This window comes from Thunnus maccoyii, chromosome 15, assembly GCF_910596095.1.
Source record: "Thunnus maccoyii chromosome 15, fThuMac1.1, whole genome shotgun sequence".
Lineage (NCBI taxonomy): Eukaryota > Metazoa > Chordata > Actinopteri > Scombriformes > Scombridae > Thunnus > Thunnus maccoyii.
The window spans coordinates 18,296,946-18,564,564 of NC_056547.1; the positions used below are offsets into that span (position 1 = coordinate 18,296,946).

At 40.7% G+C, this 267,619-nt stretch overlaps 5 protein-coding genes across 8 annotated transcripts in view; 4 read left to right on the forward strand and 1 right to left on the reverse strand.

Moving 5' to 3' along the window:
* Window positions 1-2,587: 2,587 nt before the first annotated feature.
* poc1bl (POC1 centriolar protein homolog B (Chlamydomonas), like) lies at window positions 2,588-20,230 on the forward strand. 2 transcript variants are annotated; one of them, XM_042436009.1, is made up of 12 exons: window positions 2,588-2,739; window positions 3,656-3,801; window positions 6,658-7,109; window positions 9,484-9,653; window positions 11,510-11,699; window positions 11,824-12,009; window positions 12,561-12,678; window positions 14,194-14,370; window positions 15,750-15,881; window positions 16,777-16,887; window positions 18,175-18,327; window positions 18,468-20,230. In XM_042436009.1, exons 3-12 carry the CDS (start codon window positions 6,724-6,726, stop codon window positions 18,597-18,599), a joined length of 1,755 nt encoding a protein of 584 aa, XP_042291943.1. In that variant the 5' UTR covers window positions 2,588-2,739; window positions 3,656-3,801; window positions 6,658-6,723; the 3' UTR covers window positions 18,600-20,230. The 2 variants fall into 2 exon arrangements, with proteins under 2 accessions (XP_042291943.1, XP_042291944.1); XM_042436010.1 differs by lacking the exon at window positions 2,588-2,739 and adding an exon at window positions 3,314-3,495.
* Window positions 20,231-24,849: 4,619 nt separating this feature from the next.
* On the forward strand, window positions 24,850-37,488 carry galnt12 (UDP-N-acetyl-alpha-D-galactosamine:polypeptide N-acetylgalactosaminyltransferase 12). The gene is made up of 10 exons (XM_042436026.1): window positions 24,850-25,809; window positions 26,844-27,013; window positions 28,157-28,346; window positions 28,513-28,698; window positions 28,850-28,967; window positions 29,468-29,644; window positions 31,827-31,958; window positions 32,215-32,328; window positions 33,471-33,626; window positions 34,064-37,488. The coding sequence occupies exons 1-10, from the start codon at window positions 25,457-25,459 to the stop codon at window positions 34,199-34,201; spliced, it is 1,734 nt and encodes a 577-aa protein (XP_042291960.1). The 5' UTR covers window positions 24,850-25,456; the 3' UTR covers window positions 34,202-37,488.
* Window positions 37,489-52,110: 14,622 nt separating this feature from the next.
* Window positions 52,111-242,851, forward strand: gabbr2 (gamma-aminobutyric acid (GABA) B receptor, 2). Of its 2 annotated transcripts, none has more exons than XM_042435126.1 (19): window positions 52,111-52,186; window positions 109,296-109,433; window positions 153,483-153,653; window positions 162,627-162,728; window positions 168,400-168,465; window positions 168,858-169,046; window positions 169,735-169,977; window positions 175,213-175,273; window positions 180,579-180,659; window positions 181,927-182,077; window positions 182,409-182,541; window positions 183,959-184,066; window positions 187,640-187,762; window positions 227,584-227,694; window positions 231,167-231,391; window positions 231,616-231,798; window positions 233,931-234,060; window positions 239,413-239,530; window positions 241,957-242,851. In XM_042435126.1, exons 2-19 carry the CDS (start codon window positions 109,359-109,361, stop codon window positions 242,120-242,122), a joined length of 2,436 nt encoding a protein of 811 aa, XP_042291060.1. In that variant the 5' UTR covers window positions 52,111-52,186; window positions 109,296-109,358; the 3' UTR covers window positions 242,123-242,851. The 2 variants fall into 2 exon arrangements, with proteins under 2 accessions (XP_042291060.1, XP_042291059.1); XM_042435125.1 differs by lacking the exon at window positions 52,111-52,186 and adding an exon at window positions 94,358-94,558.
* On the forward strand, window positions 52,893-58,080 carry LOC121912746 (piggyBac transposable element-derived protein 4-like). 2 transcript variants are annotated; one of them, XM_042435128.1, is made up of 4 exons: window positions 52,893-55,644; window positions 57,176-57,327; window positions 57,445-57,710; window positions 57,844-58,080. In XM_042435128.1, the coding sequence occupies exons 2-4, from the start codon at window positions 57,177-57,179 to the stop codon at window positions 58,078-58,080; spliced, it is 654 nt and encodes a 217-aa protein (XP_042291062.1). In that variant the 5' UTR covers window positions 52,893-55,644; window position 57,176. The 2 variants fall into 2 exon arrangements, with proteins under 2 accessions (XP_042291062.1, XP_042291061.1); XM_042435127.1 differs by lacking the exon at window positions 52,893-55,644 and having other exon boundaries at window positions 55,652-57,327.
* Window positions 242,852-256,062: 13,211 nt separating the features above from the next.
* Window positions 256,063-267,619, reverse strand: part of elp2 (elongator acetyltransferase complex subunit 2) — a 25,257-nt gene continuing 13,700 nt past the window's right edge. The window contains exons 11-22 of the mRNA XM_042436418.1: window positions 267,344-267,475; window positions 266,575-266,724; window positions 265,366-265,557; window positions 265,157-265,226; window positions 264,895-264,990; window positions 263,284-263,341; window positions 262,229-262,301; window positions 261,546-261,738; window positions 258,061-258,182; window positions 257,742-257,884; window positions 257,184-257,297; window positions 256,063-256,764 (exon numbers count right to left, since the gene is read on the reverse strand). Coding sequence (XP_042292352.1) covers window positions 256,578-256,764; window positions 257,184-257,297; window positions 257,742-257,884; window positions 258,061-258,182; window positions 261,546-261,738; window positions 262,229-262,301; window positions 263,284-263,341; window positions 264,895-264,990; window positions 265,157-265,226; window positions 265,366-265,557; window positions 266,575-266,724; window positions 267,344-267,475 — 1,530 coding nt within the window. The 3' untranslated portion in view covers window positions 256,063-256,577. The remainder of the gene's footprint in view (window positions 256,765-257,183; window positions 257,298-257,741; window positions 257,885-258,060; window positions 258,183-261,545; window positions 261,739-262,228; window positions 262,302-263,283; window positions 263,342-264,894; window positions 264,991-265,156; window positions 265,227-265,365; window positions 265,558-266,574; window positions 266,725-267,343; window positions 267,476-267,619) is intronic.

A 267,619-nucleotide genomic window follows, 5' to 3' on the forward strand; every position in this document is an offset into this window, starting at 1 on the left:
TCAAATTGACAATGCATCTGAGCAGAATTTTTTCTGTTTTGTTGTTGTTTTTTGCTGTTGTGTCCATCATCTATCACGTCCTTTTAGCCATTAAGATAAAATGTACTTTTTTGTTGATTGTTTGTCCAAAACCTTTTCTTTCTTTCAATGTGTCTCATGTATAAACTCACTTCCAAAAGCAATTGCAGACTTGCCAACCCCTCTGAGGGATGAAATATAAAATATTAACCAGTACTGTGGGCATTATGATGCATCGCTGACAGATATGATCACCCATCCACTTAGGCGCACATAGTTCAATGAGTGAGATCCGACTGGTCTATCTTATAATAGGCCATTAACTCATGTTGTGACCAAGGTTATAAAAGAGAGGCCTAACCTTCACTATGAGAACCGCTAATTGATAACCATATTCAATTCTTATGGCTGAAGGTCATTGTGTCTTCTGCTCTATGGGGAGCTAATAAGCTAAGGGAGAGTGTGGGCAAGAATCCATCTCCATTAAATTAAAGAAGTCTGGTCCTGCAAGGTGACCTCCATTCACTATGATTTATTGCATGAACAGAGTAAATGAACATCAAGCAGAAAGGACACCCAGCTAATGAAATCGTTGGCCCATCAGTTAGTCAGTTCAAAAGTGAATTGAGCTGTAATTGAATATAGTTATAGAGAACTAAAAGGCCCAGACATACATTCCTTACATCACTGTTCTGTAGGTCTATCAGCTATTAAACAAACCCCAGCATGCATATCACCTCTGTGCTTCTAATTTTAGAGGTTAAATGACTTGTTCAAATGAATTGACTTTCGTTAGCGGGAAACAAATGCCAAAAAAAGAAAGTTCATCGGTCTTAAAAAAGGGTAGATTTGTAACTTATATTTAGTATGTTATTTGTTATATTACATTGTAGGAGAGTAGAGAGGGAGACAGAGTAGTGGTGACTCAGGACAGAGAGCAGGAACTCAATGCTGGTCAGTTTGGGCCTAAACAGGCTCCAGAGGGATTTAACCACCAAGCTATTTGAGGGCACTGCCATCTTCTTATTTGTTGACTCCAGCAACCAATTTGGATTAGGTTGTTATTTCCATTTTAAAGCGGTGAGGCAGGGTGAGGTGTAATTGGACGGGATGTGCTCCATGCATTCACTAGGTGGTGCTGTTTACTTGAACTGTTGTCATCTGATTTCACCGCCAATATGGCACAGGGTCAAACACTGACTGCTGCTGTTCTTCAAATCTGCTTGACTCATGTTCTTCAAATCCATCAAACGAGAGAGATCGCAATCACAAGCTCTGCAGCTGCTGAGCCGAGTCCAAATGCAGATTATCATAAGGGGCAGTGACTGTCTTAGGCGGTATCTGACCAACAGATCAAGAGCTTCTACAGACCTGTTTATAAGGGACAAAAACATTGAAATTGCTCTGGATTTCAGTAAAACCTCTTAAGAAGTAGGATGAGGTTTGTTTAATTTTACAAAACTTAGTGTGACAGAAACGACAAGCATCTCTTGACAAATGATCCAGCTGGGTTAAGCTTTAGTCTTAACAAAAATCCATATGTAGATTAGTAGAAAATCAGTTGCTTTTAATGGCACAAGCAAATCTGCTGTTCTCTCACAGTGGAATAAGTACTTAATTCAAAATTGATTAAAAGGGTTTGGCCACTGATTTAGGGCATGTTGAATCTGTAAACTAATTAAAAGTTTGAATAGGGGAAAGGTTGAAGACCTGTACAAGAGCCCTCCTTGTATCCGTGAAAGCCCCAGATCCTTATCACAGAAATGGGACCCTTTTCAGTTCCGGATGGGGGCACATCAGCCTCACAGAGTGAGGTGTCAATTGGTATCAACTGGGGGGAAGAAAAAGGAGGAGGAAAGAGAGGGAAGAATAAAAGACATTGGCAAGTTACCAAGTGGTGCAGGTGTCTGCCTGACAACAGGCTGCACTAGCGCATTGCACACTCTAGGCAAGTGTGGTCCGGCCTGAGCAGGACCTAGAGACTATGGAACACAAACCAAGCCTATAACGGCAAATACACAGAAGGAAGGGCTGTTTGTGTGGCTGTGTGTGTGTGGCTGTGTGTGTGTGTGTATGTGGCACATTGTTTATTCATGTGGTGGACGAATAGATCCTTTCAGCATTCTTGCACACATGAAAACAGGATTCAAGACACTTTGTGACTTTAAATTTTGTAAATTCAATCCCAAGCAGCTACATGATTAGTCTTCATTCATGTAACACCAATTCTAAATATCCTTATTAAAAAATAAGCCAGTAGTCTTGGTACATTAAAAGGGAAACACATTTTCTTATGCTTTTTTGCCTGATAGATGACCATACACAGTGTTGTGTAAAATGTCTTTTTGTTTAGCCTTTGATCTTGATTAGAGTGATCCACGCTCTGTGAAAATAAATCACAAGTCTTTCTTATTGTGCCTCCTGTATTGACTGTCTTGTAGTTTGTGTTGTATTTGTTGCAATATCAGCATGTATAAATAAACACATTTTGTTAACAGTCCATTTATCTTGGGTGTTAAATTGTACACGTGTATTAGTTTTTTTTACGTTAACTTTGTTGACAGTGAGTGTACGAAACAGTGACACCTTTCAGGTTATAGACTAAAGGTCATTCAGCTCATAGATATCATACAGCGGTATTCTTAATAGCTGGAGATGAGGCAGTATTCACAGACAGCTCTGCTCAGAAAAGGATGAACTTCAACGCACAGTGACAGCAAGGTGGGATCTTTTGAAGGCACGCACACATAGTGGCTGCTTTTTAAACAACAGTTTTTACATTCAACGTGACGAAGGCACGTCAGATAATCGTCATGTCAATCGTCATCAAAACTTAATTTCTCGCAACTTTTGTTCACTTCAAAGTTGTCAAAAACTCACGCCTGGAAGTTTTCTGGTTCTGCTACACATGTAGATAAACTTTATCGTCGCCACTCGATACAGAGTAGTGGACACTGACTGAATAAATCGTTTTAAATCGCTGGTGTTGCAGTTATAGCTAAGGGAAAATCGCCACACAGACATTTGACAGCTAACAGGCTAGCTTAAAGTGCTGCGTCAAGCTCACTAGAGACAATGCTACCAACGCTGGCAGGCAGTTTTTCTTTCCTAGGATGGCGAAGTCACGACCCGCCCTACTCTGCCTCTGATTGGCTAGTACACGTTACCTTCGTTTGTTGGGTTGGTTAGAGTGAGGGTTTGAGTATCAGGGTGAGCCAATCAGAGGCAGAGTAGGGCGGGCCATGACTTCGCCATCCTAGGCGAAAAAAAAAACCCACAGCGGAAGTAAGGTACAATGACCTCTTTTGTGGGACGAGGAAATAATAAAAGGAAGTAACACGCTAATGAAAGCAGTACACTGAATACCAAGTAAAGGGCATTTCATTAGTGGCATTAATCCTTATTTGTATTTCACGACGAGTCAGGACAGCGATAATTTTCGAACGGAAGGACCTGAAGAATGCGAAAAAGCTAAATGTATGTATTTATTTACTTTATGTTGTTTTTAAGTATTGAATCTGTGTTACTGTGTACTTTCTACTGTCACTCAAACGTTACGTGTCCCCAATTAAAAGTCTTTTGTTGCGAAAGGACTTACCGGAACCTGTGCAGTTTCTATGGCTACCTTAACTTTCAGATCAGAAGCCCAGCGTGGAGGAGAGGATGTGGGTATGCTGACATCTGCAAGCCAGAGGTTTCACTGGAAGGCGACTGCAGTCAGGCTGACAAACCACGGCCTTAGCAGCCTCGAAGAAACTCCGAGACATGTAACTTGTAGTCAAGGTAAATCATTTCACGCAAACAAGCTAACTTTGTATTTTCTTTTTTGATTGAACTTTGCCTTTGTAGCTGTCATGTACGTTATGTTCAAAGTATAGTTTGACTGTTAGCATTTTAAAGCAGCGCTTATCTGGTTTAAAACTTAATTTACATTCCTGACTTCCTTGTGTGTTTATCAGTAAAGTCACACAGTTGTCGGCGCGGTGACTTAATGGTTTGGTAACGGACATAATGCTGTTTTTAAGGATGAACAAGATGTCATTATCAAGCTATCAACAGTCGTTTGTCATAGATGCCTTTGGAAAGTTGAGATTTGTCATTATTCCTCTGAGTCACTGCTGCTCTGCTTTGCATACTTATCACTGAGAGCTCAGCACTTAACTGTCAGCCTCTCCCTGACTGTAAGCCAAATTAAGATCCTAACATTTATTTAGTTTGAAAGATGATGAGACCTGTTGCTTAACTGCGTGTTTTGACTACAGCTTGCTACCACTCTTCAATCTCGCCTTTTCCTTTTAACACCTACGAATTCTCAAAACAAAGCAAAAAGATAATGTCTTAAAGATAAAAGTATGATCGATAGATAGGGCCTGATGTCATGGAACTGCTATTTCATTCAGTATAAATATGGACACTGAGGTTTACTTTGGCTTTCAGGAGGAGCATTTCTGTCATCCTATCCGCTCAAGTGAAGCGAGAAAAAAAGAAGCAGCATTTTGTCAAAGCTCTCTGTTTTATAGCACAGTTCAGGTCTGTTTGGTGTATTTGGATGAGTATCAAAGACCTTATGATGAAAAAGTCTCTATCCAACTTTTCAAGCCTGTCATCACTCATCACAACCAGGCTCCTTAGAAACACTCTCTGTCAGAAGTATATACACCAAATGTAATCAGCAGTGAGCTGTTTGTATTGTTGAGAGGAGTTGGCGATCCTGTCTTACGGGTCCTTTAGAAACTATAAAAGACCAACTGATTAATGGGGAGAGTTGCTTTGCTTTATCGGCTGTTGTTTTTGTAACCTGTTCCACTGGTGCTTATTGGATATAACACACGTTGCAGCTTTTTGTCTTTCTCTGCTGACTGACTGGTGAGGAAATGAGCCATGATGTATTGTAAGCAGCACAGACTGTTCATTCCATACTAACTGTGCAACGATTTCTCTTTTTAAAGTCTTGTTAGCGTGAAGCGTTTGACACATGCACCACAGATTTGCAGCTTGGGGGAGAAAATGCAAATCTTATCCCTCCACTGCTTTTTTTTTTTGTTTCACTCGCACTTAGCCAAAAAGTGGGGCAGGATTTAAGCTGCATCTTAAGCCCTCTGTACCGTCCTGCTCATTCCAAACAGCTCCCGAGTAAGGCTATCAGATTCAGAGAGAGTGGAAGGTGTGATGGAAAGCCAATAAAAGGGGGTTTTGTCTGCAGGCGTCTCCATTTTGTAACCTCAGGACGCCCGAGTGCTCTGGCCAGGGCCCAGACTGGAGTGAAAGGGGCTGTGCTGCTGCCTTGAAGAACTCCAGTGGAAATTGGGTTTCCTGTGACTCAACGAAACGTTGCAAGATATCCTAAATCTATATTCTCTTACAACACTTTTCACTTTTATTTCTTAGTATTCTCACAAAGCCAAACGTTGGAAACATTTAACAATTTCTGGTAGAATTAGGAAATGGCAAATGTTAAGGCGTGGGAAAGGAGTACCGGTGCATATTTATCTGTGCATATACATCAGTATTAATGCTAAGCCTGTCTGTCACTGTCTGGCACTATTGTAAATGGCACCCTGCTCTAATATTAATGCAACACAATTATGTGGTTACATTCATTTCTGTGTCAACATAGCTAGGTGGTCTGTTTTTACCGCAAGCCTCTTTCAAATCCTGGCATGCTGAGCCAATCTGTCTGACATAAATGTCTAAATTGCTGTCTTCCTCGTATCTACAAACCCAGACTAATCCTTTAAAACAGCAAAAAGGATATTCTTGTGCAAATATTCCACCCAACGTTTTGGGCAACAACTATTTGTGGCTCAGGGGAAATCCTACAATGAAGAACGTTTCAGAAGGGCTAATTTTTACTCTATATCTAAACACAAGGCTCACCTAGAACTGACAGTCTGAGTACTGTCACTCTGATTTTTAAGTGTGTTTAACCTTTGATGTAAAAGTAATGTGAAAGCCTAAGAGCTGGGCTTGCTTTACACTGTGCCATTAAAGGTTTGGAACATTGCAAAACATCTGTGCAAAAGATCACATCCAATGTTTTTTTTTCTGAAGGACTTGATGCTTCACACGTGAAAAAGCGTGAACCGGCTGATTGGAAACTTCACACGACATTACTGTAAAAGCTGTAAACTTGTTCAGAAACACAGCAGCAACACGGCAGAAATCCTCTTTATTCAAGATTTATTGTGAATGCAGTGGGAATAAAACGGTGCAGTTGTGCTGAAGGTTCATCATGTTAACAGATCTCTCACTGCAGTGCAACGCAGGCTGAGTTTTCTCAGCGCATTACTGAACTGAAAGCCATAATTTAGCCTCATCTATCTTTGCAATTTGTATTTAATGAGCATCTTAATGCAGCCCTGAGCATGCAATTTATATTTATGATGTCAGTGTTGATTACTGCTGGTCTGGTCTATTTGAGCCTCAGTGCACTTGTGAATTTAGAAGCAAGCACTATGTTTCTTGGGTGTTAAGGTGAATAACTTCAGTTAATTATGAACAGGATTGGTACTTGATTAAACCTCATCCTAATGGGGAGAGCTTTGATTAATCTTGTGCTCCCCTCTCTGTTGTATGCATCTAACATGTGATATGTCTTAATGATCATGTACTCAGTGTCTCTTTGTTTCTGTGTTCCAGAGGCTTGTGTCCTGTAGGGCACCCTGACACTCAGCCAGTCACGGTGCCTCCGCGGGGCTTGCCGTCATGAGGGGGCGCTGCTCGCGAAAACTAGGTGTGCTGGCCAAGGCTGTTTTCCTTCTCTGGCTACTGTGGCTGGGATATCTTCTGTTAGCACGCTCCTCTTTCCCTTCCTCTTCCTCCGAAGAGGAGGAAGATGACGAACACGGTCCTATGGTGCGACAGCTCTCCATGGAAGAGAGCGGGGCTTACGGGCAGCTGTCTAGGCCCCTCTACATTAAGCCATCACCAGACAACAATGCGCTAGGCGAGTGGGGTCGGGCCACACACCTCAACCTCAGCCCTGAAGAAAAGAAACAGGAGCAGGAAAGCGTGGAGCGCTACGCCATCAACATCTATGTCAGCGACAAGATTTCCCTCCACCGGCACATTCAGGACCACAGGATGAATGAGTGAGTGGAGCAAAAAGGCAACATGAACAGAAATGACCCATTAATCACTTACTGGCTAATGTGCCTTGGACAGCCTTAGTTAACTTAATGTTTTTCAGCAAATCACAAAGTTTTTTTGATTGCTTGCTATTTTCTTTGAGGTTTCTAGCCAAAACATACACACATCTCTGGCCTTGAACACTGCATGGAGCTGATAACTATTATACAACTGTATAAGGGATGAATTACTCAATAGAGATTAAATTGAGCTCTTTACTGGAATCAGTTTTCCAGTGACAGTTAAGAGACAAGGATGAAGGCTCTCCTAATGCATTGCAGGGCTTATTGAGGCTGGTGTAAGCAGCTCTCTGCCTCAATGGCTTTATTCCACCCAGAGCTGTTGTCCACAGCTATTCTCAGCTGAGCCTCTGTGATGTTGGCAGTCCAACACAGAGTATGACGATGTCTTTTATTAGTAGTTCCTCCTCCCGTCTTTGCCTTATCCTTTACTGGCTCTCTTCCTAATGAAACCCAGATGTGCTATCCATCACTGTGGTGGGAACAATAATTTGATTGTGTTTCTGTTGTCTGTGCCCCAGAGTACATCAGCGAAGAACAGATTTGCTTTAGTGGTGGATTCATGATTCAATTTAAGTATACATTTTTGAAATTACTGGCATTAAACATGTCACGCTAAACTATTTATGTAATTTGACTTTAAACTACAGACACGGAAAAATGAATCTCAGAGGTTGCCAAGGTGAAAATGGAATAAACCATTTTACTGGCAAGACGACTGAATATCCAAAGATTGACTGATAAAATGCTTTGATCTTCTTGCTGGGCTGGGGAAACTGCCTGGAAGGTTGAAAGTCAAACCCTGTGCTCATTTAAAGATAACGTTTCAAAAAAGAGATATCGTTATCAGGCCCCGGCATGCTGGTATGCTGTGGCAACATTTTGGGAGATTTTAAAACAGAATCACGGCCCCACACAGGCTGTCACTTTGCAACAGTGCATGATGGGTGTTTGAGCTGCTAGAGTAACATTTTTGACAGGTGCACAATTTCTTTTTTCTTGCCTGCTAACATTTTGTGTTTTGGTGACTGGTTTAGCTGGTAGAGACACAGTCAGGAGTGTGTTAGCAGGGAGCGAATGGTGTGCAGCTTTGGTGTCAAGGAACTCTGGAATTTGTGCTTATGTCGTCTGCTTGTGCGTACCATGACAGAAGTGTATGACACAAAACACAGTGGTACTCTGTGCTATTTTTGCATGAACAGATCCTATTCTTAAGCTTCCAGACTTGTTTCACGCTTGATATGTTGGCCAGTTTGACTTTGATAGTTTGAGTAATAACATTTTTTTATAACTACACACATGTAGCTGTGTGATTGACGGTCATCCAACAAAGAAATCAGTCAGTCAATGAGTCATAACGGACTGTTATGTGTGACTGCATCCTTCACAGATATCGGTGAATGGTTCGTGAGTGCCCCTTCCCAGTGTCAAACTGTCCCAGGTGTGCTACTGTTTGTGTTTGGCTTTATGCACTGTAAGCAAATGTGTTACATCCTCCCAGGATAATTTATTTTAACGTAGTTGCTTGTTGCTGTTTTGCACCTACTCCCATAATTGCACAAGTTAGCTCTTGGGAGCCAATTTTGTGGCAGTTTTGACTGCTCTCTTCACCATGAAATTTGCAGCACTGTAAACATCCTGCAACAGTGTGAATTGCTCTAGAAAGAAGGGAAGGAAAACAGCTGATTTGATTGCTCGTGACTGATGCAAGAGCACACCGCGCTCCTCCCATCCCAACTCGAACAGTGTCATAGTTGCGGGAAGGGCCTCTGTTACAAAACTACCAGAAGTCATTCAACCTTTTCCAGAGAAGTGATTACACCCTCTCAGTTTAGTATGTCACTGATTCACAAAACTAGAGGTCCCTGAAAAAAAATTGGCACCCTCTTTGCTCTCACGTTTTGTTCATTCTCCAAGAACTTGATCACTTTCATTGTTATCTTGTTTTTCTCTCCTCGTCCTCTCTCTCTCTCTCTCTCTAGTCTGCTCTCTTCGTTTCCATTTGCTCACGTTTCTGCGGTCTCTCTCCGAGCACTGCTGTGGTATGTTGCTCATTGGTGTGATACCCTCCCCGCCCCCATCCATATTGCTTCTGCTCTTTAGTCTTTATGGTTTTAATGACTGCCATCTGGATTAAGACCAGACACCTCCTCCTCCTACCACACTAGTTCCTGAACCTGCTCTGGGCATATGCAGGAATATTTCTTGCTTATATGAATTCATGCACTTATATGTTCTGTACATGTGTATTATTACTCATGTCAGCTCCGTCTCTCTCCTCACGCCAACCTCACCCACACCCATGAACATACCTCAGATGCCGAAGTAAGAAGTTTGAGTACCGGCGCCTGCCCACCACCTCTGTGATCATAGCCTTCTACAACGAGGCCTGGTCCACCCTGCTGAGGACCATTCACAGTGTCCTGGAGACCACTCCTGCCATCCTGTTGAAAGAGATCATCCTAATCGATGACTACAGTGACCGAGGTCTGACACTCTACACAAAGAAATAAACCAATTTGTCATTTTGTCTCTGTAAAAATGAAACTGACAAAAGAAGTTTTTCAGACTTAGAACAAAGAGGACTGACTGTCTTGGCCCAGTTTAGTATAGCACACAAACCAAACCTCAGTTGTTCTTTGATTTTGTCACACTGACAGCGCACTGTACAAGAGGACAAGTGAGGCAGGACAGGGCTATATATAGAATTAAGATGCTATCTACAGAGTGGTGACTAGATAATGCCTCTGGATATATTCCGAAAGCAATTAGAAAAATGGGTTTGGAAACAAGACAGGACACATTCCTGTAATGATTGAATAGGGGTCAGAGTTACTTCTAAACATATTGGACGTTGCTTGTTTTTCATTAGGTAAAATTGCTACAGCCATTATCTTAGATTAGCAAATTCTTGAAAAAGTTATGTCAAATTTTTTTGTCTCATTTCCTGTCAGTCTCTGCTTTAGCCTTTGCTTGTCTCACCCTGTGTGTATGTGAGGTTTTGCTTTGATAGCAGCCTCCAATTTCCAGGCCATTTTATATTTAATTAAAAGACAAGAAGTTCTGGATATCATTCATGAGTACTAAATACAGCTGCACACTGTGAACTTGAGCACAGTTCATTCTTAACATGGGAACAGCATGGGTGACAAAATATTCTCAACTCAAAAGGTCCACTTACTAGCGCCTTCTGCGCTTTCAACCACATCTTACAGTCTTCATCAGTGAATGGAATTTGGACTGATTTATGCAGACCTATGCTAACTCTGAGAATGATACTATAGTCTCAGAAACTGGATATAGTGGTAGCTTAAAGTCTGTCTGTCTTAATGGCATTAGTATTCGTTCCCAGCTAGTCTGTCTTTGTGTATCGGAGACATTACACCATAAAGATGACTTCAATGTGCACTGAGATGCCATGACATCATTTCCTCTCCTCTGACCACCGTGACCAAATGGAATGCTAGACATGCCACTCCCCAACCAGAACGGTTACTGCAGACAGACAGCGACTGTAGAGTAGAGAGGCTTTCTCTCATGTTTGAAAGCTGGTTGAACAGGGCCTAGCATACCAAGCATTTTACTGACTCAATTATCCTTAGTGCATAAAAGATGTGTGCATGACACACATGTGATACTGGACTTCCTGTAACTGTGACAAGTATTTTTAAGTCGTGAAAATGTTTATATTAATAGTAAGCCAACTCACATGATAAATCTGTAACAGAATAAGGGTTAGGGTCAGTATTGCAGACACGTATCACTCTACTCTGTTGTTTTTGAGCCTCTTTTAGCTATTGTTTTGGTTTTGCAGCCCACCAAGTCTAACCCACACACATCAAGCCTTGGAAGGCATCTGTTTCGAGCAAAAAAGCTCTGATAAACTCACTGTACGCAACCAGCACAAAATGCCATACAAATAAAGTCTGGGACAAGCTGCTGAACAAATTTGGGCAACTAGCAAGCTAAAGAGAGATATTTTTGTCAGGAGTTGGTGGAGTCCAAACGGAGAAAAGCAAAATTGAATATTGGACTTACATTCATCAGGTGGCCAAATTCACAACTCAACAAATGAATGCTAATGTTACTCAGTGTCTGCTGGATTTGAAATTAGGGAATTGTTAGCTTAACTCACTCATCAGCCATAAAAACTTTCTAAGCCACTGATTTGGTAGTAGCTGTTTAACTCAGCTTGTTTTGGTGTTTTTCTGACATCTTGTGGCCAAGAATTGATTAATGCAGCTTTAAAGAAAAGCAGTTACATGGAGGGGCAGATAATTACATAACTTTAATGTTACACATGATGGTCATGTTTGTGTTTTCATGTGTGTTCTGAATTATAGGTTACCTGAAATCCCAACTAGCTGACTACATCAGTAATCTGGATCGTGTTCGGCTCATCCGCACCAACAAAAGAGAGGGGCTTGTCCGGGCACGTCTCATTGGTGCCACTTATGCTACGGGTGACGTACTGACATTCCTTGATTGCCACTGTGAGTGCGTCCCTGGGTGGATTGAACCTCTGCTGGAAAGGTGGGTTGGCCAAACTAGATGAGTAAAACTTTTTTGAAAAATCTAAACAAAAAAAATAATTTTTTTGTATTTTCTCCCCTCTTCCTGCTCTCTGCATGTTATTGCACCCTTGCTGTGGGTTTAGGATTGGTGAGAATGCCAGCACCATCGTGTGTCCTGTTATTGACACCATCGACTGGAACACTTTTGAGTTTTACATGCAAACAGATGAGCCGATGATAGGAGGTTTTGACTGGAGACTCACCTTCCAGTGGCACTCGGTCCCCGAAGTGGAACGCAAGAGGCGCAAGTCGCGCATTGACCCCATCAGGTGACAGTATGATACTTCACAAGGTCTATTCACATGGGAGATCAGTTTACCAGATTGGCACGTACCAATGAAGCGCTCTGTTAATTTGTCATTCTACTTACTGTATTACTTACTTACTTACAGTACAACCTAAGAATGCTTGACTGATCTTTTAAACATCATCCATTGATCAGTCCTCCTCTTTGTTTTGTCATACCCGTATTGCTTGTGGAAACAATAGAAAATCAAAGAAACATTTCCTGCTTCTTCAAACTGAAGCTACTTCTTTTAAACTACACATTAAATCTTGTATGGAGGAAAAGCATCAATACACTGTCAAAAGGTTCAGCAGTTGGTTGCGGTCTGTTATACTTTCGACCAAACGACTATGTTGCACAATTTTGCATTGTGAGGAACTGTATTGTACAGGGTGTCAGCAGCATACACCAACCACTAGACGGCAGCTCAAGCACGATTATTAGCTATGGTATAGTATAGTTATAGTAAAATATGTAATTCCTTTTACCTTAATAAAATGATCATAATAAAATATTTTCCCTTTTTTTCCTCAGGTCTCCTACCATGGCAGGTGGATTATTTGCCGTGAGCAAGGCATACTTTGAGTACCTGGGTACATATGATATGGGTATGGAGGTGTGGGGCGGAGAAAACCTGGAGCTCTCCTTCAGGGTGAGTTCAGTTCTCCTTCAATTAGGAACAAACAGTGCAGAGACACTGCTTTACCACTGCAGTATCACTTAGCCATATGAGACCAGAGTTATGAAATTGTCACTTGTCAAACTTAATGAACTTAATGAATTGAGGTTTATTCTATTAGCAAAGGGAATCTTTTTTTTTTATATTAGCGTATGCTTCACATCCTTTGATTCATCCATCTAACAGCTACCAGTCAGTGGGTAGTTAGTGTGTGAGAGAGACATGTCATGTCATTGTCAGACCACAGTCAACCATGGCATCTGAAGCCCTGATATTGGCTGATACCTTGTTGTGACATTGGTGTCACTTTTCACTTGTTTGCGTCAGTCAAATTGGCACAGATTTTAGGCTACGTGTGAGTTTGTAGTAGGAGCATACAAGGGGGGAGGGCAAAGTAAATTGTTTGTGTGTGTATGATTTATAGTGTGTATGTGAATGCAGTGTGAAGATGAATAGGCTGCTCCTTTGAGTGATATGTTATGCATGGGGAAATAAAAATGCCTCTCACTGGGACTTTTTGCCATGCATAATTTATGTTTAGTGAATTGACTTTCAACTATGTTTTTGGAGTACTAAAAAAAATACAGTGCGGCGTGAAATGCCTTGCGGATTAAGATGGAAGCGACTATCATGTAATAGCTATTTGGCTATGAATATACAATATGATTTTGCCCTATGTAATTGGAACATAGCTCAGCCACGTATTAAGAAATACCTCAGTGCCAACTTTTCATTCTTTAGGGGTGTTGTGTTTTTGTTTTTCCATGGTGATAGATAAAGCAATTATACAATGCAAATTGATACCATATATCAAAGCTGCATTCAAATGCAGTCTTATGACACACAGGAAGCAGGGATTGAATTTTCATAAAGCGAATGAAGGTGAAGAGCACACAGCTTTCTTTGTCACTCAGAGGGAATCTCTAGCATAGCATCAGTTGCCACAAATATTAGCATTTTATCTGAATGAAGGTTAGTGTTATGAACAGTTCCATCTGGCAGACTTACAGTATTTCAAAAAACTCTTGATGCAAAGAATTTTAGTTCATTTTGAACTTGTCAGTTTAAAAAGTGCTATTTGAAACTTGCAAATCAGGTCAGTTGTACTTGAAAGACAGATAAAGTCATAAACACCAGCGTTAACCTCAAGTATCTAAGTTCAGTTGTAATATATCAGTTCAATATGTTGTTTACAACTGACACTATACCAGGTTAATGATAAACATGTGCTTGTAACTTCTGATTGTCTATCATAATGTGTATACATGATCGTAACAGGCCACATGGAGAGACAAAGAACATGTAAACGCTGCTATCAAGAGCAATTCATGCCTGGCTTCCATTATGTAATCATTATTCAACATTTATGATTATACAGTCTTGTAGAGGGCGCATAAATATTAACATAGATGTATACAAGCAGTAGGTGCACTTGCCCAGAGCATTATGTATCCACAAAAATATAGAATTTACTTTTGATCTCCTCAGGTGTGGCAGTGTGGGGGCAGTCTGGAGATTCACCCCTGCTCTCATGTGGGCCATGTGTTCCCTAAGAAGGCCCCATACGCACGGCCCAACTTTCTCCAAAATACTGTACGAGCTGCAGAGGTTTGGATGGACTCTTATAAACAACACTTCTACAACAGGAACCCCCCAGCCAGAAAGGTAAGCCAGTCATAAATCTGAGGAAACAAGTTTTTAAACAGTAAAGTCTTGCTGGACTTGCTGCTGCTGTGTTGCTGTATGAATACTCCCCGAGTCATATTTGGACAAATACATTCTCTATGTTAATAAGTTACGTGCTAGTCAGTAATCCAACTGGTGCTAAACTGAAGCCCTGTAGTGATGCCATGTTACACCATGTCAATATGGTACAGAGATTGGCTTATCTTTGATGTTAGATTTCCTATGATATGATTCAAATGTCGAGGTGTCAACTGATGAAACATCTCTCTGACTGGGTCAGGAGTACGTGTGCGAGGGCGTGCGCACGTGTGTATGCGGTCCATGTGCTGTGCCTCTCAGGTTCTGGGTATTGGGCACCATCAAAAATTCATGTATCTCAGTTTCACCTATCTGAAAAAAATACATTATTAATATCAGGGATCTTTGATCAAACAATAAATTACCTGGTCAAGAGGAGATTGAACACAGCACTGCCCAACCTGATCACAAGATCCAAATACATTACGCTGCTGTCATTATACATGTGAACAGACCTCAGTGCTGTAGACCATAATATTGGTTTGGAGTACATAATGTCTTCATAGGATTTTTATTTTGTTCAGAGAGGTTGACGACCACTTCACTGTGTCTTAAAGATTTATTTTATTCAGGTTGTAAGTTGTTGTTCCTGCCTGTTTTTCACAAGAACAGCCAGCATGAATATTTGATGAATGTTTGTATCCTGGAGTTGTACATTTAATGGCTTAACTGTTGTAAGATAATTCACAAAGGATTAAACTTATCTATTTATTTATTTGTTTGATGTTTGTTTGATGGAGAAACAACATTCCTCCTTCTGTCTCAGCCACATTTTCTTTGTATTCTGATTTTGAAACACTGGCTGGCCCACTAAACTCATGACTGGAAAAGTTAAGTGTGCAAGATCCTGTTGTTACATTCCACCCTCAGGCAGGGCGAAGGTCTTAAGGTGTGTGAAAGTACTTTGAGTTGCTTAAGGTGGAGTTCCCCGCCTTAGCAAACACAGATTTCTGACATATGCATACTAGCTAAGACCAATCAATCACCTGTTAGTTGGCTTCCTGGTCCTTCCTGATTGTCACGTTACACTTGTAGGATTCATCAATCATATGCAGGATATAAATGTTTACTTTTATGGAGTGCCTTCTTTATTTTAGATGCTTCAGATAAACCATAAAATGTGACATTTGCAACATGTGTTGTAGAGTCAAAACTAGGAGATGAAGTGATGAGGAGTATACTTAGTAAACTGTAGCATCCTCTCCTAACAGCCGAATCTAACCACATTGTCACTCGCTACTTAAGAAGGATGATTTATGCATTGTGTGCTTGCCTTACAGGAGACATATGGGGATATCTCAGAGCGGCTGCTGCTGAGGGAGAGGCTGAAATGCAACAGTTTTGACTGGTATCTGAAGAATATCTACCCTGACCTACATGTACCTGAGGACAGGGCAGGCTGGCATGGGGCTGTGAGTGTGTCTGCTATGCATATCTGTATTTAATTATTCATACTGTTTCACTCAAAGGTCAACATCAGTGTTTTATTTACACTCATCACTGATCTTATGCTGATTTGCGACTGCCTAGTTATAGAAGGCAATAAAAGATGGCATTGCAGTTGTGTTTTGCTTCCTCAATTCAGTCTATTACAAGTCTGAAACTGTGTGTGAGGCTGTGTGTATGCAGTTCAAAGTGAGAAGGCTAGACTAGAACAAACAAAGGCTTTTATAGCCTATCGGACTGAGCTATAGACCATTATAATCCAGACACTTGGTGAAGTATTCCATTAAATGCTGCACACAGAATTCTTGGTTGGCTCAGTGATGGGTTTTAAAATGATTACATTTCAACCACCGAGACGCAACCACTGTGTCTTAAGAAAAACAAACATCCCTGAAAGATGTCTCAGGACTTAACATCCAGATATCCACTACCTCGCCATGTTGCCGCATATTTCACATAAAAGGTTGAGAAGTTGAAGTTGTGATGGGGGAATCGGTCAAAAATCTGGAAAGGTATCGGTGTCTAAAATGTGTGCGTACTGGCACATAACCTGAAAATATGGCATTTTCTTAGAGGTAGAATATTGGCATTTTGATGTGAAAGTTTGACGAGTAAAAACTAAAAATCTATTTCACATTGATTGTTTAATAAGTGTGTGTTGATGTGGAAAATAAGCAAACAGCAGGAATTTGTGTTTGGAAGTGATATTTTGGAGCCTGAATGTAGCAGCCACAGTGGTGCTGCCCTGTATTTGACCTCACAGTCTGCCCTGAATAAAACCAATAAGAGAAACTCCACAGAGGAATCAATAAACCACAGCATTTCATTATTTTTTTATATTAATTGTTCTCTTCCTGCCAGGTGCGTAGCACTGGCATTCATTCAGAGTGCCTGGACTACAACGCTCCAGAGCACAGTCCCACAGGTGCCCACCTTTCTCTTTTTGGCTGCCACGGCCAGGGAGGCAACCAGGTACGTTAAGCATTTCACACCTCGTTTAGTCTGTTTTTCTCCATCTCTCTCTTTCTCTCTCATGCACCTCTTGTCTCTTGTCACAATCTCACAAACTCTCTCTGGCCCAGTGGGAGACGTATTTTCAAATGTCAACGCTCTACGCTAACCCCTAAAACGAGCTGCCACAGTTGATTCACACCAGAAAATTGCCCTCTGCTGGTGCACCCAGTATGACTTGAATGTAATGAAAGGAAAAACTAGGTTTGGTATTGCATCCACATATATACCTAAAAGTATCTTGCAGTTGAATCACAGGTACTTTTATCCTGAATGCCTGCCAACTCAAGTGATGGATGGTTTTAGCAACCAGCAGATTATCTGTGTGTGAGGATGTATATTTAATGCTGGAGCCAGACAATAGGCAGAGCTCCTTTCTGTGAATCTCCGTCCTGCTTTATATCTCTGATTACCCCACTGATGCGCCGCATCAGGTGTCTCCAGTCACAAAAAGCACCATGTGTTACTGAAAATCAATGTTTCAGTGGCTCCCCCGCTGAAACAAAAACCTGAGGGCCCTTCACCGCCTCCCTCCCGCTCCCCCTTCTCTGCCCCACATAAGAACCACGTTCCATTTTAAAAGATACATGAGCCTCGCAGGCAGAATGAATGACACAGCATGGGTAAATAAGTTTGAAGCCAGACACTGGGGCCCCGAGTGAGTCTTTTATTAGAAACGACCATTACGGGCCCCGGTGCACCTGAAAGATGTATGAGATGAAAAGAAAAGGATGGGGAAATATGATGAATGATTACTTGACCTTCTGTTTAACTTGTAGCCCAGGGAGTGTTGCATCTTTTGTCCCGATGGGCCAGGATGCTGAAATGACACCAGGGAGGGGGGGGGAGTCGGGTTTGTGCACACGTCTGGTTGATTGAGAGGGCCAAGGCCCCATCTTTTACTGATGAGATCCCTTGACACACACGCAGACATGCCATGCAACACTGCTTTATCCAACAGCAGAGTAAGAGGAAAAAACATGTAATCCTAGTAGAAAAAATAGATGCCAACCTGCTTTATTGTGCTTGTTAAAAAGCTTTCTGAGTAAGGAGCGATTAAGGTAGAAAGAGGAATGCATGGAAACAATTGAAAAGGAGGCAAAGCTGGATTTTAATCTCTCAGTCACTCCTACTTTTCCAGTTAGGTAGCCTCTCAAACTGCTTTCAAAATGAAAACTCATGACAAAGAAACACATATTCATACTGTATATACAGAACATTAAACCATGTGTCTCTCTCCTGCTCCAGTACTTTGAATACACATCTCAGAAGGAGATCCGTTTCAACTCAGTGACAGAGCTGTGCGCTGAAGTGCTTGAGGGGCAGACTTCCATCGGGATGAGACACTGCCCTCGCGATCAGGACCTCAAGCCGCCTGGTGTCGTGTGGGAGTTCAGAAACGTAAGCTGTCCCCACAATAACACACACATCCACACTTTTTCTCTCTCCCCGTCTCATGCGAGCATACACCTAAGAACCCATTATTCCACAGGACTAAATTTCGCACTCGTTCTCATCCCGTCTCCTTCATCTCCTTTCAGGACGGCACCATCTACCACCCTCACTCAGACATGTGCATCACAGCTTACCGCACAACTGAGGGCCGCACAGACGCCCAGATGAGGCGGTGCAACCCAGGAGACAAAAACCAGCAGTGGAAGTTCGAGTGGTAGAAGGAGGAAATAAGAAAGTAGCAGGAAACCTCAAGTGACCTTCTTTGACCATAGTGCAATTACTACAGTGGATGTCTTTTTCCGCTGCTCCCAATTCTCTCTTCGCTCTCCGAGTCTGCACTCCATTTGGACGGGCACGGCGAGCAAATAAAAGGTGGTGGAAAGTCACTTTAAGCCAATGATTCACCCAATTCAGCGCTTTTATACCCATGTGAATGACTGAGTATGTGCAGATTGCAGTGGAGTGAATGAGAATTGCAAGGCGAGGTTTAATTGGTCTTTTGAAGGAGACCAGCTGAACTTAAAAAAGACTTTTACTTTTGTGTTGCTTTCATCCAAGTGCCTCTGCAACCAAAATGGAGTCCAGCGCACACCTGAAGTGTCATTATCGTCGTGTCTTTTTCTTTATTCATCTAATGCAACAACTTGAAAGCCTTGAAACTGATTTGATTGTCCAGCACATGAAGAAGTGCCTTTTTTAAAGAGTTTAAAAGACAAAGAATTTCCTTTGAAAACTAGACACAAAGTCATGCTGCACTACAGAATGTTACCTTAATGTGCAATTAATATTAATTATCACTGATCCTCATACTTGTTTGTTTTTAGTGGACAAAAAAAATAACCAATTAAGGAATGGGCTGCTCAATGAAAATGTGCAAGGAATGTAAGGTCAGCAGCGTTTTGCCCAAAACCAGCTACTCCCCTAACATGCTTCATCATGTGAGAGGAAAACAGAGCGAGACAGAGAGAGCATAGAGGTCAAACTAGACCGCTTCTCAATTTTATCTCTCGTCTTTTGAGCCAGTTTCATGGTAGAATGCTGCCTGAACAAGACTTGAAGAATTCATTAAGCATTTGAACTAAGTGCAATTCGCCCCAGAGGGCTTAGTGAGTTGACAGAAGTGTTGTAATCTATTCTTCCCTGTTGTGTAAAATTAGGAATACCCTCTAGACTCACCTGTCACTGTGCCTTTGAAAGGTCGTCATCCTCAAAAGTGGTTGAATGTGCCGAAAAATAAATCGTGCCAGTGGATGTCAAATGTATTTTAAATGCTAAAAAAAACTCAAACAACACTGGTTTGATGCACTTGATTTTATTTAGTCACAAAAAGCCTTAAAAAGCCTTTTTAATTTAATCCTTCAACTTGGCTGTGCCAGACTTTTTTTTTTAAAGACTCCTGTGTGTAAACTGTACTTGAAATGGCATCAAAAACACTCCTGTTTTGTTTTCTCCACTGAAGACCCCACTGGTGTCTCTACTGGGATTCAAGGAGACGTAGTGTAACTGTTGTGAAAATGTTTGTTGTTTTTGCCGAAGACTGCTTATCACAGAGCAATGTTTGGTCTCTGTGGTCCTTTGAATTTATGAATATGAGATATTCATATTATGTCAATGGAGACAGTTGGTAAACATGTAAGATGACTCCTGTTTTGTGTTGCCTTTGTACATAGTGTTTGGTTTATGGGACCAGAGGGGGGACAGTGCTAATTTAAAGCACCTATAAAACTACTGATGATGCAAAAGGGATGTTGATTATTTGATATGAAGAAGAGGATGACTGGGATGATGTTTGAAGTAAGGTTAAAGCTGTTGGGATGATTGGAAGAATAAAAAACTAACCACAGACGCACATTGTGATCTTCTTTGTACCTTCTCAGCGCTACACACTGTATATCGTAGTTCAACTGTCAGTAATGCCAGTATAGCAAAAATAGACCCCTAATCAATACATGTGCCTTTTTATTGCTTGAAATTAATTAAATAAATCTGTAAATGTATAAAAATTGTGGCATTTGCTGCCACATTCCTGACCCTCATTTGTCCTCATTCAAACATGGATCACAGTTTTCATGGTCATTTGGCGCCACCTGCTGGTGGGAAAGCAAATAACATTCAATACTATTAGTCCACAAACAGGCCACAGGGGTCAAGGTCAAGACATTATTTTAGTTTGATGATGGTGGAAACCACTGAGACCAAACAGTATGAGATTACCTTAAATGTTTTGGCTTGCCTGTATTTTTTCCACATTGTTTTCTGTATGACTATGAATGTAAGTCATAATGTACATCAAATGACAGTTTATTTACTATTCCAGTCGTATGATTTTATGATATGAATTTGAGTTTGTCTGTTCATATATTTTATAATATAAGCATGGCAGTGAAAACATTACTAGAAGTGAGTTAGGTGATGATTTTGAAGATATTTTAAAAGATTTTGAATAATTTATTTTTCACAGTTGTGATAATTTAACATAAAATGTCTCAGAGAGAATCGGATTATAATATTTTTAATTCATTCCAAATGTAACTACATTGTAAATCAAGAATGCATTAATATTTTCAGGACATCTCTGTCACTATCCTTTGATGTAGGGTGACAGTGGACTTATTACTACTTGATGGCTAATAGGGGATCATAGAGGTGCTGTATTGTATATTTGGGAAGTTATTGTGAATCAAAGCTCTTGAGGCTGCTGCCCTGTCCTGTTTCATACAGTTCATGTTCTCTATCTCCTTCACTTGATTCGCTTGAGAGCTTTTACCTGACTTAAGTATCTTCCGTTAAAGCTTATACTCATTAAAGGAGCTCACACAATAGGAAATTGGTTGAGCCCAGTTGCACCTCATGTCATTCACACCCATTGAAACCTCTTGTCGCTTAATGACTGCTTGTATTGGTTTCATTCCCTTTTGACTGCCATCTTATTAAGTTTCCTTTTCAGGATAGATTTAGTGCTCGACCAGGTTGCTCTTTAGGTTGTTGCTGTTTTTGCTCCAGAGCAGCTGCGATCCATCAACTTTTCCAATGTGACTGTCACGGTTTTTGGGGTGTGAAACCGTTATCTTCCTTCACAGTCTGACATGTGACACAACAGATAGGGTCAGCCACTTTCATATTGTGTCAAAGTAGAGTTGATGAAGGATATAGTTCAATTAACACACCTCCATCATGTCATCCGTGATACATTTGAAGCTTTGCCTTGTCAAAACAATTCCTTCTTTCTTTCACTGCCTGTGTTGGTTTAGTTTCACATGGGTTTATTATGAAATGTTTATTTTTTTTATTAGTGTTTTATGGAGAAAATATAAAATTAGAAATTAAAGTCAGGCTTGAATGATAATGATATAGCCTAAATACATCTTCTTTGTTTATGCTACAGACAGCAGGTGGTGTGACAAGGATAATAACTTGTCGAACGGTGACTATGCAGCTCAACACTGTTTCATTTTCCCATTAATACATCTGCGCTATCTGTTGCATGGAAAATGTTATCCATCATCCGGTCCTAAATGGAAATGCCCTCATGCATTAACACTAATATTGTGTCTCTGACAGAAACGACATGCCCAGTCTACCATGGTATATTACAACACTCCGGCTGGCTTGTTGCCTTCACGTGTCTCTTTGTAGTTTTCACAATATGGGTACTCGATCAAACGGTATGCCACTCAAATTACCTTCTCTCTTTGAATGATCGCCTTAATTATTTAGCATTTTAATTTGCTTAAACATACATTTTGTGTCAAATTTCAGCTTTGGTGTCAAGAGTTTTCATATCAATTTTATATGAGTGACAACTTGCTGCATATGCAATAAGACCACCAATGATTTCCAATCCTGCATTCTCCCAGGCAGGGTCAATGGTTTCAGAGTGTTAGAGAAAATAGTCTATTTCAGTGGTTGTCAAACATTTTCACATCAAGGACCCCTAAACTGACACAAATTAGACCAGAGATCCCCATTTGATAAGATTTTGTCCCAGGATCCTCCAGCCGATCCGATTTTTGCTTTTAGATGTTTTATTACAGAAAGTGTATGAAAGCCATGACCAAAATAGTCATACACCCTGTCATTGTGTTGCTTATGGACAGAATTATTGTGAAAATAAATTATTCTCCTTTTTGCTAGGGACCCTCTGGAACCCCCCGAAGGACCCCCGGGAGTCCCTGGACCCCACTTTAAGAACCACTGGCCTATTTATCACTGAGGGCTACATATTTTGGGCTTATCATGTGTTTTTAGGTATGCTATAGAAAAATGCGTTTGAATATAACCTCACCTTAACTACATTGGATGATGCAATTAATCAAATGAGAGAAAATGAGTGACTCATCTGGGCTACTACACGTTACGAACCCGGAAGAGGTTCAGAGGAAATTAACTGACTGTCTTTGGCATTTGGAAAAAAGGAAGAAAAAAAAAGTCGAGTCAAAGTATTTGTTCGTGATTTATCTCAGGCCATAAAATGCGTCCCCACTAAAAAAGATTTACCCGTAGATTTACTGGCGTTGAACTTCTTCGAATTCGTCATGTTACAGAAACTAACAAAAAGCGTTTCCAGTTGAACAAGTTTTCCTTCAAGATAAAAGCGCCAAAATGATGGTAATCAATTTCTTAATCGAATTAGTGAGAGAAGTCAGCGGAAATGGAGAGGAGAGCTACAATAAATAACACAGCACTTATGTTTCTCTTTAATTAAACCAATCATGATAACAGATACCACAATGAACCATGCAGTCACAACACAGTTAATGGCTAGAGCTAATTCTTTAATCAACTATTGCATATACTAAAGTGGATGGAAAGTTGATTTTTATGATGTTCATGTTTATGTAACAGATAATATGGAATTCTGAGTATCCCTCTGAAAACTTTGCAGATCATTTTTTATGTCTCTTTGATTCACCACAAGGGAAAAAAATCAATAGTTTCATTAACTGTTGTTATCGATTTCACTGTATTAGAGTACAATTTAATGCCCCCCTCCACTCAAAAATGTTTTTTCTTCTTGTTCCTACAGTTGGATGTTTGGGTTTCACTGTACAGAATGATGTATGTGCAGAGTTTGACACTGGAAGGCTGTTTTCACATCCATCTACTGAAAGGGGTGCTGTTCTCTGTGTGCTGAAGTGCTGAAAGTTTCTCTGTGCTCGTTGAAAATCAGATTTTAAGGGGTGAACCTATGAGCATGATTTGTGACATCACAAATAGTTTGGAGCCAATCCTGGTCCAATATTCAATTTACAAAAATGTGATGTGGAAATGTGAAGCCTCCAGTGCACAAATGAGAATGGACTTTACAGTGAAAAAGGAGACATCTTGTGTCCAGCTATTAAACTTCTGAAATTAACAATATTTGCATATTCATAGATCCTGGATTTTTTTCAGACAATTTTCAGACACAAACTATTATTGAATGAGGAGTATTGTATGTTCATCTTAAAACATGCCTGGAAGGGATCTTTAAGGTGAGCTGCAGAATTTTATTTTGTAGTTAAACCGGAAACGCATTTTCTCGCTCGGCTAACTTGACACTAGTTCGAACTTCTCCAAATTCAAGAAACAGGTGTTATGCCGAGTTCTGCCTGCCCGCCGAGAATTGCATGCACCTCACGGGAGCGCGCACAGCGAACGGGAAGACTACATTATAATTATTTTTAAGGCAAAGTACTGTGTAAAAACGATATAATGTTCTTTGTCAGCTTCATCAGTAACGACAAAATGATCTGAAGTCTACAGTTTTTGAATGTTTATAGTCATCAGTGTTTAATTAGACTCAGTAGTAGTAGCATTTCTTTGATACATTGGTCTAAAATTTACAAGGTTTCCTTGATTAATTTTTTAAATATTTTTTTGGGTGAACTCTTCAGTGTTCTTTGACGATGTGTTTTTACGCATAGGATTTCAGATAGTTATAGCCTACTAAAATGAGTTTTTTAAAAGCGGGAAAATGAATATGGGGTGTCAAATTCATTCTGTCAAAGTCGATCAAATAAAGTATGAGCTGATGAAACCATTTGATTTGAAGTGTCATTGTGTCAATGGGTGTATGCATTATTCAGCAGAGGTAATTGTTGCTGCTGAGTAGCCAATGCATCCCCTATTATTTCAGCTCAGGTCATTATTAAATGTATGAAATTCACACTGTCGAGCCAAAACGATCCAAAGTATGCGCTCGTAAAAACATTTAATAGATGCCTAGAAATAAAGTTACAGTGTGGACGCATTATGTGCACTAAGGTGTATATACTGAGTCTCATAAAACATTGATGACACAAAACGTTCAAAAACTATAGACTTCAGATCATTCATCATTACTGATAAAGCTGACAAAGAAGATTATATCGTTTTGAAACAGTACTTTGCCTTAAAAATCATTACAATGTCTGGTAGTTTTCCCCTAAGCTGTGCGCGCTCCCGCGAGGTGCATTCGTTATGCGGGCAGGCAGAACTCAGCATAACACCTGTTGGTAAAGTTTAGCCTGCTCCTCCAGAGCTGTATGTAACGTTGTAGAGGGATACTGGCAGTCGTACACTGGTTATCTCTTTTTAATGTCGAAGACGAGATGACGAGTCCGATATTTTAAACTTTTCATTTTGTCTTGCGTAAAACTAAACGAAACGGTGGACTCGGCTTTTGATTTGACCTAGATTTGTTTTGTCTCCAGTAGGAGCCTACAGGTACTTTAACGTTAGCTAGCTAATCCGGGCGATAACTAATCCGAGTTTGATAATCCTTTCACACTTCTCTTCAACACGCCGTTCAAGAGAGTAGAGGAGGAGGAGGAGGAGAAGGAGGAGGAGGAGGTTCCGTCAAGATAAACACTGGAGGTGGAGAAGTAACCGCCGTTAGTTTGGTGGTTGGACATTTGTCAAACCGAATGAAAAGTGACGTGAAATATGTAGTTTAAGGACGTTATTTGGTTTGAAAGTATGCACGTTAAAGTTGAGGTCGTGAAACGGAAACGCGACGAAGCTGGTGAAAGTGAAAGGGTCACTTTAGCAGTAATTGCCAGTGGAGTACAGCTCCCCAGCGCATGAGACCTCTACCCAGTTTTGCGCCGACACGATGGCAGTCTGCGGAAGAAGGAACCGACCCAAGTTACTATTCATCCTCTTCGGAGTCACGTTAGTGGGATATCTCATTTTTTTGAGACACAACTCCGGAGACGTGAGCGACACGAACCGACGAGAGGCCTCTGGAGGGCGAGAGGTGGCGAATGAACAGCTTAAGAAGCCCGTCTATGAGAAGCCCCCCCTGGATTTAAATGCCCTGGGTGAGTTGGGGAGGGCTGTCAAACTGAATCTGAACGGCGAGGAGAAGATAAAAGAGGAGGAAAGCATCAAAAAGCATCAGATTAACACTTATGTCAGTGATAAAGTGTCACTACACAGATGGCTGCCAGAGAGATGGAACCCACTGTAAGTAACTAGATGAGTGCTGTCAACCCGCATATCATATCATATCATATCATATCATATCATATCATATCATATCATATCATATCATATCATATCATATATCACATCACATTATCTCGTAATAAAGTTTAGATGTATTTTAACTCAACTCAACTTTATTTATAAAGCACATTTCATACAAACATGCAGTCCAAAGTGCTTCACATAGCAAAATTAAAACAACACAGACTAAATAAATAAATAAACAAAAGCAAAATAGAAAACACATGTAACACAGTGTGGAGCTCACAGCAAAGTTAAAACCCAGCTTGGTAACTACCAATGAGTCATTGTACTTCTTAAGGGAGTGGAATATGCTGTCGGACTGGAATAGTACTGTAATTACTATCTGAACTTGTTGTCAGTGGGGGTCCTGGGCCCTACTGGACCCGTCAACAAGGCCCGGGACCTGCACTGACATGGACTCTAGCCCGCTCACAGACACTACACGTTAGACTAATGTCAAATCTGTTATCTTATATTGCACTAAGTTTATTGCTCTATTTAAAGCACTTTTGAATTCCCTTGTAATTTGCTATACAAATAAACTTGCCTCGCACATCTGTGACCTCATTGCATCTAAACATGGCGCATTACATGAACACAGCTAGTTGTATTCTTTGTATTATTACACTTGTACATTACATATACTATTTATACTGGGAACATTTGCACATTCCCAGTCAATATCCTGTGCATTATTTTCTACACTCAACAGCTCTCTTCACATAGAATATGTTTCTTCTTGCTCTTTATTGTAAAATTGTATTTATATATTTATACCACTTGTCTTTTGTGGTAATTTTCTCACTTTGTATGGATACTTGTTTTTCTCTTACCTTCTGTTTTTTGATTGTTTTGCACCACAACACTAAGAAAAATTCCTTGTATGTGCAAACTTGCCTGGCAATAAATCTTATTCTAATTCTACTGTGTTCACTTCTCATGGTTAGTCACCTCGCCTCACCTCTCCCCATTCTCCCCCTACATTGCAGCTGCAGAGAGCTGAAGTACGACTACCGGTCCTTGCCGACAACCTCTGTGGTGATCGCTTTCTACAACGAGGCCTGGTCCACCCTTCTGCGGACAGTCCACAGCGTGCTGGAGATGTCCCCTGACATCCTGCTGAAAGAGGTGGTGCTGGTGGACGACTACAGCGACAGAGGTAACAGGCAGGTGGGGGAGAGTCCACGTTCCGTTGAGACAGACAGGCTGATGGGCAGGCGGGCTGGCGGGTCGACCGTCACAAAAGACAGAAATGTTGTCAGAGAGTCACGCAAGGAGGCACACAGACAAGTGGCAGTCACTAGTACGTGGGAGGTAGGTAGAGCGGAGGAGGGTAGACTGACATGTTGGCAGAGAACAGAGATAGAGGATGGTAGTGACATGTCGTGAAACTAAGATCTAGATGATAGGAGAAGGGTAATCTTATACACATCCAGGTGAAGTCTCACAGTTATCAGTGTCACCTGTCTGGGCCATTTTTCTTCCTCCATGTGAATACTCAGAATATTTTTCAAATAATACAATAGTAAGGAATATAGTATGTAAATTCAGTCAAGCACACTGCTCTTGATCAGACTCTTCATTTTCCTAACTGACCTAAAAACTTAGTTACATATTAAGTAAAGAGGGTTTTCTGATCAAGGATTTCCTGGTCTTGTAGCTTGAAGTCACTCAGTGTTTTCTTGTCTGTGCCCAGGCTGTGTAGAAGGAACTGCGACACTTTAAGGGAGTGGTTCTAAGTTGTTTTGGCTCCCAATCCTGGAAATGAAGCATTGCCTGCCTGTGAATGATGTTTTAGATTATTTGATGGAATGCATTAGAGGAGGAGGAGGAGGAAGTGGACAGAGGGGGAAAACAACTTAGTAGTTCACAATCAAAAAGGAAGAATTAAAAAAAACAGACAACTAGTTATTGTAATAGATTAATAAACTACAAATATGTTTACTCATATCCCATAAAACAACCCAGAATGATCTGTTGGTGAACCACAGGTTGATGAGATAACTCAAAAATCTCATTTCTGCTGTGTAATTTCTTCAAGACAAGATACTTGGCAAGTGATTTCCCTGAAACACAGTTGTTTTTTTTTTGTCTTTATCAGCTTTACCAGCTGCTGTTGTTGAAAGCATGTAGCAGATTGTAATTGTTCTCTTGTCTTTGTCTCATTTATTCATATAATGTTCAAAGTGATTTTAAAAAACGTAACTGCTCTCAATATAAACACGGCCTTCATATGTGCACATACAAAAGAAGTCTCTTTTCAGATGTGCTTTTTTATCTTGGTTTGTTTGATTTCTTGAAGCTCACCTGAAGGAGCCATTGGAGAAGTACATCTCAGGTTTGAGGAAGGTGCGACTGATCCGGGCCACCAAGAGGGAGGGGTTGGTGCGGGCCCGGCTATTAGGAGCATCCATTACCACGGGTGATGTGCTGACCTTTCTGGACTGTCACTGCGAGTGTCATGAGGGCTGGTTAGAGCCCCTGCTTCAAAGGTTAGAGGACTCTCAGCAGGAACATTTAAGGACTCTTTCTCTACTGTCTCAAGTATGGCCTTGTGGTTAGAAAGTGCCAAACTGAAGTGTCACAGAGTGAAGCACTGACTCTTTAGCCAGTTAACGGAGCGCTCTTTGTAGCTGACTTCTCTCCTTCCTCCACCAGGATCAAAGAGGAGCCGTCAGCTGTGGTGTGTCCTGTCATTGATGTGATAGACTGGAACACCTTCCAGTATTTAGGGAACTCCGGTGAACCTCAGATTGGGGGGTTTGATTGGCGGTTGGTCTTTACCTGGCACGCTGTCCCAAGCCACGAGCAGCAACGCCGTCGCTCACCCACTGATGTCATTAGGTGTGTCTGTTGGTTCTAGGACAACTTTACAGAACAGGTCTTACATTAATACTTAGACAAATAAAAGCCACGCTAATGGGCTTTGTATTGGACAGGTAAGTAAATATGTCTTAAGATGAACGATACTTATTACTGTTATTTTTCTCTTCAGATCTCCTACTATGGCAGGTGGTCTGTTTGCTGTGAGCAAGAAATATTTCCATTACCTGGGGACGTATGACACCGGGATGGAGGTCTGGGGAGGGGAGAATCTGGAATTCTCCTTCAGGGTAGGAAATAATGTCTTTGTGTGTGTGTTCATGTACATATACACATATTCTGCATGTGCAAGCCCCTGGTTTTATGCAAAAAAAGCTCAATTCATACACTGTCTCCATTTTGACATGAAATATGCACTATTTTTAGCACTAAGACACAACAAACAGCATTAAAAAGGCGACCAGATCTGGTTTATATTTACCAAGCACCACATCCTCATTCCTTGAGAAACCATACTGAAAGAATTATAACTGAAAAACTATTAAAAGAAGGCCGAAGAGCCTAATGCTTTAATTGCAGCAAAGAATTTGTACACCCCTTCCCTCCAATAACTGCAATTTCCCAAAGGGAAGGGACCAAAAATATTTCCCACCATCAACAAAACCAGCTTTTCTGTTTCTCAGCCCCTTCACAACAAGGCTTCGCTTTGTGTCGCTTGATTGAATCATGGCTGAGATGCTAACCAAATCCTCGTGGTGGTGTTGTTGTTGTTGTTGTTGATGTCCCTTAGATTTGGCAGTGCGGGGGCAGCCTGGAGATCCACCCATGCTCCCATGTGGGTCATGTGTTCCCTAAAAAGGCCCCTTACTCACGGAGCAAAGCTCTGGCAAACAGCGTGAGAGCCGCTGAGGTCTGGATGGATGAATACAAAGAGGTCTACTACCATCGAAACCCCCATGCACGACTGGTGAGTTTGCACAGATGTTGTGTGTGTGTGTGTGTGTGTGTGTGTGTGTGCTTTAGCAGTATCAAACAAAACCAAACTTTCCTTTTATAGAGTGTTGTGAAGGCAGTGTATTGTTTTGCAGCCACACTCATCACAAAACTGTCAGATTAATCACTTGATTTCACCAGTGAACACACTCTCAGTCCCCCCCCCCCCCCACACACACACACACACAAAATGACATGTACTCTCCTCTTTCACAAACTACACACATACACACTGTGGTCCTGCTGTGGTGTAATAGCTCCCCTGATTAAGTGACACTTGGGATACATGAGCGGTAGACACCCAAGGTGACAGGGGTGTCAGGGTGTTCCGGTGTGTGATTACCACCTTTCCGTGTCACTCTGTGCCAACGTGGTGTCATCCACCTGTCCTTGACAGGGCGAGAGCAGTGCTAACCCACGGGGTGCCCTGCCTTTGTGTGTGTGTGTGTGTGTGTGTGTGCATGCGTGGGAGGGGCCGGGCCAGTGTGTGACAGTGTAGTTAAGTGGAGAGGCTCTCTAAACACAGATCAGGTGGCGCTCATCTCCCTGAGAGGAGGTAGCCTTGCCAACCTCGCGGTGGCACGACAAACACAATACGACAAAGCCTCTGAACTACACTGCTTGTCTTCGTAGACAAATAGGAAGACATGCGCACATACACAAGGCTCTCTCAGAATTTCTGCTATTTACACAGACATTAACAGCCATACCTAACTAATGATTAACTAAAGTTTGTCAAGATGTTCTGTCTTATATTCCTACTGTAACTCTTAGAGCTCTTAGACTTTCTCAAAGCAGCAGCTACACACACACGGCACGGTCAATTGATCAACTGATAGCTTATCACTAAACTATGTCTCCACCTTAAGTCTACTAACAAGTTCCAAGCCAACAATTTAGATAACTTGAGTTGACCTAATGTATAAACTGATTACTTATTTTCCCTGTTATTCAGGTAGGCAGTAGAGTATCATTGTATATTGGGTTTAAAGGATGACAGTTATCTAAAACTGTCAAGATGGTAAGTTACCTGTCAGTCCATGTGAGTTATGCAACTCTTAGTTAATTAGTAATAATGCAGCATGAAACCTAAATAGACTGTATTCAAAATGCAACTTGTATCAGACAAAAAAAAAAGAGTTAATTGGGAAACATCTGTAAGCATGCTTCTGTTGTTTTCCCACTGCCTTTTTACTCTCTGCTAATTGGCACATCTCTGGTCTCTTGTGCACATCAGATTGACCTCTAGTTGTTCCATTTAGTTTTTGACCCCTTACTGATCCATATACTGGAATGTTGTTCGGTCGCTTTTCATGCTTCCATTTGCTCCTTATTGGCATTTAAGTAGCACCTGTACTGGGCTTTAACTTGCTCCCTGTTGGCTTCATATACTGTAGTGGTCCACACTGACCCTCACTGTCCTCTGATGGTCCTTACTGGTCCTTCCCATTGATAAAAAGGACTGTCTCCTTTGGGAGTCCCTCTCTCGACCAAATAAATTGATGAAGGGACAATTAGTGCTGTGTTTGGGCAAACCACCAACATCCATCATCCTGCAGCGCTGCTGAACCCTTCTTCCAGCAGGGTAGGTGTGCTGAACATATGCTCACTGGCAAATCAAAGTGCAGACTGTGTGCTACCATGCAGGGTAACTCACTCACCTATCATCACTGTGGTTTGTGTGTGTGTGTGTGTGTGTGTGCATAACCATGCACATACAAGTATAGTTTGTACGTGCAAACTTTAAGAGTGAATATCCTCACATGCGCACTCACACACACGTGTAATATAAACAGATTAATCCTCTTGGCTCTTCGACCAGGATGTAGGAGTGGTTTGCTGTTAAGAGGTCTGTTTGTTGGGATGTAATTGTGTAGTTATGGAACAACTATAGATGGTGCTATTGTATACCAATTCAGCCATCAGTCAGAATACTTCCTCTGACACTGTAGCTCTCTGACTGCATCAAGAACGTTCACATACAAAGTTTTTATTTGAATATAATGTAAAATACTACTGGTTGATAATTGGCTTCTTGTAACATCCCTGTAGCATCGGTGTTCCTCCTAATATTGTCTTGGATTTCAGGTTAATCAGGCAGTGAGGTGACGCTACAATAACAAGGTGGAACTATCACTTGTGGTCATTGTTTCCAGGAGGCCTTTGGAGACGTGACGGAGCGGAAGAAGCTTAGAGAGAAGCTGGGCTGTAAGAACTTCAGGTGGTACCTGGATAATATTTACCCCGATATTCACGTCCCAGAGGATCGTCCAGGCATGTTTGGAATGGTGAGAATACATTCAGAGTTGTTTGTCAGCTTCAAATTAGTGTGTGCTTTTACTGATTTTCACCAATTTGATTGTATCTCATCAGGCTGAGCAGTGCAGGCAAGAGACTTTCTAAAAAAAAATAAAAAGTGACATTTCCTTACCTCAAGTTTAAGTTTGGCATTCATTTCCTCACCCGTGTATGAAGTCCTGTAAGTAGTATTTTAATCAATGCATGAAAAGATCAATCGATATGACTGCTTTTTGCTTATTACAGCTGAAAAACCGCGGCAAGACCAACCACTGTTTTGACTACAACCCTGCAGATGAACACATCGTGGTGGGCCAAAGAGTCATCCTCTATCCATGCCACGGCATGGGTCAGAACCAGGTACCGTACTGGACATTAGTCATTTAGGCCACAGGCTGTAAAAATGTTTTTGGTCTGGTGAGAAATCACCCTGACTCTCTTAAACATTGAGAAATTCAAGTGTCATCTTATTAGTCTTTGTTTCACTTGTGTGAGATAGTCATGTCAAGTTATAATTGATTGATTCATCTGCAATGATCTGGAGTTGTGCCAACATATTTGTTACATGAACTTCAAATAGTTCTTCAGATGTCAGTCCCTATACTACCCCCCCCCCCCCCCCCCCCCCCCGTGCCCATTCACCATGCTATTCCTCCTCCTCATCTTTCTCTTGACTTTTAACTTTCCCTTTCTCATTACCTGTCATCTCCTCTTTCTCTCTCCTCCCATACCCTTCCTTCTCACAGTCATCTCATTGCACATTAACTTTAAAACAGACCCTCCCTACTCTTCTATTATCCATGATGCCTTGTTTTCCATTTGCCTAAGAGACAGTAGCAATCATGGTCATAAATACCAGCTCGGACTCCCTCAAAGCGAAGATACAGTCTTCTTGTTTCACAATAGGCTGCAGGGGTTTGTAATTGCATTTTTACAAATCTGGGAATAGTGGACTCTCTTGCATATCCCAGGTTGAAAAATGATATGTTTGCTCTGTTGATACAAACAAAGGAGAGTGCATCTCACAACGCCTTTATCCTCTGTGGTAGTCTTTAAGGCACTGTGAAATTTACCATTGTTTTTCCAGCAGCCCTCTGTGGACACACACTGATGTTGTCTCTGCTGGAAGTTGGCTCTGCAGTGCCTGTGCTGTCTGCTGTATTGGAGTGCTCTCTATGCTGCAGAATCACTTTCATTCGTAGTCTGTGCCATAGCACACAAGCAGTACACGTGTGTGTGTGTGTGTGTGTGTACACACAAATGCACACAGAAGCCATCTCTCAGTACACCATGTTCACTTGCTTTCTTGCTGCATATCCTTCTTCTGAGTCACACATATACATTCATACACTGTACATATGCTTGTGCAGATTCCGTGACAGTGGCTTGGACTCCGTCGTGACGATCATTTATGACTGATACGTTGTAACAATAAAAGTTGTGTTTCCATCATTTGTGTTGAAGTGCAAAAAGATTTTGAGCTGTTGCGTCTCCTCCCACAGTTCTTTGAATACTCCATGGATGGTGAGATCCGTTACAACACAAGGGAACCTGCTGGATGCATTGTGGGTGACAACATCAGCACATACCTGACTGTCCAGCCATGCAAAAAGCGAGGGCAACCTATACCAGTGGACCAGAAATTTGTCCTCCGAGAAGTAATGAGTATATTTCTGTTTTTAGTGTCTGTATCTGTACTTGGCTCATTTTACTACGTGTATTGATCACTATCCAATCCACCTTTATAAAAAAAAAAAAAAAAGAGGCAGTGTGTATGGTGAGACAGCAGTGGAAGTAGTTATGAGATAAGAAGTAACAAGATGGCAGTGAAAGTGAAAGATGGAATGTTTACAAGATGTGACATGAAATCTGACTCAGGTCCACATGACAGTTTCCTTTTAAAATTTCTTTGTTGTTGTTCTTCTACTTCTCTAATTTTCTTCTTGTTGAATTTTCTTAGACTATGGAGTTTTTGTGCCCTTAAATAGTATTTGCTGGCAGAAACCATTTGAGGAGCATTTATTAATGTTACTTTGTTGTAATACAACTACAAAACATTTCTTGTAATACTCACTCTACATCTGGCTGTTTTCAGGATGGCAGCCTGTACCACGTGATGAGCCAGAAGTGTGTTGAAGCAATAGATAAGACCGACAACGGGACACCAGCGCCATCACTCCAACCCTGCTCTGGGAGCCTCCACCAAAAGTGGTTCTTTGAGGAGAGAACATAATAGTATCAATCTAGAATATACAATATGTATACAAATACTTTTAATTCAGGGCCAGTATCCTGAGGAGGGATTTGACTGAATTGAATTGCTAAATGTTTTTTGATACGTTTGCCTTGCTCTAAAAGGAGCCCAAAGGAGAAGAGAGGCACATGTGCTCTCTTCCAAACATCAATCTTTGCACATTTTTGTGCCAGCTGGATTTAATGGACCAATAAGTAATTATACTGACTACTTACTTTCTGAAGTATTTTTGAATATATATGGGAACGATTTTCTTTCTTGGATGCTGTTGCTGGGAGACAGGAGCCTACTGGAATATACATTGATTTTTCTAATCATGGAAATGCTTGAGAATCAGTGATAACCTGCACAATTGTACATGCTGGAATTTTTCTTTGTTTTTACTCACTCCACTACTGGTGCAATCTTGCGCTGAAACATGTGCATCCATCTGAATGAGAACAAATGCTTTATACCTCTGTCAACAAACCCGGAGCTTCTCGTCAGCTTGTGGCCGGCATTTTCAGAGGCACATCATGAAGCATATTAAAATATTGTCGTCTTCTCCTGTAGAGGGGGCCAACGCTCCTCTCTGCAAGTTCTGTTCTATCACTGTGTTCTGTATTTGTCAAGAGAAAGTGGGACAAATCTTCAGGTATTTTGTTAAGAACCTTTCAGGACGTTTTGAGTGCTTGCTACTCTTACACACCAGTGGCTTAGAAAAAAGCCTCGGATCACAGGCATTAATGCAAGTACCTAGTACCTCTTCAACTTAATCACCTAACTACTGATAACAGGAGAAACTCCAGTCTCATTCCGTTCTGCTTTGACTGAAGTCACTTTGCAATGCAAATCTAACTGAAGTAAAATGACACGAGTCATTTTACACGAGTCATTTGACTAGTTTTTCATAGTAAGCGCTTTTTTTTTCAGTGTAGTGTCACTTGGTACTTGCGTCTGTATAGTGCTCTTTAAATGATATGCAGCTTCAAAAGACTAAATCATAGCCATATTTTATGGATTTACTTCATGTGGTGTCAACTGTTTGTTTGAAATGATGTATTCTCTAGATGAGACTAAAATTATTGTTATTTCATAGCTTCACGGCAGACATATCTCAACTTTAGTCTTAACTAAGTGGGAATTCATACATTTACTGCTGGTAAATGTAAATGCACAGACATTGAATTTGTAAGGTGGGAACTGGAGCTTCTTCTTCATCTTACCTGTCCATTTGGAGCCCACATAAAGTGCCTGATGTAAAAAAAAAAAAAAAAAAAAAAGATCCTATTTAAAGATTCCCCCCCAGGAAATGCTCTTGTACTGAATGTATATATTGTCACGGAAAGACAGCAGTAGTCAGAGTGATGACAGAGTGTCTGCACACTTACAGTATGTATGCTCCCCTGCTGAGAATATGCACAAGCAAGGAGGCATTCCCTTGAGTGTATGCATATTACTCTGGTGGGTTGGACTGGTTTGTACACATTGCTTCTGTTTCCATCCGTCAGAATCAGACAACTATAGATCTCCCCTGTTCTGAGCTGTGGTCACTTGTGTGGTGGTCCCCCAGGCTATGCTGCGGGACCAAGGGAGACTCAGTAGAGGGGTAGACTGTTGTGGGTGTCTCCAGAGTGCTGGCAATGCCAGATGGCTGCCTGATTGATTTTCCAGACCTCTCCCAATTCTTTATCACCACCCTTTCCTCTCTGTGTCAGAGATGCACAATGGAGGTTTTATCTTTTGGACCAGCGCCAGCCAAATCCTCCTCAGATGAGCACTTGTATACTTGTGTGCTTGAGGTTTGATTTATGAACAGAAGTCATCAAGAGTACAGTTTCTGGTAACAGAAGCAGATAATGGAGGAGACTGAATGAAGCAATTGGTGACCTCTTTCTTACTATTAACCTCCGCAGGCTGTTGGCCCATCAGTCTCAAAGGAGCTTTGTTAGGAATTGATGTTAGGGGGCGATCGTACTTAAATAGATTTTTACTATTGATTCTGAAGGTGTACTCACAGTCAACATAAGATAAATGGAGTTTGGAGTTTGCCAGTACCACAACGGGGGAGTTGAATAGAATCCTTTTATTTGCCAAATATAATGAATGTACAGTAATGTGTGAAGGTGATGTTGCAGGAGCATGCTAACATCTGTGCATATGAGCTCACATAGTACAAGCCCAAGGGGACAGTGCAAGATGTGCAAAGAAATTCTTACTGTACATTTACAATCCTACAGTGCATTGGAAAAGAGTATTATCGAATAGTTGAGTAAGGTGAAGGCACACGATAAGTTCCAGGCATATTGGATTAAAGTCCATAAAGGCTTTCACCGGCATTATGAGTGGTACATATTTGTGTTGATAATAAGTGAAATGGACCAAATAACCAAAAGGAAGATTATGGTCAACACCAGAGAGGGAGGGGAGGGAATTTTTTGGGTGATAAAGGTAAAAAGGGCTGGTAGAGTATGGTGACAATTTCCTACAGTAGCTGTGCATGGTCCCTAGCAATCCTGCAAAGTCCCGTTGGCTTTTCCCATTGAGTTTCCCGTGATTTAAGACTTGAGAAAGTTGCTTTGGAACAGGTGAAATTGGCCTCTTAATACAGTGCTCATGCTTTATTTATTGAACACTTAAGAAGTGACAGCTTTACCATTTGCATCAGTTCGTGTCTTTAGCCTGTGAGTGCAGTATAAATATTCTATCCTCTTATTAAAAAAGGGTTATTTATTGTGGCCATCTGTTATTCCAGACATGTCCTAGATAGTAAAAGATTTTTTACGGTGGCGTTATATTGTATGCTAATTTAATATGGTCCACACAGCCGCAATAAAATTGATATTTGCCAGTTGGAGCCGTATCTTTCTGGCAGGTCATATAGGGCTTTTGTATCCACCAAACCTGTGTCGTAAACAGTAGCGATATTCCAGGGATCTGTTGAGATTGTATCACCTTGTCCTAATGGACAATGCAGCGCTGCTTTACAATAGGATGCAACATTTTCTGTTTTTAATGATTAACAAATCCCAGTGGAGACATTTCAGTTATTTAAGCGGTAAACATGCACAAATAATAATAATGCTGGAATTCAACACCGTGTCTGGTGTGGTAATGCTGTCGGTAACCCTAGCGGCCTTATGTTGTTATTAGGAAAATGAAGGATGTACTGAACATTGTTTTTGTATTTGTTCGGCCCAATAAATGGACCACATCTGATGTCAATGTACCCTTTTAAATATTGTCAAATGAAACTCAAAATAAGTAAAAACAAACTTACTCATGGATTATTGTTTTTGCCTGTTCTTGCTCATTATGCCTTTTGTTTTTAATCTTCTTATTATGTCTTAAAAATGTGTATGAACATTGAAAACACTTATGGCGGGCTTCATTTATATAAAAAAGAAAAAACATCCTAAAAATACTTTAGATCTCACTGTACACCATTGTGCATCCATTAAACTGTGACTCATCCGCATCCACGATGACAAAAACAGACTATCATCCACATTTAACTTTGATGGAGACATGAATCAAGATGCTCGGAGGGTAATGAGAGAAGAAAAAGAGAGATGGAAAGACGAGAGTGAGTTCTCCAACCATATCTGATTGGGTTGATCACCAGCTGCTGAGTGAAAATGTCGTGCCCACGCCAAGTCGCTCTGTCTCCCCCGGTGTTGAAGCTCTGCCCTGCAGTCTCTCTCAGTTACTCATTGATGATGCTTTTGTTTCATAGGATACGGGTGGGGGGGTTGTATGTGTGGGGGAGGAAGGGGGGGGCATGTTTTTGTAACAACAGCATGAAAAGGGAGTAAAATAATCTTTAGTATCTTTCAAGTTTTTCACACAGAGACGATGCTGTTGCCTCTTTATTGGATTAGAAAAGGTAAAATTCCACACAAGTGCATCTTTTAATCTCAGCTCAGTAAGTGCACCACATTGCTGGAACATTTGTACCCTACTGAAGGCGCCGCATGAGACAAGCTGGTTTCTCTCTCGCTCAGGATGACATGCTCTGATGGAAAACTTGCCAGAAATCTTCACATTCTGACAAATGCTGCCTAGACGCCACTCTGCTGCTTCCCAGGAAAATGAGAAGCGCTGCACGAGGCTGTGATTCTGCTGTCTCTAGCACCGTCTCATCCTAATCTTTTGGGTGCATCCCTGTGAAATACGCGGTACAAAATAGCGAGCGCACTCTAAAACATCCTAAAATTTCAGTTCAGTGTGTCTACAGAAAGACGCCGTATATTGCTGCAATCTCTGCAAACAGTGTAGGCCTAGTTTTTGATCTGCTGTGGCATACATGCAGCACTACAGTCTCCCGCACCCCATATGTGTCTTTAATGATAATGCAAAACAAGGCTCCCCACGGTGCAACTCTTTGGAGATGCTCAGGCTTCAGTTGTCAGGGAGCGAGAGGAACCATAGGAGGAGCAGCACACACACATACACACACACACACACACACACTGATAGGAGGCCATTTCCACACTGCATGTCAGTTTAGTTTATGTAATCCCCAATACCCAGAACAGCTCAGGAGCAGTGGCTGTTGGCTGCATACATTAGATGACACACTTTCACTTTCAGGAGGGACTCCAGACGGTGCAGTAAACATGTGAGGCCTAGATACAGAGATAGCATTGCATTTCTTATGCACCACCACTGACTGCCATCTGATTAGGTAGATCATGTAGTGAAGATAGCAGTGAGGCTTCCATATAAGTATTCAGTCGGTAAATTAGTTAAAATAACCATGACCAATTCCAGTTCAACAGTTACTTTATGTCTGAGCATTATTGATGTTTATTAGCTGGATCATGTGTCATTTCCATTCTGCAGAACTCCTCATTTTCAGAGAATTAATTTATGCAAGGAGCAAGAAAGACTTCAACAGCAATCGACCTTGATAGTATCCAGTATGGGAAAATGTTTAGGATTATAAGAGCAACTGTGAAAAGTTTCGTTTTTATGCTCCCACAAAAACATGCGTTCATACAGCATCGATATGAAACCCAAATTTGCAATAACACTTCAGCACTGTAAGCATAGGAGGAATTATCCAAATACTTAAGGGGCCAGTTTCACAGACATGCCTAGATGTAAGTCTTTTTCAGCTGAAAGCCTACTTCAATGTAGGATCAGGCGTATCTAATCCTTGTCTGTGAAACCATCCAATTCAGCATCAAAGGCAGATAGCTTGTTGCTTATTTGCCTCTAGTCACCCCTGTGTCTTTTCTGGTAGAGTTGAACTCACCAGGAACTCGATCGAGGAATATTGTAAAAAAAAAAAAAAAAAAAAAAGGCTTGACTTTCCAAAATACGATTCAAGAGAAGTTGTTCTTTTCACTTTGAGTCATGCAGCAATTTGAATCCCGACTTCTTGAATGTAATTGATAATTTGCCAACTTTTCATTTTCTCATTAAAAAAAAAATCTTATGATCCCATTCCCAGTCTGAGCAGTTTGAGCATAAGTGTGACACATTAAAAACGACTAGATGAGGATATTTGACTTTGATTATGAAGGCGATTGTGGATAATATCTCAACCTTTTGCAATTACCGCCACACTTAGAGTGTTAGCTGTAAATTAGATAGACCATAGCTTTGTTAATGACATCAATGGACACGTCCTTGATAATGAGTCACTTGTCACTTGCTCGGAGTTGCTACACAGATGATTCTGACCACAGGCGCTCTGCTGCAAAGTGAGGAATATGACAGGTTGTTTCTGATCATGATCATGTGCTTGCAGTTCTTGAATTTGTGACACTTGGATGAGTCGTTAACAAGAAATTATGATGTAATCTGAACATACTTAATTTTTCCCTGAATGACACAGACAATATATGATCAGATTACAGCAGGGTTAACAAATAGGATTTTGTTTATTATTAAATTTGGAGGATTAATCACAGAAAAATGACTTTGGAAGCATTAAGATGTGATATGCTCTTTCAAATAGTGAAATAAATGTTATCTAGATGACAGGGGAAGCAGGAGAGTAGATGATAAACACAGAGTGCTCTTGTGGCTTTGGAGCATAAAAGCTGCTTCTACTCTCTGAAATAATTTTGAAATTCAACATACACATTTGGTGTTGATTTATGATGTGTTTTATCCCTTTTGTAATGTTGGAGGTTATTGTAATAATGGTTCTCTCCGTGATATTAAACAAGAAGTTTTAATGACGGAAGTTTGACTGGTGGGAGCTTGTTGGTGACATGGACGTTATAGTACATATCTTAAAATGTATTCTAATATTTCATGGGCTTTGATAATGTTTTTAAGACAAAATCTCGACTACAAAAATGCAGTAGTAAGTGACACATATCACTCTGAATAGCTGGATTTGGCTTGCACTTAAAGACTTAAAAGACAGAATAGCAGAATGCAGATCTTGTGTGATATTTATGGTGACACTGCCAATGGATTTATTGATGAGAAGCGTTTCCGTGGTGAGAGAGAGGAGAACAGTCACAGCATATATCACACTTGTCCGCTGAAAACTGGAGTCTGTCGCTCTTTTCTCTCCCACAGCAAATGGACATGGCAGAGCCTGGAAAAAATGAGTATATTTGAATTTGTAATGTAGATGACACGGATGGGGGTATAAATAGGAATTGAGGCAATCTGTACTGTGGTCTCTTATTTTGCGCAAATTTTCCAGTACGTTGAAGTTGCCTCTCCAGATTCTGATTGATGTTTCTCTGCAGTGATCCTTTCATACTGTGTTTTCTTTCCCTGTCGGGTGCAATGTTGAACGGCGTCTAAGAGCAAATCATCATGTTTGGCAGAAATTATGTATTCTGCTAAAGAGAACACATTGATTCACACCCCGGCAGACTGTGATTTTTCACAGCCTCCCCCAACATAGCCTACATTGACAGAATACCTCTTTAAATGTGTTCCTACGAGATAAAATGCTTCCACAGGCGATTAACCATTCCACCCCACTCCCATTCATTTCACTTCATCAGATTACTTGATTGCTTGCTAAATGGACTGCCTCTACCCCCAGGGAAATACACTGTATGTATTTCCTTTGGACAAAATGAGATGTGGTTGATTTATTTTTCCTCGCACACTGTGTTTTTAGACATTCAATCAGCCTTAGTTCAGTTCAGTCAAGTGTACCTCAGGTTCTGAGATATTATTAATCCTTTCCGACACCTATTTTATATTCAGGTCTACATAGTGGCCTAAAGCGGTTTAAAGAGTTTCAGTTTGTGAAAAGTGAAGCTGGGAAAATATCAGTGGTAGTTTACAAATTATGTAGACTGAATTAAACAGAGAATCATGTTTCTGTTCCAACCTTGCAGATTTCCTCCAACAAACTAAAATCTATTTATCCAAAGGCTACCAGTCTGAGTCTCGCTACCTGCCTCATAAACAGTATTTGGTAGAGGAAATAGTGAGACATTTTGGGAAAGACACTTATTTGCTTTCTAGCCAAGAGCTAGATAAGAAGATTGATACTATGCTCATGTTTGTCCATTAAAGGTGCAGTGTGTAGAATTTAGTGGCATATAGTGGAACAAACTTGGTTGAAATGGAATACAATATTCACTAGCATGTTTTCATTAGTGTATAATCACTTGAAAATAAGAATTGTGTTTTCATTACCTTAGAATGAGCCCTTTATATCTATGTAGAGAGTGGAGCCCGCCATGTTGCACCACCATGTTTCTACAGAAGCCCAGAATGGACAAACCAAACACTGGCTCTGGCGTGTTTTTTGCAAGTTTCGCAGCCCACTAGATGCCACTAAATACTGCATCTTTAAATATGAAGCTGGAGCCAGGAGATGCCTAGCTTAGCTTAGCCTAGCCTAAAGAATGGGAGTGGGGAGGAAACAGCTAGCCTAGCTCTGTCCAAAAGTAAAAGTCCAACTACAGTACCAGCACTGCTAAAGCTCACCAATTAACAAGTTATATCTAGTTTGTTTAATTGGCCAAGAAGTGGTCTGGCACATAAACTGCAACCAACATTTTTACACACGGTTTTTGCACAGAAAACAAAATATAGCTAATTTGTTAATTAGTGAGTTTTAAAGGTGCCTTTGGACAGAGTTAGGCTAGCTGTTCCCCCTTCATTATGCTAAGCTAAGCTAAGCTAACCTTCTCGTAACTCCAGCTTCATATTTCTAGTACAGACATGAGAGTTGTATCAGTCTTTTTATCTAACTCTTGGCAAGAAAACAATTAAGCATATTTCCTAAAATGTTGAACAACTCATTTGAAACTACAATCTGTATCCCAGCATGCTCAGTTTCTGACAAGGAACCTAAGTCATCCATCCCTGAGCCAGATCATTGACATCCTATGTGAAAGGCTGCTGTAAACTTCCTCAGAGACTATTCAAGAGAAGATTCAGTGCAGGTGTCTTAAGACACAGCAAAGACTTAATTTTAGCTGTTGAGAAATGGCTGACTGAGATCTCGCTGCTGGATGCTGTTTTTCTCATCCTTCTCCCAGGAGCTGAAATAAGTCCTACACCTCAACGTGCTCTTGATTTGGAGAGCTAAAGACATTGACATTGCTTTTCAAAGTGTATGATTAAATTGAATTCTGCCTTCTCTTGAGGGGCTTTTTCACTTAAGGGGGGTAGTGATGCAGGTCAAATGAACAGATCCCTTGCTGTCTGGGTGTAGTCATGTGTGAATTAAACGCCTCATCACTTTGCAGAGGCAGTGTCAGCTTTGTAAGTTAATTGTGATGGTCTTCCACATGTACAATATCCACACATGAGCATGAGTGTGCTGTCTGTATACCCAATACAACCTGACACACCAATCTCTGAAGTGTGATGTCCATATTTTATTCTTTTCAGCTGTAAGATGTTGAGTTTAGACACATTACCATATTCTGGGCTTATTCTGAATGAAAATGTTTTTAAGAAAATGATTTTCCACCCAGAGAATTAATTACTGTAGTCTATTAATCTTATCTGGTGGTGCTGAGGCAGTGGATAAAAAACTGGTGAGAAAAAAAAGTAGCAGGAAGCAGTCAAGCTCCAAGCTCAAGCATCTGAGAACTGGCTAATGTTTTTTTAAGAGAGAGGCAGCACTTAGAGTTCTTTAGCAGTCGCCAAGTCTAGGAAAAAAAATCTATCACTGCCTCTGCATAATTCATTACTGATGTGATGATGATGATGTGCTTGGTCAGACAGACAACCAACTACCCTGGCAATGGAAATTTAACTTAGATTGATGCCGCATACACAGTATTAATCATCTAAGTCATTGAGCTGATCCCTTTTCCAGAGTTGATAAAATATATTCATCGAGGAATGCCTGTCGACATGGTTATCCACGCAGGATACTTTTTTTTTCTAACAGTAGTTTCTCTTTATAAATTAAATAGAATGTATTCCTTGTTGTTTCCACTAAGCCCCCTTTCCTCAGCACCTTATCTACTTCCACTCTTGTGTAAGTTCTTGTTAAAATCCTTGCTGGCATTTCAAGATGTCTCTTCCTGTTGAGAGCTAAAGCCTGTAGTAGAAGTTACCACATCTCTGGAAAACAAGATTTAGCGTATTGCCAAAAGTTCTCAACACTGTTGGTCAAACTTACTTGTTGCTTTTGAAGCTTTCAGTCACATCTTGCAGCCTTTCTCAATGAATGTGGTTGAGCAGAGGAAGGCCATGAGATGAGGTTGTAACTTTGGAAACAACAAGCAAAATGGCTTGTTGCATGGCTCCTGGAATGGTAATGTTGTTTGGTCGCTTGGTCCATCACTTTGGTCAAGATTGAATACAACTATTGGATGGGTTGTGATGAAATTCTGTACAGATATTTATGATCACCAGAGGATGAATCCTAATGACTATCCCTCGATTCTTCATCTCGCGCCATCATGGGATAAAAATCTTGAATTTGTCCAGTACTTGGACAAAGTGCAGTCTAACACTGCTGCTAGTGTGGCTGTAGATGCTTAGTCCTGTTTTTGTCAAGATGCTGATTCCAAAGTCAAGAATGAGCCTTCAAGCTCAAATTTTAATGAAGGATATTGTATCTAAGAGATAATAGTGTTATCATGACCAAAAGGTCTTAAAATGTGGTGACGATTGAAAGGTTAGGTATACATTTCCTACACAATCAGTGGGGTATTTATTTTCTACACACATTGCCTCTTCTGGTGCATGGTGCCAGCCTGGTTAAGCAGCAGAGCATTGTGGGTGCAGAGTTCCAGTGAATGCCAGAGCAACAGCATTGACCTTTCCAGTGTGCTGATCGATAAGGCTCAACATCGCAGGGCTCCGGAAATCTCTCAGCAGAGAGACATGGAACAGAAGACTCACACTGTCAGATGATGCACTAATTGCTTGTGGTTGCTAACCTCATCTATCCCTGCTGGGTGGATCTTAGTGGTATGATCCAATCCCCCTGCCCCTGGGCAGTTCTGTGGGCCCACAAATCACTGGAGACCATGGAGCCAGGTTGTTTAAGTCCCCCTATTTAGCATTTATAAGCAGTATACAACCATTTAATGAATGGTTTATAACACACTATAATGCAGTTGTATGGACATTTTAAGTGTTTATTAGTGTACAGTCTTTGCCAGCAATTATAACTTCTCCTACTTTATATTATTATAAATGTGTTTCACTACATTATATTGTCATCCATGATCTGTTTATACACCAGCCTCCAATTATGGGTGCCCACAAGAGGAGTTATAGTTGTCAAATACATTAATAAAGACTTATATCTGCACAACAACCAAATTACAGTGCGTTTAAACCATTTATAAAATGTGCGTGTACTGCGTATGAATAGTAATAGGGAAGCCTAAAGTAAAGTGTAACCAAAAAGGTTCATATAGATCACTGCAATGAGTCTATGGAGCATATGAATTATAATGATATGAAGTACCTGATATAATAATGGGTAACATGAGCCTCATATATATATTATATATATATATTTAATGAATAGTGTGGTATAATGGTATGTTATGAAAATCCCATTGCACTTCATCATTGTTTTGAAAGCCCTTGCACTCCTGTATTGATATGCTACATGAAAAGGAACAGAAAACATAAGCTTCCCTTGATAAGAGCATTTGATAAATGCACAAAAAAATGCATACAACACCCTGGAAATCTGAATAAGTGCTCACACTGCTCTGTATAAATGCCCAGTTTTTTAGTAGCACAAAGTGACAGGTGAGCAATGGTCAGCGGTTAGCGGTATGGAAATGGTGCATGTAGGACTGTGCCCATTGAACCTGTTTGCTGGTAATGAGCCTGCAGACATGTGGAGGAGTGGCAGTGAGCAGGGCCAACTCCTCTTACTGCCTAACTCTGCTTTCATCGCCCTGCTTTCATCAAGCTCAAGTGCCACAGCTATTAGACCTTTGTGCAATGTTGAAGGGGGGGAAGCTGAATGTGCCAGCACGGTTGGCTAGGTTACATCCAAACTGCTTCCCACAGCAGCTCTTTCATTAACTACTCAAAATTATGATTTGTCTTAAGCATTTTGATTTCTTAAACATACCGCATGAATAGATTTGGTCCCTTTTAATTGTATTGTTTTTTGGTGTGGTTCTTTGCCTCAAAAAAAATCCATCATAGTTCAAAAGTGAGGCTAAATAAACAATCTAATTTACAGATTTTGAAGTGAGTTATTTCAGTAATTGTGAACCATCTAAAATGATGCAACTTCACATAATATAACCTGAATCTGAAGATAAAACATCTTTTGTAACTAATGTATTGCACAAATAAGTGGAAACAGGCATTCACTCACATGAGTCGCGGACAGAGAAGGAAACATATTGCTGTTCCTCTAAAATGCCTTTGAATGACCTGAGTTACTCACCACCTGTGGAGGATTTCACAACATATTCACTCTTCTTGTCCTCAGTTGTCTCTTTATTTTATTTTTCCCCCCTCATTCTCCACTTTCCTCATTGCTTCTTCATGCTTCTTGAATGTGAATGACGTGGTGATAGTACACTGTTCAGAGCACATTGCCTTGAATAACCAACCTCTCACATCCTTCACTGGATGCCAGAACAAGCTTGATGGGTGTCAACAGAGTGGCAGGTACGTTACGTTGTTTTCTCTTTCTACCAACATGCTTTCATGAAGCAAACACACAAAAGATGTGAGGAGTGATGTTGGAGACACAAAATCTATTGAGTGGAGGCAGCCAGAGGCAGACTATGAAGCTCCTGCCAGAGAGGAGCCAGTGAGTGAGTGGCAGGTGGCCTGGCCCCAGGGACTCCTAATGAAGAGAGTCTGCCTGCCTGCTTATCGATCCAGCCACACATCAGCTGATCTGATGCCTGGCAGACTGGGGGGGGGGGGGGGGGGGGGGGGGTGCCTTAATGGGCACCTGGGGCAACACACACACACACAGAGGACAAAAACCTTGTTTTCAACAGGTGTATTTGTGTGTGCTTGAATGGGAACGTCATGAGATTTAGTTTTACACATATACAGTTCGAGATGTGTATTGTATACTTGAATGGGTGCACACATGCACGTATATATATTAAGTTATGAGTGTTCTCTCCCTTCTTTTTGTCAAATGTTTGACCACAGCACATGAAAAGACGAGGCAGAAGAGACAACAGCTGTCTGCCTGTCACACTGTAACACAACATTTCTAAGCTACTGTCCAGTGTAATCTACTCACACACACACACACACCTCTGCCATCACAGATGCTCCTTCAAGCTCATTATTTCTGGGACTGTCAGCTTGTGGCCTCTTGTGTTGGTTGGGTAATGCATCTTAAGCCCAGCTATCAAATATGAATGAAGCACTGACTTTCTCATCTATCTTTTATGGCTTTCATTTGTTAAGCTATTTGACTGCAAAAATATTTTTGGATGTTCCCTTACTGTTGTGAATAATGTGCTCTAGCAGCAGTCGGTCTATTATAATACTGAACATACCGTACTGGGTGGAGTGAATATTATTGTTTGGGGGGGGATTTAGTTAAAATATTTCCCTGAATGGGGCTTTATAGTCATAATTGATGTCAGAAATTTTCATTTCATGGTTTGTGTGATATCATGATTGAGACTGCATAATATACAACACAATGCTGTGCGAACGCACCATTTACTATGTATATCTATCTATGTATGTGTGTGTCTTTTTCAATTATAGCCAATTTTGTGCATGTTTGGGTGTGTGTATTAGTATGTAGGCCCATGTGCCAGGTTGTGTGTGTTTTCATATGTGTGTCTGTATGCATTTTTATCCTTTTCCATGCATACATGACAGGATATATGAATGCATGCATTTTACATGTATTCTATATTCGAACATGTTTGCATATATAGTTATAGCTCCCCATTTTTAACAGAGGATATCACTCTACATGTATTATGTAAACTCACTGGCCTAAGACAATTATATATATATATATATATATATATATATATATATATATATATATATATATATACATACATATATATGCAAACACTAACACCTCTGCTCCAAAGCTGAATGCTACATAATTAAAACTTGTGATGTCAACAACATGCAAACCTTGAGCTTTGGTGTAAAAAGTGAACTGTGAGATCAAAAGGAGAATTCCCCTCAGACATGGGGACATTTTGTGTTTCTGAACAGCAAACACTGAGCTCAGGTGAGTATAAAAACTGAAAATACTCTGTCAGTCCAAAAGTATTAGCCTCCTATTCACTGTCTTGGAACAATTCACAGGTCTGGCACCTCGACGATAACCCAGATTTGAGTGTAGCTCTATGAGACCCAGCCATGGGAGAAAGCTGTCCCTGTTCAGATGATAGGGGACTGTCTTGGATTACCGAAAACAAACACACAAAATCCTGAGTATTTCTGCACAAGTGCACATGGACTTCACACTGTACTTCCACAGAGGAAGCCGTCAGCATTCCACAAGCAATCACTGATCGATACAATTCTCCGAATGGCTGAGCATCTACAGTGTCCATTAGTACAATCACCGGTAAAGAGAAATAGAAAATATATCCCCAAGTGCTCTTCACTCGCCCTAATGACAGTGGGAACATCTTTATCATAGAGAGCCACAACAATCGGCTCACACATATACTGTATAAATCATCCAACAGCTTTTAACCTCTTATGAGCGCTCACCTCTTTATCTTGGTGGATGGAAAAAGGGGTTTGTGTATAATTAATGCTGTCGGGGTGAGCTGAGGTGGGAGGTCTCGGAAAGCCGCAGTCCATCCCCTCTGTCTCCGAGCATGTGCGCTGCGGGGCGACACGTGTGCATGCATCAACGTCTGTCATTAACTTGACCCAGAGAACAGCCAGGAGATTCTTCTTCTGTGCTTCTTTTTTGTGCAGCTTATTGTTCATCTCTCCATCTAATTTCTCCTCAATCCCCCCTTTTGAACTCTCTGCCCTTCTCTCTATTTCCCTTTCACTCTCCTGAAAGTGTCTGTATTATCACTTTGAGCGACAGTTTGTAGAAGATTTTGTGTGAAGGGAATGCGTTGAGTGTGAGGGTCTGCTTTTGAGAACTTCAGTTATTTGTGCATGTGCCTGTGAGCGTGTTTGTCTGTGTGCATGTGGATTTTGTGTGTATGTATTTCTTTATACCCGCTAATTAGACTGACAGTTTTTATTAATAGTTTGGGGCTAATGTGCGATAGCGTGACTCCAGCTCTCCTACTAGCTCGTTTGCCCTGTTCTCTTGCCACCCCGGGCCCTAATTATCGAGCTGACGATCTGACATCCAACCAGTAAAACAGAGACGACACATTGACATATTGTCACATCTGACTTTAGACTGGACCTCTTTGAACCTGAGGTTACGCTGCATTCCACAAGCTTGTTCCATCTTGTCTGTCTACCTCTAAGCATGTCTGAAAACCACATAGAGCCCAGATGATAAAAAAACAGGACCCTAAATCTGAAAAAGAGTGTATAAATTCCAGATTTTCCAGTCTCAGATTATGCACGCATATAAATCTGTGTGTCGAGAGTCAGTGGTTGGCTTTCAGTATTTAATTTCTTTTAAAGTGTGGTATTTTTACATTTTTTTACACTTTATAGTAGGAGGGGTCAAGTATACCCTGAGTATGATTCAGACACAGCAGTGCTTTCAGGTATAATAAATTTTGTCATGCAAAAATCTAAAGAATATCAGTCTGTGAATCTCTCTTCTCACTGTCTTCCTTATCAAAAAGGAGATCATTTCCTTATTCATCTCAAATCCTTGCATGGATCACACATGAATGTAGTATAAAAGTGCTTCAATCAATTACACAAAATATATGAGAAAAATATCTACTTATCTACACATCTATATTTGCTTGACATACACATTGCGAGCATCTACTGTTTTAATCTTATTTTAACCTACATGTGGAATTGCTGTTCAAATGATCAGCCTTGCTATAAAGCAGCTATGCTGTAGATGACGTTGGAAACATTCATTGTTAGTGTGATTATGTAAGACATAGTTCTTGCCATTACTAGGACTTGACAGTAATCAAAATAGTGTCCTCCCACAGCACAGCCGCAACTGAAGCTCTTTTGAAGGCAGTGGCCTACTTTACACAGTCTCCTCGCATATTCTTGATTTAATTTCGGAATGGAATAAGAAGGGCTATGATAACCTCCTCTGACCAGGACAAATGTAGCATGCCCATTCAAGATTATCTTTCTAGGGTGCACACCAGAGGACACCCTCTAAATCAGGAAGCACACAGTGTGCATTTTCTGTCCATGCTGGCACAATAATGGGTCTGGAAATCCTGGGTGCACCCTGCTGTGGAACGTAAGTCACTGTTATAGCTAATTTTATTTGCTATGGTTGATGTTTGTCTGTCAGCAAACTGGCATTAGTGTGTGTATCTATAATGTTTTTGTATATGACACTTTTATAATGATGATTACACTCAAGTCACATAGCTAAGCATCTGTTTTTCTTAAAGACCAGCCACACTCTGACAACCCCTGTAGGTCACAAACACTTACCACTGTTTTGGAGATGTCTCCACATTCCTCAAAGATTCTTTTATCCAGACTGAATGTAAAATTTTCTGCATAATAAAGAAAATTGTGTGCTTGTGTTTCCCAAGTTGCAACCCTGTTTCTTAAATCAAATGAAGGCCTAAAGTGACACCTGCTTCTTTAGTGGAGTGCATTAAAAATACAAACTGATATAAAAAACAATAAAATATAGGACTATAAAATTATGGCAATAACATTTCTATAGATTATTAACCCGATAATTGTCACGTGAAGTCAATTTAAATAATGATGAATGCAATGCAATGATAAAAAATAAAGGCCAGTGATAAGCTCCAAAACTGTGGTTACTGAATGACACCACATTTGGTGAGGCCTGCTGCAAGAAGATAATTCCTGCGACCAAAAGGGATACAACTTAAGAGACGTGGTAAAATCTTTTGTGCAAAGTTCACAGACTAATTTTAATTCCTGTAATAGTCTCAGAGGAGTCTGAATATGTCTTACAAAGAGAGTCAAGTGTTGTCAAAGTGTTTTTTTTGTTGTTATTTTTGTTGTTTGTAACTGCGATTGCAGCTATTGTTAGCTATCTTAGTGCTAATTGCTATAAGGTAGTGGTAAATATCTCACTTAGCTTACAACAATCCTTTATTATCAAGCTGACCACATCTGTAAAAGTTGGCTAGCTGCATATTGTCATGGTTACACAAATCAATCGCTCAAAATAGTTTATTTCTGACAGTCTTCATCAAGCTAATGTGACCAGGAAATTTTGTTTGCCTTTGATCTATTTCATTTGTGTCATTGTAAAGGTGTGTCTAATTTTCTTGAGTAGTGTCATATCAGCATGAGCATTATCTACTAGTTACTACAGATAGTAGGAGTATCAGCAGCACCCTAACCCCTAGCTCCCCTCTCTTTTGAACACAAACTATCATTCAAAATGACACAAACCAGTGACCACTTTGGTACCTTTTGAATGTTGTATTTTTATTGTTATTGTACAGCTTGACTTTGATTTCTCATTTGCATAAATACAATATAAATGTCATGTTTGTTGTCTGATAGTTTTAATTACAAAAAGAACTGACCTTGTTGACTCAGCAACTGTGGTTCTTCACATTAAGGTAAAAATGACCAAAATCACACAGGTGATTTTAATTATTGTGGCTGATTAGACCTCTTCTCAGGACTGTGTGGGCAGGTACAAACTGCACATGATGCATATCTTGCACACTCTCCTGTCAGTTTTGTTGCACCTGTTAGGGTGATAAAAATTACACCTTTATCTTATCAGTGCATGTAGTGCAGTGACTTCACATATTTCCCAATGTTTATCTGCCCACCTTCAACCTGAACAAAGGTCTAATCAGACAGAATAAGTGTGTATGTGTGCAGGGCCTACATTCCCGCAACTGTAGAGGCTCAACACACCCATGATCAAACACCACACTTACTTTCCCTGATTAGACCTCTCTTGAGGAGTGTGTAGGTGTATAGGTATCAGGCTTGATTGACATCTTCCGCACTCTCCTCTTCAGACTCTTAAGGTGGGACAACTTGCAACAATTTCAGTCATTGATTTTGGTAACCTCATGTTAACTGAGCTGATTTCTAATCAGCCAGTATGACTGAAAACACCTGTGTGCATCTGTTGAGGGTCTTTTACCAAACTACCACTGACTTAACTTAAATAAGTTAGACAAACATACTGTATAACCTCCCAGAAGAAGTAAAACTGAAAGAAATTAGTGAGACGGCATTTTAGTACAGGTTGACAAAGATAGAAATTGCTTTTCACTCACTCACTCATTTTACTCAATGGCCTTGTTTGCTTTTCATCCCAACATCCTGAACCTGTAAGACAGTTGTGTCCTCCTGCTCTTTATCCATTTGTGTTTAGTTATCAAATCACCATAATGTGTTGTGTGGTTTATTTCAGTTGGTCTTGTACATACACAGTAGATAGTCAGTGGGTGGTGAATTGATGGAAATATCAGGAACGTACCCATCTGTCTTCTTGTACATTTCAAGGTGAGTTCCCTCTGCTGAATATTTTCTTTTAGCCATTAAGATTCTGAATGCCATGTCGCTAAGTCCTGCCGTATACATCCATGCATTAAACTGAAAAGTGAAGCCAATGCGGAAGTGACTCAAACCTGTATTCTCTCTAATGGCCAGCAGGGGGCGACTCCATTGGCTCCAAAAAGAAGTCCAATTGTATAGAAGCTTATGAGAAAATGACCCTACTTCTCACCAGATTTATTACCTCAGTAAACACTTTCCTAACGAGTTAATGGTCTCAATCCTTGGTTTCAAGTCTTCTTCAATACAGCGTGATGTTCATTTTGTAAATTATGGTCCAATTTAGAGTAAAATAGACGATAAAGCAGCATATGCTTTAGGGCGTAGCTACCTTGTGATTGACAGGTCGCAACTACGGCGACAACAATGATCTGGTAAGGTATCAATGGCGTCACCAAATTCACAGAATACAGGCGTACCTGCCGGTATTTCACAGTGTATTTTCAGTTCATGAAAGTTAATTGTAACATTTTGGTCGCCTAAAAAGTCTTGTTCAGCGTTTGGTTGTGATAAAATACCCTCCAAGGAGTCGGCTGTTCAGTTTTTCCGGTAAGTACATTTTGTTTTAATGGTTTTAGGCCTGTTTTTCGCTAGCGAAAATTAGCATTAGCATCAGCATTATCACAGTAAATGCACCGTGCCAACTAAGCTAGCATCTAACGCTAAGGTCAGCTCCATACTCTCATCCAAATCATACATCCATGGTCCAAATATGTACACTTCTGGCTCCAAAATTCAAAGATGGCGATGGTCAAATCGCTAAACTCGAGGTTTCAAAACGGCAGTCGACAAACCAATGGGTAACGTCACCGTGACTACGTCCATTTATTTATTTATTTTTACACAGTTTATGCGTAACGTTGTAAAATAACCTGCAGTTGTAGTCAAATAAAACATCCCTTAAAGTCAAATAGAGGAATAATATCCCACAAATGTTGCAGAACAATTTAGACTAAATCTTAAAAGTGCTCAGACATGTAGGTTACTGTTAACCATTGCAGCTTTGCCAGATTTACTCACTAGTATACTAAAACATTTACTTACAGCCACTCAATAATGGATGAGACGTAGCAGTTCTTAACAAATCTTAGCGTCACCTCATTGTCTGGTGTAAGAAACAACTGCATTTTGTCACATCAGTTTCATTCTGCGCTACAGTAGCTTGGTGCTAGAATGGATGTGGTAGCAGACTATGCAATATCAAAAATATTGTTTAAAAAATATCATAGAGTGTTACATTTTTTCTTTGAATATTTTGTTTTTTGTGTGTTTATAGTATATTAGATTATGTGAAGTAATCTGTTTGTCTGCTCACAAATTTACATCATGTTTTAAAAAATATATATCTGCCAGACTGGTGTCTTGCAAGCTTCTCTGCAGTTTTTTTAATGGATTTGTGTCACAGTGCATATCTCATTAGATGAACCAAACAAACGTCTTTTGATCAAAAATACAAAATTGTCATTAGGAAGTTCCACTGCCAAGCACCCCTACAAAGGCCAATCCAAGTCATCCCTCTTCTTTATCCCGAGGGGAAATTTCCTAGTTGACAGTCTGCAGTGTTTTCATGTTTTCCAAGCTCATAAAACATGCATTCTCCACCGCCATGCATGGAACACGCCCTGTTGAAGAAACGTTCCTCTACTTGTTGGTATGCATGGAATTCGCAGGACTGTGACTCCAGATTCTGAAACCAATTATTCAAATAGCTGCCACTGTAACTGGCAGGGCAAGCGTGTCGAGAACAAGGGAGAGAAGCATCTCAGAGATTCATAATAAAACGGTCCCTGCTGTATAGCGGAGTTACTTGTCTGCGCCATTTTGAGATAGAGTCTGTTGTCCTTGAGTTGGAGTTTTGCAGTCAGTCATGTGTGAGATGACTCTGAACTAAGGTGTTGATCTGGGATAAATGAAAGTCTATTCTAGCTTTCACTTCTAGTGCATGTGTCTGCGCGCCAAGAGGATCACAGTAAAGCCTTTTCTTGCTGCAGTTTTTATGTTCAAGGATATGGAACGTGATACTAAATCAACTGACTTAACATAATGTCCCATTTTGACTTAATAGTGAATTTCTGACAGTATGGATGGATAAATGGACTAACCTTTCCATCTCCCCTCCACACGCACACTCTAGAAATTTTAATCAAACAGTGCAGAATAGTGTGATCAAGAGTAGTTATAAGAAAAAACAATGAGTTACCATGAAAGTGACATGAAGTTGATTAATCATCCATCAGGCCGTTCAGTTATCTGCTCAGTCTGTAAACAACTCACAAAAGATGTACACGGATATTCCATCAGCGAGCGTGACCATCTGAGCTATGAAATATGAGAGCGTCAGAAATATAAGTTTTCATTTATCTTGTTCTGAATACCTAGCGTTTAAAATTCATGGAGCATCTTGTGGTGTATTGTCAGAATTTTGGTGAGGGATGTCCTCAGGCCACCCCATTAATCTCTATTAAACAGGGACATGTCAGCAAGCTCTGTGTGTGTATGTGTGTGTGTGTGTGTGTGTGTGTGTGCGTGTGCGTGTGGATTAGATGATGCATTTGTGAGTCTTTCCAGAATTGAATATCAGGTGTTTGAAAGTACAGTTGCTTCAAACTTGTTCGTTCTATATCAAGACGAAAGAACTTGCTATAGTAAAATTCACACATTTGCACTACCTGAAAGCTGTCTTCTGTTGCGAAATCACTCAGCGTGGTCATTGAATCTACTATCACAATATAAAATTTCATCTCTGATTGCTCAAGTACCAACATCTGCATAATTATTTCACTGTGTGCCCTTCATACCAGACAAGTATGTTCCAATTAGTGGTGATATATTGGCTTGACATCTCGTTTAGTGAGGACAGGCAGATTGCAGGGCCATGATTGAAAGCTTAATGAATGATTCATAATCTGAAATGAAATGGACATTTTCATTTGGGGTGTCTGCAACAATCATTAGCTGGACACGTATTTCTACATTTGAAAAAAACAAAACAATGTCAATTTAGAAGTGATGATTGATTGTACCTGGGAATGTCTGTAGGTACTGTTAGAGTATGAAACCATACTACGTGCTAATTAGGAAACAAAATTTCACAACCTTTCATTGACAATTATATTATAGTTTCCTTGTCTGACATTTAAAGATTTTCATTTGGTGTATGTGCTGCTCCACACTGTTTGTACCTCATACCTCATATTATTTCTAGTTCGCTACCGTCTGGGTGTTGGAGGAAAGTTTTCAGCAGAGAGGGATGTTGTCTTGTGCGAAACAAACAGATGGGACGACAACTTGACCTACTTCTTCATCTGGACCACTCGGAATAGAAAAGAAGGATGACTAGAGGAGAGGGAAAATAGAGCTGTGTGATAGAGTTCATTGTGTGGATGAACAAAGTGCATAAAATACAGGTATTTGTTTTGATTTGCAACACTTAGCTATTTTTTTTTTATTTTAAAATGTTGTCAATTTTTCACACTTTCTGCACTTTAAGTGTGGCAAACTCTACTTCTCTGTTTTCTTGATCCATTTATTCATGTGAAAAAGAATTAGGAACCAGATATATCTGGCTTCACAGGTCAAAACGTAGGTCACGTTAAATCAACCAGCAATAACAAGACCCTTCCCTTATTGTGTTCCTGATGGAGTGAAGATGTCCGATTTGGGAAAATCTTTGATATAAAGGATGTGCTTGTCAGAGATAGAGAGAGAGAGAGAGAGATAGAGAGAGAGAGAGACCTAGATATCCCAGCAATCCTCCAGAGCCATTCCCAGCTCCTTTGTGTGTTGTGTGCCTGGAGCTGCTTGGCCTTGTGATAAATGACCTGTGTTTTAAAAAGCCAAGAGGGTCAGCTCTGCTGTATCAACCATGACGGCTTTATGCTATAACCCTTGTGTTGTCTTACTCTATTACTACTACATACCCACTACGTTTAACAGCAGAGAAAACCCCTCAAATGATCTTTTTTCAACTTGAAATTTGATGACTTTTCCTAGAGTGACTCCCAACATTAGAAAAGTGAAACATTGCCTTTGTTTGTATTTCCATGAAAGCTGTACACCACCAGGGTACAAAGATTGCCTCAGGGTCCCCTGACCTGGCAGTTATAAAATCATTCACACACCACAAACACCACACATACACACACACACACTCTAGTTGAACTCAGACAAAACTAAAACTTTCTTGTGCATGTGCATCCCCCTTCACAACCCCGCACGAGACTCAAGTTCACAGACAAAATGAAAACAATTTCAGGCAAATTAAACAAAATATAAGACAAAATAAACATTTATTGAAAGCATTGTTTACTAGTGGGGAATGCAGTCAGAGGATATAAAGGTGCAGCAGATGACAGCACCCCCGGTTACTTCCTTGCTGAGGCCATGAGTGCACATTTCAGTGCCCAAGAGGTTGTAGATCTGATTTTTTTCAGATGTCAAGGAGGAACAAGAGAGCAATGATCTAGAAGAGGAGGAGGTATCTGAAGAAAAACATGGATAAGAATACAAACCAGAGTACAATGCATCATCTTCAGATGAAGAAGAAATCCTCCAAGGCATTTTTGTCAAAGAACAGCAAAATAATATGGTCCATGTCACCATATGACAGCTAGAGCCGGATGGCAGCACAAAATGTCATAATCATGACCTCAGGGCCCGCAAGACATGCAGTTGCCCATGCCCAGGACATCACCTCAACATTCTACATGTTCATCACACCAGCCATCGAAAAAATCATCCTGGAGATGACAAATTTGGAAGGTTTTCGTAAATATGGAGACAACTTGAAAAGGATGAATGAAATTGACCTGCGTGCCTACATAGGGCTGCTTATCTTAGCGGGTGTGTATAGGTCCCGAGGCAAGGCTACATCTAGTCTCTGGGATGCAGAGAGTGGAAGGCCACGATGCTACTGAAAGTCTTTCACATTTTCTCAAGAATGCTACGATTTGATAACCGTGAGTTAAGACCTGCAAGACGTGAGAGACAAACTGGCGGCCATGAGAGAGGTCTGGGAGAAGTGTGTCGGCCATACCTCTACAACCCTGGGCCTGAAGTAACAGTGGATGAGCAACTGGTTCTATTCAGAGGTAAATTTTATTTTCATATCTGTAATGTAAGTGATTTTCACATGTTTTGCTGTAATATCATTGATTTATGTGTTTTCTGTGACACTAATTACTAATAACAATCTCTTTTGTTAAAAGGTCGCTGTCCTTTCTGGCAGTTTATGTCCAGCAAGCCAGCAGAGTATGGCTTCATGATATGGGTGGACTATGATGCACAATCCAGCTTCGCTTGGAAGATGCAAATCTACACAGGGAATGCAACCCGTGGAAGTCCAGAGAAGAACCAGGGGATGCAGGTTATGCTTGATGTGACAGATGGACTGACGGGGTACAGTGTGACGTGTGACAGTTTCTTCACCTCTTATGAACTCAGCCAGCAGCTCCTGAAGAGGAGGATCACCATGGTTAGTACAGTTAAAAAGAACAAGCCTGAGCTCCCCCATGCACTCCTCGCAACAAGGAGGAAAGAGACCTTCTCATCAGTTTGCCTTCACACACCACCATCACCACCACTCTAGTTTCTTACCTCCCAAACAGGAACAAGATTGTGGTCCTCCTGAGCACACTGCACAAACTGCTGAGGTCAGTGGTCATGAGGACAGGAAGCTAGCCATCATCCTGGACTACAACCACAACAAAGGAGGCGTAGACAACCTGGACAAGGTGTTTGGAACTTCAAGCTGCAAGAGGATGACTACCCGCTGGCTCCTGGTCATCATCCATAACATCATTGATGTGTCCTCATCAACCATACCTGGATGTCTGATAAGCTGAACAAGAGGAGGGTGTTCCTGGAGCAGCTGGGAAAGACACTTGTAACCCCACATATTCAAAGAAGGGAGCGCCTCCCCATCACAGCAGCCTCTGCAGTGCTTATGAAAGCTGTTTAGGGGGCTGAATCTTGTCCTGACCCACCTGAGGCTGCAGCTGGAGCAGGCAAGAGGAGGAGATGCCAATTCTGCTCCCCAAAGGACTCTAAAACAAATACTATGTGCTGCACATGTGAGAAATACATCTGCAAAGTCCATGCACACACACACTTGCATACGGTCCAACATGTGCTAATTAGAGTTGATTGATTTTTGTTTTGTGCCTGTTATTTTATTGTATTCTTATTTATTGTTGTTTATATGCCTTCTGGGTGGGGGCAATGGTTCAAAAAATGACTAGTATTTTGTAGTTGAATTCCTCATTGTACAGTATATAAGAATATGTCACTATGTTGTCAAAAAAGACTGTTATTGTTTCCCTTCAATAAAATGAATTCAAAACTACTTTCTTCACATTTCTGCTACTTTCTTGGGCTATACAAGTTCTATATCTTGCTAGAAAATAATGTCTACACCAATGCAGTAACTTTAGCAATAATAATAATAAACCTCTACTTTAGTAAAGAAAACAATTATGACAGGTCTTTTGTAATGAAAACGAGTGGTGAGTCTTTCTGCACTGTGAAGAGGGAAAACCCAGATATTCACAGAGTTTATGATGAATGACAGGTTGTTTCTTCATGCAAATTAGATTTGTGGTTTAAAATTCAATTAAGCTGCTTTATTTTAGGGGTTTAGTGAAGGTGGGTCATTTTGAGCCTCAGGACAAGTGGAGTATACAGACTGTTAAGACTACACTAATGAAGATGGAGGAAATCGGTCGTGTTAGAGGAGAGGTGGAAATCATATAGTGATTAGTACTTGCTATGCAAACGTTATTTTATGATGCCCATTTTCTGATAGCAGGCCATACCCTACAGACTGAATCCATCTGGAAAAAATGTTTGCAGATGGGATATTTCATTAGCACTGCATATGCTGACATCATCATCTTTAGGATTATTAAAAAATACAGTTGACACCGTCATCTTTAAAACGTTGAAGACCTGCATCCTGCGTTGCACTTTTAACGTGAACATCCATACTTCAGCAAAGTTATTGCTTCTTCCTCATGGTGTGGTGGGCAGTGTGGAGTGATGCAGCCACGGTTCACACCTGCATCCACACGGTGATCGTAACAAGGCAATCCTTAGGCCCTGTGCCATGTCCATCCACCTCCTGAATTGAAAAAAAAAATCACATTACACTCCTATTTATGCTTTTGTTCAGACGCTTTTTAAGCAAACCCCCTTGACGCTGATTGTAATTGTGCATGTGGTATAATTGCGTAGGTCAAACTGTAGGCTGTGTGCCTTCATTTTTGAAATACAGTTGCAGCTGATGACTTGAAAGGCTTTCATATTTTTCCCACATGTGGAGAACAGTTACCCCCTGGCAGCATACATTGTTCTCTCCCCACACCTGTTAAACAATACCATGAATTGTGTTGCAAACTATTGCAATAATTGCCTGTTTTTTGGGGGGGTTTTTTTGGACCTCTGGCTGTGGGTGAAGGTAATCCTAGTACACAGAGACATGAATAAAAATGTGTATCCCTGCTCAGAGGAGGTGCGGGTAATGGGCTAATATACACAAGTCAACAACAGCAGGGGGTAAGTACAGCTGCTACAGAATGGGCTGCCCTCTGCAGTTCAGGACCATGGACAGTTCTTTGTCCTGGTGCTGAAATTCTGCTGAATTCAAGTGGCAGAGTATTCAACGTTTCCCAGATATTTTATGAAATTACAGTGGAAAGAGTTAAAGCCATAATCATCATAGTCACGTGTATACATTCTCCCCTACTTTCATGGCTGGATTAAGTTCCCTCTCACATGAAAGTGATCTTATTTTCCCGAGACCCCCTCAAACAAGGACTCCTGTCTGAACCTTCCATCACATAGTGGTACATTTTGTTTACATGCTTTGCTAGGTGGCACTGTTCATTAGAAATTCCTCCATCAAAGCCAATGCAAAAAGTCCCAGTCGTTTTGAGTGTGTTCATGTCTGATATAGATTCTGAATATTTAAATATTCTTTATTGATCCTAGTGGGAATTCGCTTTTCATTCTCAGGTTGAGATGCATACAGCCAGCTATTATTTCAAGGATACTTCGGCAGGTACGGCTGCCTGTGGGAACAATCTCACCATCCTCGAAGATAAATATTTATAACGCGCCTCTAAAAATAGTGTTTTTCTTTTTGATGTGACTGCTGCATGACGTGCAACATAACAAAGCTATACACATGTATACAACCCTATATATTTTAACTGGCCTGCTCCATGCATGTCTGAAACGTCGTCTGCCTCCTATAACATAAAAGCCCAGTAAATCACCCTTGGCTGTCAAGCCGCTGATGAGTCTGCCCTGCATAAAGCCTATGCAGCCTTTCAACCAAGCTGTTGTATCCCTCTCCTCCTCCCTCTCCTCCTCCTCCTCCCCTCCCTCCCTCGTTTCCTCTCCTCCTCCACATTCACTGCTCCCTCTTGCGCGCACGGTGAGCAGCAGCAGCAGCAGCAGTAACGGCTTCGGCGCTCCTCTGACGCACCATCGGAGATGAGCATCCCGGTCCCATAGGCTGTCAAGACAGACTCTCTCGACATCTCCCCCTCGGACCTCTGCGGTCAAGCTTTCAACATCAACTCTATTTGTTTTTTAGTCCGCTATCCGCATCCCTTCGTTGTGTCATAATTTGTCAGATTCAGCACTGCGTTTGGCTGGGATGCCCATGAGTTGCCATCTCTTGGCTGGGAATTTACTTCGGAGGTGAATTTGTATCCAACTGTCAACAAGAGTGATTGACTTCTGTCTACACTCGCGGTGGTCTTCATGTTTCGGGGGCATCCTTTAGGACATTCTTGTGCTTTTCAGATAAGTCGTTGAAATTAAAAGGTGAAAAGGGGGGTTTGCATTAGAGGGGCTGTTTTGACAGGAGATCGTTTGGATGACGGACACCGAGAGGCAATAGCTTTTCCTCTGCAACGCGAATCTCTGCGCCCTTGGAATATTCTTACACAGGCACTGTTATAGAGTAGAAATATTGTCTCAGTTTGCAATCATAATCCATACATCGAGTTTTGCCCACTGCAGGGGCTGCTGCGGCTTTCGTGTCTGCTCTGTTCTGAAATACGATTTCCTTGACGGGCGGGCGTCTGAACATCCCGGACGAGCCGGAATTTGCGATGCCCAAACAGTGAGGGTACGGCGGGATCTCATTTGGTCACCCTGCACGGTAGCATGGCTCCAGCCCGGAGGGACTGCAGCGGCTGGGAGATGTTCCTCCCGACGGGATGCCTGCTCCTCTCTGTTTTGCTATTTCACCCTGCTCTGGCCAAGGTGTGCAACGACCGCACCAAACATGGACAGGACAACAGCTGGTTCTCCAGGGACGGGGAAAATTTGCCCATCATGGTTCTTATGCCCATGAACGAGTCGGCCCTGATGAGCAGCATCAGCCAGGGGATCGAGCCCGCGGTCCAACTGGCCATCCAGCACATACGGGAGTCCAGGAAGTACTCGTTCTCACTCATCACCAAAATCTATGACACCGAGGTAAACATACAGACTAAATCCCTCCACTAAGCTGCTGCTGCTGCTTCTGGTTGGCGTGTTTCAAACAGTTGTATATGGCTTGTGTGTGCCTGTGTGTATGTGTGTGTGTGCGTGCGCGTTTGTGTATCTGCGCACGTGTGTGTGTGTGACGCGCGCACTGCCCCGCAGCGCTCCACACACACTGTGCGTCCAAGGGGAAACGCTGGATTCTGTTATGTTTGGTATCTGCGCAGCCTCGTTGCTGGAGAGCGTGTTTTCATTGCGCAAAAGTCAACTGCTGTCGCCTTTTTTTCGCATTAATGCCTGTTTCCCAGCTTCGTCTGTTTCGCAGCTGTCGCCTGTCGTTGACAGTGCATTTTAAATGTAACCTGACATCATGGCACTGCATCACCCCGGCACTCCAGAGGAACACTATATTGAACGTCCTAATGGTTACTGCAATTACCGGATGAAACAGAATGACAGAGTGATACAAATGTCATTCATCGCCTCAGACGAATTGATTTTAATTTCCATTCGGTCTTTTTTTTTTGTACCATCGTCACTTTATAAAATGTGTCTATGACTTAAGCTGGCTTAAAGATTTTCAGTCACGAATCATTCTATCTTTTAACTATTAAAGGCTTGTTCTCGTGGTGCCTGAAGATGGCGGTAATGGATGTACGATTTCTTCGGACTCCTTGCACTCATGAAAGGAGCTGAATCTCACGGCATTCAAGTTGCAAATTAAGATCTGTTTATCTGATAACAATAACAACAATAATATACCACTCCAGTTGAGGTCCTCTTGAAGTTTAGTCATTGTTAAATCTCTGACAATGTAGGCGTATTCTCTATAATTTGTTTACACTTGAATTATTTGAATCAGTGCTTTTACAGTGGCCTTGTAGGCTTTAGTGATTTACAAGCTTTTGATGACACAATGCAATTGAGGGAAATAAAGCTGCTGCATCATATATTTGCCATGCCAACGCATAAGGAAGGTGATGGTTTGACAGACCAGTTTAACAAAAAGACCAATGCTCTAATCTGACCTTAGATTAGTTTACTCTACTTATAATTTGCTTTAGGTTCTTTTTCTACATGTGATTCAACTGTCTCCTTAAAACTGTAAATCATCTGTGTCTTAGATTGTAGTATTTCTTTTAGTTCTCCTGTCCGGCACTCATTCAGTAAACTATATATGAACAGGTGTGTACGTTGGAAGAGCACACAAATCTCTGTTGACAGAGGTAAGCCCTCACAGGCAGCCTGCGCTCAGACCACGGGATTAATATGCTCTTATGAGAGTTATGATTTTTCTCCTTCTATTCCCCGGGAGAGAAAGATGAGCTGGAAGCAAGAGGTCAGTGGGCCAGCCTGACATCCGCTCGCTGGGAATGTCTGATAGTGATGCTTTCTAATACTGGCAATCAATGGAAACGCGTGAGAACAGTGTTTGATGACTTTGTGGTCAAAGGCTAAACTATTACGTTGTGTCACTGCCTATCCCGTGGTATTTGACATTTGTTTTGTATACAGGCCATCTGAAAATCCAAAGCTCTGATCCTGTTTTTGGAAATGTCAAAATAAAAATATCCCATGCCTCCACTAAAACCCTCGGTTTTCCCCTTCAATAGCAAATGCATGACTTTGCTCAATGCACAGATACATGCTGAAATATAGAGAGAACACTGTCTTAATCGTCCTATTATTGGAAGACTTTTATAGACATGTACTTTATACTGTACTAGGTGAATTGCCCAGAGACGTCCTGTTAGCTTTGTGTTCAATAACTAAGAAAAAAACACTCTGACAATAGCTTAGAGTGTATTTACAAGCTATTGGAAATCATGTGGCACGGCTAGGCATGGTTAAAGTCAATATGGGAGCTCCGAGAGCGCCAAATGACAATATATTACTGCATCTGAATATAGTTATTATATATTTACAGAGAATAATAAAGAAACAGAGACTCTAGCGAGAGAAACATGATTTCAATAACATCTTAAGATATGAGAAACTCCTATTGTTTGTTCATATCGTATTAAGTAGTCTGAGGTGTTGTTTCTCAACACTCATGAGCATTTATAGGTGGATAAGACCTTTGCCCGGGACAGGCTTATTGCTGTAGTGTTGACTATATTGCTATTGCAGCCACTGACATGTTTATAAGAGCAATAATGGGATGTAAGTGATGGCCGTGCTATTAACAATTTACCTTATGTGTGTTCATTATCTGTTTATTGCCATATAATCTTTCACTTACACATGAATAAAAATGCTGAACACACACACACACACACACACACACACACATGCGCGCACGCACACATGCATGCACACAGCTTCCCCACATACCACATGCTTATGTCAGAAAACAATACATGCATCAGTGCATTCGTTGCAGCTTGCAGCAGGCCAAGCGCGTGCTCATGTGGTGTTTGTACGTGTGTGTGTGTATGAGTGGGCACTGGGATTTAGCCTGGCAGATGTAAGTAATCAGTCCCTGAGCAGAGGCTCTTTATCCCTTTATCCCTTGTCGGTGAAGCCATGGGTAGACTGAGCAGGCCCAGTCCATCCCCTGGTGGTGGTGTGGAGCTGGGTGGTGGTGCTGATGATGGGGATGGTGAGGCACTAGAGGGGTGTCCCACAGTAAAAGGCCTGGGAGTTGAGGACATGTTGCTAGACTGAGAGAATTGGAGAATTGAAGCAGTTGCTGGAAGTGGAGCAGATGTCCTGATGTGGAATGCCTGGAGATGAGGATCTAGTCTGGGCTGGTGTGAAACCGGTCTGATCAGGCCGGGGCTGGACTCTTAAGACATTTCAACAACGCAGGCATTGTAGCAGGCTGAGGCAGTTGCAGATGAGAATACATCTTTGCTTTAAAAACCAGAGAATCGCAAGGTAGAAAAGAAGCAGGATGGATTATATCAACTGGGGAGGCTTAGTGCTGGAGCTGGAGTTGGTCCTCCACTGCAGCTCTAGATGTGTGAGTGTGGGTTTTAGTGTAACCGAGGACTGATACTGTAACTCTGCAGGCTTAGAGGATCAAAGCTTTGGAGAGGACAGGAAGCACTGGAAGAGGATGGAAGGGAGACTTTGGGCAGCGAGAGCATTCTAGGCTAAGCTACGCTAGTTCACCAGCTTATAGGATGTGTGACAGGCCCTTGAGAGGAGCCACTCATGGAAAGATCACTTTTTTAGCAGGATAGTTAACAATGTATTTGTATGAGTTGTAGTTTTGAATTCATGCTATGGCAAACCATATCAGACAATAGTTACAAACATAAACCTCCCACATCCAACAGGAAAAGGATGTTGTCATACCCTTTGGAATTTTACAATTAAAAAATATTTTAGAGAAATGTAATTTTGTGAAAACGTGGATTAGGATATCAGTGAAGAGTATTCATACATACTCTTGATCCCATTAAAGCATGGTAGTCCTATTTACAGTTAGTATAGTCCAGTAGAAGTTGGACTCTGGTGGGATTTCTTGTGTGGTGGCGTAGGTTTATCTTGGGACTAAGAAACTGAGCTGCATTTGTGAAACAGACCTGACATGTCAGAGATTGAGGGAAATGGGGAGAGAAGAAGAAGAAAATCTAAATCCTTTCATTAGGCCTCCAGAAAGAATTAGGAGATTGATACAACTTTTTCAAAAAAATCAAGTTTGAACTAATTAAAACTTACACGTAATTTGTTTGAATTAATTAAACCACAACCCACATAGTTTAAATGGAAAATATGTTGAAGAATTTTGCTCATTTGCGGTGCGTCAACAGCTTCAACCTTATCCACAATTCTTCCACTTATTGTGTCAAATCTAAAAGAAATCTTCCACACAGTACATCTCAGATGGTTTGGTGTCATATTTATCTGTTCAGCATGTCTCACTAGCTTCCTCCATTTGAATGACAGCACAGTTTATGGCAACCTCCTGATGGACTACATAGCCTGTTGCACTTATACACTATGAATTTTGAGTTCGGTAAGACTATTACAGATCGTCTTTTAATTATTTTCCCATGTTTGAATGGTTATTCAATTTATAAAAAAAGTGACAACCCTATCACCCATGCTTTTGTTGTCAGTTGTGAAATGGGAAAATTATATGTGATGACAAGATGTGGATAGTCGCATCTGTTGCAACAAGCAGTTTGGTATCACCTCTTGGAATCTTCTCTTCTGTCATCACTAACAAGAGCAATCTCCCACTTCTGGGAAAAAAATCTTCAATTTAATTATTGTACTCTTAAGGGCATGTACTTCCTTGTTATCATGTTTCCTGTATTCCGGCAGTCAGAAGAGTGAACACATGTATTTTTAAAAGGCAAAAATCAATACAACCGCAAAGACACAGAGTCTACAGTTGAGAGATACAGATCTTGCCCATGCACAGATACAGTATGCAGATGGGTATTTATAGTATATGACCGTCCATCCATGCTAAACTATGAGTCTCCTGAGACTATGTTAACAATGACCTGTGTTCAAGAGATTCTGCACACAGATATATAAGCTGCTTGCCCTTCTCTCCTCTGAGGACTAGATGCAACATGTCACATTTGTGCACATGTTGGCGAGCCTGAAACCACCATACAGTACACTTGTTCACAGGAGGAAGAACACCCCCCTGAGCGTATGTAAGGCACTCTGTCATTTTGTCAGAAGAAGTTAGGTTTTCAGTGAAAAGGCATTACCATAATGGAGGTCAGGGTGCTGCTAAGCATAGGTCTTAAGTCAAAAGCGAGCCGGTTCAGTGCTGTTGGTCTTTTTAGCTTTTAGGATTTTTTTTCAGGAAAGTGTCATTTGTTTATAGTGTAAGTCATTTATATATTTATTCAGAAAAAGCACCCCCAGAGTAGCTTTTAATAATATTACCGATTCACACTGTAACTCACCTTTGAGCTTTTATGTAAAACCATCTGATATGGGCCAAATGAACCAACGCCTTTGGACATCTTGTATGTCAGGGTCTCATATTGTACACCGCATATTATCTAAATATCTGGCATCCATTCAGCACTGTAGCGGTGACCCAAGGGGAGGGGGGGGGGGGGGGGTCGAAAAAGATCGCTTGTCACTGTTCCTAGGAGAGAATGAATATGCAGGGATAGTAGGGGAAAAGCAGCCTGTGACAGCCTGGGTACTCTCTAACCATACAGAAAGTGCTGAGTGTGGCTGTATCCACTGACCCGACACAGATAGTGGGGATCAATGTGCAACGGCCCTTCTCATAGAACGAACAGGATCTCAGGGGAGAATCAGAGAGAGAGGCGAGAGAGAGAAAAGAGATGTGTAGGGCTATGAGATGGAGATCCCGAAATAGGATTATATAATCTTCTGTGCAGGAAGAGGAAATGGCCAGCCTCTTAATTCTCATTGGATCATAATGTAATGCCATTTGCCTTGTTTCTCTGAGGCTACATAGTTTAATGGCCATGTGAGAAAAAAAAAAAAAAAAAAGCAATTACTGCATGCAGTGAGGTATGCGCATCAGATCAGTTAAAGGCTCCCAAGATTTTATGTTGTTATATCAGTGATATCATTTATAGGTTCATGAGAGGATTGCGTTTATATCATTTTAATGTTTCTTTCATTCTGTTTCATGCAAAATTGGAGAAACATGGGCCACCGTTTAATAAAGATATAAAGTCTGAGCACTAATTGCTGACCTTTTGTCTCAGTCAGGCCTCACAGTGGCCTGGAGGGCTCAAGCAATACAGCCTGAAACATGAACTTTCTTGATAAAAGAGGCTATTATGTGCCCCGAAGCTGGCTTCATAATAGAAATTGTGACACACATAGAGCGCACATAATATATCAGATAAATGTACAGACCAATACACACACTGTGCACTTTCATACGAACATAATACTGCACACACACACACACACACACACACACATACACACTGAGCACATACACTCCCAAATGGCTGCTTTCAGTTGGCACCCCTGCAGCACTGCCTGAGGTCAGGACAATGTGGTCAGTTGAGCAGTTAGATGTGAAGTGTTGTTCAGTTCTAATAAAAAATGGCGTCACAGTATCATCAGAGTGCTTTGTACAAAATTATTATCTTCATCATAATCCTCTCACTATGAGGAGTAATCAAAACCTCTACCATACTAAAAACAGTTTTCATTAATAACATTTTGTGTTTTTTTCTTTCCTTACACATCTCTTTCATTCTATGTTCAATTGCGTCGCCTTTCATTACTCTTTGCTCTGATTTGATCACAGATTTTAAAGTCTTTCTAATGTTCATTTTTGAATGAAATACAGAGAGGGAGACCCAGCTGACCTCCTGGCTTTGTGCCTTCTTGCTAATGTCGGACTTAAGACTAGTTGTGTCTGTCTGATGACCACCAACGCTTCTTAGTCACAACAGACCTGACCTTTTGACCATTCTTTGCTGTTCATCCCCGAGGTTTGCCCTTAGGCTTAAAAAGAGATGTAAATCAAGTTTGACTGCTCTTCTTCTCTGGCACATTACTTCACAATAACCACAGGGCAACATCTTTTGGCGCATGTTAATAACACAATGTTTTATTTGATATAATATGGGTATTCAGAGCACAAAAATTCAATGGGTCAGTTCAAGTGTGACAAAACCAAATTAGCCTCCTGGCTTTCTCCACAGAGCATTTTGCATTTGCCTGGAGTAGATTACAGCATGTTTGACAGAATCTCATTGTTTGTGCGAGAATGTCGCTAATTTGATAGAACAAGACAGAGTGTTTGGCATTATCTCTTGTCTGTGCAGTTGCCCTGCAGGCAATAATGTGCTGACCAAGTCAAGGGCTAATCACATGAGAGAGGCAGAGGGTGAATTCAATTTCAAAAGCACCTTAAACAAGTCTTGTGGGTTGCTTGCAAAGCAGTCAAGGTGGTGTGCATTTGTGCACGGGTGCCGCTGGAGGTTGGAAATAGTCTGTATGCTGGATGTGTGGGTGGAGGTACTCGGTGACTGGTGAATGTGATTCTTTGAGATGGACCCAATCACCCCTCACTGATGTTGTTACTGTAAGAATTGGGCAATATCACCGGAGCCTTCTGCTGAAATTCAACACAGCAAAATGGTGCTGTTAAGGGCCTCACTGACATTACTGCACATCTTTTTGCCTGTCGACGTGTTTTTTTTTCTGCACTGCTAACTCTGCTTCAGGAATATAATTCAGCTTGTTGTTAGGTCATTGAAGTAAACGATATACAGCAAAGTGCCTTATTGTCAGCACAGACTCATTCATGGTGTGGTCAGTGTACTGTGGTAAGGACCATCACTTAAATGCAGATATCTTAGGTGGTGCCAAGAAAAGTACAACCTCTCCTGCAAAATGAGAGAAATAGCAGTAATAAGTTTCCCGCTATACTTTGATGAGAGCCTCACTTGAAAAAAATTAATACAGTATCTAAAACTCCACATATGTTGCCCTGAATTCATTGCATCTTAATTGCAACCAGGCGCCATGCTCATGTAGTAAAAGCTTTAATGAATTCAGTTTGTGATAATCAATTAGGTTTCAAATGAATTTGTCATTGTCAAATTTTAATCTTCCTTTCTTTGCGCCATCCTATTGTGTTTTCTCAACAGATGCTATGATGAGACATCTGTTGGCATGCCCCCTCTTCATCTTTTTCTTTCTTTTCCCTACGACTCTGCTGTCATTGAGATGCACAATGACTCCAAAAAGGTGGTGAACCAGGCAGCTGGCTTCCATTAACATTAAACATACAGTTATTCTCCGATTCACATGGCTGTACTGTGGTGCTGAGGGAGAGACACTCACTGGGAAACCACCCAGGAGATAGAAAACAGGGTGGGAGGATAGATGAAGAGGTGGGGGAGGCACAGAGAGATGGAAGAACATGGGGACTTTGGGAGGACGAGACAGGGGAGGTGCAGAGTGGAGAGATTGAAAGCGAGGCAGATAAAAGAGTAGAAAAAACAGTGAAAATGCCACTTTAAAGGAGGAGTAGACGAGAACTGGGATGAGGATGAAAATCTCCCATCTTTATTCAGTGCTGCCGAAAATACTGACAAGATGGCTGCTGCCATGTTGAGTGCAACGCTAAGTCAGTGTGTCTGGCTGCTTCTGCTGGTGCATCTATAAAGCTGCCATTGATCCATAGCCAAGCCATTTGCACAGACAATTAACACAGTGGATGTTTATCCGCCGCTATAGCTTGTTTCACTGCAAACTACTCAAAAATCACTCTTTGCAACTCCCAAATGTGTTGAGAGCATTATGACTCTCTCAGTATTTTTTTTTTTTTGTTTTGGTCGGTAAAGGGTTTCAGAATGATATTCATGATGTTGTAGTCTGTTTACTGAAGTAAATTTTCTACAGACAAGATCCAGGAGAATATTTGTTTGTGTGCTTATGGTTACCAACCCCGAGAGAGGTGCCCTGCTGTTCAACGTCTGGAGAATTTCCATCACTAAATGGCTGCGTATACGTGTGTGTGTGAGAGAGAGAGAGACACACAGGCGTAGGGAGAGAGAGAGAGGTTGTATCTGTGTGATGGGATTCAAATGTTAAATATTGCTCCTTCTCTGATTTTATTGACCTTTCACCTTTAAACCAAGCATGGTTCTATTACCCCAGATGACCTTTTTAAAGGATAATTTGTTTTCTACTCAATATCGCCTTCGTCAGCCATTATTATGCCTTAATCCTTAAAATTTTACCCTCCCCTCTCACTCCATCACTGTCTACTCCTTTCACTTCTCATTTCTCTCTCCACTACCCCCCTTCCTCCCCCCTCACACACACACACACACACACACACACACATGAACACGCTCACAGACACCACAGTCACCTCTCTGCCTCCCCTTGTCCCTCTCCCGTGAGTGGACAGAAATGAAAGGATTACCGTAGAAAGGGTGTGCCGTTGTCATTAGAGATTGGACAAATACCGTGTGCATGTTCCTGTCTGTTGCTCTCAAGGGGGCCCAGCACAGAGCAATAAGCAGAGAGAGTCTGTCCTTGTCAGTCCTGTAATTACATTAAAGCTCGTGTAATTCTTGGCCAAAAAAAAAAAAAAAAAAAAGAGAAGCCCAGCGTTGTCTGCTTCTTGGGAAGAGATGTGTCAGCGCACGCGGGCACACGTGTACGGAGCGTGCATGAGTGTGCTTACTTATAAAGGGAAAGTGACTTTATGCTGGTGCTTGCATGTGTCCACACATGCAGTGTTTGACTCTGAGGGCCGGTGACTGTGTGTGTGTCTGTGCATGTGTGGGATTCTGGTAGCATGCATTGTGTATGATTGTAGCATGTGTTCCCAGGGGTCAATGGCACTTAACACTTGTTCCCAGAGGGCAGGTTGGTTGTCATGGCCACAGCTGGGATGAGCGGACTCAGGCAGGTGACACAGAAGAATAACGGTCTTTCTTGCTTCGTCTCTATCTTTATCACCATGACATGCACCTACACCTGCACATACTTTTTTTTTTCAGCGATCTCTCTTTCTCTCACACATAAACACACAAACACACACACAGTCGTTGCCGCATGTAAACACACATGCACACACATTGTGATTGGTCAACAGAGGGCACCAGGATGCTGCCTTACCTAAGCTTTCTTTGGAAAAAAGTAACTTTTTAACATAATGATCACTTTTCTTGTTGATTTGCCCAGGGGAAATCACTTATTTCATCTAGTTTAAACTGCACAGCTATCTTTTTACCCACAACATAAAAACAGATTGTGACCAACATGTATATATCCTGTTGCTAACAACTGCACTTTACCAGTCAAGGTCATTCCCCAAAGAACTGCAGGAGGCCAGTTTGGTCAAAATCCTTTTCTGTGCTCAAATTATATTGTAATGTAGCCCATTTGCACACAGTAATATTGAATCTAGGTTGTTTTCTAAGCTAATATAATATACATATATGCTCAAAATTGGCATATGATCCCATCTTGACACATGAGAAAGAGTAATTGTCATTCACCAACAACCTCAGCCACTCTCCCACAAGGAGACATGTTGCAGCAGCACACACTGCAGTGGACCCCATAATGGAGGCTTTTCCACTGTTAAAACTGAACCGTCGGAGAACCTTTAATTGTAATAGCATCGTCTTAAATTCTTAATTTCCTCATCAAAAGTAAGACTTTTTATTTTACACAAAATCCAATGTTTACACAGCAGTGAATGCACTTAGGAGTTTTTTGGATACGTATATTTTATCTTGAACATATTGGCATGATTAGCGTCTGTGTATATTTGTACCAAACAACTGGAGACAATGGAAACAGTTCCATCTGTTGCACACCTCCACATTCATGGACTCTACCTTTTGTCACATGCGCAGGTTTGCTTTTTGGGATATTTGTCAGCGTAGTTTCTCTCTTTCTCTAGAAAGAGATGCTCAACTGAAGGAGCTATTACACGGTTTCAATCACACAGATAAGGACCTTCATGGAGCACCTGTCGGAAGCACAGCCTTCACAGTTATTATTTTACAGAAATAGACTGTTGGATTTAATACATTAAAGCTTCCTTGAGCAATATCTCCTGCTTTTGTGCTCATCCAGCTGTGAGGAAACAAACTGTCAGTTCACATTTTACTTTTCCTCATCCGGGGTGTGCCATTTAGATTTTGCGGTCGTCAGACATCGTAATCTTCTCTGTGTTTTCCAGTATTTTCCTGCTTTAACTGACCACGAGAGCACTGTATTGTACAAGAATTGTCTGAAAGTGTAACTATTGTGATTTGTTGCTGGTATGTGGGCCCCAGCATGCATTCATGTGGCACACTGCTCTCTGCTCCAGCAGCCACTGATATACATCAGACCTTTGTTCATTTGCTGCCTGCTCATAGTGGCTACCACTTCCCCATCCGTGATTGCTGGGTCCTGTTAACGGAAAGCAGTTGGTGAGCCCATTGTGTGCCAAGAGCGATAACAACAGACAGTAGAATCACAGATGTAACCTGCACACACATACACCCACACTCCCTGCCATACTCCCTAAGTGCCCATGCATGATAACAGTGGTATACACATCTGTCATGCCCATCCAAAGCAGGCAATCATACCACATGCAATCACAAAAGACTGTGCAATGATGATAAGAGATCATTTGCAACCAAACTCTATCTGCCGTGGCTCAGACCTAATCTATGTGTGTGTGTGTGTGTGTGTGTGTGTGTGTGTGTGTGTGTGTGTGTGTTTTGTGGATGGATAGTTGGATAAATGCATAGCAAAAAAGATTAAATTTGGCTTTTCCGTGTTGTATCATTGGAATTGTGTTTTGTTGGGTTAGATTTTGTTTTGAGCAGTCCCAACTCCATTTGGCAAACACACCTCAAACCACAGCCCCACACATACACAGTACAATCACATACACATCCAGACACCACCACTTAAACCATCACATACAACAGTAACTACACCATCAATGTTCTCAGCTGCTCTACATGTTGTACTGAGGTCATTTCTCTTTGGTCAGTATACCTCTAAACAAACCGTGTTACAGTCTATAGAGCAGGAATTGTGGCTGTACAGAGTAGTTAGCATTACCTCAGACTGCAGCTGATAGATGGGGCGGGGTCCTGATTGGAGAGACCTGCGGCTGTCTGTCTGACTAATGAACTGGTACTGTAAGGCAGGAGCCTTTTATTGTCTTCTTTATGGAGAGGAGAGCGTACACTTATGAGTTGGCATGTTGTCTCCTTTTACTAGTCCATTTCCTGCCATGCACCAGTGCACACATACACATGTAAACACATGTGTACATAGAAACACACTCATAAACAGGGTCTAGTTTTCCCCAAAGGACCTTTATCTGTCATGGTTAATCCCAAAAGGTTTGGTACGGTGCCAGTTGGACAACAAACAAGAGGCTGCTGATCTGATGACCAGGCAAGAAACAACATCAGGCCTATTCTAGTTTACAGAATGTGTGATTTGGTGTTAAACTAAAAAATGTACTAGAATGGTTGAAAGTGATTTCAAGTGAGAAAACTACAGATGAATTTTAGTGGCTCTCACCAAATTCTTGGACGTACTTTTGACCAAATCCTCATGGTTTGGCTAAAAAAGAGCAAAGATGTCCAGTTGTTGGTGTGTCAACAGATGGATAGATAAATAGAACAATAGATGCAGGCGAATATCACTCGAAAGCTAATCCAGGCTTAAGAGCTCCACTCATTTTCTTTTTCCAGCTTCCCTGTATGCTCCAGTAACAAATGGTGGTAAAGCTGGATTTCTTTATTTTCACTTGGCCTTCACATCAGCAGTCTGGAGCCATGTCATTAAAACACTGTCAGCTGGGGCTCTTGGGCTCATTTCATCAAATTTGCAGCATGGGAACTGATATTTGCAATATATTCACTCTTTTGACATGTGTCACAAATAAATTACAATGCCAAGATGCAAACAGACCACCCAAATGCATGCTGTGGGTGGCAATCTGAACATTTCAAGAGAATCAGTGTGATCATGAAATATTCTCTGTGCCATGTTGTCTTTCTCATCCAAACAATTTAATAGAAACCTTCATACTTATGACAATTGTATAGGCATGTGAAAGCCTTTTGGGGTAGACACAGTTATTAGCAATTTGGTAGCAAACATTTTTGCTTTTGTTTTGAATTTTCTTTCAATTAGGTTGCTTCATTTAAAGTGCAAAATGTTGGAGATATATAAAGTTGAGTTTTTTTGTCTGATTTGTAAACATCAAAATATTGCAACCCATTAACATCCATTTCTTTCGTATTGACTTCCAAAGAATTCTAAAAATGTGAAAACTAGAAATCTTTGATTGTAATTGACATGTTGAACAGAGAATGAGGAAATATATTTAATATAATCTAATAATCCTTATCTCACACAGTCTTATCTGGTGATAACACCATTTACATGATCAGATGCTCTTACTTCAATGCTGATTTCTTGCCTCCGTCCAAATGTACAACAGTCTCTGCCAGAAAGCAGTTCCTCTGTTCATGTAGCCCAACTGTGCATTGATTTCATGGATAAAAACAGGGTGATGGCAGAGCGCCTGTTTTATTCTTTTTTTTTGGGGGGAACATCCAAGAACAATTGAAGGCACCCTTTTCCTGCTTTTTAAAAATGGGGGCAGCTCGTCGACAATATGGATCCAACTGCACCTGAATTCTATCACTTACATACCATCAGTTAAATCCTATTTTAAGTAGTCTTTTCACTTTATTTCTTTGGCCTCACACCTTTTCTGTAATGTGACATTTCATTGCCACAATGGGATGCTTGAGGAGTGCACTCCTGGGTTTTTCACCACTCCTGCCAAGAGATACTGGCCGCCCCTTCCTCTGCCGGCCATCTTTTATTAAACCCTTTCATTATGTTTGAAATTCCAAGGTAAAAGACCATCTGGGGACTGAACGTCTCCAGCCGTATTCAACCACTTCAACACACTATACAAGATAGATAAAGCAATTAAATCACCAAGGTGATGTATACAGTATATTGAGCTGTTGCTTCGACAAGAGTGACAGGCAGTTTATCTCTAAAATGGCAGCCTGTATTTAGACGGAGACCCCCATTTTACAGTATGGCAAGAACACCCCTGCCATGTATCATTCCTGCTTTTCGTACCGTGATGGTTATTGGGCATTCGTAAGCTTTTATTACCTCAGTTGTCTGTGATTGATGTGCCCAATGAACGGGGAGCACTGGTTGGGCTGATGACACCACAAGCTGTGAGAAGGAAGGATGCCTATCACGTTAATTCAATAGAAAGCAGTTGGATAGTGAGTGAGATTTCATTATCCCATGTAAAGCAGATAATTCCAAGGGCCATCTGGACGGATGGAGGACATTACTCCTAAGGCGTATTCATATCAACATTTATATTCACATAGACAGAGCTTTCACAACCCTATGCTCATGTAATTGTAAACAAGTCATCTATTGGCCAGCATAACGTCAAGCCAGCCGTTTTCGATCTGACAGAAAGGACAAAGATTAAACTGTGATGTTTTTGGCGTTGCAGTAGTTTTTAAGAGTGTAACGTTTGTTTGTGTTAAGCTAACAATGCAAATGTTAAATGTCGGCTTCCTGACAGAGATTTTAGTTTCATTTTACAGGCTCTTTAACTCTTGTCCATGTTGAGCTACAGTCCATGTGACACTAATTACTACCCTTATTAGTCTTCCAGTGGAACATTAGCAATTAGCATAGCCATTAGGAAAAAAAATAGAAAAGAAAAACAGAAGTGAGGCTAAAATGTATTTTTACATGGCGTGTGTTTGTGTAATTGTGTTCCCACCTTTCGGCCTCGGCAGACGAATGCGTAAGGGGTCTTTTGGCTATGCTGTGCCTTCTAATGTATGTAAATTGTGTGGAAAGGGGACATCAATTAGAGTTGGCACTGTGCACATGTTGTGCATTAATTCATGAGGTTGGTAAACTTGCTAATTGTGCGTACTGAGGACATCCATCGCGGATGTTCTTGACTGGATTAACGTAAACACAACTAATGACGTGGATGCACATGATCTGTCCCATGTGACGCTGCTGCTGTGATCACAGAACCTCACACTCAGTCCACATACTAAGGTATGCAGACATGAATGGATGAATGTGTGTTTTTTGTACGCTTAGAGATATCTTTTGAACTTAAGAACAAATAAGACACACAATCCCGGGGTTGTGTGTATGAATAATTAAAGGTGGCATACTAAACAATTCTCTAATGTTGACCTGTTGCTGGATGTATTCTTCTTTAATAAATATACATGCTTCATATTTACTAGATCACTGCTTTTAAGATGTATGAATCAGAATTATACATGGTCCCTGGTGGTTATTGGCAGTCTCCCTCTACATAAATATTATCTGTATACCCCGACTCTGTGCTGCTCTCTGCACTGTTGACTTGCTCCCACACACAGGGGAGCTTCTATTGATTTCTAGAAGGCCTTCATGCCGGTTTCTTCAGCTCACTGGAATCACATTTTCAGGAGGGGGTCTTCCATATCTTATTGTGTGCAGCATCCTATCTTCTTGTTCTGTGTTTCTCTTAAAGCATGCAATTATTTAGCTTCTTTCAGTGGCTTTTCCTGTTATTCTATTCTATTTCAGTCCCACTAGCAATTTGCAATTTAGGGGAGATTTCTGCTGGCAAAATGTTGTGATTTTATATATTTCAATTTTAGCTATTTTCTCAAAGTGAACAAATAACAAAGACCAATGGGGATGCAAAGCTGACAGAATTGTTTTTTTTTATTTCCGTGGGGTGAAACAATTAGCAGCAGGACTTCATTTTAATCATTCATTTAATCATTTATTTTGTACTTATGTGTGTTTACACCCTGGCAGTGGCACTCATAATCAATAAAGAAAGCAGTAAAGACTGTGTATTCAATAAATTCAATTAAAGAAATGCTATGGAGAAAATATTTCTGTATTGAACTGATTGTATCTCCACGTTCATTTCCTCCACTCACACTGTCAGTGGGATTGCATCGATGGGGGATTCAGTGTTAGCTCGGTTGTTCCTCAAGGCAGAATGTGTGACAACGATGGCGAGGGGACCGCGGGGTCATGACCATTCTTCTTTCTTTGAGAGAGGGCAAATGTAAATGTCAGCTACGTCTGAAAAAGGAAGGTCTGTTAGTCTCTGACGCTACATAGAATAAGCTGTGACAGATTGAAAAAGCGTCGCAAGCTACAATTTATGGAGGCAAAACCGAGAGAAGGAGAAATACTAGAAGAAGAAAAGGGAGAATGAGGAATCCTAGAGAGGAGGCTAACAAAGACAGGACTGTCAAAAATAATATTATTGCACTGAGTGTAGCATGGCATCATTGCGTTGATCAGCTAGTTGTACTATTTTTAGCAGAAAAACACTGGATGTTATATTGTAATACATCTTTTCCTAAAATCTACTAGAGATGCTTTAAGATTTGAGTGTTTTGAGGAAACTTTTTAAGGAAATGATGTTACCGTCCTGTCATCAAGATCCTCCTCGTTTTAAATCAAGTCAGAATCCAGTAAAACTGTCCTGATCCTGCTATGTGAAAGCTATGCTTGCCACAGCTTTATATACAAATCTATTGACTAAATTCTGTGTTTTTTAATACATTTTTTTATTGATTGAACTCTATTGATCAGTCACAGTTTGCCTGAGCTCAGCTATGACCCTTGGTAGTGCAAAAAAATGTTGACGTAGGCGATAAAGAATCAGTTATACATAATGTTTTGGTGATCATTGCTTCAGAAAAGACAATTTTTCATCTGTTGCATCAAGGTTTTTGTAGGAGTTTACAGCTCCACAAATCTAAATTTGTTTTCTAATAATACAAAGTGACAAAAATATTGATCTAGAGAGAAATTTCCCATCCGTATCCCCCAAATCACAGTGGAACTGTGGCTCTCCGGTTCTGAACGTACTAGAAAAGATGGCAGAAATGTCTTGTTGCATGTCACAGCTTCCTCCCACCACAACAAAGACAGACCAAGAATAATGTTAGCGCCTATTTAATTCATTTATTCATGAGGGTAATTGAAATATTAACACAGCTGGTTAGACACTGGAGACTGAATGTCTTCAATGCTTAGATCCCACTCAACTCACTAAGGAAATTATGTTTTATTTACACATAGACTCCATCCCTCACATCATAACCCACATGTTCCAACGGAAGTGTGTATCAAAAAAGGTCCCTGGATTGTTTTTCACTCCTATGGACATGTGAAGAATTTATTAATGATATACGTACATATTTGTTATGTGTGTAAATTTACAGTAGTCAAAGACATCTGACATGTTCTTTATGGGAACACACCTAAATAATTAAAAGGCTGAATAATGGCTGAAGTGAGACAGGAGGGCTGGAACAATGTGGTTGAGCAATAACCAGAAAAAGCACAGGAGAGGAGAGAGGAAAAGATTCGATGTGAGAAAGGGTAGAGAAAAGAGGATTTTGGAGGTAGGAGGAGGAGGAGGAGGAGGAGGAGGAGGGAAGCTCAGCTAGATTTGAGCGACGGTTGGATGTGACTGGTACGAACGCAACCTGGCATGTTTTCTCCCTTCTAATGACGTACGTGAAAGTGGCGCTAGAAGAAGCTGTGTGCAATGAAACTCAGACAGAAGCACAACATCTATTCATCTGTGAACGGTTTGATCTGCACAGACCTAGCTTACGCTCCTCAGGCACGTGGCTTTATATTCATGTATCTACATTTCCGCATCCCTGTGTGTGTCATTATGTGAGTTTAATTGCACTGATATGCGTCTGTGCGTATCGTATGTGTGGTCGTGTGCATGTGCGTGCCTCCGAGATAGTCATTTGGGGGTTGCTGGCTGGGAGAGCGAGAAGGAACATGACAAGTGTGCCAAGCTTGTTGCGGGGTGTTCTCAGACAGTCGGGGGAAACAAGCCTGCAGTGGTATAGGGTGGGAGTGGAGGGGGGGGGGGGGACAGTGCTAGGAGGCCATGTGCTGTTACTGTCACATGTCGCGCTTGGCACGGTAGCGGGCGAACGGCAGGCGGGCGAGGAAAACACCACCCACCGGGAACTGTGGGCGTAGGGGCTTGGTGAGCAGGATGGCTGTGGAGCTGGCGCTGCTTCCCCAGGCTTTATCAAAGGGAAAAAATAAAACGCAGAGAGATAGATCTGCCACTAACAATCAGAGTAGTAGCACACTACACAGTAGTTTGTGTGCCACGGAGAGATAAAGAGGGGAAGAGATACATACATGCTGAGTATATATGTATACAATAACCCACAGTGACAACGGCAAATGTATTTTCTTCAAACGTGTTAAAAACCAAGCATTGAATTTCTTTAATTGAAAGATTTCATACATGTGAACACAGATTTTAGGTTTGTGTTGGCATAGGCATCTACAAGGTTACAACCGGATCTGTACTTATGGATTCTTTCACTTCACACCCTTTCAGGCTGCGTCAGATTGAATAAGAGGCCTTTTGAGAACTGTGATCTGCAAGTATCTCCACTTATGTTCAGTTGGACATTATCAGACTTGTCCTGAAGATACTCCTGAAGTTGTTTTGGTTATGTACAGTAGGTCACTGTAATGCTGAAAATGAATCACCAGTCTGAGGTGATATGAGCGCCCGGACAGGTTTCGTTCAAGGACGCGTTTCGCATTTAGCTTCATCCATCATTCTCTCAACCTAGACACAGTCCCGACTCAGTTCTCTCCCAGAAAGCGCTGCTGGAAAACATTCACAAAGTGTTCAATTTTTGTGTTTGTATACTAGAGAGTTTCCTTGTACTAAACCACACTATTGCACTGAATGGCATGTTATTTCAGTATGATGAACAGGGGTATCCTAGTTTATTTTGAGTCAGTTCAGCTTATACAATCCTGGAGCCATTTAGGTTGACCATTTGTGTTTTAATCCACATCTGAACATAGTCGCTTGTCATTTAAGTAACATTGGCCAAAAGCAACAATGCTTAGCTGGTTTAGGAATTAGTCTTTTTTAAAATGAAACTATATTTGTGAGCCATTTTTGAAAGATACACAATCAGTAGGAATTAATTGGCTCGGGGCTGATAGCCACAGACAGACTGGGGAAGTTGGAAAACATTTAGAGACACTAATGCATTTTTTGGTTTTGCTTTCGTTGTGGTTTTTTCATAGGATTTGTTTACAGTGAGGAAAAAGATAGAAAAACACCAGCGTTATCCTTTAAAGTTTTTGATTTACAAGTCTGTATGTGTGATTTAGCCTACATTTGGCATACATATTAGAAATATGTACTGGCAGTGGGGGAAAAAAAGGGTTTTCCGCTTTGAAATTCAGCGTGAATGGTGGGACCATTTTGACAGGTGTGTGCTTTTCTAAATGATGTCCAGTTTCATCTAGATCAAGAGACACATCAAGTACGATCAAAGGAAACCAGATGCATCTAAACTCAGCGTGTCACAAAAAAGGATGAATACACTCAGTATGTAAATGAATTATCTCTGCATTTCAGATTCAATCAATTATGTGAAAATGTATCGTAAATATAAACAGTAGCAAGATATATCAGTAGAGAGACTATGTGGGATTAGGAAAATAAAAATAAAGGGGATATTAGGGAGCTGTTATTCAAACTTTAGAGTGCGCCTGGCTGTATGTATAGTCTCTTGAATGTACTGTACAACTATGTCAGCGTGATCGGTGCTTGCACTAACATACAATACATTGCCACAGACAAGGTTCCCATAGAAACACATGCCTTTTTTTTCCAGACTTGCCATATAGCCCTACATTTCTTTGAAGACCACCGTTTCCCCCATCACCCTTCACGCCTGCCGTTTGATCCTCAAGGCAACCAGCAATACAGCACCCCCACACTTGTATTACAACATCCCCTCGTTCCCTCTTTAATTTCTTCCTCCCCATCACTCCTTCCCCCTCGTTTCCACCACCTCAACCCTCTGCTTGGTTATGATGGATGTCTACTACACGCGGTGTACGGCAGCCTGGAGGAAATATTCTGTCACGCATCATCATTATGCGCCCAAGGACGCCTGTGTTTAAGCCAGGGACCCTGGTGCTGTCATGTCCGTTGATTATTGTATAACAGATTGATTAACCCACGAGTGGAAGCAACCCTTTTCATCATGGTGGCAGGCAGCCACCACTCTCTGGGGTGTCGCTTTGTAAATATTTGTGTCTCTCTCACTCCACTTTGCATTAGACTTTTTATGCTATTGATTAACACACCCACAAAATCAATACCTTTAAGGTAATGCTGCTTTTATTCACACGTCACAGCTGGAGGGGGTGACAGCATTAATAGGTTTTCCAGTATAAGTTTGCATGTGGGGGAAAAGTGGACTGTGAGGAATTTCTGTAAACTGTGCATTATTTATGTGTATGGAAAGCATTGTTTATTCAAGCAAAGGGACAAATGCCACATGCAAAACTAACATTTTTGCATTTTTAGTTTAGTCTCAGCACACATAAAAATACAACCAGCAAAAGCCTGTTTGCTGAGGTTGCCTAAACACACAATAGAATATTTTCAATCACAATATTAGGTGAATAATTACTAAAATATTCTTAGTACATTTAAAGCAAATACATTCTAAATTCTGGAGTCAACAAATTGAGTATAATAAGTCAGGATTAAAGATTAAAGTGTTTGTTTATACACTGAAAAATCATACTATATCCAAAATATTTAACATGGTGAAATTTTAATCAGCTAGCAGGCACTGAGGAAGATTTGTTGTCGCTTGTTGCACGTCTGCGCTCCTGTGCCAGGATTGAAAAGGGAGGAGAAAAAGAGATTTCTTGGATTTAATCTGCTTCTAACTTTCTCTGAACGGATCATTAAACTGCTCGGCAAAGTCTGAGCGAGAGTCGCTCTCTATCTAATCTGCTGATTTGGCTCTTGGTGAGATTAAGGGTTATGGTTTAGAATGAAAGAGAGAGCTAGAGAGAGAATAGCTTGAAGAGATGAGATGACGGGAGAAGGGTGGATAGAGACAAGAAGAGGGAGGGAGCAAAGCGGAGTTGATTAGAAGAGGTGGAAGAGGGGAGCGAATTGTGCAGATGCATTGAGGAGAAAAAACAATAATAAACAAGGAAGAAAAAGGCTCGTTCTGTCTTGATTGTCAGGTGGAATCTGTAAGGTTGTGCTCATGCATTTAGAGCAATTTGAGGCAGGGTTTTGGTAATAATGGACCAGGCTTGTGGGTTAGTGGAGGTCGCAATGTCCCGCTCTCTTTTAATGAAGCTGTTGACAACACACTTACTCACAGCTCCCTTTCACACAGCTGAGATATGACTTCATTCTACAGGCTTAAACTGTCACGCGGCTTATATTGTTGTAAGCTTTGCACATCTTTCACATCGGAGGAGAGCAACACAGCTGCGGTTAGTAGTGAAGGTCGACAATAGATGGTGGGATTTCTTAAATGTTTTTTTTTTTTTTTTCCTTTGATTGGTGTCAGTGTCAGCGTGGTGATGGATTTCATTTTGATATCTAAACTGAGGGTAATTGATTACAACAACAATTCTCCGTGCTTTGTCACTGATCCCACATAGGCTGAACAGCTCAGTGCGGGTTTTAAGTTCACTCACCTCTTACATGCTTTGAAATCCACACAGAGTGATGAATGACTCTATTTTTCATGGGGGATCAGAGGGACTTTCTTTACACAAACGTACAGTAACATGGAGGGATATTCCTGGGGTTTCCTCCCCCTTGAGGATCTGTAGCTCTAAGAACCTGCAGTCAAGGGTCTTCTCCCCTTCCTCATTTGACAGCCCTATTTGTCTTGCCTGGTCAAGCCTATTCATTTTGCTCACAACTGCCATAAGCAGGCTACAGTACAGTACAGTAGTGGGTTTATTTATAGCTCAGATTCAAAGCTCAGTCTTCTGCCTGGCTAGCAGCACTTGCGTGCAGTACAGTGTAAATATAGCATCTCTTCTGTTTTGCCCCTCGCGTCTTTACATCATCTTTGTAATCTCTTCATTCTCTTTCTTTGCTTTACCCCCCGACACACTCTCTAATAGGCTCACTTGCATGTGTGTGCATACACACTCTAAACAACATGCACATCTGTACACACTCCGGTGCCGGTCCATACCCCGAAGCAGCACGGATATCTAATTGGGCTTTCCTTTTATATTTCCTGTCAGATACCTTATATACACATAATGTCAGTGGCTCCTCGTGCCTTTCCTCTTTTATCTAAACCCATGTGTATGTTTAAAGAACACACAATGTACTGTATCTTCTCTATCTGCGCAATATGCTGGATGTGCAAAATGCAGCATGCATGAAAACATGAATAATGGAAATCTGTAAGTTTTCTCCCCTATCTTTCTCCAGCATGGCTGTTTGAAGCGTGGCTAATATGAAGTGTTTTTAACCTGCAGGGCTAAGAGAGAGGAAAGCTCTAATGAGCTGGGATTGCTACTAAAGTGTGTGTTTTTTTGTGTGTGTGCCTGCAATCATAAATTTGCTTTGTGTGTGTTGTATGCGTGTCCATGATTTGTCTTGATGTGTGTGTGTGTGTGTGTGTGTGGAAGACAGTAGATCTCTCCCGCAGTGCTTAAGCATGACTGTTATGAGGAGGAAGACGAGTGTGTTTCCTCCAAGCTTTAGTCCCAAGTTTCATTAAGTCAGTATGGTAGAGCAGTGTTCATCTATTGTGAGTTTTTAATAACATTTTAATAACATTTCCCCACTTTAAAAAAAAGTTACACTTTCAAACATATCAAAACAGAATAAATAAGTAATAAATATCAAAATCACCGTATTTAAAACTGTTTAATATGCAGCTAGTTGCAGCTGACATAACACTCACGCTCACTGTTGTCATAGTACAACACGTTTTTTCCAGCTCTGGAGTTTTGCAGGAGCTCAGCAGTCAGAAAAAAAAGTGAGAGTCAGAGCAGCGATGGAAAGATTTGAGACAAAAAAAAAAAAAAAAAAAACAGCTCAAAGAAATGCTGAAACATCTCAGCTCTCAGCACAGATACGACTGAATCTGAGCCAACCGACAAAACTACCAACAGCTTAACAAACAAGGTTTTGGCTGCTTGTGAAAGATTGATATCCATCATTTGTCTGTGTGCATTCCTAAATTCATATTTGTGTTATGTGGCTCTCTCATTGCTGGTAAACATGAAAAGAAGACGAGACGTCCTGTCAGTGGAGTCAGACCTGCAGGTCGTTCTCTCTCTCCACATCAACAGCAGCTCACATGTCCCATTAAAATGCCTGCAAACTTTTTTTTTTTACATTTGTTTGAACATCTTAAATATAAACTAATTTTAATTGAAGAGAATGAAAGAAATACATTTAACACATTAAGTATTTCAGTAAGTATTTAATTGTATTCCTTGTTTATATTAAGTAAAATTATTTATCATAGATTTGCACAGTACTTTTTGGCTTTTATTATTATTATTATTACTTGGTGATTGAGAATGAGCTTATATTATATAACTTAATATAATAGAATATAATATTAAATTGTTGAAATCGATAAACTTCTGTGTACATAGGCTATGCAAGTTATATTGGTGGTTGGGTAGCTCAGGGTGACATGACAAAAAATTTCCTTTGAAGGGGTGCCGTGGTCTAAAAAAAAGTCTGGGAACCACTTTACCAGAGCTACATAGAGGGAAACAGAAGAAATGCAGGGAAAGAGAGGGAAGGACAATAAAGAAGCAGAAAAAAAAAAAAAAATATGAAGACAAAGGAAGAGTTTGAAAGCTCATACACACACCTGAACCCAGCCGGAGGGGCCCTTTCCTGGCAGCTGTGGCTGTAGTTGTAGCACACACACACACACACACACACACACACACACACACACACACACACACACACAAACTCTTCGGCCACACTGCTCAAACCCTCAACAAGCCGGGCCCCGTTCCACACCAGTGGCTAAAAAGACGGGGAGCGCAGCTGACACTTGTGCCGAGGAGAGGAAGAGCAAACGTAGCCAGCTCCCCCTCCTCTCTCTCCTCCCCTTCCAAGTGCTGCTGCTGCTGCTGCTGCTGCTTTTATAGTCCGAGCTCCTTCTGCAAGGGATTTAACATTTCATAGCAGTAATGCGTGGTCCTCTCCTGGGCTGAGAGTCACAGCACTGGTTTATTCATCAGACCTGACCAACTTAGCTGGAAGAGGACAGTCAGATTTTTAGGTCTAACAGAGAGAGACATTTATTTCCATGGTGTCTGTGATTTCAGTTATGTAAAAATCGTTGTCATGGTACAGTATGTTGGGAAGACAATGTCAGATTATCTCGGTTTTGTGTTTGAATAAACTGATGTGAAGAATCGGTTACTTGTTTGCTGCATAATCCGAGGTGCTGTGTGAAAATGCTTCATCTCACATCCCCTCTTATCTCTCACTTATCTGTTTTTATCCCTCCTAGTAGCAACTTCTCCGTCACCTTTTCGTTCTGTCTAGCTCCCTTCTGCATTTCCTCTTTTCCATCCTCTAATTAACGTTCCTCCTCCTCTCCCCTCGTTGTTTTTTTTTTTTTTTCTCCCTGCCTCCTCTGTCAGGAGGTGTACGGGGAGCTAGTGTTTTCTCATTAAGCTAGCAGGGAAACTGTAGAGCACAATACTCTAATGTCTGCCCAGATGCCCATTAGTCCAGCAGCTTGCCCCAACTGATGGGAACACAGATCAGAGGGCAGACAGTACAAGTCCCCACTGGCTCTGCCCGATAAAACATCCTGTTTCACTAGCAATGTCGGGATGGAGCAGTCGGCTGGTTGTGACGAAGCCACAAAAAGGCCTGATCCGAAGGGGTTACGGAGGGGTGGCAGATTGTTTTCTGTAGATTGTTAGGTCTACTGCTGTTACTCCAGCAGTGAAAAGCAAATGCATTAAATGCGCCCGTATTGCTGAAAATGATGTAGTTCTGCTTTTCTCACTCAGGAGTTTCCCATCCCTGAGTATCCCCACTGTGTTAATAATTTTAAGCTTCATATCATTTTTTCTAATTCCCGAAATGTTGATGTTTTTTTTTTGTAGAATTCAATGTGTTGTCTTGTGACAGAGCAGAGACGGAGGGCAGGAAGCGAGGGATGGATTGAAAGAGAGAGAGAGAGAGAGTACAGGCAAAGATCAGTGGGAGTTGGCAGGGTGAAAGGAAGTCAGCCGGGACCCCCAGAGCTGAGTGATTCATCACCAAATGAATAAACCACATAGACACTCATCCACACACACAGAACACTGACACACACCACCTAACACGCGCACACACACACACACACACACACACACACACACAGATGTGCACATGCAGACAGACACAGGTTACGTTATGGGTATGTCAGGACACATCACTGTCACAGCTTTGTCTCTGTCCGTCTCTGAGAAGAGAGGACGAGCCTAAATCGGAGACAAATCACACGGTTTGTTTTTCACTGTTGGTGTCTGTAATTGGTTCATTTCTTTGCTGCGCATCTTTCTCAACATGCGTATGGTCACGTAGGACTTAGAGTATAGTCGCTTTTGTTCACACGTGGACGTCGAAGGAACGAAAAGGAAGGTTTTACCATTTTTAGTTGAAGTTTCATGCATTTGTTGACAACAGATTGATGATTTTACTCGTTGGACATTTGTGTACTTTTCCTGCTGTCACAATCAGATCAGATATCTTCAGTCTATTTTGTGCTATATCATGTTCCCGATGTTGAGATATAGTTGTCGTGGCTGTGAGAAAAAACAGAAGACAGGTGACATCAATCCTGCTAAAAGGTTTTGATCACAACAAGATGAAAACAAAGAAACAAACAAACAAAAACCCCCCCCCCCACCAGCAGTATAGGGTGAGGTCTGCTGCATGCTGTGTAATTGGAGGCACATATTCTGTAGGTACATGCACTTATGAGCAAACAGCATCACTCGCTCGAACCATTTATATTTGTGATGATCTGTGTAAGAAGAGATTGTTATTGATCCTTCTCTACGCCTCTGTGTGTGTGTGTGTGTGTGTGTGTGTGTGTGTGTGTGTTTGAAAGGCCTTGTGTAATGAGTCATGCATCTAATTGTAGTTCTCCTGAGAAAAAGCTTTCGAGACCTTTCTGTTGATTTGTGACAAGTGCAGCGTACAGTGGTCATGTGTGACACAACGCTAAGTATCGGGGGAGTTGTCGCCATTTTGAGCATCATCTCATTCAAGTACTAAACCAACATGTACCAGTTTTGCATCATAAAACATAGGTGCCCTCTGCTGTTTATTACAGCCTGGAAGCAATGAAGTCCCATGTCTGAAACACCACATCTTCCGTCCTTTCCTAAGCCCATAAACTCTATTAGCCAGATTAGCTATATACTGTATTAGACAGCCTCTTCTAGCAACCCTGCTTTGTGTGCATGGTTGGGTCAGATGTACTGTACAGAAGTGCCCGAGGCTGACTTGACTCTTCACTGAGACCAGCCTCGGTGACACTATAGAGCACTGACGGAAGCTAAAAAAACATGAATACTCAGTGAACCAGAAACGCAGCTTGTGTGCCGCGTTAAGCACGCGCATCATCTGATTGTCTAACGTTAATGAACTGAATTACATTAACATAGCAAATAGGACGCATTTCGGCACACGCACACCAATTCTCAGACAGTCTGAAGGATCCTCAGACTTTATAGAATTTATTATCATTTCATTTATTCTATAATACAATGTAGTTTAACATTAGCAACACAGAGCAATTGTTTTTAATGGTAATAAACAAATATCACATGAACCACCGGTCACATGGTTACAATGCAGTTAGGTTGAACATTAGAAGTTAGCCAGCCATCACAGCAGCATTGTCAAGCAATGAGAAACAAAATGTTCCTCATAGAAATGTAAGGCAACTCTTATGTATTATGAGAACACAGCCGATGAGCAAAATCATCCAAATTAGTCAGTATATATCTATTATCGGTCATCTATCTATCTCAGCCGTAGTCTTAAAGAAGTGCTGCTAGTTGACCCCCTGAAGACCAGTAAAACTTCTGCGTGTGTGACTAATATTATTTCTCAGCAACAAACACACAGTATCAGCATTTCCCAGCACTTTGCCCTGCAACAAAAATCACGAATGCCATAACATATTGCATTGTTAGGACATGCTGACTTGCATTGTTGAAAATGAAGGGTGGTGTGCAATGGAGAATGAACTTTGAACTGCAATAATCCTTCTCTTGAAAATAAGTGTGTAATAATACAGCAAAAATATATACTCTTTTTTTTGTAGCTTTACCTAATTTTGTGAGTCAAGTCAAGTCAATTTTATTTGTATAGCCCAATATCACAGATCATAAATTTGCCTCAGAGGGCTTTACAATCTGAACAGCAATACAACATCCTCTGTTCTTAGACCCTTGATTCGAATAAGGAAAAACTCCCTAAAAAAAACCCTTTAACAGAGGTAAAAATGAAAGAAACCTCAGGTAAAGCAACAGAGGAGAGATCTCTCTCTAAAGACGGACAGACGTGCGATAGATGTGCAGGATGTGTGGATCTGCTCAATGACAGAAATGCAGCTTGATCACTGTGATTATTATTTTAGAGCAATGACAACACACATCAAAGTCTTATCTAAGTTCTTTCTTTGTAGTTTAATCTAAAGCACAGATGCAGGTGTACTGTAGCAGATACAGATTGTTATATTGAGTGTTATTCAGTTTCATTTTCATGCCCACAAAAACAGTTTATTGATCCTTTGTATGTTCATATGTCTGTATGCGTGTGTGTGTGTGTGTGTGTGTGTGTGTGTGTGTGTGTGTGTGTGTGTGTGTGGAGTGGGCTGTATAATGACAGTCATGCATCTAATTACAGTGCCTCAGGGCGTTTGAAACCTTTCTGGTTATTTGAAACAAGCTCAGTGGGAGAGTGTTTGACACACACTCAACACAGATTTATGATGAAACGGTTCGTTTAAAAATATATTGAACTTCTGCAACCATGGAGACAATAGCATTCAGCGATTTTGCTCCCATTCATTCTCACTCCTGTTCTTCCTCGACCCCTCGTCAGCCTCTTCTTTCTCACACACACACACATACACACACACACGGACAAACACGCAGAGGAGGAAAAGAAGCAGAAACACATCGGCGCTCGCTACGTCAAACACAGATACACATGCTTAACGCACACATTTTTGGCGGCGAACCAGTTCAAATCTGCAAATACCATCACACGTAAAAACCTTTCTACCCAAACACCGGCGATGTAGTTAACCCCTTCAACAGGTTCTCTGTTGCCATGGCAACGTGCTGCAGGCTGACCGAGCGGGATGTGAGTGAAAAACCCATTTCCTTGGTGACCAGTGGAGACATGCAGAAAACATCAAATGGCGTGCACGTGTGCGTGCGTACGCGTGGTTGTGCGCAGAAATCTAGAGTATTGTTGGTGTGTATGTAAAAACCTGTAAAGAACTCATCAGTGTACTTGCCACCCTGCTCTGTATCTCATCTTTCCCACCAATGATGAAACAGATTGTAAGTAAAGGGTGGGATCGCTCCTCAGTGATTGACATGACTCTTTGTTCTGTGAAAGCAATTGACACACACACATACACATACACATACGTATTCACACAAACACAGGCATAGTTCCCCTTGTTCCCCCTAATGACTGCAGCCATCATTATCTACCAGCGGTTTGTGGCTGTGTGCGGGAATGTGGAGACATGAAAAGAGAACAGTCTCACGCTCATTCTGCATCTCTGTGGATGAGCTGATGCGAGGAGAGTCAGAGAGAGAGAGAGAGAGAGAGAGTCATGAGCCAGTTCCCTCTGCATTCTTTCTCTCCCATGAATCTGCCCACGCGCTGCTTTCCACCCACATCATCGCAGCAGTGATGGAACTTTTTCTACCTCCTCCCTCGCTCGTTTTTTTTTTTTTTTTTTTTTTCTCACTCCCTGCTCCTTTTTCTCCCTCCTATTCACATGTTCTCTCCCCTCTCTCTCTATCTGTCACGCTTCCTTCCGCAATTTCTGTCTCCCCTTTCTCTTCATTTGTCATTCCTGAACTCTGCTTTCGTCTTCCTTCCAGTTTTATTTTTTTCTTTATTTCTATCCCTCCATCCCACCCTCGCGCTGTCTTGTCTGACGGAGAGCACATTTTAAATAATTTCTTCGCCCGTGTGTGTGTGTCAGCCATGTGCCTCCACTACATCAAAACTCTGGAGACCGCATATGAGGTTTTAAGAGTTTCCACTGTCATGGTAATGTTGTCAAAGTGTCTTTATGTTTGATGGTTGTCTAGTAAAGCGCCCCTTGCTAAATTTGATCTAAGATTAGAAGGAAAGATGGAACAGGATATGCAATTATTGTTTTGTGACTGTAGCAGCAAAGAGTGATACACTTAATTCAACTGGGTTATTTGGTTGCTCTGGATTCTTTGTAAAGTAGCTCAACCTACGATACAATACCACTGCTTCCCTGTATTATTCAACATGTCCATTCCACCATCAGAGTTATAGCATCATCTTCAGGGGCAGGTGAATGAGAGGAGAACAGTTTTACATCACAGCCAGTAGAGGTGCCTCATCAAAGGCCTTCTGGCCTGGCCTGCTCCCCTGAGGCATTGCCATCGTACACGAGACACATCAAACACATGAAAGAAGAACCTTCAGAGTCACTCTCCTTTGCCTCCATCACAGCAGTCCGCATTTATCATCACACCTGACCAGCAGTTATTTCCTATGATGCTTTAGTTCAGAAGCTTACTGAAATTGCCTTCAATTCTTTTTGTTTTATTCGTTCTCATTGCTGATCTGTTTTTCCATCTGCCGTTAGCCACAAAATCATATTTAAATGTAGCAATAGCTTTAAGTTTTGATAGGATCAGTAACTTGAATATTCTCCTTAGCAGCTTAACCTCATTTGAATCCGAGGAGCCTTTCGCATAGGAAAAACATCACACTTATTTCATTCTTTGGCTACATTTTAGTACTAATGCTGTTTCCTTAGCAGTACAGATTTATATTTTCCATGCTATTACCCCTCGGGAAAAAAAGATAACAGTGCCTTTACATTTCAGCCACGCAGCAAATTCTTTCTATGCTCCATACCATATTCTCACCTGCAGTGTGCTTTCCCAGCGCCAGCTGTAGCAGACAGTATGTGCGAGGGGGGGGGGGGGGGGACAGCGATGCAGCCATCTTGGAGGCAGTGGTGCATGCCAATGTCTGCCTGATGAGTTCACAGAGGAAGTAGTTCATCTTCCTCTACTGTTATTTTATTCATTGCTGCCTGTTGGAGAAGGGAACAGACACACACACGCTGAATACAGTACAGGCACGCATATACAGTACAAAGGCAATCAGGTAGGCAGAAGTACATAGATGTTTTTGTGACAATGCTTTCCTTCTCATCTTCTTTCCTTTTCTCTTGTCTCTTAACCTCTTATTCTTCATTGTTTTAGTCTTATAATGGTTATTCTTGTTTATCTACTGTATATACCCACTATTTATGTGGCATGTCACTTAGGCTCATTACAGTTGCCTGAGGCTTTTAAACACATCTTTAAATAGTAGGTCTGAAGTCTTCAGAGGATTAAATGGGGATATAAGAACCCTGGCAGCCTGCGGTGGTGCATTTCTGCTTTGTGTTTGTCTTTTGTTTTGTCAATTTGTCATGAACTGCTTTGGCCTACTTGTGGCCGGGGGGAATTAGGAGTGAACGCTTGGGCAGTTGCTGTTGAGGATTTCCGGATTTTCTCACTTGAGTAAACAGTAGTACATTTCAAACACACACGTGTACACAAACGGAAACGCACGCCCATGCAGTAAATAGTAGCGAGCACAAAGGGGCAGAGGAGTACTGCCTTCGGGCCCTGGAGGTGTAGTTATTTCAATGTTGACTCTTGGTCTTTGTATGACACGTTGCTTCGTGAGAGGTTGTTGGTTCACTGGGAAAGAAAAGAAGCCATTGGGCATTGTAGAGTTGAGAGAGAAGGTAAGAAAGGAGAAAGCGTGTGGTGTTCTGTAACTGCCTGGTAGCCCATGCTTACCGGAGCTCAACAACACTCATTAAACTCAGCTGCCTGTGCTGTAAAAGTTTGGGAGATCTAAACTGAAAAAGACTCCTATCCCTCCCCCTGCAGGCCAAAACAACCTCTGTATAAGACTTTATGTCCCTGGCTTCTTCCTGAGATGAAAATAAGATTTGATTTGCCTGCACTGTGGTGTAGCAAGACTAGTCTCTGGCCATTTTTCAGGGTGATAATCTGCAGTGTACTGTGCTGTTAGGTGAAAGAAGTTGTTCATAAATAAATAAATTATGACAACAATCTCAACAATCTTTGGGGTTTCTTGGTATTGAATGATTCATAGGAACATCACATTATAAACATTAACATTTAAAAGAATAAAAATACTTCTACAAATATCTTTTTATACATATAAACAAAAGCTATTCTTGCTTAGGATGGTCTCTTTCTCATCATGCTCACGGAGCAAATAGCTTCATCATACCCAACCAGAAATTAAAAACAACTACAGATTTCCAAAGTTTACATTCCAGTGATTTGTTTGTATGTTGCACTAGTTCCCCATCTGTTACTCCAGTTTAACTTCACATTTCATGATCCAATGCTGCTGAATACCTGTAGCAAAACCTGAATGTAAAAACATAGAGTAGACTGGCTTTACAAAGTTCTACTTTCATCCAGTCGTTGCATAAATTTGTACTGTCGCCAACTTTCCATTTAATTTCTACTTTGATTCCCATACGATTTTGTCAGTTCATAATGATTTGTTCATAGTATGTCCTGCAACACTTGCTGAAGTATAAATAAGTATGCAAATGAACTAGTCAATATTGCACACGGTGTGTACATTTTGAAGTAATCCTTCTTAATATTTAAATCAATATATTGGTGTAGACAGTAATCCAAAGTCAAAAATGTGGCTTGAGGAGCTGTTGCTTCATTGATTCCTGTATGGAAATGTACTTTTCTTATTCACAGGGAGGTCAGAGGTCATGGTCTGCTTTTGTACATAAAATTGTAACTGTTTTATTCTTTAAAGGTTCATTAATATCTAAATGAAAGAGACATATATGAACCTCCTGTTAATGATTGCTGAGAGACATGACCTGACACATGTTGAACAGCTGTATATTATGCATCCATTTAAGTGTGTAAAGCAGTGTAGTTTTCTAAGGAGAGTGAGTGTGTGCGCGTGGTGGACAGTGACATCATTGTGTTGTGATGTTTTCCACAGAGGCCACTATGCTTAGCCGTGAGGGATCATGTGTGTGTGTGCTGACTGTCCATCAGTGACACATCAGGGCTGAATATGTTTCTCTCTTCCCCGCTTCCTCTCATATACACACACCAGCGTTTTTTCTGTCTTCCTCACATACAGTCTTGTAAACTCTCTGGAGGTGGCTAACACTAGTTGATTTATTTATGAGGTGCGGTTCAATACTGGTTTTAGGACAGTTTTTTTAAACTTCTTTTTATTGGAATTTTGCAGTTTATAATTCACAGAATCAACCCCCATCCCTCCAAATCATATCATCTTCCCTAGATGACCAAAACAGTGACATCAAGCACAAATAAATACATAAAAGACATACGACAACCTCATTTAGATGGAGACAAATGAGAGAATAAATAAATAAAAATGAAATCTTTATAAAATAACTCTTAGTTGGATTACTACAGTGCTGCTCCAAACCAAGAAAAAATTAGGTTATGAACTCTCCCAGTCTGTTATTTATGTTAGGTTGTCATAGTAGGTAAGAAAAGGCCTCCAGACTCTTTCAAATTTATTTGTATTTCCCTTCAGTGTGTAATAACCCAGCCCGTAGGCCATGACAAAAACAGCAAAAAATACAAAATACCAATAAATACTATACTTTGTGACATCAGTAGCGTTGATGTGGATGTGTGTGGATAGTGTAGGGTAAGGTGTTATGGAGTAAAAATATAACAAAGGCGAAGCAAAGCAAAAGGTTGTAGGCGCTGGCAGGGAAGAGAGAGAGAAGCCAGGCTGGAAGCTGGGACTGTTATATCCTGTAGAGCACTGGGCCCAGGTGCTCCAGATCTGGTTGGATAGTGCAATCAGCTCCTCTGGCACCTCAAAGACAACATGGGTAGACACAGTAAACTGACACATCACACACACACACACAAGCAGACAGGGGCCGTCACAAATGGAAATGAAAACATAATCTCTCTAAGCCATCTTGAATGGGATTGTGGCACCGATCTCCTCCGGTTGAGGAGGACGAGACGTCGAGCTGACAGAGTGGTAAAGGCCACCACGTTACACGTTTCAGTCCACCACACCGTGTCCTCAGGCCTCAATCCAACCAGGACAATAATAGGAAGAGGTTTGATTGTCATATGATACACGTCGGTAAGGGATTCAAAGACATTCTTCCGGTAAGTCTGAAAGCTTGAGCATGACCAAAACATGTGCAACCAGGTTGCAGTGGTGGATTTACACAGGAAGGATGAGTGTTTGGGTATATCCTTGCCAGTTTTTCCTTAGTTAGATGGAGATGGTGAACTAGCACAAGGAGAGGAGGAGTGTTCTAGGTCAAGAATTGAAGCCAACTGCTCCTCTGCCAAAGACAGGCCTAGATCTGGTTCCCAGATTGTCCTTAGGTTGTTCAGAGATTGCGGGTGGATAGTAGATCTGTTTTTTAAGGTTGCCTCATATAGTCTATTCTTATTGACAGCATTTGCAATCTCTATTAATATTACATTTTGACATCCTGACAGATATGCATCCCCAGAGGATAGCAGCATAATAAAGTTTTCTGCTTCACCAAAACATTCTCATTACTTTTATCTTATCTTTGACAGGAAGACAGGGATTGTTTCTGCTGAAATGGTGGCAGATTTGAGACTTTTTTTTTTTTATCCTTGTGTGTCCTGAGTGCATGAATCAGAACCAAATTTGTTCAGAGTGTTTACCCAGAGCTCAGAGGTAGCTGTGATTTACTCTTTGATCTAACAGGTCAGGCTGGGCAAAAAGTATCTTGCTCAGGTGACAAGAGAAATACTGCAAGTCCTCTCTCCTGCTGTATCTCAACCAGCACCACAAAAAAAAATCAATCAAATCAATTTTGTGTAATAAATTATATCGCACTAAATTAGAACGGCTTTCGGGTAAGAGTCTAAGATTTCAGATTGCGGAAGAGATGCCAAGCATGTAAGAGAATTATAAATAGACTGGGTGAATTGATTAGCATTATGTAATGCTTATTCAGTCGTGCATCCAGAGATCTCCTTTATGTGGTTTCCTTACATGTAATTTAGAATGGGTACTTTGCTCCCTTTTAAATTATTCAGGCACACACACGGGCACACGAAGAACCCACATACACACACACACACACACACACACACACTCACAGGAGAACCGTGATAGGTGATGCAGTCGCAAAGAGTCATTGGTGATGACTGTCATTTGCGGCCCCATGGGTGGCTCAGTGGTCAGAGATTGTGATGTAACAGAGGAAGACTATTATTGTGATCTGCTCAATTATTCATCTATGGATGAACTCAATACCCAGAGCAAGAGAGAGAGAGAGAGAACTTTGGGCCGGCATGAAGCAGAGCTGTCATATGCTCAAGCAAAGATAAAATATCGATCCATATTTTAATGCGACTCTCTCATAAATTAAAAGGCAACAAGTCATTTTGTTAAGCAGCTTTAAATGTCATTGGATGCAGTGTAATAAAGACTGTTTTTGATTGTATCCAGTCTGTAAGAATTGCTTCCATCAGACAAGATACCACACAACAGCCCTTACAAAAGGCCTTGTGAACATCAGTCGTTACATTTCCAGATTGTGAAAGGGTACCATCTCTTGATTGCGCCTCCATTGTCAGGCATGCCAGAGCTTATCTCACCTGGAGATAGCCTCACCAATCAGCCAAGCCTCTGCTGCTCGGATCTTTTTTATTTTAAACGAACTCCAGCCGCACACAGCTTCGTGTTGTCTCTACACCTCACCCCCACCATCACCTCAAGCACCTTTTCACTTAGTGGATTTCTGCATTATAACTTCATGAACATCCCTAAAAAAAAAAACGAGGAGCAGTCATGAGTGTAACTGCCAGAGAAGGCATTTTTATCCCATGTAGTGTTTACATACCAGCAGAACCACCTTTGATGGGATTAGAATCACTAAAGATGTGCTTTAGCTGGCCTGGGAAGCTGCTAGCAGGGAGAATGTGCAGGGATTTATGCATTTTTGATGCAGCGTGGGGAGGAGTGGAACTCTGAAAAGGCTGCATGACCTACTTAGAGAGCCGTGGAATTCAGACGACTCGTCATGTCACAAAAAGAGAAAAATCTTTCTCATTCTCTGTATGTGTGTGTCAGAGAGATGTATGCAAAGCGTGCTCTTGTGCATGTTCTTTTCTGCCTGCTGGTGTTTGTGTGAGTGGGACATGACACACACACACACACACGCAGAAAATTCACCAGTGTTTCTTTTCCTTCCTTTCTCATTTTACTTTGCATTAGTGTGTGTATGCTGCTGCTCCACGGGCTGCGTCTTATTTTAAGCCTTTCGGTCTGTTTTATTTAAAAGCTTCTGTAATGAAGAGCCTTCTGACATCCTGCAACACTTCTGTCCACAATCCACTGAGATGGCATCTGGCTGTGCTGTAGATATGTGCGCGCACGCACACACACACACACACACACACACACACAAACCTCCACATTCACTTTTATCCACACAAGTACCGGACTAACAACGGCTTTTCCCTCTGTCCCCATCTGAGAGAGAAAAAAAAATGCAATTTTCTTTGCGACATGGCCTTGTACACAAATTAATTTTCCTTTGCAGTCTAGCCCCCTCTCTCCCTCCTCCCTCCATCACCACCTCTCTCTCTCTCTCTCTCTCTCCCTCTCTTTCTCGGTAGCTATGGCAACACAGTGTTGTACGTCAGCCTCTCAAACGAGACGGTATTGTCCGATTGCTCGGGCTGTCACATTCCTGCTTTATCGTCACCCTGTGGGGACGAGAGAGTGAGAGAGAGAGAGGGAGACTGTCTCGCTTCCATGTCTTTCCAGTCACCTCAATACAGGCCAGTCAATAAGCGATTCATTAGAAACGACAAGCACTCACAGTCAATGCCTTCAACTGGAGTGTTTATTTGGCCCGGAAATTAGCTATTGTGAGACAAGAGTCGACCACCTGGTTGGATAGTGCGTGTGTGTGTGTGTCCGTGTGTGTGTGTCCATGTGTGTGGTGTGTTTGTAGCTCGTGATGATTGATGATTGTTTGTGGACACTGTTGGCATGGCCCCCAGCCTGGTTAAATATGTGCTGGTTGATGTATCCCAGGGTGCATGGTGTGTATGTGTGTGTGTGTGTGTGTGTGTGTGTGTGTGTGTGTGTGTGCATGTACCAGTGACCGTGGAACTCCCAGTTGATGTGGAGCACTGCTACTCCAGAGCAGGCAAAAGAGTAATGATTATAAGAATATAAAATTGTCAGGAGATTTAAAGTTGGTCAGAAGCTTCATAAATCAAAGCAACAGGTCCAATTTATGAAATAATATGTTTTTTTTAGTGTTGGTATAAAACTGTTAATGCATTTAGCATAAGTTGGCAATAAAACACAGACAGATTTAGCAATTTCACCCCTCTTGATAGAAATAAATCACAGTACTACCCATCCTGTATAGTACACATTCCCCTTTAACTTTAATTTCACTTCGATGTCATCATCCATTTACCTTCAAACAGCTAATCTGCAAGCCTTTGTGCTCTCCTGCCACCGACTATTTAATCAATTTCCAGCTAATATTAATGATAAGCACATTTGCTCGCCATGTTATGTCAGTCCACTCTTTCAAAACATCCTTTAAAAAAAAAATACGGTTAGGTGATTAACTAAGAAATTAATTGGATTGAGCAGAAAACTGCAACGCTAACATCCAGAAAAGATGTGTTAATGATGCAATCCTTACAGCCATGACCCTTAATAACTTTAAGCCTCCTGCAGCCGAGAGATGAGAGGAGAGAGAGAGAGAAGAGGGATGAATGAGAGGTGGGAAGTGATAGGGGAGAAAGAGAGAGAGCAGTGGGCAACCGAGGGGAGACGCAAGTAACTGCGAGACAGAGAAAGAGTGTGTGGAGGAGAGGGAAAGAATGATGATGTTGACGAAATAGAGAAAGAAATAGTGGACGGAGGGAGAGAGAGGAAAGAGAGGTTTAGAGAATGAAGAAGAGGTTCGAAATCCAAACAGAGACGATAGGTCAGGATTCCTGGGAGGCGGCGTTCTGCTGTAACAAGATTGATGTGCGTGGACAGAAGAATCCCAAGGCTCTAGAGAGGGACAGCCTGAACTGTGCTCTGCTCTATCCTGCTTTCTACACACATACACACACACACACACGTGCGTATAAACTCAAACAGACCCACACCGCACCCACTCATCCAATATGACAGGCAGTTTTTTTAATCCAGTTCCTCTGTCCACCATGCCTACACTTCCCAGACTCCCATCTGTCTTGTGTGGAGGAAAAAGAAAAAAGAAAAAGAAAAAAAGACAGGTGCTGCTTTCCTGTCCGCCTCGTCATAAAAGTTGTCGATAGCTGGTCCTTTTAATTCGGAGAAGGATGAGTAATCCGCCAGTGTTTGTCCTTTAAGACCTGACTAAATGTCACCGGCAATATGTGCCTTTTTCCACTCTCTAAATGGCCGTTATTAGATAACCAATAGTAGAAAGGACTACCGGCAATGTCATCACACAAGCACAAACGTGACTTGTGTGATGATGATGGTGGGAAAAGTGCCCTTTAAAAACTTCATCTGAATTTAAAATAACTTCCCATCATGAGTTACATGTTAGAACTTAATGAAAGCATCACAACACACTGACTGACAGGTGCAGCAAAACAAAGCAAATCATCATTTAGCTGTGACCATGATTCGTCTCCAACCTTGGTGAGGAGATTCACAGGTTATATTATGCAATTTCAAAATTAGTTTACTAGTCATGGGTAGTACTATTCAGCTGGTTATGTAATATCATTTTTTGGCTCTGGAGGAGCTTTGTTATGTCTGAGAACAATAACCTTGATGATATTACTAGGGTTTCCTCAGCTCGGGCTGGAGACAACACATTTGTAACGGTAAGGCTGCATAACAAGCTGGAGGTGTGGATTCTGAAAGACGTGGGAGCTTATCGTGCAGGGAGGGTGTAGTGAAATAAGCTATCAAGTTGCATCAGGGGAACTGTAAGATCCAGCTTTTTTCCGGCTCGATCCAACCATCCTCAACTTTATGGGAGAACACGGCTAAATTGCTGGAGTAGTTGTTGGAAAATCATCATTCCATGCCCCTCAGCCTCTACTCTGTTTGGCAAATGAGCTGATACAAGCCATCATTGTCTAGTTTCTGTTTATATCTACTGTAATATAAAACGGTTTTACATCTCCCTTAACCTGGATGTGACTGATGGCCTCCATGCTTGCAGACGGCATTATATGAAGTAAACAGGCGGGAAAGGGCTTATAAAAAAGTAGAGGCAGGGGCTTTTAAATGTGAATTCTTTGAAAGCGCAGGTCAGCAAGACATTCATGCAGTGGAGAGTCTTCATAAAAAATGAGGAGGGAGGGGAAGAAGGAGAAAGATGGATCGTGTTGCAACTTTCACATGGTTGTCTATAAAGCGTTAATATCCCCGATTGACAAGAAATATATGAGGAGTTTTATGTGCTGCCTTATTATTCCGTTTAAAGGCTGCTTCAGCTGTGGAAAACTTGAACATAATCTACCAAGTATCTTGAAGGGTAGCAATTTTTCGTTTTGAGTTCATTTGAGGTCGTGCTGTCAGTGATAAAACAGGAAAAAAAAATGCCTTGAGTCAAAATCGACTGCGGTGCATTTTGTAGCTGTGCATTAGCAGCAGATATCTCTCCAGATCAGGAGGAGTGAGGAGGAATTACAAACAGAATTGCAGAAATGCCTCTCTCTGACTCCTATTGTAGTAACCCTGAACACCTGCATATGACTAAACTGACTGTTAGCCCAATGCTACACTCAGTTACTACTGTACTATTAACCAGAATGATGCTCCTTTGTCCCACTTCTTTTTCCTTCCCTGCTTTACTGGATTCATCCATGGGAGAGAGTGGAGGACCTTCAGGGCCAAGAAAACAATTAACTTGATAATGGGCTTTCTCCCTCTCTCCTTCTTCTTCCCACTCACTGTCCACATCCCCTCTCTCCCAGTTTTTATCATTTGTTAGTAAGCAGATACACCAGCTGGGGCACCTCTGTGATTGCTAAGAGCATTTTTATAAGTAAAAAAAAATCCATGACATTTATTGGACTTGTGTGTTTTATTACGCTATGTTATTAAATTACGTTGGGCAGGTATGAAAATGACCTTCCTCTTCTCAGGCCAGAGTTATCGTTCATGGATTCAAAGTCTTAAAATTGTCCAATGAAGGTACATTGACTTTTCTTGCTCTGCGAGGTAAAATGTAATCTTAATTTAAAGGAATAGTTTGACATTTTGGGAAATATTTTGGAGTCTCTGCTGGTTGCCTGGCAACCTCATAGTGACAACAAGACTCCAGAAAGTCACTACACCTGACCAAGAAACATTCCAGCACCTGTAAAACCAACACTTGTCATTTTTACTCTTTGGTTTTTGTGTGGATTAAACAAACAAGCTAATGTGTTAATCAGTGAGCTTTAAAGGTGCTGGTAGTTGGATGTTTTTATCTTTGTGCTAAGCCAGGCTAGCTGTTAAGCTAACTGTCTGCTGCTTGATATTTAATGGCCAGATGTGACAGTGTTATCAATCTTCTTATCTAAGTCTATTCAAGAAAACTAGTCCTTTAAAAATGTAGAATACCTTGAGGTATTTCTTTAATAATGTGCTTAAATCTGACAATAACATGCCTTGTTGAAGCCCTCTAAATTGCTGCACACATTGACAGTTCTTGAATCAAAACAAGTTGGCCTTGTGCTAACATTTGTTTGCCCAGTTAAAAAAAACAACACAGCTAATCAGAGCTATTTCTGCAGAATCAACATGGCAAGTTAACTGCTCCTCCGAACCACTACCGCAGCTTCTGTGTCGACCAAAAATGACACTTAGGGAATGGATATGACAGTCACTACTGATCGGACAAAAAAACACCTTGTCCTGGACAGAAAACAGCTAACACAATATCAGAAATATGAAGTGGAAAGGAAGTTGTTTCGGTTGTTTAGTTACCTCCACTCCTCTCCTCTCCTCCCCTCCGTCCCGTGTATCCTCAGGGACCGATTGGCTCGATTCAGTGGGATTACAGTTTGGTCTGTCCCCCTCTCTGGTTAGTGCGACATGTTCCAGCTGTTGTCAGGCCTTGTCAAAAGCACAACAACCTGTAATAGGCTTAACACAGCGGCTGCTTCCTGCACAGCACAGATTGCTAATAAAGGTGCAATGTGTTCGCTGTGATTTTAGCACCACTGGCCAATTTGAGCTCATCTGGGATTCGTGAGTCAGCCTATGAGTGTGTTAATGTGTGTGTATTTGTTTAAGATTGTGTTTTGGCACATCTTTACTTGTTGATAATTTGTATACTGTAAGTGTGTGTGTGTGTGTGTTTGAGAATAAGCATGTGCACAGGGGAGAATTTTTGTGTGTGTGTGTGAGTGTGTGGAGGGGGGGGGGACACAGAAAGAGAAAGAGAGAAAGAGACTTGTCACCACCGAAGAGGCTTCCAACGTGCCATCATGGTTATCCTGGTGGCCATCTGAGCTCTCCAGAAAGCGAGATAGATTGAGTGAAATAACAAGAGCCAGACTGCAGGGAGAGAGGGGGAGAGAGGAGGAGATGGAGGGCAAACAGCCATCAGCTTGAGCAGCCTAGTCAGTCTGTCGCGGTGGATTTTAAAGGCCAGTCTCTCCCCAGACAAGAAGTGGGTTCCCCAAAGTTTTTTTTTTTTTTCCCTTTGTGTTGCAGGCATGCAATGTGAAGAGAATGGATTGAAAAAAAAAACCCCAACTCCTCACTCCTTCCTGCTCTCAATTTTACTTCATCCACTCTCACTCAATCAATGTGTACTCTCTTCGAATACTCCGGAGCCCGCTGTCTAAATGTTACCACAAGGAGCCTTGATGCTTGCTGCATACACAACTCAGCTTCATCCTCTCCTTGTCTTCCTCCATTTTTCTCCTTATTTTTGTTTTCCCCAGTATCTCAGCTTTGGGTATTGCTTTTTACACAGGCTCCTTAAGTCTGAATTACCTGTCAGCCATGTCTCGGTGGTCATTTAGAAAGAGAAAGAAAAAGGCATGGTGGGTTATGGGATATGTTACACCAGAGTGGACCCCTCAATTGCCTAAGAGCTCAATGATGGGGAACAAATAGCTCAAGCTTCTTGTGTGTGTGTGTATGGAGGGTAGCAGGCAAAGAGGAGGCTGTTTGAGAAGTTTAGTCAGCAGTGAGGAGCGTTGACCTTAACTGACAGATGAATGACCCCAATGAACTCAAGGATGCTCTTCCTATCAAATTTTTGATACACTATTTGGATAATCCAGATGTTACAGTTGCACTGCTTTTACATTGAAATAGCAAAACTTTACCAAACTGCGGTAGACTGATTCACATGCACTACAGCCCCCCCCCCTCCTCCTTCCTCTTGTGAGAGTAGTTGGTATTGACAGCCATGACAGAGTTTAGAGGATTAGTCGGGTTTGTACATGGGGAAATAGATAATCTCCTTTAGATCTGACCTATTGGCTGCACCCTGCTAACTCTATAGGGCTTCATAATGCCAAGCATATGTTTTAGCAATTGTTGGATTCAGCCTGGCTCACATTTCCTCTCCTGGCTTGGAGATGTGGAAGTAATTCAATGAGGAGCGCATGCAGGATGCAGATGCAGCTGTTAGAAGAGACCAGCCTTTTTTTTTTTGCATCTGCTCTGCACTGCTGCTGCGCAGACCAAAACCATCAAGGAATAATTTTGAAAATATAGAGTATGAAAGGCAGGATGGATGTGTGAATGTATAACAGTGGATGCCTTGAAAGGGCACTTCCGCAGTGACATCTTTATGTTGACAGTGCAAAACCGTACAGTGCAGCATTGCAGTGTGTACAGTTGAACGGGTTTATATAGCTCCTGGAAGTGTTGTCGCATGTTATTAGTGTGTGAGTGAGTGTGTGTGTGGGTGTGTGTGTGTGTGTGTGTGTGTGAAAGCCATTTAAAGGTTGAGTCTCTGAGTTTTCATATGTCCCTCTTACTTTGTTCAATGTGTTTAAGTGTTTTCTTGATAAATAGTCCTGTTATGCAACATATCCTGAGTAACATCTACTGACTAAAGACTACAAAACACAGCAAACATACTGTAAAACAAACTATGTCAAGGACTGAAGTTGAATAGATTTTATTTATTGGCTGGAGAAAATAAATTTTGTCACATTATGTCCTCACATAGCTATAGCCATACGGCAATATATCTGTAATGCACAGTTGAAAAAACTTGGCTTGTAAAGACACATTCTTTGGTGGGATTTTTTGAGAATTTGGCTCTCTGTATGCTGTTGGCCTTGTCGTGAATAAATGCAGTGTGTCAAGAGCAGACTGCTTCTGACATCAGATCAGGCTCTCTCCCTCCCTGTTCCTTACTGTAGCTCACCACTCTTTCCCTCTCTCTCTCTCTTTCTCTTTCTATATGTGTGGTATTGGGACTCAGGTTGCTGATTTGGGTGCAGTAATTTGCCATTAGACGAGGGACAGGTGCAGCTGCCTCTGTTTGCAGCGCTAACAAGGCATTTCATCATGGTTAGCTCCAGCCCGGTGCTCTGATCAGCTCTTGTTCTTGTCACAATATTATACACACACACACACAAACGCACACACACACACAAACGCACACACACACATGCTCGGACAAATAGATACACTCTGGTGGTCTCTACTATATTGCGGTGGTGAGAAGGAAAGATTTGGGTTCAAACATCCAGGTAGGATTGAGGATACTGAAATGACAGACAAGACTTGACTCCAGGTACGCTGCTGTGGTTCCTGACCCTGTGGAGGGGAGCAGGTGGCACAGTCATAGTAGAAACATGGCTTTATAGTTTTTTGTATTGTTGTGCTGTATTTTAATTTTTAACTGTTGTTTAAGTTTATTTTATAAGTCAGGTCAAGTAAACCTTATTTGTAAAGCCCATTGATGTGCAATTGATGTGCTACACAGTAGACCCAAATAACAACAGTCAAATGAAAAAAGAATGACAATAGAGCGCAAACATGTATGAAGAATATGGATTCAGGAAGATGTTGAATAACTCAGGGCTGCCAAACACTGGTAGGACCTTTTTTTTAGAGTAGTTTTCTCTTAATGTAAAGCCCTGCATTGAATTAAATATTAAACAAGTGCATATTATCACATGGAATATTCGATATGCAGGTAAAAAATGCATTTCACTGAAACATTCCTGGGTAATTGTGTCCTCACATTTAGCCTAATTGAGCGCGATTTATCAGTAGCACAATAACAGTAGGCTAATGTCTGTATGTCTGTTCATGTAATGCTAAATCAATAAGGATGAATCTCAGTAGCTTTGTGTAAAGGTCAGTGTGAAGGAAATGTAATGGAGACGATAGATTGAGGAACATTCGAAATAAACTCCTCCTTGGCGAGCTGTCCCATCAGTAATATCCTAGCATTGCAAACTCACTACGCTGAAATGTCAAGCTGTGAGAGAGACCTTTTTGCTAAAATATAAACTGTAATATAGCCTGAATATTGTACAGTGTCTCCACTATAAATCCAGCTATTGAAGTAAAACTTGGGTCAGATTCCAGTGTGTGAATGAATGGCCGGGACATTTACGCTGTGGTCACCAAAGTAAATTTCCTGTTTATGGATCTTTAACATTAGACAGTGTTATATGCCTCCTTTGAGTTTCCATCTCCAGGTTCTTCCGCCATCACTCCTCACACCACCAACCCAAACCCTCTTACACACACACACACACACCTTCCTTGGCCATCTCCCAAGGGGGTCAAACAGATTACTACGGGCGTTAACCCCATCGATCTGCTCCAAATGGCCTCCAAATGCCAGGAATTAGATTTCAGACTGGGGCAGAGGGAAATAAAGTGCTGTAGTATTTCTTGCTGCTCGACTTGGGAGTTAAAGGTGCAATGTGTAAAATATACACATAGACATAGAATATAATATTCTTAAGTATGTTTTAATTAGTGTATAATCACCTGAAAATAAGAATCTTGTTTTCGTTACCTTAGAATGAGCCCTTTATATTTACATAGGGAGCGGGTCCTCTTTCACGGAGACCGCCATGTTGCACCGCCATGTTTCTACAGTAGCCCAGAACAGACATAAACACTAGAGAAGGCCTTCCGTGAGTTTTTGCCACCACCGTAGGTTCTCCTACACGCTTGGAACGGGAGGGGGAGGGGGATTCAGTTGGTTGCAATCTACAACCTCACCGCTAGATGCCACTAAATCCTACAGACTGGTCCTTTAAGTGCTGCTATACCTTCCTCATTGTACCAGTTTTTTCTTTAGAACTTATTTATGTTTCATATTTGTCTGCATTTATACCTTATTTAGGGCATATTTCTTGGGTAATATTTGGATGTAAGCCTGTATCCAAACCTCTCAGTGACTGCTTTGGAATCCCAGAAAAATACATAAATATCTCAGTACTGTTGAAAAAGGATATGCAGGAGTAATGGTGAAACAAGGAAAAAGAAGGAGGGAGGGAGTAGCTCATGTACCAGAATAAAATGACTTAAGCAAAGATTCAATAATCAATTAAAAATAGCCTGAGATATGATATCAGTTGTTTTTCTTCCATAATTGATGGACTGTAGGCAAATCTGAAGGGCACTGTGCAGCTGCTGAGCATCATAGAGCGCCATTGAATCAATCTCACGGTCATGAATTACTCCATTGTGGGATTATAATAGAGGGCAGGTTTATAATACTGGTTGACTTGGCATTATTAGTGCATGCTTAATGTCAGGCTAATACCTTTTCACTCTTGTCTTTCTCTCCCTCTATTCAACTGCTTGTTTCTTCCCTTTCTCCCACCCTCACCTTCACTATCTCCATGTCTTCTTACTCTTTGTGTCCCATTATATTCCGCTGCCACGCTCCCCTTTATCCCTCTTTGTCTATCTGGCATTAAGCTTTACAGCGTCTCCATAGCTGAATAAGTATTGATTAATGTCTGAGTGGTTGTGCTACCTAATGAGAGGCTAAATATAGCCATCGCTACACCGGCCCTGCCGCGGCCTCCTCCCTCATTTAGCACACAAAGTGTGGATAGTCACACCGTTGGCATGACAACACACCGGTCAAGGCTCTGTGAGCAGTCACAACAGATTGTGTGCATGTGTGCCCGGCAAAAGTAGGAAAGGATGAATGGGGGCGGAGGGGTGAACAGTGAACAAGAGAAGAAAGGAAAAAGATGGATTTTTTTTTTGTTGTTGTTTAGCTTTGCTTGAAGCTGCTTTGCTTTCTCTTTATCTCTGTGCTCTTTTCTCTATGAAGAAGATGGAGGTTCCATGTTTGGTCATTTTTAATTACTTACCTTAACTTCTGTAGTCATCTGACTGCAGGTTATGAAAATGACATACTGTCTATGACTAGAGCTAAAACAATTGATTGATCAATTAGTCGATCATTAGTTGCTCTTCTTTGTTTTATGTGATGGTAATTTTAGACCATTGTTTGGACAAGACAAGCTGTTTGGAGATGTTGCCTTGGGTTTGAGGAAATAGTGATGGGAATTTCTCACTATTTTCTTACATTTCATAGACCAACTGATCATCGATTCATGGAGAAAATAGCAGTTCTCTGTGTGGTCACAGAGAGCCCTAGCTTAGCTTAAAATCACATTCTTGCACGTGCTCGCATGCACACACACACACATGCGCACGAATGTCGACTGTTGTTGCGTTTCAAATGCTGTAAAACACTTTTATTTGCTGCAGGGGGGGAGTGAGGAACATAACCATTCTTTACCACCTACGCTACATTGTCAGTCTCTGTAATAAATCAGCTTAAACCTGCAACATCACCAAGGTTTATTGTACTCAGGTTGACAAGTTTAGTTGCCCACATTTCTTTTCTGTTGCATGGTAACCAACTGAGAGACGCAATCCTACCAACCCACCTTGTTATGGCCAGCTGGAGAGAAATGAATGATAAGAGTATGCAAATGGGATATCTTCTTTAATAGCCTGCTGTTTTATTCAGCTGTGTGGCCAGGATAAGGAATCCCTACTGTGTCTAATCACATCTTCTCCCTCTCATTTCACCTGAGGCATATCCGCAATCTAGTCTTATTTTTGACTGGCATTACAATATACATTGGTCTCTACCAGCATGTACAGGGGAAAAGTGTGTTTTTTACTAGTGGCTGGTCTTCTACTTCAAAAATAGAAAGACATACACACAATATGAATCTAATGACTTAAATCTCAGCACATGATTACATCTGACTGTGGAGGTTTGAGTGCAATGCAGGAGATAGCTGTACCAGTGCATAGTATGACTTGCAAGGAACTCCTGTGCTCCTGACTTTAACTTACACAGCTACAGTAATACATTTAGGGTTCAAGGACTATCATACCGGTCTCAAAAAAATTGAAACGACAAGATAAGACCACAAGATGAAACTCGTGTCAACCCCGCAGCCATGACGCTTGCACGCTCTTAATAAAGTTACCAACAGATCAAAACATACAGTCCTATTCGATTTTCAGTTTTTCAATCTACGCTGTGGAGGGCCCGCTGTGCTGTTGTTCAGTGGGAAATCTCATTCAGTTGCCGGCTGATGGCTAACAAGGTCAAATGACTCTCCAGATGAGATGGACTGTGTCAGAAGGCACAAACACACACACACACCACCTGCCATTCAGTCAGTCGGTCCATCTATCTATCAGCTGCTCACAGGAACACATCCTGAATTGAGTGTGAATTGAGTGGCAATAATAGAGGACCGAGGGGGGAAGTGTTTACTGCTGATAGGAATATCATTACAAACTGTGGAAATCAGGGAATCACAGCAAAACCAGTTAGCCAGTTCATGTAGCAATCAATAGGAACCTACACTGTTTTTTTTTCCCCTCTCTTCCCTCGTCTCTCTCTCTCTCTCTGTCTCTCTCTGTCTCTCTCCCTTTCACACACTCTTTTTCTCCGGTTGCTATAGTGACGTGAAATGGCTGCATTCTGTAACATTGGATCAGAGCGGGGGCCCTCTCCTGCAGTCTGTGAGCTACATTGTTTTTACATGATGGTTTCAAAACACGCACACAAAGCTGCAATTATGTTAGCATGTGCCGCAGTGCTCGGAGAGTATTACAAGATAAATGTTATTTAAATGTCACATCATTTTTCAAAAACAGTATACATTATAGTGAACTGACACTGTTTTGTCTTTGCAGTGCATCCATAACGATATGTCAAAGTACAATGACCTTGTGAGCTCAGCAGTTTTTCTCGTACAGTTTTTAATTATTAATTCTTTGACTGACTGAATGAGTTTTGACTATTGCCCTCATTTTGTCGACTGATAACTCAAACTATCAAAAATGTTATAGTACTTACTGATATAAACTTAACAGATATACTCTATCATTTTGCATAAGGTCTCCGTGTTTAGATTTGGGGTGTAGGGTTTGCAAAGCAAAATTAGCAATCGGCTTCTTCTCTTGCGAGCTGCACAGGAACCCAAAAATAGACTGGAATATCTAATGTTACCATTTCATATCTCCTCCTGTATCCTCCCTTGTTTTTGCTCAACTTTATTCCTAAATTAGAAATAAATAAGAAAATCTGCGATTCATCCTGGATTTCTTCCATGGTGGTGAATCTTCTCCTTTTGAGTCCCAATTTTAGTTTCACCAAGCTGTAGGCATACGCTACATAGCGGCTAATCCAATCACTACACCCTACTCCGCTGCTATATATTGCTCGCGGGAATTTTTGGGTCTCCCCCCTCGTATGACTCTACATTTTTTCCCTTTTCCCCTGATTTTACATAAAAAACTAATTGTAAAATGTCTGTTTTCTCTCTCTTCCTTGTGTCTCTCTGTCTACTTCTTCTCCCCCTTTAACCTCTCTCCCACCACCACCTAAACCATCTCTTTCTGTGTCTGCAGTGTGACAACGCCAAAGGACTGAGGGCCTTCTTTGATGCCATATGCTACGGTCCCAAACATCTGATGATCTTTGGTGGTGTCTGCCCCTCTGTGACCTCCATCATTGCAGAGTCCTTGGAGGGCTGGAACCTGGTGCAGGTAGGAGAAGTTATATGTCATTTATGGTGTGTGTGTGTGTGTGTGAGTGTGAGTGTATACAGTATGCAACCTATATGTACAGTATATATGAATGGCAGACAGTTTTAGTGGGTAGACATGCTGGTCTGATGTTTCTTCATGTTTCTGTGTAACTATCAGAAAACCTTAATTTGCTACTTAATTGAGTTTCCAAAAAAATCATGTCCCTCAGTTTTGTGGTGTGCAGATAGGTCCTGGGTCCCAACTCATGGCTTAATCCTTCATTAACCTTGCCAGGGTGAATGACTAATTGGCATTGCTCTAATCCATAGAACCCCCCCTTCCATTTAACAATCAGAGAACAGAGTCAAAATGGCTTGAACCAGTTAACCAGTGTCAGAAATCAGTTGCTAAAAATTTGAGCTTGACTTCCAGTCATGGACATGTATATGAAGGGAAGCTTATGATCAAATTATGCTGTTTTTATGCAACACATATGATCTCATTGACAATATGTTTTTTGGGTGTTTTGTCATTAGTATGAGATAATAAGTGTTACTCCTCAGGCAAGTCGATGGTTTTACCAACTAGATATTCATAAAATAGATTTCATCATTCAATTACACTCTTGCTTGCTAAATGGCATCTGCTGCCATTAAATTAGTAGAGCTGTATGATTGCTCACTGTGGGCATTAAACACCACTCATTCTTCCACTCATTTTGAGTTACTGCTTGCACTTTCTTTGACTATGTAACTGTACTGCAATACCAAAGAGGGGAAATGCCTGCTTCCAAAGAATACATTTCATTTGCGGCAAACCCTACAAAGGTTATCGGGCGCAGATAAGAAAGGATTGAAGCTTGTGCTCGGGAGAGATAACATAATTCAAGAGGCTGCATTTTGAACTCAATGTCACATTACGTGGCATATTTCTTCCGCTTGCAATTACTGTGAATCTGCTGCTTTTCATGTTCCTTTTTGCACGCTGTCTTGTCAGGGTCACTCAAGAGTGAAAAGATCGGCAGGATGAGGGAATGAAAGGATGAGTAATCTTTTGTTTCTGTGTTCGCTTCCTTTTGATGGTAATCATTTCGGTCTAGAAAGAGGAGTTCAAGCCATCGTTGAATCTTAAGTGCTCTTAAGTATTTGTCAGTGTGGTGTGTGTGTGTGTGTGTGTGGTTTGTTTTTTTGCATGTACGCATGAATGCTTGTGTGTCTCTCTGGATGTCTGAATGCTCCCCTCTCTATTTATTGGCTTGTTTGGCAGTGATTACCTGTGAGAAGTGCAGGAGCAATCTTCTGCTCTGCAGATCACTCTGCCTGGTACAGTGTGTTCTCCAGAGCACTTGAGCTTACCAACCAGACTCTTTTTGCCATCAATACACCGACCAACACCAACAAAGTCATGCAGGTCTGATCCGAAATACACATTCTGAAGCAGCTTGAATGCCAGGCAGAAAGTGATTGGGGGAAAAATGTAAAGGTGAATGACTGAGAAAACACTTAGAATGTACTGTAATGTGTTTAAAGAATATGCCGTAAGAATACACACTTGAATCCGACACCAAGGGTAACTGTCTTTGCTGTTGTCTGAAGCAGCTAAATTGCCTTTTTTTTTTTTTTTAGACCAGCAACATGTAGGTGCAAGGACACTCTGGTAAAAGATATTTTCCAATCAGCTTGCTGTTCAGCTCAGTGTGGAGATATATTACATGTTGAAACAGAAGAGACGTCTATTGAAGTGCTGCAATGCATTCTGTCATATTTGACATCCTCACTTAGATCATAACATCATTACTTATCAAAGAGCTAATGTGTTTGTGCGTTACTCTGTAAACAAATGAGTGTTTATTCTGGATGTGCATGTGTTTTATTATTGTGTTTAGCGATGCTACAGAATCAGGAGATTTGGTTTCTGAGGTGCAAGATGTATTTCCAGAACCTGAGCTACATCTTCATCAGAGAATGACTCACCAAGCAGCTTTAATGTGCACTGGAATCTGCAGAAAGAAGCATCACTGTATGTAAACAACACACCAGATAGCTTTTAGTTGTTTTATAGAGCTTAAATACACAATATGGTGTCACTTAACAGATATAAAGGCTTCTATATTTGATGCAAACTCATTTTATTGTATAAATGAAAAGGGCCTCTTTGTTCCTGTGTACCTTTCTGTTTTGTTATTATGTACTTATTGAGCAGGTCGGTGCACTTGAAGCTGTTGGCCTGAACCTCTCTGAGCCCATTGACTTTCATGTGTTCCTAGTTGAATGTGTTTACAGTTAGTGTGGCGTGTGTGAATCCCGGACATGCAATTGTGTAGATGTGAATGTGTTTGTATTCAGTGTTTTCATGAAAGGCACACACACAACTCTCTGCTTTGACAACAGCTGTGGTGGGAGACCATTAGCCGACGCTCCTAGCTAGAATCTGTTTTTGTCTGACAGAGGCAAAGGAAAAAAGGAGTGAAAATAAGGACGTAAGAGAAGCAGGAGCTTCCCCGAACCGAAGAGGTGAGAGAGTAATACAGGAAGAGGGGAGGATGCAGGAAGAATTATTGGAAATTCTGAATCCTACACAGCATTAAGCGGGAACGGGAATCTGTTTTTTTTTTTTTTTAACTGTGAATTCTTTCACCCTGTATATTTATTACCGAGCCCTGGCATCCCATCTGCAAGACTTGAGTCGGTGTGGAAGGAAAATACAGAATTTTCCATGGTGATTTTATGGGCCAGACTTAACAAGCTCATCATTTCCACATCAAAACAGGGAGCTGGCAGATAGTATCTACAGTAGAGATAGCTGAGAGAACAACCACTCCTGGAAAAAGCTTAATCATACACCCATAAAAATAGCTTTCAATCAGTGTTGATGCCTAATGAAGTCAGCTTTGAAAGGCTCAACAAAAATAAACTCCCACTGCGTACCCGTTCATTATGTTCTATGCATACACTTGAATACAAATACTGAGTAGGTTTTAGGAGGGTTGTATCAGTGCAGATAGTTTTGTACTATAAGCAAATGGCCTTTTTTTTATTCCTAGCAGGTGGTATAATGTCTTAAAATAACTGCATGCTGAAACCTCCCAAATAAGATGTGATACAAATACTAATTATGAAAGATGAAGGAAGAATTAAAAGAAAACACAAGCAAGAAGCAGGAAGCTCCCTCTGGACTTCTATGACCTGAAAGACGAAGGGTCACGTGACCAAGACAGCTGAAAGCATCAGTAGGCTAGTTTTTGGTAGCCTTGCTAGCATGTTTACTTGTACTGCAGTAGAGGATTAACATTGAAGAAGCAAATCAATTGTCCAGGGCAAATTAGTCAAACTCTGGGGAAAACACAGTAAAGCTTGTTAAACAACAGGTAGTGTTTCTTTCTTGCAATGCAAAAACTAAAAAAAAAAAAAGAAAGAAGATGATTATGAGAAAAACAAAGACTTGTAGCAAGCCAACCGCCCTCCAAAATATGACATTTTATCCATTATAAATATTCATAACTTGTCATTAATCAGATTTTGAACACCACATTTAAGGATCCTGTCTAAATAAATTACTCTCCAGCTTCTGTATTACAGTTCTATTATCACACAGTTTCCCCTCACATTACTTTAATGAGTTTATCACCCAGCGAAAGATTTCCACCAACTCTGTTCAGAATATGTGGCTGAAGAAATACCAGATAACAAAAAAAGGCACAGGTTAATGCCAAAGAAGTAAAAAAGACAACAAATGTCATTCTCAATAATCATGTCCTACTGAAATGTGTCCCATTATAATATAATAAAATAAAAAACTCATAAGACAACATGGTAGGAAACCCTCAGCCAGTGTGGTCTATAAGATAACAGCACATACAGTACTCCACAAGCTGAATCTTGCTTTAACACACAGTAACATACACTGACCAATGCACACACACACACACACACACACATGCACACAGATGGCATTACACACTTATCAGTTTGCTAGCAGCATATTGTTAAGCTCTTTATGTACTGTACGAGGATTGATCTGTTTGTCACACGTTGTGATTCTGACTCACGTTTCGCGACGCCGCTGAAAGTTGTTGTCGACCTCCTTTCCCGGACAGCTCTGCCGCTTTGTGCTTCTAGTCAAAATGTGTAATGCAGCGTACTTGTGCTAAAATGACTGCCCAAGCAAATTAAAATGGTGGATAAGAACGCTACCAGGGCCAATGGACAGATGGTGAGGAGCGGATTGAGGGAATGATGGAGTAATAGACAGATAGGAGCAGACATAGATTGTAATAGCATAAAATTGAAATTCAAAGAAACGAGGCAAGACGCAGCTGTGTTTGTGAGCTGCCATCAGCCACAAATGCCACTGATTGCTGTGTTTTTATTTCCGCAAGACAATGAATCTTGAAGCCATCCTCTTGGCAGCCATCTTGGTGTGTGATTAATCTTGTGTTCTCCTCACCATGATATTACATCATTCCAGAGAGCATTTGGCCAGCTTTTTAAATATTTGCTGGCACAGGTATCTGTGCCCGGTCAACACGCTGCACTCTCTTTACTCATATTTTTTTGGGACTTACGAGAGGTCCTTTTCTCCTCCACAGCAGTGGTGTCTGTTTTCTGTAAATGGCTTATTGAGTGCCAGGAAATAGCCCCAACCCCCCCCTCCCCCTCCTCCCGCCAGTTGCTGGTCCCTTCTCACTCACCAATTAGGCCTATCAGTGGTGGCACTGTTCATTTTCAGCCACGTCAAGTGTGTAATGAAAAATTATGCTTCCCGATCATTTTGCCTCTTGTAATTTAGAAGAGAAGAAGAAGACAAGAGAGCGTTATTCTCACAAAATTGATTTGTAGAGGTGAATATTGTAGAGGGCAGGTTTTTTCAATATCATGCTTTTATTTTCTACACTGTTTAACAACATGAAAAAGAAGCAAATAACTTTCAAATATTGGAAAAAATACTTTCAAAGATTTACTTGATGCATATAGATGCATAATACATTTTGGAAATAAAGACTAGAAAATCAGACCTCTCTGTTACTTGTGTTAGTTGAGATATTTCCTGGTGTCCTGTGCCTCAGTGTAAAGTGTGCAAAACTTTATCACCAAACCTCTTGATTCATTTATCTTTTAGGGACACTGAATAATGAACCCAATATTTAGGAGGAGGAAAAAGTGGCTGAGCCTTCTCAAGGTATTATGGTCAAGACCTCTACATAGAGCTATTATTTACCTGTATATGAGGCCCATTTTTCTTCGGCACTTGCTGTATTGATCGTCGATGCTTCATTAAACCAGGCAATTTAGGGACAGGGAAGTTGCATCGCTGCCTCCTTCCAGTGCAGCATTCTCTTCTTCTTCTTCTTCTTTTTTTTTTTTGAAGCCTCCACCAACTCTTCAGGGTCTTCTTTTTCCTATTTTCTTTCTCTCACTCTCTGTGAGTGCTACACTGGATGCCTTCAATAAAACATGTGATGCCTAGCACTGCAGTATTCTGCCTCACTTACGTCAAATCCTGTGTACCGTATCAATATTTCATGACTTAAAAAGTTTAGGCTAAAATCTCAGAGGGCGAGGGCAGGGATGGTGTGAGCATCACAATAGATCTTCATATATTAATTTTGTGAGTAAGGATGAGGTTGCACAACTTTGTGCTGTGTGTGTTTGTGTGTGAGTGAGTGCGAGTGTGTGCTCGGGCAAGTAAACTGCCCTCTAAAGGTTTAATGACTCCCCAAAACGTACATATTTGGTTGCATGCACATATAGTCTTATGGATTCATGACCTCTCTCTTTCTCTCTCTCTCTCGTCCTGTAAGTGTGACTCAAGACATGGCCGTAGGGAAAAAGACAGGATGCTTAAGAGTAGCAATTAGGCCAGATTTTCATACTGTCTCAAAGCTGCTGGGCTGGACCCAGGGGAAACAGGAAGTGGTGTCCCACACTCTGTCTCAGCCAGTTCACGTCTGGATTAATGCTACTTCACAATCCGGCTGGATAAGCACTCGATGTCACTGTTGGTTTTTTTAGTGGTTTGGGACTCGCTTCTGTGTGCTTGAAAAGTGAGTGAGGGGGGGATGTCCCTTTTATGGGTTGCGCTCCTCATAATTTCTGGGACATGTTGTTGATGTTGTTAAACATGGCGAATGTTGACATTTAAAGTAGAGCTCATTCTAAGACAAATGAGCCTACTGCACAGAGGACTTCCTCTTAATTGCAGTGTTTTCTCATCGAGCCTGTCACAATTTCTCTCTTCTTGCTGGAAGCGAAAAAGAGGCAGAAAGAGACTGAAAGAATATTAATTATATGCTATACTGTGCATTAATCAGGCTTTTTTGTAGTCGTGAATGCCGTCTGTACTTGCAGAATGCACCAGCATTACTGTAAAGATGAGCTTGCACTCGCTGTTGTACCTATTTGCAGTGTTCAGCGTGCGCCATTTGACAGGAAACACAGTAATTAGCTAATTAGCAACATTTGTTGAATACAGCCCGTTAACAGGTTGTAGCTGTTGGTGTCACGTATTGAATAAACATGCTAGTTCATACGCACTCAATAAGAACAAGAGCTCTGACAGAATCTCTTTTTGTTTCTGCTCTTCTGCAAGGAAGTGGAAACAACAAATGGAAACAGTCTCTCATTCTTTCTTTTTTTTTTTTACCACCAACACATCTCTCTTTGACACCAAGGTCTATGAGACACATTCAAAAGGAATACAAGATGAATACATGGTGAATTCCACCCTTGCATTCGAGTACTATCGTTCCCCCAGTAGTTTTCTGAAGGAGGGCGAGTAAAAAGAAAATCCGTGTGTCATACTTACGCCACTAATGATGGTGCGGGACGTGCCAGCCACCAGCAACAATAAACAAATGAGACACATTAATAGTTCAAGCTTGTTTTTGATGTTTCGCACAGGGACTTTATCATACACACCCATCTTGTGAAGACTGTAAGATATGTTTTTTGTGCCCCCAAATCCTGGTTCTTTTCCCGTTTCTCTCATTCTCTTTTGGGGTTTCCAGGCTTTGATATTCCTTATTTAGGTCATAGAGTCCATAGCACTTTGAAGAGCTTGCTGGGTATATACAACTTTTAGTTGGAGATGGAAATAAAGCTTTGAAGAAAACCCTATGATAAATTGAATTTGTTATTAATCTCTGTCAAATGAAGAAACACCTCAACCCCATCAAATTTATGCTGGTGCTCGTAGCCTTGAAACTCTTAACTGCTTGAAGGAGGATTATTAATCTCTATCTAAAATTAATTTGATTCAGATGCAGGTTGACCTGGCTTTACTTTTTGAGCCTAAATACATCCTCTTAATCAAACTAATGCATTTGCAATTTGACTCAGGCTACTGGACAGATATTCTTGCATTGAAGAAGAGTTGAGAAGAAATTAGGAGAGAAAACATGTAAGAGAGAGAGCAAGAAATGAGGGAGAAAAATGGGTTGGAGGTGTAGAAAAAAAGGGAACGGAGTAGGTAAAGATGCAGGAAAACATGAATATAATTTACAGCATGATGGGGTGCTACACTGAATGATAAAATTGGTTCCTCACATATCAGCTCAGGGATAATAACAAGCGAAGTGTGAAGAAAAGGAACGATTGAGTGCAAAGAAGAGAAAAACAAAAGCAAAACCTATCATCTCATAAATGTACATTTGTGGTTAATCAGTGGTTCCCAACCATTTTGGCATGTGACTTGTTAAAATGAAGCAGTGACAACTTTTCACCAAGGAGTAATGTTTCTTTGTCTTATTTGAATATTTATATTGGATATAAGGATGCTTTTAATGCACATATGGGCATGTGAGTATTGTGTAAAGACTCTTTTAAAGGTGGAGTCAGTGATTCTGGAGAAAATTAACATTTGAACTAAACGGCTGAACAAATAGACTCCTCCCTTCAGTGCTCCTTCAGAGACTCCACCCCTCAAATTCATGGATGCACAAGGTAACGACACTAACGACTGGGCTAGCTGACCAAAAGAGAAATATGGTGGAATCCAGAGCGATGGGACAGCTGTAGGGTAGCGATGCCACGGCAAGAGAATTTTCCCACCGACTAATAAACTCGTGACAACTGCTGCTGATTGGCTAGAATAGTGTTGTTTGGCTTGGTCCGAGCCACTTTGTTTACATTCCCATTTACAGAAGCAGGTCTGTGTATGACAGGATTTTTTTTCAGCGCACACACAAAATGGACAGCTAGCAGACCGTGAGTAGATATTCGCTGAATTTGACAAAAAATGTATTGGATTAGAATTGCTGAATACACCTTTAAGTAAACTAGTTCTTTTTAGATTATTCTGATTACTTCAAGGTCTTCTACAGGTCTTGTTCAACCTGATTGAATCTGTTTCTCTTCTCACTGATGTTTAAATAAGCTTCACCTAATCTACATGACCAGTGATCTTTTACAATAACCCCAAAAGACAGCTGCTACCCTGCTTGCCTTCATCTCTGATTTTTCCCAGTATCGGGACATTTTAGAATCACAGGGCCGAGTACCTCATCGACCCAAAAATTCGTGTCGGAAGTGAGCTTGTCTGAGGCCAGCATTAGGAGGATCCTTTGAAACGATATCAAAAACAAGGGCGGACTCGGCGAGCAATTGGACATCAAAGAGTACCCGGCTCCATTACAAGCCATTAAAACCATAACGGCTGCTTGGAAAGAGTGAAGCTTAGAGGATCGATAAAGGGCAGTTTAACTGTCTGACACAGCTCACTAATATCTGAAACATCAACTCCCCTTCGGAGAGAGACAGAAGAAGAGACAGAAAGGGAAAAAGAGATGGATAGAGAGAGAGAGAGAGAGAGAGAGAGAGAGAAGACGAGGATGAACTTAGAGAGAGAGAGGAAATGCACTGCTCCTCCTTGTCTTCCTTCTCACTGCTGTACATTATATATGTACATGTACATTAGTGATCTAACTTGATTTACACTGTAGATTGGCCATTAGGATAATTCATATTCTAAATACACACCATGTACAGAGAGATACACTAGCGACAGGAGAATAAGCACCACACTTTCAAAGTATTATAGAAATACCAGTTTAACTTGAAATCTCAAAATGTTTTTGTTGTTGAGAGTATCATAGTTTTATAGTTTTACTGTACAACAGTTGTTGTACAGTAAAATACTATTCAGCTATGCACATGGTGGCTGTGTTTACCCTAATTATACCAGCTACACACTTGCCTATACAATTTAGTACATCAAACTGCATCCATCTTTAAATTGATCAAAGTGTTTTCCAGGCAGAACAGCTTGATTTTCCACCTCCTTACTTGATTAAATTCCTTTTCCTCTTTGTCACTCTCTTTTCTCCCACACGATCCTCTTTCGCTTTATCGGGGCATCAGAATGCGGAAGCGTTAAGCCTCCTTGAGGTTGATACTGAGCTCAATGCTATTTTCATTCCCTATTGGTGCAGTCATTGAATACCTCTCTTTTCAGTCTGCGGCTGCAAATGGAACCCAGTACGATAAGTCATGTTAAATGATAATGTCTTTCCAGCTTCAGGCCACATCAATGTAGTCGGTAAAGACATTATCACAACAGAAGTTGACATACTGTAAATACCGGAAGAAAACTGAAATTCTGTCTTGTATGGGTCTGTATGTATGTGCATATGCATGATTTATATTTTATAGTGACATGGCAGTAACCATAACTGATGAATGCATTAGGAGAAATGTCCTTTGCTAAACTGAGCTCCTTCTCAAAAGTTGCAGTATCTTTATTTACAACACAGTGATTTAGTTGTGTTTTTCAATGTTTTTTAGACATTTTTTACTGGAACATAAAATCACTGCAAACAACCCATGTATAAGGATTATCATTATTCATTGTATGGAATTGTATGGAATTTCTTACTCTGATTTTCCCTGAAAAGTGCAAGATTCTGTAATAAGACTTCTTAAAGATTGTTTTAAAGGAGCAGATTGGTTAAAACTGATTTTTACGTAGATTTCTGCTTTAAGTAGACACTTGTCACTTTAGCTCTTTTTTTTTTAAAGGCCAGTTGCAGCTCAGAATATGCTTCTACTGACTGAACATTTTGAAAAAAAAATGTGAGAAAATGCAAAAAAGCTGATGATTATGTCCTTCATACTGTAATATATTATCAATAAAAGGCAAGGGAAATTGTATTTTTCAACACAATTTTCACCCAGATTTTCATATTATTGATATATATACTGTATATGTATGTATATATATATATGTATATATATATATATATATATATATATATATATGTATATATATATATATATATATATATATATATATATATATATATATATATATATATATATTTTTTTTTTTTTTTAATCTGACCAGTTTTTAAACAATATTTTGAATAATGGGATGCCTGTGCTTGTTGTTAAGAGGCACACCATATGATCGCATGGTTCTCGTTTTTATCCAGAACATGTCATTAGTGTTGGTGACAGTAATTCACGGAAATCTACATTTGTAATTTATTAAAATGATATGTTGCCCCATGAAGTTTTCTCTTCCAACAATCTCTAAACAAAATATATTTTCAGGCTCAGGTGAAATTTTTTCCTATTCAGAAGTTGTCATGTAAGAGATGGATTCTATGTTAATTCCATGCATACCTTTGACTGTTACACCTTTTTCTAAATTGTGGCCGGTCGGTAAATTAGACCTCATTTCCACAACTTATTTTCATATTCAGAGACAGTGAACAGTAGGAGAACGGCTTCTCCCCTCTCGAATCCCAAATCCCCCTGCCAGTTGGCGTGCTCTTTGAACAGCTGTGCCACTCAGGCTCAGACTCCAGCAGACAAACAATTGTTCAGATGGATAAATGAACATGCCCATACACGCGCAGATGCAAAAGCAGAGACGTGCTCTTTCTAACATGTTTCTCTTGCTCTATGTCAAATCTCTCTCCTTCTTTCTAACCCTCATTCTCCCTCCTCAATCTCTCCTGTAACAAAAGGGCTTTTCCTTTTCAAAGGGCCTCGGAAACCCTTGGGCACACAAACTAGAAATTGCTATAATTGTCAAAAGAAGTGGCGAAGCGTTTGGCACGAGGAAGTCTCATATTCTAATTATGCTGGCAGAGATATGGGCTTGTACTGTTTCAGAGCGCAGAAAGACATGGCTAGGAAACTATTTTCATGAATAGTCATAACATGCTTTCTGCTGCATTATGATATGTTTATAGTGTGACATTTGTCAAAAGATTTCTCCTTTATTTGTGTTGCTGCAGAATCACATTTACATGTAAATTGAGAGCACGATGTGCATATTCAAAATGACAGAGCAGTTCCTTCATGTAATATGAAGATGGAGGTTTTCAACTGACATCCTTTAGGTGTTTTATGGGTTTGTAAGTGGAACCATTACATCGTTATACACCAGGTCCATTATGACTCTGTCCTTATAATCCCAAGTGAAATAGTGTACATAATGTGTACAATACACATTAAAATGCTTTATTGAAAAGATAACACATTTACAAGAGTGTGTGCCCTTAGCTAACATTGACGTTAAGAATATCTATATTTTCACATGCAGATTGTTTCTATATTTGCAACATGGCAGCTGCTTGAAACACACCCTGGTGACTTTTGTTTTGTGTAATATTAAACAGAACATCTTGAGGACTACAACAAGCATGTTGCTTTACAGTATGGTCCCTAAATCTGCACATGCTCTTCTAAATTAAAACACATTGTAAGCCCAAACAGTGTGTATAATGCTCCACTATGAGCAAGTGTGAAATACACACTGTAACACTAGTCATTAGATGAAACTTGTTCTGAAATGTGTTGAGTATTAAGTAGTATTTGGGCTTGTGTTTTCCTGAATAGCTTTGAGGACACAGCAAGGGGTTTCCAACTTGACAGACAGCCTATATGACTCACTGTGCTTTGGGTTATGTGAAGTGTGTTTTATATATAAATGTCCTGAGATGCAGGCAGCACGGCACAGCTCTGTTTAAAATTTTAATTCAAACCTTTTAGTGGTTTGCGAGCAGTAGGGCCTGAGAGACAAAGCAGAGAGCAGAACAGCTAGCTCATTAGTAGAGAGTGGTATTTGTCTGTCCTTGAACCTCTCTGTCTCACACAAACGCACACATACACACACATTATATTTGGATATATATATATATATGGACACACAAAGAGTCCCACAGGTGCAGATTGCAGTAGACTCAAGATAAACACACACACATACACACACACAACAAGTTATACATTCATATACTTATCTGACCACCACTAAACTCCACAGGTTGGCAGAAGAAAAATGGGAAAGTGGGGCAGAATGTCCTTTAACACTGAGCACAGAATGTGCATAAGGTCTGATTTTCCTTATACACCCCCCACCTCACACACACATTCACACACACACTGACTAGGTAGAAGCATTCTCAACTTGTACCAACCTTTAAATATATAAATACCCCTGTGGTATTAAAAGCGAGTTTGTGTTTGACTTGTGAAGTGCTGGGTATTTCTACATCCAAGTGCATCAGAACTGTTTCTTGTCATAGTCTTCTTTTAGCAGTTGCTTTTTAGCTACTGCTGTCTTGTCCATTTTAATAATAAGATTTATAACTCACATCCACATCAGCATACTTTTTACAGGATAAAAGTTGTCGTTGTTGTGAGACATCATTTTTAGGTCTGCTGTAAATTAAATGATTGGCAGTCCTCTCCTTCCCAGATGGATTCATCTACAGGAACCTTCCTACACCTGACTGGTTGAACAAACCAGTTACTTGGGTGACATTATTAGTTTTTGCCTGAAAAAACATGGAAAACTGGAACTGGAAAACTACTAGATAGATCTAATATACTGTAATAGCTCATAACAATTGAAGAAGGAAGTTCAGGAATATGAGAAGGTTTTGAATGGTCTGAATGGTCTGACCAGAGTGATTAAATCCAAATTGTCCAGTGAATACCATAAACTGTAAAAAAAAAAAAAAAAAAAAAAAATGGACGTAGCCACCGTGACATCACCCATTGGTGAATTGAATTATTACCCACATCTGTTCATTTTATTTATTTCCCAAATTAAACAAAACACAAAGGATACATTTTGAGACTCAATACAGTATAAGACAATCATTAAGAATTGTGCATTATCCTACAGTACTTTTTTATATGCTGCATATCGATTGCTTCTTTCTTCTACTGAAATATTCATATTCACTTCAGTTCAGTCCAATATTTAATGCCATGACCTGGAGTTGAGAGGAGGATACTTAATTTTCAGTTCAAAGGTGTCCTGTGGTGCTTTCCTGAACACCAGCATTGGTATTTTTGCATAAACTGATGACAATGCTTTCAAGTCTAGTGGTATGAAATCATGCATGAAATACAGGTACCTTGGAATTTCATCACAGTACAAATCCGGGAATTATTCATCTTCCTAAATGCTGATACAGTATCACATTCACCTCACACACCCTTGCACTTGGCCTTTCAAACTCTTTTCTTTATTGGTTAATGAATCTCCCTTTTGAGACAAGATCTATCACAGCCAACTCTTCTGGATATGCAGCATGATATATACAGTATTCCTAGTGCTATATCTCGTGCACAGGAAATCGATATAGAGCTCCAAAGATTCAGTGAACCTAAATGGATTCATTTCATTAAATGAAGCAGATACTGTAGTGTTCATTCTCAAGGATCACTATAGAAGGTTGCGAGGGAGGAGGAAGATTGTGAGATGTGGAATTTCATTGGCTGTGTTACCTGATATTTACCGCTCAATAGGTTAACGCCAAGGGGGTCACTGCTTCCTGCGGCGGAACGTAGTGCATTTTTAAAGAGACAGCACAGACTTACCAGCAGGATGCCAGCTGCCTCCCTCAGTGTTAGGAAACGCACACAAACACACCACCACTGACCTTTAGCTCCAATAAACACCATTAAAAATGAATAAGGACATAATTGAAAGTAACCACTGGCACTTTCTTCTTTTTTTCTCCAAAACACACACACACACACTTAATCTTTAGAAAATCCACACATTATCTGGCTTACTATTTCGCCAATAATAATCTTGACATTTTCTGTCGTGTCATTAAGACACACTGTGAAAACCACACACTGAGTCAAGCCTTTGATGGTGCATGAAAATGTAAGAACCCCCAATTCAAACTTTACACGGTTTATTGACAGCCCAAACAGTGATGATTTATGATTCATTCCGCTTCTCCTCATCTATTCCAGAGTGATTTTTATAGGTTGAGGGAGTGTGCGAGACTTTCCACAGACAACTTGAGAGTTGAATGCTCAATGGTGTAGCCCCTCCACAGCAGAGGCCAGATGCTATCAGGTGCCATCATTGAAAAATTCAACTTGTTGTTGAGGCTGTTCATTGAAATGAATCCTCAGGCCGGTTCCTGTTTTCTCAGACCTCTCTACAGCATATTTCACAGCTGAAGGTGTTTCATGGCCACCATTCAAAGAGTAATTGAAAATCCATGGCTGATTGACTCAGACCCTTGGTAATTAATTTTCCTTCAGTTGCAGGGCTCTAAGAGCAACACCCACATCTGTGCTGTGTAGTGGTTCTTGTCCCGCACTGAAGAGGTATTGACATAGTTTAGGTCAGTTTCCCACTTGGATGACTATACATACGTTATATACATGCATAAATATACAGTGACACACTTTGTGAGACCTGCATTTTTGCAATGTCTTTGTGTTGAATGAATTAAGATGAAATATCGTACAGACATTCATCTCAACATCTACTTGATGGATTGACATCTCATTTTGTAAAGACATTAAAGGTCTCCAGACGATTCATCCCGATGACGTTGGTGATCCCCTGACTTTTTCTCTAGTACCACCATGAGATTGACATTTGTGGTTCTGTCATATGTCTCGACAACTACTGGATGGATTGCCATGTCATTTGGTACTAACATGCATGTCCCCCCTCAGGATGAATTGTTAACACTTTTACAATCCCTTAACTTTTCATCTAACACCATCATCTGGTCAAAATTTCAATTATCGCATGTTAGCATTGTCCGCTCTAAGTACAACCTCACAGCGCTGCTAGCGTGGCTGTAGACTCTTGTCAAACTTGCATTTTCCTGTGGTGCACTGAGGTTATTTCCCTTTGAGGGTGCCTAGTAGGAGGAGAGTTGTGGTAGAAGGAGTGCCGTTGTCAATCCATCATACGATTCCACAGTAATTTTTATAGGCTGAGGGAGTTGAGAGAGACTTACCACAGACAACTTGAGAGAAAGAGAATTCATAGAGGTTATCAAAACACAATAATGGGTCACTGGTGAGTGTGAAATATTTATTTTGTCCATCGCTTGGTTGCCTGAACAACTCCCCCTTCTCCCACATCATCCCTCCACACCATCCATACCGACAGCCTCCTCCTTGAACCCTCTAACCTGCCCTGCTTTCATTGATCTGTCAGGCTGATTGAGACAGAGCAAGCATGGGGCCTGGATAGATATTTTACTTGGATCAGGTGTTTATCCTGCAGAGGTAAACTTTGATTCCAGGCTCTGTTGTGGCATTACTTCCTTCTTCCCCACCGGCAGAGAACAGTGGGAGTAATCAGCTTAATTGGTATAATTATGGGGTAAGCAGTGAACCCTTGAACACACGCCTCTGCTTTTCTAAACGGATATTTGCAGATTATGGGGGTAAAGTTCTTCTCATCAGCATTTAGCTATGTCTACTTTGTCTGTGGATAGGGACTATAATCTGGAGAACATCTTCATCACAGAGAACGAAGATGATCCATTGACCAGTTCTTTTGTTTAATGGACTGCTTACCAATATATAAAATGAGTAAACAAGCAAATATGACTTATATACAAAAAGCTAAATTCTAAAGTTATATCAAGACACAGATATCCCATCAGTGTTTGAGATAAAACTCCACTCGTCTGGTTGATTTTGACAGAGTGATGCCAGAATCAACACTTTTCTTTTTTTTTGCTTGCTTCTATGTTTTTGCTATCGCCAATGTTCTACCAGGATTTCACATGAAAGCAGAGAGAAGATTGTGGTTTCTATTACATGTTGATGAGTCCTGCCTCATGCGTCAAGTCACTGTTGACTTTTTCAATATTTAATCAAGACCCTGATCTTTCCTTAACTTTAATCAAGTGCTTTGGATACCTACACATTACCATAAAAATGCTTCATCATGCTTTAGTTAAAAGTGCTAAAAGTGAATATTGTAGGAAAACAAATTAAATATGTTGTCAGTGGACATTCGGTATCAAATGTTAACAGGGCAGAATTACGTGTCTTGGTTGGTTTTATTTGCCATAATTTATTAGCTTTTAATTGAGAAATTAGTGGCACGGTGTATTGTATTAGAATAATTTTGCATAAAAAAGTGTCCTATAGATATGTAGATGTTAAAACCAGATGAACTCCCACATGATCTGAAGAAGAACAGATTTAAATTATACAATATATAACACTCATCTAAACCATCTAAAACCTTCCAGTATTCTACCACCTCTTTAGCACAATCTCATTCTGTACAAGGGTATCAGTGCCCTGCAGAAACCAAAGGTTTGAGTAGTATTCTGTCTTTGGTGTCATCGTGCTCAGGGGTCTTTCATGTTACTTGATGTCTGACTGCCAGCCCACCTCAGACCCTGGCCATGTCTCCTTCACAACCCAGGAGATGGAATTTTAAAAATTTACAGTCCTCTTTGAGCTAGCCTTTCGGCCCCTGCAGGTCTCTGGAAATTGAAAAGTCAGAGAGTAAAGAAGAGAGCTAAGGTAAGATGGAGGGAGGGAGGCCATGAAAGAGAGGGCGAGAGATTTCTGTATAGCTGGACAAACTTTGTATTACCCCTATAGCAAGATCGCAACCACCTCTTGTCTCTCTCTCTCTCTCTCTCTTTCTCTCTCTCTCTCTCAAGCATGCTCAGTGGAGTGGCCCTCCACAGCAGAGGCCAGATGCTATCAGGTGCCATCATTGAAAAATTCAACTTGCTGTTGAGGCTGTTCATTGAAATGAATCCCTGGACCGGTTCCTGTTTTCTCAGACTTCTCTACAGCATATTTCACAGCTGAAGCTGTTTCATGGCCACCATTCGAAGAGTAATTGAAAATCCATGGCTGATTGACTCAGACCTTTGGTAATTAATTTTCCTTCAGTTGCAGGGCTCTAAAAGCAACACCCACATCTGTGCTGTGTAGTGGTTCCTTGTCCCACACTGAAGAGGTATTGACATAGTTTAGGTCAGCTTCCCACTTGGATGACTGATATGTACAAATAGACATTACATACTCAATCATGCATATATATACACATACAAATATACATGCATAAATATAGAGTGAAACACTTTGTGAGACCTGCTTTTTTGCAATGTCTTTGTGTTGAATGAATTAATGTGTATAGATTAAAGGGGACCTATTATGCTTTTCGTTTTTTTGTCGGATGTTCATGTTAAAAGTGGCTGACATGGCAAATAATGAGGTGAATGTATGTAGAAGTAAACCCTGTGAGCAAAAAGTACCAGCTTCAGACTGTTCTGAATGCTTGGTTTCCAATGGTTTATTCTACTTTCAGCCCGAGCCAACGTTTGCTCTTGAGGGATTTCTTTATATGGTCATCTGCCCCATGCACAGCACGTAAGTTCACTGCTCTGCTCAGCTAATATTTCGGCATTTTTCCATTGTTGTGGGGATAGTCATGCTGAGCCATGACTCCATTACACAGCACTGCAAAGTAAAATAAGTAGTTTACCTGTTGGAGGTGTGCTGATTGTCTGCAGCTCTTCATCAAACATCATCATCACTGTGGCTGTTTCTGCTTGTACTATTCCTTCTTGTGTTATTTCTAACTGATCTGCTGAACAAATAGCTTCAAATATGTCCATATGTTATTGTTTCGACCGGTTTTTAACACCGCTAATGAAGCTCTGCTAATTCAGTGAAGAACACGTTTTATAACCTGTAAATCATTCACAGTAAAAGGCTCCCTTTATTTAGTAATTTAAAAGCTTTTAAGTTAAAGTAGTAAAGCAGATTTGTTGGGTTTGCATCGGCAGCAACTTAACACGACTCTTGGTGCTTCCCCTCAGCAGCCTCTGGAAAGCTGGCCAATCAGAACAGAGTGGGCTCATTGGGAGGGAGGCCTTTAAGAGACAGGAGCTAAGACTGCCTGTTAAGAGGCAGAGGCTAATTATAAGATGTAGCAAGTATAAGATAAATAAGGTTTTTTTTTTAACTGTGCATCATGTAAAGCTACTCTAGCAGAGTCCCAGAATAAAAATATAGAGCTGGAAATGAGCATAATATGTCCTCTTTAAATATTGTACAGACATTCATCTCAACATCTACTAGATGAACTGCCATCACATTTTGTAAAGACATAAAGGTTTCCTTATGAGCATATTAGCCTGCTGATGTTAACTCAAAGCACCCCTTTCAGTATAATCTCACAGAGCTGCTAGCATGGCTGTAGACTCTTAGGGCTCTATCTTTGTGTCGTCGAACTTGCGTTTTCCTGTGATGCACTGAGGTTATTTCCTCAACAGTAACTAGTAGGAGGAGAGGTGTGGTAGAGGGTGTGCCATTGCCAATCCATCATCTGCAATCTTGTTGCCAAGCATGGCATGGTCCGCTGCCTGCTTGCTCCAAGCAGGTTGACAGCTCAGCACATAGGTGTTTTATTATATTTTGATTACTTTATTTGACACACCCATATAAACCTCACTAAAATCACACAAACCCATAAATGCATAACTCCTTCAGGACCATCCCCTCCCACCAATTTTCTTGTGGTGTCTCCATCCAAAGCATTAGGTAATGCTGGGAATCGACATTTGACAACATGATGTGTTGGAAATTGTTTGGGGTGAATGTATTTGTGGATTATTACCAGGACTGCATTTATGCTGCAATATGAAGATTAAACAGGCAACTATTTTCTCCTCAGGTTGTCAGCATTTTCTTTTGCATGTAAAACATTCAAATCTAACTGAATTGACCTTTAAAAATAATTTCATAAAGAACTTTTATCTTTTATTTCATTTATAGCCTTTTGGTGGTATTAGCCTGCAGGTGGCTATTGTATGAAAGGATGTGATAACAAATAAAATTGGACATTATTAAGCATGGGAAAACACTGTCAGATCATCAGGTCTGAAAATGTCCAGAAAAGTGAATTTAACTTTTCTTGGCAGTAAATGTGAACTTCTGTATATTCACATATATTCATATTTGAAATTCATTGCACATCCCAGATAACAGTAAGTTTCCTCTGAGGAAAACCCTCCATGGGATTTCCACACTCTCAGTGAGTCATGCGAGGGAAAACACTGTTTAAAGGGGATGAAAGTAAATGTTAAATCACATTTACTTTCATCCCCTTTAAACAGTGTTTTCCCTTCAATGATTGTCACAGCTTCTAACACACCCACCTATACTGATGATAATATGTATGACAATATAATATAACATACTCTTTCCAAGAGCACCCATGATCTGGGGCTCACCAAAATAGAGCCCTTAATATTGTTTCAGCTATGAGGCTCCTGTACTTGGATGCTGTGTATACTCTGGATACTTTGCAACAGTTTTCTTACTTTGCTCTCTCCCCTTATCTCTTTTGCTCCATGGGAAAGAATGATTACTGAGGAATGCAAAACAAATGTGAGAGAATAAGTTAAAATTCAGTGGGTACTATAATTTACTCACAAATTAAGGGCCTAAACCCTGGCACACTTCCAGTCCTACCTAATACCACAGTGACTGATAGCTAGGTGCTCAAGGTGCCTTCTGCTCTACTGCCTCTCCTTATGGTAACTGAACCGTTGATCAAGAGGGGAAACTTTTCAGAGGGTTGGCACTCATCCACCTGGTGGAGGCAAGGCAACAAGCACGGCTGAAGGGCATTTAGGTGGCTATATTGCCATATTCAAGTGTTATCCTAGTAGATCATCATTTCTCTAATGTTTACTAAATCAGAGATAAGTTGAGGTAAGTTTTGAGTCCCCTTTTTGGCTTAGGCCTCAGTAGCACAATATTTCTGTTTTTAAAGATTTTTAAAGAAGGCAACCTAATGTTATATTTTTTAATATGACATTGATAAAAACAGCATGTAGGCTACAGAATTCACCTGTATACCTTCCACAAAACATCAAAGGGAATGACGTCTACGCAAGAAACCAACGAGGAGTTACGGCAATGACATCTGAGAGTTCAAGCAAAGAAAGAGCGAGAGAAAGAGACCTAATGGCATGTCTCACATTGAGGGACCTTGGAGCCTGTGTCTTGGAGATGAGTAGCTGATATATACCCAGCATGCTGAGTGTGGGAACGGGGCCACATTGACATCCAAGTCACGTTTGCTGCAGAGTGTTGTATGGCACTATAATCACAGTCAGACTATAGAAGAGAGACAGAAAGGTAGCGAGAGAGAAAGAGGAGTTGTAGCTGGCAGTTCTAACGGAGATCCTCTTCCAAACTACAATTCTGCGAGGAAAAAATGCTTTTTTTCTGATTATGTCCATGTCTTGGTTGACATTTGATTGTGTCTATTGTGATGACAGTAATGATGTAGTACTATCATATTATGGTATGGGCGTATTTTCATGCAGTATCTGCACCTTCAGACATCTAACATCCATTGTGATTCTTTGCTTATCTGTCAGGGAAAGTGCCAGGGAAGGCCAGAAAGAATTTTTTTAGCACAAATACTTTGGTATTTCCTTCAGTCAGAAACTCTTAAGTCAACAAATTGACCATTTATAGCAATGGCTATACAGATTTGGCAGAAAAGGCTCTGCTCTTTGAGGAGCTCTCAAAGAATCCGAGCAGCAAAAAGGATTCTGCGGAGAGACCAAATCCCCCAAAACAAAATGATTGCTCCCTATTTAGTAGGGAGCACATTATAATTCCCAAAACAACATAGCTACTACCTTCAGTCATCCTAAGTCTATGCATGTTGCAATTTCCCTTGAATGCTAGCAAAGCCCTTCTCATCTGAGGTGAAGCTCAGGCAACATCCTGGCTAACGCAGGCAACAGAAGAAGCATGGCACACCATGATTACTTACTCCTTAATAAGGTTGTCCAAAATGAGAAGCAGGGACTGTGTCAGATCAGCTATGGGGCTCATGCAATCGGCATTGGCATGAGCATTATCAGCAGAGTAAATGGTGATAGTGTCAAGTTATAATGCCTTTTCTTTATACCTCCATGAATACTGTATGATTGGAAGCATATTGAAGCATATTGGAAACAGCTGATGTCAATCAGCCAATACAATTGGGACTTCAGTGCTGTGCCTGAACTAATGTTATACTTCATTTGATACATTACTTGACATTAATTTGGCTGCGTTGGTGGGATCTACAGGGAATGCAATTTTTTTCTTTTTTTGTAGGGTTTGTAGCTTTCAACCTATGGTCCAGGCCACAACAACTACACATTTACTATGAGTCAGGGTAGTAACTATGATACTAACAACCACAGGAAGAAGCTGCAAGGAACTTTCAAGCTCTTAAGAGCAATAACTGTCAGGCCTAAATCACTTTAACTGAGTCTCTTTTGCAAACGCTGCTACAAAGGGCACATTAGTTTGTATGTCTTTTGAAACTGAATATTTCTATGATATTCATTTTAGACAATTGTGACAAATGTAATTTGTCACATTTGTTCATCTTTTTTGGTGTGTATGTGTGTTTTTTGGCAGATCACGTCGTGATTATCAAGGCTGTTTTACTGTACCACTGACGAATCAACATTGTAAACACAGATGATTTGGCTTTTATGGAGCTTTGTAAGTGGCCGCATGTTGCTTTGAAAAGTCATATATCAAAGAGGCAAGACCTCTTTCAAAGCTGACAAAAAATGCTAATTGGCAAATAAACCCAATATGGCCCACCCTTGTAGCAGTGACTCTAATGGTAATTAAATTACATTGTTAAGTGCTTTTCTGTGGTGTTTACACAATTTCCTCTTCTGCTAATATGCTACTCAATATGGCTGTTAAACTTGAGTTAGGGTGTTTGTCATGGCACACACACATGCACAGACCTTTCAACATCTCCTTTCCTCAGAGCAGAGGAGAATGTCCTTGCAAGTGAGTCAGAACCAAGTCTTAGTATAACTACACTCTTCAACCTCTTTCTCATTCTCTTCCTCTTCTTGTATTTTCTTAATGTTTAGTAATAATCTTACCATCACCACCAAGAAGAATTAGTTTTGTTTAACTATCTCTGTAGGGCTAAAAATGAAACATTCAAACTAATAGTAAATGTTGTTTGAAGCCAGTCTTTTTAATGGTACCAGTCTAATAGTCACTGTTTTATACTGTAGCCTGTTGACTGACAAAAGAAAACACTTTGAGGAGGAATTCTTAGTTTTGGATAGTGTGTCGTTATGACCCTTGTGGAGTCTGTGTGTCAGATTGTTATTGATGTTGGTCTCATCTTTTGGATCCTCCGGGGTCGACGCAGGCAAGTGGAAAACCTGGCCATTCGCTTTTTAGTGTGTGTAGCAGAGGGGAGGTGCTCACCACCCTCCAGCCACGCTCCAGGGAGGTGAATACTGCTTCCACTCCCCTCAAAGCACCATCAGTCACACAAATCCACATAGAATGGAAGTTGGCTCTGTGTGGAGGCGGGTGAATAGACTAAAGTAGTGTGGAGAGATGAAATGAAGCTATGCATGTGTGTATGTGTGTGTGTGTGTGTGTCTGTATGTGTGTGAGAGAGAGAGAGAGAGAGAGACTGGTAGGAAGAATGTAGCCAGAGACAAAATATCTAGTAGAACTAGTCTTACGTCTTACTAGTAGTCTTATGTGCATACTACATGCGTCATGTCTGTCTGTGTGTTTATGCTTGCATGCGTTTGTGTACATCAGATAGTTTGATAGATGTATGCAGTCATGTTTGGCACAAATCAGACGTGACCTACCAAATTTCAAGAAAGAGGAAGATAATTTAATTTCTACCTTTCTCAGCCTTTTCAGCTTCAAAAAGTGGCTTAGACAAGGTAACATCACCAGAGCACTGATTCTGTGGAGTGGCCTGTTATTCTCCCAAAGGACCATCACTGTTTTGCTGACAGAACAAGGAAACACACTCACAAATACCTGATATCAGAAAAATACAGCAATCAATAACCTTGTGAAGCGCTTAAGATCGAATCCAACCACTTCTGCCAATTTTTTTTTTCCAGCTATAACCACTGACTCAGTTATTGAAGCTAAACAGAGCCAACCCCACATCCACAAAAAGCCCAGAGTTTGACAACCCAACCCTTTGACCCTGCAGTCATAAATCCACCAGGATATAGCATTTTCCCCATCAGCATGGGCTCGAACAGTTTCAAAGGCTGAATTATGAAATGGGGAGAAAAGACCTTTTTTCTCCCTCCAAACTGCCTTTTGCTCAGAGGGGATGCTCGGGAAGAGCGAGAGCCTCAAAAAAACAAAGCAATTTGCATGGCAAAGAGGTGTTCTGACAAGCAGGGAGGCGGTGGAGTTGTTGCCCAGAGGACTGGACGGCTGTTGAGCAGTGGAGAGGAATCTGCTATTCTCTCCTCTCTTTGGAGAAACCAGCAAGTGTAGCTTCCCCATGGGGGGTGGGGGTGGGGGGTTGGACAGCACACTTATGCATTTTGTGAATATCAGATAAAGGTACTAATACAGTCAGATAGCAGAGAAAAGGCTGAAATGAGGAAAGAAAGTGAGACAGAGGAAGAGAGTCGACATATGAAAGAATCCAAGTAAGCCATTTTCAAATACATGCAAGTTGTCTGTGTTCATAGATGTTTCCATGTGTCTGCATGGTCTTCATATGCTGTATATCTACAAGTCAGAAACATTCTCACAATAGAGAGAACAAAACCGAAAGTTAACTTTATTCGTCTCTGTTCCTCTCCAACATCGCAGTGGAAAAAAAAAAAGTCTGATGCTTCAGCTGGAAGAATGTGAGAATCCAAGGTGTGGGGAATAACCTCTGACGCTAGATTTAAAAAAAAAAAAAAAGAAGTTACTCTGTTATGTGAATGGGTGTGTAGGTGGTGCTTAGGGAGATGAGATGATCATCAGAAGCCAATGAGTGAGTTAGGATGTAGCAGTTCTGACAGATGGAAAAAAAAGTGGGCGGATGCTCTAATGTTTGCAAACCAACGCACGCTCTCTTGTGATCTCCAGAGGGTCATGGGTGACGATTAAGAGAGCTGCAGTGTATTTAGTTAAATTTGGGCAAAAATATGAGTACTTATACTGAACACTCAAATGGATAGCAGAGAAACAGTGGTTTGGATCCAATTTTTGCTAAAAGATTTTGCCAGAAGACCATTCCTGTCATTTAAGGTCACTGAGTCATCCTATCTTCAATTCAGGGACAATACAAGAGATTTTGCACTGTGGAGGCAACCTGTGCAGACTCAGTAATCAACTGAGGAGCTATTGAAAAATCTTTTCTACTTGTCTGTTAAATGCCCCAGGCAGCTGCCATCAGGAGCTCAGAGGAGTCTTCCCAGTTGCAGGGAGTTGTTCATTGCCCCAAGATATTTTTTAGACTACAGTGTGAAAAGAAAGGCAGGTTTTTTTTTTGTTTTGTTTTGTTTTTTACAGCCACAGAGTATCTGTCAATATGAGAAGATTGGACATAAGCAGATGAGGAGGATGTGGAAGATGAGATGGAGAGTGAGGCGGAGGAAATGGAAAGGGATGCAGGAGGTGCTTACTGTGAGTTTCTGTGACAGGCCGGGATTTAACGCAAAGTCAATACTACTGCAAAGCACAATCACAATGTGTTGGCTAAAGCAGAAGGCTGCGATCAATGGTACACCAGGACCAGTCTCAGTGGCCTAGTGGCCTCAGAAGAGATGTTTTATGGGAGGAGAATCCTTCAGACTGTCTGCTCGCTCTCTGTCTCTGTCCATGTGTGCCTCTCTATCGTTTCACTATCTCTTCATTTCCAGCCAGCCTAACCAAAAGTACACCTTCATCTGTTCATCTATAATATGCACATATACAGTATGTAGACATCTACAACAGGGGTAGATGACAGGTGTGATTCTTGTCATGTCATGGTGGTTGCTATGTACAATCAATGTATCTGGTTACCTGATACCACACCAAAGTTTGGATACAGTATATGCACCATGTATGTGTTCCCACTTTATGTTCAAATGAGCATCACAGCATTTGACACACAGGATTGGAGGGGGAAGTGAGGCAAGAGTCATCCATTTGTGGGCAAGGGGGTATGCTCAGACTCTCAAAAATTTGGAACTAGTTAATTTAGAAACAGTAAATATAATATTTCATAAGGGGAAAAAAAAGTTTTAATACAAGTTAATGTACTGGAGTGGCAACTGGGGTGGCAAGCTATGCTGCTGTTTGTCTTGTGTGCGTACGAAATGTGCTTCCTTCCCACCAAAAATAAAGCCCTCTGCAGTTCCACTTGACACACCAAAGCATGTTATGTAATAGCTGGGTGTAATAAACATAATGCAGCGCAGTTATGAAATGCAGGCAAATGTTGTATTGCTGTTGCATGTGCTTTTTTTTCTCCACTGCACTCTTTACCTTCTCTGATTTTATTTGACTATCTTCTGCATCTCTTAACGTTTATAGTGCTATAATTTTCTGTGTAAGAGGCATACACTGCTTTACAAGAAAAGAGATGTTGTAGTCGTATAGGTCTTGAGAGGCAGGCCTCGCTGCATGAAGGGTACATTTTGGGGAGCCATTTGAGTACAAAAAAGATATTATAAAGATGTAACAGCCACTGTATATTTCACAGTAGTGGTACATGTATGTGCATGTAATGTTGGTCTTTCCTTTTAAAGCAAAGAGGACCACTCAAGGTATTGCATTAAAACCGGACGGGTATCCATACTCGTTTCTCTTCATTTTCATCTCAGAGAGGGAATGCTGTCCCCGACTGAACGGACCCTTAGGGCACGGCTCCACTCCCTCCAGTTCTGAATATTCTGTTAGCAATAATCCAGCAAGCCCACGGCAGGTCACATGTCGGGAAATGAGGGCAAAGTCAAGAGCCTTATTTGATTATTCAGTTCTGTTCCCTTGTGGTTTATTCAACAACAGTGTTTTTCTGGGCACTCCTGTCCAGCCTCACACATTGTGCTGCTGACGGCAAGGATGTAAGCAGATTAGAGAGCATGTTGAGTCTGTCTGCAAGCAGTTTGATTTTTAAAGAGGCTATTTTCACTAATCAGTAAGACACAAGTGTATTACTCTGTGTGTGTGTGTGTATGTGAGAGAGAGAGTAATGGAGTGTAGATGCATGCTTTTTAAATGTTGCAACACTGAGTCATTGCAGAATCACTGAGCGCTCACGATAATAGTTTCCGGTGTTAAGAATAGGTCCTGAGTGTGCTATCACATGCACCTTATTTCTGTACTCATATATAACTGCAGATATATTTCTACCACTTCCTGTGTGCTCTGCTGTGTCTGATGGTTTTTCCATTTTTCCCTCTACATTTTTCAAACCCACAACTCTTTTTTTTCCCTGAAACTAAAGATTATTATTTAATTACACTGATAACATTCAGCATGTAGGTTATATGTGTCTGTAAGGGAGTATGAGCTGAATATGATGTGTGAAACTTTCTTGAATCTACTTGTGACTGCATGCACATGTTAACATATTTTTTCCATGTTCAACATTTGACACCATAGATGTTCAACTTAACTATGTAAAAAACAAGTGTGTTGTCTAAAAATAGGGTTATTTCTCAGTAAATCTGAATGGAGTGTTTTCTAAGTGAGCTGATAATGCATTCCCCGCGGCGCTCACTGTGAGACTCATCTCACTCAAGTGATAACATTGCTCTCCAGCCACCCTAATACAAAACCTAATTACCCCCTCCTCCCTCCCCCACCCCCCCACAACCCATTTTCTCATTTCCATTTCCATTCCTCATGAATGGAATATGATGAAGGAAGTATATTAAGTGTAAGTGTGTTAAAACGCATACAACACATTAGCGTTATCTTTTTAAATCTGCTCCCATATCGTTGAAAGTTTACATATTTACTCCCACACATTTCATTCATTTTTCACACTTTTTTTTTTCCTATACACCAAATGATTCTTCTAGCATGTCTATCAGGCTGAGATAGGAAAACTGCAATGTAATAATATTTGGATCATGTTTTGATGGACTGCAGGGTGGAGGGACAGCTAGTATTTCACTGTCCATTTTAGAGAAAAAATATCTTCTAAAGCTAGAATATGGAAGAAGAGGAGGACTAACAGAAATGCAAATTAATTATGTAATATTCAATTGATAGTCATCACTGTCAGGCAAGTTACTTGATAAATGTAATAAATGACTCAATTACATATTACATATATACATACATCACACATAATTGAAAAAGAAATTACATACTTAACAGCAGAGGTAATTAGTTACATTCCCTGTCACATTACTCTCCGTTACTCACATCAGCTCCGTCAAAGGTGCCTCTCAACAGCTGCAAGGCTACCACATTCACACATAGCATCTTTTGCATTTAACATTGTGGTTTAAGAAGTGGTCACATTACTGTAACATGTAATGTGTTAGTAGTAATGTGTACCCAACACTGTTAGTCATAGTTACTACTACTAAACACAGTCTTTCCTATAGAATACTGTTACACTGTGAACTACTTATGAACTGTATGAAGACAATCTCTGTCCTTGTCTGATGTGTGTGTTGCATGTCTCCACGTACTGTAGCAATTACCAGAAATGGAGCTAAGATCAGTATGTGTCATCCAAACAATTTCAACCCAGTTGTGTTCTTGCCATTGGAGTTGATCCCACCAGTTTTAGGCGACCCAGACACTCTGCTCTACCCTAACCTCCTGACTTAGAAGGCAAAGATTTGTCAGAAAGCATTTTAAGTCTGTTAGTGTCAGTTTATCACAGTTTGATGGATAAATATACCACTTTGGTTGTCCGAATGGAAAATTGCTGTAAAAAATACTGTCAAAGGATAACACAGTCACCCTCTCTTGACCCTCTTGTGTACAAACTGTCACTATGGTTACAGGCTTTGTTCTCAGGAAGTTGACTGTGTACCTGTTCATATGCACAGTGGTCACTTTATTCGGCTCTGCACTAAGTACAAAAGTACCAAAAAAAAAAAAAAAAAAAGCTTAAGTGCCACCCCTCAGAGCGTCACTTTTGAATCGCAAGGACATTTTCGAGAATTATTAGCTGTTGAAGCTATAATCACATGTGTAAATTATACAATGTCTTGTCGTAGGGAAACACTGGTATGTAAAAGCATGATGTGCCTCTTCATCTCTTGACTAATATCTCCAGGCCATCTCTTCCCTTGCTGTAAGTAGGGAAGAGATAGCCTGCAAATCAAATTAGCCGTCTAATGGAGAGAGATGAAGAGAGAGGGAAGGATGAGAGGAGGAGGGAGGAGAGGGTGAGAGCAGTCACGATAAATCTGCAGGATTACGTTATTGTCTTTTTGTGAATGGAGAATAAAGAAGAGAGAGAGAGAGAGAGAGAGAGAGAGATGGAAAAAGGGAAATGGGCTTGGTGGTCTGAGTAATATTGACTTTAGAGGAGCTTTTTCAAGGATGCATAACCAATTACAGTGGCCCTCCTACCACAAGCTTCTTTTCAGACTTGGGACAAGTCACTGGAACTTCAGCAGTGCTGCAGTGCTGTATTAGATTCCATATTGCCTAAACCCTGTAATGGAATCCTTTGCTTGAGCAACCAAGAAATTCTGGTGCTGACAGACACACATACAAGCAGATATACAGCGCACACAGGTGCACGGACACTGGAGCATGAACAATAATTGATTTTTGAGGCTGATATCAATATTTAAGAGTTTAAAAAAATCTGATAATGACATATTGGCAGATGATATTAAAAAAACAAACACATAACTTATATAAATAAACCAACCATTGTGATAATAATCTCATAAAATTGGTTATTGGAATTGCACTAATTATTATTTTCATATCAATAATGGAGAAAATGACTCTTTTTAGCATTTTTTAGCTCAATGTTTTGGTTTTATCGCCCAGAGCTTTACTGTTTTGGTTGTCTTGTACTGATCTCATCAGCCTGATTTACAGCAGCCTCTGTTTTCAGAGAAAAGGCTCAGATAAGCCCATTGTGCACTACCTGTTCACCACCAAACAGCAGACAGACCGAGCTAGTAAGTAGCTGGTGAAAGTAGTGGAGCATTTAGCAGCTAAAAGTCAAGGTCAAGGTCACTTTTATTGTCTCCCTGAGGAGAAATTTGTCTTAGATAAAGGGAATTGCTGCAACAACATCACAATACCAAAAGAAAAAACACAATAAATAAGAATACATATGCAGACACTGGCCTAAGATAAAAACAAATACCAGCAAATTAGTACAAACACCATTCACTCTTTTAAAAAAACTGCAGCTCTAAGGGAAAAACACCTCAAGCATACAGACCTTAGTAAATAAGTTACAAAGAGACAAACAAGCACAAAATCAGTGGAGAGCAGCAGTTATCTGAGTGCCTCTCTGCCCTTCTGTCTGTCCTCCACGAGTTGTCAGTGATAAAAGGACAAATGAATGTTTCTAACCTTTGTTCTTACACAAGGTGACCCTATACCTCCATCCAGAATTCATTAGCACACATACTCCGAGTTCAACACATGAGAGGGGTCAGATAAAATTCTGTTGGCCTGCTGAATACTCGACTGCTCAAAAATATCTTGGGGAATGAGGGGTGTGGATTTTCCCATAATCTTTCCTGCTGTCTTAACCAGATGAAATATTTGAGCCTTAAACTTAACCGTTATAACCAGCTGGTAATACCATAATGTAAGATGGACTTTATAGTACCTCCATTTTTTGAAGAGCTATGTTTCCCTTAGGAACTGGTAGAGAGCAAAACAGAGCTAAAAGAAGAGTGAATATTGGACTTATAGCACATTTGATGGATGTGTAAGTAGGCAACTTTTTGCTAATGTATTTGCCATAACAACTGTCGTGTTTACAGATCATTGCAATGCCTACAAGTGGCCAAAATCAATAAGTGCAGGTTTAAAGAAATGTGACAAAGATATGTACTGAGTGGGACATTCTGCAGTTGAAAAATAAGCTTGTCTGCACTCTGTGGTGGATAAACTATGCAATGATGATACTTTTTCTAAATGATTTCAAATATATCTTTGAGATTTACTACAAAACTTACCTGCCAACATACATTAATATTGTCAGTATCAGCTTGATTGGGCTCTAACAGACATATAGGAGATAAAAGCCTGACCTCAACTTAATGTGTGCATAGAAACGTAGTAACCACACACACACACAGCAGTAGAGAGAGGTTAGGAGAAAGAAGAATTACAAGAGAGTGATAGAAAGGCATCAGCCATTGTTCAACGGAACAGAAAGCACCTGTTTCTCTTATTTAAAACATTTATTCTGCCGAGCCTTCACTGTTTATGAGCAATCAGCTCACATCCTCTCTTTTTTCCATCTCATATTCTTATTCTGCATTACATGAAAACAAGATACCGCCGTCCTTGGAGAGTGGTGGAAAAAGAGAAAATCTGCAGGAGAAACAAAATGAGAGAGGGAGGCAACGTTGCTCATGAAACCATCTGGGTGTTCCCAGCATCATCCTCTTGCTTTGGCACCAAGGCTGTGTTTTTCTCTTCTTCCTCTCTCTCCTATGCTGTGTCTGTTCTGTGTACCCATGCTTTATTTATCGTTGCCTTCATTAACAATTTAATTGAAAAGCAAGGGGAAGAGTCACGTCTGAATATTATTGGACCAAATGGGACCGATAGAGTCCCATAAGTATGGACTGTAAATGCTTTCTCCAGCAATTAGGACAGAGAGGGAGAGAGAGAGAAAGAGCTAGATGTCTGCCAACTTAAAAGATAGTAATTTGCAAAAGCTGGCTGTCTCCAGTGAAATGTTTGCCCACTCACAACATGAATTGCCTGTGTGTGGGCTTCCCCTGCACTGCCCATACATACATAACCTATTATAGAATGAATATTACACTGCATGGTTTTATTGGTTGTTCTGTCAAATGTGTTAATACGTTGCTCAGTGTCAGAAAACACGGATGTCATTAAAAGATAGGTTACAGATTTTTTACAGTAAGTAATTTCTTGCTATTCCCCCGTTTGATTTTCTCAGGCTACAGTAAAAAATTGTTAAAGTGGAGACGTACTGCACAGTATGTGTGCATGTACACAACCACACACACTCGCAATGAACCAGGCGTGGCTAAGTGGTTCAGAAGGGGAAAAAAAGCCGATTATAATAAGGGACTTCATTGTAAAATAAGCTCTTGCCTTAAAAAAGTAAAACACGTAGCTACAAGCAAAATGTTTGCTATGCCAACAAGAATCTATGTGATTATGTCTACAGCTAAACTTCAATGTCAAGTTCCTCTTAAAGTATTTGTGTGCCACATTAAATATTAATGACAAAATGTAATTATTTATTTATTTTAATGCTCAAAATGTCAGACAACCTACCAGCTGTCATCAGATTCAAAACCTGATTGGTGCACAGAAGTACATGACATCACCTTTTTTTTTTCCACAGGTAGCTTCTAACTAATGAGAAGAAGACAGAGAAAAAAAAATGGAAATAACCACAACTATTTTAACTTTGGCAGAAAATAGTCTGTTCATGTTCTGTCTGATTACTTTTAGCAAGAAACTGCAATTCTTCATGAAGAAAGGACTACAAACTTTTTTACAATCACCTTTTAAGCCCTCAGGGGGTGTTTATTACTCAAAATATTTTGGCAGGCGTATCGGTTTAATTTTAAATCTTAAGGACATCAACATTTTTTTTTTTTGCAGTGTGTTCACTACAACTCAGCCAAGTAAGCAGAGAAATAACCAGCTCATGCGATGTAATCCCCTGCCTCCCTGAAGGAATCAGTGTATAGAGCAGTGGATGGAGAGAAGAGGGAGGGAATGAACGGGAGAAAAAGAACAATAATGGTCTCTACAGTTCAGCATCTGCTCATTAATCATTCATAGGCAGCCAAGTGGCAGCAGCAGGGAGCACGGTGAGATTTCAGGTTACGGTATCAAATCTCTATTTATAAATAGAATAGTTATGGAGCTAGGTGGCAGAATACCATCACTCATAGCCCCCCACCCCACTCTCCCAACTCCCTCCCCCTCGAGCATTCACTGATTTCACTGTGTCTCGCTCGCAGGCAGTGATACTAACAATATGGGTAAAACAACTGTCATATTTCTCCTGTGTTGCTGTTGGTCATTGGCCACAGTAGATTCAGGGAATTACGTTACGCATCCATCTTAAACATGCTTACTCATAAACACACACCGGTAACTGACTTCTCAAGCTTAAGTGAGCGTCACATCCTCTCCTCTTATTTCACATCCTATCTTGTCAATATTCGCCGCACTCTCTGCCGCGCCTGGATCGATAAGCAAATGCTCCCCCCCCCCGGATCCGATCCCCGTTTGCGATAGCGATGCTCCTCTGTCACTCATCTCCATCCTTCAAGGACAGCCTGTCAACAGATGGTCGTATGAAGAATGGCAGAGTCCTATAAAGCCGGCCTCGTGGCAGAAGTGATGAGAGAGGCGGTGTCCGATCTCACCTGCCTCTCACTCCCGGAGATACATAGGTGACAAGCGACACCTTCAATCGATTAATGTTCCAAGGAACTGTCACATCAAACATACCAAGCACATGCTACAGTGAACAGTAAATAGGCTCTCATGAATTATTTGGAGATGTAAGATGGGACAGAATAGGGCCTCCTGCGTACATGTTCATGTGTCTCATTTGATTTGCAGCTTCAGTTAATGACTTAATAGCCAATAAAATCAGGAAATGTTACACGCATACATGTACTTTTATAATTTCATTTTTACCTCTGACATTGGACTGTAACATTCAATAGATACATATGAGCTGTATACATGCATAATTATTATTCATACACACATATATTCCTCTATTCTAGATCCATTTGGAGTATTCATGATTTCCACACACGACTTTTTTTACACATTTGATCATGTCAGGCGGGCCAAGCACTGAGGTCACCCATGACCTTAGAATAGAGTCAAGAGGCTTACTCCACTATTCATCCTGTATCAGGCTACAGGTGGTCAGCTTGAGGGAAGAGCCTTAGCATCTTAATCTGAGCTCAAAGTCCTTTACACAGCATTAGCAAGTGAGATGAGTAACCATCAGCCTATCGCTGATTAACTGGAGCTGCAACCCTTAAGCCTGAGCCTTAAAGATTCAACTGTATATCTTGGATTTATGATTATTTTGATGATTACTGATTCTGGCAGAGCAAGTTACTCTGCCCTCACTTTTTTTTTTTTTTTGCTGTCTGCTTTAGCTCTTTCCTCACTTTCTGTTTGTACATCTTGTTCTACCTACTATAACACTTGTCTATGAGGTGCGATTCTGGAAAAGTCAGACCAAACTGTACAAGGGAAACCTTAGAAGAGAAAGCATTGTGTGTGTGTGTGTGTGTGTGTGGGTGAGTGGGTGGGTGAGTTGTCCGTGTGCACAGTGGATTGAAATACCCGCGGCGAGTAAATGAAAGCCTCTGCCTCGGAAAAAGGAGCAATTCAGCGGCAGTGCACGTATGATTGAATGCTCACGCGGGGCAATCCAAATGTTGAACACAGGAAAGGTTGAATGCTTGCACAGTGGTTTTAGTGGCGGTGTGCATCCACAATCAAGCTCTCAGACAAGTCCAAACATCAAATCTTGTGAATGAAACTTAAATACACGTCACGATGCAGGTGAAAGGATGTGTGTGTGCCGATGTTTGCTAGTGGAGGATCTTTATATGTTTATACAAGTAATACATCCTTTTAATCACACTAGACCTGTCATCAGCCCCTTCAGTCCACAATTGCCTCATACTTGAAAATGTCCCGGTCAGTGAAGCCAAATACAGATATGAGAATGGCAGAGACTGAGAAAACGGACAAGTAGAAGGTCTAAATGACTGGCCTGAGACAAGAGTGATGTGTTGGGTTGTTGTGCAAGGCTACCAAGCATAAACAGAACATCAGTCAGTCAGTCTGTGTGGGTGGTTGACTGGGTGTGTACATGTTGGCATTGGCTATGACATGATTGACACGTTAGATCAGGGGCTGCAGCAGGCCTTAAGCTATTAGGGAGGAGGCGACCACCACATCACTCACCTGTCTGAAGGCCAGTTAGTGGGCATAGTATGTGATGATGTGCAGTTTCACACAATACGAGTGTGTAGAGTATGTAGAGAGAGAGAGAGAGTGTGCGTGTGTGTGTGTGTGTGAGTCTAGCATTGCACAGATGATGAATTCTTCCCCTTTCATTGGACTTTTTGTTCTGAGATTTTGCTAGTAACGTCAATAAACAACTCATGCAGGAAATATACAATAGAAAGTGCATCCTCTGTACTTTTATACTGATTAAAGTGCAATTTTGTTTTGATAGGCTAATGATGAAATATTGAACCAATCACGCGTTGTCAGTGAGACACCATAGCCCACAAAGTGAAAGTTACAGAATTGCTTTTATAGAAATTAGAAAAGAGTATAGTAGCTACATGTAGCTCTCACTGCATTACTTGCTAATAGTTGTACATACTTAAATGGTTTGTATATTAAAAATACTATTTTATTATGGAATTAATTATGTTAGTATAAAATATTACAAAAAGACCTCCATTCCTTTTGAATTTATTTTGTTTTATTTGCCTATTTTATCTCTAAATTTCTATGTACAGTAAACAGTAACAGGTAACAGGGGGAGATTTTTCCTTATTCCCATCATTATTTGTAGTATCAGTTCCACACAAGGTTTTATTTCTCATCATGTTCCATATTTCTATGTTAAGTTCCCACAGAAGAAAGCATGTCAAGAATGATCACTGTAATGGGGGTTAAAGTGCCTCAATTACTCCTCTGGATTCTTCTCATATCTACATGTACTTGTATTGTGTCCATCAGCCTCTGCCTCCTATCCTCCAGCCTCTGCTTTGACCCCCAGCACACAAACACACAAGCATGCGCACAAGCATGCATGCACACACACACACACTCGTAGCTAATGTGTCTCATCTCAAATAGCTCTCAGCCATTTGGAAAAATGAAAAACCAATACCTTGTAAAATCGATTGTGATGCCCACCTTCAAGTGTGTGTGTGTGTTTTGTGTGTGTGCGGAGGATAAGTTTCCTGTATAAGGTGGAGCCTCCTCCTACATTCAGTCTACTTATTTCTTTGTTTTTTATGTACGCCAGTAGGGTGGAGTGATAATCTAATTTGACTGTGTATTGATTTTTGAATGGAATAGTATCATGATTACACATTGTGCACACATTATTACACACTACATTTTCATTAAAAACTAACAAAATGAGTAATTTACATTGTTTTTTACATGTGAAGATTTTTTCTAATGTAATGCAGAGCATTAGAACATATTTTTGTGTATTTTTTACATTATTCTGTACACATTTTCCATATTGTGATATTTAATAATAATTACAAAAATGTTTTAATTCATATTGTGATATATGAATATTGATTTTCACCATGTCTCCCAGGCCTGTATGAGAATTTATGAGAGTATTTATGGGATCAACTATGTGTGTGTGTTTAAAGCGTGAAAAAGGGAAAGCCTGAATTTGTAGGTATGTATTTGTGTAGTCCTATTGTACTTACTGTGAATACTAGAGTGTGAACATACACACTCCTGCCTAAGCACATGTAGGAGGCTGTAATGTCTGCAGTCTTACTGTGATGAGTGTGAACCTGAAGCCACTGTGTTCTGTGTGTGTGTGTGTGCTATTAGAACATCTGATCTCTCCCCTAGTAGACAATACATGTAGCATTATGTTCTCCATCACTCTCATATTGCACAGCCAAATTGCAGTGGAGTTGAGTAGCTTCCCTCCTCTCCATTTAACCCCCAACTTTGAAATGAGATGACTTTATTGTGCTCCCTCGCTTCCCTTTCCATAATTGGAGACTATGATTTGCTGTTTTCCACCAACACACGCTTGACTGAGCCATATGATAATCCAGTATGGTAGATATGCATAAATGGATGCACTGTCTGCACACACTTGTGCACCCCCCGCCCCCCCCCCACACACACACCAACTTCACTATGCAGTTTAAGATGAATACTCAGATGCACACATAGCTCTTGATGACGTGCATATGTCTCCCATCTCATCTTTTCTTCTTTCCCTTGTTCATATTTCTTGTGTTTTTTGTGCCACTCCCTCCACTGTGTCTCCATATCTGACTCTTTTATCACCACTGGGCCTCTCACTCAATTCCTCCACCGTCTACCTACAATATTCATCTCTTTCTTCCTCCTCCATCCTGGGTGCTAATGAGTTCTGGATGTGGTCGGTGTGGGGTCCAAAGCTTCCCCCTCACTGCCGTCTCTCCAGCTGGGCTCTCCCACGATGCACCAAATGCCTCTCTTGAATATTGAATAAACCCCAGGACCACCTCCGTGCTTCCTGATCAACAGCACTACTATTACCTAGCTATTACTCCACACGGGGTCCCGGGGCTCCGGCAGGATGGATGGGCTTTGACTCTGTTGTGTTGTGGGCGAAGGTAGAGATAATAGGCATGGGTGGGTTGAGTGTTTGAAGTTGTTTGATACTATCCCTTGCGATTAGGAAACCTTTTTTTTTTCAGTTTTATAACTTGCTTGAGCTGCCTCAAAGCCCCTCTCAGAAGTCTGTTATTTTGGGATGCATCCAGTCAAGGTCTGACATGAATGCATAAAATTCACAACAGCTTCAGATTACGTCTCAAAAATATGGGCCTTCATTGTGTTTTGGATTTAGGAAAATTTATTTTAAAACACACTCATTCCTCCATTTGGGGGATCAGTCATTTTTCTAGGGCTGCAACAAACAATTATTTTAATTATTGATTAATCTGATGATTATTTTCTCAATTAATCATTTTGTCAATAAAATGTCAGAAAATAGTGATAAATACCTGTTAACATTTCCTAAAGTCAAAGGGGATATCTTCATATCTCTTACAACAGTCCGAAACTAAAATATATTCAGTTTACTATTAATGAATAAAATGATTATTTGGTTATTGAAATAGTTGCTGATTAATTTTCTGTCGATCATCTAATCGAGTAATCCACTGATTGTTGCAGCTCTAAATTTTTCAGAACATGTAGTCTTGAAACTTAATCATAAGCAGATCACTCAGTGATGATCTTATTTAACTGAATTTATTATGATAGGACAACATTGTCTCGTCTGGTTTGCTAATTGTTTCACTTTAGGAAAAAAATGAGACGAACAGAGACTTGGATTATTTAGCCTACTAACATTTTATTTTTGTAACATGCACTTGTTTTGGTGGCAGAAAATGTCATAAAATCTTTTTGCCTGGTGCCAGTGTTGTCTCTTTATATGACACGGAGGATTTGCTTGCTGCAGACTTCTTCCCTGACAAACTAATATTTGCCATTGGTCTCAACATCACAAGTATTAGGGGAAGTCATTCATCACTTTATGTGCGACCTTTGTGTGACCTGCTGATCATGTCTTATCGATAACCCATAAGCCTTTGCTGTAGCACAATTCCATTGCACCACACACCAGAAAACAGGATTGAATAGTTCAAGTGAATTGTTCAAAAAACAGATTCACATAGAATGACATTGAATTGTAATAGAATTTGTGAGAGGAAAGTGGGTTTTAAAATGCAGTGTTTATTTTTACATATTTTGTTGGTTGCCAGCATGTTGTTGAAATATTGATCATACTATTCCATCAAACTTATGGTCTTAATGACACTTGTCCCTAGATACTTGAGCAAAGAGTGAGATCTTGTTTCTAAGTACTTGCTATTGGATAAGGGATAAACATTGGTGGAGTAACATTAAATTTCCATAACTGGAACTAAGTGGAAGAATTATTATAGAATAAATTCTATTTGTCTCTCACTCCTCTCAGTATGAGGCATATACACAGTATGTGTGTGAGTCTGTATTTTTGTGTATTTAGAATAAATTGGTGACACCATCAGATGACAAATCCACGGTTTCAAATTAGTCAGTGATGTCACACCTTATCTATAATAAACATGAAAGGCATGAGCAAAGCACTGTGAGTGAGCTGATATTTACCTACCATTCATTTTTTATCTAGCTTCTCCATGATAGCCACTTCATTATTCAAAGGCCAACCACACAATTAGCACCAGCCGATCCTATTGCAAAGTAGTCCCGCTAGGACCAATCAATGCTATTAGATCCATCAATGTGATTAGACACACTCCTGCATCTTCCTTATTTCTCCTTCTAACTGCTTGCGCTAGGAAAGGTTGTAAGGCTTGCTGCCTTTAATTTATGCACCATTGAATCACAATCCCACGCCAAATCAGGCAGGTATATTGCAGAAGACATAAACAGAGACATTTTGCAGTGGATGTTGGTGATAAGGGCTTTAACAAGACAATCTGGAATTTCTGTGTAAGTGCACAAAGTAGTGAGTATGTGTTTGTTCGTGTTTTTTCTCAAAGGTGACTTGTATCTAGGTCTTTAGCTATAACAAGCTTCTGTGGTCTGTTGGGACATACAGGGCAGCTCCTGAATCAGCACCCTGGACAGCGGTCGTGACAAGTTTTGCAAGTTTTGCAGCTCTTCAAGGAATCAGTTTATGATTGGCTTCAAAAGTTTAAATGTCATCCACTGACATGGATTAGTCATGGAATTTGAAACACAAGTGAATCAGCAATAAACATCTCACCTTGCTCTCACTCAATCCATCTCTTTGCACTTCTTATTTTCTATTCTGGTCCTCTCTCTCACTCTTTGTCAATGCATAAACATAAAACTAGTTTGATTGTGACTTCAATAAGCCCAATTGCAGAAGCAGCAAAGCTTTTGTACTCACTTCAAATAGAATGTGATAAGCGACTGTGTGTACAGAATGTCTGAACAGATCACCACTGAGATGGCATCAGTGATTCACCTGAAGTCTTCACAAAAACGTCATGTCTCAGTGGGACCAGACACATCCTCAGTTGTATTACCAAGAGTTTCAGTGACCTTGTAGTGAGATGAGAGGGAGAAGCTGCCCTGAGCCTATTGCCACAGTTTTAATTACTACTGGTGAAGGAAGGCTGCTGTATTTTGTGTGTATCAGAGAGATCTGCAGTTAGAGAGTGTGCAAACGCATGTGCCTTAAACTGTGCGTGATCTGTGTGTACGTGTACGTTGCATGTGCAAATCTGACACTGGTCTAGGGCTCTCCACCAAAGACTATCCTATTTGGGCCGGCCCTCTTTGAAAACCTCTTACGTAAGCCACTACTCTCAGATGTGTGATATCATAGAACTATTTTTGGCTTTTCCTCTGAAAAAAGGCTGTTCAGAGTTAGATAAAGACAACTGTAGCCTATTCTTTAAATAATACATTGGAGCTTCCTTTCATCTCCACTGTCTTAAGACACAGTCCTCACAAAATGGTGCTAGCTGACTTGGATTGACCTCTAGACTTGGGCTTCTTGGAGATGTCAGAGAAAAAAATCATTCATTTTATCTCAGTAAACTAAACAGAGACTGACCTGGATTCAGTGGCCATACAGAAATGAGATATTTCTGTCACTGTCCTAGATTTCTTTCTGAGATAAAAACAGATAGAACTGTTATATTTGCCTAATGTTATTGATTGAACATTTTGATTCACAGCAAAGGGACCAATTGGATTCTATGTAGCTAAATATCCTGTCACTACATAACTGACCAAATTAGACATGAACTGGTGTGATGTACACATGTATTCACATGTATTCATCTTGAGTCAGTTTGATCGTCAAATATAACAGTAGATGCTTACATGTCACGGCCTTTGCTCAAACACATCTGATGGCCTCTTATTCACTGAACCTGAAGGGTTACTGCATGACAATAACCAATGAAAATGTAATTACTCATAGTGCCTCATAAAAACTCCTTATAGAACAATTTGGTGAATTTAATCTGAGGATTTATTTTATATATTGGCTCGTTGTTGGTTTTATGTTTTTAAGCTTTATCACCAACCTTTCACTGACCTCATAAAGTACTAATGAAGTCTGAAGTTGTTCTATTTTGCCCCCCTGGCTCTGTCAAAGTAATTACCAACAGTCTTGGCAACCTGTCCACCTTTGTCAAACCTCATGTCAAAAACCTTGGTGTGATATTTGATTCCACCTTTAAATTTGACAAGCAAGTTAATAAAGTAGTGAAAGCTAGTTTTTTCCAGCTTCGTACTATTGCCAAAATCAAGCTGTTTCTCTCTTTCAAAGTTCTCAAGAGAAAAATCATCCACACCTTTACATGCTCCCGCCTGCAACTAGTCCAGAACACTGCAGCCAGGCTCCTGACAGGTACATGGAAGAGGGACCATATTATACCTATCCTGGCCTCTCTCCACTGGCTGCCTGTAAGGCTCAGAGTTGACTTTAAGGTTCTTCTGTTTGTTTATAAATCCCTAAATGGACTGGCGCAGACCTTCTAACCCCTCATTCTACCTCCAGGTCTCTCAGGTCGGCTGATGTGGGGCTCCTGGCTGTCCTGCGATCTAAAATTAAGCTCAGGGGTGACCGCGCCCCTGTGTTAGACCATGGAACAGCATTCCCTCCCCTATCAGACATCCCCCCTCCATCGAGTCATTTAAGTCCAGGTTCAAAACTTACTTTTATTCACTTGGGTCTGAATCCTCCTGATGCGGCTGATTTTTGGTTTGTGCCTATCCCCATGTGTTATCTATTTGTGCCTACAAGCTGTGTGCCTTGTTGTTTGTGTCAGTGTTTCTTGTATTTGTGATTTTAGCTACCCGTTCTGGTCTGAACAGCACTATGGCCAATGTTGGTTGTTTTTAAATGTGCTTTATAAATACATTTGACTTGACTTGACTAATAGCAAAAGGGTCATTGCTTGCATTTGCTCATGACTCTGTGAAATCGACCAATTATGTTGTTTTCCCTCCAAAAGAAACCCAAATGGATAAGCTTCTACAAAGCTTTAAGTTCAGCATGTGTGTATATTGGTCAATAAATGCTGTAGTTGTACAGGGATTCTCAGTTCAGTGTAGTTGCTTTAACAGGAGCAAAAACAACTTCTCTGAAAGGAGCAAAACCCAGGCGAACCTAAAACACGTGAGTGGAAAGGGATGAAGTTGTGGAGCCTTTTATGACTACAAGGTCTTGAGGACTGGTGCAATCAATTTGCTTTGAGAAAATCACTAGTTCTTATTAGAGATCCATAGGAGCATCTCCCAGTGTGGGTGTAGCAAACAGCCTTAGCTAAACGGAGATTAAGGCAACGCTGGAAAGACCCCTTGAAGCCCTCTAAGACTGGTGGGTGATTTTGGATTTAGCAGTGGTAGCAAGATAAAGGCCTTTCTTCCTGCTTAATTGATGGCTGTAATCCATGTGTTGTTTTAAAAGCCCTCCTTGTTGATGTGAGAACACAAACCCCTGTGGGTCTGTGCAGAAAGTGGTGATTTAGTAGGCCAAACTGAGGATTTTCCCACTGGTTGGGTGAAGATGTGTAGATTTGGGATCCACTGAAAGGACTCTCAGGGTGATGGTATTAAAGCAGATGAGGGGGTTAATAAAGGCAAGTCTACAATTTGGGTATAATACATTTTCTGATATTGTAGAAACAGTATATAGGGATCACAATCTTACTGTCAATGCAGAATCTTTGGTTATCTTTAATGGTACCTGTATTAAAGAAGCCAAAAACACTATTTAGATTTGACAGTATTACTGCCCAATACCATTAAATCAAGCTAAACTGTACCGTCATAGTTATCATGCTATCTTACAGCATATAGTATTCCTGAAATTGTCAGTCCTGCTATCTAAAAATGACATTTGGTCTCCTTTGATCTTTTAGTGAAAGACTTCTCTCATTTGTGTCATTCTAAGTCATTTCCACTCTTTTCAACCATGTTACAGTACATTCTCAGTGGTAATCAGGCTTTAGATGGATGTACAATTATACCAGCCGCACTGTGATTAATGAGTAGTGAAGATGTCTGGAAGTCGATAGAGGCTTAATGAGAAGATCACAGTCATCCATGAAGTTAGGAGGTGCTTGAACTCCTCAAGGCTTTAGCACACTTTTAGGAAATCTACTGGTGTACCTCTTGGTCTCGGTCAGAATTATAATATCCTTGTGTTGATCGCTATCATGAATCACAAGTTCTGCTTAATCTCTACAAAGTATGTAATTAACCCTGCACTGATTCATATCGCTCATTAAATTAACACAGATAGGACATTGAAAATAGAGCACGGTGTCTTATTACCTCAGCTCAGCTGTGAGGTAGCCTCAGAGCCGACGTGCCTAAAACATTCACTATGTTTCAGACATCTGCTCTGAATGTTATGCATGTTTACAAATGCGGTTTGTCAAAGATGTCCGCACCACAGACGTGTCTGGACCTTTTCTTACATGCTCTGTCTTGAGTACAATTAATTGAGAAAAGATAGACTTAAGATAATTAAAAAAACAACAACCACAAGTTGGTTTTTATAGCATCCTACAAAGATAATACTCTGATGCTGCCAGTAACAGTTATTCATGAAACAATTTGAACCAAATATAAGAAGTGTGAATTAAACAGTAAAGTGACAGATTTTTATCTATTCCAGTGCAAGCTGGCTGTTGCATTGTACGCTGTACAGGCTAGCAAATTCTAATCTTAATGTAGAAATTAATTACAGCTATTTTTGCCTCTGGAGAAAATTAGTGACCTATTGTTAAAAATATGCTACAAAGTGGAAAAGAGAGAGAGAGCAAAGCTTGATTAGTATGGAAATGACAAATGAAAGGTGGGATGGGTGGAGAACAGTTGTGACTGTGGGTGGTGATGGTGTGTGTGTGTGTGTGTTTTGATAGAGGGAAGGCTTAATTCTTTATATATTTTAAAGATGCAACTGTGCAGTGGAAAAGCACCAAAGAGAATTACCACGCCAAAAACATGGTATAACCCCAATGGCATACAGATGTCGACACTCTCATGAACATGCTTTAACTATATTAATTGCTCAATTAATAATAACTGCTTTCACCAGACCAGTATCAGCTTAAGTTACACACTCAAACTTTTCCAACTATATTTCATTCAAGTGAGGGTATTAAAAGTTTGCCTTTCAAAGTTCTGTAAGAGTGTCTCTTTTTTGTGAACATGAATTGATTTACAGGAGTCGTGCTTCAGATGTGCTTAGGTTGCAGTGGTTGAACTGGATAATAGGTGTGTCTATAAAAGGCAATTAGTGTTTGAGGTTCAGCACATTTTATTCTTAGGTGTGTGTGTGTGTGTATGTGTGTGAAAGATGAATCAGATTCAAACTGCTTGAATATGATGAACGGAAATGCTTTTAACTTACCATCCATCTTACCATACAAAGATAAATCATATTGCTAAGCTGTTTTTCTCTCACCATCAAAACATCCATAAACACACACGAACAGGGACTCACACACATATTCATACTTCTAGACACACGCACGCACACATACACACACACATACACAGGCACAGTAGCCAGATCGAAAGGTCATGCATACAGGGGTCATCAATTCCACGCAGTATTTACAGATCTATTTACAGTTACACTTTGAAGGTGCTATGTTGCTGACATTTCAAATAATCTAAAAGAGTTGATTTTTCACGCACCTTTACACTATAAAAAGTGTGTGTGTTGGTCACAACCATACTGCCGTGGTTAAATTCCTGACATGACAGAAGCCACAAATGACCAAAGCAAGGACAGACCTGAGATCTGTCATGAGTGCATTAGTCTCAGTGACACAGTATACTATACAGTGCTACTGCACCAGCAGCTCAAGGGACTCCAGCATAATCTGACAGGCTGTTGCCAGGATTATTTATGACTGTAGTATTTAACCCTCACTGTTTTTCTCTTTTCTCTCTCTACTTCTTATTCCTTCCTCTTATTCTCTCTCTCTCTCTCTCTCTCTCTCTCTCTCTCTCTCTCTCTCTCTCTCTCTCTCTCTCTCTCTCTCTCTCTCTCTCTCTCTCTCCCTTCCAGTTGTCCTTTGCAGCAACAACCCCAGTTCTGGCGGACAAGAAAAAATACCCAAACTTCTTCCGCACTGTCCCGTCAGACAACGCTGTGAACCCAGCTGTGGTGAAGTTCCTGAGCTACTACAACTGGAGCCGTGTGGGAACCCTCACACAGGATGTTCAGAGGTTCTCAGAGGTGAGTCCCTCTTTAAAGAGCCTTAATTTTAAACTGTAAACTTTTGCAAAAGTTGCAAAAGGACCATGAGATAGTGTGGTGACATGCTACAGCCCAGAGAGCACACACAGGAAATGTAGACCACTCTTTACGTATCCTGAATGATAGTAGGAATGACGCAAAGTGATTCTTCTCCGTCTGAAAACTGCATCTTCAGTTTTCGATGTGCTGTTCCATGATTAGTTTACTCATTACATCTACAGTATAAGGTTTCAAAGTCAGAGTCAGTGTTGGAAATGGCAGGAGAAATTCATACAGATAATTGTTTCTTTAGAAATGTAACATATATTCATGGTACTGTTTCATTAAAATATGCTGTTACTGTTCCTCCTCCTGCGCTGTTATAACAATACATACCTCAACCAACTGGATTATTTGGAAGTTAACATTACATGGTCAAACAGACTCACCACTTCTAGCTGAGAAAACAGAGATAATTGCACAATATTTATAATTAAGCTGAAATTGACCCTTAAAAAAAAAGATATTTCTTTATTGTGCATAAATACTGCATTTATAAAAGTTTCACAAGTCAAGAAAGTAGAACAGATACATGAATTTAAAACGTAGCAGAGCAGTTAATACTCATGTGCAGTAAATATTTAATAACATGGCTTTGTATTATCATCTTTGCCACACACAGTCCTGACAGAGAACCAGTAATATCCATTAGACATTTATTGACTGTGCTAAAATGGAAATAATGTGTTTACAGGTGGAGTTTTTAAGGTCAGTGTAGTTTTATTCATTCTAGTCTTAATAGTAGAAACTTTGTTGTGTCCTCAAGGTGAAGGTTAACTAAAATAAAAGAGTAAAAATACATTCTCAGACAGGGGCATGTACTGATACAGCCAGAGACTGAACAATGATTGGCAGTTGTTTTATTTTACCATTATCATTCAGATGATGCTAACATGATTTGAGTAGGTAGCAATCAATTAAATTTAACCGATTCTCCACTAGTTGACTGAATTAATGCCTTTCCACCCACGTGAAACTCCTTGTTGGATTCTGGGGGAAATGTGAATATTAACATTTTGAAACTAGAGCTTAATCCTTCCAGTTACACATCGTTTCATGTCTTCAGTAATGAATAAAAACAATTTGCTGGCTGGAAAGAATAAAAATTTTCTTTGCAGCCACTTTTGTGCCACGGATGAGAGCAGATGTTAGAGTACAGCTTTTGTAATAAATGAATGTTTACATATGAGATTTTGCTACATTATTCACTTACTACATTCCATCTGGTGTGTAGTTTTATGTCATTTTCCCCATTAAATAAGCAGAAAGCACGATTCAGCTTAAATTACTAGTGCTGGGAGAAGTCAATTGTGGAAAGATGAAGAATATTATCTGTGTTGACTCAGCACTCGTAGCTAACTCTCTCATGACATTGTTGGCAATGAAATTCATCTTAAAGCTACAGGACTCATTTCGGAAGTTGTGCTAAGTTGGATTTTAAACAGGAACAACTGGTGACACAAACATACTGCTGTTTGTGGGAGGGTTGAATATAAAGGAAACACACCGGTTTGTCATGCCTCAAACTGGTGGTATGGACATTATGTCACATCGGCAACAGAGGAACATTCAATTAAAAAAAGCGATGTCAGAGGTATTGAAAGCAGGAATTTGAGAAACATATTGTGAGCTCTTGCCTCGAGCCCCTGGTTGAAAACAATCTGCTCAGCAGCTGGAGGTGGGAGGTGTGTGTATGTGTGTGTGTGTGGGAGAGGGGCGGTGGGGAGGGGGGGTGGTATAAGAAGTCTCACTGCAAATCTCAGAGAGCCCAAATCCCTTTATCTCTCCCCTCCGGAAAGCGCCAAGGGGCTTAGGACGGGAGGAAGACGGACGGCCCGATTCAATCAACCTGCCACAAGATTGGCCTCTAATCCTGATTTACAAATATGCAAGCATCGCTTCCACACTTCATGATTCGAACAATATTCTGTCAAGTTCAGAGCGTTTTTTTGGGGCAGCGTGAAGCAAGACAAATGGCGGATGAGATGCGAAGTAGTAAATGTTGTTTGGATATCCCCAAATAGGAAATAATGTAACAAAAAAATGCATTATGAGTCTCTCCATTAACTTCTTATACAGCGAACACTGCTCCATTAGGTTAGACAGTGTGTTGTCTACATGAAGGTACACTGGTATCAGGGCTAAGATGATTATTTTAGAATGTCATCAATTGTGAATCACCTAATTACACTGTGTCTTATGATACTGTGATTTTTAGAATAGCCAATGTACTCCTACTTCTTTAATTTTAGAAATGCTGGAGCACAAGAGAAGTTTTTAACACACCATCAAAGTAGAGTATAGTGCTGCAGAGTCACTGCACGAGTGGGCTGCACTGGTCGGAAATCCTGTGCAAATCCCACTGTACTTCTATCATAGACTTGTTGAGTCTACACATGTAACTGTATTACTATAAAACAATATAAATAAGAAAAAAACAGGCATTACATGATTTAAATGATTGGGTACTTTGTCAACTATCATATTTGGATTCAGGAACATTTGTAATATATAAAGTAGTGCTGTATTTACTGGACAGTATGCATGTGTGTATATCTGCGCATGCACACTTGCATTAGCATAATGACTATACTATTGACAGTGTTGTCATCTCCTCCACCTTTACATTTTCCTTTCTCTTTTTCACTCCCTGTCATACTATATCTCTCTCCTACTGATCTGCTGTGCTGTTTCCCAGGGAGACTGCTTGCAAGGTTAATATTATGTAACACTTGTTAAGGATTCAGTGAGCAGCATGCACACCATGCACGCACACACACACACACACACACACACAAACATACAGTACGGTGTCCCCTGGGACTGTAACCTGTAAGCTAAAGCCAGCTCGTCACTTCTATTTATAGGCACCATTGAAACACACACACACACACACACATCCTTTTTGTGGATGCACACTGATGTTCCATTAATGGGAGGTTTGTGGTTTATTGTAGTGTGAGATGAGAATGAGTAAAGGCCAGGTATTTGCTAATATGAAGGTGCGTGTCCATACTACATACACACACACAAACACAGTACACATACACACACACACACAGCAATCAACATTATTGAGATTGCCAGGAAAACAGGGCTCACCCAGGAACACAACAGCCATCATAAGTCAGTCAGATGACAAACCTGACTGAGAGCAGGATTAGGAATCTGTCCTTTGCCTGGAACCCTTTGAGCTCAAGTGTTTAATTACACTATGACCACTGATAAATCTAGCAGAAGTGTCTGTCTCCACATCCACCCTCTTAAAAAATACTCAGTTGTTAAACTTTGATTATGCATTTCATGATTTTTCTGTTGCATTCAGTTGGTGTTCACTATCATGTGTGGTGTGATGCAAAACAGCCATGTAATGTTTTTTTAAATTCCTCTCCAGAATGACTCATTCATGTCATTGTACAATGCATGTAAAGCCATGAGAGACTGTCATCAGGCTGTGGTGCAAGCATTTGTCACGCTAGTTAGTATAAGCACTTGACCGGCATTATACTCTGAACTCCGGGATTTGCATGCCGATTTTATGTCGATGTAGCTCACAGTATGAGAGACAGATGTGTGCAAGGACCTGTCACACTGCCACGTTTGTAAAACCCAAAGTTCTATTGTCTCCTCGCTGTAAATCTACAGGTTTAGATAGCTCACACATACAGATGGATGATAAAAAAAGCACCTGCTAACATTCTGGTATGTATGTAATAAAGACACACATACACGTACACGCAGTCACACCCGTCACTGCAAAGGGGCTTCACACTGTGAACATGCCTGGGAACGATGTGTTAATGATTTGAGGTTAAACCACCGCAGACTGTCTTGCAGTGTCACACTGGTACCATCTGAATCATCAAAAGCTACCTACTTACTCTGCATCAGGGCACTTACTCTAGTCTCTCTACAGCACACCTGCCTGAAGGGAGCGATTTATATTTGTTTAGTAAGTGTATTTCTTTGATTGCTAGTGGCAAGATAGAGTTTGTGGATTGATTTGAATGAAGCTCAGTGCACCCACTGTAAATTGAGATCAGATATGAAATGTGTGACTGCAAAGTTTTAAGTCTTACAAATAACAGAGCTCAAAAAATCTTAAAAATAATTAATAAGAAAATGAATGTGCAGCTATTTTGATCGATATATGGTTTGAGTATAAAATAAAATAACCTTTAGTGACAAAATATGCAACTAGATGCAACAATTTAATGAACAACAGTGGATTTTGTTACGATTACACGAGCACACTGCTGTACTCCCAGTGCATTTAAAAACCAATCAATGCCAACTACAATATTTATGACATAAGAATATTAAAAACAAATGCAACTGAATAATCCAAGTTCTGATTAACAATTTAAAGTGTTTACTTATCTACATCAAGCTTCTAATTTTGTTCCAGTGCTGAGAAAGTATATGACCTTGTACCCCCTACAGACAGTACACTCATATTTTACACACAAAACACAGTCAGATATGTAGTTGTACTAAATATGCCATGCTCCAGGCCACAGTCTGTGAAATGGAAGACAGCATCTGCATGCCATGTAGGTGTGAGATGATACACCATCCTGTCATATACACCACAAAGAGAATCACAGGTTATCCCTCAACTTCCTCAGCTTGCCAATTCATCTTCATCTAGTTTCTGGTGGTATATGTTTGTGTGTGTGTGTGTGTGTGTGTGTGTGTGTGTCTTTGTGTTTGCAGACAAAGACATTCTGCATATAAATAGAATCATATTGTGTTAATGTCCTTTCTAAACACTGGTGCATTACACACATCTAACTGAGTGCATCTGACAGTCATTTTGTCCATCATGTGTAGGTGTGTACTTTGTTTGTTTGTGTGTTTGAATGTGTGTGTGTGCGCATGCATGGTGAAGTGCAGTAGGATTATTTCTCCTCTGCATTTGCTTCTGGGGATTCCCAGGCTGCCCCAAACAATGGAGGATGTTTTTGTTACGCAGGAAAGCCGCTCACTTTTCCCCTCCTACCATCCCTCAATCCATCTGTCCCCCTCCCCTTCATCTCTCTCTTGCTCTGTGTAACACACTCAGTCCACCAGAACGCAGATACATTTGTCCTTTTTTGTTTCAGTGGAAGAAACACAAAATTTGCAAGCAGCTTTAATTTAAGTGCAAAGGCCCTAGCATTGGAGGGAGCGGCAGCCGTGGTTAATATAAAGATAATTTTTATTTATATAACACTTTTCATACAGGGGATGCAGCTCAAAGTGATTTACAATTAAATGAAGAAACAAGGAAATAAATTAAAAAAGGCAAATTAAAACAAGTACAAATACTACGTGATAAAACCAAGTAATCAAATAAATAACAAACCAGAGAAGCAGCAAATAGCAAGAACAGGTATGCTAAGAACAATAAAAAATGTAAAAGATAAGAATAATACAAAGGAAGTGACAGTTAGTTAAAAGCAATATTGAATTAATATGTTTTCAATTGTCCTTTAAAAATGTTCACAGAGTTTGCACTTCTTATATCCTTGGGCAGGGAATTCCATAGTTTTAGTGCATAGTTAAAAAAAGGCTGAGCTGCCAATTTTCTCGTTTGTGTGATAGTTTGTATTTAAAAAACCAGCAGCAGAGGATCTAAGATGCCTTGAAGGATTATAAAATGACAAAGAATTAGTAATGTAGTTAAAAGCCTGGCGGCAGAGTTCTGGATTAATTGTAGTTTGTCAATTAATTGTTTTGGAAGACCGATGTAAAGAGCATTACAGTAGTCTAATCTACTTGAAATAAATGGATGAACACATTTTTTGGCATGTTGTTGGGATAGGAATGGCCGCAGCTTTGCAATATTTCTTAAATAAAAGAAAGCTGCTTTGGTCACCCTCTTCTGAGATTATCTGAGATTTAAAATTGAAGTCTGAGTGGACAATGTAAAGTCAAGTTACAACAGCTTCCTCTTTCACGACGAAACATGCAAATTTTCTGCATCACCACGGCAATGGTGTTCCACAAAAAAAAAAAGCTTTGCAATTTGGCATTGTGAAGGTCTTGAGGTTTTGATGACCAAATTTGAGGTGGGCCTGTTGAATCCTCTAGGAGGATTTCCAAAAAGCTCCATACCTGTAAAGTGCCTAAAATTACTTGTTGTCACATGACCTATGACATCATTGTTCGAGGTATCGACTATTCCGTCACAATTTAACATCACATTATTCTGAGGGTTATACCAACCAAATTTCAAATGAATGTGATAAACCCTCTATCAGGAATTCAAAAAAGTTTGAATACAGGAAAAACGCACAAAATTCAAAATGGCTGACTTCCGCTTGGGCTAAGCTAATGAAAGCCAGTGTTAAATATGTCCAAAATGATGAGAGCAACATGTGTACCAAAGTTTGTGAATATCGGAGCAACTTAATCCCAACTACGGCCTGCCACACATGAAGGAGCTATGGAGCCTGCTGGCCACATCCGAGCCCAGTCACTACAGAACTTTGCAGTTTCTGCCAGTTCTGATGTGTATATGCCAATTTTTGTGACTTTTGTTCATCCCAAGCCCCTCAAAAACGCAATGGCGATGAAGAATAATAATCTCTACAAAGACAATGGGTTATTTGCACATTCATGTGTGTTCATGTACTTTGGTGCTTGTGCCCTAACCAGTAAAAATCCTCTTTTGACAAGGTCCTTCTTCTTAGAGGTGGATTGCTTTGTGTGTCAGACCTTGTGTTGCATATATTTTAGTGAGTGGGTGTATCTGCATAGCATAAGTTACATATCTCCATATGCATTGCCTTATGTGATTTATGCTTGTTATCCCATCCACCTGTGTGCTTGTCGCTCTACCACACCTCGTCAAACACCGGGCGAACCAGCTGCCATCCCTCTCTTGCCACGAGCTAGTTTCCATTTAGCATGGCAGCAGTCAAGGCCTTTTAGATCAACGCTCAACACAACAGGACGTTGTACCTTGTCCAGACCACCAAGCCAATTGTTCCTCAAGAGCAAAACCTGGTTGTATTGATCCATTCCAGCACTCCCTGTTGTTTCAGCTCAGTGAGCAGTACATCAGAGGGAATGTTTGTACAGGAGTGAGTGATGTACAGAGTGATTTAGAGCTCCCTCCAGGGTACCAGAGGAGGAGGCGATTATGACAGCAGACATTTAGAGACATAAGGGAAATAAGGTTGAGGTTGTTCAGATTCATTGATTTTTAGATGGCAACAATCTTCTAGTTGATTACACGAAATAGTTGTAATGACTCATTTTAGCTGCAGTAGCAATAGTGGTGATAATTGTGTTAGCATTAGTGGTAGCAGTCATGGTTACATATCCCTTGGGTATATTAACTGCCCTAACTACGCTGCAGCTATTTGTGAAGTAATACTCTCCCTGAAATCTATCTTCTGAGTATGAAACCCTCACAACCTGTAGCCTTGGAAAGTGGAAGTTTATAGCAAGAAAAAGACTTTGGACAGCTTGAATCTACAGTTTTTTTGTGGCACAAGTATTAAAATGTCCATAGAAAATCTTCAAAACACTCCTTCAGCATAATCCTCTTCTCTGCTGTCCGTCTGTATACTCAACTGTTCTCTGCAGTCATACTTTTTGTCAAAGTACGGCTAAATACAGTGTTTGCCAGTCTCGGTGTCGCCTTCCTGCTTTTTCTGAAACTCCACTGGAAGCATACGCTGCAGGAGAGCTTTGAGAAGTTTCTGTGGACGCTTTGATGCTTTTTCTCTGTCACGGCAACCTGTCATTATAAATAATATGGATTCAAGTTGACCAAAGCCTCTGTTTTCTGTTAATAAGGAAACAAACTTTTCAGAGCCATATCTCCAGCCAAATATAGATTCTGGGTTGAGTAGTGTGCAGCGTTTCCATGTATGTAAATCTGACTGTTATTTGTGAATATGTATTTAAATCCATATAGGACACATAAATATGAAAACATGCTATGGGCACGCAAGCTCATTCACAGACAAATACAGAGCAAACACACAGGCCCTTCCTCTGTTACAGTAGCTGTAACATGTCTTTGCAAATAGAGCTTGGCATGCCCTTTTGAGTGGGCACACTCTCTGATGTCACAACATAGCCCCTGATGCCAAGCTCTCGGGTGGGGGTGTTAGGGCCACAGGGCATGGCCAGAGGATATCAGGAAAATTCGGCCAAAGAAAGAGGAGGAGAGGTCAACTGTGAACCTCAGAGTGCAGGAAGACATTTTGACTTTATAACACAGGTGTAACTGATAACATTAATAACGGCTGCATTCGGTTTAGGTGTTCCTGTGCCAGGATCCTGGTACTATGCGTGCTGGCTGACTGGCATGCCTTACTGGAACATCTATATGGAACCTGAGCCACTTTTAATGTTATTCGTTACACCTGTGCTTTTCCTTTTTTGACATGTCAAAATGTCTGCTGTGAAATCTAAAGTTGTAGCTTAAAGGATGGAAGCCAGAGGGATGAATCACAGCATGTGTGTTTGTGATGAGAGAGAGCTATGATAAACCACCTCAAGCTCACCATCACGGTGGGGTACCTGCTCCATTCTACTACATCTCTGATCCCATTACTCACCATACCACTGAATCAATACATCAAAGCAGACGTACAGCTGCTGCAGATACGTCTACAGTACTCAACATATGTCTTTTTTTTTTTTTTTGTCAAGCCTATGATAACCAGTTGTGATCTTTTAAAGCGTACAGTTGTGCTTTCACTGTGACAAATGCCAATGAATATTGTCAGTGTTACAACTCCACATTAGACAGAGTGAGTCCAATCAAAATGATGGCGGTTTTGATGTCTTCAGTAGCCAATGTGTCCTTGTCATGCTGAAATGTCAAGCTGCCTGTCTTTCTGTCACTTTTTTTCATTCACAATTTTACCTTCTCTCTGTTTCTCTTCCCTTTCATGCTCTCTCTCTCAGGTGAGGAATGACCTAACTAGTGAGCTGGAGAAAGCAAACATTCAAATCGCAGATACAGAAAGTTTCTCCAACGACCCCTGTGTCAACGTCAAGAAACTCAAGGTAAGTGGTTTGGGAAATACTGGAATACAGCTGTGATCTTTAGAAAAACTACACAGTTAAAATGAGAATAGCCTAAAAATAAACACTACTATGTGACTATGTAAAATGTGCTAAAACTTTTTTTGTGACATATCAAAATTATGACCAGTCTTGACTGACCAAACTGATACAAGGTCAGTTTTAATTCATATTATATTACATACATTGAATAAATAGGGTCTGATTGATTTTAATGTCACATTTACTACAGTTTTTAATTCTGTATTGTGTTTGAGTTAATGCCATCCAAACTAAATCCTAGACAATTAATAATTTATCCAAGAATTGTCTCCTGGGCAGAGCAGAGTAGCTCTCATTGAGATTAATGGAGCCCTGATGAGTATACAGTAATGGCCAGGGGGGGTACGGTGAACTCTAATGACCTGCACTGACTAATAGATGTTTTAAGGACATATACATACATTTACAAACATGATTCTTTTTTCCTCCTCTCCTCTCCTCTCCTCTCCTCTCCTCTCCTCTCCTCTCCTCTCCTCTCCTCTCCTCTCCTCTTCTCATGTTTTAACATGGATGGTTGAAGAGATTTTGCTTGGATAAAGCAATAAATCATGAAATTCCAATCTAAATGCAGTCACATGTAATAGTTAAATTATCTAAACTACCCCTAGAGGCAATAAGAGATGCATTTGGCCTCATTTACCAGTTGTCAGCTAAGTATCTCAGTAACATATACGGTGTACAGAAGGAAACATTATCAGTGGAAGTTAAACATGATTTTAGTCACTGATGAGCTTTACCTGTAATGTACAAGATGTCAATTTCAATGGGAATAAATATATTTTGATTATATGATATGATTATTTTGATTTGACTAGAAGTGACATGCATGGCACGGTGAGGATGGAAGCGGGGGAGACAGAGAAAGGGAATAGATGTTGGAAGTGAGGAGAGTGGAGATGCGATAGAAAGCGTTCCGATGTGCGACCAGGAGATATGACGTATGCAAGATGGAGCGGGTCGAAAGAATCGCAACAGAGAGATGATGAGACAGAGGGATAGAGAAGGAGAAGGAAGCTAAGCTGTCTCTCCTATGTGTAACTCTGCATGTTGAGGCATTTTAATGACATTTTAAGCTGACACCATCCTTCCTTGATCAACTCTAAATATGCAAATCACAGTGTCGCCTCGAAAGCTTTTCAGAACGTTTGGATGGGGTGGGCGGGGGGGCCTCTGACACCCTAATGGTCTGTTTCCCGCTCATCTCGCAACAGTGGTTTGCTATCTTCACGACAGCTACGTAATATGATGAGGTAGAGGCTGACACAGATTTTGTTTTAAAGACTGATCTTTTTTTGGGTTGTGTGAGCGATTGTGTGTGTGCAGAGTGTGTGTGGGACGAGAGGGATGAGGGGGCGGGGTAAGGGGGCTGTGGCGTCACTGTGTGATCCACAAATAGAGCTCTAACCACTGTGATATTCCAGCTGGAATATTCGAAATGCAGACAGGCATCGCCGCTGTGGGCGTTGAAGAAGCCTTTTAATATTTATCTGTCGCTTTCTGTACTTTCCTCTTCATCTCTTGTTCTCAGTCCCGAGTTCTCTGTTTATTTTACTGGACAGGTTGACAAAACAACATCAGAACACAAAGGCACACTTCCACACGCACACTTATCTTCTAATCTGTGTAGCAATTTACTTGAGTTTTCCTCAATTTAACCACAAGATAAGTATATCAGCAGAAATTCTATAGATCAGGGCACCTTATAGTTTTTGTTACTGAAGGACAATTAGGGGAACTGGAGGGCCACATGAGGAAAAATTGTGGTGGTCTAAGTTTTGCAATCCACTACTTTAGAGTCATTTGCCAAACATTGTTAAATTCACAAGCTTAACACATCAATGCACCACTCTTCACCAGCGTATCAAATCACTGTGAATGTCTATTGTTTAAAGGAGCACTGATATCCATAGCCTCTACCATGACCACAACAATATGCTAATGTTTAACACATACAAAGGTAACTGTATATTTGCCATGTCTATAAAAATAAAACCCAGGTTGTAAACAATACTTAATCTTTAATGTACAATATTTTTGCATGCTACCGTTTTACTGCAGAAACTGGGCCTCATGCAAGAATACTGAGGTGAAAATGAGATTTACTTGGACGAGCGTTCCAAGTCAGATTTACAAGAATGTTGTTGCTGCACAAACTTGCCGTAAGTCACTCATTTCAGGCTGATGAATGTCAGCTGTTCCTGAGAAGGCGTGCGTTGGAGAGATTTCATCATTAGCAAAATCAACGCCTCTAAAATTGCCATATAAGGTGACGTATTCCTCTCTGTTTGTGGGCAGGTTTCATTCACAAAGATGTTTCCAAAGAATAAGAAGAATTTCAGTCCTGCCGTTGCCAATCAGCAGACAAAAACTAATGTCATTAGTGCAACTAATGGTATTAGAGGCACCGAAACAATTATTAGTACAGCTGCCAACGATGTGTCATCAGAGCAGTGCTGTACTGTGACTGAAATAAAGAGGGAATGGTTTGACATGAAGTTAGATGCTAAAAAACATCAATCTAAAGCAAAGCAGTCCATGACTAATATGAGAGGCAGTCAAGGGATGTGACGGTCACAGAGATATTATACGAGTACGTGATGTTACACTGGCAGGTGCATCAGAGGTAAATACTGGACAAAGAGACCTGCGTAAAGATCCTGAGGCAGCTGTAGAGAAATCATGACTTCAACGAAGAAAAATTCCAAGAATGAGAAATTTGTTGAATGCCACAAATTCTCTTAAATAAATTGTGCATGCCGCTGCTTCTTGCGTGAGGCGCATGGCCTTGTGGACTCCCAGACATACTGTAGAGCATCAGCTCAAGACAAATGATTTGCACTGATAATGTCATTATAGGGTTTTCCATTTCAGATGGTCTTTTTATTGATAATATCATCAGAATGGCTTGTGCTGTTCCTGGGGTGAGGAGTGTTTTCCTGGCTCTCTTTTCAAACTGATAAAGCACCTCTGCTGCTCCAAATCCCCAAATAGCACAGAGTTGCAGCAAGAATCTCTTACTGCAGACATTAAACGCATAGACCTCCTCCCATCCAGCTTTAAGGACCAGTCAAAGCAAAATTCCAGTTCTGAGACTTCAAATACTTTTCACATTGTGTTGAGTTTGTTCTCAATCACAGGAATCCTAACATAACGTTAACATTATTTGAGGGACTTTCATTTTGAAGGTAGCAGCCTGTTAATTTCAGTTCAGACCGTAATGTCAGCTCCATGGTCATAACAGTATTGATTAGTAGTCAAACACGCACACAGATCTATCCTGCGAGTGTATGCACTTGATCACGCACGTAGGGCATAGCACACTCGCTGCACAGTAATCATCACAAACAGCAAGGGGGGTGGGGGGTAGAGGGGGGGTATAAACAACACATTGCCCAGTCTAGAAATCACATCTCTCACAAGCTCATAAAAGACCATCATTAGTAGTGTGTGTGTGTGCCGTCACGGTGCCTGATTGGGGTTATGAGGTACAACATTACTCAAACCATTATCACATATAAATCACCATCATAAAGTTACAAACAACCTTGTCATGGAGAAAGCAGTCAAGGCTGCCCTTAATACTACCCTCTTTTAGAACAATTATTGTTATGGTTATATAAAAGCTCGAGCAATGTGGGTAATTTGGGGACCTGTAGTGCCCCCAGTCCGTTTGTAATGCACAAACACAACACACTCACTCATGCCCTTGCCTACAACTACACAGTCTCTTCATGTTGTTGCCAGGCAGACCAGAATTTATACCGGGGCTGTGGTCCTTAGCCATAGCTGGAGTCATTTGGGTCAAGTGCCTTTCCTCCAGGGAAGAGCAATGTTATTGAGCAGCCACCGGCATTTCACACACGTACACACACACACACACACACACACATGAATGCAAGACTGCACCCCAGAAAAGTTCAGAGTTGTTACCTTCTTGCACATCGACACACACATTGTGACAGTGCCAGAGCAGTGGAACAACACTGAAGGCTTCATACAAAAGACTCACTTAAATGTCCCAGCATGCTCTTTGGCTCTGATGAGAAACCACCAGAGAAGTCATTTGTTTTGTTTTTTTCTTGAGCTACCCAGCTTCCTGAAAGCTCTCACGCTCTGCAGTGTGAGTGTGCATGTGTCTGTCCCATACACAATGCTAGATCCTGTATAGATGGTTTTGTGACGAAATCTCGGAGCTGCTATAGAATTCGGAAGGCAGGTAGTACGTTTGCATTTAAACATCTGGCTAGCTAGCTATCTTGCCCTGGTGGGTAGATCTGTGTCCAATCGCCTTAAGGAATTGGAATTTAGATGACAGTGATTGGTCCCCTCTGATCTGTGGATACATGACATATGGTAGAAAGTGCCTGAGGGAGGAAGGACTTCATGAACTGTACTCGTAATGGTTTCTCATCATCCAGAATAAAAACAGGACAGGGCTCGGTGAAATTACAGCCGGTGTGTTTGTCACTTTTATTTTGATTTAAGTTCAACCAGAGTGAGTATTGAATTTTGTGTGTAATGTTTCAAAAGGGCCCTGCTTGAAGTCAGCAGTACCACAGAAAGGTTTGAATGTATGGCTTTCTGTAATGTATAGTGTTTTCAGCTAATCGATAAAATATGGAACCGGATGAAAACTGGATGTAGCGGTAAAGTATACAACATTGCAGTAAAAAACACATTTAGTATCAAGTATGTTTTCCAAAAGGATAAGAATCATATTACAAGATGACTGTTGTTGACAGATACAGAAATAATACAGTAGGTCATTTAATTAAATGAGGTGCAATAATGTTATTAATGTTGTCAGTCAATCAAACCTGACCTTCTAGATTTGGTGCTCAGGGCTCTGCCAGGGCCACATAAGAGCTTTATGACAGACTCGCATGCATCACACATCACCTCCAGCTGTGGTGACCAGATGTAGATTCATCAAACCTGTGTCAGTATTATTGGATTAGATTGGGGCAATTTTGTTGTGTGAGTGTTTGTGATCATCTGCTTATGTGCATATGTATGTGTGTGTGTGTGTGTGTATGTGTGTTTGTACTATACATATGTGTGTTCACACTAAATGACAGACTGTTGGCCCCAGAGCCCTCCACCCGGGCAATCTGAATTATTTACAGTCAATCACCAAGCCATGTGCTTCGAATCGCCATGTAAATTTGTGTTCTCCGGCCTGGTTGGCAAGGAAGGGAATTCTGCCCTCAATGATAATGTTGACACTTTGGCCGACACTGATGAGATAGACATAGTAATGAAAATACAGTACATGCAACATGACCGTTCATTTTTTAATAAAGTGTGATGTGGTGGAGGCATCGAAACAAAGATACTGATCCAAAATCAGGGTAAAGAACTACTTTCTTTGATAGAAATGCCCGGTATGTATTGCCAGGGAGTCACAATATCACAATAAAAAGCTTGCACAGTGTAATGAACACTGGACTACTGTTATATATGCAGCTTCACATCATACACATTTCACACTGCACAGTACCTTAAATTTATTGTATCATTGTATGTACAGCATGTGTGTATTATGCTAAAAAAGTGGTTTTTTTGCAGATTTGCCACTCACATAACAGTGTTTCATCCTTTGTTCTTTCAGGACAATGACGTGAGAATCATCATTGGCCAGTTTGATGAGAACTTGGCTTCCAAAGTCTTCTGCTGCGTAAGTCCTCAGGCTACATTCATAACTGAAATCTCAACTTTTCCAATGCTGTCTGTCAGTATCTTGCCAAAAAATACAATACAACTGGTGCAGTGCTAAATTGAACATAAGATTGGAACATGATGTGATCTGGTTTATGGGAATGCTGTGAATATGTAATAGTGCACTGTAGTTAAATTCCTCACTTAGCTGTTTAGGGTCATGTAATTTGGGCTTTAGATGTATTGGGTTATGCTTTACGCTTTGGGCTCAGTTCATTTTTCAGACTCCATTCTCTAGTTTTGGATAGACAGCAGCTCACATTAGACAAAAGTCATTCCTAAAGTTAAAGTAATCTCCATATATCATACTATATATCCTGCTTCAAGCTCAATTTCTTCTACCCCTCCTAGGCGTATAACCTGAACATGTTTGGCAGTAAATACCAGTGGATAATCCCCGGCTGGTACCAGGGCAACTGGTGGGAACAGGCCAACAGCACCAACTGCACCACCAAGAAGCTGCTCACAGCCATGGAGGGATACATCAGTGTGGACTTTGAGCCGCTCAGCGCTCGACAAATCAAGGGCATCTCTGGCAGGGTGAGTGCCAGAAAAATGTACATGTTGTTAGCAAGTAATTTAAGGTGATATGAGATTTGAAGAGGTTTAATTAAGACAGGTGAGAAAAATCTACAGTACCAGTAAGGTAAATATCATTGAATAAATAAAGAATTTTGCTCCATTGGCATGTTGACTGATTGGTAGCTAGCCGTTTGGTAGCCATATTACACTATTCGTGGAATTTATGGTGTACATAATAAAAGCCACAGGTAAAGTACAAGTGAACTGCAAGTGAAATATTTTTTGTCTGTTTTGTCTGAAGTAAATTGTTTTCATTTTGTGTTGTGTGATTGTAACATTCCTTTCACTGCTACCTGAAGTTTTCTTGTGACTGTATTTGAGAGCATCTGTTGTAAGTGTTGTGTTATTGTGCTCAGAAGAATCTGTGGCAACATCAGAGAACTTTGTTCCCAAAAAGGCATCCTAGATGCATGTTTTTAAACCACAGATCTCAACCAAAATCAATCATGGGGTTTGTTTTCACATTAAACTACCCATACCCAACACAGGAGCATTGATTCTAAAACAGCCTTATTTCCAGTAACTTTGTATCTCAAATTATGTGCCAAATAATCCATTCTCCTTGGATCAAGTAACACCAATAAGAGTTTATCTGAAATAAAAAACTTTAAAAAGTAGGGTTTTTTTTCTCTTACCTCTTTTTCAGACCCCTAGGGAGTATGAGAGGGAGTACAGCCAAGAGCTGCGGCAGAAAGGTGTGGAGTCCAGCAAGTTTCATGGCTTTGCCTACGATGGGATCTGGGTCATTGCTAAAACATTTACCCGAGTGATGGAACTGTTACGGATCAAACAACGGCAAAACACCTTTCACAACTTCACAGTGGATGACCGCGAAGTGGGAAAGATGGTGCTGGACGTCATGAATGAGACCAACTTCTTCGGTGTGACGGTAAGTTATGGGACAGATTGAGATTTTTAAAGAAAACTGTATAAACATTACGCAAAATGAGATTGCAGTCTGACATGTTTGACGTTGAATTTGGGTTTTCTTTGACTTTACTCGCTTTCATACTGTAAATGGAGCCACTGGTCTGTGCAGAGTTAAGATACGGGAACACAAGGATACTTTCCAGACACTCACACACAGTACATGTACATGCAGGCATGTAAAGGTTTTGGTGATGAGACACATATAGTGAGAAAAATTCATACATATAAAGTATATACAGACACAAACATTGTTTAAAGCAACATGACCAGAATGCTATCAAATATGTTGTCACTGATGAAGAAGCATCTTTTTGGGTTAATTAAAATATCTAGCTCCAAGTGTTTATGCATGCAACACTGTATGTACAGACGTGTATATGCACTGTGTTTGTATGGAGTTGGCAAATGTCAGAACAACACATAGAGGCATTAATTACTGCTCTGTTAGGCTGGAAATTGTTTGCATAGAAGGTTACTTAGCTATCTTTGTCTCTACATGAAGCCTAAAGTGATATCATTTGGTGCTGCCGACTCACTGCAGTGCATTCAAGATTGATCCTGGTGGCTATGCTAGCTACATGCTGTGCGTGTGTGTGTGTGTGTATTTGTGTGTGCATGCGCGCATGCATGCTCATTCTCTCACTTCCTATTGAGCTGTTAGAGGATATCTCCTGTTCTCCTGTAAAGGCCATTCCATTATTAGAGGATGCCACACTGCTCTCAGCCTAGACAGCCAGTAGGCATGAATTGCGTTACAGTACAGCAGAACATTACTCATATTATATCATATTCATGACTGTGCTTACAAATAAATGGCCTGAAAAATGCAAGTGAAGATAAAAAAGCAAAAGACTGGCTGGACTGGAAAATTACGGCGGTGCAGTGTTGAATAAATACTCATAACTTTCTCATGAACATTCACTAAATGTGGAGAAAAGTCAAGGTAGGGCATGAGAATGATGATGAAGATACAGATGCTAATGCAGTATAAATGTCAAAAGAACAAGAGAGGAAGAGAGGCAGAGTAGCCTTGGAGAAAATCAGTACAGACTTGCATTATTATGAGGCCATTTGGGGCTAGCGTCCCTGGGACTGTGTGTGTGTGTGTTGCAGCGCTACACCAAATCCTTTGGCTCGTCATCCCTCACCCCTCTACTCTTACCTCTCTCAGCACAGACCCACTCAGGGCTGCTGATCAGGAACAGGGTGACATTGAACCTCTCAGCACAGACCCACTCAGGGCTGCCTGTCAGTCGCAGGGTGACATTAAACCTTTCCTCTTGGACTCCGGGAAGCGAAGCAGTGCAGCAATGTTGATGACCATATTTCATTCACTTTTTACTCAAGGAACACACTCAGATAAAGTCCTGTTAGGGTTGTTTGAATAGGCTAGCAGTCTCGTTCTCACCCCTATTGACTCATTTTGATCCTACATCCTGTATGTAGCCATCAATGGTGGAAGAATTACTATTCCTTCACTTATGTGAATGTACACCATGGTATAAAAATGCTCCATTACAAGTTAAATCCGGCAACATTTTAACTAAGGTTAATATGTACTGCAAAATATACTTAACTCACCCTTTTCAGAGTGTTCAGAGTAGAGTAAAATGACAAATTTTCATAAAATTGTGTCCATGTAGCACCAAGAGGTGAAGTAATGATTATGCAGCCTTTTGATTTTTAGAGATATTTTTAGAAAATAGATTAACATTTCATGATGATTGTTTTGTTCTACATAATGTTAGTCAGAATAGAGTCTAGTGGAAGCTGGACAGGGTTACATGTTATTTGGAAATATTACAGTATATCTGCATGCTTTTGCTTTGCTGATGTCCTGAAGAAAAAAAAAACCCATCAGTTACATACATATATTGTGGATGATGTACAACCAAAATCCTCAGAGGAGTAAAACAATCTGAACAAGAATATTATGCATGTGGTAAACAATTAGGTTGTTTGAAGACGGCAGCAATGCAAAATAATTCAAAGCGTTTTTGTAGCAAGAGAGTTGAGATCCACAGACTAATATAACTGTTCTTTTAAGGGATTACATGAAATGAGATCAAAAATGTTCCCTGTATGTAGCACACACTTACCACATGGAAACGTCCACCCACACACGATGAACAAAGACATAGGAAGGCAATTTCCCTTTTCACACTGCATACATCTTTTATGCTATTTTCAAATGCAGATTTCAAAAGCAGCAGTTGTTACACAACTCTCTCAGTTTGCTTGTGAATTGCAATAACTTCTACCGGGTTTCCGATCAAATTAATCCGTGTACAAGCACCAGAGGCAAATGGCAAATTCTGACTGTGTAAATTTTATGTGTGCATGTGCGATTGATCTTACGGGATCACTCCGACTTGAGCCCCGTGTCTTTCCTGATGTCACGATTTTACTCTGTGTGTTTGCTGTGTACACACACACACACATGTCCCACGAGACCAAACCGTGTCCATTCCGTGCTGGTCTCGGTCCTGCTGCTGAATCAGTGGCGGAGGCAGCTGCAGCAGCAGGAGAGTGATCATCGAGGGCTCCACAGTATTGATCTGGCTGCTGTCAGGGCCAAAGAGAAGACGGCTGACATTAGCTGGGAGAGACTTCCAGGGCACAAAGAGTGCACATAGCGGCTAGAACCACAGGAAGATGTACACTGGAATTCACTAGGGAGAGCTGGATGGAAAGAGACATGGGAGGTTGGGATTGGGGGATGACAAGTGTGTGGGTATAGGTTTGTGTCCCTGTTTTTGTTTTTGTTTTTTATCTGTGGTCAGTGGTCATCCTGTTGGTATCAGTGTCTCTCTGGGTAATAGTGAGTAGGAGAGCCTGAGGCTTGACAGTCACCTCAAACAGACACTGATGTAAGACAGAGAGGGAGGGTTACGGGCATCTGTTTTTCTCTTTTAATGCGTGTGTATACATCAACCGTGTTCCCACCTCAAACCCTGAAAACCCAGAGGAGGTCACACCTGCAGCCCACTGATCGACATCTCATTTGACCCCCAGCGCTCCCGTCACTGACAGTATTCTCACCTCCACAGTCAAGTGATACACGGCCACCTCCGCTGGCTCACCTCAGAAAGACACATCCAGACACACACATGCACACACACTCGCTTGGACACGGGTGATTGCTGCATCAGCCACCATTGTGACACCGGTCTGAACGTCCTTTGAATACGAACACTTGTCTGGGTCAGTACACTCTGGTGAGGTTGCCTAAACTTGCAGAGGAGCATAATACCTTGTGGAAAGAGGCTTTACAGCGGCTTCTCTGAATTTTGGTCAAAGGAGGTTAATTTAATCCTTGTAGCGCAGACATTTATTTCCAATTAAGAATGTCCTAGTCAGTGCCTCTGCATATGTTTGACATACTTTGCATTTTCTACAAACCGTGTATAAACTTGAGAGAACAAATTGGGGGCTGTTAAAGTAGCTACACGCCATTTCAGTAAGGGTTCGTGATAGCTCCACTTTTGCTGATGTAAAGGGCAATTATTGTGGCAATGCTAATGCACAATAAGAGCATGGTGGCGCAGCTACTCTAGAAACCTGGATACATATACTCACAGTCATTATGGGTTCAAGTCAAGTTCCCCTATTTTCAACCCACATTGTCTGACCCTGTTTACACACCGCAGTTATCTGAATATAATACCTAATGAGCTGAACCGAGGTGCATTGCACTACCCTACTTACACCTCAGGCATAATTGCATAGCATATTGTAGGAAAGAGCAGTGTGTGACGAAAGGAACTTGTTAGTGTCGACAAGTCGGATTGACACTGCGGTGTGAAATTGGTAACGGAGGCTCCATCGCGCATCACACAGGTAAAGGCGGCATCGGGGACTCTCTATCCCAGGAGCGCCTCGTTCTGCTCGCGCACACATCCAGTACATCATCAGGGACACATGCATGCACATAAACATAACGTGACAACATATTAAGTGCATACAGATAGACACACATGCGCGCGCACGCTCAGACAAACATCAAAGATGCCACACAAAGACACAGATTCAAACAGAGGGGTGGGATCCTGCTCTGCTACTTCAAAGCTTGCCATCTTTTTGAGGCAAAATTGGCTCTCCAGCTTCCTTCTCCATATTCCCCCCTCAGCTGTCTTTTAATCAGCCAATGCAAATGCTCTCTCTCTCTCTTTCTCTCAATAGCTTTATCCATCTATCTAGCTATTCTATCTAGCTCCCTCTCTCTCTCTCTCTCTCTCTCTCTCTCTCTCTCTCTCTCTCCCCCTCTCTCTCTTTACGTCTCACGCTCTCTGTGTCATGCTGGCTCTCACCTGTTTTGTTAGCCAGCCAGTAATATGTAAACCCAGTTAAATGTGTAATTAAGGAGCCCTGTAAGCAGATGGTGGGCTGAATTAATTGAACAGTCTTGGTAGATGAAGGAGAGGGAGAGAAAAGAGACAGAGCGACGAAGAAAATAGAACAAGAGAGAGAGATTAAGAGACAGAAGCCAAATTGATTTGAATATGTCTTACGATATTGCCACAAAGTTGAATTGTTTTTGTCTATCCTGTCTGTGTTTTCCAGGTGCTCCCTGGCTTTAAATAGCTTATCTTGTGCCTTTGGAGTTTAAATCAAAGACTTTCCTTCCTTTCCTTTTGTCATTTTAAGGTGGTTGTTTGACCAATAAACATACCTTTTTGGTGAGAAATGAATTTTGAGAAATAAAACCTCTGCTTCATCCATTGACCGCTGTGTACTTTTCTGTGGCAAAATGTTAGACTCACTTTAAAAAATTGCCTTTTAAATGCCGTCTGGACCCAGATTTGTACCAATGCTAAGTGAACAAACACAGTTAAATCATGCAGCCTTGCTGACCTGATGTTGTTCAAAGGATATTAGCAAATGAATTGGCCGAAAGATAATTCTGTTTACCTCCATAAACAGATCAATTTTGGCCACTTCTAATCAAATGAGATGCAGTGTGCAGGAGTCGAGACTCTGCCCTTTGTCTGCCAATGCACCGGCATCAGGAAAAGCACTGTGCATACGCTTAGTCAGACTAAGCTCCTTTTGTAAACTAAAATTCACCTCATTGCTTATGGTGCATCTTCTTCAGCAGAACAGAATGTTTTATGAAATATATACTGTATAATATATACTTTGTGTGTTTTATGTTGTGTTAAAGATACATGTTTTTGTTTTTCCTTCTTTTCAGGGTCAAGTCATGTTTCGGAACGGAGAGAGGATGGGCACAATAAAATTCAACCAGTTTCAAGGTACATGTGAACACATTCTTAACTTTATTACTACCTCCAAGGTACAGTAACATATCTCAGTTGTCTCTTCAAGGCTTGCATAGCCATTGGAGGACTGCTGTTAGTATGGATGTATCTTTTGTGCTGACCTCATTCAGCCTTCTGCACTGACCCAAGTCCACTGGACTGGCATTAGAAAAATTGCCATCATTTTTTGAACTCTAACTACTGCACGTTTCTGTTCAATAAAACCTTCAGTTGTCTGAGACATTTAGCAGTATTATCACTGACTTTTGAAAAGCCATTTACTTTTTTTTCTCAAATCAGAAGGCTGCCACAGTCGATGTACTGGTACCTCAGATGGATCCTTACCAGCAGGGTTTAGTGAAAGCTTGCAGTCATATTCACAGGAAAGAGAGGCTGAAGGATTTCAGTTTTGAGGTCAGACTCTTTGTGCACATATTTATCTAATGTCTAATACTGAAAAAGAAGAGTCATTATTGGTAAGAGGTTATTTGTCATAAAACACAAACATGAATCTTTTTAGACAGTTTGTCATTTTTCTGATGAGGGTAATTTCCACAGTACTTTGTGTACGTAGCTGCATGTTTTCTCAGTGTGTCTGCGTGTTTGTAGGTGAACATAAAACTCTACATTGCAAATCCCATGCTGCTTTACTGTAATTGATCTCCTCTGTGGTGATAGAATGCAAGTGTGGACCATGAAGATTTGTAAATGAAAACGGGCCTCAGTACTCTTTCCTCATAGAATCATCCTGAAGTTGTTTTTGGCCAGCAGGGCCTGCTGTGTGGGAGAATAACCCAAAGATTGCATCTCTATGCAGGGATTCCCAGCTTCAAGGCTTCCCCGACTGTACGTAGCACACTGCATGGTGCTGTTCAGTCCTCTCTGCCTAACCATCTTATCTTCCCCACTGCAGAGGGGCTCGATCCCTCTGGCTGCTTACATCACTGTGTGTGAGTGTGTGTGTGTGTGTGTGTGTGTTTCCTATCTGAGAGCACGGGAGAGAGAGTGTGCTCATGCACATGCTGGTGTGTTTGATAAAACAGGAGACCACACATGACTTACCATACAATTAATCATTATTTTCTAAAGTGATTAATTTGTCGATTGTTTTATAGATTAATTGATTAATCATTAAGTCTATAAAACATCAGAAAATAGTGAGAAATGGTCATTACAATTTCCTTAAGCCATCAGTCAGAAACTTAAAGATATTCAATTAATAATCACATATGAGAGAGAAAAGCTGAACATCAAACCATTGAGGACTAAGAATTAAAAAAAACATTAATCATTATCATTAATCATTATAATTTAAAAACATTACATTATCATATTAGTCACTGATTAATTTTTTAGTGGATTGACTAACCAATTATTTGACAAAGTTTCGGCTCTAAATTGAATTGTATTATTTGTTTTAACTAAGACAAAATGAACATAATAAATAAAAACAAAAAAAACATGTGTCTCAATTCCATAAAGTATGTACAACTGTATATACTACAGAAATTGTCATTGTATTCTAGTTTTTCAGTTAGTAGAAAAGAAATCAATGTATGCTATAATTTTGTACTAATAGGTAATGATAGAAGACGCCTGCTGACGGATGTCAATCAAACTGTGACTGAAGCGCTGCTGTCAATCAGATTTCAAAAGAAAGAAAGGGTTTATTTTTGAGTTTTGCTCTGTCGAGCTGTGTCACACCATCCGAAATTTATTCACAGTTTTGCAGCTGTGAGTAGCTCCCGTTTCCTCTGTGCATTGTATTATGAGACAGTAATCTATATCAACAGCACACTCAAAAATCAAGCAGTTTTTAGGGTGTGTATTGACTTTAAATAGACTCACTTGTGTCACTTTTCCAGTGTGAACACACTGCATATTGAAAAGCTGCTCATAATTAGTACGTGAGGATTCAGGACAGAGCTAGAGAGACACATCCTTCAACCGACAGTCATGCACGAGGTCTGCTTACCTTCCTGTCTATACTTGTAATTTACCTGCAAGAATGAAACCAAACAGGAAAAGGAGCGTTAACAGAGACAGGATGCTGTCACAAAACTTTTGAATGATTGATGAGAGGGTGATCAGATAGTTTCATGAGTGCCTTATCCTGAAGCGTAGCTACACATTTCTGTTATTTGTGACAAACACTTGCCCACATTTATCTTTGTCTCTCTTTCTCTTCTCCTTGAGTTTGCTGTCCACCGAGTCCCCGACTCACTTTCCTCAACCAAATCTTCCCCTGCGTTACAGCTATCTTTCACTCTCTTCTCCCAGTCTTATTATATCTCCTCCATCCCTCCTTAACCTTCACTCTATCACTTCTTTCTCACTTGTCAGGGATAGTGAATTTGTCACCCTTTTGACACACCAAGAGCCTGAGCTGGGTGGAGAGGAGAAGAGGGACAGCCCCAGCTTGAATATTTCAAAAGGCAGTGATCCTCAACATGACCCTATCATCTCTCCCCATCCTCTGATCCTCCATTTTAACCTGTCAGGCGTTCTTAGTGAGGGGCCTCAATGACTCTTATTCCCACTGTCTCTCATGGGGATAAGAGATAGTTCGCTACCAGAGGTCTTGATCACAGTCCCTCTGAGTACAGATTTTAAATCAACACACTACCAGCCACGGTAGATAAGGAAACATGGCCTTTGTCCTAAAGCAGAGGAGAGGTTCAATAATATATATATCAGTAAGGTGAGGATGTGATATGTGTGAGTAAAAGGTTAAGATGTTTTGGATCTTCAGAGATATATGATAGGATTTACTATCTACTACACCCCTCAAGTAAGAATTAATTTCCTGCTTTTCTGTCATCTTCTGCAGGAATGTGAACTAGCAACACCCTCACTGCTGTCAGTTTACCTCCAGGCAATAGTCTTCTCACAGTCCTTTCAACTTAAATAGCTCATGAATATCATTGAATTGTATCTCCAATGTTTTTCAATGAAGGAGCAATTCCTTTTCTGTATTTGAATTTCACAGATCTGACATGAAACAAAATAACAATGAATTTGATCAAAGGTGCACTAATGTGAACCTCATGGAGAGATGCGTAGATGTGAAGCTTTATATGCATCAAGGAAGACAGTATTGACATGTTTAAATTTACCAGAAAAGATATAACAGACATATAATATAAAGGGGCTGACAAATACTTCTTATTGACATGCAACCTAATATTAGTCACCTTTTTAGCAATGTTGTTTTAGCCTTTTTATGCTTAAAGGACAAGGCTACAAATATCTTATATTTTTAGTGTCAACAAATCCCATGAAAAGGCCAAACCACACAGTTCCTCAACGTTTTCATCCTCTCCAACCTGTCTGTGGGCCTCATCCCTGTGCCCATTCATTCCAACCAAATCCGTCACAAATATACAGTATAGTTTTTTAGGAGACTCCTACAACCGTCATTTTTTAGCATGTTACTTGCCAGGAATAAATAATGTATTCATTAGGGGCTATTTTCAGTCATGTCTTTGGTGCCCGACAAAGTATTTACGGCACAGTGTATGTGGGATTGACTAAAATAAACTGCAGTGCCCATGTTCATAGTAATGAAGGAACATGTCCTCCAATGCTACCCTGTGGCTCATGTATGTTTTTTTTATTTTATTTTTTATAGTTTTAGAGGTCTATGGCACAGAGGAATTAGCTACATCAGACTGTGGCTACTCAAGCAATACTTGTTAGAAAGATCAGTTGATTTAAGCCTTTTCATGGGATTTCTTTCAATAGGAAAAACACATATCCTTCAAGTTTTTTGTCATGTGTATGTCATGTCAGTAATCTTATGACCATTTATCGAAATCACCACTGAATTTACAGTAGTTTAAAGTGACTAATCAAACAAAAAAGGCATGAAATGTCATTGCACAGGCTGACTGACAGGTTGAGTTTTATCAGCCCGCTGAAGCCATCAGTATTCCCTGTGGGGAAAGAGTGCTCGGGTAGTATTTTAGCATCTCAAAGGAGGAGTGCTGATATACAATCCCTTCTGCTGTTTAGATCCTAACAAAGGAGGTGGTCAAGGAAAACACGCTCATTGATCCTCGTTCCGCACCAGGAAGTTACAAATGCTACAAATCCTGATTGTGTATGCACATATAATTTACTGTACTGAAATTGTCACACATACTGTAGCCTGCCTAACATTTTCAACATTAACAGATGCTTTGATGCCAGAATTGGAGATCTAATGAGGTGATTCACTGAGAGGAGAGGGGAACGCGGTGTCCTGTGATGCAATAGCCGATGTTATCTATCATTTTCCTAGTGAAGGACAATGCTGCAGAGGAGTTCAATGGGCCTATAAGAGCGATAACAGGGAGAAGCAGAGAAAGGTTTGTGCGTGTACACCAGAAGAAATTGCAGGTTGTTTGTAGTGCTTACAAAAAAAAAAGAATCAGAATAATATGTCTTCTCTTCCCTGCCCCTTCTTCTCTCCTCCCTGGTGTACGCTCTGAGTAATCTTTATGAGTGAAGGAGAGTGAAGGCCCAGGTTTGTCTGACAAGGTCATGCTTCCTCCAATATTACACCTGAGGGACCCATCGTTGTTTCTAAAAGAGAAAACACTAAATCCTCAAATAGCTGTGTTTGAGTAGGACTCTGTAGAGACGCTGGTGTTTACAGGCTGGGGTGTACAGCAGTTCACAATCTCTTGACTGTATCTTGGAAATATTTAAGCCAATGTATATTGCAATATAAATACCAAGATACTGCATTTATTTATTGTTTTCTCCTACATCAGTTGGAGATTCTTCCAATAGTGATCATTTGAAGTGTGCTCTTGCTTCAGTTGAGGTTGTTATATGTCTTTGCTTGTTAGCTGTTTTTTGTGATATATGCTTTTCACTGCCCTTTTTGTTTTCCTTGAGGTAAAATAAACAGATAATTGAAACTGTATGAAGCAGGAAAACAATCTCCTGGCCGTATTAAAGTGAAGAATCTTAAAGGATAATCTTACTGAGTCCCCTAAAAGTCAGGGAACACTATATAATGGATATTTTGTTATACTACTAATGGGTTTTGGATGATCCCCCCACAATTTAAAGCTCTCTGTAAGACTGTACCGCTTTGCCAGACTGTACCGCTCAAAGCTGGACTATTCTTCACTGTGTCCAATTACTGTTTAAATCAGATTTTCTTGTTTACTCAAAGTAGCCACTGTTACATTTTCTCCAGAGAACAATTGCTGGTGGTACCTTTTATAAACACTGCAAGCCTCTCTGTATTACTGTTCCATGCAAGATGTTCATGTACATTATGTGTGTGTGTGTGTGTTTTGAACAGAGGGCCAGGAAGTGAAGGTGGGAGAGTACAACGCAATCGCAGATGTGCTGGACCTCATCAACAACTCCATAAGGTTCCAAGGTATGAAGAAGGCCAGAGTCTGTACTGTATTTATCACACTTCTAAGACTTACAAGTAAGAATCCTCTAAGGAGCAAACTTAGAGTAAAAAAGTTCTTCTTTGAGGGTGAATAAGTCACATTTATCAAGCAACTTACTCCTACTTACAGAACATTTCATCCCACATCTGCTACATTGTTCAATCTTTAAAAAAAAATCCTTATTCAATACTTTGTTTTTCAGCCCAAACATATCTTATTTTACCAATAATGATTTCTGCACTAGCTTCCACTCTTAACCAATTTAAGAAATCTCCAGAGCTTACTTTTAGGAGCATTTTAAGTTGTATAGAATTTCATTAATATCTTTTATTCTCAAGTTTGTGAGTAGGAGTAAAATTGAAGGATTTTACCGTGTGTGTGTGTGTGTGTGTGTGTTGACTGAGAGATATAAAACTCACTGAAGAAGAAAAAGGTGCTCTGGCGCATCTTATGTGTGTTTATATATAAGTTAAAGGCCCATCACTTACCACCTCAGCACTCTCTCCTCTCGCTCATTTGCTCACTTGAACACAAAGTCCCCCCCTGCACACATGCACACTCAGACATACTCAGACACCACCACCGCTCTGTGTAGGGACCTGCCACTTTCCTTCACCACTCTAAACTGTCCTCTTTCAGCTAAATTATTCACCAGTCCATTTTTCACCCCTTCCCCTGTTTGCTTGTGTTGACATACTTTATAATTTGTTCGATCTCCCCGGCTATTCACCCCCTCCCCCGCTCATTCTCCATCCTCTCGGCGTTGCCCCATATACAGAAACTCTAGGACATTGCCATCTAAAATGCTTGTTTCCACATCCCCGACCACAGTAAGTGGAGATGTGTAAGATGATGCCGTCGTGATCGATTGGCACAGTGGCAGGAGAAAAGTAGAGCCAAAGATAAGAAAGTGCAGGGTCTAACCACAATAACTTGACTGTGGTGCATAGAGATACATGCACTCAACTATGGGGAAACTGAGGAGCAGGAAATGGGTCTCAAATAACTGGATGTCTGCTGCAGTGTCACTATTTTGTGGTTGAAAAGAGAGAGATTGGAAGGAGGTTGGTCTTAAGTTGTAAAAGTGAAGAGAGTAATCTCGCCAGAGAAAGTGAAAGTGCCCGCAAACAGTTTTCGACTGGATACAGATGATATGCCAACAGTGTCACATCAAGCTTGAGACTCACTCTTTTTGCGAGATTGTCTTAAACTAAATATTTTATGCATTACACCTCTTTTCCCTCTCAGGCATGGAGCCTCCCAAGGATCGTACATTTGTCCGTCTGCAGCGACGCCACATCAACGTTCCCCTCTACAGTATCCTTTCCACTATCACCATATTGGGCATGCTGATGGCTGGGGCCTTCCTGTTCTTCAACATAAAGAACCGCAACCACAGGTGAGCCTCCAGTGGTGAAGGAAAACATGTGAGTGCAGCGGGAGGATGGAAGGAGGGGTTAGATGAAGGCTAGCTAATGAAGGTGAAATGGATAAATATACATATGTGGGAGGGGGCGGGGGGTAAAATGCTGTTAAGGGAGGAGGAAAAGATGGAGGACTGAAAGATCAGGGGAGAATGAGCAGTATTGAAATGAAAGAATGATGATTATCCTTCAGCTGTGGGGTATATTATTATTCTCTGTCCATAGAGGAATATCATATGAAAGTGTTTCAGACTGATGATCAGGTCCTCTTTTAGTTTATTCTATTCTGCTTTAATTTTTCTCCAGGCTAATCAAGATGTCCAGTCCCTACATGAACAACCTGATCATCCTAGGAGGCCTGCTCTCCTACGCCTCAATCTTCCTGTTTGGTCTGGACGGAGGTTTTGTCTCTGACAAAGAGTTTGAGACGCTGTGCACGGTGAGTTCCTTCAAAAACCTATATGTGAAATAATAAATACAAGTTGCGGTCGAATGCTCCTCACATTCAGGTCTAATAAGTGCAACTGAACCTTGCTTATTGGCTCACATAACAATTGTGAACATATTCAATTGTTTGGAGGCTTTGAGCTCTGTTGATTGCCACTGCAGAGAGTTAAACAACACCATACAATTGGATAAATCATCCCAAGAAACATAAATGGGCACTTTTTACTTATTTACCTGCGTTACTCTCTATCTATTAATCTACTTACTGCCTTGACAAATATCTCTGGATATTATTTAATACATTGAGGATATGTTTTTTTCTTTATTTTTACACAATAGTCATATGTTTCTCTTTGCAAACTGAGATGAATTGAGACTCATTTCAATCTGTAAAAATGAAGTACATCATGGAAAATACTGCTGAAACACTAATCACATGCACTATGTGACCAGCTCTAAGTGAAAACTGATTGAATCTTTCTCTCTGGGTTTCTATCTAGCACTGAACACATTAACTGTCTCCCCCCAGGTAGCATTACTGTGTGACTATGTAGATGCCGGATTAATTAAAGAGTTTTGATTACAGTGATAACTGGTTTCCACTGAGATACCATTCTCCCAGACATGGAGACACACAAGCACATGCACACTAAAGTAATGTTAGGCAGGGCACGTCTCGAGCTGCCACCACCTGACTAAAGCTCTGCTGCGAAGCCAAAACAGAGCCTGTCACTTCAGACGAGGTTCTACAGCAAAGGAGCACAGAGGTTGATCCATTCACCACCAATCAATATTTGCTGGTCTCCTTGAGAATAGATAGTGTAATTGTTTTTTGCTGTCTTCTTCACCCGGTCCTCCATTCTTCCCCTGCCTTTATTGCTTTCTGGATCTGGTAGAGAATGGCACATGAAGAGGGCCATGCGTAAATGTGTGGAGGTTTACAGAATGTGTGACGCAGAAGAGTTTTACACACAGAAAAACACAGAAAAAAACAAACACATGCATCACACGCATTAAGTATACAGACGCACACGAGCACGCACACATGCAAGAGTCTGTGGCTATATTAGGATTTCGTAGGCTATATTCAAAGTCTAAGCTTTTAAAAACACGTCAGCAGTGTCCTTTATGCCAAAGCAGTAAGAGGTCTACATTTTGTTTCTCATTAAGATGAAATGCTCACAAGAGTGTGACAGCTTCCGTGGTCCAGGACATTCTCCTAGAAATCAAACACTAAGAGACGACAAAATAAATCTGACAGCTTTTTATTTTTAGAATGCTTCACGATGCTATTTTGAATGAACTTCTTGAGAAAAATGCAAATAGTTGGCAGATCAGATGTTGTTTTAAGCCTTGATCACCAGTTTAAGACGTGACACGGTTATACGTGTTTCTTTTTGTTCTGATAGGTTCGGACGTGGATCCTCATTGTTGGATACACAACGGCTTTCGGCGCCATGTTTGCCAAGACCTGGAGGGTGCACGCAATCTTCAAAAATGTGAAGATGAAGAAGAAGGTACTGAAGAATGTTATATGTCTTATAATGAATATTTGTATGTGAGGGGAGGGAGTTTATATATCTACCTATTTCCAAGAGGTAAATTATTAATTCCCTTTTTCGGATACATTTGATTGTTCTTTTTTCCCCCCTACATTGTATTTTATGTTACACCATATACAGTACATCCCTTGGATGGGATGACTTCTAGTTCATACAACCACAAATATCTCCATTGAAACATGTAGACCTGCCAGTCTTATCCAGGAAGCTTCACATGCTTTTTGAAAGCCCAACACTGGTGCGTAGGTGCTTGTATTCATACTCGTGCTTTTTAACAAACACTCTGAAAGACTGGCAGCCTGTGGCACCTGCTTTTAGAATCTTCTCTTGTGGAAAAAAAAAAGATTCAGAAATACAAATGGCTTTTTTAAACATCTGACACAATCTGTTTCACTGGCCTAGTTATATAAAGTGGTGCCGAGCTCACTGAGTGTCGTAACTCTGCTTGGCCTTTTTGTATTTATAGATCTTGCTCTCCCCCTCTCTTTGTGTGTGTCTCTCTCTCTCTCTCTCTCACCATCTTGCATATCGGAGGGAGTGTGGGTGGCCTGCCAGAGAGAGAGAGAGCAGGAAGAGAGAGAGGAAAGAGGGATGGATCAAAGAGTCGGAGTGGTTGGAGGGATGTCGGGAAGTAGCGGCAGAAGGAAGGGAGGAGAGACAGGAGGAAGATGGCAAAACAGGGCAGGGAAAGGGACAAGAAGAGAAGACAAACAAAGCGGCACAAATGGCAAAGAAAGTAGGTTGGGCACTGTGAGAAGAAAAGGGAAATATCTGGAAAAAGAGGGCAAAGCATAGATGAAGAAAGAATCCAGAGTATGGGTTAAAAGACAAGGAGTGATTACCAGAACCTACTTTACTTTGTGTTCCCACTGCAATTTTGTAGTCGGGTCAACACAAGATCACCACGCTGTTTCAGCTCTATCTTTCAGCCACTGGACCTTCCCTTTCATATTTTTTTAATTCATTGTCTTTTTGTTGAGGAAAAGAAAACAGTTTTGCCTCCATGAGCTCTGTAACTTTGCAGTGACCCTTCACAGCCAATTATCTCTGCTCAGCTTCCCCTCTTACCCCCTCTTCCCTCAGAGACAAAACAAATGTTTCCTCAGAAGCAGTATTCACTCCGACTACAGACATCAGCCCTTAAACCTCAAGATGTGTCCTCTGTTGGTTCAGGGCCCGCGTCTGTGCGCAGGGCCTCACACACACATCACACTTCCTCCACACTGACTGAGTGCAGGTGCTTTGGCTTCAGTAAAGTGATGGTTGCTGTTGATGCCCTGAAATATCTGCCAACCACTGTCAGTAGAGGGCCAAGCACAAGTCTTAGCCATCTTCTCCTCAAACAGTAAGGCTGGAACCGCATCCCTCAATCCCTCATTCCGCCTTCCCTCCATCTTTTTTTCCTGCACACTGGGAGAGCACAGATTGTAAATCAGGGGTGTGTTTGATAAGGGTTCCACTCGATGGACTGCGGCCGGCACTCCTTCACTTCTTAAAGAGCTCAGTGCCAGAGACAGTGCGGGGGGGGGGGTCTTTCAATCAATGTCCTCCTTCTCTGAATACACACAAACACACACTACATTGACAAAGATACACAAATATACACAGTTACACACAAAAAACAGCCTTTACACAACCCCCTCACACTCAGACCCCTGTAGCTGCTACTTGTCAGTCTGCCTATCTTGGTAATTTACTGTACTGAGCAGTCCTTAGTGACATATTGGCAGAAACACATGTGGCACGAATTCACAGAGCCAAACAGACACACACAGTGCTCATGCACTCATTACCCTGGCATGAATATGCATAGAATGCATACATACACAGACACACAAACAATAATTGTGTTCACATATTCACATCAGTTGAGCTTGTCAGAAAGAAACGTCATAAACAACTTTCAACAAAGTTTCATCAAAAGTTTCACATGACTTCTTGGATTCTGATAGATCAGCGTTAGTTTACTGTTGCTACAATGGCCTCAGGTTTTGCTACAGCATCTAAATGCAAATGATGTTATCACAGCGGAGATACATTGTAGCTCCGGGCCATGAGAAAATGCTTGTTGATTGACACTACACAGGAAATGGATATGAGCAAATGTTTATTTAGAAATGTTACCAATGAATTTGCCAAGATAATATATTTAAGTAGTTGAGCATGAAAGCTCATTCCTGACCTCAAAAACAAAAATCATAACTCAAGGTCTACTTACTTTATCTAAGTTTTGAACTCTCTCTGAATTATCATTCATGTCAACGCCATGTGCGCATGCATTGTTTTCAATTATTTGGTCTTTTTTCTCAATTAAATTCATCAGTAAACACAAATACACTAGAACCCAGTAGTATGTCAGAGGGATGATATTTATGGGAAATTAGTACATAACACTTCAGGTAATTTAGAGTCATTACATAGTTCGTCTAGCAGACTCAGTTGGTGTTGGTGTTGCATATCACAGTAGAACAGATGGTGGTGTAGAGCTCTTTTTGTAAATTCCCCTAAAATATCACACCTCTTGAATATCTTTGTCACGACTCTTAAATTGTTAGAATCATAGAAAATTATTTTCATCAGCTAGATTTGACCAAAATGTATTTCATTTACTGTAATATATAGGCGTTTTAACTGCTGTCCATCTTGGCATCAAATATTTTTTTCATTGGCTTTGAAGTGGCCTTATAACCTGTTCTGCTTCTTCCTTTCTCTAAACCGCCCTAAAGCAGTGCAATATTTCTACAAGAAATGTCCCCTGCCTAGCTTTTTCTGTTCTGTCTCATTTGTTCAATGCCAACACCATCAAAAGACAGCAGATCAAAAAAAAAATCCCCTCATGCATCTCTTCCTGGGCCCACCGGTGGATGGAGACCTGTGTGATACCACTGCGCTGCATCTGGGCTATGTGATGCTCTCCAAACACAGCCCAGCCTGTGTTGCCTGACCTTTCCTTTGATCTGCGGTTCCAGACAGTCAAACGATATTATAAATAAAGATCACAAACAGGTCATGGCTTTCATCCCTCTAAAGTTCATGGTACAAAAGAGGAGCTTCAATGGCCGACAGCATTGCTTCTTGTTTGGTGGATCTTTTCCACATTCTTTGGCCGCAAGGTAACAAAATTGTGGGTTGTTTGTGGCTCAGTACTGACAGAAGTGAATGTCAATCACTGGTTCTTGGTCCTGGGCCAATGCATTGCTGTCATGCTAAATGTACTACATGTGCCACAGAGTATAAGAATGCCAGTATCAAATTCTGAATCAGGTCTTTGGTCCTTGGCTGGTTTTCTATCCTAGTAGGTGGTTAATTGCAGCTAAATACATTCTAATCAGTCCCTGATTAGATGGTTAGAATGAAAACCAGCAGGGCTCTGGTTCCTGAGATGGGATGAGAATCACCCGGTCTACATAATTACAGTGGTCAATAAGCAGTGTTGTTTAAAAAGACGCTACAGACACACATGCAGAACATTAGCAGGTGTGTGCCATTGGGCTAATAAAAGTATCTCATCTTCATTTCCTCTTCCAGATCATAAAGGACCAGAAGTTGTTGATTATCGTTGGCGGGATGCTGCTAATCGACTTATGCATCCTCATTTGCTGGCAGATTGTGGACCCGCTTAAGAGGACTGTGGAAGAATACAGCTTGGAGGTCAGTGTGTATTTTGATGTTCTTTTCCATCTTGTCCAAACTTGCGCTTGACTGTGATTTTGTTTATGTTTATATAATTTGCCTCAGCTGGGAGAGATTCCCAGTGACACAGATTCTCGCTAAACATGCCTGTGTGTTTGGAGTTTAGGCAAACAAAATGTCCGCCTTGGGCTGTAGCATGAGCATCTTTGCTGTGCTTGTTATTTTTGGGTCAGGATGTGAGCCATCGCTGCCTCCTGTGCTCATCCCGTGGCCGGACATTTGCCAGCTTGGATGTGAGACATTGGCAAGACCTGTTGGAAAAGAGGCACTTGGCACCAGGTCCTCCTTGCAGAAGAGGTGGTGTGGTGTAGAGTAGAAATGAACTCTGCGTTGCTGCGATTGGCTCTAGCAGACTCTGATTTTCTGTGGTTGGTTCGAGATTTGTCTAGCTTTGCACCCAATTGGCTAACGTGAACATAGCTTGAGCGTCAGAGGTTGATGGAGTGTGAAGTGTGTTTTTCAGTGAGATATGACATATTTGCACATTACTGTCAGCGGTATTAAGGGAATGTAGACTGTGAATAAACACATCTGCACATTTCTTTTCTCTAAGGAGTTAGTCTATTTGGTTAAAGTGGCAGATTGAGTTTTCATTTTCCTCATATTTCCTTGGTATAAAATTTTGTTCTCTTCATATCTTAAGTATTTATCAATAACATTAAACACTCATTTATAAATGCGCAACAATCAAAGTTAAAGTTCAGAAAAAAATATCATAATTATTTATTAAGAGTTTAATACTTCTCTTTTTCATCAGGACTGTGTGGGGCTGGTTTGATCAGATTTGACAGTGAACAGGCAACGTAAGCAAACAACCCTACAACTGTCATCACATTTTGATTCCAATGTTGCTACTGTAAATCCTGACTGGTGCACAGAAATACATGACATTCAATTTTATTCCAACTGAGCCCTGCTCACTTCAAACTAGTGAGAAAAGCTCAGAAAAAATAAAAAAACAGGAACAGAAAATCTCTCAAAAACTCAAACTTTGGCAGAAAATGGTTTGTTCATGTTCCCTATAGCTTATATTGTAGTATGAAGCTGAGAAATGCTGTAATGCCAGTATGTCCAGCAGAGTGCTTAAAGGGGGGTGGGGGGGGGGGGGGGGGTTAAATGCTTGAATCAGGATGATTTCAAGCTGCATGTATTAAAAAAAAACATTTAGTCTACTTTTTTTGTTTTGTTTTTGAGAAGATCAGCTCATGGCTTTAAATAGATGGTTCAGCGTTCCACTGGTTAAGCATAAGAGGCTGCAAAACCATTTGTTCCTAAATCTATTAAGCTTTTAAAGACAAAGATAGGCTTACATTAAGCCAGGGGCAAATAATGCAGTGTAATGGTAAAAGAAAGGGGTTATAGAGCTGGGCTCTCTGTGAAACAAAAACATACCAGTGAGACAAGAAAAATTAAAACCTGACAATGAAGTTATACTGTACCTGATGTTTAGTGTGGGGCATAAACGCCTCTGGCATGTTTTGTTTTCTTTCCTGTTTATTGGATATGTCCATGTCACAAAGTGTGTTGGTGGAACAATAGCGTTATTGAAAAATCTATTTTACATTCCTATATCTTATTCCCTTTATGTGCTGACAAATACCTCAGTGTAACAGGAGAGACTCTGTTTACTTTACTGCTGCCGTTAACAACTGACAGGCAGGAGCAATTATTCCACTGCAGCTCAGATTAAATCATTTGTCTTTGAAGACCATGGACCATGGTTGCTGCTAAATGGAGATTTTCCCTAATGAATTGTCTTTCAAGTCCCCCAGACTTCTCTATGTAGGCCACAAGACCGTTAACTGCCTCCCAAGAGCCCAAAGTCCTCAGAAATCGACAGCACGGGATGGATCCTCATTGACCCTTCCACTAAACAGAGGTTATCAGAAGGTCACTGCAGTGAAAGCAGGGTCTAATGGTGGATTTTTATGGAGACTTCTTTTGATCATATTGAATGGATTTTCATGTTGCTTGTTGCCAACATCCTACGGGGGATGCAAGGGTAGCTGACACTGTCTTGCACCCAGTTTTGACTTTTGCGTATCTTCAGTTAAGTGAAAATCCTGTGAAGTGATAAATAGTGCATATCTAACAGTACTGAGAGATCTTTTCTGTCTTACTACTTGATGAAAAGATTCCTCTGGGACATCACTGAGGGGGAAACTAGTGTAGAGATGCATGATATCTTGCCAGACTTATTTACATTCTTGTGCTCCTTTTGGCGTACTTGGAAGGTATACTTAGCACATTTGTACAACTCTAGACAAAGCCATATTTCCTTTGTTATGATAGCCACTTATATATTTAAGCCTGCCTAAAGGGTGTAGCAAAGCCTTGCTTAACATATTCATTTGTGAATGTTGTCAGTGTGCGCAGTGGGGTCCTCGTGGAGTATTCTCAGACTCTAAGCCCCCAGCCAGGGGAGTGTTGTGAATATATTAACCACTCAGTGTAGGAGTCTGCATCCCCCCTGGGGTCGTGGATCTGCATGCCTGGGCTGAGGCTCCACATGCCTGCCCAGCCTGCCAGATTTCCAGCACCAGCAGCAGTGGACCCTCCTGGGGCTCAGCTGGGAGAGAAGCAGCCTGGAGCTCCTCTGTGCCCTGGGCCTCCCCAGCCTGTCAGGTGGGACCAGAAACCAGAAGGCAACCCAAATACCCTGAAAAGGGTGTAAAAAGAGAGAATGATAACACAGTATAGACATACATTGTAACATGGTAATAAATGATATGAGGCATTTTAAAGAGAAACAAAGTAACATATATATACCAAAGGAAAGTTTGGCCATGTTCAGTCTAACATTAGCACAACCTCTCCATTCATTTCAATAGGTCTTTTTTTAAGGAAGACATTTTGACATGTCATGTCACGATAAGAAAAACACATTTAGCAGCACATTTTCAGGGTCCTGCTACTGTGTATGTTGGCTCACTGGCACACTGTCATGGCTTACTGGGACACTTGAATAGAAAGAAGCCATCGTTAATGTTATTAGTCACAGCTGTGCTTTTCCTACTATGACAAATCAAAATGTCTACTGTGAAAGAGGCCTATGAAACTGTTGTGTTGGTACAGCGGGGGTCTTCATGTGGAATGCAAAAAAACACAGGGTTGTCAGGCAAAAAAGTTAAAGTCCCCCTCCGCTCAAAATTATGTTTTTCTTCTTCTTCCCACATGTTGGATGCTTGAGCTTCACTATGCAGAATGATTTTTATGCAGAGTTTGACACTAAAAGGTTGTTTTCATTCATCTGCTGAAAGTGGAAAGTTTCTCTGTGCTCTTTGAAAATCAGATTTTAACAGGTGGGCCTATAAGCATGATTTGTGACATCACAACTAGTTTGGAAGCCAATACTGGTCCAATATTCAACTTACACAAATGTGATGTGGAGATTGACTTTACAGAGCATGGACTTTACAGTGAAGTAGGAGACATCTTGTGCCCAGCAGGAAAACTTTTGAAATTAAATATATTTGCATATTCATAGATTCTGGATTTTTTAATGAGGGAGAAGGAGTAGATACCATTAAAGATTTTAACGTGGTAATTATACTTTTTTAGGGGAAAAACCATATCAGACACACATTATTGTTCCATGCAAAGTATTTTCATATCTCTCAATACATGTCTGGAGGGGATCTTTAAACCTGGCTCAATGTCATTTGTCAAAGTACTGCATTGGCATACAGAGTTATAAAACCCTGTTTTATAGTATTATAAAGACGGTGCAGTCTTTAGGCATCTAGTAAACCTTCAAACTCATAGATGTATTGTTTAAACTGGTCTTCCTGGATCATATTCCATTTTCTCACCGTTACCTATAGCAACACGCCCCCAGCAAAGGTGGCCCCTTGTGTTTTTTAACACGCTGCTGTTTTCAGTCTGAACGCCCACATAGAAGGAATGGGTGTGATTAGGGGGAGGGGGGTTGGGACCATGGTGGAGGGTCTCCATGGACTTCAGGAGCATGTAAGACTAGCTCTGACTGACTAACAGTAATTGGCATAAGGAGAGGGACCATTAGCTACCCAGTTTCCTGTGAGCGCTCACATCATGCTAGGCCACCGCTCCCCTGCGACGCCCCTCTCTCTATGGTGTCTTCTTCTCTCTCTGTCTCTCTCTTTGTCTTTGTCAGAATGTCCCCTCCTCCCGCCTTGCATTTCCCTTATCCACTGTGGAGGATTGGGAGTAACATTGACCTTGGTTTCACAGAGCTGTATCTACCTGCTGTACCCAAGGGTATGCAGTATGACAACGTGGTGTTATTGAACTGTCACTGTACTTGCCAGTCCACCGCATTTACTGTTTGAACCATCACTCAGGAGGGTTTCCTTATTGACTCAGAGTCAACAAGGGTACTCAAACATTTACAAGATATACATACAGTGTGAAGGCATTAAGGAATTAAGTGTTTCAGAGAGAAACATAATATACTAAGTGGGTACTCCTGCATGCAACTTGCTATACTTAAGATTTGGGGGAGAATGATCTCACTCATGCTGTTCAACTAAGATTTATCCAGTGGAAACATGGAGAGAGTCAATCTTCTGCATCACCAGGGGTTAACCCACTGCTCTGAATCCAGCAAGCTAAGCTTAATGAACCACCATTAGTAAAACTAGGGCATCCCCCTTTGTATCCTTTATTAACATTAGCCAGAAGATGAAACAAGAGAGGCTGACAATAGATCCTTGTGGAATGCTTCATAAAACATGACAGATTTAATACGCTCCCAAATAAAAGTAAAGAAGGACCAAAGATCACATAGGGAGTTACGTCTTTGAATCTCTAAAATGAGAAGAGAGTGACCCCCGAGTCTTATTTTATGGCTGCACGTCAAGCCTGCAGTTTTAATTACAGTATGCAGATGATATGCCCTCAACAGAAATGACTTGTGACCTTGACAATGTCTCCAACCTCTGATCTGCACTTCAGTATGTGTTGTACATATAACCAACTAATATGCCGAATTTAATAAAAATGTTGATAAGATTAAAGGCAACTTGTCCTAGATGGTAACAGAAACTCCCCTTTCTTGTCTGATTCTTTACACTGGTCAGACCCCTAAATCCTTACAGCACAGGGAATATTATGCATATCAGTGTCTTTTTTTTCACAGAGAGCTTACTGAGAACAGGAATAACTCAGGCTGCTCCAGGCACGTCCTGGGAATGCTGATGGAGACGTTTGGCTGCAGCGAGCAATTAGATCCATTTTGTGGCTCGTTAATAATTGAGCATTTGTTAATGGCGTGGATGTTTCAGCGGCACGGCAGACTACTGGTTGCCATCAGATTAAACCAAACAGTACTGACACATGTTGCAGTGTCAGTGCACACACGTGTATTGAAGCATGTGAGCATGTGTATGGATCGTTCAAGTCTATGTTTGTTGCCCTGTGTGTCTGTGTTCATGCGTATGACATTGTGTGTATGTTTCAGCCTGTATTTGTGCGCGTGGATTCTTTGTGCCCACTCATGCATCAACATGTTTTTGTACATATGCATGTGTGTTTTCGTGTGCATTAACGCCCTCTCTTGTGGTCCTGGGCATTGTCTCCTGCATAATGAAGGACAAACTGTCGAGAAAGGATGATTAGCATTCTGGTGGATCCTGCCGCAGACCCCCTCTACTCTAGGCTCTCCTCTTGTCTCCTCTTCTTTCCCCTCCCTCCTCTGTCGTTTTCCTCGGCTTGGAAGCTGCTGCAAGCTTCGGCAGGCGGGCTGCAAAAGAATATTGCAGTGTGGCATCACCATGGCAACGGCCATGGTTTCTGACATCCATAACGCGGAGAGCGGCACTGTTGATCCATGAGACAAAAATAGCGAGTTAGGGCTCCCACTTCAGCATGGCGACACATGCAGAGAAGGATCTATACATCCATACAGAAACACACGTACTGCTGATAGAGAATCAATGGCTGATTTGAAAACCATAGCAGAAAAAGCGTATATACACACACACATATGCATGCATATTTCCATGCAGAAGTTTAGGAGCTCTCACAGAGATTTCCCTCTGCCTCTCCCTGCCTCTGCTGCCCCCACCTGTACATGGTTAGCCAAGAAGGAGAGAGAAGGAAGTGAGAGAGAGGGGGAGTCTTATCCCAGTGCATTGACAATGCACTCATCTGTTCCCAATATCATATCTCTGCAGTAGCAAGCCAGTATGACTCACTACCAGCATTTAATGTGAAAATATGCCTCTTTATGAGATGATGATGATTAGTTTGGATGTGAGCCCTCATTATCAGTAGTAGAGATGGAGATGGGTACCTCGCTGCCAGGCTGGGCTCAGGTAAATAAGTGAGGGCTGAGATGCAGCACTGGTCTGACCGGAGACTAAAGAGGGCACTCTTAAGGTCTCCATTGTACCTGGACTTAACATGGAACATGTGGTCAGATATGACGTAGCCATTTTTACTTATAGCATTAAAATACATCTGAAGTGGCCATGCTCAAATTGCATTGCCATTTCTCTTGCTCATAGACTGTGAACCATCTGTTGTCATATTATTTACATATAATATTTTTATAGGCTAGAAATAGATGCATTGTTAGTAACACAATATCAGAAAGGGGCATTGTGGACAATAGACATGCTGGAGGCAACAGATGAGAAGGCCAGTTTTTGCATCTATTGTAATTTCTATTAATAATTACATCAGACCAATTTGACAGCAGACACCTGCTATCAATTGTTCTTCATGTAATTATGTTCTGACTCCATTTTTTTATCAGTCACTATTAATGATGGTCCTTTGATTGTAGCTGTGGTGGCTACTGTCTGTACTGCAACTGCTTGCCTCTTGTGTTGAATGTTTTTCACAAATATCTTTTTCCATCAGGATTATTGTATCATGTGAATCACATATGCTCTAATAGGGTTTGGTATTAATGCAACGTGGTGCATCTTCTCACTTCTCACAAACAACTAATTGATTAATTGAGAAAACAATCAACAGATTAATGAAAATAATCAGTAGTTTCAGCCCTACAGTTAAGTTTTTTTCAACTAAAGCTTGAAAGCACATGCACATACACATGATTACCAAGGTAAGAGGGCAGTAACTTAATACTATTATACTTAATATTAGGTTAGTTGTTTTTAATCTTCTAAGACAAACCTTTTTTTCACCCATCTTTTCTGTCCGTCATCCTCTTCTCACTTCTGTTGGCGACTTTTCCCAGACTCCTCTCACAGACCTGCTAACACACTCTGTTGCTCCCACAAGTATGAGATTTTCTCACATTCAATCCCCTATCTTTTATTTAATACGTTTCCTTTTCCTCACCATGTATGCTTGCTTTGGAATGGTCTCTCTCTCTCTTGCTGCCCATGTCTGTCATCTATACATTTCACTTCTGTCATTCCTGTTACCAGCTGCTTTTCTATTAGCGAAACCCTTCTTATTCCATACCTCCTGCTCCCATCTCCCTCCATCCCTCTTCTGCTTTTCGTCATTTGGCCGGCACCTACCCCATGGGAGTGCACTGGAAAAGCAGAGAAAATCGAAAAACAAGCTTGTAACCGCAGTAGCGGTGGACAAGACTGACCTGAAACATTCCCTTTTCTTTTTCCTTCATTGCTTTCCTTTCTGAACTTCCATTTCTCTCTTTGCTTTATCCTGGCCTTTTTTTTCCTCACATCGTCCTTTTTTCTCTCAATTCACCGTCTCCTGCTCTATCAACTTTCCAATTTCATGTCACCTCTTCAAAGGGAGGGAGAGACACCCAGTCATGTCCCTATTTCCAGCCAGGATTGGGTGTTGGGCAGGTGGGTTGGGGAAATAGGCAAGTGTGGCCAGAGGGAGTAAGACATATGCCAGTTAAGTTCCTCTAGCTTGATGGATGACATGTGTGGCTGACAGTGAGTGTCCTGCTCTTCTGGGATTCTATGTAGGTCGAGGTCAGCAAGGCAGTAATTGATTGAGGTGATATTAAAGAACTATACTGGTGTTTTGAATGTTGCAAAACATATTGAAATTTTACTACAAGTTTTATGTCCTTCTGCTATACCACCTTACTGTATACCATAGTTTGATTGACAAAAATAGTTTTACTACCTTATTCTGTCTTCTAGGAAGCCCCTGGTTTCAGTTCATGTCAGTTCAGTAATAAAATCAGCCTCCATACACTTAAAAAATTTGAGATAGGTAACACATCATAGTGAACAGTCTTTCACCTTTGCAGTCAAAAAAAAATGTTTTTGTAACCTCTTCCTGGTGGGTGTACTCATGTGCTTCTGGGAAGCCCTGCCAAGACTAAACAGCAACATTTTTTTTTATCACAAGAAGCTACCAAATTCACATTTTTGCTTTTACAAAGACCATGCTTGTGTATTGCTTATCTTACAACATAGCTCATCATTGCAACGCAAACAGCCTACCCTTCAATCATAAAGTTTGGTGCTACCCAAGAGCACTCGAATGCACCAATATGGAAGAGGTTTGAAATACGACGTGAGCTTGCAATTCAATAACCATGGAGTGATAACAATAACTTTATTAGCTCTAGTCTGCAACTGCTGCATTTGAATGTCCATCATACATACTATATAGGGGCCCAATAAGAATATACATAACATGGACTGACTGGTCGGAAAAGGTGCTTTACACCAATCACAAATTCAGGTTTTAACAAAAAATAAAGGTGACAGAACCTCCACTGTGTTCTATTACCTATCTCAAACTGGTTTCAAGACACTGTACATTGATTTCTCTACTGGACCAAAATATACCAAAACCAGTGACTCTGTGAAGGTAGAAAAACATACAGTGGAAAATCATAGTGTTGGTAGACTTTGGAAAAGGGTTACCACTGATGTGAATTATATGTAAAAAAAAAAAAAAAAAATCCTTTTGATAATGCAGTTAAACATCCACACACTTACCTGCCCATGGTATTATTCCTCCCCCTCCTCCTGCACAACACACAGGTTCGCCGCTGCAGTCCCAGTCAACTGTTGATTGTGTGAATGCCATATGAAGGACACGATGCTCTTGTTTCACTATCAGCCTGCTCTGTGAAAGCAGGCGTAAAAGGATAGTCCTGTTTGCATTTCATGTAATCCGGTTGGCATTTTCGAAATGGTGTTCTATGGGACATCAAACAGATTTCGATTTGATTTTTACTTTTTCATATTTTTCTGAAATTTGTCTTTCACATACATAACAAAACACAACATTTAACCACACAAAAAAATGATATAACAAACATATATTACATCAGACATGGGATTCTGTGGTAGAACACAGACATTAAATTTCTCTTACATTTTGTCATACAGATACAGCTAGATTAAGCAAGACCTGAATTGAATTACTGTACACAGATTTATCCTGGAGTGATCATATTCCCACTTACAGAGACAAAGAAGTGATGTGGCAAGAACTGAGAATCATAAAGTATTTGTTCTGTAGAATGAAGAGCAATGTCATCTGCAGCATTATCCATGAAGCACTGACACTGCTGTGCTAAGATGGTGCCAAGATGGGCTTTGAGGCTCCTTTGTTAGCCTTGAGTAAAGCACTGGCTGAGATCAGTGCCTTTTCAAAGTAAACTGGGTCATTAAGGGATAACCACCACCCACCTAGGCCTTTTCTCATCGACCACCTCTGGAAGGAAAAAGGAAGGGAGAGAACAAAAGGGAAGGCTACTTAGACCTCACACATTTCATGGTGATTTGTACAGCTGCTTGAGAGTCTAAGCATCTTGCCGATCCCAAAAAGATGGTTATGCATTGTTATGGTAATAGTAAGGTACTGTTACTGCATGTAATGCATTATTAGACTTCATCAAGTTCTTGTGTTGTGGTGAATAGAAGACATGTGGCTCTACTGTTGGTAGCTGCATTGTTAACCTTCTCAGATCATCTCTCCTAATCAATGGTGATGACACACTTATCAGATTTCTTGATTTGTTGTAGCCATTTTGGCAAGTATTATGCAGAGAGCAGAATGGTGTCTCTGATGTTGGCTTGCTTTTTTGTAGTCCTCCAAGGTAGTCCAAGAAAGTGTGTCACAGGTGTACCTTGGGGATATCCGCTTCTGTTTATAGCATTGCCAGTTTTTACATGTTCCAGCCAGCACAAAGAGTCACGACTTAACTCCACCTGGACTAAAAACCCCAACCTACATAAAGAGTGCTGCATTATGAAAACAGAAGCTGAATATGTCTTTATAGATACATATATATTTTTTGCAATTTCTTGAACATTATGAAATGTACAACAAACAAACAGACCAGAAGAGAGCTGAAAAAAGCAAATAACTTTAAAAAAGCAAGAAAAGTAAGGGCTTACATTTTATCACATTAATGAAAAACAACAACCACATAATAAAGATGAGTGACTTTAATGTGACAGTGGACATTAAACATTCATATTATGAGAGTTTGAACACAGGATCAGTAGCTATACCCCACACAATTGAAAATTCAGTAGCATTATTATTATTGTAGTAGGAAGCTCCAAATATGACATTGAGAAAAGGGAGAATTCAATGCCAGACTGCAGAAGAGGAGGCTTTCGTGGCAGAAGTTAGATCAACTAACACAATCCATCTTTGTTGTTTTGACAAATCATCTGAGAGAAAGACAAATGTGGTTATGGGCACCATTACAGACAACAGCTGAGACAATTCAAGAGCTACGTTGTTCTAGAAATGTGCAACAGGTGGGCGCTCCCACAGCATGAGAGTACCTTCTAACTTACCCATCAGATACAACATACATGGTGTCAAACAAGTCGATTGCAAATGGTGAGAATATTTTGCTGGTAGTCAGTAAACCCAATCAAATTCAGGATCAAGATAAGGGTAGTCCCATCTCCAATGTTTCTATATTTAAAGTAGGATGTTTGATGTCAGAAAAAGTTTGATTTTACCTCTGATACCTCAACAACTTGCATATTAAATCGATAAAGTTTTTTAAATGGTTTGAAAGCATGTTCATGTTTCTTATGTTTTTGTTATATCTTGTCTAGATCTTTGCCTCTATTTTTAATCTATTTTTTGGAGGGAAAATGAAGAAAACCTGGATGTCTAGCCAAGTTTGCAGTGTACACAGGATTTCATCATTTGTGTGGAGAATATTTACCCAGGATGTTTTGCCACGCTTTGGCAATGCACTGATATTTGTCTTTTGAAGGACAGCAGTGTACGGTATGTGTAAGCTGCCAGCGTTATCAGTGAATCATGCAGGAAAGCACTCTAAGGACTGCTTCAGAGGTGCAGTGTTTGTTGACACTCTGGCTGGTAAATTGGACATGTGGTTGTGCATGGCTGAGCCTGTTCAAGTGAATCTGTCGAAAATGGAATTGGGTGGCAATATTTACCTCCTTTTACTTACTCTCCGTCTCTCCGTTTGCAGGGTGATTTCTCCTACCCCTCCCCTCTACTTTTGCCTTTCTATATACTGTATTTCTTTCTTCCTCTCTTTCTCTCTCTAGCAAAATAAGCACAATTACCCCCGACCTCCACCATCACCTGCACCTCTCCTTTGCTCTGCTCTCACTTTTTGCCCAGCCCTTTTTCCCTGCTCCTCTCCTCCTGCTCCTCCGGACTGCAGTTGCTAGGCAACAGCTGATTGAGCATGAGGGATATGCAATTGACCAATTAGAAGTCTCCCAAATGAAAAGTGGTGTCAGGAGTTCCTGCAGTTACAACTAAAGCTTTATCCAGTGTTTATCAGTAGATCAAGTACGTACACAATGTATATGTGTTTATGCACAACATGCACTCGTTAACAGATTCTGCATGCACATACAGGAATGTGTGTGCTGTTTTAGTTGGTTCTTTTGCTTGTTCAGAATTGACTTTAATTAGAGAAGAAATGTTGTGTGTGATGGTGTGTTTGTGTGTTTTGGGGGTTTATTATAATATGTGATGTTACTGTGATCTTGCTCAAACACATACACACTGCTGCCTACCCACTGTCCTTCCTTCCTTCTATTTGTATCAATATAATCCTGTGTATGTTTCTGTTTTCTTTCTCTCTCTCTCTCTCTTCCCACATTTCCATTCATTCAGTCTCTTTCTTTCTCTTTCCGTCTTCCCCTCTATCTCTCTTTCATACCAGAGACACCCTCCATCAGTGACCAGACATATCCATCAATGTACATCCTCCTCTGCTCATCCACAGCCCTGAGGATTCCATTATGGCTCAGCAGCCGACACACACACACACACACACACGCACACAGATACATGATTAGCTCGAGAGTCAAGATGGCGATGCTGGTCCTGATGCTGATGATGATGGTGGTCCCAGAGGCAGTGAGGTGGTGATGATGAGGTGTGCTTAGACACAAATGTTTCTCCCTCCTCCATCTATTTGACCATCGTTAACCTCGTTATCATCCAGAAAGCTGTTTGTCCTGATAAGTCCGAGTGTGAGTTTAGTCTGCAACCCTTGACCCCAACCAACAACCCGATCAGCTTATTCCCAGCAGGTGTTTTTTTTCTCTGAGCAATCTTGTTGCTCATTACTGATTTGTTTATTTTATTATTTCTAATTTCATAACTTCTTCCTTTAAACATGTAGACCAATTAGTGCCCAATTAGTGCACAACTCTTTCTTTTACAATACATGGCTGAATAGTGAAGTGCTTTGTTCTCTAATACATTAATATTTTTCAGGTGACCAAAATGCACCTTTTAAAAAAAACTTTAAACAACTCGTTACTTTTCCATTTCTCTTTGAATTTGGAATGACCAGCTATCACAGTCTTTATTGCTGCTTATCTTTACTCAGTATAGAAATACCAACCAATAGTAGCCGCCAAGAATACTGTATGACCTTTACTGGCTTGGCTCCCAGCATTTGGCCAAACTGAAAGAAATGCTGCCAGGGATTGAACCAGAATGATTGCTTTTTTCCTCTGCAACATCCAAGGAGTTCAATCAATGTACTACCTTAACTGACTTCAGTTTAGGCTGACTTGGTACAAATTTATGTCTCCTTTGTACATTTGATAGGTAGAAGGTATGCATCTAGGTCCCATTACGTGCCTGTTGCAGTGCTTCTCTTGTATCTCTATTTTCGAGAACGTGCTTCGCCCCCAATTAGCACCTAAACAACATAGTGGCTATGAGTGGCTCAGTGATATCACACCTCACTGTTGTCATTTCATGTAGATAATGATTATTTTCAACAGTAAATTTTCTGCCCACAGAGAATGAGCCCTCTTTTTCCGTTATGTTATTTAGCTACAATATGCTGTAAACTGCAAACCACAGTGATGGATTTGTAAATTAGCAGCTGTGTGAGATGAGAACTGTGTCATTGCCAGATCCACTGGTGATTATTTTTTCACTGTCTTTTCTAATTAATTTTTTCATGTGAATCCACAAGCTCACTGACACTGCAGCCTGTGCATAGCGGTGTTCACCTCAAGGACAAGGAAACACCACTGAGAGACTTTGGTACCTCAATGACACTGCATGTGGGGAGAGGTCAATTAGAGAGGGTTAATAACTGATCCCACACACTTTCACACATACACACACACGCATAGATATAAACACACTAAGCACATATGCACATCTGCTCCTAGGAGCCAGGTATAGGGGACCACCAAGGTCAGCCAGTGATGGGGAGATGAGAGCACTTTGCCACTGCTTGAACAAAGTATCGGCGCTGCCTCAGCACTGTGAGCCCAGGAATACAAATATATTCTGCTAAGAGGAGGAGTTCTTTTACACAGGACCTTGAGCCTTTGGCACACTGCAGACTTTACACTAACAATATAGAGGACTGAAGATAGCAGGACAGGGAAAGAGTAATAGGGGGACTCAAGGAGACTCAAGAGAGACAGAGAGATGAGAGGAGAGTGCTAGAAAAACAAAAAAGAAGAAAGGTGAAGAAAGGGCAGGGAAAGAGATGCATGTGAGAGGAAGGGAGAAGCTAAAAAGAGAGATGGGGGAGAGAAGGGTGGCGAAAGAGCTAAAATAGAAGAGGGCTGCCAGCATACCAGCTGTAACTATTGAGATAGAGACATTAGGGAAGATGAAGTTTAAGATATGTGACGAGAGACAGAGCGAGAGAGAAAAGGGGAGAATAAGGGGTGTCATGGCTACTTATCATCACACTGCCGAGGGTGACAATGATTAGCACTTGCCACCGGCGGGGAGCCTGTGAGCCAGTCGACGGGAAGGTCAGATAATTAAACCCAAGGCCGCTGCAACAAGCTGGCACTACGCCAGTCACACTCCCGCCCCTAACTCATCAGGGATGGTTGTGACAAACTGTTCTTGTGTATGTTTGGGCTTACATTTGTTTGAGTGTAAAGGCTGTGCAGATAAATTGAATGGAGAATATAAGAAATAGGCCCAAAAAGATGATGGCAACTGAGGAATATTGCCTGGTTTAATTTGCTGATAATACAGGCATCTCAAATATTAAATGACATGGATGATGAATGAACAATGACTTTTAATTTAAGCAGTCACTAGAGGTGGCAGTATTCTCACTTTTTGGTTTGTTAGGCCATTTGGAAATGCCCTGCTCATGTTACCCAGTGCTTCAGAGAGATATTTTTCCTTTGCAGGTTTACAATTTCACTCAGTCAGTTGTCATTGGATATACAGTATATGTTGTAAATAATCTGCCATTCTCTGGTCTGTCTGTGAAGAGATGTTGTGACAGATGTGTTCTGACCTATGTGAGTGATGTACTGGCTGTTTGTGTGTGTGCGAATTTCACCTCGGTTTAAACCCTCCTCTCCTCCTCTCCCAACCTGTGATTTCGCTCCCTGTCATTTCCAAAGTCGACTCTTCAAAGAACCCAGAGGAGCTTTTTTTTCTTTCTTTCTTTTTGGCATTGTGAGTGGAGCATGGTGAGATTGGATTTGACCCCTGTGAATTTTCTGCTTACTTTGATCTTAGCATGCATCTTTTTTTAGAGCAAAGCCCACACACTTTTTTGCTGTCAGCTTGGCAGTTAAAGCATTAATACTGCTTCAGGCATTATTAATAATGCTCTTTAAATAAAAAGAAGGGGTGGTGTAGGTGATAGGAACAAAACATTCAGGGGAAAATTGTTCCAATTAAGTGGTAATCTGATGTGTAGCATTCCAAGTGGATAACAGCCACACAGGTTACTGTGTTAAGCCACTGATATATTCCTTTCAAAGAAATTCAGCCAAACCTAGTCTGAGCCTGATGAATCTTAGGGAGAAAAAAAAATCTTTATTTGGTATCACATAATAGTAGCAGTTTGCACAATCATCATAAGTTAGATCTTTACAGAGTGATCCATCTTTTTCAGTGTAATTATAGAACACAAAAAATAGAACTTGGGGTGTTTTTTGTTTGAGAGAAAAAAAAAACACAAATGTAAACAAAAGACATGTTTCGGGGAAATATACATTTTCCACTTCCCCCAAATTTCCTCAAATTTAATTTCCTGAAGCCTCATGGAGAAGGTGATTCTTTCCATTACAAAGATTTCATAAGTATAGTATCAGTCCTCTATTGACGGGGTGTCTGGCTTAAGCCATTTCTTTGTAATTGCTTTTCTAGCAGCTATGCTCAGTATTCCAAATAGGTATTTTGTTTTAATATTTGTAGATGTTGAATGTAGAAGCCCAAAAAGGAGTTCATCCCGATTAAAAGTAATTTTTGCCCCAAATATAGTCACTAATTCTGTGTAAATCTTATGCCAAAAGGCATTTACTTTTGGACATGCCCAAAACAAGTGATAATAATTGGCTTCCTGGGAGCCACATTTCCTCCAGCAGCTGGAAGAGCCTGAATGGTGAGACTTCTGAACAGGTGTGATAAAGTATCTATTAAGACTCTTCCAGCCAAACACTCCTGATATCCTCCATTGAGATTCACAATATTTTTTCCAGACTTCTTCTAGAATGCAACTCTTAGTTTCCCTTTCCCATTTTTGTTTTATGTAGCTGGTATGTGCTATTTTAACCGCCTGGAGTCCCCTATATGGTCTTGAAATTACTGTAAGCCAAGAATCTGCTCTAAAGGCACTAATAAAAACTTTCAATAGGTTGGTTTCAAACGCATTTTGACCCTCCAGCATAGAACTGTTTATGTGACGGCATACCTGAACAAATCTAAAAAACGTCACAATTATTTAACCTGTGTAGTCTTTTCAATGTCTGAAAATTTCTCAGTGTCCCTTGATTAAAGAAGATGCAGTATGAATATAGGCCCCGGTTAGCCCATCCCTTATAGCTCGCATCTAACTTGCTTGGGACGAAGTCAAGGTCATGAGAGTACCATCTCAGAATCTTTATCTCTTCAAGCAAGCCACCTGTAGTGATAATATTTAATCATACTTTCAGAAATAAGTTTATCCACTTATTACCTGTTTCCATTAGATTTTTAATTGGAATTCTTTCTCCTAACAGTGCCTGAATTGGAATCTCCCCGGACATTTTTCTTTCCAACTTGCTTGGTAATCAGAATTGGACCAACAAAACAAGTTCCTTAATTGGGCCGATATCCTTTAGACAGGGGAGCGACAGGGGAGGCAAGACATTCATTTTCATTGACTCAATTCGTGATTCAAAATTTAATATTGTTTAATATTATTGATCCAAATCCCAATCCAGTTGGATGTCGGATCTTATGTTCTGGCTAGAGCTGAGACTTAGTATTTGGGTCTTTGGAATGTTCAATTTATAGCCTGAGACAGAACTAAAAATATCCAAGAATAACAATAGTTTCAAAATTGAACTCTCTGGGTTTGACAGGTAAATTAAAATGTCATCCACGAATAAGGACATTTTATGTTCTGGACTTAGCATTTTTATACCTGTAATATTATTATCTTGAGTGATCCACTGACTTAACACCTCAATAAATATTGCAAACAGTAATGGACTTATTGGACAGCCCTGTCTGATCCCTCTCTCCAGGACGAAGGAGTTTGATATGGCTCCATTTACTTTTATTCTTGCCCTTTGGCTATTATACAATGCTTGAATAGTTTTAATAAAAGTCTGATGAAATCCACATTACTTTATATAAAAGTTGCCAGTTGACTCGATCAAAAGCTTTTTCCGCATCAAGGCCCAATAATACTGCCTGAAGTTTGTTTTCCACTATATGTTCAATCACATGTTATGTTTGTCAAATGTTATCTTGTGTCTGCCTTTGCTGAATAAAACCTGTCTGATTTAGACTTATTATCTGGGGTAAGATTTTTTCAATTCCTTTTGCCAAAATGTGGGTAAAGATCATATAATCTTGGTTCAGTACACTAATTGGCCGATAACTTCCACAGTCAAGTTTATCTTTACCCTCTTCTTGGGTCGTCACTGTCATAGAGGAGTTACACCAGTCTCAAGCACATGATTAAATGTATTCTTCATTATTGGGGTCAGCAGATCTTTAATTTCTTTGTACCATTCTGTGGGAAAACTTTCCGGTCCTGCTGCCTTATTGGGTTTTAAATTTGATATTGCCTTTTTAGTTTCCTCCTCCATAATTTTACTAATTAGATGTTTATTTTGTTTGCCTTTTATTGAGTCAAAAAACTGCCTCCCTTTAATATGCTATTGCTGCCAATAACAGTGCACCCAACGTCATTGTATTGCAACTGATAGTTAAAATTTTCCAATGTACCAATAAATGTCCCATATTTGCAATCCTCTTTACACTCCAGTGAGTGTAACAAGCTGTCCTTGGGCCTGGTTTCAACTCTCTCATTTCCCTTCCCTCCCTCCATGTCTCCTGGTGTCGGCAGCCACCTCTGCCATCCGCAAACCTCCGGAAACACAAAGAGCAGAGGGAGATTATGAATGTCCTGGATCAATACGCTCTGAAAATGCATCACAGGAGGGGGAGGATGTAAACCATATGGCACTAGTTGAACTATACCCCATCCACTTAGCTTCACTATTGCCTCTTACAGGGCTGCATGACATCCTAGTTTTACCCTTTTTTTTTCTCTCAAGGAAATCTTACGCCCCCTCAAGTTTGATGTAGCAGTGGGATCAGGGAGGCAGGCAGGAAGAGCTAGTGTCTTCACTGAAGTCACAAACATTTAACATCTTGCAAGATTAGCATGAAACATCACAGATTAAGTTATTGAGTTATGTTAGCATAATTTCCAGTTGAAAAAGAAGCGCACCATCCCAGCCTTCACTGCTTCATTTAACATTGCATAATGCTATAACTTCAGCTTGAATGCATTTTGCTTTTTTTTTTACTGTATGATTGCCACAATGGAATAGAGCAGCAGTAGCATGTTGACACGTTAACTATAAAGGCCCAGAACTAGAAATGACTGCTAGAAATTACAGTCATTAATGATGAATTACCTGTCATGTGCGAACTGCTTGTTTATTTCTGTGTTAAATCGTCTGATTGCTTCTCTGTGGCGCATTGCACATTATCAGCTGCAGCGAGGCAGGCGCTCTCTGCGTGAGATTTGAATGGGAAATGTGTCACTGTGGATTAGCGAGAGAGCAGCGACGCAGAAGAAGTGTTAGGAGCGAAGAGAAAGAGAGAGAGAGAGAGAGCAAGAAGAGGTGATGGCAGAGAGAGAGAGAAGGGGTGGGAGAGAAAATAGCTGGAAGATGATTAGATAGCAGTGAAGAGATCATTGCATGCTGTAAGCAGAATCAGCTGATTGCCAGTTGGATTGTGTGTGTGTGTGTGTGTGTGCGTGTGTTAGCATATTCTACTTATCACCCGTCTATGTTAATGCATTACTTATGTATGTTTACAGAGGAGGTGTCGTTCACATGTCACCCTCTCCGCCCCACATCCACATCTTACCAACGTCACTGACAGCCATCTGTCTGGTAATTAACCTGACTGGCACACTGTGCACCATCGACTGCCTTACTGCCCTTCACCAAATTGTGTGAGTGTGTGTTTTTGTGCATTTGTCAGCCCGTATTTTTATTTTGCCCGCCTGTGCACTACCTCTAATGGCTAATGGATGGGTTTGTTCTCCATGCGTGACACAGTGCGTCTGTGTTCATCACTGTGGTTTAATCTGATGCAGGAGGAAAAAACATACAGTTGCAGTATCTTATCTGCACTGCAAATGTAGCACCTCTTTATTTCACATTCATTAGTCATTATAAGCAGGTAGGGACAGCTCGGGGGGTAGGGAGAGATAGAGGGAGGGAACGAAGAGGAGGGAGGGTCAGATTGAGTTAGAAAGAGCAACGATAGTTACTGAGAGAAGAAAGGAGTGAGAGGGAGAGCAAAGAAAGTGTGAAACAGCAAATTGGGGGTGTGCCTGATATCATCACATTGAAATTTCATACTCAGTGTAGGTGGAAATGCAGACTCACCCTGCCCTGCACTTTATGATCCTCTGGGATGGGCATGAGTTGTGTGTATGTATGAATGAGTGATTGCAGAGTTTCCCTGCAGTTTCAAAATAGCCATAACAGCAGTGCAGTATTTCTCATATAGAAAGTACTGTATCTGCAGTGAGGTGTCAGGTTGCAAGGAAGCTGCATTTCCTCTATCTGTTACTTTATCTATCTGTACCATTTCATCAATTCATCTACATTCACTGTATCTACTGTTTTGATATCATTCTCTAACGGGATTGTAACAAAAATTTAGGAATTCAGGTTCACAATTTTTCAAGTCTGTCCTAAAACAATAGTCAGGTGCCTAAATGAACACTGACACATGTTTTTCTTGTTGTAATCATTCCTCCTGCTCATACTGGCCATTAGAAGATCCCTTCATAATGCACTTTAAATGTAAGTGATGGGGGGGGGGGGGGTCCACAGCCGTCCGTCTGTGTAAAAATGTATTTATAAGTTTATTTGAAGGTAATATGAAGCTTCAGCCATCCCAATTAGTCAGATCAAGTCAATATCTTTCAAAGTTACTGTCCTTTTAGTGCTATATTCCCTCTTTTTGTTCCACTGCAGCTGAACGGGAAAACATTGTCCATCAAGAGGGATTTTTTTTTCTAAACAGACTGTAACTGTGGAAAATATCCACTTTATTTGACTGACTCAGACAGCTGGAGCCTCATATTATCTTCAGATAAACGTTTAAGTACATTTTTGTTAAAAGTGAGGGCTGTGGATTTTGTCCAACATCACTTACAATGTAAATGTCACAAACAGATTATAGCATCTTAGTTAAAAGAATAAACCAGTATTACGTTGGTAAATCTGTTTATAACTGATGGCTGTGTGTATGTTATGACTCTCTCTTTATTACACCCGTAAGGCTGATTCCGGGGGTGCTTGTGGTTAGACCCTCTCATCTGATTTACAGTATTTTCAGTTTACATTCATTTATTTCAAAGCTTGATTTACAGCCGTCAAAAGTTTGAACACATTTTGCTTATTCAAGAGACTGGGAAGGTGTGTCCAAACTTTTGACTGGTACTGTACATATGCATATACAAAAACATTTTCAATATATAAATAGGTATACAGTTTACATTCCTTCACAAGACATACTGCTATTGATTTGTGCTCAGATTAAATGTGCTGCCATGTCCTCAGAATGAGATTCACGTAGCCGCAAGAGCCTGATTGGATTGGGGGATCGATAAGGTGGCAGAGAAATGGAGAGACGAGAGATGAGAGAGAGCAAGCGAGAGAGAGAGAGAGAGAGAGAGAGAGAGAGATGTATTCGCTGTTCTTCATTACACCTATAAAAGGAAAGAAATGAGAAGTAGCAGCGAGGGAGTAGTAGCATTTTGTTGCAGCACAGTCCCAACTCAACCCTCAAATACTTTGCATTATGCTCCTTACAGCTTGTATATAGTAAAGAAATAAAACAAAAGATGTTAAACCTTCCACATTACCAATGTATACCACCGTGTGTGTATCAGTAAGGTGTGAATAATCAGCAAGATTGGCATTGAAGCACAGAATTCCCATGACAGAGGGTAAAAGAGGGCTGAATGTGAACTTATGTCCCACACGTATAAATAAACTAGAGACAGAGAAGCTGCAACTAAAGTGGGACAACACCAGAGGAGCTGAAGTGAGTGTCATAGAGAGGGACAGACAACTCATCAGAGGGCTCATCTGTCTGAGATAGCCTGGTATAATTAACAAGGCTTTGGTTTTTAATTAATCTGCCTGAATCAGAGTAGAAATTCTATTCTTACATTTTGGACTAAATGAATTCAAGGACACGCACTCCAACAGCAAAGTCCACAGACTGTGTACTCCTGTCTTTTTTCTTCCCTTTGTTCTTCCTTTCTTTCCTGTTTCCTTCAGTATGCTTGTCCAACACTTTCTCCCTTCTTTCCTACCTCTTCATTTAAATAATAATATGATCTAAATCTGGCACCATTAAGTAAAAAGAAAAAAAACAAATCGTGTTGTGTTTCTAAGATTATTCTAGTGACAATCTTGGCTGCTAGGGAATGCACCAACCCTGCAGTGCCCTCCGATGGTGGGTCTGTGCCCAGGGAGGACAGCAGGGCAGCACCTGGTGATGATCCCAGTGGCCAAACTCAACCAGCTGAGCCTTGAAAACAACCACCATCTGACCATCTGACGATAATAATAATCTCTCTGTCACACTGCCAGCTCCATGTGGCTGGGACATCAGAGAGAAGCTATTACTCTGCTTTGCTGGGGTTTACTCTCTCTCTAATCGTGTATCTCCTGTTCGATCGGTTGATGCCGTTCTCTGTGGAGATCACTATGTCTCCGGATACATACTGTAGGTGTTTCCCCCCCCTCTGTTTGTCTCTCTGTCTGAGGTCATTGACAGACATGTCTCGAAGACAGAGTATTTTAAAGGGGCACTCCAACAATGTTAGACATGAAGTTTGATATACTGTATGTATACATCTAACGTACGTCTGTGGCAATGGCTTTTGCTTTCTTAAGTTTGAAAAAGTAAACTTAATGACATCATCAGCATCATTTTTCAACCCTGATGATGTCATCAGCTTTGCTTGGGCTTAAGACTGACTTCGTGTCCACACAGGAGGTGTGGTGTCAATAGCACGTTAGCAGCAGTAGCTTAGTCTTCCATCTGTGTATCTACGCAGAATGCGTTCTGGCACAAAACTGAGTGTAGGTCACCTGCTTTTTAGCAGCGCTCAGAGCCCAAAACACAATCACTGTTGTTCCGAGTGTAAAACAGAGGGGAAAAGCATAATGTGTATCCTGTGTAGACTTGATTAAAAATAATAGCATATCTGTTCTGTCAGAACATACGCAAGATGGACAACTGAAAAGTGATGATTGCTGATGTGCTTTCTGTGTAAACACACTGTTAAACATATTTTAAAAAGTGCACATTAAGGATTCAGTGAGGAACAGCTGTTACTAAATTTACACACTGACATCTTAGCCATCAGTGTTGTTGCTGAAATATGGACTGCTAGGCTGAACTAGGGAGTTGTTTAAAACATAATTAGTTTGTCTGCAGCTTGTATCGCCTGTCTGATGTGTCAACACTGTCACCACGTCCCCAGATCTTTGAATTGATGAGTAAAATGTTCAAATAACTGATCAAGGAATCAATTCATGCGGAAAAAACACAAGATGCAATGTATTTTTAAAGCCCCCCCCATTCAAAAATGTGTTTTGCTTCTTGCTCCTTCATTTGGATGTTTGAGCTTCACTGTGCAGAATGATGTGTGTGCCGAGTTTGACACTAGAAGGCTGTTTTCACATTCATCTGCTGAAGGGGGAAAGTCTGTGTCTGTGTTCACCTTAAGTGTAAGTTTAAGACGTGAATGTACGAGCGTGATTTTGTGACATCACAACTAGTTGACGAGACAATCATGGTGTGATATGGACTATTAAAATCTCCACTGTACATACACTGATGAAGGACATTTCAGTGAAGTAGATGGATTTTTGAATGACAGAGAAGAAGCAGAAGACATTTTAAGAATTTCTAACTAAGTAACTGAACTTTTTGTGTATAAAAAATACATGTCAGAACACAAATGACCGGGCAAAGCATAATATTTCTATGTCAGAATTTTCTTGTGTCACACTCAGCTGGCCTCATTGCCACCTGTGTTTATCATGCTTACACTTACATAAATACTTACACACATACATACACCTTTTATCCCTGAATTTTGCATGAGGCTCTCACTGTGATGATCTAGATGGTACATGACATAAATCAGAAAGATAATGACATGCATGACTGTAAGCGCCAGTGAAATCTCCGCGGCGTGATTGTTTTGCGTGTGTTCAAAACAGAATGAGAGGCCTGTGAAAATTGACTGTGAGATGGACGTTTGGTTTTTTTGTGCACCAGATAATGGCTGCTCATTTTATGCATCGAAAACATCTTGGGAAGCTGCTGATGAAACCATGGAGGGCTGCGTTGGCATCCTGTACCAAACTGCACAGTTATTCTGTTACTCTTAAAGCTTTCCAGTCCATCACTGTGAAAAGCATATGTTCCTGCTAAAATGGGAACACAATGAGGCACTGTTTGTCCAAAAAGCATTTGTCTAGTGCTTTGATCTCCTTCCTAAATAGGCACTTTCCTGGCATCATTTTCCCCTTTTAACTGGACAGGAGGCAAAGCCAGCATCAGTGAGAGAGATGTTTTCTAAACTATGGCCCAAATATATTGGATTGGTGATGAAATAGGCTAAAATTGGATAATGTTAGTGTGTGTATGCATGTGTAGTCGTGCTTCAGATGGCGTCACTGAGGTGTGTGTCAGATGACAAAGGGAAAAATGAGCTCCCTTTGCTGCTGACTACACAAATTGCTACCTTGAGGACAGCTTACTTGAAATGTTTTTTGACAGTTTCATTTTCAGGCGCAAGATATGTATCTGCCCTTTGATCTCATCTATCTTGAATCCATTTTTTTTTCCTTTTGCAATATATCAGCATCTTTGCTCATAAAGTACGTCAGAAGCACTGGTTTCTGACAACACAAGGTAACACAAATCTATTCTTCTTCAGGTGAGCAGGGACACTGTGATACGTCATTGATATTTTGAATCTTACTAGTCTAATTTGGGTTAATTAACTATCAATGTGCATGTCAACAATTAAGAACACTCACTGAGGTATTGCAGTGATCAATCACCTGAAAATATCTGGCTTCTGCTTCCCGTCTGCAGCAATACCTCACCTCAGTTATCCATGACTCAGGTGGGATCCTCCTCTGCCGTGATTGGTGGGGCTGCATCATTCTTGGGTGTGACTGGCTGCTGTCCTTGGGGAGGAAGGCAATGGCAGGCCAATGACAGTTGAAGTAATTGACTGTTAAGCTCTTATGGATTTCCTGCCTACTGCTGATGTAGCAGAGGGCTGATCAGCCACTACTGTACACACACTGATGTTTATACACCCTATCTCCTTCTCTCTCTTACACACACACACACACATTTAGCCAGGTGATAAACACAAACAGTGCAAGGTATGAATCTTTTACTGGCTTACCATGAAGCTTACTTAATTGCATGTATACTGTACTGCATACAAAGTGCAGTAAGACGTTGTTGTGCTATGTGTACTGTTAGAGACGGTACAAGGATAGAATTACAGTGTCTGTGTTACTGTTTCTCCTTGGGCACCAGTAGCCAACCATAAGGTGTTGTGTTTGTCAGAGCCAAGCTTTAGCTAGGTGGAGAGATGCCCCTGGGAGTCTCTGACTCACCCATGCTTGTGTGGGTATGTGCGTGCATGTGTGTGTGTGTGTGTGTGTCTTCCATGCAGAGGCTGTGAGGTGTTGGCAGGGCTGTCATATTAAGCCAATGGCATTGAACTCATTGTGTCAGCTCCTGCAGGCTGCTATTGATGCTCCTATCATATAACTCTCTACTCCTTGCTCCAGTGTGGCACATTGGCCACATTCATGTCACTACTTGCCCCGCACACGTGTACCCGGGCATGGGGGAGTACGTTTGTAATTGCGCCTTTGCAGCTGTTTCTGTGTGTGTATGTTTGCATGTGTGCCTATGTTTGTGTTTTTATATAAGTGTGTGCATGCTTTCTTCCTGCTCTCACAGCGCATCATGGATCTCCTGCAGAGCACTGCTGCATTTCTGCATCATTAGGTCTCTCCCCAAGGTCGAGCAAGAGGCTGGACCCCGTAGGCATTGGATTGGTATGAAGGAATTTTCCTCTCTGTCCTTCCCCAGGCAGGCTGACCTCTCCTCGTGGCCGTTGCCATGAGAACCCGGGTGCTAAAGTAAACAATCTTACAGCAAGGTCTCTATGTTTTGACTCGAGCTTGGCTGTCTCCTAAATGAATCATTACCTGGACGTGGGATTGTTCACAATTCTTCCTTCAGATTTTGTGGTAACATTCACGTGTCAACTTCATGCACTTGTATCCCAGGGTCTGCTGAATCAATTAAGTGTCATTAATTTTTGCTCAAGACATCAAAGGTTCTCCTGATACTTCTGAATTAACCAGCTCCAAGATTTCCATCACAATTGGGACCAGAGAACAGAGAAAATAGAGAGAGGATAGGAATGGAGGAGGAAGTGAAACAAGACAGTAGTGTATTAAGGAAAATATGAAAAACAAGGGGAAAGAAGCGAAGCATGTGGGTAACTGAGAGGAAAAACGAAATAAATTGAAACAAGAAAGATTTGGATGAGACAAAAAAAACTGGAGATGGAGTCACTAGAGGAGTACAAGATGGAGAAGAATTAGAAGAATGTGGAGAGGAGAGAGAAAGATGAGAAAGACAGACAAAAAGTGAAGAGTGAAGGAATACTGTTAGGCCTGGAGAGGGTTCTAAAATACAGCTGTACTGTAAAAATAATGCTAATATGTAGTCGATTCTAAGTGTTGCTTCTCTTAAAACACCTGAAAACTACCACTGAGGTGGAATCATTTCTTTAGGTCAAATGTCCTTCCACCTGCTGAGAGACCTTTATTGAAGCAAGCGAATACATAAGGTTGACATAAGGTTGGTCACTTGACTCGTGTCAGGATGATATTACTTAATCCCAGAAAATTCATGTACAATAATTGGACAGTTTTGCAGTATAAGGTAGCTCTACTGACTCCTGTACTGTGGCTGAGGCCAGCTGACAGAGGGCTGCGGAGGAGAGGGGATGTATTATGCTGTCTGCTCCCATTAACTTCCATACAGTATCTCACAGAAAGACAGAGGGAGACCACACATGAGCCATAGTTTTAAAGATTTATTTAACCCCACTAAAGTTAAAAAAAAAACTAAATTGAAGGCACAAAGACACAGAAAAAGATGTTCTTATCTGCTAGTTTCCTGTATTTCTAAGTTTAAAGATGTTTGCTTCAAAAATCAAGTGGCAAGCACCTGTCAACATCCTTAAACTGGGTGAAGGAGCAAAACAAGACAACATTTCTTACCATATTGGCAGATTTTTAACATGTAAAACAAGTAGTATTTGAGATTGAGTCTGTGATTAAAAATGTATATTTGTTGAGGAAATTGAAAAGAAGAGACAGGGGAGGGCTGAGTAGCAGGAGAGAGAGAGTTAGATGATGAGATGGTTAAGATGACAATGGTATGGTAAAGTAGGAAAAGGGGAGGGACAGAGTTATATAACAACAGCAGAGAAAAGTTTATGAGTTCTGCAGCAGGCAAAAGTCCCCATCAAAGGCACACTACTATATGCATAGAGTAAGGTGCAAAATTGCAGTCAGTATAAATATTGCCATCTACTCCCTTGGAAAAGCAGACAAACTGTACTCAGAGGCCTCCACCACTAACACAGTACAGTACACTGTGATTCCCTTGTGAATAACACAGCCAATTAAGCAGCTACAACTCAGGGCTCATGGCAACTCAGGGCCTCAAAGGACTCAATTACTGCTCTCGGTTTGTAGGGACAGAGGGAGAGGCAGAGAGAAAGAGACACGGAGAGACAGATTCCTAAAAAGAGGATTGTGTGGTTTCCCTCTACTGGAGGTAAAGAGATCCTTAGTGCCGTCCATAAGCAACATGGATAATCAAATATCATGATGACAGCATGTTTCCAGAGAATTATGGTGTTAGGCTGTTTGCTTTTTCAAACAGGGAAATGCCTTGTGGGGATTTCCTAGTCAATTTTCTCTTCCTACATAAAGGATAAGAAAAAATGAATATTTGCAAGAAGGTTGAAATAGGTCATTTATCGTCTGCTTTCTTATTGTGTTGAATCACTGTTGCATTTGATGTTATTAGGTACTGGAGCGGGAAGTACCTGCAAGCAAATTAATTCATTCTGTGAACATATTGCTCTCGCTTGTGGCGGGTTTAAATACAGTAGGACCGCCTGTTCAATTAATGTTAACATGGCAGATCATTTCCAGTAATTTCCTGAGGAAGATATTATACGATATAATTAGATGGTCTTGTATCAGACAGTGTAAACAGGGAGGGAGAGAAAACGAATGGAGAACAATGGAAATTATTTCCTGGCAGTAAAGTGAGTTTCTGGCACACATTTGTTTGACAAAGGATGATGGGAAATGTAGTGTAGCGTGTGTAAAATGAAAAGGGGTTATTACTGACATAATGATGTTGGGCTTTTATTTCGGTGTATTGTGGTCCATAATTAGTGGGGATGGTTTGCAATAAAGGACTGCCACCAAAGGCCATTTTGGTATTGAACCAAATCGAAAATTATAGCCTTGAGGAGAAAAGAGAGAAAAGGAATAAGAATGGGATAAAAGGGGGAGTGTAGCAAGTGGAATGATGAAATAAGAAGAGGGAAAAGGTCATCAACTAAGGTCATCTTCGGTCATTCAATCAAGAGCTGGAGCTGAATTATATATGGGAAATTTGCCATTAAAATGAGATTTATGCAATGTATCATTGTTTGGAGCAGAGGGCACAGAGCAGTGTGTTTGTTGTATAAAACTGTAGAATATAAATATCTGCTGCTTGTGTTTTATTCCTCACTTTGGTCAAACACCTCCACAAACTCTGGGAAGGTTGATTTACAGGTACACTGAGAGTCCATCTGTCCTGGAGTGGACTGTCTGTCCTCCTGCAGATAAAGTTTAGAGTCATCAAACACCGGCCTGTCTGCAAGTTGGCAAACAGGCCAAAACAGGGCCCATTTTATGCACCAGAAAAAAGAGAGATAGCTTAAAGGGAAGTGAGAGTTGGTAAGGTGATGTGTGAGAGTAACTTGTCATATCTGATGGCTTATCCCCGGTTCTTGGTGCTTTCCATTTGTCACTGAATCAACCAGGATTTATGAGCTTCTTCACAGCTACAAATCCTGATTATGGTCCCGAAGATAAAGAGTAACACCAAGGTTTTAAAAGTAGTGTGTTTGTGTGGACGATGGTTTCATTTACCTGAGGTGAGGTGCTGGGGATGTGGAAGAGTGCTCACATCCACAAATTCAGAATCTTACCTCCTTTGAGTCTTCCAGTGATAGGAACCGACAACATACAAATCAGTGTTTTGTATTCAATCATTGAACACAATAAAGACATACCTTTACTGAAGCGTCTGAATACCTATATGCTATAAAAGTATTTACAGTATCATTACGGATATTTATAGCAGTGTGCAGTCTTAAGATAAACTTAGGACAATACATATGCTACATTGACAAAAAAAGTTTAAAGCTGCACTAATCAATATTTTTAAATTAACATGGATCTAATTATGTGTAATGTGAAAAATGTCGCTCACAAGGAGGAACCCACAGAAGAGAATTATCAAACACGCATTTTAGTGTCTTTCAGCTCATTGTTGTGATTATATAGCCACAACCTCACTGTTTTGATTCACTCTCATCAACCTCGTTTCCAGCGGCAACAGGCAGCTGTTTCAAACAAAAAAAAGCTCAGATAAACCCACATACGCTACCTTCCAGCACTGAACGGCAAATTAATACCGACTAGGTGGTGAACATAGTGGCCACGTATTTCCCTTAGGACAACACAGAGCTAGAGGGAAAGTAAATATTGGACTTCCCTTGGTCAAGAGGCCAGAAACATGACCCCGAATTAATGTTTAGAGCTTCTTCCCAAGTGGCCAAAAAATTTTTTAAAACTGCTTTAAAACAAACATTTAAAAATAGAAAAACATTATTTACGATTTATGATTTAGGCAAGCCAATCGTTGTGCGTTATGAGGTAATTGGCTCCCAGAGAGACCCAGAGTATTGCTATATTTGGGTCAGAGAGATAGAGCACTTGTGGGTACGGTGATATTAGCTTGACTCTGAGATCCTCCCATTGACAACCCAGCAAAAATCAAGTGGCATATTTGGAGTTTCTTAAATATATAAATCACGACTAAGCACTCTTTGCCATTAAGGTAATTCAGCATCTGTGAATGTCCTTCAAAGACTTTGCTTCCATCTAAAAGTATACATCCAATGAAATCCACAGCTGTGTACAAACCCAGCAGAGAAAGTTCTCCACCTCTGCAGTGGTGTACTACCATACCTCCAAAGATATGTACCCTCCTCCCAGCAGTATACAGATCTCATTAACAGTATTCCCACTTCTCTGGTATTATACACCTCCCAAGAAATCTACCTAATCCCCCCAGTACTGTATAAACTTCTATAATGATGTATCCACCTCCTCTGCAACAGTGGCAACTAGGCAGTTACAGTTACATCCAACATACAGCCCAAAGCTATGCAGTGTGTAGATGGGTACTTTGATGAAAGCTAGCATTATGACAGGGAGTTATGTTAAAGAATAGCAGCAATAAAAGCAGTTTGAGCGTATGATAATAAAAGCCTTAGCTTGCAATGTAACAGACTGCCAGGCTATACCACAGCATTTGCATATTCTAATGAGCCCAATGTTCAGGGTTAGCCGCTTACACTAATGATGCGTTTAGCTCTTAATAAATCAGTTAAGGCAGCTCCCTGCTGGAGCCCAGGGAGCTGCACTCGTGTGTGTGTGTGTGTGTGTGTGTGTGTGTGTGTGTATGTGTGTGTGTGTGTGTGTGTGTGTGTGTGTGTGTGTGTGTGTGTGTGTGTGTGTGTGTGTGTGTGTGTGTGTGTTGATCTCACTGTGTGCATATTTTATTATAATGTAGTGTTGTGTATTTGTGTGTGTGCCATTATGCTGTAATTTTGTGAGAATGCATAAATGAGTGAATAAGTCTGTTTGTGAGCACTATAATGTACTTGTTTCTGTCTTAGTGCTTGTGCCAGCATGTGTGGGTTCTTGTCTTCATTTAAATGTGTGTGTGTGTGTGTGTGTGTTTGTATGTGTGTATGTATGTGTTTGTGTGCATGCCCTTTGTGTGCTTTTGCATATGTGGAAGAGGCAGTAAGTTCTGTTATGCTACTTTGAAGTGTCTTCTTTTGAAGTTGTGGTACAAGCGGCTCGCCTAAAAAATTATTTTGCATTTCTCCACCTTTCACCTCAACTTCAAAACTTGCTCTGCTAAGTAATTCCTTCTGTCTTGTATTGTTTTGCCCACTTCGAATTTCATCATATTTTTTGCTGGTTGTGCTTTCATTGCACCTATCTCTCAACGTAACAGTGATGCAAATAACAAGACGGGCGATTGAGAACATGTATGCGGAACTATGGCTTTTCATATCTTCTGATGTTGAACACTTAAAACTTCCAAAACATGTCAGACAATGAAAATGACTTTGGTAGAGATTCCTGCTGGCTGGTGTGATCGCCACCCCTGCTGACAGCGCTGTCAGGAGCACAGTAACTGACATTTTATCACCGAACTGGGATTTTCATTGATAGTGACGATTCATTTCCACTTCACAGCCATCAGATGCCAGCAGAGGCACTCAAATGTTACTCCCAGGTATAAATGTAAGACTTGACACGTACGCTGACACATCACGACCAATTTAATGGTTCAGAATAAACCATGCTGAGCGATGTCTACTGGAAACAGGGAAGGAAACACTGTGAGCATATCTTAGTCTAGGATAGTCATCCAAGAATAAAAACAGAAAACTGACCCTCAACGGGTTGTTTGTTTCCCAGCATGACGCTCAGGTTTGGTGCCAGTCTTGAGGCACTGGCAGGTCAGCCAGTTATCTGAACGACATTGGAATCAGTCCTTTTGTCAAAACAGCATTGTGCCATTTACTTGCAGAGAGGGGAATTAAAAAAAAAAAAAATCCTTTCACAATTTCATCATGCCACTGCCAATTTGGCGCAGTGGTGAGTAGAAGGTCGGTGGGCCATGGTTCTATCAGAAGGATTAGTCCACAAATGGGATTACAGGCTTGTATGAAAAAAGGAAGAAAAGGCGGTGGATGCTCAAGCAAGCAAGAGAGCAGAAATATTTAAATGCAGACAGACATATTCAAGTAAAGAGATCATTTTATCATCATTAGTGGGGAAGGGGAAAGGAGGGGAGGAGAGTCTTCAGAGGGATGGAAACTATATGGTGAGATGTGAATTCTGTAGTTTTAATGAAGATTAAAGATTGAAAGATTGGAGTGTGTGTATGTGTAGAAGTGGCATAAAGAACAGTGAAATTATGTTTCATTATATTTTATGTGTATGTGTCATCTTATCTCTGTGTTTTTTGGGGGGGTTTTGTCTACCTTTTTTTTCTTTCTGCCTCTACCTTGTTCGCTGTCTCTCCTAAGTGAGCCAGAATAATATCTGTGAAGATGCACTGGAGTGGAATATCATGGTCACCCATCCGGTGTGACTAGAACACTACAGTAAACCACACACAGGCCCTCTCGCACAGACACACACACACACACGTACAGTTAAGATGGTGTTCACACACACTGTGAAGTGGGATGGCTGAGACCCACATGGCTTGGAGTGCCAGTGGCGTCTTGCTGCCCTGCCACCATGGCCCCTCTGCATGTAGGTCAGTCTCGGCCGGGGGCAGCCTTACCCTCCCTCTCTTTCTCCCTCACTTCCCCCAAACCCTTTCTCACCAGCTTTTTCCTTCTTCACTTTCTTTTGTTTCTTTTTCTACAGCACTAGACTATTTAGACTATAAAGATTTGGATGGCAAATAACCGTATATCAGTTGATGTCTGTGTGTGTGTGTGTGTGTGTGTGTGTGTGTGTGTGCCTTATGAAATTCAAAATATCAGTGTCTTTTTTTTTGACTTGTTAATAAAGTACAAAAGGGAAAATCACAAGACAACCTCTTCACCTCAGTATTACATTAACATCACTTAACTTATTCCCTAGATGAAAACCTGATGTTCTTTCATTTTTGCAAGTTGTCGCTGTCCTTTGAAAACCATGTATCTCAAAATCATCAGCTTTTCGTGAGCCAATAGAAACAGCCCAGTTTTCAGCAGTGACAATGCATTTTCCAGATAAGGGTTTATTTTGCTTAAGAAGTGGGACAATTTTCTCAGCCCATGAAGCAACACTTAATCCTCCACTTTATCTAAGATATTCAAAATCTTGTGTTGTAAACAACTTTTAATTCTAAAAAAAAGTGCAGAGTAATGCTGAATAAACACACATTTTGCACACAGAAACCGGCTACATTCCAATACAAATTAGCTTAGATGTCACAGTACAGTATAATTACACATTTAAAAAAGAAATTAGAGGCAAAGGGGTTTAAAGCTGATTCTGATTGAGTATGAGTATTGTAAGCTGAACCAAATATTGGTGCAAGCCTCCTTGATAAGTTCTCTTTTTGCTGATTTAGTTATCCAGAACTTTTCAGACCCTGACAGGTGCAGTGACTCTGCACGTCATCTGATGTTCGTCATCTGGTCATGAGCCTCAGCAAGTGATGGAATCATGTGATTTGCTGTTATTGCACACATGCCAGCAACAACAGAGAAAAGGTCCTTTATAAATCTCATCACCTCAGTGGGGAGGCAGAGGTTGTCAAATTGGGAGGCAGAGCTGGTTTTAAACATCACTCGTGAGACGAGGGTGGCATTACGCAGTATAAGGGAATGACGCAATTCACTTAATCACAATCGACCCTCATAAGACTCAGTCAATACCTGCTGTGTACTTTCTTGGGTGAATTCATGTGTGAAACATGGCAGTAAATAATCAGCATGATTCCTTGCGTTTACAAACCATTTAAAGCTGCTACCTGCTGTTGTTGTACAGTAGAATTGTGTGGAAGTGATTGTTTAGCTGGCATGTCACTAGCAAAAAAGTCCATGCAGCAAAATAAACACAGATGATTACACTGATAATTGCCACAACTTTGTTTAAACTCAACCAGTAGAACAGGAATTTGAGGGGAAAATTTGGAGCATTTACTCTTAAAATACAACAATTACAGCAGTTTTAGTTACAGTTGTACCAGGAAACTATATGCATACTTTATGGAGGATTGGGATCAAAGGCTGCTTCGATTAGGGTGAGGCAATCAATGCTGCTGTGAAATTAGGTTAAGGTTGACATCTGGGTGATTGCTGGACATGTAATTGTTATGTCGTAGTGATCCTACAAGAACCTTTCTCCTAAATGGTTCTCAATTCTTCTCTCTTGGCATCACTAGTGTCAACCTCACTGTCTAACCAGCTGAGCTAATCACCCACTATGCATGTCCTCCTATCTGCTTGTCTAAAGGCCATTACTGCTGTTCAGAACTGCATAGAGAACTCGTGAAAACGGTGCTCGCTCCTTTTCAAATGACTTCCTACAAATTACTGTGGCACCAGGATGCCTTTCATCCTCCCATCGCTTTGCCCTCTGTGCTCTTGATGTGTTTTTTTCTCTCCCCTTTACTCTCCACATCTCACATCCTGATTTTTCTACAATCCCTCATTCACTCTTTAAATGTCTCCATCCCTCGTCACACATTTCTCAACATGCTAAATACTTGCGGTTGCTTCTCCTGCTTCCCCCAGTAGGTGAGATTGTAAATCAAATATTGCATTTTATATCACAGGACAGTGCCTCTTGGGTCGCTTCTTCGTCGATCTTAAAAACAGTAAGACAGCAGAGACAGGCTGACAGTGACACACAATAAATGCTAAAAAAATCAGAAGCAGTTGATGCCACACAGGATAATGTGTTTGTGTTTATGTGACATCTCTATCAGACGGCACTCGGTGTGTTTCTCTCTCTGTCTCTGTGCCCAGGCAAACAGTTGGCGGGGCTGCTACCCTGGGCATCAGCAAAACATGATACCATCCGCTGACGTTCATCACATTACCAATCACAAATCAGAAAATCTAAATTTGTTATTATTATTTAATATACAGCATATGAGATTGCTTACTGTTCTAATAGATATTTCCATTAGCCTCAGCATACATAAATGTAAATTATTTAATCCTTGGAGAAATCATAGCAGCATTTAATGTAACATTTTTATAATAAAACTTTTATGATCTCTCTTGAGGACAAAAAGAAATCTATTTTTCTTTCAGAGATTCCCATTTTCTCTCCCACGGGCTATTTTCTCTGGCTTTCCCTCTGTCATTTTTTATCACAGTGATATTCTCATCTTTTTCAAAATACTACACCGACATATATCGCCACAAAGCTCCACCCACAATACCTCTCTTTTGTGCCCATCTCGTCCTCATTCTTTCACCATGCTGGAATCTCCTCTGTTGTAATTGCCAGCATGAGTGATGGAGTGTTTCTGTCACTGTTTGCCTGATAGCTCTGTACACGCACATGCACTTTTGCACACAAGCAATCACTAACACACACACACACACACAAGCACAGTCACATTACGTATGTGTGCTCACAGAATGTGCAAACGTTCGCACCCACGGGGACATATGCTCTCACACACACACCTCTGTGTGAAGTAGCTGCAGGTGACAATGAGTGAGCTCTCTATTTCCTCCCTCACTTGTTGGTCTATCTCTCCCTGCTCTCTGCTCTCCAGCAGGCCAGAGGCCATCAAACAGTCAGAGCGAGATCCATATCCAGAAACAAACCCCGCTAGCTGTAATCATTGAGTCAAGGGGAAAAAAAAGACATACAGGATGCTCTTTGTGGCTTTCACTCTTTTTTTTATGTTGTTGCACTTTTATATTGTACGTTTAAAGATTTTTTTAATTGATTTTAGAAGTTTTTATTTTTGCATGTCATAGTGAGTTTACAAAAAATCTTGGGGCACTCAATCGATTTAACGCAAGAAATCTAGTTTACTCCAAATCAGCCTGTGAAAACAGTTGCAGCCTATGGTGTCTTCTGTGGCTTTGGATTGATCTGATGCTTGACAAAATAATGATGATCGATGAGGCCTGCATTACAAACTGAAGGTCTAGGATTCGAAAAAAGTGAGTTTTTAGGAGGCAGAGGAGGTCGGGATATCTCAGCCTCTGCTTCTTTTGAGCACTCTTTTTTTTTTTTTTTTTAAATCTGTCTCTTCTCCCGTGTGTCAACTTTAATGCAAAAACTTAAAATGCTGGAGTAACCCTTTAGTGGCAATAATTTTCCAAAGCGCATCATACTTCGATTTTTTTTAAATGTAATTTGCTTCCTTTCAGGCAGCCACTGATTTCTAATGAATTCAGTACAGTTTAAGAATAGTGTAAGAACTTGAAAAGACTTTGAACTTTCTTGAGATAGATAATTCATCACAACGAACACATTCATGGCTAGTTTCATTTGTGTAAAAGGTACATCATTGTTGCATGGTAACTGGAGACTTGAGAGTCAATTGCTGAACAGCATCCCATTCACAAGCTTTGTTATCAAAGAATCCAACCTGAAATAGAACAGAAGCAAACATGGACAAAATGATCATGTCAGTTTTGATTGGATTAGATTTTTCAGCAGCTAATTCTTAAGTTTTAGATTTAAGAGCCTCCCGCCTTCATATTCATGTACCAAGCTGGGAGATTTTTTTTTTAATCAAGTGTAGTTAATGGGCTGCAACAAGCTCATTGAAGAAGAGAAAATAACAGATTGGCTGACAATGTCCTGCTTCATTCTCTCTGTTTCTATCTTTGTGCATTATGTTTCTCTGTATAATTATTTATGTGTATAAAAAGTTGGAATTTACAACTAGTTAGCTTGTCCCAACTCTTAACCTCCATCTTTCCACCTTTCACCTTTCTTCTTCATGTTGTGTTCACTAACCCTCCCCTCTGCTCTCCAGTTATCTCTTCCTTTGATAATTTTATCTTCCCTTCACTTTTTCTTCTCATATCTCTTTGAGGAAATAGGTTTGACAACATTTCTCTTACTTCTGTTCATGCCATCACTGCTACCTTCCTTCCATCTATCCTGCTATCCCTTTGTTATTCCACTCATTTCAACTTCCATCTTTCCATCCATACTTCTTGCTACTGTTTTCTCTCCATCCCACCTTTCATTTCTTTCTCCCTCTTCCTTCCATCACTCCCTTCATCGCCTCATCTCGCTCTATCTCTCCATAGACAATCTGGCAGCACCGTGCCCGCTCCAGCCCTCCCAGAGTGATCCCGTTAGAGGGCTAATGCTGTGAAAAATGACAGTGAACGGGCACTTTTACTGCCATCACCACCGCTTTGGGGCCGCCTGCCGCCTACAGCCCTGTTGCCTGGCAACTCCCCAGACAGCTTCCCTCCAAAAGGCGCAAGCTCCTGTCTGCTCTGCTGCGATAGAGACCCGAGCCTAATAAGCATTATATCTCATTTTGTCTTATCATTTTGTTGTTAGCGACACAAGTTTGCTTGGAGCTGGGACTATGCAAAGAGCACTGATGCAGAATGTGTCTCTCATACTGAATGAACAAATGATTTGCAAGTAAAGTGTGATTTCTCAGAGCATTGTTGTTTGAATAAGAGATTGCTCAGCCAAAAACATACATATACGTAAATGAGGAAGATGCAGAACATGCAGTAAATCTGTGAGTAAAAAACAGCTGAGGAGCTCAGGCCTCATTGCAGTTTGCAAACTTATAACATATAATTAACATGTCATACTATGGTTTTGGTACATTCATGCACAGAGCCTATAATAAATCATTCTGCATGTTAACTGATACTAAACCATGTACCTTCTGTAGTTATAGGGTATAGCTATTGCACAATTAATGGATGTCAAAATTTCAGTATAAATAACTGGATTTTTTTGCTTGTCCGTTTAAAAATAAGCCTACAGTACATGATGATGCCTTCGGATCTTTGCACTGAGTAAAGGCAGCACTGATATACAGATTGGTGACAGATTAAAGGAAAAATATGACTAAATGAGTACAGAAATATAACAAAGGCAGTCACAAGGGGTCACTGAATCATTTGATGAATATTAAAATTATGTGAATTTTATGCTATGGCCTTCACAGTCACCGGCTCTTAACCCAATTAAACATCTATGGGAGATTTTGGAGCGATATGTTCAACAGCGCCCTCCACCACCATCATCAAAACACCAAATGCCACAGAGCATTGATGCTGTTCTTCTTGCCCTTCTCCGTTTTTAATGGTTTCTTTTCTGAAGATCTGAGTATTTTCTAAGAAGACTGGAAGGCAAAAAGAAGTGAAGACTGTCTCTTCATCTTGCATGCCACACCTCCCCTACTATAGTTCAAAGTGGACAGTACCACGCAGAATAATTATCTTCATTGTTTACATAAAATATAGACATTTATCACTTAAATTGACCAGAAATGATTCCTGCCACTAGCCACTACCCAGAGACTTGGCCAGACCAGAGCATCTCATGCATAACTGATGAATGGATTCTCTCATGCTCAGTCCAAACACACTGCTTAAGTTAAAAATAAAGTGGAATATTATAAAAGTGGAATATTATGTTCATGAAGAGGTTACCTGTAGGTGTTCATTGAAAAGGTCACACTTCAGTGTCAGGATCCCTCTCCTGTTCTGTGTCAACTAATTGTGGTTCCTGTCTGTGAGTCATCTTCTGCCCCACTTTCCTGCGTTTCCAAGTCCTTAATAGCTTTTAAGGCTTCTTTTCAGTTAAAAGCTCATATGTAGAATATAACATTCGTTCTGTTGCTTTGCATCTTTTCGCCATACAGGAATGCCTTCTTTTGGCATGTTTTCGGACAACGTGGGTCAGCAAAGCCTTTGGGACAAAGGTGGTGTTGCAAAGAGTGCAACACCATCAAGGGTATGGTGGCTTACAAGGAGCTGTCTTTGTGTCTAGGCAGGTTCCATTCATTTGGCAGTATGTGCTCAAGTTTTGAGCATTGCTTTTGATTGGTTCTCTTGTTTGAATTTGCACCGCCTCTTGCCAATCAAATCGATGCATATTGTTCTAAGCATAAGTAATCAAATGTAATGAGTTACATTACTTTGATAACAGGGTAACAAGTATTCTGTAACCTATTACATTTCAAAAGTAACCTCCCCAACACTGGACATGAGTGACGCAGTTGCCACGGGAACTCTCAGAAGGGCTTACAAGAGGGCCTTGACAAAGTGTGTGAACTCACTGCCACTGAAGCAATCCTCTCTCTTTAATGCATTTCAGTTTCGACACATCAGAGGTTTTGGAGATGTTCCGCAGATGGCAGAAAAGATCACTTTACACCACAGTTGTGTTTGTGTTTGGGGGGGTGGGAGTGTTCTGCCTGCTATATTGTCGCTGTGCCTTTTTTGCCAACTGCGTGTGATGTGCAACTGCATACGTAATCCTTTGCGAGATTGAATGTTGAACGCATTAGACAGCTGAATGAGAAACATTTTGTGAAAGCTGAGACACAGGAAATAGATGCTGTGGGAATTAAAGCTAGAAAACTGTACTAAAATACAACACTTCATGGATATGCAGAAGTTATACGGTAGGGACCAATTTCCCTACTCTATTGGGTGAATCAGTGTAGCTCTTTAAGCACCAATTTCCCATTTTAAGTGATCATCCTATAGAGGACCACTAATGTAAATCCATCAAGGTTATAGAGGCACGCATGAATAGCTACAATTTCCATTAATGTGAGCTGAATGGAGAATATGGAGGTAAAAATGACTGGGGGAAGAGGTATTTTGCATCACATTGAGGGATGTGTGTGTGCAAGTGTGTGTTTATCAATGGTAGAGAGCATTTACACGAGGCACATTAAACAAAGTACACACTTGGTGTATGTATGAGGATGACAACAAAGATAATATTTCAGTATTTTCCTTCTTCTCATCTTTCCTCATCTTGCTTTCTGCCTTAAAGGAATTTGCTTATGAACTGAATTTCAGCAAAACACTATATTGTAGATGCCTACACACACCCACACGCACGCACACACACACTATCTGCTCAGCCATTAGACATGTCTTACTGTAAATAAGCCTGAAGAGACACGCACACACACACCTAGAGAGCAGCATGGCATTATGCCCAGCCCTGCCCAGATGTCCCACACTTGATAAATTGGTAGGGCCTTAGATAAATCCATGCAGGCCAAACTAATGCTCTTCTTAAAACCTTTTTAAAGCTTTGCCTAACAAAGGGTGGGAAAGAGAAGAGGAAAGGTGACGTATTTTAGCGTATTAATATCCACCTCAGGTGCTAATTTGCCCCGTAAGTCACCTGTGTCACCAACTGAGGTGAGAGACAAGTGGAAATGAAACAAAAGCGAGAGAAATAGAGAAACGGGGGCCGGATGAGATGGAGATAGCGTGACGGAGACTGAGTTTGAAACAAGAAAGAAAGGAGGAGGTGTAAATCATATTAATGAATAAGCTTCATTAGTCGTGCCCATTAGCGTCCTAAGCACGGATTAATTTAACTTCAGCCGACTTTGGAGGAGCCCAGTGGCCATGATGGGACACAGTTTGATTACACGCCTGAATGTTTGATCACTGACACCCTTCATTCTGACTAGCAGCGGACAATCTGTCCAGCTTTTGTACCTGAATGTGAAGCAAAGAACACCTGCAAAGAGAATATTAATGTGGAAACAGTTCATAGACTTTCTGAGGATTTGGTTTTCTATCTTGGTTTTATTTTTCCTCGAGGAAAATGCCGCCTTATGTGTTCCCAAAACATTTAAAGTACTTTTTTTGGGTGTTGTACTCAACTATCTTCCTCTCTTTCTGCATTTGTTTGTGTTGTCAACAGGCGGACCCCCAAGGCCGAGACATAGCCATCCGTCCCTTCTTGGAGCACTGTGAGAACACCCACATGACCATTTGGCTGGGTATTGTCTATGCCTACAAGGGACTGCTAATGGTGAGAAAACACAAAATTTGATCATGTACTCACAATCTGGACACACACATAAATACACACTTATACTCTTCTAAATGTAAATGGTTGAAGCTTGATGCCTTTTTTTCTTAATATTGTTGCCATATAGGATAAATATTTCCAAACTGTGTGACAGAAATAGGTTAACAGTTTTGCAAGCCTTCTGTTCATACTGCCATTGAGAGGCCAGTGCTCGCGGATGTAGGCCACCTCTACCGATGATGATTCTAGCAAACGCTTGCGCTTTCCCCAAGCAACTCATGGAGCTTCAGACTGCTGTGAGGTACCTCTGTGAGTATAGGGAAAGTTGTTTTCTGCGCTTTACCGAAACATGGCTTAAGGAGACAACTCCACACTTCAGGTCACAGGGTTTAGGGAACCTATAAGACTGGACTGTCACAGGTAATGGGTGGGGGGGGGGTGTTTATGTCTATATTTATGAGAGATGGAACAGCAACTGCACACTCAGAGACTCTTATTGTTCGGAGGACATTGAGCTTTTATCCCTGTCATTTAGACCTTTCCACCTGCCCGGGGAGTTTCAGCAAGTGTTTATCACTGTTCTATATATTCACCCCCATGCTATCACCAAGACTGCAGCAAGTGTAATATATGACACAGTGGCTAAGTTAGAAAACATTGCACCTGATGCCCCTAAGCTTATACTCGAGGACTTCAATGGCTGTGCCCTAAAAAATGTGATGCTTAACTTTTACCAATACGTTAATTGCGGGGAGAGGACACTTGACTTGTGCTTGAGTAATATTAAGGATGCTTACAGGGGCTATCCGAAACCACCCGTTGGGGGCTCGGATCACCAGATGGTCCACCTGGTTCCTCACTACAAACAGGCTCAAAACCAGCGAGCCTGAGCTAAGAACTCTTAAGAAGTGGAGTGTTTTTCCAAATGATAAACCTTGGGTAAATAGGGAACTCAAAGTAGCACTGAAAAAGGAAAAGTGGGCTTTTCAACAGGGGGATGTGTCCTCAACAAAAGCTATACAAAAGGAAATAAGGCAAATAACCAAAGATTGCAAGTATAAAAACAAGTTGAAGATTGAGGGGAAGATCAGGGGTAATGATTTAAGTGGAAGGTACACAATGGTAGGAAAAGAGGAGAAGAAAAGTGTTAGGAACAATGGGGATGATCTGACCTTTGCTCATGACTTAAATACATTCTATGCTAGGTTTGATATATCAGATTTCCCCACTGAGTGTAAAGTAATTAGGCAACAACTTGACTGTAGCCAGCACTAGGTCATAACAGCTAAGGAGGTTTGTAGAACATTTAAAAAGATCAATCCAAGAAAGACAGCTTGTCCTGACAGGATCAGAGATAGGGTTCTGAAGGAGTGTGTGGAACAACTTAGCCCTGTGTTTGGACAGCTTTTTGACATGTTACTTGATACACATCATATCCCCAGGGCATGGAAAACTTCACTCATACTGCCGGTACCAAAAATGTCAAAACCGTCTCTTTTGTTTTAAATGATTATTGACCAATTGCTTTAACATCAATTGTAACGAAGAGCCCCGAGAGGATTGTTTTAAACCATGTCCTTAGGGAAGTGCAACATGAACTTAACCCCTTACAATTTGCATATAGGAATGGGAGTTCGAAGGATGCTCTTTTTGTATATGCTGTATAATATTTATTGTCATCTTGATTAGCCCATACGATATGCTTGCGTTCTTTTTGTAGATTTTTTGTCTGCATTTAATACTATAAGACCCCACATTATGATGGAGAGATTGCTGCAGTTAGGAGTAAATAGTAACATCATCAGATGGGTAGAGTCCTTTCTGACTGACGGATTACAGTGTGTCAGAGTAAATGGGGCAGTGTTCTCCACAGTTTCTTCAACAAGGGAGCTCCAGTTTTATTTACCCTCTACATACAAATGAATGTAGAGGCATCTGATCATGTTACTATTAAATTTGCTGATGACACGGCGATGGGTTTTATTCAAGATGATGATGAAACCAGCTACTGGGTGTGGGTAGATCAGTTTGTTGGTTGGTGCAGGTTCAGTTTTTTTTTCATTTGAACATCAAGAAAACTAAAGAAATCATCTTGGATTTTAGGAATGGTAACAACACCCACCAACAAATGACTATCAATGATAATATTTCAATATTTAAATTCAAAATGTCACTACAGGGTTCAAGCCATTAGGCTGTACGTGGACATGTGGTGTACGAACCAAACTGCCATACTGTATTTCTAAAAATTTTCCATTTCCCCATCACATGATGTGTTTGACAACCTCCGTAAAGTAGGAGCAACTATAAATTATGCAAACCTCACCACATTCATGGTGAGGCAAAGGAGAAGGAGTGAGACAGAGCAGTAAATCATCCTGAGCAGATTGAGAGGATGTTGAGTAAGAAATACTACAGAAAAATGTCAAAGACAGAGAGATGGAAGGAGTGAGAAAATGGTAACAAGAAAAATGTCTTTGATGTAAAATCATGAGACAGGAACAAAGAAAGGGGGGGGGGGTAGGAAAAAGTTTGTATGGAGTGATTGACAGGAGCCCTCATCTGTGTGTGTGGCACAGAGAGAGAGAGAGAGCAAAGCAAAAAGCATTAAGGCTTGAGTCATCCCTGCCTTCACACACACACACACACACACACACACAAGCTCTCATATGAATACGCACATGCGCATTTCACCGTAACCTCACATTCGTGCACACACGCATACACACCTGAAGTGCACTAATCCTTGATGACTGCTCTTTTAATTCTGCTGCTTGTCATTCCACGAACTCTCATTTAGACTTAGAATAAGCAGGCAGGACACCTTACACAGCACACAGTGAATTATTCAGCAGGCCGTGCAGGCTGCTGCTTCTACACCTCTAATGTCCCAAACAAACAATTCACTCTCACTAAATGCACATTTTACAAGCATGAAACCTACGGCTGCTCTAAATGAGGCTCTTTTATGGGCAGAAATATGTGTCACTAGAAACTGAATTTGAATTATTTATATTTGAATTTGAATCGCCTCAACTTGAATAATTGCATTGAAAAACTGAATCTGAATAGCATAATTTGAAATTAGTTTGGAACTGAATTCCATTAAATTTGAAACTGAATGTAATATCATGAAATTTAATTCGGTTGCTCTGAAACTGTATTTGACCCAAATTGAAGATTCAACTATCTATATGCTTCCACATTCAGTTCTCACAATTCAAATTCAGTTCATTGAGACACACAACCAGTCGTTGAGGAAGAGCAGATTCACAGAACTCTTCTGTTTAGACTAGCAGCAGCAAAATGGGAGAAAAGGGCATTGTTTCAAATAGTGAGGATAGATGATACTGTTGACTAACTGTGTGCAATCAAATGAGTTGAAACCAAAGTCAAATACTACCTTCAGTTGTTCAGAGATGTCTATTTAACTTCTTATTCAACATTTTTTGTTTCTCTTTTTCCCTGACAGTTGTTTGGCTGCTTCCTGGCATGGGAGACCAGGAATGTGAGCATCCCTGCTCTCAATGATAGCAAATACATCGGGATGAGTGTGTATAACGTCGGCATCATGTGCATCATCGGTGCTGCAGTGTCTTTTCTGACCAGGGACCAGCCCAATGTCCAGTTCTGCATTGTGGCGCTGGTCATCATCTTTTGCAGCACCATCACGCTTTGTCTGGTCTTCGTTCCCAAGGTCAGTCTCTGTGTGAAAGAGGAGTGTGTGTGAGCAGAAGTGGATAACTCTGCATTGCCAAAAACTAGAGTCTTTAATTATCACCACATTCACACACCACGCTTCACTAAGTCCTGGAAGCTAAAAATGCAGCGTAAACAGTTATGTGTGGCTTTCTTAGACTATTTGTAATTTTATCCCTGAGTGCAGCTGTGACTAATACCCATAAATACCCAATCTTCCAGTTAATCACCATGAGAACCAACCCAGACGCAGCCACCCAAAACCGAAGATTAAAATTCACCCAGAACCAAAAGAAGGAAGACTCCAAGACCTCCACCTCCGTCACCAGCGTCAACCAGACTAACACTTCGCGACTGGACGGGCTTCAAACTGACAACCACCGGCTCCGCATGAGGATAACAGAGGTCTGAGCCAAGGATGTTCTTTTTAACAATCAGCATTTTACAAGACAGGACAGCGCTGCTTGGGCAGTAGTGTTTTTAATGAAAGTTAAGGAAGAGAATAGTGTGATGTGGGCTGGCAGAAACCCAGGGTAGAGTCTGGATTAGGTGTCTTTGGTAGTTTCTATGACAAGACGTGGGGGATCCATTCCAACTCCTGAGAGTAGAGATCAGAGGAGTTGCAGAGGGAATGCAAAGCAACTACTTTTGAACAAAGAATGTTAGTTAACAAAAATGTATTGATAATTAAAGCTGCAAGCAGCATTGGTCGGGAACTTGCACTCTGGCCCGTCGGGATCATATCATTTTGGGAGGGATATTTCTTATAAATATAGTGTGCTTTTATTTTGAAAGTTTAATCGAAATGTGTACTGTCAGGTGTGTAGAGACAATAAGTAACTGCAGCTGGACACAGAAAAATACTCATATATTTGAATGGAGAGTGTGAGCGAACCCACACCTTTTTGAACATTTACTGCTTCCACATAGTTTTAGATACAGACTTCATTTGAACGAGACTTTGACCTATAAATCTTGAATTTACATGTGTTTTTTATCTTTTATTGTTTTTGAGATATTAGAGTGTGAGTTTTAAAGTCTTTTCTTGCTCCTCCTGTGATTTTATAATGAGTGTGTATTGCGGAATGTTTCACAGCACTGAGGGAGTGACATCACCAGGAGCAGTTGGAGAGGAGGATTTTAGAGTATGCTTTTTGTGAAATATCCTCATAAATCCCATGACCTTGGCCAAATCTTACATTAAAAATCATATTTTAGTAGGAAATTTTGTTGCGATTCCATTGATACAGGTTTGAAAGTGGTCAGACTCATAGTTTAGACGTCAGAAGCCTCTGTTTGACACAAAGTTCATACCTCCCCATTGTTTTACATTGTAAGGGTGATGTGGCACTGCAACTTTCAGGGCTTATAAAATCCAAACCGTTCAAGTTATTACAAAGTTTTAAAAAAAAAAATTTTTCAGCACAGTGTAATAAGTCATGTATTAAAGTTTGAAGCCGATACCATTAACACCCTCGGAGGAGATAGCGTTTGTTCGGGGTCCAAAATCGAGCAAAGTCTTACTTTGAAAGTCTGATTGTGGACTTCCTGTTGGATTTAGGTCAGGGGTGTCAGTGTATGATTTGTAGGTCTTGGTGAGATGAATAATTGAGTTTTTGTTTGATCTCTCTACGACATTCCACACGGGCTGTAGCAGCCATTTTACTTACATAGGTGGCGCTAGAGAGCACATTTTGGCACTTTAGGAGTTGATTTTTACATTTTATCTAATTTTTCACCAGATCTGATGTGTGTGCCAAATTTGGTGAGTTTTTGAGCATGTTTAGGATGAAAGAAACAAACACACGAAAAACACTAGGGTCCTTAGGCAAGGACTACTGTTTTACAGTAGTCCTCTGCCTTTTAGGCTCGGTCCCTAATTAAAGGTAACTGAGCACAGGTTCAACAACAAGAGACGGAAGAGTAAATGATTCAACTCAGTTGAACTTAACACATTAAAAACACTTCCTGTCCTGTAGCCAGTTCTTTTACAAATATCATCCATTTCATAAATTGTGTTTTTACTAAGGGGGTCTATGAGTCAAGCTGTATGTTTCTCTCTGATTCATTTCTTTAAAATGTTCAGTAATACTGACATTGAGTGACATTTGGAAAAATCCATGAGCAATCACGTTGACTTTCTTTCAGATCTCTCAGAGATGAATTACTGCTGTTGTCCTTGCTTTTGTTCATGGCTGCAGCAAATGAAGAGCTACTGTAGTCAGACACTCTTGGAGGACAATTAAAGTTATTATGTCTTTGGCAGACAGCAGTCTTTCAACATTTAACAGTGTGTTTTGTTATGTAAAGAAGCAGTTGCAGGATTTTGTTCTACATAGATCAGACATATTTGGCTGGTAACCTTGTAATCCACTTATGATCAGTTGTTAGTGAGTGATTTATGCAAACCTGATGCCATAAAAGACAGTTACGTACTGACTTTTTCCACATATAAACAATATAGTTGTTAATATAATAATTCTCTTTTCTTGAAATAAATAAATAAATAATCCTTTCTCTGTTTCTTTTTGTAAAAGCTGGACAAGGAGCTGGAGGAAGTGACCATGCAACTGCAGGACACCCCGGAGAAAACTCCCTACATCAAACAGAACCATTACCCAGACGCCAACAACATCCTCAGCATACGTAACTTCACAGATGGCAAAGGTAAGATGTTGGCTGGTATGGTCATGTATCACAGTCCTGTTAGGGTATCTGAGTGAGTCTGTTACCTGAAATTTTTTGGAAATACAGCCTCACTCAGAGTGATCAGGAGAAACAATGCTGATGTAAGGTGGGTGTCAAGTAACGCACTACTCCAATGAAGTGCAGATGATTTCCATTGCAATCAACCAATGGAAAATCCAAGATGGCAAATAATTTTTACTGGAAACAAGATAGCAGTAGTTTATTAAGATGTATTTATCTAATTAATCTGACTTAATTGTATGAAAACACCTGTGTGGAACAAATGATTTAATGCACCACAGATACAACAGTTCTGTATGATATAATTCAGTCCAGTCTCACAATACATGAAGCTTCAGTGTGATGCAATACTCATGTATATGCAGTAATATGTAATGTTTACCTCTGTAATGTGGTTCACTTTTGCACATATTGGTGCACATTTTACTTATATAAATAGAATTATGTACAGTACCGGTCAAAAGCTTTCTCATTCAAGAGTATGGGAAGATATGTCCAAACTTCTGACTGGTGCTTTACATTAAAGTGGTTTACATTTACACGTATGCTATATTTGCATATTCAGTGGCTTCAGTGAAGGATTCTAATGCAGCAACTTGAAGGAATATTTTTATGGGTTTTTTTCCATTTCTGGAGCTCCAGTCAGCTGGAGGTGACGACCAAACCCAGGAGCGCTCTGTCTGACAGCATGTCTGTGACGTCTCTTAGAATGAGTCATGAGATTAACGACAGTACCTGAATACTCCACTGCTGCCTGGCAACTTTTACACATACTGGAGCCACACTTTTATCAAGTCTCCCACCTTTCTTATACAGCCAAAAATGGGTCCACACTCGATTTTGCAGTTAATTATTTGGTGTTTGGGGTGTCGTTTAATGTCTGTTGAACTATCTACTTGAGAAAACGGTGGCAAGAAGAGCTCAGAACGGGGAGGGAGCACCAGGGGAGACACACATATGGAAACACAAGGAATAAGCTTAATTATCATCATCGTGTCATATCTGTCTTTTCCAGTAGAGAGACGCTGTGTCAATTTACCCTCCCGACTTCTGCTTCATACAGGCTGTTTATTTGATGCAGCTGTATCTTTGACATTATGAAGCCCGATGCCTCAAATCGAATCACTGAATTGTTACAACCCAGCAGCGTCGCTTTGCATTAGGCACCATTTTAACAAATGCAGGGTGATGTTGATGTACAGCAGCCAGACTCAACTCATCTGATGCACACGCCAGCACGGAGCCACTCTCAGGGATGTCTAATGGATCCGTCTGAGTTTGGGAAGGTAAAAGAGTGAAACAGCTGCACTCGTTCTGCGGATTGGGAGCACAGCGTGCTGGAATTGTTTGAGAAGTTCCTCATCTGTGAAAGTTCATAGTTACACAATGAACTGATGGAAGTTAATGAGCACATTCACAGAGCAACGTCTCTGCTGCTTCTTCTTTGTGCTTTAGTTTGTACTCCACTTCCTTCTGTTCCTCCTTCTTCTATGCCTTTTATCTTTTTGTATCTGCACACATATAGAAACACACACTGCTTAAAACACAGACATAAACACCGTCTTGTTTTAGTCCAAATGGTGTCTGGCTTTAAATTGATATGAGGTGGGGGGTTGATTTAATGTAGATTTGAAATCAAAACATGTCTGTGTTGTTGCACAGTTGGTTGATGAAGCAGTTCAATGTTGTGTTTAGGGAACACAGAGCGAGATGTCAGTGCCAAGATGTTTTAAATTAGTAATTAATTAGTAAATGAGCTACCATCTGTGAGATTTTTGACCTTCTTATATTTATCCTTTAAGGAATCTTAACCAGCATACTGCACCAAATACTTTTCAGTGATTTGAAAGGTTTTACATGATAACTGTTATAGCTCTGTGCTCTGTGCACTGTATTAATTTACAATGTATCATGGCTCACGTGTGCCCTTTAAAACCTAAACCCTTAGACTATATTTTCAGTAATCTTGAAATGATTTTAAAAATGTATAAAAAATAATGACGTCAGCTGACAATACTTACAGTAATTAGCATATCTCTCTGTAGTACTGGCGGCAGCTGGCAGCTGGTCAGCAAATCAGGCTGTTTAGTGAAGCAAAATTCAAATTGTGTGGGCTCATAGAAATACATTTATTTTAGACTGAATCTTTGCATTGACTCTCTTAGTTGTCAGGGGGATAACAGAGACAGCCAAATACCTTTCTGTATAAATATTCATTTACAGAGAGATTTTTAATAGAAACATAAAAATAATGTGACTCACAATCTATATCTGTCTTCTCCGTTAGTTCTAGATTACTAAATACAGTCACATTTTCAAATCTGTGCTGGGTAAAGGAACAAATACCTGCATCTTCCCCTGACCAACAGTGGGAGATAGCAGCAACAAAGACCACAGCACATGAGGAACTGGTCATTTTAAGTAGGGAGGAAAAGGAGAAAAATACAGAAAGCTAAAAGCTAAAAGCGAAAATATTGGCAAAGCAGAGCACTTCCAAAAATTGAAAAAGGTTCAGCTTCTCTGTAAGGCTTAGAGACACATAAGCTGTTTTTTTTTGTTTGGTTTTTTTTTGTGTTTTTTTTCCGTAATATCTCTCACAACAGGAAAAAACAAGGAATAAGTGCTGGTAGAAAAATAATCCTTTTAATGAATGAATATTGTTAAATAATCCAGTATCTGTAGCATAAGGATCAGAAACATCAAAGCAACAGAAAGTGGCAGTCTTATGTGAAGTCTTACTCATTATATAGGTACCTACTCCTGATCATATCAAGTCTTTTTTACTGTCCTCAAGTAATATTTTGAACCGACAGAAGTAACATTCAGTAGAAACTAGCTGGCTCTCTGTAAGTAATCTAGTCCTCTAGTGAGGAAGCATAACACAATAATTTTGGGATTCCCAAAATATTTTATTTTCAAAGTGAAATTTATGAAATGATGCTTTTTTCATTTGTATGCATAAACAAGAGGTTTTGTCTAATAGAGGGCCTTTCAATTAATTCAATTAATTACTCAGTACTGTAGAATAAAAGAGAGAAACACAGAGAGGGCTAGAGAAAAAGAGAAACAGAGAGAGAGAGTACAAACGGAATTGAAATGGAATTGAACCTGAATGAGTACTGAGCTACTCCTCTGTTGCTGTAGAGTTCGCATTTGGCTGAACAGAACAAGCATGAAAGGTCACTGAGGTCCTTGATCATGTGTCACTTACATACTACATACAGTCTATGCAAGTGAGCTGTTACAAAACAGTTGGAGAGAAACATATTCAGTCTCCAGGTTGTTGAAATGTCCTCGATAATGATCTTTCGAGGAGAGTTTTAAGAAAGAGAGTTCAGACAAAGAGAGACAGCACATTACTGCAGGTGCTGCTCACAAATGTGAATCTGACACACATTATGGAAATAAAATCACAGGTCATTAAGCCCCCTTTAAAGATCACCAGCATATAAACTTTTTCCCAGCCTCAATCTGCTAATGCTTGACAGTCATCATCATCATCGCCAGCTCCTAACTGTAGTCATCAGTATTCATAAGAGAGCTGGTCTAAATGTATTGGGGGCCGTGAATGAGTGGCTGTTATAAGAGTGGAACGCCATGTCAACAGCGATTACGCTTACTCTCAAAGGGTGAGAAGCAACACTCCACCTCTCTCTCTCTCTTTCTCTCTCTCTCTCTCGCTCTCTCTCTCTGTCTCTTGCTGTATTCATGAATATGTACCAGCACATGGCGACGCTGGAGAACATCAGCGGATGACAGTTAAGGTGTGGTTTTTCTGACAGATTGGCAGATTTTAGGCTGAGAAGATAGAAGTCATTATGGTACTGATCGACAGCGCTGTGAGCGTTTTATATAATGTTTATTTTGGACTATTTGAGCAGACCTACTGTTGAATCAGCCAGGTGTCATCGACCCAAGTCAGTGCCAAACTGCAGCTGCTTGAGACTCACAACTAGTTGTAATTTAAATAAATTGTCATGTTTTTTTTTTTAACTGTTTTTCAGTCTGCGCTCTCAATACAGAAACTGTAATGGACAGATATTAAGATTTAGCAGGGCAATTTATTTGACTGAGCACACTGAGCATTTAACTTCAAAAATTTAATAAAATTCTACCTGGAGGCTATAGTGACATTTGAAAAAAACTGAACACTCGTGTGTTGCACGAACACATATTTTGCGTCTGAATCCATAATGAAGTGTATAAATATCTGTGTCTGTGCTTTTAACACAGCTATGAGAGCTACAAGGTTAGGCTTTTTTCTAAATGAAAAGAGGACTAGAATGCTCTAAAATAGTTCAGCGAGCTCTGATGTCCAGTAGGGGCATGGAGAGCTGTGATCAGTGGATAAGGTCAGGAAGTGCTGGGAAATCTGGGACAACTGGAGAGAAAATCTGTAGTGGAAAAAAAAGGGATCATTCCATTACTCTACAGGTACAGCTCTGGAAAATTGATAAGGTTGTTTACTGCGATTCTTTTTGTGTTTCACCATCATCTGCAACATCAGGAGAAGGCAAAAATCATGTAAGCATGCAAGGAAGCCTTTTTTTTCTCCCCTCCACATCTCTCTCTGGATAGAGGTTCTTTATTTTTTTTGTCTTTCTTTTCTTTGCCTCCGTTTCCAATTTTTGAATTTCTCCCACACAGGTGTGAGTTTTTTAAAAGTTGTGCTTAAAATATTTCCCTGCATATGCAGATCTGATTAAATTATCTGTTTCTTTTAGGGGAAGTAGTAACTAACTAGCTTACAGTCAGCTGACAGACATGCTGGAAGGTTTTTTTTATTTTTTTTTATTTTGCCACCATAAGTCAATTTCTCTTAGGTATGTTCCATTAAGAGTGAAAACTGCTGTTGAACTATGTTGTGACCCAGAAAAGCGATCTCTAAGTTCAGAGCTTCTAGTAAACACTGGTGCAGATCAGGAATGCACTAAAAATTACTGGTTGCACCAATACGAACCTTCTCAAAGAAGAAATTGCATCTGTTTGGTAGGTGCATATTGACATTCCACACACCCAGGATAAACTGATTTTTATTACTTTTTCAATGGAGTCAGGATAGCATATAAAAGCAAAAAGTATCTTGCATGTTCATGACTACTCTCCCTCCCAACAACAGAAGCAACAAACCTTGGTGCAGATTCAGGCATTTGGTCCTGGGTGTCTGAAAATGCCCCTGGAGTCGTGTCTCATGTGCCAGGCATGTGAGGGATACCACAATGGGACTTCTAACAACTGAGCCATTACGTATGACAGCCCACTTGACACCCTATCATATTTTTTATGATGTCTACACGTGTTTCCATGCAGATGGAGAGAAGTCAATACTGAAGAACCACTTGGAGCAGAAGCCTCAGGCGCAGTGGGGCTCCATGGATCCTTCCAGAATAAACAGAGGTCCCCTGGAGGATATCAACTCACCCGAACAGTGAGATCTCCCTTTTCTTCAGCACCTCTACCCCTGTGTCCCTCCCCCTTCCCTTTTGTCTTGTCAGCTTTCTCATCAGACTATACGTCACACGTATCGCAACCACCAGCAGCTCTCAGGCGGTTGCTCTGGCAACAGAGCCCTGCAAAAGCATGAACCGGCCCTGTACTTTTCTCACCCACGCACATCAACATACATATTACCACATAGAGTGCATGTGTATTCTCCCACCATGCTGGACTTAATGTAGCATGTATGTTCACAGTCAAGCGTGCGCATACACGTGAGCATGTATTCACATGTATACATGTAGCTGATTGATTTGTTGTCCCAACTTGTAAAAGAAGATGGTCTGGGACACTCAAAACACTCATGCGACAAATGCAGATCTACATCCACTTATTATTTATAAGGAAGCAAAGCTGAGGGATGTCGACTTCATCATAGGAGGGGGGCACTTCATGCATCATTGAGAGCTCTCCCTCCCACACTCATTTAACTAGAACCAGGAGAAGGATGAACAACGTAGAGGGACAGATGGATGGAGAGGGGAGAGACAGCAGACAACGGGGGTAAAATATTGAGGAGAGGGCAGTCATAGAGAGAAGATGGATTAAGAGAGAAGGATGTTTAGATAGGAAAGAGAGACAGAGATAAGGAGAAGGAGAGAAAGAAAGAGGTAGAGTCTCAGAGAGGCTTATGTAACCAGTGATTTACAGCTCGCATTGGAAGCAGCTCTGAAAATAGACAGGGAGGAGAACAGAAGTAAAGGAACACTCGGAGCTATTCCCATGCCGCATGAATGTTTGATCACATGGAGGGAAGGGAGATGAAGAGGCAGCAAGAGAGAAAGAGAAAGAAGAGGCAAATCTAAAGAAGTTAGAAAAGAGGTATGAAGAGAGTAAAGGTAGAGGAGGACGAACGGTAACACTTTTTGGCATGACAAATGCAAAATCACATACCCGGTGCATCTAACTGTTAAGTGTAGTGTCTTATATGATACACCAAAAACCTCCCCCCAAGAAAATCCTCCATGAGCAAGCAAGACTGTTTCCATCACAAATGGAACAGGTCAGGATAACTGACTAGGCCTGAGGACCATTAATATTTCAAAGTTCACCTAATTAAGAACATTTTTCTAGGTCTATCGTTGAATGGGCTTGAATTTCATTCCCCCCTTTTAATTTTTTACATAACTGGCATTTGGTTATGTAATTTCCTCGCAAACGGCTGGCATCAGGCACTGGCACTGGCACTGGCGGGGTAGGGTGCGAACTGTCACACCAGGCGGAAGCATGAAATGTTCTTTTTGTCAGATGATCCCAGATGCTGGGAGGCACGGTGGATTAGGAGTTTAGCAAGGAGGGAGAGGAGCGGGATGGGAGAAGGAGGGAGATGAAGAATACAGGGAAAACAATTACAAGAATTGCTGAGGGTGTGGATGAACTTTACTTTGTCTGTCTGTTCTCATCTTGTTCTTTCTTTGTTTCTGTCCAGGTTTGTCACTGTGTTGTGGTGTTATGAATTGACTGACAAAAATTGTGAAAAACTTAATAGTTAACTGGCATTTAAATCCCACCAAAACATTGTCCTTTAGATCTTTCCAACTCTGTCCTTTCCAATAATTAAAATATAAATAAATAGAGAGTAAAGTATTGATAATTAACCTGTAGGCTGTATTTTAATCTAACTGGGCCTGTGCAGAGGCTGACTACTTTACATACTGCTGAGTATTTTGATTTATAACAAGGCATTGTATTTTACCTTTTTATCTCATGTAGTGTATGTAAAATCCAGCCCAGTCATCCTTGAGTTTAACTTCATATTGGAGGATTTTGCAGCAATTTACATACAATGTCAATATTTAGTGCAGAAAGTAGTGCTCTTTATGTAGCAAAGCTGAAAGTAAATGCACCTTTAACTTTTATGCCAGAGACAGAGTAGTAATTAATGGTGGCTTTTTTTTTACCATAACTGTGGGCTTTCCCTAACCATAGCTATACAAACAGTAGAAAAAAAGTTAAATGTAAGACTAGTGAGATTCTTCTAACTGAACCGGGTTTTTTTAATGAAATGACTACAGCTTATTAACTGGGATAACCACATCCCAAAAACACAAACAAAATCTCATGCACCCATGTTTACCATTTTATGAATAATAATGAATACAATGCTAAATTGAGATTTTTTTTGTGTTTTATGAGTGCCTCTATCCCAGATCAAAAAATGAAAATGGACAGTTAGTGAAATTGTTATCTGCAAACTAACCAGTATCTACAGTTTTCAGATAAATGTAGAGCAAAAGTAGAAAATCAAAATATACATGTGCATTTGTACCTCAAAGTTGTACTGGACTGCAGTACTTGAGTAAATTAACTTACTCACCTTCTACCTCTTACAGTGTCATTTTTCTTTTCTATTTGCAGCATACAACGTCGACTGTCCTTGCAGCTGCCCATCCTGCACCATGCCTACTTACCTTCCATAGGAGGGGTTGATGCCAGCTGCACCAGCCCCAACGGCAGCCCTGGTTCCAGCCCACGGCACAGACACATGCCCCCCTCCTACCGGGTAATGGTCTCTGGCCTGTGAGCTTCGTTCACTCCCCCACCTGGCTCTTTGCAGAGGAGACATATATGGTTCTTTTTTTCTACAACAAATAGACTGATATCATCAGCGTATGTGCGTATTTTGTCTCAGAACAAGGAGGACAGGGGGAGAAGAGAGTGAGGCGGGTCCGAGTTTCACTCTTCGTACCTCTTCACACCAGCCTCTCTTGAGAACTGAAACCCTCAGTCAGGAAGGGGTGAGAGGAGACAGAGTGGGCACTGGATGACCCTTACAAACTCCCATGATTCACAGCAGTGTCCCCTTGTTCATCTGCTCCCCTTTGCCTAGGCATATACACATATGCATAGTCAACCAAACACAAGCATACACAAAGACACACACAAACACACACATGCACAAACACACTGACACCCCAATAGCAGAGCAGCAGTGGACCAGCCCTGACCTGACCTGTAGCCTTATCTGCTTCAGAGGGGATTGTCTGTTTTTGTTCCTTATCTGTTGTGTGTACGTGCTCGCGGCTATGTGTGAGCTTGTCATCTAACTTGAGTATTTCACTGCTTCAGTGACTGGGTGCCGGTGTGGAATTTACAGAACTCATCAAAGGAATCATCCAATTTACTCCCCCGTACCCTTCCCAACCTTGTGGAGACATGTAAATATCATAATTTCTGACTTTGATGTACTGTAAGCTTTGTATATGCTGTGGATGGACAATTAAAGGGTTCTGAGTGTGGAGCTTGTAACAGAGGCAGGTAGTCATGAAAATTTCAAATGAAAGCTTAAAAAAACAGCATCCAACAAAGAATTAGACATCTGTATGAAAGTGATATTAATTGGTTCATGTAACTTTACTGCTCAGTTGCAGTGTGTTGATAAATTTGCTTATGGGCAGCAAAGTAAGATACATCAAAGCCTTTGAGTCACAAAACATGAAAAGGTACCAGGGGCCCATTCCTCTGACTTACAATACATGGCTCTTTTTTCCACTTTGCTCAATTTGCACCACTGGTTTTCATCAAAGACTTCACATCAGACTTTGCATAGGCCTTTCATATTTTACAACTTGCTTAATATGTCTTCGGAAAGCATGTTATAAAGAATATCGATGCTATGCCTTTAAACAGGTCTCCAAGGCTGCATATGTTAGACAATAGAGCTAAAAGACTCCACAAGAGTGTTCCACAGTTGTTTTATGTGTGTTATATGCCAAGAAATGCACACATAAAGATATACACTGAAAATGCAAGAGAGCACCTTATGAGCTCTGGTGCTTTTCAGACAAGGCATTAGGAACGGGCCTGGTCATATTGATCCCCACAGAGTGGTGTCAATTGACTGTTAAGATGTCCATCTGATCTAGCCCTCACAGCTAAACAGCGCAGTTTAGGGCAATGGGGTTCACGTCAAAGGCTAAAGGGTACAAGACTCCAAAATGAAAGAAATACAACTCAAGAAGTGATGGTGGAAAGGATGTAGGTCTACCAGTTCCACAACTAGCTTGGATTAAATGGTAGACCTGAATTTCCACAAACTGTAGTGAAAACAACGAACACATGGGAGCCTCGAGTAATAAGCTTTCAGTTCCAAGACGGTGATGACACCACTGCTGGTCACAGTGATAGAGCATAAAGCACAGACACAGGGCTTCTTTCACAGATAATATTGAGTGTCATGAAAAATCACTTCACACTTAGCAACAGTGAACATACCTCAGTTGCTATGGAAATGTAGTTCAGTGCCGTAGAACTCAGCCCAAGAAGGCTGCACTGAGCAAAATGGTCATCGACACAATGTCGTCTTTTTTTTTCTTTCTTTTTTTCTTTTGTAAAACTGTCCTCACGCAGGAGAAAAGCAAACAGGGACTCCAGAACTAAAAAGGACTTTTTATCGAGTGTGAGAGGGTTTGTTCTCAGCATATGTTTCACCATTGGTGTCTTGGTTTTTAGTTTTTAAGGCGTTTGTTGAGCGCTGTGCCTGTTGTCTTATATTGTAGCCTGCCGGACCCACAGTACATAATAGGGTGATAATGGCGCTGACCCAGCAAACTACAACATTGGCCACACATCTGTAAATTGTACTTGTAATAGATTTATTTAAATTCAATGCCTCAATGCATGGGACAGTGTGGGATATCCTTGACAGCTCCACTTCAGCTGGAGTGGGATTTCCTCCGCAAGCTGGTGTCTGATCATAAATACTGTTAATCAGTCTTTAGTTGAAAGGCCAGTGGAGGATACAGAGATGAAGTGGGAGACAGGCTGGCAAAGATCCACCTGTTATCGGACATATCAGGGTGACTTCCTGTGAGAGCTCCTCCCCCTTCCAGCCCCTGCTAAGCACAGGAGCAGGGAAACCCCGAGCACAGACCTCCAAGGAGTCACGGCTTCTCCTGCACCTTTGCCAACCAGAGAATCACAGTCACTTGTCGAAGTGAGTGAGAGACATTGTCAGAGGGTTGGTTCTTCCTTCAGGAGAAGTGGAACCAACCGCACATTTTATATATTACATTATATGTGATTGTGTACAATTTGCTGATACCCTGATGATGGTGTCCATGTATGGAATATTTGGTATTTGGCTTTCTCAAGACGGCATGAAATAAAAATGTATAATTCACAGAGTTACCTCTGTTTTTGCAACTGTCATGACAAATCCACTCTGTTGTTACATCTACAGTCTGATTTTACGTATTTTTCCTTACAAAACATGGATTTAAGTTCTTTTAACCTGTTGATCAGCTCACACATGTCAATGCCAAGATTCTCAGTGGACAAACTCAACATGATCATATCGACTATGCTACTGGTTTAGCAGTTATTCACTGAGGGCAATAATGTGAAGGTGGTAGCAAATGATCAATCCTAATAACCCACTCCTGGCATTTACCAAATTACAAAATGACTTTTCTTTTTTAAGTCCATCCAAAATGCCAAATGCAGATCATCAGGTATTGTTCTAGTTTTTTAAAATGTGCCCTGGTTTTTCTTTTATTATGATTCTTTTTTTCTTTTTTTTTTTCAACATGGATGAAAAATTGTTCAAATGCAATTGTGGTAGGTCAAGGGCTCATAATTCCTGTAATAAATAACATCATGCTGATGGTTTGTATTTGCCACAGGTCTTTTTACCTTTTTAGTTTCAAGATCAAAGTGACATATACAGTACATATATAATTATATCTTTGTATGTGTCATCATCAGGGTTTCTGGAGAGCACGAAACATACATGTCCAAAAATATAACAATATAACATAAGTGGAAAAACACACAGGTCCATACTGTTACTGTTCTGTCAGTTTGATATGTGCTATCACATGGAGTTGAGTTCCGTTAAGAGTTTAAAATGGTAAACAAAACCTATGTTAAATGCAACATGTTCAAGAGGGGCAATAACTTGTTTTCTGTTAACAGAAAGAATAGAGAAATATATATATGTATATGTAAAATATCTTTAAGTACATTCTCATTTTTACGTAGGAAATATTTCACAAATACGCCACAAGGATACTTGGAAGTCGTTTTTTTAATTTACAGTATCTGTAACTATGTTATGTACAGATGAGGTATAGATATGAAAAAGTTGTATAAAATAAGTATCACATTTGGAACACCTGAACATTTTTGGAGCCATTAGTTGTTATGGGGGGATTTGAATAACATTCTTCTTTTATTGTCTGAATGTTATGGACAGCCTTTACTTTTCACATCATCGTTAAATAAAGTGAGACTGAAAATAACGCAATGTTTGTTTCATCTGCAAGAAGTGTTTGATGTACAGCAGTACAGTCATTTCATTCATGTGGTTCTCCATCATATAATGTTGATATAAAGGCAGTCAAGCAATAAGAAATTGGTCGGCAATTTGTGCTTTAAAAGTAGCTAAAGGTGTCATCAGCAAAATGTAGCTCCTTAGGTGCATACAGTCGCAAAAAAAAGTGTGTGGTCACCCTATAATCCAGTCTGTCTCAGATGAAGTGAAGCCACACTGCTCGTCATGGATCGATTATGAGACAACAGGATCAGATATGTGAAAGGCCTTCCACCAATTTTTGATTCTCTCTGTGGTGGTTTATTGTATGTCATAATCGTTTGGTGTCTCTTTCTAGTTGTTTGTTTGCATCTCTTTGTAGTTGTTTGGCATTTCTTTGTAGTTGTTTTTTGTGTCTCATACCTCTTTGTCATCATTTTGAGTCTCTTTGTAGTTGTTTGGTGACACTTAGTAGTCATTTTGAGTCTTATTTAGTCATTGTTTTGAGTGTCTTTGTAGTTATTTGGTGTCTCTTTGTAATGTTTGTTTTGTTTTGCTTGTAAAACGTTAGTAAGGACTTAGACGCTGTGGTAAGTAGACATTTGCTTTATTGCTTCGACAAACTGGCTATCAAAAGTTAGATGGCTAATGTAAGTTAAGCCACAGTTGCTTACGTGTCCAACAAATATAAAGCCACCTCTGTATGAGTATTCACATTTTCAGTCTAAGACTTCCTACACTTTTCAAATGCTGTACTGATGTTCCTTTCACAAGGGGGAAAAAGCAAGTGTAGAGTGTGCAGTGGGTAGTTCAGAGGACTTTGGAGTTTTGACTGCTCCCAACAAAACAGACTGGGGCAGTGTTTGTTTAGAAAACTTGAAATCTGCACAGCCATTGAGGTAACAAAGTGACTGACATTTATCAGGAACATTGTTGCTAATATTGTATATAATTTGTGCAAAGAAACACTCAAATATTACATAAGAATTGTATCTTTAAATGAAACATTTACAGTAGGCCATTTTCACAACAGATATTTTGACTTGTCATAGTGGGAAAAACACAGGTGTTACTAATGACATTAACTCCATTTTATTCAAGTGTCCCAGTAAGCCATGACTGTGACCATGAACGAAAATGCACAAACCAGAACCCTGACACTGAACCAGAACCCTAACACCGAAGCAGCTAAATGGAATTCAGCCATCGTTCATTTGTTCAGTTCTTTTTCCTTCTTCATCTTCCTTGAAAAAGGCCACCACAAAGACTTGAATCTGCCTGTGAACACTATTTAGACAGCAGATTCTTTAACATTCAATTGTTTATGCAGCAACCTCCCAGAACCACTCTCCTCCCAGAACTCCTCTCACAACCAATGCCAAACAAAAAAGTAATGTTTAATGTTCAATCCTGCTGCTATGAAGACTTCCATGAAAACTCCACTGTTTGCTCACTGGATTCAGCACCTGCATGTATAATATGTGTAGCTTGCCAGGTCATTGAGGTGAGACCAACCAAAACACACAATACACACACACAAGTGCACAATCTTTAGTGAACTGGCAGAGCTCTGTTTTTTTTTTCAGGTCTGTGGAAAACAGTGCTACTGAGTCAAAAATCTTGTTGCTCTTTCACTCCAAAAATTGATGGCTCCATGCTAGAAATGGACAGACGTACCCACGTGATACAGCAGCCAGTCAACATTAAGGCTTTTAATTGGCAAAAGGCACACACAGTGAGTGGACTGCCTGCTGCCCTCGTACAGAGAGGCACTGTGAAGGAAGAATAAATTTGTAATGAAAAGCCTTGTATGTTGAGGTCCATAAATAATTGAACTGTTAGGAGGAACCCAGTGGCAAACAGGATGGAGGGCATGAGTGTGTGTGTGTCTTGAGCGTGGAGTGTGTTCCTTGCAGGGTCATTGTGTGTTTGCATCTGCGTTTGTGTGTCATTTGATGTGTGCTCTGTGTGTGAGTGCACATGTCCTGTTGTCAGAGCTTTTCCTTATCCCTTCTTCTCCCTCAAATATTTAGCGTGTGGATGCTAGACGTGGTTGCAAACTGTGTCCCTCACAGAGAGGCAGTGGAGCAGCTGGTTGATATTGTGGCTGACCAAATCCTGCTGTCACCCAGCTGTAAGTAACAAACAATGAACGTATCCTTGAATTTACCCGGGTGAAATACAGAATGCAGATTTAAAAGAGAGAGACTCTAAATATCAAGGGAGTCTCTCCTTTAACCAGATTACACATGCTTACCTTGTACTGTATGTAGCCAAACATGGTGTTAAACAAAAATGAACATGAAATTTTAAACATTTTTCTGGTAAGAATGTTTTACACAAAGACCGAGTAGCTGTTTATAGAAAAAAACTAAAAAACTAAAGCTGTTTTAAATTGTAAATGGACCATTAGAGAGTCTTCCTGATGAATTAAGGAGTGCTGCTGGAGGATAAACACTTGCCAAAGAAATTTTTCACAGCCTGGCAACCCAAACGTTAGTCTTAATAATGCCAATAACTGCTTGATAAAGCACCTGTAAATGATTTATTAACCTCTAATTACAACTTAAAAGCCCATCATCAATTACTCATTATTCTCACCACTTGAGGAAAGTGAGAAACTTTTTTTTATAATTTGAGTGAACCAAATGTTTAAAGGAATAGTTCCACATTTTGGGATATACAGTATTCATTTTCTTGCAGAGAGTTAGATTCTCATGTCTGCATGGTAGCTATGGAGCTAGAGATAAAGTACATGTTCATTAGTGAGCTGTAGAAGTTCTAGTAATTCAATCAATTCAATCAATTTTTATTTATATAGCACCAAATCACAACAAAAGTCATCTCAGGGAACTTTTCACACAGAGCAGGTCAAGATCGTACTCTTTAATTTACAGAGACCCAACAATTCCTCCATGAGCAAGCACTTGGCGACAGCGGTAAGGAAAAACTCCCCTTTAACGGGTAGAAACCTCAAGCAGAACCTGGCTCTTGGTGGGCGACCATCTGCTTTGACCGGTTGGGTTGAGAGAGAGAAAGAAAGAGGGAAAGGACAGAATAACAACAATCATAACAATAACAATAAGTATGCCAACAGGACTGCAAAGAGCCGCGAAATTGTTTACTTTGGAGAGAGCCAAGCCAGCTGTTTCCCTCTGCACCCAGTCTTTCTGCTGAGTTAAGCCAACTGCCTCCTGGCTCTGGCTCCATAGTTAGTGTGCAAATATGAGAGTGGTGTAAATAATCTCATCTAACTCTCTGCAAGAAAGCAAATAAGCATATTTCTCAAAATGTCAAACTATTCTTTTAAGGTGCAAACAAATATTCAACATTACCTTGAAGGACAACTGATAACCTTGTGATGGCTGTAATTGTTGTTCATACAACCCAGTAGGGAATGGAGTGAACATAAGCTTTCAAATCCAGTATGATGCCTCGTCTGCTGCTTACTGATTCAAAGATATCCACAGATTTTGCCGAGTGGCTTCGGCAGGAAGTGTGTGTAAATGCTGCATGACCTTCTCTCTCGTCTCAGCGGGATCACGCTGTGCAAATGGAAGGCGGGTTGATTAAGTTGACCTGGGTGTCAGTGGAAGAGAAGCATCTATGTATCCTCCCTCACATATGATGGCTCCATTGGAAAAATGAAGGCTTGGGTAGGAGACAAGAACAGTTTGCACACAAGTCATTAAGCTGCACTGATCTGCAGATTGAGGTTGAAAAAGACACAAACACACATAATAACCTTATTTTATGATGGTTTGTGAATGCAACAACACGGTTGCACTGTTGACGAAAACTGTCACTCTTAGAATCATCTAATGACATCTTTTTAGCCATGCTAGCAGCATCACAGACTGTTGGTCGCTCATGTACATTTTTGGATTTATACACAGTTGAGGGCTTTGACTGATTAATTTAATTGACAGAAGCAAGCCAATATTTATAGAATTCAAAAGACAGCTTTGTTTTTCTTTTTAAAATATTCATTATAACTCCATCTCACGGGTAACAGTATGAAAAGTTTCACAGGCTAAAATGTAGTTTTCTCTTTGATTTCTGTCTTTTGGATGAGTGTTAATGGGATTTCTTGATTACTGTAATGTTTTTTAACAAGGTGCAAGGTGGTGGTTTCCTCCGCAGGAAACTCGAGGGGATACCCTCAGCGTGTTCCCCTTTCCCTCCTGTCTCAATGTAGGCTCATCTATGATCCAGCACATCTACTGTCCTAATACAGAAATCTTATGCTATCCTGGGGCTCAGGTACTCCACATTAATTCAGTGCTCCATTAACTGCTGCGGGATAATCCTTGTACTTCCTCAGTGGTCACACATGTTGGATCTAATGATTTGAAGGTTCATCCGAAATCCGAAAAGGTAAAGGATGACTTTAAAACTCTGATTGACACTGTCTTGGAGTCTGGCAGACAGTGTGTTATTTCCGGACCCCTGCCTACTCCTTAGTTCGGAGATGTGAAATTCAGCGGAATGCCAATGTCAAATAATGAGGTAAATGTATGCAGCAGTAATTTCTGTGGGCAAAAGGCAGGAAATGTTGGGTTTGCATCAGTGGTAACTTAACATGACTCTGATACGGCTGCCCCTTGGCAGGATTCCAAAAAGCTGGCCAATCACAACAGAATGGGCTCATTGGGAGGGGGGCCTTAAAGAGACAGGAGCTAAGACTGCCTGGAGCTAAGACAAGAGATGGGGGCTGAACTGAGGGGCTGCATAAAGGGCCAGTATAAGATAAATAAGGAGTTTTTTTAACTGTGAATCATGCAAAGCTACTCAAGTGGAGTCCCAGAATAAAAATATAGAGCTGGAAATGAGCATAATAGGTCCCCTTTAAAGGACTGTGCCGTGCAATGGGAATTCCTTTTGTGGATAACTTCCCTGTTTTTTGGAAGCGACATGACCTCTTTGCACAGGATGGACTTCATCTCAACAGACAAGGTAAACAACTATTAGCTTACAATATAGAACTCACACTGAAGTCCTGTTAACCGTCAAAAGACTGACATCCATGTCATGTAGGTCATAGTTCAGTCATTTTGCAACATCAGTCCATAAAAATACCCACCTGTTCCCACCACACTTCAACAGTTGTGAGTAATGACATATTCTCCTTTCCTGTTATAGTTAGTTGTTGCAGTAACACAAAGAAATACTGTGGTACTCTTCACTACAACTCAGTCTCACACATTAATGTCACACTGATCCTCTTAAACACACACAACATAGTGAAAATTGTGAGCCCCACAACCCAGCTGAAGAAGTTAGCACTTTTGAATATTAGATCCTTGTCTACCAACACATTTTATATTAATGATTTTATTTCTGAACATGGTCTTTATTTTTAGCTTAGGCCTGGCTTACTTCAACTGCTTCAGCTACTTTGTTAGTCCTCTCCTAATTCCACCTTTTTATACTCTAGTAGACAAATAAAAGAGGGGGTGGGATTGCCACTATTTTCTCTAGTGGATTTACCTGCACTCCATGTTATTTTGGCAGTTTTCTAACATTTGAATATTTAGCAATGGTTATCAAAGCACAAGCCTGTACTCACTGTGAATGTCTATCTGCCCCCCAAACATGACAGCAACTTCTTGCTTGAGTTTTATGATTTTATGTCTGCTGTTCTTACCAGTCATGATGAAATTATTTTACTTAGTGATTTTAATTTTCATGTTGACCACACTGATTCAAGGGCTTTGAATTTCTTGGATCTTGTTGCTTGTCTCAGTCTTGTTCAGCATGTACAGTACAGAGTGCCACCCACATTCATGGAAATAGCTTACACTGGATTTAGCTATTACAAGGGCTACTGATGATGACATTTTATCCATTGCCAAGGTCCTTATTTCTGATTATTTTTGTGTCTTTTTTAACATCACTCTTTCTACATCAAATGACTGTCCAGAGACTTGTTGTGAAACGTAACATTAACGATGAAATTACTGACAGATTTTCAGATCTGGTGAATACCTTTCCTCCATCCACCACTGGCTTAGTCGATGACCTTGTTGATGATTTGAATGATAAATTAAAATTCTCACTAGATACGGTTGCTCCTGCACAAATAAAAAAGGCAATTAATCCAAAAATCACCATGGAAAACTGCTACACTTTGTCAGCTGAATAGAAATTGTTGAAAAGCTGAGAGACGATGGAGGAAAAGCAAACTACATGTTCACTTTGACATTTTAAAGATCAAGTTATAATTTCCAATACTGCAGTCAGGAAAGAAAGACAAGCCCATTTCTCAAAGATTATTTCAAAAAACCTAAATAATCCCAAAGTGCCTTTTCCACAATTGATAGTATTCTAAATCCATTACCTGCTCTGTCTTCATAATAACTCATCAACACTTCATTTTTAAAGAAAGAATAGTTTATATCAGAGCCAGCATTGTAAATACAAACATTCAAACTCCCTGAGATCTCCCTGCCTATGGGCCTCCATCTATGATGTCATCCTTTGATATGATGTCAGAAGATGCCATCAGTTAAGTAATTAGCAGGACGAAGTCTTCCATGTGTTCTAGGCCCCAACCAAGCTGTTTAAATCCTGTTTCCAAAGACTCTTCAATGTGACAAGTATAATAAACTGCTCTCTTGATTTAGGCATCGTCCCTGAAGCATTCAAGATTCCAAACCTCTCCTCAAGAAATCTAATCCAGATTACTCAGAGATAAACAATTACAGACCAATTTCTAATCTACCTTTCCTTGGTAAACTTTTGGAGAAAATTGTTTTTAATCAACAACTTGTTCATCTAACCAACAACAGCATTTTAGAAAAGCTCCAATCTGGTTATTGAGAAAACCACAGCACAGAGACAGACCTACTGAAAGTTGAACTGTAAATGACAGGAGAATTATCATGGATGCAAATAATATGCCTGTCCTTCTTCTCTTAGACCTCAAAGCAGCATTCGATACAATCGACCAGGAAATTTTATTTGACGGACTTGAGACCATGTTTTAGCTTGGTTTCAATCTTATTCAACTGGCAGACAGTTTTTTGTCAGCTTGGGTGCTTATGTATCAGAGACTCATGATATTAAATATGGTATTCCTCAAGGAAATATTCTCAGCCCATTGTTGTTTCATGTTCCCACTTGGAAATATTATTACCCATCACCATGTCAATTACCATTTTTATGCTGATGATACACAATTGTACATCTCTGTCTTGCCAAATGACCCTAATGCACTGCATGCTCTCATTGCCTGTCTCACTGACATTAATGTATTGATGACTAAAAACTTTTTAAAACTAAATGAGGAAAAAACTGAAATTCTTTTAATAGGATCCAAAGCAGTAAAAGAAAAACTGCATTCAAGCTTGGTGGTCTTGGCAAACAGATTAAAAACACATACCACAAACTTGGGAGTGATTTTAGACTCACACTTTTATTACTACCTGTTTAGACTATTGTAATTCCTTTTTACTGGATTACCTAAAAAGTCTATAAAAAAACTACAGATAGTTCAGAAAGCTGCAGCCAGAATCCTAACTAAAACAAAGAAAACGGATTACATCACCCACTAAGACACTGCACTGGCTACCTGTATCTTTCAGAATTGATTTTAAAGTTCTTTTACTTGCTTATAAAGCTTTAAATGGCCTTGCTCCTCCCTACATCAGAGATCTTTCATTTTATGTTCTAGCCAGATCACTGAGGTCCTCTACCACTTTTCTTTTAAATGTTCCTTATGTGTCCCATAAAAGTTCCAGTGAGCATACTTTCTGTTTTTATGCCCCTAAACTGTGGAACACTCTGCCTCTGGATATTAGAACATTTAATTGTTTTATTGTTATAATTTTTGTCTTGTAAAATGTTATTTATTGTTGTCTATTTTTTTATCTTGTTTTAATCTTGCTATGTGAAGCACTTTGTGCTGTATGTTTGTATGAAAAGTGCTACATAAATAAGTTGAGTTGAGTTGAGTTATTGTAAGTTGCCTGGAGTGAAAGACATGGTTTGCATTAATGAAATTATCTTTGATCCAGATCTGCAATCCAGACCTGTCTTTGCACAACTAATTGTAAGTTTACACAACAGTTGAAAGTCTTACTATTCTGCAAAAAAGGCATTGAGGCAGAAAAAACACACACTGCCACCCACACAATAACTTACACTGATGTATGACTCATTCACACACTATACGTCAACAATGCATACATGTTGTAAACACACACACACCTTCACAACACACTGACAATATCTGCCTTTGTCTATCTGACAAAAGCTGAAAAGTAATAATTGTAATGCTGCAAAAAGCAGCTCTTAATTTCCATTAAAAGCTGCACCTGTTCGCCTGGCAGAACCGAAACTGACACAGAGGCATAATAATCATAATGTTATATTGTATTCATCTCCAGTATTCCCTCATTCAAAACCCATTCTAGACCAGTGTTTCTGAGGTCTCAAGGAGGGTTATTAGTGCATTATTACCTGTGCCACTGGTCACCATTTTCCCCATTAATCTGCAGCATTCAAGGATTTTCAGACGTGACTTCTGTTCCCTCCTCAGTACAACATTATGGCAATCCAACCTCATCAAGATGAGTGGTCAAGGGCACATTGGAGGGCACATGTGAGAAAGGAGCGTATGCCTTACATATTAGTATGCTAGTCAGAGCAAAGAGCTGAGAGAGCTCCTCACACAAATGTGTTGATGAAAATCTCCAGCAAGAAAGATCATTCATGCTTAAATTGAAACATCAATGATAATGATTCAATAATTACATTATGTTATATATGATGTGGAAAATCCCTTGATGTATAGCTATATTGTCCCAAACCCTCATTCCACTGTTTGAAAAACAGCCATTTCCTGGAGGAGTGTGTGTGGTCTGGGTTGACTGATGCCTCCATACATACCAGGATACGTGATTAGAGAGAGAGTTATGGCCAGCAGTTACAATCTCCTGCAGATAAATTTATGGCTGACATATAATGATGGCACACTTGGCTGAGCCCACAGTAAATCCAAGGCATGGATCATCCTCTGTCCTTGAGAATTCTGTTAAGGTTCCTCCTTAGTCTCAAAAACCAGCTGTATCCTTAATCTAAAGTGCCAGCGTTCAATAACTGGACTGTCCTGTTTTGCTTTATCCTAATATGCTGTTAAGTATCAAGACCTTCATTTTACAGATGCTCTACTCAATATTTCTATATTAACAGATCAAATGATGTGTAAAGCAAAAGACTGCTGTGTCGTTCTCCTCAGCTTGACCATATCAACTTTACAAGGTGATGTCAATGTACAATGCACTGATCCCACATGACCAAAAAAAAAATCGATTATTGCAGGTTTTAAGGCTCATACTTTGACTACAATTCAGATATACTTAACATTACTTTTGGCATTTTTTCTGGTTTCTAAAATGGAGATTGGAAGCCACATGTGGTTGCAACAAAACTCTAAAGATTCATGAGATTATTAACTAGGTTGAAAAACAGGAAAAAAAAAACATCTTTACACTTGTAAAATTGTAAAATACTACACAATTTTACCTCTTTAGGCTTCTAAAAATTACTGAAATAAAACAAAAACTAATATCACTCTTTGATATAACTGGTCACTGCTGGTACACATATGCTAATAGGCCACAAGTAGACACTGGTTTGTTTTAAGGAGTACCAGGTTGGTGCGCCCAGTAGCCTACTGGTTAAGACACATGCCACATAACCGCAATGTCCATGGTTTGATTCTGGCAACGGACCTTTGTTGCATGTTCTTCTCCATATCTCTCTATCCTTATGTCCTGTCATCTCTCAACCGATGCTGTATAATAAAGGCATAAAAAATGCCCCCCAACTATTTCCAAAGAATATGACAATAAATAAGCAGATTCTTGAAACTTTCTAAAGATATAGTGGGTAATTTATTACAAGTTACATTGTGTGGTAATGCTGCTTCAAGTGCTAATGAAACAAAAATAAATACAGATAGGATGTTCATTGTGATGGATTACACAACGCAAGCAAGTTTCGAGAGTCTGCTAATTTATTTTTATACTGTAAAAGAAGGAATGGAAACCATCAGCTGCATGGGAGACAGGAAAAATACCTAAAAGAAATGTTGGATTGTATTAAAAATCTGTAGTAAAACCAGGTAAACTCACATGTATGGCTCTACTACACACTAATCAGTTTTTCTATCACTAGAGCTTCATTTAGACCAAAGACAATCAGACTGTGGGTACAAAAAACATTTAATTAATTGGTCACAAGGCAAACAAAAACACCATAAAAGCTGTGTGATTAATGACATCCCTAACAACTGCAGAGAAAGGATGATCATAATGACCTGATCAGTTTCTTAAACTGTTACTGAAAATAATAGAGTTCACCGTATAAATGTTTAATTGGATAACCTGTCTAAGTATGTGATCTGTATAGATATCCAGCAGCCGCTTCTTCACTGAATCTAAAACACAGAAATGTCTCAGCAAAATAGCATCCTAAGGTCATGGTGTTTTCACCATCTTGCTTCCACCCATCAGATCTGTTCAACTGTGTGCAGACAGACTGTGGGGCATGCGGGCTGTGGGTATGTCCTACGACTGACCCATGACTTAACTGGCTGTCACAGGGAGTGAATGGCTTGCCAGCAAGCAGCTGTGGCCTTGGTGGCCCAGTAAGGCCTGTGGCCCTCAGTCCAAGTGTCTCTCTGCGTGTGAGAGACATAATAGTGTCAGTGTTGGTGGTGCTAAAGAGCCAGTTTGTTGATGTTGAAGATTTTGACAGAGTGGTCGGCGCTGGCACTGGCAAGCTGGACCCAGGAGCTCTCCTCTTCGAGTTCATTCTCTCTGTCAGTCTGTCCATCCTTCTCTCGACCTGCTCGGCCCGCTCTGGGCCTCCAGACGAGCCTCTTGACCGCCAAAGAGTGGCTTTGTCTGTGAAAGGACGTGTGATGAAAGGAAACAGCAGGATAACCCTCTGGATAGCATTAGAGGAAATAAAGCAAAATGCCTGTTACACTTACTATACTACTGTCCTATCTCTCCCTCTAAATACACAACATAAACAAAGTCACAATCACAAACAGGGAGGTTGAAACATATTTTGAAAGTATCCAAAAGAATAGCTCAACTAACTTGATTTGAAAAGATGTTAACTTACAAAAATGTGGCTGTGTGCAGTGCCAAAGACGCACCTAAGACACCTGTCTTTAATTCACTTCCTAAGGTCTACACATGATGACACACAACAGAAAGTTTCTGCCTCTCATAGGCCATCAAACTGAAGCCACAGTGCTGTTACTGTCATTTACATCAGATGAACTGTGTGTGCACTGTGTGCGTTGGAAGGATACGAGGTGTCTGTTTCTGCACAGCTGCCCCAGTCATGTCCTCCTGCAGTCTCCTGGCCAGGGCTCCACCTGTACAGCATAATCTTTCCACATTCCAGACCCACTGCGATCAGGTAGCTGTGGAAGGCGTCAGACACACACATACACACACACATTTGTATTACTGGTGAGCAGACCTTTACTGACTCGTCATGTCCGTTTTTTATTTGTTGTCTTATGCTGGAACTTATGTTGGACTCATGTTATGTCCATCTTCACTTGGTGGAACTACTACTTTAACTTTAAAACTCTCTAACGTTGCCTTTAAAACTAATTCTGACTGAATGTAATGTCTTATTACAGAATAAAATAAAATAAACAGATTTATGGTGATTTGAGGTTACAAAATAACATCTACACAGAATCGCGTGAAGAGTGATAAGATGATGATCCTTAACAACTGTAAGACTCATACTGTCCTGGTTGGCCATAAGGTGATACTTGTTCATTCAGTTGGCCATAACACAAAAAGAAAAAAAAACATGGATGTAAGTGTGTGTGTATGTATGTGTGTGTGTGTACCTGTTATCAGAGCAGAGTATGGGGCAGAAAGCTACAGCAGTGGCAGAATCGCCCACATCCAAGATGGAAGAACACGGTTTAATCTCATGAAGGGTCGCAGGGTCTCCGGAGCCCTCTAATCTGCACGGTCCCCACACTATCACCTGGACACACACAAACACACACAGGCACAAATCTGTGTGAGCAATCAAAAAACTAATGCTCACTATAGAACTGCACTGGAAACATGAATATCTTTAATACTGAAGAGATTACCAACCTTCAACCTGCATGTTTTTTTGTTTTTTTTAAATAATGAAGCCAAAATTTAAACACTTACCTTCTTGTCCCGACTGGATGTCACAAAGTATTTGCTATCAGAGCTCCAGTCACATGACCAGATGATTCGGCTGTGTATGGCCGTGTCCTTCCCCGTGTGTGCGTGCAGCGAGAACTGGGGCTCTGCATGGATACAACAAACAAACAAGCACACAGATTATATAAAGAATAAAGTCAAAGTCAAAATACTATTATCAGCCCCGGCACTGCATATATTTTGTCACATTTCAATTATGCAACAACACAGAACAACTCTTTTCCACAAGAGATGAGCTGGTAGTGAAAGCTTTGTGTTATGATTATTGTGGCATGACATCAGCATGTCTAGGTCTCTGCCTCACTGCTTTGTAGAAGCAAAGGCTCTCTCGAGCAACATATAAACAACCCAACGAGACAGAGAACCTCATTCCAGCCCTCCATTTCAGTCAGTTTTGGTTTATGACCTGCTGCTGTTTATTTCCCCAGCCTAAGTCATTTCAGCCCCCAGATTGGTTTTCCCCAGAGAGCTTGTTTGTATGCTGCTGGCAGTCGCCTGTCCGCGTGTCCGCAGCAGTGCTGGTCTTCACTGTCACTTACACACACAAAACTCAGCCTGTGTGTACGCGCAGCAGTAAAATCTCCACAAAAGTGAGTTAACCACTGTGTTGTGTCTGTGCATTCACATCACCCTCCATATACACACATATTTGAGGGTGTGTCGTTCAGGACACACAGGTGATGTACCTCTTTCCATTAACACTCTTATCTGAGGACCTTGAGGGGCATATTGGGTCTGACCAGTCTGACCACACAGAGATGGAGACCAGAGGACAAAGTAAAGGAAAGAGTTGATGTATTCAGTTGAGAGAGGCACATATAAGAGGTTGCACATATTATAGAGAAAGCTAAAAAAAGAAGAAGAAAATGGAAGAGATAGGTAACAGTGTCTCCTTAATGAAGATGTCTGGGTGCTTGACCCATGAGGGAGAGGAAGAGGAAGAGGAAGAAAGGAGAATGTGGCATGACAAAACAGGTAGGAGGAAGAGGAGAGACAGAGAGGAGATGAGGATGGAGGGAGTCAGTCTGTTTGATCAGCTCTGACTTCGTTTAACCTTCCCTTGTCTGGCCTGTGAGACTGTGTGTGTGTTTGCGTGTTCTTCACAATCACCTTGAGTGATTTAGCAGCCAACCAGAACAGACGGACCCCCCCTCCCTCCGCTCCCTTCTAAAACCACCCACTCCCTCCCTGCCTCTCACACACACACACACACACACACACACACACACACACACACACACACACACACACACACACACACACACACACACACACACACACACACACACACACACACACACACACACACACACACACACACACACACACACACGCTCTGCCTCCTGTGCCGTCCACCGTACAGACATACAGGGGGAGCGAAGGACTGGTTAGCCTCTGTCTGTGCCCATTAAGACCCTCCTGAGCTGCCAAAGAGCCACGAGATGCGTTACCAGTTGCAGGTGGGAGGTAATCCTCTGGGCTTAAATGTCGTGTTCTGCTCTCCTTGGATGCAGAATCGGGGTTATTTGTCTGTGTCAAGGTGTTGAGATTCTCTCATATAAACACATTTCCCTGAAACATACTCTTGTTTACAACAGGGGTTGTGCAGAGGAGAGGGAGAATGCACTGATCCTTCTTTTTCTCTACTGATTCAGGGTTTTGGCCAATGCAAAAAGCTGATCTGATATCAGTGCTCATTTTTGTGTTTTTGTTTCTGTGGGAAACTGATAGGAAACTTTCTTGTATTTGTCATCTAATGTGAGGCTGTAACATGACATCACTTGTTTTCCTTAAAGCGGCTATGATCAATTTTTTTTAATCTAACAATGTATCAAATGGCAATGAGGCGTCGCTCGTAGTGATAAACATGTGGTGAATTGTCACCCAACTCTGCAGCTTCCCTCGGCTTTATGGAGTATTGTATTGTTCATACACCAAATTTTAGGCTTTTGTAAATTTTAACAATGTTGTTGTAGAAGACTACCCTGGTAGCCGAAGGGTTACTGCGGATACCACATAACCGAAACGTCCCTGGTTCGTTTCCAGCCAGTGGCCAGTGTTGCATGTCGTACCCATCTCTCTCCCCTTGTTTCCTGTCTGCCACTTCACCATCCTCTTTCCAATAAAGGCAAAAATGCCAAAACAATAATTGTAAAAAAATATTGTAGAAGTTTATAATTGTCTCTACATAATGACTGAGAAACAGTGTTTAATGTGAATAGGTCATGTCTGGCCAAGAGCTGATCTGATAAGGTCAGTACTGGCGCCAATATAGATCCAGTGTATCGAATGAGTGTATCGCTAATGGAGTGATAGCTAAACACACACTTACACACACACATACTAACCATTTACAATGAGTCTACCTGGGAGTTCAACATGAGTATTAGGGGTTTGGGTCCAGAGATGATTTCTTATTCACTTAATTTCTCAGACCATGCAGGCACTGACAGTGGTGGCCTTCCAGAAACAAATTTGCCTCTCTGACCAGTAATGTCACTATCACTGAGTTAAGTCTCATTGGGGGCAAAGATCAAGCAGAACAGACAAAGTGAGTGATACAGAGAGCTCCAAAGGGGGCTTTTAGATTCACATTTGCAATATGTCAAAATAACATCAGGCTGTATTGTTGTTGCTGTGTCTGTATCTGGGCCCAGGGGCCTGAAATAGGCCCACAACACTGAAGTTTATGTCTGTACTTCTTTAAACAAGGCTTGCACAACACAAGGAATTTGCTAGCAGCATTGATAGTTTTCTTTCTCATCTCGATCCTGACATGATATGCACGCAAGCGTGAATTTGATGAGCTATCGCTATCCGTTGCAACTTTGCTATACCGACAAGCCCTTCTGGCAATAGATGAGGTTGACTGAAATATACAGGAAAGTATCAGTTGTATTCTGCACCGTTAGTGTCAAAACCCCAGTACCTCATTTTAAAGCATTGCTGCATCTATTACCAAAAGTGTTAACTGCAACAAAAATATAGATATGTTTATGAACAGTTAAAGACATTCAAATTGTGGTCAATTTACATAAATATGCAGAGAATACATGGTTAAATCTAAAATTAAATGAATACACTGGAAACCTTCTCTTTTATTAGCTCCTTTTTGGACTAGTTTCAGTCAAGGCATCACTTGTTTGGCTCTTCACAGCATTAATTAGGAGGAGTCCTTCCAATCAGGCCAGATTTACTTGGAATTTGATTTGGAACAAATCTGCTCAGTGGGTTTACCTTATTTTAATTAATTTGAATTAGATGAGTTGGTGTTGTCTGCCAGTGAGGCTCCAGTATTGTCTCTTTATCTTCTATTCACACAAACACATTTTTTATTAAACTACACTTATTTGCAAAGCACTGTGAAGAACATTAATCTCAATTTGAGCCAGACTAAACTTTAAAACAAACCAAGAATAAGGAATAATAGAATACTTCCGCCAGCTCACCTGGGCTATCAGGGGTGGATGGGTTGCGTCTCCATAAAGACCAGGTGCGATCACGGGAAACAGCCAATAGCAGTTGTGCGTCGGGGGAGAAGGCCATCTGGGTGACGGTAAGGGTGTGGCACGGCAGTGTCTGAACCTGGCGCCACGTTGATGTACTCCACAGCAGCACTGATGCGTGTTCAGCTTTAGATGCCTAGAGAGACAATAAGACAGTTTGGATCCGTTGTCAATCTGGTTAGATCATATCACACAATCTTCTACAGCAGATCAAGAATTCATTTTCAGTCTTGACAGTTTAATAGAATATGCGGAGGTGAGTGATACATAAGTGATGAAGAGGATCTTATCGGGGAATAAAAAGTCTTAGGGGAGAGAGGAATAACGCAAAGAGGGGGCGAGGGAAAGAGGAAGGACAGTTGGAAGAAAACAGGAGATTGAAGGGGGGTGGAGGAATGCAGGGTGAGGAGGTGGGAGAAGCATGTCTGTCTTCACAATCAAGGTCAGTACAAGGTAGGCACCATCAATACCTGAATGACAGCACAGTTTAATCTCCACATGTGTGCTGTGTTGTAAATAAATGCATGTAGTGTAAATATATCATGATGCCCTCTCCTCCCTGATCTTATACCCTTTGCTGAGAATCAGGGGGGGGTCATGTAGTCCTGACTGTGACACGGTCTCACCTTGCACGCGGACGCCACAACCGTCCTGGCGCTGTCAGACGCGAGGCAGAACATCTCAAAGCCGTGTCCGTACCTGGAGGAAACAGAGGGGGAGCAATCATACAAAGATAAATCATAAACAGACTGTAAAAAAACAACAACACCACATTGAACATGTGGAGGGACAGAAGGGACAACAACTAAGAAAGCGCCTCCCGGTCTGACAGTAAATGAAGTATTCTGTTATTCCAAAGCGTCATCACTACAAGCTTCCGGGCTTGAGCCGTTGTCGCTTGCTGACAGGTAAATAAGCAGAGTGTGAAATTAAAATACTGATCTGCGATGACTGGACCATCTCCCTCTGACAGAGATGAACAACGACGATGCTCCGGCTAATCATTCACAGCCTAATTAGTTTTAGCTTGCTGACTATCACCTGGTTGTTTTAAAATGTCAAGCCGATGGAGAGAAATTCCTCCATGACCGGAAACCTTTCCGCTGCAATTTGGCACAACGGTAAGAGTATTATTTATGCCACAAAAATAATTTGGCCGCTTACTCATTTTAATGTTTCTATTATGCACTAAATGATTCAATGGGGTGATGCCAAATTAAGGTGGAAAAAAATGCTTTTCAACACACAATGCCCACATCTCAAATAAACGGCCACGCCATACGTCATGTTTATGGCAGATTGACTGGTAAATGGATTTAACATTGGCCACAAATGGAGGCAATATATTCAGCCTGGAGAAGAGGCCCATGGGATGGCAGGAAGCTGGATCATGAATAAAAGGAGGGGCAACAACCAAGTTCATCATTTTCAGATACATATGAGCCTATTGGGCAACACCAAGTAAATACAATTCCATCTGGAAATGTTGCTTCATTAAGAGTAATATGGAAACCAAAACGCCTTTATAGGGAAAGGAAGTGGAAATATGTAATCAAGGCTTAGATTTTATGCTGCCTCAGAGCATCTTAGTTAACACTGGAGTCTGGATATTGTACCGGCAGGTAAGATGAGCTGGGAGGGTTTGGTTACGCTGTTAGCACAGAGACATTTGAATACTCACAGTTTCTGGACCTCAGGCCAGAGTGTGTTCTGGAGAAGATGATCCTCTGGTGGGGGCTCTGCACATACACACACGTGCATAAAACACACACACACACACACACACACACACACACACACACACACACACACACAGAGTTAACCACAGATTTCAAAGTCCTTACATAACTGTCATTTGCAAGGCTCTGAAAACTGAGCTGTTTTAAAATTCAAATACAACCAGTTTCCAATTTACTAAATGAGGATTACACCCAAGTGGCTATTATAATTTCCCTCTTTTGAATCCCAGTACTGTTAACCCAAAGAGTCACAGATACAGTGCTGAATGTGTGCATGTGCGTATGTGACAACTGTAAAAGTTAAAGCGGGAAAAAGAAAGACAGTATAAGTACCACAAAGACAGAGAAAGAATGAACTAAAAGCTACAGTATATGCAAGACTGAGAACACCATTGATCGCCTGGAGACACTGTTCTCTCACATTCACATACAGCTTCTTTTAGCATTTAGCTTGCATGAAATCTTTAGCCCTGCAACTCGCCGTTTTTCCCCCCAAAAAGCAATTTTGAAACAACTGCAGCTCTATCTCCGATTCTTAACGGCTGCTGGCTTTGGGGGGGGGTTGGGGGGGGGGGGGGGGGGGATATCACATCAAGCTGGGTGCCAATCCTCTCCCTCACACCGCAGGCTCTGCACAAGCCTGCGCCGCATGTAATTGAAAGCTACACTCCTTGTGTATTTCTTATTGGTCATCGGAATCTCATTTTGCCTAATTATTCATTCATCTCCCTGCCCTGTGGAAGCCAATCAAAGAAGTGAAAATGCATTGTTAACAGCGGTCTCCGCACTTGGTTGCTCCCTACATAGCCCGGGGTCATCGATACTTAAACTTTGCAATCACATAAGCCTGCCGCCTAATTAGCATTGCAGATTAAGGAGTGGCTTCAATCATGCTGATGACAGCCCTTGACACCCTCTAGCCCAGGGGTTTTAAAACGCAGCGCTACATTCTCTTCATTTGACTCTCATCCATTTCCCATCTGCCCATTTCCGACAATTACTTTCCTTATTTTCCTTTGTATCTTCCATGCTCTTTTTCCTCTGTGTCCTCTCTACTTCTTAACTCAAAGCCATTTCCCTTCCCAAACTAATTCATCTTATCTCAAATTTAAGATTTTTTTTTCCAGCTCACATCACTGCTTCCTGTCACCTTTTCTTTCCTCCATACTACCTACCACCCCTTTCCTCTCATTTGTCTCCTGCTGTAATACCATCAGCCTCCAGGAGACCTCAGGTTCTGTGGAGTCCGGGCGTATAGCACAGGGAGAGCAGAGTGTAATAACTAACTGTCCGTCTGGCTGCATATCATTGTCTCTCATAAGAACATCAAGCGACAGGCAGACAGGAAGCTCTTAAATGTGTAGTGAGGCTGCTGAGAGAATTGCAATGAGGAATATGAATCAGGCTTTCAGACTGTAGAGGGGAAACAGGGATGCGTTTTCACTCTAAAGTTTTTTTATTGGGGAGGTTTAATTGAATGAAGGTTTACTCAGATGACTACCATGTTTTCAGGAAGACCATGTTATGCTGGAAAAAGTGTAGGTTCACAGTACCAGTCAAGCTGAGCGGGTGGAAGTAAGACTCCTGGTATTGGTCAGAGACTCTGTTGAATTGCTCCCCATCCTCTTTGGTTTTTGTGACAAGGTCACCTGTAATTTTAAAAAGACATTTATGTAAATATATGTGAACATTACATCACATACAAGTAATGAAAATACTGAATAAACCCTCGATTTAATAAGGTGTCTCAAACTACTATATGGAGTTCATGGAAATTATTATCAGAAAAAACTTGGCCCCCATCGAGTATTTTACCTTGAAATACAGCCTTGTTGGACAAACCCAAAGCAGGTGTGCTGGCTCCTTCTGGAAGGTTGGCACAGTCCTGGCAATGAGCAGATACACACACACACACACAGTCATCAATAACTGTGCAGGAGGCCAGACTGTCCAATCAGCACTTTTTACACTTGGGCAACATCTGGCTCTACTGAGTATTTTTTGTAATTTAATTGGACACTCACACTGGATGTTAACAGCTTTTCTCTCGACACCCCGGAAATGTTAGCAAAGTTCTCCACAAAATTACGAGGTGCTTGAAACACCCGCAGGACCTTCTCGTCAGCGCCAGACACAAACTGAAACCTCCCGACCATCGCTAGACACTGCATGTCATATCCATGGATCTGTGGCCGTGAGATTTCATGCCAGGTTGCCTGCAGAGGTGAAAGACATGAGAAGATAATGTAAAAAAAAATGCGGATCTGGTCATGAAGGATACCAACCAGCTTCATGTAGTTGGCAGAGGAAATGTCAGTGTCTCCATAGATCTCTCATTTTGTGGAACTTGGTGTCTTGGCCCTAAATCCGGGCATTTGTAACCAAGCCAAATGCAACATTGATTCTCCTGTTCAAATGAAACATTTTTCTAGCTTAAGATGCAAAGTGCTCTCATGAGGGAAGATGGAGAGCTCTGCTACAATGACCAGATTTCCTTTGGCAGAGGCATGAGGTGGCAATACTCCAAACTGCTATGTTAAATAATGCAATGAGGTCTTGATTATGTTTCTGTCTAAAGTGAATGCCAAACTGGCAGGTTTTACCCCAGTTTTGACATTTTTATCTGAATTAAAGTTGAGGTGAAGTTAAAAGTGGGGTTTGTAGCCCTTTACTCCATGATTAATCCAAAAAGTTTCCTGCAGGACTGCGGGGGATAATCAATCAATCCCAGTAACTCATGTCTTTATTCCCTCCCTTCTACAAAACTCTCTACCTCTAATGCCTACTAAAACTCAATCACTGAACAGAGTCTAAACATATTTTAGCAAACTGCATCAATTAGAATATATATTTGGTACTGACTGTGTCCCACAAAGGTTAATACAACTGCATGGTGTTAAAAGGAGAGACGCAAGTAACAGTAAGAAATAGTGCGGCAAACATATCATGTGGAATGATAGTGCTTCATCTTTACTCCGGTGTATTCCTTATACAGTCAGTGAGCAGGACTGGATTTATAAAATATTTGCTTCAATGTGATGAATTACCTTGATTTTCAGGTATTTAATTGACTATTAACCAAAAAAGAAATTTCCGTCTGGTTATCTTGTCTCATTTTAACTATGCACATTAAACATGTTAAAAAACTATCACTAATTTTGAGCTAGAAAGAGTTTTCCACATTTTTGTGCATGCACGTTAACATGTTACAGGTGATTTTGTGTCTGTTTTACCTTTTTGCCATCTTGTTTCCTCCATGGAGTAAAGAGTCTGGTGGTCTGGTCTGAGCCCACACTGAGGATGAAATCCCCCTCAGGATCCCAGCTCAGGTCCTGGACTGCATCGAAGTGACCCGATATCACAACCCCAGGCCTCCACTCTCCCTGGGAAGACAGCATTGTAATGGTCAGTTCACGCCTTTCAACCATAGATTTTCAGTCTTTACCAGCCCACCAAACACACACAAACACCTTTTACGACCACCATCCCTGCCGACTAAGGCTAAACCTCATGGTTTGAAAACTACATCAGAGTTGTTGATTATAATTTAGGTGTTGCTGTCTGAGAAGTTGATGTCTTTTGAAGCATCTGAATTAGTTATCAGTACCTTCAGGTTTGTGCTGGACTTTGAGTTCACCTTCCAAGCAGGCGTAATTGAAATGCAGTTATCTCTGAACTTACTTTTTGACTTCAGACCACTGCTCTTTCTCAGGGATACCCAACAAAGACACATGCTAAGCCAGTCAAATTGAGTGGCAGACAGGAGACTTGGTGTGACTAATTAAACTATTCACTGTCTCTCACACAGTGTAACCGTGTAGCAACACCCCATCGAATCTTAATTCAAACACACTTGTCATAGCAACGCCTTCAGGAAAAAGTCGTTTATTGTGCAAATGAATGACACAATATCCACATATGTATTATAATTGAATAAACTACATAAATGCTGGCATTATATTGATTTGAGAGTTAAGGTATAACTACGTGCAGGACTCTCACCTCTTTGTCTTGGTCCTGGCACCAGAGATGTAATGCTCCATGAAAAGCATGAGCAATGATCATGGAGCCATCCGGACTCATCTGGCAGCCATAGAAACCCAGAGTGTTGCCACCAACCTCCCCTACACGCACCTGGTGTGAAAAAAAAACAAAAAAAAAAACGAGGGTGATCATTACTGATCATCTGCCTGTTCAACACACTCGTATCTGACATCAGGTGGGTGAAGAACATTTGGTTTCTAGGTCGGAGTCGCTTACTTGCTGCAGAGAAAGATG

What these genes read in the sequence shown, in the direction of transcription:
- poc1bl (XM_042436009.1), top strand. Translation starts at nt 6,724, where the DNA reads ATGAGGGGGCGCTGCTCGCGAAAACTAGGTGTGCTGGCCAAGGCTGTT. An exon ending in CAGGACCACAGGATGAATGA is followed by an intron (nt 7,110 to 9,483) that starts GTGAGTGGAGCA and finishes AACATACCTCAG; the next exon opens with ATGCCGAAGTAAGAAGTTTG. An exon ending in CGATGACTACAGTGACCGAG is followed by an intron (nt 9,654 to 11,509) that starts GTCTGACACTCT and finishes TCTGAATTATAG; the next exon opens with GTTACCTGAAATCCCAACTA.
- galnt12 (XM_042436026.1), top strand. Translation starts at nt 25,457, where the DNA reads ATGGCAGTCTGCGGAAGAAGGAACCGACCCAAGTTACTATTCATCCTC. An exon ending in TCACCCACTGATGTCATTAG is followed by an intron (nt 28,699 to 28,849) that starts GTGTGTCTGTTG and finishes TTTTCTCTTCAG; the next exon opens with ATCTCCTACTATGGCAGGTG. An exon ending in GTCCAGGCATGTTTGGAATG is followed by an intron (nt 31,959 to 32,214) that starts GTGAGAATACAT and finishes TGCTTATTACAG; the next exon opens with CTGAAAAACCGCGGCAAGAC.
- LOC121912746 (XM_042435127.1), top strand. Translation starts at nt 57,144, where the DNA reads ATGCTACTGAAAGTCTTTCACATTTTCTCAAGAATGCTACGATTTGAT. An exon ending in GCAACTGGTTCTATTCAGAG is followed by an intron (nt 57,328 to 57,444) that starts GTAAATTTTATT and finishes TTTTGTTAAAAG; the next exon opens with GTCGCTGTCCTTTCTGGCAG. An exon ending in TGAAGAGGAGGATCACCATG is followed by an intron (nt 57,711 to 57,843) that starts GTTAGTACAGTT and finishes CCTCCCAAACAG; the next exon opens with GAACAAGATTGTGGTCCTCC.
- gabbr2 (XM_042435125.1), top strand. Translation starts at nt 94,520, where the DNA reads ATGATACACGTCGGTAAGGGATTCAAAGACATTCTTCCG. An exon ending in ATAAAGAACCGCAACCACAG is followed by an intron (nt 182,078 to 182,408) that starts GTGAGCCTCCAG and finishes ATTTTTCTCCAG; the next exon opens with GCTAATCAAGATGTCCAGTC. An exon ending in CCTACAAGGGACTGCTAATG is followed by an intron (nt 227,695 to 231,166) that starts GTGAGAAAACAC and finishes TTTCCCTGACAG; the next exon opens with TTGTTTGGCTGCTTCCTGGC.